Below are 261,682 nucleotides of genomic sequence, written 5' to 3' on the forward strand. Positions count from 1 at the left end.
CGCCCCACAACTGATATCAAGTCAAGTAGAACTATGCTGCCCCTGCAAGGTATTTGTATAAGCTATAATTAAAACTTTGCAGTAAAGGAGATTTCACAACCTCCATGCTTATCCTTTTTTGTTCCTTAAAATATTGATATAATTAACACATTTATAGCTAATCTAAATGAGTTTTTCTTAAAATTAAGGCCACTGCTCACTTCTTTTATAACCTTTTAATTCTTGGAAATTAATACATCTTCCTCTATCCTCTCTCTTCGAGGAAAAACAATTACAATATCTTAACTCCTACTTTTCAAGCACTTTAAGTTTGCACATATTCTGTACTACATGATTGGTATTAGGTATTGACTCTGAAATGAAGACACTGCCATCACGTGTTTTAAACTCGCAGAAGCAAAAATCCAAATAGAAATCCATCATTGCATCCAGCAATAATCTAATCAGATTCATATGTTGTCAAAACAGTTCATAATGACAGTCCTACAGCTTCAGTAGGACTAAATCCCATAGCATTTTCTGGAAGATATCTTCTCCTCCTTTCTAGAGCCTAAATGAAGATAGTATTTGAAGATAGTATTTCTTGAAAAACTTTGCAGGAATGCCCTCAGATCCAAATCACCAAAATTGAAAATGCTTGACTAAGACAAAAGCCTGCCTCCTACCACATCTCTTTCACAAATAATATATAACAGTACACATGTATCAGCCACACAAAGACAAATGCCAATGCTACTCCACACTTTTAGACTATTATGCCATGCCACGTCGTAAGTCTTACTTCTTTCTGAGTTCACATCCTTTTAACAAAGAGCAAAACAGAGCAAAACATTTCAGAACTGGCCTGGGTTTCACACACAGAAACATTTTAGAACTTCCTATTAAAAGTATTTACAAGCACTTGGAAGATTAAAAGGAAGTTAAAGCAGCCAGCATGTTCATCAAGAACTAGTATCAAATCAGTTCAGTTTCCTTTCAAGACAGATTGAAGAGGAAGAATAGGTGTCATTTACCTTCTTTTTAGCAAAGCATTTGACAGCTTTGCACAGCATTCTTACTGAGAAGATTTAAATATATAATGCAAATTGAATTACCATTACACAGATGCAATACTAACTAGACAAAACAATCAAGAGTGACTGTAGGCAGGATGGAGTTTGAAGTAATCTTGAACGATTTCATGATTTTAATAATAAGACAAAATAAGACAAAGAGTGACAAATACAAGTTACTGTGTGTAAGCAAGAAAGATGAGCTGCACAAGTGGAAGGACCCATCCAGATAGCCATGCTGTAAAGAAGGGTCTGATAGCTAGCTATACATTGATAAACTGATGGAGTCAACACCACCACACATGCTGATTTAAGACATACTGTGATAAAGCAAAGCTTGCAATACACACAGCCTGATATTCCTGAACTTAACCTGACATAATTAATAAATGGTTGTCTACACTATTCAAACAGGTTCTCCTATTCCTGAAGACTAAAAGAGATCATATCTAATGAGTCCCTTCTTTTTTACCTGGTAGTTCCAATGAGATGATTCACTCTTCAGAGGAAGTCTAACCAAGCCCTGCAGATGCTTGGAAATGTATCACTTGTGTGAGCAACTGAAAACCTCACAACATTTATTCATTTCCCCCAATTTTTTTAATCATTGCTCAATAGCATGGAGTAGAAAAAATTGATCAGAACACTAATAAAATAAAGTTACATGTATTATTTGTCTAAGGTAAACATGAAATATCACTGAGGAGATTAGGCCTCATATGGAGTAATTTAAGTCAAAAATGAAGCTCTGTTTGTCATTAAAATTAAGTGAGCAAGACAGGAAGGAAAGCTCACAGCCAGTATAATTTTATGGGGGTAAAAAAGGTTAAAATTCAAGTATTTCTTGGAAAGATTATGTATCTCTTTTGACCTATTGTGTAAAGTGAACTGATTTAAGTGAAAAAAAGCACTCAAAAATTCAGTTTTGGTCAGACTCTTAGCTCATTTTTTCTTCCCCTCATCTGCCGTATTTCAGTAATCTCCCTTTTAAATCTGATCTTTTCAAGCAGGTCAGATAGAGTATATACGTTGCACTGAAGTTCTTGTAGGCTGATTCAAATAGACCCTAAATCAAGAAGTCTGAGTCACTGCCTGTACTATTCTCTAAATCTATATTTCGCAGCCAGCACCACTGAAACTAACACAGAAAGCTAGAAACTCTAACTCCAAGCTCTAAAGGCTGCTACTATTCTCATTCTAAGAGGATTTCTTTGGGAAAGAAGAGGCATCCCTTCTTCTGTGTACTCAGAAGGGAAAGATAAGGTGGGGCAGATAAGGTTCTCCTATAGCCACCAAAGGCTGCTCACAAACTGCACTCCGTCCCTGCTTCTGAAGAGCTCTGACACAGTTTCCCTCATTACACTCTTCCTAGTACCTGATTTATTGCTGTGTAACTTGAACTTAACCCTCAGCTAAGGCAAAGATGGAGAACGGTTTCAAGGTAAGGCTAAAATATGCATTCTTCTTCTACAAAAGTGGAAGAGTGGGTTTCAACACAGCAGTGAAGGTGAAACAATGTTTAATTTCATATCTACTGAGCTGGAATGGCCAGTGTTTCACTACATGCCAACAAGGTTGTGGGCTGTTGGAATAAGATACCTGAAGCTTGCTACTGTCCAGCCATCCTAAGTCACCTTTACAGAGCTTACTAGGGTTTTTGAATACATTTCCAAGAGCAGTTAACTCCTTGTTGAATATTACCAACACACACAAAACCAAAAGAAAAATTGCAAAAAATTGTCCCCTCAGTGACATCCTGGTTTTCTCAGATACGCAGATGAAATTGGCTCATATTTGTGTAGTGCGACTCTAGCATCTTTTTCACATTAATATCTTATTCTTTAAGCAGATGCTATTAAATTCATGGTATCACTAAAATCAGCCCAAAAGACAGTAGTTGAATATGGTCCCCATTCACAGATACTCTGCTCCTTGGAATTCACACTGATTATGTAACTTGGTTGAATAATTAGGAGTTACTTGGTCTAAAATACATATGATAGTGAATCAGTTACTTTCACTGCTGAAAAATCTGACAGTCAGTGGCAGTTGTCTTACTCCATCTCATTTGACTCAAGTACCTGGACAGCAAAAAATAAATAACTGTTCTCCACTATTTCCACTGGAATCTGCTGGAGTCTCAATGTTTGCTGATGATATACATCTACTTGAGTAGAGTTGGTGATAGAAAAGATGCAATATTTTGTAAACTGTGTTGACATTTTGCAGTTGGTGAGGAGGATACCTTCAATAAAACAGGATTTGAGCACTGGAAATCAATAGAATAAAGAATGTGAGCAGAATGAAAATGCTACATTGCAGAGATGCAGCTCTGATTTCTATTGAAACACAAAGAGGTATCATTATTCTGAGCATGATATTGTTATACTGCAACTTCATCCACCCTACTCTCCTCACGGTGGCCTTTGACTTTCTCGGAGTTTCTGCCAGTAAAAGATTCCCCTGCAAGGACCAAATGAGTATCATAAAAGACCTCAACAATGCAGAGTAGAAACATTTCACAGATAAGAGCAGAATACTGAAAAGAAGCAAAAACCATCCAGTAGCAGTTCTAGTACAGAACAAAAAACACAGAATCCGTTTTTCAAAGCTAAAAGGAAATTTATGTGCTATAACAAATCATTCTGCTGTCTCAATTCGGCAGCTGGATGTTTCACAATACCAGGGCAAAGCCACCACCTCAACACTTCCAGAATCCCTGGCAAAAAGAAAAATCATGATGTTTGTGATATGGTCATATATATTTGGTGACGATGGAGAAAGCTTGGCAGTTATGCAGCTGCTAACGCACTTCCTGGTGCCCATTTTGTGAGCAGCACCAAGACCTGGAGGAGGACAGGGTGTCTCTGAGAGAACAGCCAGCACTGTGAAAGTACAGAACAGAAGAGTGTAATATAAAATGAAACAAAAGACATATTTGTCAAACTCAAATGAGTCAGAAAATACATCCTACTACTTCGTTGCCCTAGGATGTAAAGTAGGTAAATCTCCTTGCCGCAAAAGAACATACAGGCAAAAAAGCCAGCCTGTAATTATGAACCATCAACATAATAAGAGTTTCCTGTTAAAACTGCAGGAAAGAAGGATCTATGTAATCATTTCAGTTTTTCATAGGGAAGTTATGAAGTTAATAAAAGAATCAGAAAAGCCATCTTTTTTATTCTGTAAAATAAGCTACAGCAAGCATTGTTTTGCTACTCTTTCATATAATGTCCCCCTTCTTTAAAAAGTAAATTTTAAGCAAAACAGTAAGTGAAATAATAATTGTCATCTTTCTCTTTCTACACTGTGCAAGAAAGAACCATTTTCCTTGGTATTTTAATATTTATGATTATAGGTTCACACTACTTTCAAAGCTAGGCAATGTCTGAGGTGACAGTAGACTCAATGAGGTAAATAGATGCCTAATAAAACAGCACTTTCAACTATTCATAATAAATAAATCGAATTTCCTACTACACAAAGGCAGTGTTTGTAACTAACAATCAAGTAAAACTTGAACAAAAAGATTGGTGAGGTCTTCCCTTTTTTCAAGCATGCAAGAACTTGTATGTGAGCCATGATACTTCACTTACCTAAAAGAGAAGCCTTTCAGTAATATTCAATTGCCATTTGATCCACTGGAATGATCAAAAACCAAACAGCAGTATCATGCATTCGAATAGGAAAAAACAGGAGAAATTCATGCAATGAAACAGTGAATTAATCTTCTGTAAAGTACTGCATTTTTCCACAGAGCTTTCAAAGAACCTATTCATTTTTAAATGGCCTCTACCGGTGAAATACAACTTCTTAGCTTTATGTGCATACTGCCTGTGTTTGAAGGCAGAAACAAAGAGCAGCATGAAAAGTATTAATAACTTCAAACTCATTAATTCCAACAAAGCAAGTGTTTCAATGGACACTGTAGCGCAGCTCTAAACTGTACAAGTTAAGTATCTTTCAGTATGTTTAGCTAAAGCAGAACCTGCGTATGTAACAAACTTCACAAGCATGAACCTTTGATTCGACCCATAAAGGTACCTACCAATTCAATCTATATCTAATTGAACTGGATCAACACTAAACAGAGACTCCTTGTGTTATGCAGGAGCCAATTTCCACAGACTTTTCATTTCCAGATTGAGATTATAGGAATATCTTTGAGGAAGAAAAAAATAACCTATTTTAACATGAAACGCAATTAAAAAAAAAAAAGGGGGAGAGAAGACTAACAAATGTGGAAATTCAAACCACATTTTTAAAATAAATTTCAAGTAAGTTTTTAAATCTCCAGCAACAGCCTCCAGCTGAGTGTACTTCATACCTCTCAACAAAGTCCCTTGTTTATCCACAACCAGTTTCTCCCACATGCATTAACAACTGCAAAAGCAGAGCCAACCTAATATTCCACTAATCACCCACTGGGCCTGTTCAGAACTGTCTCACTTTCTCTGCAGACCCCTAATGACAAGTCTTATGTCCAAATAAGCCCTTTAGAGTATATTAAGTCAGGAGGAGGTGTTTCCTCTTCCCACAGTGCAAATATTCAGAACTGCCTGTAACCTAAGTTCTCTTTTTAATATGAAATTCACTGTGGCAATTGTATGTCAGTCAAATGTACAATGCGTGCACAAGACCAGTCCTGACAGAGATGTAACATCAGTGACTTGGTAATAATGGTCTTAAGCAAATCCATTTAGTAGTTAACCGTTGTTCACTGTAAATACAGTTGTTTATAATACTCAGTTATTAACAACAGGTTTTGAACATAAGAAGGGCTATATGCTTTTCATTTAATCCAAATTTATCTAGTACCAAAATAACAGCATTAAACCTTTCTTGTTGAAACTGCACTCTCTTTAAAGTTCTCACATAAGAGCCTCTGAAAGCAACACACTGAAGCACAGGCCAAGTTCCAGCACTGCACACTCTCCTCCGCTTCCATTACCTCACCAGCCTACATCAATGAGGGAACCACGATACCAGTCATTTATAAAATACACACCACTCAATAACACAAGACTGAGTCAGGTTCTACCAGTAATTTTTGTGCTAGTCCACAAAGACTGCACTGACTGAAATAGTTCTTCCGGATTTGCAGCATTCCAGCTGAAAGTTAAATATGACCAAATTGTCAGCAGGATTCTCACAAGAATTGGACCCTTTTCACAAGATGTAGGATCAAAAGTGAATGTTTTAGAATATAATCCTGTAGGTTGAAGAGCTCTCTATTTTTCCACTAAAATTAAGCAAATATTGTATTATCTGCTGTGTATCCACTATAAATAATGAATCCTTCTGGGTTTTAAAAAGATTGGATAGGTTCAAATCCACCAACAATGTGTCAGATAACATTCTTACCATATCCTTTTTCTCCACGGGTCTGTCAAGTGATGCTCAGAGAATATTTTCTGAAACCAAATTTACCTTGGGGATTATAGTTTTCTGTCAACACATTATATAATTTGTTTTCAGATCTGTCCTATTCAAGGGCAGAACCAGAGCATATGCTGTAGCATACCTCCCCCATGTACTGCTTCTATAGCTCCTTCCAGTTGGTGGCTTTCACAAAGATTAATTTAGCAAGCGTATAGTAAAAAGCTGGATAAAGTAAGATTTCACTGGATTTGGGCCAAATAACTAGATCTAACACTTATCCGACCATATCCAGTACCTAACATGACAATCAAGCAGTTTACTCTCATTTGGAATTTATGGAGGGCAAACTTTTAAAAGTTTTGGATTTGAAATTTCTGTTTAAAAGCCAGGAAACAAGGGAGGCGGCCTGCAATGGCCCCCACTGCACACAGGAATCCTGTGGCTGCCAAGCACCTTCCAGCTCCTTTCCCTCCCTTCACAGCTTGCTCTTTGCCTTGAGCTGTTCTTATGCACATCTCCCCGTAACATACCTTTGTGTAAAACTAAAGCCGTTACAATCAGACATCATGTAGTTAAGCTCTGAACAATAGTAATCACAGACAGCATTTTTGTGATCAAAAATATTATATTTATTACCTGCCTATACCACTGCTTACAAGCTTATTATGCAAGCTTCAGACATAACCCTTTTCTTACTCAAGTTTGTGCAACAAGCACGCTGACTTTCTACAGCTAGTTTCAGAGGCAACTTCTCTGCTACAATATGCACTGACAGAAGCAGTTTTTGATTAGAGAAGTCTTAATTCAGTATTTCTTCATAAATCAGATCTCCGTACCCTGCTCACTTTGACTTCGCACTCTGCAAACCTTGGGAGAGTAGATGTAAGTATTTCTCCTGTGTGGAAACTTTGGTAGCAGTTTAGGAGATTTTGTTTGCCTATTTGTTCTGAAGAAGGGGTAGTTTGCTTTAGAGGATTTTTTTTTTTTTTTTTTTTTTTTTTTTTAAGGGTAATACTCTTAGCTACTGCATTTAATTTTTAAATATTTCATTTGGATATATTAATAAGGTAACAAAAGCAGTCACAGCTGAGTGAATTCATATTAAACTTATCCTTTTTCATTCCTGTCAAAAAACAGTTGTTTGAAAGACTGCAGTGAGCACAGAGCCTGCTTTCCACCCGTCCTTTTCTTTAAGATTTAGTGAACTGAAATTTGTTTTGAGCATTCCTAAGTCCTGCTATAAGAGCTTGTTTATAAACCACTGAGCATCTGCAATTATTAGGATTTCATTCAGGCTTTTCTGTGTCCTTCCTTTGAGATAACAGAAGGCTCAAAAAGAATTTCATTCTCTGCAGCTCAATAGGTGCAGCAGAGGGATCCTCTCTCCCTGGTTTACTTTAGCTTTGCATTTTGAACCACACAGTGTGAAGCAGGCTTAATTACCAGCTTGACATGTCCTCTTCTTACACTTCTTTCACAAAAGAGAAAGGTTGGAAGATGGTTGTCCTGGCAGATCCATGAGGATAAAGAGAGTAATCTTTTGGTTAACTTTTTAAAAACTAAATTTTTGTTAAGAGTAACTTGATAATTCCCATTCTTCCTTCCCTTAATCCCAGAAATCTAAACTTTCGACATAATAAAACTTCCAAATATATCATACTTTATTTACTTAGTTAAAAAAAAGTCAATCTTACTTGACATTTTCAGGAGAAAATTACAGCTTTCTTTTTATTAACTAAGCAACTTCCACTAAGCTCTAATCTCTTTTCTTAATAAATCTAGAAGAGTCTTCAAAATCATGAATAAATCAGTTATATAGGCACTTGCTACTCTCCCATTCAGATCTTCAACACCCCATTGAAGCTCCTGTTGCATCACCTAGTTTGATTCTCTCATACATGCACCCATAGTACCACTCCTTACAAATCCTTTATTACCATATTCATTCAGGGTGAGTATCACAGTAAGATGCTGTTGATGAAACACAGATCAGAATGGGTACAAAGCAACTCTATTTCCTTCACTCAGTTCTCCTAAGGAGCAATCGTGATTCGGGTTAATTTATGAATAATGACTTGTATTTTCACAACATTCATGCAAGACATGGGAAAAACTGAATACAGTGAAAGTATGCCAAGGATTTTCGATTTTCACATCAAATTCTCATCTTCAAATACTCTAAACTGATTTATTGCTCTGCATTTTTAAATTCATTCATTGTGATTGCTGATTCTGGTTAGAATTCCAGTCACACACTGGCTTCCCCTTATCAAATTGTTACTACATTATGTTCTTCTACTTACATGGTAATTTTTAGTGCCTGATTAAGGAATTTTTATTTGTTTTTAATTAGCACTATTATTCCTGCCTTTTTTTTTTTTTTTTAATTTATACGTAACAGCAAAATCCTTCACAAAGCCTTCCCTTTTTAGCTTTCCATCCTCTTTGAGGTACTGTAACTCTGGGTATTATTTTATAACTGGGAGTGGAAATCAGCTACTTCAAACGTAATCATTAAATTCATTTACACTATATCATTTGAGACTTTAGTACATTCTCTCTGGTTTTGCCATTTGCCTCTCATTTCTTACTCTGCTCACGTTCACATGTTTAAATCTGTATAGTCATATATGGGCATATTCATCAATCTCAGAATTCCTAAGGCCCCTGACAATGCTTTTAGTTCCACACAAGTTTGTTTTCAGAGTCTGATTACTACCAATGCTGCTAAGAGATCCAAAGAGCCATAAACATGGTGTCCCAAAGACACCATGGCTATATAACTATATAAATGCTATATAAATATTCTGTGACTGACTTATCTATACATATTTCACAGCTTGAAGAGTTGATAATATTCAGTGTTCCCATCAGTCAGCGTGAATTTTTCAACAGCAGGGTTATGGAAATGCCTTTAAAAAGGGAAGAAAACATTGGACAACTTACACTTGAAAGAAACAAACAACTGATGTGACAAATGTGAAAAGCTGTAGTGTCAAAAAGAAAATCAAATAGGTGAAAACTGAGCAAAAGATTAGTGGTCCTGCGTCTTTGATGGAATACAATATACATTGCTACTTTGGGCTTTATACAAAAGCAAAGTATCAAAAAGAAGAGGTGACAGGCAGGGCATTTCTTGATGAGCAGAGATATAGTAGAGACCAATGTTAAAAAAATACAAAAAACTATGCGAACTAGAAAGTGCTTAAAAAGAGGTAAACAGAAAAAGAAATCAAACAATGTAAATTACTGGTTGGCAAGATCTTAAATATCAAATTTCTGAAAAGAATAATTAAGCATTATTCACAAGAAAACTACGCCAGCATGTTTCAAAGATGTAATCTTATGCTGTTATCAATATATGGTGTTTGTTTATAATCCTCTCTTGAGGGTTTTGTTTCCTTTTTCAAACCCAGTTCATTATTTTGAAATTTTAAGTTTATAGACAGGAACATGACGACTAGGCTCAGATAGGAAGGTTTCCGTGACATGAATATCACATGACATATCTACATACTTTGATCCATTTGAGTTGGATCAAATTAGACTATAATAGAAATAGACAAAGTATCCAGAGAAAGTTACCAAGGAAAACAGGTAATTTAGACCTCCTGCATGAAACCAGACAGAATTGAGAGAAACCTAGTGATAGCAGGGGAGGAAAGAGAAAATGTTTAATTTCTTGCACCCTTTTTTCTCCTCTAAAATATTTAGTTCAGTAGTTCCCATGGAAATATTCTCAAAATGAGTGTCCCATTTCTGATTATTTCTAGTTATTTAACTGCTGTATAATTCAACTGAAACAAACAACTTGGAGTCAATCTGTGAGAATCGGGCTGGGATTCCCAGAGTTGTGAATTTGAAGTGCTACATTTCTCCCCTTTAGTCAAATTTCAAGATGTATGACTTCAGCTTAAAAAAAATAAAAAAGCTCAGAAAGAGTTCTGATGCAAAATGAAAGCCCTCCTATTAATTAATAAACTTAAGGCTAGTCTTTTTTTTTTTTTTTTTTTTTTTTTTTTTAAAGTGTTTTTAACATGGTCTTTTCTATGTATCTTTACTGTGCTACAGCATATGAGAAATGGGTTCATTTGGAATGACTTAAAACACTCAATTTACACAATTTGAAGGAAGAAGTGGAGTGGGTGTCAGTTCCTATGTTTTGGTTGGGAAAAAATGTTTTATCAGGATACTTACATTTAAATATCCACATATGAAAAACCTTGATGAAGTAGAAAATTTAAGAGCATTCTGTGATTGCATAGGTACACTAAAGAATTGCTCAGTTACTCATCAACTTCCCAAGACGTGGTTTTTAGTAAAAGTAATCAGAAATAGTAGCAACTTTCTGGAAGCATTAACTTGAAATTATGTGGGGATTATGTAATAGTGCCAGAAATTCTAATAGGCTGGCAAAAAAAAGTAATTAGAAGAGGAACACTGCAGTAGTTCACATTACTATAGCTTCATTTGGCCAAAACCATCTTATAAAAAAAATAATTCAAAATGGATCTAGATAGGAGCTTCTCTATCATGTTAGATTTTATAAAGGAAGGTGTACAAATGTACCTTGTGATATACATTCTGAAGTGGCAATCATATAGAAAAACTATATTCTAATGCCATATTTTGAAAATAATTTTAAGTTTTTAAATATAAATAGTCCTTATTTTTCACTCCTTAAATATGCTGCAAGCATACTTGAACACTTTCAGAAGTTTCACTTTGAGAAAACCACTCTTATTATTAATAACACTGTCTACATCTAATGTTCACCAAGATGTTATATTCATTGCTTTAGAAAGAATTTTAAATACAGATTATGTGGTTCCTGCTTTGTAATGGTTTCTGCATAATGCCCTTGTACTGCAGGGAATTTCATTAGCAAGTGCCCTGATCTTGTCCTCCAAAGCCTCATTGCTTTAGACAAGCATGGATTTAATTGAGAGAAAACCAAGCTGTGATTGTGGCTCAGGTGTGAAGGCTGTTTCCCTCAGCAAATTAAATTCGATGTAATGACTGAGCTTTCTTTCTCTTACTCTCCACTTACAAGAGATTTAGTACTGCATATTAATTATTATGCTGGCCTCTCTTACCACGATGTTGTTTTTCCCATCGTTTTGTGAAAGATTGATGCACAGATAAAATTGACTGTTTAATGTACTGTGAGGATGATTAACATCCTGAGGATAGATCACAAAGTTATTCTATGTCACCAATTTCTACAGGGCTTCTACTTTAAACAGTGAAACTCAACAAAATTATAGCCCCTGCTGATTCCGTGTTTTCTCTGCCTGAGCTCTCATGTTGGACATTGCTGCACAAAGGCCTTACAATCGCTTGCTCTCCATTTCTGTGGGGGACAGTCAGTACTATGAACATAGACATACACATCAAACAGCTAATCCCTGTTTGTCAGGAGTACTGACCCAAATACTCTGTGGTAACAGCCTCAATCAAAACTCAATTTATAATACCTCCAATACCACAATGAACTATATACATATGAACTAGCAGTCTGCCTTTACAAAACCAAGAAAGAATGCAGCGGCAATATTGTCCCACCACACCAGACATGAAAAATCTGAAACATGGGGTCACTATCTGTATGGAAATTATTTCCATAGCATGAATCTGAACTGCCAAACCCAGTGTGCCGAGATATACATTATATTTACTAAATGTGAAAGCAAGAGCTAAACACGTCCAGTATCTCATAAGGTGAGTATATTCCATGCATGCACACACGTAGAGAAACACTGATCAAGAAACTAAAAGGAGAAGCACTTTAATTCTCACTTCCAATCTTCTGGAGTGAAGCAATATAATCTTTTTCTGAGAATGGAAGTGGTAGCAATACCTGCATGCAAATGTTGTTTATCACTATCACCATCAAGTTTATGGGATCATAAATTTCTTTCCATAATACTTTTTCATCAGAGATCAATAAGCATCCAGTAGCAAATCACCAAAAATAAATGAATATATATAATCGTCTGCTGTAGTACGTTCAGGAAATTGCTCTGAAGAATTTCCTATACAGCCTGCAAACACTGAGTTCTAAGGAACTTACTGAATGATAAAAGAATCTAAGGAGGATCAGCCATAGTAAATCTACTCAGCCTTTCATCTCTAAGGACTGAACCATTATTTATCTTGCATTTTAAAATCCTTAGACCTTGGACCATACCATTAAGCATGTTAGAGTCCCACAGATAGGGCCAGCTACATTTAAGAAATTGAAACGAATTTATAATCCTGTGGAATATAACCCAGTATAGACAATTGTACTTAAATAAGAAGAATGAAAATCATTAACAAGTCTATTACCTTGGAGTCATAGCATTTACACAACATGGCAATTTTGGAACTCTCCGGGTCAGAAATTCACAGCCTTAGGGACACAGTATTATTGTTGGCCAGAAATAGAGATTCCTACTCTGTCCCATGTGCCTGCTTAGCATTCAACCATTAAGAAATAGACAGATGTATTAATATCTCGCAGCCTGTTTCACACACTTTGTGAAGACTAGTCCTATAGAAATTCGTGCCATTAAGTGGTCTGAGGTAAGGAGAGAATGGGACTGAACATTTGCAAAAGCCCCAGACTGGGTTGCTGCAAAGCTAGGTCTTCTAATGCATTTGTGCCTTGTCTTCAGCTGCTCAGAGTTACCTGCACTGGGCAAAGACGTTCTGCTATAGATGGAAGCTTGAGTGTGGCCAGCCTATTTTAATGTAAGTCTTCCAATATCTTCATTTTGTAGGGCAAAAAAAGAAGAAATTTTAAATTTAAAGGGCTACATGTATCTGCTCCAGAAACCTGTATTAGAAGTCTGCCAATGGAAACAGGAAGTAGCTGAAAATGAAGAAAATTACAGCCAAATGAAATACTGCCTTGTGTTATGAGAGGTAAATATAAAATACATATTAACTACTTGAATTCGCATATCTGACCATAGCCAGAAAAAAAAGCACAAACTTAACTGCATTTCTTCATCAACTCTCTATCGCAAACTCTTACAGTGCACCTAAGCTTACTAATTCACTTTTCCTTTGTGTATCCCTATCCATGCTACCTTGTAATTCAGTCCCTCAAAAAAAAATATAGATTTTAAACAAACAAAAAAAAAAAAAAAAAAAAGAAAAGGAGATCAAGATTGATACAAAGATGAAGCTCTTCATTCTGAAGGTAGGGAGGCACTAGAACAGGCCTCCCAGAGATAAGCAGTGAATTCTCCATCTCCGGGGGCATTTAGGGCAAGGCTGTCTGGGTTCCTGGGCAGTCTGATCTGGTGGGTTACAGCACTGTCAATGGCAGAGAGTTGGAACTGGATGATCTGCAAGATCTTTTTGAAAACAAGTCTTTCTGTACTTCTATGATCATGTCGTTAAAAACACATGAAGTCAACATTTGATTTGCTTCATTTTCTCTATTATAAAAAAATAGAACTTTGTAAAATATGTATGGCAGATTCTTGAAAAAGCCTATCAGTTACTGAGGCTCTAGTCTCAATGAATAAATTCCTGAAATAGGTTTGTTCTCACAAAGAAAAAAGCACACTAGGAACTGATTAATTAATGGACAGCCTAATAGTTTCTGATGAGTTTGGAGAACACCTGAGTCTGCACTAGGCATGTTATAGCAGCAACCAAATTTAGTTATTCTTCATGAAAATAGACTTGGAATACTCAGCTAATATAAACTGGCACAAACTATTTCTTTTGAAAGCAGCAAGACTAATCTGTCTTGGCTGAAAATCTACCCATAAGCATAAGGCAAACTCACTATGCAGTCTTGGTAGGATAACAGTATTCTTGCAAACTACATTACGGGTGCTCCTCTTCCTCTTCCTAAACCATGCACAAGGCTGTAGTCCTAACAACAACTGCACAGAATTTGGTTGGAATGGCAATCATTCTTCTCCGTTGCCTGGAATTCTGTGGTTTCATTGAAATTCCATCTTGCCTATTTAGCAGACTCTAAATTTCATAAAATTATTGGTTTTATATACGAATAAAAATAATCTGTACAGTAAAAAATAGAACGTTATCTACATAAAATGTCTAAACAATACTCCTTAAAGCTCTTCACCCTTCAATTACTCTTGTGTTCTCAAACTTCTTTACACTTCAGCAAGGTATTATGGTTGGGAAAAACAGAAATTCCAAGCAAAAGATCAGATACTTCCTCACTGAGATTTCCTGAAAAGCCTCACATGACTGAATCGAATGGCAACAGAGAGGAAATTAAAGACAAGGAAAGTGAGAAAGCCTGCTGAATCAATAATAGACTATTTCACTCAGAAGTACTCTGAAGAGACTGCTTTTGGGTCATGAGCCTGGGTAGGTTTTTGAACACCCTCCTTTTTGGAGGATTTAGCCTCTTGGCTTTCTCTGTTCACTGTAAAAGTTACCTAGCTGCCAAGACTGTAAGATGATATCTCAATCATTATCTGCTTTAAATATTTCTGGTAGCCACTCTCCTTTGGTTGACAACAATCTAATTTTTTTTGTGTATGTGCTGATTTTAGCCAGAATTTTCATGCTATTGAGTGTTTCATAAGAAGAAGTATTTATGGAAGGTGACTATTTGATAGCAGACTAAATTTTTTTTTCTATAATAAAAAAAAGGAACAACAACAAAAAAAAAAAAAACAACAAAACATTTTCAGTATTGAGTAATGTGTTAACTCACAAGAACTTGCTTGTCCTTTCACTGGTGTCACAAAGAATAGCGTTTCAAAGTCAAATTTTATTTATATATAAAAAAATCTAGTAAACTGTTTTTGCAATAAATAAGAATAGCATCTTTTAAAGACGAAGAATTATTAGCCACCCAAGATAGATACCTGTCCTTGTACACTTGGAATTTATTAAGGGAAATTCAGGCTGGCAGAACACATGATTTAGACTGGTCTGAACCAGCTGAGAATCCAAACTCATCTCCTAGAGCAGAACATCATATTTTAGAAAAAGAAAACTGAGGTCTCTAATAACTCCAAACGCCATCAAGAAGCAGAAGTTTACTTTTCAACTGAAGCCTGTGTAATTCCTTCTGGATTAATGTCCAGATGAGTAGAGCCAGTGGCCTTGCATTAATACCTAGGAAAATATCCTGCATCAAAATTATATCGCTGGGTTCAGGGATTTTTTTTCTTATTTTTCATCTTATGAAATTTATGCTTTATTTTTACTTGTTATAGTTTTACTCATCTCCAGGTAGCTAAAGAGCTTTAGGCCATGATTTAATAAAGCATTTAAATGGATATGCAAGTTCTAAAACATCCAGTGAGAATGCTTAAACATGCTTGAAGCTAAGCATACGTTTTCCCACAGCAGAACATTTTCTTCCATTTATTGTTCAGTTTGAGTCTGTCTTGCCGTATTTTCATCAAGTAATTGTATAGCAGGCAAACCAGAATATCTTAATTAATCAGCATGTTCTATGATAATAGATAATTTTGGACGCAGATAAGTTTACATCCATATTTTTCTTTTGTCTATTCTCTTAATTCTGTCAGTATTATTTGTGTGCCATTTTCTCGGTGGAAGAATTGCTGATCTACAGGAAAACAGTGTCAACAAATAACCACAGAGAAACTGCGGATAAGAGGCTAAAACAGGGCCACTGTGGGCATTTGCATTTTGAATAAAGTCAGTAGAACTTAAAAAAAAAAAAAAAAAAAAAAAAAAAAAGTATTTGCAGCTCTGTGCACTGCCATCTTGCTCTGTCCAAAAAAAAAAAAAAAAAAAAAAAAAAAAAAAAAAAAAAAAAAAAAACCAAAAAAAAACAAGCTGTTCTGGGGAACCTGGGACCCACCATTTATTTTAGCCCACAGTCAGACACCTTTCCAAAAAGGCCCTTTCCAAAGAATTGTAGCAGCAGTTTAAAACTTGCATCATCAATCTGACCACAAGACATGTTAAGACCTCCAGGAAAGGCAAAACTACATTTGTGGGTCTAGGTAGTACCACTAAGTCCAAAACCACACGAGGTCTATGTTTTGCCATCGACACCAGGAACCAAACTGAACATGGGCTGCTTCGCTCTTCCAGAGACTGTAGGAACAACCTGGACTACTAGGCAAATTGAATATCTCCCATTTGTTATAGACATGACTTTATCACCCTTTTATTGTGTTTAACTGTTTCTCTTATTTTACTGCGCACTGCTCATATTCATAAGTTTATACATCCCCCAGGAATGCTGGTTAAAACCATGCTGGTCCACAGAAAGTTTAGACGATATGCCTATAGTTCCAGTATCATAAGTTCATTTCAGCTAGTGAAAGGAGTCACAGTTTCACATGCTAACAAAAAAAATAATTCAAAATTAAAGATTAGGCTACTTCAAATACAAAGCCTGCCTAGTCACCAATCCCTCTCAGCTGCAGAATCAGTTATCCTGCAGCCTCTCCATTGCAAAGGAGAGGCCAGCATCACCACAAAGAACAGCGCTGATACAGAAGCAGATGGCTCCCACTTGACCAAGTGAGATATGATTCAGCACCTGTCCCCAGGCAGAGGCATCCCATTTGGCATTGCTGCTGCACAGCCTTGAGCAGGTTTGTAAAGCCACCCGCCTGTCAGAGAGCAGCTCCTCTGCAATGCAGCTGCTTTCAAGGATACAAATTAGTGCCAAACTGCCTAAAGCCAGATTCATTGCTAAGATGGTTTGCATTTATTTTTTTCCTCATTATATTCTTGTTCCTTTTTTTTCCTCCAGACAACAGCCTACTGATTTTAAAACAAGATGCCTTGTTAAGTACTATTTCACACTATGATTGCAACCATAGGAGTTATTTCACATATTTTCAAGTTGAACTAAAAAGCTTTTAAATCTATCTTGACTATTTTAATAAATAACTCTGCTTACTATCTTACAGCTGGATTAGTTAGCCCAGGTTCCTGAAACCTTCAAATCAGAGAACAGTTTAGATTGGAGGAGCCCTCAGTGATCATCTAGTTACAATCCCACTGCCATGAGCAGGGTTGCTATGCATCAGATAAGGCTGCTCAGGGCCCCATCCAATCTGCCCTTGGACAACCTGAAGTACCTCTAAGGAAATTATTAATATGAATTTATGATTATCAGCTACATTAATTATTACATCAGTACAGTCATGTCTCCACTAGGGAAGTGTGTAAATGACAACAGTTCAAGAGCCTTCATAATGTTGGAGCACCAGCGACCAGCATAAGCAAGACAATTTCACAAGCCCCCCAGTACTCAGCTGCATGCTGAGCAGATCTGCACACAAGACATCACAAGGATTCAGATACAGAAAGAGCATGTTATGCAGTAAGATACTCATGTAGCTACACTCTATCTGCCAACATCTGTAATTCATCTTTACTTCACTGGAGTACTTGTCTACTGCACAAAGCAGTGTGTATGCCTACTAATCCTTAGTGTATAAGAAACACCCAGTTTGCAGCACTCCTCAGGCTTCTTCCCCAGAAAGAATATAACTTTAGATTGTGCGTATCTTTTCTTTTCCTTCTCTCTCCATTTTCTTCCCACTCCCAAAGCAGTGAAAACAAGTCAGGACAAACTAGTCTCAACGTTTGTCACTGTTCTCTGAAACTGCTAAGTTGAAACAATTTGTTTTAAGCCTGTTATATGCTAATAGTAATGATAACTGTAATAGACTAAAATGATGGTCGAAGTCAGACAAAGCCTGCTTTAAAATTCACGGAAGATGTTCTTCCAAACTAGTTGTGACCACTTCAAGAAAAAAAAATTGTGAATGCTGTGAATGTGAGAGTAAAACCAAGAATATGCCATGGTGGTATCCCTCAAAGAGATGCAGATTTACTGCATGAAGAATGATATCCTATTAGATAAACATTTTCACATGACACATTAAAATTATATGTAAAGGCAGTAGCAAAGAAAATTTATGTTTTACACTTGAAATCAATCACAATAACAAGCAAGGGAGGCCGTGGGGTTAGACCCTCTCATTTCCAAGGCTGATCATAAATGAAGTCACCAATTTGTTCCATGTCCATCAGAAACAGTTTTGCTTCTGTTTTCATTGTTTTTTAGGCTTCCTTCACTTGCTTTTTCTTTCCCCTGTTCGAAATGATACCACATGAATTTACTATTATGTGCGAGATCAATGAAAGCCTGAAGCTGCACTGCACTCCAGCAGCTACACCACCTTCTGTAAGTGCCCGTCGGTCATGTCAACTTTGAAACCCATCATAGCATCAGATTATTTTATCTTTGTGTAACTCTCTCAATCCAAACTATTGTTCTTTGGGTTTTTTTTTTCCACATTTTGCTGCCTGAAAACTAAGATGAAGTCTCTCCCCCTCCCTGCTTCAGAAATAAAGACTACAACAAAGAACATAGGAATTGAATTTTTATAAGTATTCCCAGTAAAATAGCCTAAGAAAACTTTCAGATAGTACTTAGATTAGTTCAAGACCCAGAAACGTAGAAGTTATAGGCATGAGCATATAACTCTATGAGATTTCCTCGAAGAGGTCATTTTTCAGTCACTTACAGCAAAATTTCAGTACCCAGACAACAGAAGTTAATTTAGAAAATGGTCATTATTAACCTCTCTCTACTATTAATGTGTTTAAAATAGTTATTGACACTGACCAACGCTTGCAGAGCACCTGAGAGAAATGTCCAAATGCAAAGCAGAACTAAGTTTGCTGGTAAGTAACCAAGTTACCCACCTTCTCTCCACTCCTTTAAATAGACATTACACCAGCTTTATTCAAACAAACTGTTCAACAGTGCAATGGAAAGTGAGAAGTAATGCAAGCCATATAAGCAATATGTGATGGTTTATGTTTAAGTTGTCTATCAGCATAATAAGAACTGACAGAATTAAATTAAATGTCTTGAGAGATTACAACTGAAGTCTTGAAAGTACATATTGTATGTTACTGTTTCCAACAAGTGAAAGCTCTGTTTTAGCAAAACTACAGACTATTTATAACAAGAAGGGTATTATTAATAATAACTACAGTTTCACGCACTCGTTTATTCTTTCAGCCAGACGATCATAGAGTGTTTTACCATCTCTATTTACGGAATGGAACCACTGTTTGCATAAGTGGAGCTTCACAGTGGAAAACAATGAAGTAATTGATAATAAGGCTCATCCTTATTCATGATGTCATTGATGACTTGTGCTTGAAAACAGCTAAACTATTTGCTTGCCTGCATTTTCCTGATACAAGCATTTGCATCTCAAACCTACACAATACCCCACATTTTTTTACAGGTAGAAAAGAATTAAGTTGTACTGAAGAAACATTTAGATATTACACTAAGGGGCACGGTTTAGCAGCAAAATATCAGTGGTAGGTGGGTGGTTGGACCATATGATCTTTGAGGTCTTTTCCAACCTTGGTGATCCTATGATTTTAAGTAACAAAGTTACATAAAATAAATTGGGTTAAGGCAGACCACAGTGAAGAGAACATTTGGTCCTTCGAGTGACCTCCCAGCCTGTTACAGCTGGAAGGGTGATCTGAGCAGACTTCTACTCAACTTCACCAGAAAATAAAGCCGAGGAGTAGATTTTCTTATTTTTATTTTTTAATGCTCTCAGGTGCATTCTACTTCTGAGTGATTATTTCTTCAACTTCTCTGAAGTAAACAAAGTGGAAAGGTATAGAACCTCTGCCCTAGTGAAAACTGCTCTGCTGACAGGGAAAAAATTTGTCTAAACAATTATTCCACTGAACTATTATTTGCATTGAGAAAGGTACACGCTTCAGTCAAAATGTGAATACTGTATAATGCAAGAATTTGTAACAGTGTGTTAGCAGATGAATAATAATTTTTTGTTCCCCACATGTATTTACACTTATAATAGACAGCAAAATAACAGAATGTGTTAACCAATTCTTAATGAATTCAACAAGGAATGCAAATCTGCACAGTAGAAGCTTACTCCCAGCTCCTCCAAAACCCAACAGATGCAAAACTAGGCTTTCATAAAAGCCCAGGGGTCTTTCTACAAGGGCTCAGCACTGTCAGCTGTAGGCAGTTGTTGCAAGGTGCCAAGGCTGCATATTATTGAATCATAAAACACCCTGAATTGGCAGGTACCCATAAGGATCACTGAGTCTAACTCGTAGTTCCACAGACAACCACCCCCCCAAGAAAAATCAGACCATATATTTGTTAGCTTATGCAAAAAAAATAGATAGTATTCATTGACACACAAACACCTAATAAAGTTAGAGGAGGTGCTGCGGACACACAATTTTGGGCAGTCATTTATGAGACCAAGTTAATCAGACTATAAATTGTTTAAAGGACCTATAGAAGCATTCTGGGTAACTTCAAGTGTAGCAGAAAGGTTAACAATAGGTACATACATTTCAACAACACCCAAATTTTGATATAGCACATATACAACATAGGGTATTTAGCTATCTTGCCATTAACTGGTTAGACACTGTCCTTTTTAATGTACAGGATGATGGTTTAAATAGACACTTTCAGAAGGGCTAAACTAGCCCAACTATCTGCCACCCATCTGCTTAGCAGCACTGAGCATTTTCTGCTAGCACTCTTCTGCTATCTAAACTGAAGATGAGTTGTCTGCAGGGCTTATTGTTTGTTTGTTTTTAAGGAAGCCCAGCCTTCATTGTAGATAGACTTTCTAAAAATTAGGTGCATGAAGCATCATTTGGATTACTGACAAAAACCTTCTTTCTCATCTAAATCCTACAGGGTGTGACAGACCTACAGGGTGACCTGCTGTGCATAGTTACATGAAAGCTGAAAGCTTATTGCTCCCAAACGTGCACTGGCCAAACATACTACCTGTAAATGAATTTAAGTTACAGATATTCCTTTTCCACTTATTAGTAAAATTTACAGGTTTCTCCTCATTCTATAAGAGGCTGCATGGTGCTACAGTTCACACCAGACAAGCCTTTACCAATGAGTTCTCTGATATTACTTTACAGCATTTCTAGCAAAACTGAAGACTATCTGATAACAGCTCCTACAGCATTGCAGAAATGTGGTTGAGAGGTTCACATAGGATTCACAGGGTCCACCACTAATGGCATATATTGACTCTAAAGGTTAGTGTTATTTTAAGATTGAAAAAACTAAAACAAAAGGACAACAGAAAAGTAAAACTAAGTTCTCTCTCAAATGTTGAGTTTGGAAAAGAAGGTATCCTACCATCCACATCTCTGTGAGCACAAGCAAGCAGGTTGATCAGCCTCCCATAGTAACTACTCGCTCTTCATTAGGACCTGTTTAAACTCCCAATATTTCATTGCTGCTTACAATGCTGCTTTCACTGAATAGAGCACACGTTAATCATGGCAGGTATTACACAACCTAATTTTTTAAATCTTCACACCTGTGTATCATAAGATCACTTTCTATAAGGCAAAAGCTACAGCCATGAAGACAGTAGATGAGAGGTGGCAGACAGTCTGTGATCACTTGCCATGCAAAAGTCAGCCCCCAGTAGTGAGGTTTGTACAGCACAAGAGCAAGAGGAGAAGCTGCAGAGCTGCAGGTGCAGGGCAGACTGTAGCAGTGTACAGGGAGATTGATAGGACAGGGCCTGAGTGACCTAAGACAGTGCACATATCAATGTTTGGTTACAGAGATTGTTATTTTAAAATGCAAGGCTCGTTTGAAAAGGCCTTTACGTACAACCAGAAACAAAAGTACAGCTCCTTGCCCAAGATTTTACCACCATTCCTTCAAGCACAAAGCTGGAAAGTGAATCAAAGCAATGTTATCCCAGCTGAGACAGGATGTTGTCTTGTGCCTTCCAGGTCCTTTCAGATCTGTGTCACTTATACTTGGCTGTACACAAGTACTTTCCACACTCTCACAATGTACTGTCTACACTCTAAAGTAAGCAGAAGCCTGGGGGCTGCAGTCAGTGCAGCACCGCATCAGTTCTAAAAAGACAGACAAGGCATCAGGTAGCACAAATGAATGGCTTCCACCTGACTCAATGCATGAACAGACCTCCTGCACCTTTGCTTGCACAAGTGCAGACTGGGCTGATCTCAGTTCAAAAAAACATCGACACATCTACTGTATCTAACTGTAGGAACAAAGTATGATAGGAAAAACAGGAAAAAAAAAAAAGTAAATGAGCATACTAATGTTTTCCACACCAAAACCTCCACCTTTCTGAAAAACTGTGCAAGTTCTGGATCTGTAACAAGTCACAAAAATCTCTGACTTTCAGAGAATTCTTTGCTCACTTATTTGCTGTAAACACACAGAAAGATCAGATAAGCCCATTGAATAACTCAATATGAGAAAAAGTCACTAACTTCCTTTAATACGTACACAGTGCAGGTATTTGGAGAAGACAGGGCAAGTCAGGTACCACCTGCAAAAAAAATTGAAGCAGGCATCTGATTCTCTTTTTAATGAGAACAGTGACTTGCAGGAAAGCCAGCTTATCAGAATGTAAAAGAAGGGGTCTGTAACCCCACTATGCAAAGACTGCTCACATCCAAAGTAGTTTACATGTTTTGCTATGTTTGTAATGCACTTGGCTACAACTGAGTGCAAGTTAATAAGTAACACTCCTGAGCAATAGCAGCATTTAAAAAAAAAAAAAAAAAAAAAAAAAAGGAAGAATACATTTATCTGTAATGTTACAGGATGTGTCATGATGTACTCTCCTCACTCCTCCACTCATCTCTCCTGAGAGAGCATTAAAACTCAGATTAAACAGTGTTCACTCCCACTCTCCTGTTATGGATGTTTTAAGATTTAACTTTTTGATTGGCTGATCCCATTCCTCCTTCCCTGCTGCTCTCTGTATCAGTGTGAAAGGCTCTTGTGGACACATGCTTCTCTCACATAAAAGCCTGCTCTCTCAAGGGAGTGTGGGCCACTGTGTGCCAGCCTTCTGCTGGGGTTTCTGCACTCAGTCTGCAGAACAGGATAGACAAAGTTAATCCTTCTCTCCAGTGATGCAAAGACATGGGTTCAAAGCTGAAGCCTGTAGCTGGATTAAACCCTCCAGGACAAGACATTTTGATCAGCTCAGACAGAGATGAACACAGAGAGACAGTTATTCCTTACCCCTCCTTACTCTAGTAAGTAATGTTGAAGACCAGAAACTCTTCTCTTCCTGGCGATGTTCCCAGAGCCCTTACCTAGATTTCTGGCCTCAGAATTTCTTTCTGCTCTCGCACCCATGTAACCACCTCTATCATACCCCTCCACACAATGAGGCTGAGGTACCTTCAGATGCTGCATGGCATCTGTGAACTGTTCCCGTGCCCCTAGGGGAATTTGCCTGGGCTAAAAGCACTTCTGAATTGAGTATTTCATATGATTCACTAATTTCTGTAGCCATGAGGCCTTTGTGTTTCCTGGGCTTTCCCAGCAAAGTTCCTTGAGGGCACAGCCCTACACACCACCTCAGCATTCCAAGCCACAGAGCTATCCAACAGGCACATTTCCCATTCAGCCAGCCCCAGCACTTATGCTTTACCTGCTAGGATCATTATAGCAGTTAATCCATGGGGGCAAAGAAGTGACATACATCATCAATTCAGCTTCAGCCAACCACATCTTCCTGCCCACACTGAAGCTGGAAGGAGAGGAGAGGCAAGTCAGGCTCCAGCAGGCAGGGGGAGCAGGCACAACATGGTAGGCAGAGCACCTCACTCAAAGGTGCACACTATAAGTATGCTTCCATGGCATCATCACAACAACAGATCCAAGGCTCTCAAAGGACAATGAAAAATGAAAAATAAAATTTGAACCCCACCACAGAATCCTTAATGATTTTGGAAAAATATCCTTGATGTCTTTGACTGAAGGCTCTTCAAGAAAGTAGCACATTATTGTGGGGAAATGGGATGCAAGAGAAAACTCAAGGCCTGGAAGGTACTTGTAAAACACCACAAGCAGTGTTAGGGAAGTAACAAACAAGTAAACACAAATAATCTATTTCAGACAGTCAAGTTCTTCCCCTTACAAAAAGGGCTTCAGATCACCAGACAAGGAGGGGGCTTAGTAAAGAATGCCCTGAAACATGAGATATACTGAGCTCTTACCTTCAGCCCCAGGTTTCTCAATCTCTACAGAGTTTGTCATGTTGCATTTAAAAAATAATGCTGGTGTAACAAGCCTGATGCACCATCAGTAATTAAAGCTCATGCTTCCTCTGCTGATAAATCAGCCATGAGCAGCATATATTTTTTTTCCATTTTGCTGTAATGTTTTCAGATTATCTTAACACAAAGATTGGCATAATTTTCTTAAATTACCGTAACTGTTACTATAAAACACCAAATTAAATTTTCTTTCCCCCTCTCCTCCTCCCCCCCCCCGCAAATAATACAGGAAGCCACAAGTCATAGTTTTATTGAGGGAGGGGTGGGGGGAAAAAAAAAAAAAAAAAGAGAAACAACTGCAAATTGACAAAAATTTGGGTACCTTAAAAGAAATTACTGGATCTTACTTTCATGTCTGTATTATTACATACTTTTCTGGTAATGTAAAAGCTTAACAAACATTTTCCATATATTGGGCCTACAATAATTTTTTTTTGTTGTTATACAGAGAAGCACATTTGGATCCTAATTTCCCCATAAAAATCTGTAGCAATGACAGACTACAGCGGTAGTGGTATTCAATATTACCCTAATGCAGCTGAGTCTAGACCCTGGTCCTTGAATTGTTCTTTGTAGTGTCTAGAATCAAATGCAGCTCTGATTACTCTTGAGAGTAGTCATACCTTAGTAAATTGAGCGCTTGAAATCAGGCAAAGTGCCACTTCAATAATGCTATTTATGAAGCTACATTGTGTTTGTTTCATAATGGACAGTTTCAACCCTGGTTTAGCACTAGGGAAGAGTTCTTAGAGAACATAACAAAGGCAATCCATAGGATTGAAAGAAATAGTATCACTTTGAAGAGAAGCATCCAGATGAACAAAAAAAGCCAGCAACATTACACAGCAACCAGCAGCTTTATGACAAAAACAAAGATCTCTATAGAGATCTATATAGAAGAAACAACGTTATCAGTGCTTTTCAGAAAATCTTTCAGAACATGCCCTTGGTTTTAGGACCAAATTGTTTCCCAGGGCCATTACATTTTCCAAGCTCATCATCCCCTTCATTTTTAATTAGCTTTTTTGATAGCTGTGCTACGTTCCATCTCCTCTGTAATAGCTGTCAGTACCGCTGTCCTCATACCAAAAAATGTTAGCAAGCAAACAGTACTCTGTTCTAAGGGACTTGTATCACAAAGACACAGAGAACCAGATTTGTGGGCCAAGTCTTTCCTGCTTTTGAGAAGTAAATTGGTCTGAGTAGGGGGCTTAATCAAAAGAAATCCAAGTCACATCTGGCTACAGCTAAATAGCTCCCTACAGATCAGAGCATATCTTATTCAAACAAATAATGAGGGAAAAATACTTCAACATATACTAGCTTAAGAACAAACACCTAAAACTGGAACACAAGTCACCACAGACACAAGATTTGGTCTTGTTCTTAGTTATACTGCTGTGACCTCATTCATTTTCTTAATGCTACTCTGCTTCTACGACTGCATCTTAGTCCTGAACCTAACCTATAAGTAGCTGCTATAGAAAATGATCAACTTTCCCACTGTTCTCCCTTGAACTATTTTCCAAAAGAGTTAAACTTGACAAAAGTTTGATCCTGGAGATTTTGCTTTCATTTCTACCAGTTCCCTGAAGTATTCTGTGACTCTGTAGTTTCACACTCCGCAGCCACAATTGTCTGCTCTCCTCTACATGCATCTTCAGTCAGTAGCTGGAAAAGTGGAGTAAGAGTATGCCAATATGGTAGAAGCAGACTTTAATCAATATGGAGCAGCCATTTTTGCTGTTCTCATTGTACTTGAGTGCAGATTTGGTACAAGTCAGATGTTTTGCTCTCCATTATCAAATTATTCCATTTCACTGTCACTTCCGGTAAGACGCATACTAGACAGAATGAAGAACTGTCATCTTTTTTTGCCACTGCAATAATACCCAGAAGCCAGATGGGTTTCATAAGCGTTTACAGGCATTTTTTCCCTCCAGGAGCTCCTGCTAGAATGTTGTTCTTCCATTCAGTTCCCTACCATAGTTGTTTGTCAACACCATGAAAAAAAACACTATCTAAGAAGCCCTCTGCAAAGTCTTGCAGAAAGAAAAATAACCTACAATATACAACTGAGTATCCTGAAAATCCAAACACATGCAGAAGCAAGAAGAGGAGAAAAGCACCCAACACCACAAAAAGAATCCATCAGACTCCCAAGCCTCTTGGTTTAAACTTAGATCATTAAGACATTTCCACACTTTGTAGTCCTTCCTAAATTCAAGAGATGCTGAGCTGTGCAGAAGTGATTCAGTTTCTCAAGCTTTCAGTATTTTTGAATATTAACCACAAGTTCAGTTTAGTTCTATTTTTATCTGAGCTTGCCCTCCCAAATCTAACACTTCCCTTCTAATTTTAGTAAAGAGATAGCAACTCATGCTTCTACTCATGCATAGATATTTTAAGGTCTCCAAACACTACAATTAAGGAAAGGTGTATTTGTGTTTCATGTCGCTTAATTAATGTACAATAATTTCGTAAACTGTGTGGTTGTGCAGTTATGCAGCTTAAGTTATGTAATGACACACGGCCAATCCAGCTGTTGCAGAATTAACAACATTAGCATGAGAGGGCTGTCTTTCTTACCATATTTATTCTTATCTATTGATCTTTTAGAATTCTTATGAAGAGCATGAAAACTTACCAACATGTATGACAACAAAGGCTCCTACATGAATGATATTACTAAGTCGTTAAGACAGTGTTTAATTCTAAAATTCTGCTAATTAACAAAGAAATTGAAAAACATAAGAAGATGAAGGAGATTCATTTGAGGAAGATGTGTGCTTAGTGTCAGAAGAGCCAGGCAAGGGAGAATGCAGTTTCTAAGGCTTTTCTATCCCAAAACTATCCCCCATGTTCCATTCAGACCAGGACTGTAGAATCTGCTAAAGAAAAAGGTTAATGATCCAATATTCTGTTGGCAAAGTGCAGCCACTGTCATTTATTTTTATCATAATAGCCCTTGGCAGGCTATCTTTCCCAGTAATACAACAAACATTTTAAATGCCTTTTCAGCTAAGCAGTTTGGAGAGCTGTGCAAAAATAAACCACAAGTAAGCAGTTTCAACCCAAGAGTTAAAGCAACAATAATTATTACTTAATTCCTACTCATCTGCAGTTCCTGGTGTGATGTGGCAAAGGAAGTAGCCGGAGTAGATGGAGATTCATTGCTTCAAAATATCTTCATTAAAGGTATGCATTTTCTTTGTGGTACAGAGCTAATAATGCCTTGGAATGAACACAGTAACTGACAAATGAATACTAATAGATTAATGAAAACATAGGATTTGCATGAAAACTGCAGACTGCTAGTAAATGAGTTGCAGATCACAAGCATTAGTGTGTATTTTACTTAAAAAGATTTCAGTCACAAGCTTTTTTAAACTTTCACTTTATTATTGAAACATCAATCTTATCCCACAAATACAATGCACATATAGTCACTTTTCAGTATCTTCAATTCACAATTTTTTTTTTTTCAACAACATGTTCAAATCACTTTGATTGAGGAAATATACCTTGCTGTTGTGTGTACAAAACAGGGTATTCACGGAGAGAGATCAAGGAGAGGAAACACTGAAATGCTTAGTCACAAGAACTAATAACTTGGAATGGAAGTGACTCTTTCGTCCCCCTAGAACCACACTCAGATATTAAACAAGTCACAGCTGAAACATTTCTGTCCTTCTGAGCCTGTCTCTAACATCTCGTAATGGGAATGGGACTTAGTTACATGCATGTGATCCCCATAAACAGCAAAGAAAATCAAGTGAAGTTAGACAATTAACCTGATAGATACTAAAAGAACGCCTAATTACTCAACACCACGTGTTCTCCAGATGCTGCAGAGGAGCTATGCTGACAATCAAAATAAAAACTTTGGACAAAGCATGACTAAATCCACTCATCAGACATTTAGTAGCACTGAGAAATTAAATGAGGATAAAACAAATGATGAAAGGAGTGGAATGACATGGAAACTCAGTACAGTCCAGGCCCCAAATTAAATGATCATCTCTCTTGGTCATTTCCAGTTTAAGCGCAAGTTTATCTCCCTTTTAGATAGGAAAGGGACATTCCACCCAACACATCCATGAAAAGCAGAGTTAAAACTGAGCCTGGCTTATTTGCTCTTTCTTGAAGAGGCCAAAAGAAGTGTTTGCCTCCTCTTTCACCTCCTCTCTGCTTTTACTTACAACAATATGGCTGGATTCCCTTCTTACTAGTTTTGCTGGAAGGTTCTTATTCCAGGAAACTTAGAAATAGGTTTCTATTCAGTCTTAGCATTCACAGTTTATCTATTTTTTCTTTCATAGCATTGAATTAAACACACAATGTTTCCTCACGTCCTCACGTATTTGTGATTCTCCACTGCATTCTTGTTCAGTGTACATTTAAAGAATACTCTACACAAAATATTTTACCCCTGACCAAAATGAAATAACATATTCCCTTTGTCAGTCATTTTTATCAATGTATAATACCATTTGGATCTATCAATGTCATAATGCCGATCTTATTTTATTTATTTCCCCCGTACTTTAATGTGCTGCTGTTTTATTCTCTCTGTATGTTACAGAGAACTGTAAGGCTGTGCAAGTTAAGTGCCTAAAATCTATACTTTCTCTAAAATTATTAAATTCATTTAGCTGACATTAAGTGCCTGTTCTGCTCTAAGGTCAAATAATCAGCCTGAATGACGTTCTGGATATCAAAGTTATTTTTTTTTTTTTCCCCCAAATATCACACAGAATCACAGAATCACAGAATCACCCGGGTTGGAAGGGACCTCAAGGATCATGTAGTTCCAACCCCCCTGCCTAGCAGGGCCACCAAACATACACATTTAGATCAGGTTGCCCAGGACCCCGTCCAACCTGGCCTTGAACACGTCCAAGGACGGGGCATCCACAACCTCCCTGGGCAGCCCGTTCCAGGGCCTAACCACTCTCCTCGTAAAGAACTTCCCCCTAACATTCAACCTAAATCTTCCCTCCTTCAACTTGGATCCATTTCCCCTAGTCCTGCTATTGTCAGCCCTTATGAAGAGTTTACTCCCCTCCTGGGTGTAGGTTCCCTTCAGGTATTGATAGGCTGCAATGAGGTCGCCCCGCAGCCTTCTCTTCTCCAGGCTGAACAAGCCCAACTCCCTCAGCCTGTCCTCATAGGGGAGGTGCTCTAGCCCCCTGATCATCTTAGTCGCCCTCCTCTGGACCCTTTCCAAAATCTCCATGTCTTTCTTGTACTGAGGGCTCCACACCTGGACACAGTACTCCAGATGGGGCCTCACAAGAGCCGAGTAGAGAGGGACAATCACTTCCCTGTCCCTGCTGACCACCCCTCTCCTGATGGAGCCCAGGATCCCATTTGCCTTTCGAGCTGCCAGAGCGCACTGCTGGCTCATGTTGAGTCTCTCGTCCATATATCACTTCTGAATATCTTCCCTGATCCTACCTCAAACAAACTGCTGAAAGAGTGATTGGCCTGCTTGAGAGTATGCCCCACAAGACTGATCTTGCAAGGTGATGAGTCATTAATTCTGACTGAATTTAATGAGAGCTCAAGTTCTCAGCAAGTTTCCAATTACAGCCGCAAGCTCAGAACCAAACACTGAGAAGCTCTCAGTGAACATCTACTGTGCAGAGCAGCCACAGAGAACAGGAAGATTGAGAGTTCACAGAAGAATAGGTAAAACGGGAAAACTGGAGAAAAATAATTTGAACATAAATCTTTAAGCACTTACAAAATCAGACTAGCAGCCAATGCATATGTTGAATAAATGAGCCATTTTTCTTACTCTAATAATCACAGCAGCATGCATTTGGTTGCTTGTTTGAAGAGATTAGAGCAGTGATAATATTAGAATCAGTAAACAACTAGCGTATATTAGTATTCTGAGTCTTATTTCTTAACTCTTTGGAATAGCAATTAGTCCTCAGTTTAATTGATCAAATAAAGCTAGTAGAAAATTTAAAAATGTCTTTCCTAAATGACAAAACTGAGGCACTTCATTGATCATAAAGATTTTTTTAACGCAAACTGAGGACTGCTGAGATAGCAGAACTGTCTACAATAGGTTACAATGTACTGCGATAAACTTCCTGTCTCCTATCAAGCCTTCAATGTGCTGTTCACTATGCAGTCTTTATCTTCATGTGCTGACACATGTAATCTAACATTCTCACTTTGCCACAGAAGGAGCAATTTCTTGACAATTTGATTATGGTTTCCCGTCAGCTCATACACAGAACATTCTTTGAGCTTTCAAGAATTGCAAAATATTTTGATTTTACAATGATGATAATCTTCTGGGGAAAACATCATTTAAAATATTGATTTCTGATTGCAAACCTGCTACTGCTCTGCATACAGAAACCGCTCTGAACACCTAGAAGCTGACAAAATACACCCTGAGAGGTAGAAATGACAGTAATGTGCAAATAAAGGGAGATGGCTGAGTGCGTTTTTCAGGATAACATGTTGTACAGCTCTTACGTGTGGGTTAGCGTCAAAGAACTATTGCCTAAATCAGAGGTTGGGATCAAAACTGAACTGATGCCATCCTTGCATTCCCTTTTTTCTGTGCTAGCTTGATGTTTGATTGCTCCCCTCCATCTGTTTTATTTTATATTAAGCATCAAAATCCCCAATGGGACGAGGTAATATCCAACTTCAAGCAGGAGCACCGCAGTCAAACTCTTTGGCTCTGGCTGTCTCCTAGAAGCTTATTGTCCACACAGATCTCTCTTGATACAAGCCAAAGCAGAAAAACAGCCAGAACAGATGCAACACACTTAGTGAACCACGCTTGTGCAGTTATGTTTGCTGTCTGCAAGTAGTATTTCCAAAAAACAACTCTATAACAAAAAACAATTCGATGAACACCAAAGGTACAGGGATCCACATCCAGAAGAATGACTTGTACAAACAGTCTAGAGAAACTGTCTTTCACCAGATAGTCTCAGCTACTAACTCCAATTGAATCAAGAGAAATACAGACATGTAAAAACTTATCAATATGGCTGTCAAGAAAAACATTCTCTTATCAGGCAAATGGCCTTGTCACAGAGTCAAAGCAACCCTTTCACTGGCTTAAAAGGTAAAGGGTTGTTTTTGTGAGGGTATTTATTTACTTTTTTCATCAAAACAAAGCATATTTTCTTTCATTCTTATTGTAATTTTCTCTTCAGTATGACAACTGCAGAGGAAAAAGGGAATAACTACAAAGTAAATGATGCAAGAGAGGACAGTGTTGGATGTCTAGAATCAAACTTCAAAGTGAAGGTATTAAAATGGAGAAGAAGACATTGAAAATAATCCTATTACTGAAACCGCATGACTAACAATGATTTATACACACCCAGGAACATATGTTTACCCCTAGAACACAATCAATCACTTCACCTGGAATTCAGCCACTCAGCACTATAATATTCATCCATACAAGCTGTTAGCTACCATTAATCAAAAAGCTTTTAACTAATTACTTACATTTTTAAGCAACCATTTTGTGAATTTATAACTTTACACCTTATTTTGTCTTAGCAATAGATATTCAGGTAACATCCTACATTCTGCCAGTGACAGACACAAGCTGGATGTGTCATGAGACAAGTGTGTCACATTCAACATGAAGTACCATGAAGATCTCGGCAAGAGATCTTAAGAATTGCTGACATGCTGTAAAATGGAGAAGCTCAGTAGAGATTAAGAGCCACATGGACTTCAGTATACAAGTAATTGGTTGCTTACATCTGCAGGTTTGATAAGAAAACTCCAAATTGAAAATGCCCAAGAGAATGCTATTATACACCACAATTCATTGAAGTCAGTTAATTGCTGAACAGGAGGAAGAGCTTCCTTTATATTACACTAGAGATTAACACTGAAGAAGTGTACAGTTTGTCTTTTACCAACGATGAAGAAGAAAAAGGCTTCTTTCAACCTTGTTACATGAGATTGTCTAACAGATAGCACTACAATTTAAAAGAGGAATTATTAAATGTAGCCAGTCTTGCCAAGCACGTTAAAATATCACCACTATTTCAAAGTAGATTTCAGATAAGGAGAAAATATAGAACAGTCTACATGAGAATGGAGAATCCACAAGTTACTGTATCAGAGTAGTTCAACAAAAGGAATTTCAAATTAGAATAACAACAATTACTGCATCTTTTTATTAAATGTACTCACGTGTGCATTTGTAAATAAGGCTAACTTCAACATAAAAATAGGAAGAAACACTCAGCAAGATGCAGGTCAGATTATTTGAATTCATAGGAAGCTTCTCATGTTTGAAGTGGCCCAAAATTTAAGTACTGACTTCACTATATAGTTTCTAAATGTTTTACAGAGCTTCCTTTCTGTGTCTAGCAACCCTTTTTGTGCAGCAGAGCATTTTTCAACAATTACAATATGGTTCTTTTCAGAAGTAACCCAATGTCTGAGACTGCACTGATCAGCTACGCAGATGAGAGGTTGTGATTATACAGTGCTGTTTTTCTTCCACAATTCTGTTTAAAATACTATAAAAGACATCCTTCTCAGAAACTGCAGAGGAGTGATAACTCAAGTTGGCATCAAAACTTCATCATAAGTTCATTGAGGTCAGATGTAACAAATGCTGAAAATATATGGAGGATTACCAAAGGGAACTACATCAAATCTCTTTGGTTGACACCTGAAGGACACAATTTCTTTTATAAATGAAGAAAATATATTTTTATAATCACAGCAAGTGTAGAATATAGATGGCTCCTTACTTATGCTAATAATTAAAAATAAGTTTCAAGTCCTCGATCACTTTAAAGATGCATGAAATATGAAAGACGGAATTACTAGAAGTCTGCGAAAAGAAAAGGATAACACCGCCAAATAAAGAGGGATTATCATGCTGGGGCAAACTGGAAAAGAGATGGCATCAGTACAAAATACAATACATTTTGTTAGTAACTTTCACTAGTTCTGTTAGTATATTGAGCCAAGTAACTGAAGAAGATTGACAAACTCAACTAAAGTATGCTTTGAGAAAAACCATTTCTTTCAGAATTTGGGGGATGCTTATTTCCTATCAATGGTAGAAGAAAAAAAACAAAACAACACAACAATAAGCACTTCCTGAGGGGTGCATGCTTTAATGTCTTCATAGGGTTTGCATTTTAAAAATGACTTCCAGAGTTCTGTTCAACATTTTTTTTGTCTAAAAAGTTCTGTTCCCCTATGATGAATATCATCTACCTCATTGATACCAACAGCACTGTTTATGCTGATACTGCTCTGCCTGCAAGACCTGTCCTCATTGATAGTGCTGTGACACCGAAAAACTCTCAATATCATTTCCAAGTGAGTAAGTCACATTTCATCCCTTTTCACTCTGTGTTCTGTGCAGAGAAGCCAATGCTCAGCTTCTAGATGTGGTTATACTGGAAGCTTCCCATGTGAAACTATAACTGACATTGTGGAGGAAAAAAAAAAATTGCACAGCTCTAATTGAATTTGTCTACCATCATTGAAATTCTTGAACTGATTTTAAATACGCAGTCTTAAAAAGGAAAAAGAATTGACCCTATTAACTACACTGTCCTTGGATTCTATCTATCCCCAACACAGCAGATTACATTTTCCTATCCAAAACAGGAGACTGTACAAACATATGTAATTACTGTGAATGAGTTTAGCCACATAGACTCTAATTGTGAATAACAGGTGCACTAACATTTTAGAAGCTTTATTGTACCCCCCCAAAAAAATATGATGAATGTAGATCATTAATGAACAACTTCCAGACACTATTTCATGGGGAGAGATCTATAAATATATGCTAGCTCCTCTACTTTTACCTTAAGGGACCACAAGGTACTCCAGAAGGAAAACTCCAAGGCTAAAACATTAATCGAATCATAATTATTTGTGGACTGTTCTCAGAAAACAAAAAAAAAAAAAAAACACCACCTCAGTGTTTTTCATTGATGGCAGTGTAGGACAGACAGACTTACATGTCCTCTCAAGCTCTAGACTGAAATTTATACTACAGTAGAAGTCAATACAGCAGGATTTATTTTGTCATATTTTCATCTTTGATTATATCACTCAAAATGCAGCAACTTGCAACTCTTTTAGCAATTGGCTTAAACCATGCATATGTACAAATTATAAGCCGTAACATTTCCATTCTTGCTTTTACATTATCTTTAGCATAGCTTTTATAAATGATTTCTACCTATTGACAAAAATTTATGTCCCAAAAAACAGCTCTCAAACCACAGAGCTGTTGAGTATTTTACCACTTGTATTAATTTTACTTTGTAAGAACATAAGTGGCAGCATGTTTATACAAGGCACAGCAATGAAGCTGTCATATCAGGAAAGCTGGTTAGTCTCATAAAAAAAAAAAAAAAAAGAAATACAGAGAATACAAGTCACAGAAGGCTTTTGCCGAGAAACCATCTGCTTTAACAATCAGACCATTTCCTGCTCACTATCTTATGCTATCACAGGGGTAAGGACTGCAAAAAATTTTTCCATGCCTGCCAAACAGTCTCCTCATACAAGAGCCTGAGCTGCAGACAGCTTAGTTATGACTCTCATAGCATTCATGTTCCACAGTCTATATTAAAGAATGAAAAGCATCAGAGAACAGGTCAGGAGAAATCTAGCCCTTGGCAAAGAAGAGCAGGTGTGAGTAGCTATACAGGGCAGAGCACAAGCTTCATCATCTGAAGACAGAGCCATCTCAGCATTCAAGAGCCCTGAATTTCTCCATTCAGGATCACAGATTCTCCAGTGCAATAATTCTCCAGCTTCAGTGCATTACTTACACGCAAACAATTAAGCTACTATTCATGTTGAAGGTAAGGAAATTATGGTAACATTTGCTGTCTAGTCATCACAGCCTTATCAAAGATAGCTCTTCCTATGCCCTCCTTCCCTATTAGCACTTCCTATCTCCTCCTTCCCTATGAGCATCCCCTTCCCAAAATAACTATTATCCTAAAAGAAATGCCCTTGTAACCTTGCACAGTCCCCCAGTAACCTCCTTCAGTGGCCAGAATGTAATTCGGCTTTGTTTCAATAGCTATGCTTATTTTCCTGTAAACACAAAACAGTGTTCATACCATTCTGTTCAGCTGATATTCATCCAGTAGCCTATGTGAAATGAATTCATGATCACTTTTCCGGTTCTTCAGCAATTAATTCACTATCCCAGCTGGCATCTGTGCTTGTCCCACCAGACTGAGCATTTCATCTACAGTTCAGCAACCACTTCAGGGGCTACTCTGAGACTGCTGTGGTAGTGAGGAAGATCTTGACTAAATGCAAACAACATCTGCATCTACAATACAGACTTGAGTTTGCCTGGTTATCAACAGTGGAGCAAGTAGGGATGTCTGATAATCTGGTCAGAATATATCTAGTCTGAAGAAACCCCTAGTGTAAAGCCAGTAAAACGAGTGATCTTGTACATTTGTCAGAATGGCTACTATTTGCTCAGTGGAGTTGTACTTAGTGGTAAGACCATCAGGCAAGAGCTATATTGAAAACAGTGTACTATGAGAACATCACTGTCTCCCTGCCGAAGTGTGTCTGATGCAGAAAGAGCTGAAAAATATGTCTCTCTCATCCTGCCATGCCGTCACTTGCAATAGAGACAGTCTCAGGTCTATTACCAGCAGATCCTGTTTCTTCTCACCAACCATGCAATAAGGGCTTTCACACTTTTGCAACATTTCCATTGGATGCAAAAGCTCAAGAGTAGGCCATACTGCCTGGATTTAATCTCAACCACCTTTGCCAATTGCAGAATCACAGGGTTGGAAGGGACCTCAAGGATCATGAATCTCCAACCCCCCTGCCACATGCAGGGCCACCAACCTCCCCATTTCATACTAGATCAGGCTGCCCAGGGTCCCATCCAATCTGGCCTTGAACACTTCCAGGAACGGGGCATCCACAACATCTCTGGGCAGCCTGTTCCAGCACCTCACCACTCTCTCTGTAAAGAATGTCCCCTGACATCCAAACTAAATCTCCCCTCCCTCAACTTAAGACCATTTCCCCTCGTCCTGCAGTTATCAACCCTTTCAAAGAGTTGATTCCCCTCCTCTTTGTAGGCTCCCTTTAGGTATTGAAAGGCTGCAATGAGGTCATCCCACAGCCTTCTTTTCTCCAGACTGAACAAGCCCAGCTCTCTCAGCCTGTCCCCATAGGGGAGGTGCTCCAGTCCCCTGATCATCTTTGTGGCCTTCCTCCGGACTTTCTCCAACAGCTCCCTGTCTTTGTATTGGGGGCTCCACACTTGGACTCGGTATTCTGGATGGGGCCTCACAAGAGCAGAGTACAAGGGGACAGTCACCTCCCTGTCCCTGCTGGCCATCCCTTTTCTGATGGAGCCCAGGATACCATTTGCCTTCCGAGCTGCAAGGGCACGCTGCTGGCTCACTTTAAGTTTTTCATCTATCAAGACCCCCAGGTCCTTCTCCACAGGGCTGCTCTCAAGGACTGCTCCTTCCAGTCTGTATGGATGCCTGGGATTCCTCTGGCCCAAGTGCAAAACTCTGCACTTTGCAGTGTTGAACCTTATCAGTTTCACCCAGGCCCACCTTTCTAGCCTCTTGAGGTCCCTCTGAATGGCATCCCTTCCCTTCCACCGCGTCAACCACACAACTCAGATTGGTGTCATCAGCAAACTTGCTGAGGGTACACTCGATTCCATCATTGACAAAGATGTCGAAGAGCACTGGTCCCAAGATAGACCCCTGGGGGACACTGCTCATTACCAGCCTCCACCTGGACATAGAACCTCTGATAACCTCCCTCTGTCTGCGGCCTTTCAGTGAGTTTCTTATCCATTGAGTGGTCCACCCTTCAAATCCAAACCCCTGCAATTCGGATATAAGGATGTGGTAGGGGACCATGTCAAAGGCCTTGCTCAAGTCCAGGTAAATGACATCAGTCGCCTTTCCCAATAACAAACAGAAGTTCAGTTCTCTCATAGTTAAAATCAAATGCATACAGTGAAATAAAATTAAAATTGTTGAGCCATTAGATAACTCAGTCATATGCATAGATGTTCAGATTTTTATTGTGAAAGGTGTGACTGTTACTAATTAATCTTAGATGTTGCCAGTAAAGATTAAGCTTAGTTATGAGAACACTGGTTGACCTCGTGCAACTCCAGATCATTGCAAATGAGATCCTTTCTTCACTGCAGTTAAGTACTCGTATACAACATCCTATTTCTGATGAATATAGCAGGCAGAATGGGTATCTCTTAGTGATTTCCCTACAGGTCTCAAAGGCATGGAGTGGGTAAGAAGAAAGTTAAACAACTAGATGCCGACAAGTTTGTTTGTGCTGCAATTACTATCCTAAACTATTGTTACCTGAACATGCTGCTTTGTACTACAGTTGTGAAACTGTTGCTTTTAATGTTGTTTGCACTGAACATTTGAACTTATCACATGCTCCAACTCCTAATCTAGTTTCTAACAGGACATTTGGAAAAATAATTCATGCCTGATCATCAAGTAACGTTTTTGGGATACTGACTTTAAGGCAGATTGCATAAACAAACCCTGAGGCCAAAATAAATATATCCTCCAGTACAAACCATTGCTAAAGTTCAAAATAGACACTGTGCTACTCTTCTGCTTGTTACTTGCTTCTATTTCCTGCAGGAGGCATGAGACCTATATAAGAGTGGTAAATTAAGTACAGCTACTGGCGAGTGGACAGCCAGGTGCTCCCTTCCTTATCCTATCAGTGATATGATCTGCTTTGGATCCCATTAAGCGTGCAAAGAGGACTCCCTTCTAGCAGCCACAATGGCAGACACTGACCCTTCACAGCCACCATGGCAGTGACTGAGGCAGAAATGGGCTTCTCCTCTCGCCTGGCTCCTGTTACAAGCACAGTAAAGGAGTACTGAAAACAGGGAGAGAAGCAGCACTGTAAATCAGGAGAACCCTGTTTTGGGAGCCACAGCAGGCTCTACCACCTGTGCTCAAGTATCTGGGAACCACTTCAAACCCATGCTATATATGCATCCAAGGAGCTGATCCCAGGCTGTGAGACAATACCTGGTCCCACACAGACACAGCAGAACCACTGAGGAAACTACAGGTTCTATTTGTCTGTCGCAGTATTATTTTGAGAACAACCATTTCCAGACCTACCTACTTCCTGTTTTTCCATGGCTCTGTTGTCAAGTTTTGTTCAGTTTAAGTTTGTACTGATACACAGTCTGTTTATAAAGATGTACATATGAAAAATAAGTAATTTGTGTTGCCCATTCAAACCTGACAGATATATTTGAAAAGGCTGGCTGCTCAAACCTTCATCCCTGGCTAGTCTATTTTCCTGTGGCACTCATATCCTGAAGCAGGGAAAATAGGGTTCATACCGTGAAAAAATTGGAATAACTTTATTAAAAAAAACATACAAGGCCATTCAACAATGAAACAGGAGAAAACTGTCTTAAACACTTGACTACATTAGTTAAATTATTAACTCAACAAAAGCCAAGTAAAAACATATATTTGGGAAATACTGATTTTTTTTTTTTTTTTTTTAATTAATTACTTGAACATAAAAGTCTCTTGGTAGCTTGCTTTAAGACCCAATACAGCTTAGGAATGGGGATTTCTAAATAAGATTTATTACTTTGTAATTAATGTAACTTGTAATTTATCATGTATGCAGACTAACAGGTACATTAATTTTGCAGTTTCTACAAATACTCTAAGTGCACACCCTTTGTACACTACACAAATGAATCATGCTGGGCTTTACACCATGTAAAATAGACCCTGTGGCTGATGAAGGCTTCTGACTGGAGGCTCAGAAAATTTAGAAATTCTTGGCTCAGAAGGAATACAGTAGCTCCTCCTCGTGTGATTGCTTTGATAGGCTGTTTCTGACCATCTTTCCTAACTACTTATCTCAGAAACGCAATATCAAAACAAAAGCTTTCTGTACTCTTGGATACCTCCACAAGGGCACAGCTTTTTCTAGCTGATGGGCACTCATTCAGCCTGCTATACTGTACAACAGTCAGCTACAGACCCCATTCTCCTGCACTAGGAATAAGACTTGGCTCCTTGGCTGCCATCTGCCCAGATAATTTACCTGGGAGGGGAGGCAAGGTCTTTCTGGGATAGCGAGGCAACACTCATCCACGTACACAGCTAGACCAAGAGTTTTTGTATTATTACGCAATTACCAGTAAAAAGAAGCATTAAAGCAAATGCAAAGCCTTACGTCTAGAGGCTCTTCAGCAGTTCCTTTAACTTCTACCACAGAGCAACACATAGAATCTAGGTGTATAAATCTGTCCTAATTCAATTTTAGGAGGAAGTTCACTATACCTTCTCAGATAGCTTCCTGCCCAATATGGCTGTTAGAAGTAGCAAAATAAACAAGCAAACACCTCTCCTACTCCTTCCTAATTAAACAGTTCTTGAACATAATTACTTCCCTGTTCAGATTAGTTAAAAACAATCTTATGTTTTATATACACTTTTTCCCTGAGCAATGCCTGTATAGTGTATGCAAGTATTAGTTGACCTAAAATACAAAATAAACCAAATATTAGTTCAAGAACATATTAGCTAAAGAAGAAGGGAAGTGCTGAATCTGACATTAGCTTCATAATACTGTTTTTAAGTATCAGTTCACAAGTGATAGCTTTCCTACAAATTTACTATTCATTCGTCTAATGCATAACTCACGTCTGTAAGAGTGTAGGCTTAGACGCCTCCAGGTTCAGACCTAGAAATTATTTGTTCAGACTTCATTTTTGACCTTTATAGAAATACTACATAAATGATAAAATAGAAGTTTTTTTCTAATTAGTGCCTGCTTTTAATTCTATCAATCACTGAGCTGTACGTGCAATTGTGCCCTGCCATACAACATACAGAAGTAGTCAAATTTTTACCATATAATACTACTTGACATTTTTAACCCATAGAATGAGAACTTTTTAATTACATATTTAATATGACTTCTGATCAAACCAAAACTGCTTTCACTGTCACATAATAAATCACACCACATCACTACTCACATTGCTCCAAAATGTGGTGAAATGATTTGTTTGCCACACTTGTGACTCAAGTCCACCTTCCATTAAGAATATAGTAAATTAAAAGGAAGTGCTTCTGGATACTCTAATAACTCCAGACTTCCCTGTGACTTGTTCTGTCCTTTACCCTCCAAGGAATGACTTCTGCATCTTCTTTAAGTGAAAGACAACAGCAGTTATGTGTGCAGCACTGCCTGCTAGTGAAGGTAGTTACGTTAGCTGCTTCAGAGCTCTGCTATACCTAGAAGGATGTGGTTAGATGTTAACTTTTATTGTCAAAGCATTACAACAAAAAACTAGAAATGATCCTGCTACAAAATACTGATTCTTCAGAGGATATACTCTGACTAGAAATAATGAAATATAAATAACTAGTAATTTATTTTGTTCACCTACCCAGACTTTATGGCTGTAAGACTAGCTTTAAAGACTTTTCTCACTGGCTCATGCACCTGTGTGCCCCTTACTTCTGATGAACCTTTCCAGAAACTACAGCCAACTCTTAGAAATACCTAGACTTGAAGAAAAATTGCTGAGCTGCAGAGTATTTTAAAGGAAAACACAGAATTCATGATCACAAGACCAAGAACTCATTTTATACTGATCTGAAAGATGTCTCATTTCATCTTTTTGTCATTTGTATTATGCAAACAGCTGTATTAAATGCAGTTACCATCGCTTTTATACTCATGGGCTTGTATCCTTGTGTTTCATTGCAATGCAAAATACATCCATTGACTGCCAAAGAATAGAATTTATAGATTCATGGAAAAGTCTGCTTTTCTTCAGCATACTATATATCCAATTCTTCTTTCTTTCTCCTGCAAATGAGTCACAGCTATGTCTCAGTGCTTCCTCTTATAACACTGCTCTGCTGCTGTACACTTCTTCGGTAGATACAATCTAGTGCTCTGACTAGGAAGAACTTTTATTTAATGACTTAAAGGATATTACAAAATGAGCAGTACAGACCAATATAGCATAGAAAGCTGCAATTGCTCAGCATTAATTTATGCTTTAGAAACCTCCTTCAAACAACATATTTGGGATTTAATTGTTCTTTCAGCTGCCAGTTAGTATGGAGAATAGGAAGGCTGGGAAACCGCTACTGTAATTCTCTGAATAGCACAGGAAGAGACAAACACAACAGAGAATACTGGGCACAAAATTACCAATAATCCAGCACAAAAGAGAGCAGTCACAACAAAACTTAACTTAGCATGTTGGTTTGTTGTCAAATAGTGGAGTGCGGCTTTCAGTGTTCATTAACATTTCACAAATGCTGCTCTTCATGTAATTGCTACAAGAGGAATAGCTGTCTTCCTATACTATAACTAATATCCTTCAGTCAGCTAATGCAGCTAAACTCCCTTCCACTCCCAAGGCTGGGGGGTGAATTTCTGTGGCAGAAAAAAGAAAAAAAGCACACTTCTAATTTTCCTCCTAAGCCAATGTCGGAGAAAATTCCCTGAATTATCCACTTCTTCAAAATCAGATTTATCACTGCTTTTCTGTGCCAAGAAGGTACAAAGTATTAAGTAAAAGCCAGATAGAGTACAATACCATGTGCCTGCCTTGCAGCTTCACAGTGCAGCTATGTCTAGGTCAAAACGCCAGAAATAATTCTCAGAATGGACTATTTTCCCTCACAACGTAAATTATTGCAGACTAAATATTTCAAATATACCAAAACAGCACACCCCAATGCTGTATATTTTCCAAGTTTTAAAAACTTGTTTGAAAAAGATTAAGCTTTAGAAAGTAGTAACGAAGAAAACTTTGTATTGGTGGAAAGCAGAATTTTTAAACTTTCCTGCTGCTTGAAATGTTAGTTTAATACCTTTTTAGAGGAATGTCTAAAAGGAATTTTGACTTTTCTCCTTTACTCCTACAACCTATTTTCAAGTTGAGTGGCACAAAACAATCAATGCCTCAATGAATAAACTGTCAAAGCAAATCCCTACCGCTGATTCCTGTGATCTTCCTTAGTCACGGGAAAATACTCCTGTTATTAACCCTATCAGCACTGCAGAGTCAGCAATCTGACAATCCATTTTCTACTTATTTACAGCAACACTGACAAAATCTGCTTCTCACAATACTAACTTTTCTGCTTTAATCCCTCTTTCTGTCACTTCAGACATCCTGCCAAAAACAGTTTTGAGATAATTCTTTTCCTACTGAGCCATTTCTGGCCTGATGAGCATTAATCATACTGATCTACTTTGCAATATAAATAATTGAATTAAGTAGCACACAACATTAATGGTGATTACTAGAGATCAAAATGAAGGGCAACCAGAAGTGACTTGTTCATGCTCAAGTCTAGAGACCCCTTTATTCCTTGCCAAGGAATGTGAAGGAACAGATTAATCAAACACAATGGCCATATGTTTATAGAATTTCTTTTTCAAAGCAATCAGACTTCCACAGTCAGAAGAGCACTGACAAGTTGATGTGTGATTTTTCTCAGCAACCGTGGCTCAGAAAATCTTGTGTTTGTAATCAGACTGCAGCAAACAGCTGTAGCTCTACCTGTCACAGCAGCTCAAGAGGAGCACAAGCAATGCAGCTATTATTCCTGGGACACACTCTTCTTGTGTTAGAAAATTTTGGAGTTAGGGTTGCAAGACAAAAAGGTAGATGGATAAGCAAGACTGAATTACTTAAATAATAACAGTATCTGGTCTATATTTTCATACGAAAAATCACTGTCTGTAGGACATTCTTCACATGAGACCTCCAACTGAAGTATTTTTACCACTTATATTAAGATTTATAACTTGAAAATGAACCTCATCCCACTTTACAATCTTCATTAATGGGGAGATGCAGCAGAATAAACATACTGATGAGAACAATGTTCTATTAATGGATTGACAGAGATAGTTTGGTAGATGATGATATAACTGAACTTATTCATTTTTAATCATAATGTATTAACTTGTGGTACAGAAGGCCAAAGTCAGCAGTGCATTTAAGGAAGCCTTTAAATCAAAGAAGACAAACAGCTAGTCTAGCTGCTATTACAACTAGATAATTAAGATGCTTAGAACTAAGCATAGGCTTAACATTTTCCTAGATTTTGGCCTTAATATTGGCAGAACAGAATAGCAGGAAACCCAGAATATTTAAGCCAAATTTTACATGGTATTTGTTAAAATAAATGTGTTCCTACATTCCTTTGGAGTATAAGTAGTGGGTTTAAGTTTAGGTATTTCACTTGTCAGTGACATTTGAGTAGGATGGTCAGACAACATGGTTTGCAAGAAAGCAACGTAGCCTCAATATCTTCTACTTGTTCCAAAAGACTATCCTATGCAAGGAGTTTGATCTGGGTCTGGCATGACTGTTTAAAGCTCAGCCTGAAGCTGACCAGCACTCCTTTTTTCATCTCTCTCTTTCCACTGCTTTTGGCTATTTATTTTCCCAAAACAGAAATATCTGTTCTAGGCATGCTGCTAGGTACCCTTTCTGATGGTATTAATGTATTCGCTGATGTCTGGTGCATTTTAAAGTCTGGAACAGCCAGACGATGAAAGGATTGCCTCTCGGCAAATGCCATTATAGCAATGAAATCAGTGTCCCTGCAGACTAGAACTGTCGCTTGGGCAGTGAAAGAGGGAGAGAGAACAATTTAACTGGGCCAGTTTTCCTAAGGGTCAACTACTTATGCTGCTAGAAATCTAGCACACTGTGCAAAGCATGCCCAGTAGAAATCAGCAGGTACACAAATAAGTGTCAATTCACAATCCTATTACTGCACTGTCAGAGGATTGCCTCAAAAGCCATATTACATAGGGACCCGAACAACAGGTGGTTTTGTGGAGCTTCAGGATCATCCACCTAATCTTCTTAAAGAATGAAATAAAACAGCCAGAGAAGGTTCTTACAGAGGAAGATCACAAAGTTCATCAGCTGAGATGTGATTATAAGAGAGCTAATCTGTTTTGCCATAAAGTAGATGATACTATTTGCTCTTTGGAAAGCTCCTCAGCTTCCTCTGAGAATCTCTTCTCTCCTCTTTCCTTGTCCTTGTCCCATTTACTCTCTTCTGTCCACAAACACAGCCTAACACACTGCCTTAAATATTTCATTTTAACCAAGGAGAATAAAGTATACAGTAGGAAATATTTCCTATGCACCAGTGGCATTTCAATGGGGCACAAAGAGAACCTTAAAAATATGGAAAGATTACTCAAAAATAACAATTTCCATTTATAATTATTACATCAACTTGCATCTGTGCTCACTATGTTGTTGTATTCTGTTCTCAATGGAAGTCAGCTTCAGGGTTTGCACAAAAGGTAGAGCTGCAGCAAGACAAAGGGTCTGTTAACACGTTCTCTGCTTGCTCAGGGTTCACCGGAAGCAATGATCTGCCAAGGTACAATTCCTCATGTGTCTAGATGCTCATTTAAGTAAGAGCTTTCAGACAGTGCAATAAAATGCTTCTCCACAGAATTTCAATACCTATGTCTTATTATAAGCAATCTTCTGCTACAAATAGAAGTAGCACATAGAGGTCAAACGGAATTGCAAGCTTTCTTGACAGTGTCATCACTGCCCCTTCCTTTCTTTATTACAACCTCCTCATAACTACACTTTCAGGGAACGTTCTCCTAAGATTGACAGAACGCAAGTACTGAGATCTCCAGGGTTAGTTATCTGCACATGCACTGGTGGGGTTTACATTAAAATCACAAGTCCTTTGTACTTACTAGTCAGTAAACAATTTTTTGTATGTCTTCCTGCTCAGGTATCAAGGCCACAACTTTATCCTATCAGAAACCAGATAAACCTAATATTATATTGAAGACTTCACTTCCTATAGCCTATTCTTAAGAGCCCTTATCTAGAAATGACCAACTTGAGGGCTCTCTGATACCATGTACATCATCGTCTGACCAGCAACTACAAAAAAATCACTGTCTGCAGACTGATAGGGATCAAGTGACTCAGTCATCAGATTTTGGATACCATTTTGTCATACCATATTCTTAAAAGTCCTTTACTACTTGCTAAAATAAATGTGCAAGTATTCACATACATAAAGCCTCCAATTTGGAGAATATCCTAATAGTTCATTTCCACTAACTTCTTATATTCTGTTCTTTTTACTCTTGCGCTCACTGAAAAAATATCAAAGATACGTAAGAAAGCCTTAAAACTTGTAAAATATATTGATAATGCCGAGTCAAAAAAAAAAAAAATTACAGAGCCTAAGAGAAATCCTAAATTGATGCAACTTGTATAATAAAATTTTTACTTCCATTTATTTTTGCTTGATTTTCAGCCATCTGTGAGTTTGCTTCAAGTTCAAAGTTGCCAAAGGCTTCTCTATTTACTACTTTACAGAAGTCACTTTGTATTACCTCTAAAATTGTTAACAATGTTTAACCACTGGGACCAATTTAAATGAATTTACACTCACTCAGCTGCTTTCCTAGGATCTAAGTGCTTCTTCCATAGCATCTGTCCCTGTTCCCTGTGCAAGGGTAGCTGCATAGGTTACCCACATGTGTAACAGAGTCAGGTGAGGGAAGAAGCAGCTTGTCATGGGGCTCCAGCATGGTGAAGGAGCACCACATTATGGCTGAAGTTCTCTGTGCTCTATGTACAACCAGATTTTCCCACGTGCATTTATGCAACAGACTAAGAAATTTACTGATAGCAGTCTTCAGTTACGCTTCTAGAGAGAAGGCCTGTAGAAGAACTATCTATTTAATAACAAGAGAAATTTGCTCAAGTCCAAACTTCATGGTCATTCTTATCACCAGAAAAGAACTCTGTAAGAGCACTGTATGTGAGCCATACAGATGCAAGTCAATTTCAATGAGTTCCACAGTTTCACTGTCTTATTCCTTAGTTGGTACTACTTATTACATAGATCTAGTAACATCTGGTCTCAGTCACTTGAAAATTCATCTGCTGGTTCTGTTGGTGTTCTTTAGGTTTACTACTTTTTCTGTTTCTAAGGAGATTTACTAGTATTACTACTTACAAACTCTGATCTTAGTTCAAGAAAGAGCTCACGCATTCTGAAGCCCACTTCCTTTCAATAAAGCACTAAATGTAAAGCATATTGTGTTCAAGTGCCCTCCTAAGGATATGTCCTTGAGTCAGGACTTGAACCAAGATAGCATGTGCTTTTCAGTTGTATATTTCTTATACACTTATTTCTTCGTGGTTTCTTTCCTGAGAAAAATCTGAGCACCAGCCCAACCCACTAATATTACTGAGAAACCAAGAGAAAATCTGAATATAAGAACATTATTTAGCTACGTAGAACACTCTACCTGCTGAATATTATTCCTAAGACTAAATTAAAACCATAAAAAACTTTGTCATGCATTCCTAATGGCTTTTCATACTCTGATGGTATTTCACTTGCGTTGGAAAATGCAAGTAAACTTGCCTAAATAGGCAGCCAGACTTACCCTAAAATAATTTTATTTTCAGTGAGCTGTAAAATAAAAAGGCATGTGAGAAACTCTATCTGTAATCTATATTGAAAAACAAAATCAGTATGCGTCTAAAAACGTTCAGTGTCACAGGAATTGTTACAAGGGAAGCAAAATCTGAATCCAAAACTACTTGTCTTTAATATACACTGTACTCTAGATTGCCTGTTAAGTCACTGAACACTGCCGATATGAATGCAGCCACTGCAGGTGCAGGCTTTCTAAATAAAAGCTGTCAGATTCATATTCAAGGGTCTGTTTTCCCTGTCTGTCTTCTGAAGTTAACCTCACTCAGCATTCCACTGTAAACTAAAATACTAAGTTCCCAGGAGCATAGCTGCTCAAGAGTAGAAGGAACACTACAGATGGATGACTCCCACTCTCAGACATGAGGTGAAGTAGGCCTCTGGATAGAACTGAAGGACCGTGCCCTTTGGCCCTGCCCCTGGGGCTGTGCAGTGATGCACTCCCCACTGTTCCCTTCCAGCACCCATTCACATCTGAGCGATTTCATACTGTTACTGATCTCAAACTGTGTTTTGGAGATGGTCTCTGCTATAAATTATCTATTGCAACTGAACTTGTGGTCTCTGTGAAACCAATTAGAAAAATCCCAATGAATTTTCAGGATTTTTGCCACTCCACTAGGAAAGGTCAATTTGCATTTGTGAGTTAAATTTTTTACTAATTCATTGAAAAAATCTCCTTCTGTAGAGACTTAAAAAAGAAGTTCTTGGTTAACTGAAGTAGCTAGGTACTAACAAAGTAGTAGTTTCACTTATAAAATATTTGCATTCCTACCATTCCCAGATTGTTTCCCATACTGGCTGAGACTGTCTCAACATTTCTCTGATCTCCTCTAACTCCAACGTCTCCTCTCTGATCTAATTTCAGAAATCACTGAGGAGAAGCTTTGCATTCTGTCTTGCACATACCAGACAGTCCAGGTCTGGACTGCATCTGGATCTCCAGTTGCAACTGAAATACAGCTGCAAACTAGAAAATAGAAAGCAAGATGGTCTATGGCAGAGAGATCCATGAACTTCATTCAAATGAGAAGACAAAGCTTTTAGTCTCACATGCTATGCTGTATGTATATATCATAAATATATACATACATATCATATGATCATACATACATGATCATATGACATATATATCATATGATATATATATACATATATATCATATGTCCACCACTCAGTGCCATCGATTTACAGCCCTGGGGGCAACAGTAGGATCTCCATTGAGGGCTTTTAACAAAAGAGAAATCCTGAACTGAACCCAACTCAGCGGGAATCCAGGCAGGCAGACCAGCACAAGGTGTGTGTTGGTCATAATCTGCATTAATAAGCCTGTAAATGGCTTGCAGCAGTTAGAGGGTTTTCAAAGTATTTATCTTAAGACCTTGATGTAATGAATTGCAATACTGAAAGCTAATAAGCTTAGGTACCTAGCTCATAATTTCTAGCCTTTTTAAAGAAAAGAGGATTCAATCTCCAATCTGATCAGTGGCAAAAAAAAAAAAAAAAAAAAAAAAAAAAAAAAAAAAAAAAAAAGCAGCACACTTGAAATATAACGGACAGCATCAAGATAAACAATTGAATCATTTCTATCACAGGAACACTGCGGAAACAAGGTCTAAATTTATACCTCGAGAAGCCAAACTCTTAAATTACAATATTACCATCTTAAATGAAATACATTGTTAAAGGAATAAAACAAGATGGAATCAATTTTTATTGCCTTATCATGCCTCTAAACTGATTGCAGCTGCAATAAAATTAGGGATTCCATTTCATTTAAGGTAAGGAAAGCAATTTTATTTACTTTTTTCAGTCAAACTCCCATACAAGTGCACACATACACAGAGCAATTGGCTGCTGCAGTTGTTAGCTTACTGATTAAATACTTTCTCACTCAACTCTGAACTAATTAAAGAGAATTGAAGTTGCCTGTGCATCAGCCAACACAACATCCACTTCAACTGAAGTCCCTGTACTTTGTTCATCATCCCTTGCCTACAGAACTGGGGGAGGGGCTTTCTTCTTTTCCAGCCATCAGTTTTACTAACAGATCCATTCTTAGCTGCTGAGATTTCTCTGGTCAATAACTTTTGATAGCTGTACTAAAGCAATAAAATATCCTTGTATCTGGACCCTTGTCAGCTCAGTGCGCCACAGGTGCTCAGCATGTGCCATGGCTGTGCTGCAGTGAGGTGACAAGCAATGGCACGGCAGGGCCAGCTACATGGCATGCACTAGTGAGAGTGGGAAGCACACAGACTCCTTTCTCCTAACTGCCTAAAACATCAAGATCAGCACTAACTGTTAAACCTTGTTTAAGGTCCCAGCTTTCCAGTGTCTAATAAATCAGTAAAAATCTGAGCTTTTTTTTTTTTTTTAAAAAAAAAGTTGTTTTTGTTGTTGTTCTATTTTGATTGAGACAAATCTTGAAGTTCAGGAAATAATTTTTTTTTTTTTTTTTTTTTTTTTTTTTTTTTTTTTTTTTAACCAAACCTTAACATTTGAAAAGTCATCATTTGCAAGTCAGCACCAGGATTGCTACAAGCTTGACTTGTCAATTTGTAATTTTGTCACTGAAATGCAATTATAGCCCAGGAAAAGCTGTATAGCCACCTAGTTCCCCAACTAGCTGCCCTATGCATATGCATTTGCCCTCTACCCTCTAAATGAAATACACTGCACTGATAAGTAAAGCATTGGTTAGCTGCACAGGTACGTATCTCTGTTTGTAGTTCACAGAGCTGCTAAGTTAATCTAGACTGACACTTAGAACACACATATTTCACAGTCACGTTTTCTGGAACATAATCAAACAGATGGTGCGTGAACATCACAATATATTCTCAGGTTCCCAGAAGGAGTTAACAATTTTTTTAGTATGGCAGTTCATGATATATCATAACTAATGTTGTGCCACCATTTTCCCTATAAACCATGATTTTCAAGGGTTTATAATGTAATTATAATAAGTCACTCAAGTTAGAAAAATTAGCCTGGAACTAAGAGATCACTTTCTGTTGATAAATGCCATGCCATCCTATCAGCCAGTGTTTTCATATTTCATATTTTTTCCCTGTATTCATATTAACTGGGAAAGGAAAGTTTTAAAAGTAATAATTCTTTAAATAAGTAATAATCTAAACTTTATGTCAAGTTTCATAGAAGTATACGCCAAACAGGTCTTGTTACAATTGTGCATGTTGTAAGTCAATAAAAACTGGGAAGCTCAAAATAAATACTTTTTGTAAGACAAAATTTAAAATACCCAAAAATAAGACAAAGTTTAGAATATCCAAATTGGAGAGACTTAAGAGTTCAGAAGCTTAGGTTTTAAAATAGCCAGACTGCACATCCCAAAGATTATTTATTCTACATCATCTGCCAGCTTCAAATGCTTTAGTCTCTATCCCTTGTATATATTAAAATGGCAGTAAAATAACCTAGGAATTCATCAATACCAACCTTAACCAACCAACTTCAGCAGGCTGAGGCAGCATCATCTTGCTCCCATTGCAAGACAAGTTGACTCACTATTGTTTAACCTCCATTTCACAGATGAAAACAGAAGCACAATTACATCTGGAGAAGGAATTTGAGTCTTCCCTAGAGCTATTAGATCTATGGCCACATGGAAACATTTTAAGATTTTATTTCAGCTAGGTTCAGGGTTCAGGTAAGCATGTGCGCTTATATGCACTTCTGCTACAGCATACCTTGCTTTGAACTTCTCGCACTTGTCCCTCTGAGCAGCCCTTGTTGCCCATTTCTATTTCATTATGTCCTGTCATGCCTGTGGCATACACTATTATCCCCGGATTTTCAGGGCCCTTGGCAAAGTACAATGCGCAGTGTCATATCTGCCTCAAAACTTTCTCTCCTTAACTCCACAAGCAGAGAAGGTGTTGTTTTGTTTTTGTTTTTAAACACTGCAGGTTAGAGAGCAGATGAGATGAGAGAAAAAACAAAAACACACATCATTTCAGAGCTGCCTTTCCTACCACTGTCTCTCCAGCTTCCATCTCCCTCAAATTTTTTGTCATTTTTTCCTTTTGTTGCTGTCTGAGTCTACCAAATGAGGCTTCTCTCTGAAATTCTTGAGGGAATGGGAGTAATTCCCCAAGTACGTTATATACAAGTCTGGAAGAAAGACACAAGTCTGGCAGCACACCAGTCCCAGGAAAGCACAAGGCATAAAGTCCAAAAGCTGCTCGTGGGCACTGCTGTGAGTGCCAGCCCAGGACAGCCCATAGAGCAGGACACAGAGAGCCAGGGCAGCCTAGGAAAACTATTGGAGCAGGCACTCATGACTGCAGAACAAAGTTACCTAGCAGTGTGAAGCCAGGGACATTTAACCAGCCCTGCTCAGTTGCAGCTAAGCACTACCATGCAGACTTCAGCTGACTCACTTGACTTTTCTTGGCTAAAACACAAGCTTGCCCCAAACAGCCTACCTGCACACAACTATTGGGAAAGCAAATGGCATAAAAGCAATCGTAGTACACATGCCAGAACTCACTGGCCCATAAACAGGCAAAATAAAGACTCAAGCCCTTTGTCCCTGCTGTCCTAAGATGCCAGCAGCCCACAGAGCTAACTTAGTGCACAGAACTGATCCCAGTGATGGGCTGGAAATTAGATAATGCATCACATACTCCATGGTAGCCCTGTGTTTGGTCACAGACCTCAGTTTGCCACTACCTGCTCAGACATCTGAATGTCAGAGCATCAGGACAACCCTTGTCGCTCCAGTTCTGGTCAAGTTGCACCAAAGCAGAGTCAAAAATGGGCTTTGAAGGACATGCATACAAGATAAGTTGTATGACTTCGAAACTAGACACATCTGTTGCAAAACAAAATTAAGTAGGTTTTACTTTAGATGATGAATCCTGGCCCATTCCCATGGGAACAGTTGGCAAACGTACTGTTCCCATCAGGATGGATTTAGGGCACTAAAGGTGCTTTTCATTGTCAATTTGGGTTTTTGTTTTTTGTTTTTATTTTTTAAAATCAAAATAAGTTCTTATTATTAGTCAATCAACAATTTTTCATTAGTTCGCTAAGACTTGTTACTCATGAGTTATAATGGGTTCCTCATGTCCCTTTGAATAGTTCTTACATTTAGCATTAAACAACGGCCATAACAGAATAAAACAGCCAAAATAGAGTCGATTATTAAAAAAATTGTCCACAGAACCCTAGTTTCATCAGATGGCTGATTTCTAGATGATCATGATTTGCTTTCCTCACTCAGCATATGTTCCATGCCTTGTAAACTGCATACCTGGAAGAAGTATCCTTTCTTGTTTAGATTAGAGAGATCTGTACATCGTGTGCTCTTTTTCTGAACAGATTTGCCTGGAACGCTTTCAAGCTGACATTAACAAAGCAATATGTAAATAAGGAGATGTTCTATACTATTCAGAATCATCTCTGAGATTAACTGCGTGCAAATCTGGATGCTTTTTTTCCTCTTTTAATATAGATTCATGCCTATCAATCCTGTTAGTGATGGTCAGTGATGCTTTTATACACAGGCTTAGAACAAATTTTCCCTCAGACTTTTCCATGGCAGAGCAAGAGAAAACTGTTGCCTTGGCATTCTGAGGAAGAAACTTGGTTCAACATTTCCTAAATTCTAATGCAATAAGGTTACAGCAGTTCTGATGAGTTTCCTGTACATACAGCTGCAGCATAGAATGAGATAATTTGGAATTAAATACTTACCAAAAAAATTGCTGAATTACACTTCACTTCAGTGCTTACCTACTGACATCAGGACAAACAATTTGCACCTCTTAATGTAGAATTTGCTCTTATATATAATAATCCAGAAAAAAAAAAACATCTGAGTAAGACTGGCTTTGATAACAAACTCAGATACCATCATCATGCAGTACCCAAAACACACCAATACCAAGTAATCACTCCAACCTTTACAAATCAGCAGAAAAAGTAGTAAGATCACAATATTCATACTTCTTAGACAAAGTTACCTGACCTGAACAAGGCAGGTACTCTTCAAACACAAGAATAAACTAAAATGCTTTGAAAACAGCAGCCATATCTTCTGGCAAAAGCCTTTACTTAATCTTTCTGCACACCACACCTTTTCTGTGACATTCTTCTGTGCCTCTCTTGACACCTCGCATATGGACTGCATGCTCCCTGGACCTCTGAGAAGATACAACTCTAAGGTACTTGCTTTCACTTGCTTAGCATGCACTTCATCTAATTTTTTTAAATCCTCACTTTGACAATCGTGATTTGTCACTGAGTAAAATATGGGAAATGTTACTTATATTAAAAAAAAAACATATTTAAACACAGAAACTTCATTCAAGTGTGGGTAAAGTTGTGACAAGCCATGAAAGGTGTAAAATTACAAATAATGTGAAATAGGCTTCCTAGTCAGAGAAATTAAATGTTTCAAAGCGCAGGATGCATTTGCTTCCCTCCCATGTAACATAGTTTAGAGCTGCCGGCAGGCTGAGCAGCTGGAAGTTTGCTATGCCACTGGTAAAATTTCCTTTTATTTTCTCCTCATATGGAAAACAATCTTCAATTTTATTATAATGCAATGCAAGTATCAAGAATATTCTTAGCAGCATGTTTCTTCGGTCATGTTGTGAAAGTAATTGTAACAAAGAGAATATAAAATGTATTTTCACTGCTAATAACAGCTTACTTCTACACAGACCATTTCATCCTTAACACTTCCTAGTCACTCCTGCAAACCACTGACAGCATCTTGTTCTCAGACCTGCAAGGCAGATCTCAGCCCAGTATTTGGTCTGACTGCATGTGCGGAGCCCAGACAGAAGGATCTCGGTGGCACAGCACAGTTGAAGATGACAGTCATGACATTTCTATGAATTTAAGATCTAAAGTTTGCTTTTACTTTAACCTCTACAAAATCCTCTGCTTATCATCATATCTGTCTCCCACAAGTTCCTGGAAACAATCTTCAGCAGAAATGCCAAGGAGTTAAATTTCAGGACTTATCATGGAGCTTGACTAAGCTGCATTCAGCCTCTGCACCCTTCATGTATGTGTGTGGCTGTTAGAACTGCAAAAAGGATACCAGAAAAGTACAAGTCAGACAACTGAATTGGAAAAGGCAAGCTTTCTAAACACAGTTTGTACTCAAAGGTCCTGGATTTTGTTCCTGACTTGAGTCTGAAATAAATTCGGTTCACTTGTTCTTTAATGGAAATTTAGGCACAGTATTATGGCAATAGGACTCCCTCAGGAACATTACTTTAGGCTTTATCATTTCAGATTTATGCAGTATTATCCAGCAAACTTATCTCCTTATCTCCGTGGATGGCTGTGATATCTCTGGACCCTAATAAAATGCCAAGTTACATAACAACTTAGCTTACATCTGCAAAGTATTACATCATATTAAATTCTTGCAGTTGCGAATGAATCTGTGTAATCATCTGCTTAGAAATTCTGACAGGAAAAGTATAAATTAGTAAATCATTAAGCAGCCATAGCTCTCCTTCACCTCCAAGTGATGGTACCTTCAGCAGGCTACAACACTAATTTAATAGCGAGGTCTTCTTAAATTTATTTTGATGCTTACTGAAAAAGAGTCTGATAATTGTTTTCCATAAGTAGGGCTTAAGGTTCTAGACTGCATCTAGTTGGGATGCGTACAGAAAGGCAGAGAACTATGATGTAAAATTGCCCATGGGTGAAGGACAGAAAGGGCCATCAGATCAAGCACCAACAAAAGTTTAGAACTGTCTTCCCCTGGAGCAGAATAGGAAGGACAGAGAAATACCATGCTTCTGAGGATCCAAAAAAAAAAAAAAAAAGAAAAGAAAAAAAAAAAAAAAAAAAGAAAAACCAGAAGTGTGAATAAATGAATTCTAAGATAACAAATCCAAGTGAAGAACAAGGCAAGTATCCACACAGGTGTGGACACTCACATGCATAGGGCTCAGCACCCAGCACAACCACTGGCATTTTGGGGAAGGAAGCCAAGCCTTTGCACTGACAAAAACATTCATCTTCTTCACTCTCAGCTTTTATTATTTACTTGATTTTCTGGCTTGAAATAAATGGCTTAGCCACAATATGTTGTCAAGAGAAGTAACATCTGTTATGGAAAAGCAAATTGGCAAGGACCACATTCAAGTTGGATCTGAATAATGCTTGTTCTCCTCAACAGTTAGATTTATTCCAATTTTTTTTTAGAAATACAGATATAATAAATTCATACACAATCAGGCCACACAGTTTTTATTCCTGGAACTTAAGCTATAAAGAGTTATAACTTAGTCCTCCAAATTCTCCTCCAACCTGGCGAGGACTTAGTGTTAGGACTTCACTTGCCTTTGGTCTGCAACTCTTCTCATCTGAATAAATTCTGAGAAGTCACATTTACCTTCACACCCTTATGAACAAAACTCTTGTACAAAAATTAGTCCCATACAGCAGCTTAGTACCTTGTTCTACAATTATTTGTTGCAGTGCCCTAATGTTCAGTCCTATCTCTATGCCTAATTTTCAGAAGTATATTAATCACAAATATGCTAGACATACATTCATTTTTATTTATCATATCATCAAAAAGTACTTCATGCACTGACAAAAACAGGTGTATGTATAGCAGGAGGCACTAAAATGCACAACTTGTTGTCAGTATACTTTGAAGAAACACTTCCTATTTCTGGCTGTGTGGACCTACTCGTATTTTAACATTACATCAGTTACGTAGACCCCTGATGCTAACCCCTTCACTAAAGCAGTGCAATGTAAACAAAATAGCTTCCATAAAAATGCTCATTGTTATGCATTCTGTTAATATAAAGAAATGTTAAGTTTACATCTGACTCCTTTAAAATAATTAACAGGACACAAGAAGGAACATGTGCTCATGCTTGCAGAAGTTTCTAATTTACAGCCAGGATTCTGGCAGAATTAGCAGCTCTGGCAAAGATGCACCAGATTCTGGTTTGAATTACCAAAACTCTAAGATGGAATTACAGTTACAGACAACCTATGGGTACATAGTATAAAAGCTACTCTTGTCCTTCCTCTAATTGTTCTCTTGGCCTCCATTTCTCCCCATTTTAGAAGTTTCTTAGAAGTTTCTAACAAACTATCACAATGAATCTTTTTTTTTTTTTTTTTTTTTTTTTTTTTTTTTTTTTTTGGTAAATTAAAGTTGGTTTGAAATTTGCTCATCGTGTGCCTACCCAGGGGAGCTATCATCTTCCAATCCCTTTATACTGCTCAAGTAAGATTTTCACCCAAGGGAGCACTACCATTTGCTAAAACATAGCTCAATTTTTCTTTTTTGTCTTAGGCAAGCTATTGCAATGTGCTAAAATACAGAAATGCCAGTTGATGCACTTCATGGCTTTGCAAGAGACTTCCCTCCCCCCCCATGATGTGCTGACAGATTAGTAAGAAATACATAAAACACATCATTCAAAACATTTTGTGAGTTCAAAATATCTCCAGATCACAGTGATAATATCCCATGGGACTCTCAAGTCCAGTAAGGGAATGTCCAACAGCAGTCTCATAAATGACAACAACTGCCCATGCCTCCCCACAGCCAGCCCATCCTCCACTCACTGCACGGAGCAGGTGTAGATAGGGCCAAAAAGCCCAGCAAGGAGGAACGGGAGGGCTGGAATTGTCTAAGCTAGAGTTGCCCCAGTACAGGCGTTACCACCACCTGGCCCAAGTCAGGGAACTGAACAAGCAGCATCCCCACCTGCTCCTGTGACAAGCAAACATCTGCCTCCACTACTTCACATTGCTGGGGTTTGCCATGGCTACGTTCCACACCACGTTCATGCCATGGCTACGTTCACGTTACCACATGAATCACAGGATCACCAAGATTGGAAAAGACCTTCAAGATCATCCAATCCAACCATCCACCTATCACCAGTAGTACTCACATGGGTAGGCTGAAGCTTCAGCTTTAGTACAAGAGCATTCTATTTTAGCATGGTCTAGTGGTGTTAATTCAATGCTTCTTCCAATTTCACATCAGGATTCTTCCTTGGGAAAATATAGCATTTTCAACACAATTATTCTCTCCAGAAATAATTCAGTTTTGCCTAAAGGTCTTGCGTTATCCAGGCAGAACAACAGAGGAACAATTGCTTCAAAAGGAACATATCAAAATAGTTATTAATTTAAACAAAATTTGAAACAGTGATTTAACTTTTGCTTGCTGATTTTGAAGAACTTGATTTTGAGACATGAAGTTTCTCCTGACTGACAGAGCAGTGTGTAGTTCTTGCTTTGACTTTTTTAATCCAAAAATTTTCTACAAGTTTTCCCTCCCACAGAACTGTTGAACAAATCAACTTTCACTTTAATTTGAGCCTGAGGTTGCACTGAATTATAGTTATTTTCCCATGAAAGTAAGATTTTATTTCAGACTGATGTTGGGAGTGGAGATAGGGAATCATAAATTGTTGTCACATGAAATCAGGATACCACTGGCCTTCTGATTTTTTTTCCATTTTCCTGCCATACGCATTCATCTGTGATTTTTACCTGAGCAGACTGCCTATTTTAGTGAGAATTATGCACACAGTTTATCCCGCAGTTCTAGACTAATGCAGCTCTTGTATTCAGCACTTCAAGGCACAGGTTTCCATGCTGTATCTAATTAGTTTAGGGAAATCAAGTGTAAGAATTAACAATGCTGCCCAAGGCTGGAGAGCAGCCACTTGCCCAGCCAGGCTGTGTCCCCTCTCATGGTCAGCATACACCTGGCAAAGCTGCTGTGTGCTCTATGGGAAGTCAGTGCTGCACACCATTCCTGCTGCACTCCAAGCTCCCTGAGGTTCGCTGACGCTCAAAGCAGAGGGGAGATCATGTAAACACCTCCTGAAAACTGTGCCACTGAGCCACCAGGAAATTCTTCTTGTTCCAGGAACAGGATCTGGAACCATAAGGTAACCTTGGAGCCTAGCCACAGCATTGCTATTTCATCACAAGCAGCAGGGAGGCCAGGGAAGGCCAGGCAGCTGGCACAAAAGATCACAGAAAAATCTCTCTTCAGGCTTCAGAAAGATACAGGAAGTGTGAAGACAGCACCAGTCTCATGGAACCTCTGAGATCATACTCACACGTAAACAGCCTGTACAGAGCACAGCTCTCATACAGGCTGGGGATTGAGAGTCAGCACAGGAAGGCAGCCACCCCAGCCTCACAGCCATGCCCTGCTGTCAAAGCATCCCACAGAACATTCAAGCTACTATAGCCCAGACCAGAGGCAGGTGAAATGATTTCTGCCCATGGAGGCATCATCCTTTGTTTTTTTTGTACTGACTTCCAGAGCAACCAAAATTGAAGTCTAGAAATCCAATTCATTTTGTATATAATTAAAGAAATCATATGCAAGACTGAAGAGTTGTGGCAATACACTCAGTATTTCCAACAACACTTATATTGGGGTGACCAGAAGCTCAGCATTGGGAAAAGTAAATCTGTTACATTCTAAAAGGAACTGCAGAAATCATTCTCCAGCTGTAAACTTGCATCTATTATTTAGGAGTGTTTGTTTTCATTATTGTTTCATTTATTGTAGATTTCTTGACATTCAGCTAACATCAAGCAGGTAACCTGAAGGGTAAGTTAAGTTTACATAAAAGACAGTAACCTTCTTCCTTAGTCTGCATGAAACTGTAAATATTATATTACTAAAACTTGTGTGTACTTAGTTTCTCTTTACAAAACAAAGCAGATAAAGCCTATAGAATTGGAAAATGCTTTCCAGCTTGTGTTTGTGATTTCCAAAATAGACTTTGTTTGCTTGTAATTTCTCTTTAAGATATATGGGCAACTACTAAACTGAATGAGGCATTTCAGATATATTTTATGCATTGAACCTAAGTCTGATAATCTAAAAATAAAAAATAAAAAAATGGTGCCTCACTTCAGGTACTCATACACATGGAATAATAATAAAAGGAACCTGAAGCTTAATTTAAATATTTGTAATGGTTTGTGGATTTCTCCTGTCAACACTTTTATGGAAGAAAAAGAAAAAAATATTGTATGCAGGAATACTAAATCACAAACCATCCTAATCTGTGATGGAAAGCAAAACTGGGACTGGCTGAATGGTGTTTCTTATTGGCTTCTGAATCATTGATTCCTTTCGGCACTTTCTATCTAAAACACAATTAAGTTGTTCAATCTTTATCATCATGTTACCTGCAAGCTTTACATCACCTGAATTGCACTGCTCTGTTTGGAAAGAATTAAAAATTATGTACTAGGAAGGGTGAAAGTGTTTGATGCTCAGGATTCAGAACAAGAGGCTGCTCTCATTCATTTATCAAAGTATCAAGAACACATCATTGTTCCTTCTGCTGCATGTAAGAATTCTCAAAAACAGTGGAAGTGTCAAAAAACAAGTGCAGATCATGATTTTTTGCCCTTAAAATCTGCATTTGCTTGAGAAATTTCATTGCCATGGCATTACCCATCTGGTTGTTCTCGTGATCACCAGATTGTTATTAAGACATAAGTTGTTATATGGGTGGTGGAGCAATCATAGCACCTTTACTTTTTAGGTATCTTGCAGGTACCAAAGTCAACAGGAGATTGTGGCAGTCAACAGGAGATTGTGGCCATGACTCTTCTAAATATTACTCAAAATCAAGTTACTCACATTCACAGCAGATGAAGTCATTGCTCACCAGCAGAGGTACACAGACAGTAACAAACAGACTCTAACAAAGAGCAGATCATCTAGATATAAAACACCAGCTGAGACTTATACCATTTACTACTGTCCTGATCCTATTGCATGAGTTGTGAGGAGTATTCTGCAAATCAATTTTAAGAAAAGAGCAGTATGCCTGAAAAATAACCAGAGAGAATAGTGGGCAGCAATAGGAAGTCTCTAGGCAACCTATACTGCAAGCATGCAGTTGGCTGGAGGGGCAGCTATCACAGATTTTCTCCCATCGATAATTACAGAGGTGTAATGTGAAACAATAAGAATGTGTTTTTAATTGTTCATGATTAAAGAAGGAATCCAAGCAGCAGTATAAACAATAAAAGAGCAAAAAAAAAAAAAGTGATAACATTGCATTGAAGAAGCGCTATTGCTAAAAGGCCAATAGAGAACAGTTAGACCAAAATTTGTGTTTTCCAACTATAACTGCACATCCAATAAAAGGCATTATCCTTTTGAAAACTTTGTCCATTCAAATCCTTAGATCGTTAGCACTACCTTCACAACACCATTATGTTCTTATGTATACACGTAACAACTCATTATAAAGATCTGTATCAATAAGCAGATTGTTTAAGACATTCCTTAAAGTTCTTAGCATAGTAATGATTGTCACACTGTAAAAGAGGTGCAGTCAGTCTCATTTACTATGAATAATGATTTGTCTTTGTGAATTACAACTTATGGCCACTTCAGAACAATGTGGAATTTTTGTTCCTTTTTGAGTCAGAGCTGTAGAAGCTACCTCTCACCCAGGATACACATAACTATTAAATACCTTTGTTTATTCATATCCGAAACAACAAGAACAGCACCTCAAGTGCAAGTTATTTGCTGTTCATATCCAGCCCAAGGAATGAAAGCAGCACCTTCTTAAACTGCAAACAGGTCCCACTTCTCAATTTATGAATACCTGCACAACCCCCAGAAGCCAAAGGCTTCTGGAAAAGAAGTGAGAGAATTCATAGCAGTGCTGCAGAGGCACATTTGAGAGCCTGACCAGCAGAACCTCTCTCTCTCCGTCTCAGCTTCCACAGCACAATAAGAACAACAGACACAGAGAGGATTTCTCTTCACTCCCAAATCTGTACAGAGAAGGGGGGAAATAGTAAGGGAACTGGAGACCAACTCCTCACCCCACAGCTGCAGCATTTTAAGGGACACTCACCTCTTTGACCTCATTAGCTAAAAAGAAATGTAAAGGTCTGTCTTTTTTCAGTCAGCATGTCCATGTCCTTTAAGATATAATTCTTTTAGACCTGCTGAATGCAGTTAACAAAAACAAAACAAATACCCCATTTTGAAGATTGCTTTCAGTAGTACCCACTCCAAAAAAAAACCACACCAAAAAAAAAAAAACAATGATAAAATTCAACACAAGGACTGAGTTATGTTTGCATGGCAAAACAAGAAATAGTACAGACTGTCATAAGATGCTATGTTCTCCAAAACTGAGTATTCCCCCCCCAATATTATTATTATTTTTTAAATGCTCCACTTTATCCTCCTTTCTGACCTTCTCCAGCAGTGCCTAGGACTTTGGAAAGACACAAGAGTTGCTCAGCCCATAATGAGGTACAGCCAGCTGGTATTTGATACCCCCAGCCACTGGGGGAGGGTGGTGCACTCCACTGTGACACTGTTGATGCTGTGTTCGTTAGTACCACGGGTGACTCCTGCCCAGGAGCCAGAGGTGATCGTGGACTGTCACCATCACTGTCACCATCACATTGTCACCATCACTGGAGGTGTTCAAGAAAAGAGTAGTTATGACATTGAGGGACATGGCTCTGTGAACGTGGTGGTGATGGGTCAACGGTTGGACTAGATGATCTTGGAGGTCTTTCCCAACATTAATGACTCTATGAAATCTATGGACTGCAGAGCAACTATCAAGAGGAAGGATGATGGCCGTTAATACACATGCAACTTAAAAAAAAAAATAAATAAAGTCAGCTTAGCAAGGTTGGAAAATGCTGTTGTCAGGAGAAATTCATAAAATAAATCTTGTAAAATATATCTTCCTAGGGTTCTCTTTTCACAGAAAGCTTTATTTTCTGAAAAATGATATTCAGCCTTACAAGATATTTACAACTCTTATGAGCACAACAATTCCTGCTTTCCTTACTGTTTTGATGTTAGAACTTCAACACCTCCAAGTGTATCTTTATTATCAACCCCTGCTACAGTAAAGACTCAAAGGAAAAGGATGTTGGCTCACCTATTTGCTCAAATCGTCCATTACAACATACAGAGATCTTGGCTATATGCAAATTCTAACCACAGTAAGTAGGAAGCTGAAGATATTTGTCATCACTAAAATAAAATAATCTCAAAATTAAAGACTCTCATTTTTATATGCAGGTTACTCTGGAAGTAACATCTATTTCATTTATTTCCATGGAAACCATAAGACATGTTAAGAACACAATAACACTATCTGATAGAGCAAATTGTCAGCTACAAAATGCTATCTTCAGCACAGTCACCACGAGTAGCTACAAATTTTCACTAGGAGTAAACAAGAGTCCACATACTGCACAAATGGATGTGACCCACTGTCGCCACAGCTAAAATGCACCACTCACTGCCTCATTATGCTCATAGCCATTGTTCATTCTTGTAACAATTAGAAAGATGAACACAATGAAATGGTGATACAAGATAGCTAATGATAAAGGAACTAATTGAATAGAAAGATACCAGAAGGAAAGGAAAAAAAGGACTACTCACCGATTTCCAAAGATCTAGGCTCACAGAAGAAAACTCCGCAAACAAGGGAACTCCACAAAGAAATCTTTCCATAGTGGCAGTCAGCCCTTAAACAAAGTCTAAGAGAAGTGCAGACAGGCTCCACCTCTTCCTGTCATACAGCTGAATTGCCTTCACCTGCGCTCCCAGAGCTGACTGGGTCTTTTCTCCACATGCTCAATCAGTGGTTCAGGCCATGACTCAAAAATTACCATACAGATTTCCATAAACATTCAGCAAGTACCAAGGATGTCAGTGGGTGCTGTTTTTTCCACATGGAGAAATTCAATGATACACCTTTGCTGCATATACACTTCCATGTCAGACACCATTTTGTCAGACTGTCCCACTGCTACCACCTGTCACAGAGCAACAAAGTGTAATAGAATACTGGTGAGAAGATTCAACCTCTGCTGCCATACCAACATCTGCCTCTGATGTCATGGGCCAACATAATAAAATTGGAGGTATTACTTTTGGAGCAGCCCTTGTAATTTGCTTATTTAGAAACAGCTGAGGTGATTCTATTCTACAGACACAGCAAGGCCAATTAACATGGTCACTAGTTGTTCATTACTTAAACCTATGTCCTCCAATTTACACTACCCATATGCTGAGCTAATTTTGTATGGAACAAGATGCCAGAGAAAGGTGCCAACTCACTAATACATAAAAATTACACATGCTGTAGTGGTTCAGCTGACAGACAGGCCCTGTTCCAGGATGGAGCTCTCGACCATTCTGTCAAAAAATCTGCCCTGCCCATGTAAATCCTTTAAATCTTTTTCCAGGCTAAAATTGGATTTCAGCAATGAGGGGGCAGAAGGAGAAGGATTTTCCATGATAACTGATTCTGGTGGTGACTGTGCAGAACTGAATGGGAGGTATTGCAGAAATTAAAAGAGATCACTCTCTAACAGTCTGACGGGATGTGTGTGTAAACATGCATTTGTCACGGCACTAAGCCTCGGAAGACTTATTTCCACACCAATCTTCTACTTTGTGCCTCTGACCCAGGACATATAAAACAAGATAGCCACGTGACTAAGCCTAGACAACAGTGTTGCAGCCGTGCTGCTGAGGTTAGGGCCTAAAGGGAAGTCTAAGTCTTTCCAGGAGCTCAGGAGGAAAACATGCTCATATTTTAAGACCCTCAGATGTTGTCTGTCAAGCACAGGGAAACCTGGCCAGCGTGAACTAGAACATGGAGGTTTTCATGGCTGATAAAGAAAGCAACAGTGAGATGTTTTTTGTCAGTAGAAAGGAATCTCTTTCCCCTGCCAAATACCTTGATGGCTTGTAGGCTTCCTTCTATCAAGGAAGGGGATGCAGCATTCACAGGGTGGCCAAGCCCAGCCCAGGTGAGTGTTTATTCTGCCCCAGCAGTACCCAGCCTGCTGTGGGACCAAATGGGGAGCAAGGAGTCTGCTGGTGTTCCGCTCTCACCCAGCATAGGGCATGAGGCTGCAACTGCTCCCAGCCTGCCTGCACTCCCAACAGGTTCCAGTCCCTCTTGCCTGCCCTCTATACAGCCCTCCCCACAGACATGCCAGCACAGCCCAAGGGAAAGTTTGTTTCTGCCTACTACAGCAAAGATAGCCAACAACATTTAAATTTTCAAAGAAAGTAGAATATAGAGAGAAGTTTAAGGAAATAAAAGCTGGATTTTTTTTTTTCCCTTTACCTACTGAGGAAGACAAAGTGGTGGTGCAGGGGCTACGTGAACTTCCCACCATGCAATACTGCTCATTACAGAATAAAATACAGCAGGGAACACCAATCAAGCAGAGTATTCGAGAGGCAGAAGCACCATCAGCACCCAAACAACAACTCACAGGGATGAGCCCAGGACTCTGCGAGGGCAGGAATTCAGGTGCACAGCCTCCTTCATCTTCATTATCATATAACACAACCACACTCGGTTGTAAAAGGAAGGTCCTCCTGCCGAGACAGATAGCAGATGCAAACATAACTGTCTACAGAAATTAGCAAGGCAAATAGATCAGCAGAATCTTATAGGCCTGTGACCGCTATTATATTTGGCTGTGGCAGCTTTCCTGGTGGATAGCAAATAAGTGAAGGGAAGAAAAAAATCTACTGCACCTTCCCTGTCAGTGAGCCATGTGCAACCCATACAGTAAATAGCTGAACTAATTCACAGCTGTCACATTTAAAAATGCCACTGAAGTGCAGAAAAAAATGCAGAAATTCAGAGCCGTGCATTGTCCCCGATCTGCAAGAATAATACTCCCAATCTTTGGTCCTCTTCTGGCAAAGGTCTCTGGGCTAACATGGCTGATACGTGTAACGCAGAAAGCCAACTGTCATAGCAGATGAAATGCATGTTTTCTTCCCAGCCTTGTAATGCAAATCAGTATGTTCTGTAGAAAAATGACAATTTCAAGTTTCCATTTTATATCCAAATGAAAAGGTGCTGGTTCTCGTGATTTGCAGAGTCATATTCTCTTTATGCACAGGACAGTGAGGGCAGCTAGCTACATCATGAGTCTTGCTCATTCACCTAGCACACTGCACACCAGACCTAGAGCATGTGGCAAGAGATTGTCCCTTTCCACATCAGACAAGGTGCCTACAGCAGCTCCAACATTCAGCTGTGTCTGCTACGAGCAAGCTGAAAGTAACAAACTTTTACACACATGTTGCTGAGCAAATTGGCAAAAAAAAAATTCAAAAAAATCTGCTTGTTGCTAATTGAAAAGTGATAGAACTCTACTACAAAAAAAAAAAAAAAAAAGTATTTTTGCATCTTATATCCTTGTTAAAATGCAAATATCACCTGCTTTTATGCACACATGAAAATGTTGCATTGTCTTGTATCCAATACGGGAATCTCACAGTTGCAGAACACCTATTTAAGAATACAGGAGTTTAAGAGCCTGCTGAAACCTTTTAAAAACATCACATACAACTCTTTGAAGCTTCAATCCCAGAGCCCTTCCTGAGAGTAATGGTGAAGTTAAATCAATTTTACTCTGGGATTACTCTGCCCCTCCAAGTCTTCCCTTGGTCAGAAGTAATTTATTGGAAGATTACCTCCATTAGAAACAATTCTCCATCCTCCTTGAATGTATTTCCTTCCAAAGAGTTTATGCTAGACTTTGAGAAGCTAGTTAATCAAAAGGACATTTGAATTAATTTCTCTAATGTTCTTCAGAAAGTGCTGCCATTGCAGTCAGTCTTCTAAGGTGTATGGAGAGTCACCCATTCCATTATTTCACTATTTATTACAGATACAAATTCATTCTTCACCAAAGTTTTGCACATCATATTGCTTTTAATAATGTCTGTGAAGTTTGAATGGTAGGTGAGCTGTCTCATAAACAGCAACTGCTTTGAGTTTGTGTATTAAACTGATTTACAGTGGAGTGGCTGGAGTTCTCTTCTGCATAGCTATATAGGATAGTAAATATTACAATACGGGAAAGTATTTGTAAAGTATGCTAGCAGACAGGGCCAATGATGTTTTTATTAGCTCAGAAAACAGATCAATCTGGCCTTGTCAGAGCAGAGTAAAATGTGATTCTTCCAGTAGTACTACATGAAATCTCTGTTAGCCTATGATATAGAGTAAACAGAAAGAGTTTAAATACCAAGCTTTCTGTGCCAAGAAAATTGTTTCACAGAATATATAATTTAATCATATAAAAGGGTGGAGACATCTTCTTTATCTATTTCAATTACATCTATTTCATACTCAAGAACAATAAAAAGTTAATAGAGTCCTTGGCCCGGGGGGAAGAAAAACAAGGAAATGTTTGCAGTCTTCCTTTATATATTATTAAGCACATACAGAGTGATTGTCTATTTCTAGGTACTCCATGCGCCCTACTGCTGTTCTGCAGTCTGCTCTCCGGGCTGTACTGCCTCTGCTAGCTGGAGAGTTCCAGCACACTGTGCAGAGGGGACCTGTTCTGCCCAACAGGAATGAGCTCCCAGCCACCTGCCAAACCAAGAGCTTCCAACAAATCCTGGCTCCAACAAAAACTCCCAGACAATTCAAACTCTGCATCATCCAAGAAAATAAAATGCTAACTAAAATACTGTGATAGTAAACAGACTGGATTTAGCTTCATTATTTAAAAAAGAAAAAAAGAAAGAAAGAAAAATAGAAAAAAAGCAAAAAAAAAAAAAAAAGCAAAAACAAACAAAAAAAAATAGCAGCAGATATAGAAAAGATGATACAGAATGTAACTTCATATTTCCCACACAGAGGTAGAGATGGGTTCAATCAACTATGCACTGAAATAAGAAGCAATAGAACTGAGGATTTCCTCCTTACTTACATTTATTTTACTATTCTATGGTATAAGAAGTATCAGCATAGCATCTCTGGCATTTCAGATGCATGTTCTACCTGCCCTCCTCTCTCCCCACCCTCCAAATATGCTGTCATTTCCAAAAGGAAAAATTTTGATTAATGAGTTCTTCCTGCCAAAAAATAGTCTAGCAAGCAGCAGAATGAAAACAAGTTACATTACATGGAACCCTTAACTACAATCCTTCTGCACAAAAATATCCAATTAGTAGCAAGAGTTGCTAGCTTCTGAGTCATTAATGAATACTTCTGTATGCTGAATATTCATATCTTTTTGTTTATGACATTGCCTCCAAGCTTGACCCCTTGTCAACACATCAGAAGGATGAAAGCTTTAAATGAGATATTAACAAATTCTTAAATAGCTTTTTTTAAACAGCTTGGAAAAACTATTGAACCATGACTGTTTGGTCAGAGACAAATATTGAAATTCCAACACATCATTTACTTGGTCCTTCAGTAGCTGAACATATGAATGCCACCTGTTTCACCACATATAATATTCCCTTACGAGAATGCGGAAATTATTGGTTATACAGGTCCTTGGCATGTAGTGAATTCTGTGGGCACAAGAAAGCTGCCCACATGGAGACCAGCAGGTACAGAGCATAAAAAAGCCAGATTCCTTCTGTAAGGCTGCAGCAAGAGGAATTTGCTTTTAATTCACTTCAACTTAAAAAAGGCAGTATGGTTCCATCAGGTATATAGGTTAAAGATAAAATTAATTAGTATCTATTTTATCTTTCTACTCTTTTTACTAACCCTATATCTTTTTCATACTTATATACAATTTACAATTATTATATACAATTTTATTTTACTGTGAGACAGTTATCAAAGTTGGGCAAATTGCAATTTTTTCTTTAACTTCTGGTGGCTAATAATATTTGACTCTTGGACAATCTAGCAACACCACTTAGTATCGTGCTGGTTTGAAACAAGGGGTCTGAGTGATTTTTGCAAGCGGGGAAGCAGTTTCTTCCTGCTTTTTAGCCTTCCCCTGCATAACCACGATAAACCTTCCCTTCCTCAGGAAGGCTGCAGCACCACATGAGTCCAGCTCCTTGCCTTTCTGTCCAGAGCACCCTGCTACAAGCCATCTAGCCATGAACTGCAGCAAGAACACATGGATTGACATGCAGCACTTCTGCTTCTCTCTATTTTACTGGGGCAAGAAGTTCTGGCCATGGAAGAGAGGGCTTTCTGGAGAAGGGGCACTGTCTGTCCCAGAACTGGTCACAGCAACCCAGGGACAACCCAAAAAAGATCCACAGTGAAAGGAGAGTTTGCTATGCATACATAATCTTAGCATCCAAAGTATTTTCTACTGCTCGGTTTTGGATGTGCTTAAAACCCCCAAATTACTATGGTATTGGTACACATCCAGTTTTAGCAGAGCTGGGCTGGTCATGGTATGATCCTAGCTTTGTCCTGGTGCTACACACAATTCCTACCCAGCCCAGAAAATTTCCAGGTTTCCAAATTTAAGTTCCACTTTGTGGCCATTCCTGCACACACATACTGCTGCTCCACTTCCCCTCTCTTTCAAGAGAAAGCGGAGCAGTAAGATTCAGATGCTTTCACCTGGCCTGGCTGCATAATTCATGAATGCTGTTGAAAGAAATCTATTTCTAGTTATTTTGAGGTTTCCATAGGGTCATTAACAACTGTTTACAAGAGTGGATAGTGATAGGACAAGAGGAAATGGTTTTAAACTAAGACAGGGGAGGTTTAGGTTAGATATTAAGAGGAAGTTTTTCATTCAGAGGGTGGTGACGCACTGGAACAGGATGCTCAGGGAGGTTATGGATGCCCCATACCCTGAAGGCATTCAAGGCCAGGCTGGATGTAGCTCTGGGCAGCCGGCTCTACTGGCTGGCGACCTTGCACATGGCAGGAGGGTTGAAACTAAATGATCTTTGAGATCCTTTTCAATCCAGGCCATTCTATGATTCTATGATTGTGTTACTACTGTTCCTTATGGAAGGTATGAGAAAAAGCAGTTTTTGTGGTACATTGCTCCTTTTAGATTTGAGAAGCCATGTAATGTAGAGGACGTTAAAAAAGAAGAATGTGCAGAAAACTATTTTAGGTTGGAGGAAATACTTTACAACGAGAGAACTAAAGAGCTCAATCTGTTTATCTTAACAAGAAGAAGATTGAGCAGTGAGTAGATTACCACAGATAAGCACCTTTTGGAGAGAAAATACCAGATACCAAAAGGATCTTTAATCTAGCAAGAAAAGGTATAATAAGAAGCAAGAGCTGAAAGCACATTAAATCAAGCTAAAAATTAAGAACATACTGCTAACTACAAATTTGGTGAGTTACTGTACCTGATAATAGGCTGAGAGAAATTGAATTGTCTAGGACAAACAGCAGATTTGCATGGCCAACACTTTTTGGCCCTTCACTTGAATTTCAGAAGGGGGTGGAATACTGGAAAGTATTCCAGTTTAGGAAAGTGCATACTTCCTATCAAAATAAAACAACTTCACTAGCCTATGCTTGATTACTTTCTTCCACTTCTCTGAGAAAAGACATACTGTTAATTTTGTCAATTAATTTTGTTAATAGCAAAATCACTGAGGTATTTTAATGTACAGTTTTCTGTTTACTGTAGATTTCAGTTATAGCAATTGCTCTGAAGACTCATAGGCTAGTTAGCATGCTCTCACTATATACTATATGTTTCTTTAAAATGCACACATAGAATCATAGAATTGCTCAGAAAGGAATTGGAAAAGATCTTCAAGATCATAAAGTCCAACCACAACCTAACCATACTACCCTAACTCTAATGCTACAATGCTATAATGAATAAATAGATCATCATAGAAACTGCTACTATTTCATTAGGAATTGCATTTAACTACACAAGGTACAATAAACTAAATTATCTTCAGTTTTTATAAAATAATCTAATAGACATAGTACTACTATGTTCACGTAAGTGAGGGTAAGACTTCACAAAGTAAAGCACAAGAAAGTCTAAATATTTACTGAAGAAACAAATTAAAGATCCACAATGCGATTATCCACCACTCTCCCATCAACCAAAATTTACTTCATATATTATCTACAGTTTTGCCCAGCAGACCTGCAAGAAAACAACTCTGTATTTGGACACTGATAACTCTCAATAAAGAAATGCATACATCAAAAATACAGTTTGAGTAGCTATATTAAGTGACAGCCAAGAAGCTTCAGGAAACACATCGAAAACATTTGAATAGCATTGGAACTTGTTCATAGTGAGAAGTCAAATTGTGAGACTTACTATGAGATTTAATATCTCAGAGAAAATAAACCGCGTAGATGCTGACAATTATATACGCAGCATGAACCACCCTAAAGTGTTCAGGATTTTAAGATCTATAGTAAATGCCCTTTATTAATCAGCTTAAATAGTAATTTAAAGTGCTTGTGGAACAAGAAATCCTTTGAGGTCACACAGGGCTGGAGACTTACACTGACAGACTACATTAACTGCAAGACAACAAGAAGAATGTGCACCCCACTAGCACACCAAAAGATTAATCTGCAAAACAAGATCTAAAGTAATCAAGAATTCAGAAATTTAGGCAGAACTTTTCGGATGAACACATTTGACTAAATAGAAGATCTGTGCACAAGTGAATCTATGGCAGAGTACTGGGTATTCCAATTAGCAGGAAAAGGCTAAAGCAGAGCAGTCCGCATTCATGGCTACTCTTAGATGAGTGAAGAGCTCGGCTACAGCATATACTGGAGACAGCTCAAATTGTTTGCAATATTATCTCACATTTCACACACAAAAGAACATGAGATGTTTAAGGAAAGCACAACGCAGAGTGCTGCTTCAGATATAGGCTCAGGCAGTGAAACGGGCAGGTCCTGCACAGCATCAGGCACAGGAGTGGGGGGTGGTTCTATTCCACTGGCTTGATCCCAGATGACAAGATAGGGGAAAAGGTTGCACCAATGATAATTTAACCACAGAAAAAAAAAAAGAAAAATCATTGCCAGCTTTCAGATATAAAAAACATAGGTAAAAGTCTGGAATAGATGAATTTGAGGATTACTCAGTTAAATTCCATCTGTAGCTCTGCCTGTCATCTGAATTCCATAGGTTAGAAAATATCAGAAAAAAAAAACAGAACCAAAAGAAAGAATTGTGGAGAAATTGCTTTTGGCTTATTAGATATGATGAGCAACTGCAGAAAGTGGATGGCCAAAGTCCAGACTGGAGAAGCTTCCAGGGACCAGAGAACAATTTAGACATGCTTCACAGGAGAACCGCTGACACAAAAGATGGGGAATAATCACGGCTGCAGAAAGTAGTATGACAAAAGGTTGTGAACCTGCAAGAGGAGGATTTTTGGCTGCACAATTTTTGCCTGAGACAGCAGTTGTTTAGGGAGTTCAGCTCCCAGGGACTGAAGTAAGTGTAGCCCTCACCAAGCAGGAGGTCAGCGTGGTGAGGATGGCCCTGGGACGCACAAGGTGGCAGTCCTGGATAGCCCTCTGCAGCCACCCCTTCCCTGATTTGTCATCTCTATTGGAGCATGGTGCTCCCAGGGAAAGCAAAATTTAAGCAGGCTATTGCTCATGTTGCTGTGGAGTTACTCTTTTACTATCACTGAGGCGACTTTCTAATCACCACCTGAACAGCTCTTTCTTATCAGACTACTGAACAGTTTTCTCCATCTCCTCTCAACTTTAATTTCATCTGGCAAAAAAAAAACAACAAACAAACAAAAAAAAAACCAACCCTCAACTATAGTTGAAAATATTTATATTCATTTCATGTACAGTTGCTCCTTGTCTATCTATACTTTTAATGTGTCACTGATGAGCAAGGCTGAGTCAGATTTACAATTAAGATATTTGGTCATGCAATTAATGATGAAATTATCTGAAGCATGTGTTAGTAGTGCAATTTTGCTCCTATGCAAGCTGAGAGAAGTTCTACTCCTGATTTCAGTGACAGCAGTCAGCCTAATGGTGAGCAATTCAGAGTTTTCTAACTTAGAGCCTTTTTAATGCCACGAATAGCATGCTGTATCCTTGGTAGCATATCTTTGAGGCTATCTGTTGGCATAGCTTAATTATCCAGTATCAGTTTTCAATTACAAGTATATGAATTCTGACATGGCTGTTAGAAGCCTAACAAGTCTTTACTGAAAATGTATGAGCATTCCCTGGTGTTCTTATGAACAATTTTTTCCTTCATCAGAGGAAAATGTGACCTCTTTATTGGCATTAGGAGTGACAGTGTAGTTCATAAACTACCCTTGGTTGGGGTTGAAAAGTACTGTAATTATGTGACATATTTCCCTGGGGTGAAAAAACAAAAAACAAAAAACAAAAAGCAAACAGATTCTGCTTGGTGAGACAGTTCAACACTCAAGAACTAGAAGGCTAAAGATATTTTAAGTCAAATAAAGCCTACAGTAATAAAGTGCAGTCTAGTATATACAGACAGAACTCATTATCTTAAGTACAAAAACAGAAGTAGAAAAAGGATTCTGACTTACACTACTATTTTCTCTAAGTTTGATTACTATACTTTCCCTGCAAGTATGGTGGCATCGAGACTGGTTTATAGTAAGTCTTGTCTCTGACCTCATGTCTGAAGTTCACAAACAGTCCTCCTGTTCCTAAAAATTTTCTGTTTAATTACCATTAGAAAAATGCTATTGGAAGCAATAGTATCTGGAGAAGACTGTGGAGAAAGCTGTTCTTCTAGAGAAAAGGATTCCTAAGTTTATTACTTTCAGCAAGATTCTATTTTAAAATCTCCAAATGGTAAACTCACAAAAATACACAGTGAAAACAGTCACACTGTTAACTACTCTCAAATGCAGTATGATTATAACAAAACTTGCAAATGCTCCCATAATCAGCAAAGCCATATGATTAAACGAGGAAGAAGAGAGTCTTTGAAATCTTCTGCTTCTATTCCTAAATATTTTAAAAATGCAGTTTTAATGTTGCAAATTACGTTTCTTTATGTTGCTATTTCCCTGCGTTGGATGCTGTGACAGCAGTCTGAATATCATACCATATGACTTCTAACCAGCAAAATCTATTCTCAACAGAAATTATGTTCCACTTATTCCAAATATTCTGAGGACATCAAACATATTTATATAAATATGCTGTATTGTAATTGAGAGAGTTGTTAGTACTCAGAATTCAGACAGCATTTTTACAGCTTCAAGGTGCTATACAAACACTCAACTGATTTATTAATTAAATTTTCTAACTAGGGACATAACCTAGATTTAGTTAGAAGAAAGCTATGCGTGTAAGAAGGCTGGGTAAACAGGTTTATCATGTGTACATAAAAGACCATACCAAGTTTTCATAGGAAGCCTTCTCCATTAAAAAAAAAAAAAAAAAAAAAAAAGCAAATTTTATTAAAGGATGTTCAACTACTACCGTCTTTTCTTTCATTTTTCCCAAATGCTGGGAAGTGGCTGGTTAGTCCCTATGAGAATCCACGCTCTTACCCAGTTCTCCTCCTTGGTGACCAAAATAAGACTCCCACTAGTTTCGACAGACATACAGCTCAGCCTTTGAGGCGTGGAAAGCTTCTAACCCCTGGTGGACAAACAAATGTGCAGCTGTACTGGTCAGTTTGGACCACCAGGCAGATTTTCAGAGATAGTTGGAACTTGGTTCTCCTAAAGAAGCAAAGGTTCTTTCCACTGAATTCAGTCAGACATGGGTAACTATTTTAGAAAATTTCTACCTGTCATTCCTGACCTTCCCTACTTCATAAACCTGTGAACCAGTAGCCTCAATATTACTGGTCTGTCTTCTGTATTTTATTACCATACTGGGGGATATTTTCAGACTCAGTAAGGAGTTACGACCTAGATTTACAAAAATATTTAGGTCTGTAATTCCTGTTCACTACTTAACATCAGTGACATAAAGAGCCTCATTGCCCACATCCAGCGGGGTTTTTGCTATAAACCATTTATCGTGCAGATGAATTTTGCCCAAGCTCCGGAACTGATTCAAGTCAAACACTTTAAAACTAAAATCATCTGTCTTCTATGGGTTTATGGACAATGCAGGAGAGTAAAAGTCTCTCATCTGATATAGATGAGATATAGATGATATAGATCTGATACAGATGATATATATCATCTACTTCTTATTCTTCTTTCTTTGGCACATAGTAAATTGAACCTTGGCAATAGAAATACTTTGGGGAAATAAAGATAATTAAGAAATATAAAACATGTCACTTTTCTTGAACCCAGTTGGAATCTTGGTTTTGTGTCTATCTTGTAGGATTATAAGTGTAGCTTTTAAGTCTGTATTCTCATAATTTTACATAACTGACCATTTGCAACCTTCTATAATCTAAAATATCTAATAACTATGCACAGAAACTGAGCCCTTTCCATAATATTTATAAATATTTCATATGAACTGGAGTTAATACAATTTATTTATAATGCATGGGAGTCTGCAGTAGGTTTATAAAAATAATGGGTGTTAACATGCAGTCATGATTTAATAATCAGAAACTAATTTCCAAAATACATACAGGGAGTGGCTGGTTCCAGTAATCAGTAATAGTACTGAGGTGCAGATATAGATGAATGACTAAGGGATGGTTAATAAAACTTAGAGAGTGGAGCAAAGATGGCATTAACAAGAACTTCATTCAACCTTCACCCAACCTGTCCCTTATTCCTTTCAGTTTCTGCTAGGACAAAATTAAAATAACTTTCCCAGAAATCCACAGGCTGGTGGATAAATACCCTTCTCCTGTTGACAACCGCCGTGGTGGAAGATGACATAAGTATATGATGTCACCATGGTGCAATAACACCATGCTAGGACTTCTGCCTTCTCAGGAAGCAGCCCAGGGGCCATCAAGTTGCAAGAGCCATTAAACATCTATTAACTAATTGATTCAAAATTGTTAAATGGAAAGAAACGCTCCTTATCTGTTCCACAGCAAATGCCTCTCTCTCTTATCTGATACACTGACATGGCTTAAGCAATTCCCATAACATTTTAGAGATCTACTTTGCAGATGGAAGAGAAGAAACCTATCTGCAGGAGAAACCAGAGGAAGTTTCCACGGTGACTTAAGAACATTAATGCAACTGAAATGGACCTTCTGGTTTTCATTTACTGTGAATAAAAGAGTGCAAAAATAAGCAAATGTATGCACCTGATGATGATACTAAGACTACAGCTGCAGTGAGACAGTCCCGTGCAGGCTATCCTGTACCAGCACCACAGGAAAGGAACAGACCTTCTACATTAATCTTGCTTTACACACCTTGATTCATTTCTCATACTCGTTATGAAAGTTAGTGTATGAAAGTGAAAAGCAAGGATTGTTCATATTAATAGATGCTAATTCCTGCATTTGGAAAGGAAGACACAACTTTAACAGCTACATTTATCCCTCAAAAGCATTATTTCAGTCATGCACATGCTTCTTCTTTGCAGTTCCAGCCACACATTTCTTATTATTCATTACAAAACTAACCACACTGTCTGTGCAGACCACTGACAAAATGACTTCAGATTTCTTCACAATTTTTGCACTGCTCAGCATCAATAAACTATGAAGTGTATTAGAAAACAATGCTTCGAATGGCTTCATTTTAAAATACATTTCAGGTTATCCATTTGAGAAATGGTTACCTTTTGAACTCTAAGATTGCTGGGCTGAGCAAAACAGGCTTAAAAAAAAAAAACAAAAAAAAAAAACAAAACTCAAATCCCCATTTTAATAAAAAATTAAGAATATGAATGAAGTAAGCATGTATTTCAGGACAGCTGGACCAAGTTTCTCAGGAGTAAATGGGTGCTCAGGCAATGACTTGCGACTTCACACAACTCTGAATAATGCAATTCTTCATTGTAAAAGACTTTGTATTTTCTGTTTGGTAAGATATCTTGCATATTTATTTACAACAGAGTATAATTACAAAGACAAAAGAAGCCTTAAGAACTAACAGGAGATTATTCCCCCAAGTATTTTTACCTACAAGTTTCAGCATCTGCAGTTATAAGCTGTACGGCCTCAACACTCTTAAGAGTGTTTAGCACATTCTTGCTTCTGGCTCCTGATCTCCTCTCAATCTTTTTGCCTCCTGTTGGTGTGTTGTTCCAGAAGGGTCACCTTAGTTTCCAACCAGAGCAGCATGTTTTTAGTTCCTGTAAAAATATCATTTTGATCTGTCCCACTACATATCTACAAATATAAAATAATTTATTTCTGATGCTATAAATAGCACATTAAAAAAAAATCATTGCAATATATATTAGTTAAGCCCAGAATGTTTCTCATTGTGGATGTAGATCAGGTAAAGACTATGAAAAAAGAGTACAACTACTTCAGTTCATGTTCTTACTTACATTGGCCAAGCTGTTTGTGCCCTACTGCTTCAATAACCAACAGTATGTTCCTCATTATAATTTTAACCACCATTTTTCTGTTTATTTAGAGGGGCATTGCAGTCCAGGCAGTCAGGAGAATACATATGGTCAAAGCTTAAAGTTATAGCTGATGTCAATTCTGGCCCAAGTTAAATGCTGGCCAAGACTAGAAACAGTGGCCATACTACCTGGCATGACAACATGTCAAAGCAGGTTTTTCCATGTTTCAGTCTTTGTTATCCTAGCCCCATATCTGAAAACAAAGCTGCAGAAATCAGAGTGGAACAATAGTGGAATAAGCTTCAAGTGGTCATTAAATTCCAGGCAATGTTCACAATGTTCACAAGTTCCAGATCTGGCCTATGCATACATTGAAATCAGTTACAGGTTTAGCATCATCTACAAATGGATGCTAGATGCATCTTCTTGGCATTTAACTTGTGGTTTCAGAAAATTTCCTTTGTAAATTTTTCTCTGTGCTTGTGTATAAGTTAAAAAAAATTGATTTTATTAAACTATTTGCCTTTTGAAGATCCTTCGCTCTCTTTCCCAAAAGACAGACAGCATTCATTGCCCATCCTGCTCTTAACAAACCCTGTACAGCTTGGTCCAGTTTTACTTTTTTACAGATATGTAATTACCTGTCTGTCTCAAGCAGTCCATGTCAAGCTCTATTTTATAAATGTAACCTCCAGGTTCTCATTTTTGCCCTCAATAAATAAGCACAAAGTCATTACACAGTATCTCAGATCCTGAAATCATTCCTTGAACCCCTGACAATGTTTGAACTCAGAGGAGTAGTGGGCTCACATGTGCCTCTTCCCATCAGTATCAAGGCTACAAGAATATGTGATGCCAAATATGAGTCAAAACATCTTTTGCGATAAAAGGTCAGGAAAGCAGGGAATAAATGGTTAGGAAAAAAAAACACTGTACCACAGAAACCTTACTCTTAAATTCCCTGGAGAATTAGAGATGTCTTAAAAACAAGCAAAATAATCTCAAGCTCAGCTGTCCCAGCTCACAAGTGCTATTTGGGTCCATATGTCAAATGGGTGAGTCCTCCTCATGCCTCCCATAACCTACAGGATCTAGTTCATGCCAACTCCTCCTTGCAAACATAAGCCACATGCAGTCTTTATTTCTTGGCTTTCTCTGTTCAGCTGCTCTCTCTCAGGAGAAAAACTCTGTCCCAAAGGCACAAGTACCCACTGAACACACCAAACTTCTTTTGCTCCCACTCCATCACTGCCTGTGTGAGACCAATATCCTCCCAACACAAGGGACAGTTTCCCAGCTCAACGTGACATGAATTACATGATGCAACTACTTGGATTTTTTTTCCCTTCATGCTCTTTTTTTTTTTCCCTTCCCTTAATGGAAACCATAACAAGTACATAGAAAGCAGAGCTCCTCAAGGTATCTAAGGAACTATAGCATTTCAGGGAATCAGTGATTAGGCTGAAATGCCAGTGACTCACCTGAATAGCTCAGATGACTTTTCATACAGGAGAATACCATAATAACAGCATATATGAGAATAAATTTGTAAATATTGCTGATGAAACTTCAGCTCAATTGATATTTTACTTATCAGAGTAAACACATAAACTCTAGTGTCAGCTTAAAACTTTAATCGTTTAATTCATCTGTTCATTCATTCATCTCTTCTATAATTTGATCTATTGGTCTGGCTCTCCAACATAAAAATATTAGGACAGCAAATGTCACAATTTTAATTTGTTACCAGTGTCCAATACACATGCCATAAAATATTATTTCAATCCCTTAAAAGGGGATCTTTTCATGATTTAATTGGACAGTCTTGTGCATTAAATATAGTAATAAATGTCTTGCAATGCAGGTGAAATTGAAAATATAAATAACTACTGTTGACTATGGAAAAGCGAAAATCCTGACATTTATGTCTAAGTAATAGACAAGTCTGCTAGAGAAGGAAAGCAATGAGGGTCATCTTGGCCTTGACAACCTCTCTCTTCTACCAAAAGGCTGTCCCTGCACATAAGTGCAAATGCAGAGAAAAGGAAATAACACCAGAACCTCTCTCAAAATGAGTAGAGCAGAGCTGCCTCAGAGACAGTGCCCAGGGGATTGATCACTTGGAGCTCAAAAGGCTCTAAGCTGTGTTCTACTTATGATTAATCTTCTCCAATTTAGACCTCTTCTACAAAATGAATCCTTTTGGTACCTACCTCTTTTGATCTAAGCAAATGCCCACTTATCTGTACTCAAAGTGCCAAGAATACCATATATATGATACATGCGTTCTGTTCTCCACCTTTTTTTTTTTTTTTTTTTTGTCATAAAGGCCAGCAGCATGCCATAAAAATCTTCTGTAAGGACATCTTCAAAAAAAAAAAAAAAAAAGAAAAAAAAGAAAAAAAAAGGAAAATAGAAACCAAAAAGCAAAAAGAAAGTGATCATGTAATGCAAAAACTATGCAATAAAAATGATTACAATTCACTTGCATTTTGCTTACAGCAGAACCATTCATAAAAGCTATTCATACGGACGTCTCACACCAGAACTTGTGAGGTTAAAATAGATGCTTTTGGATTAATAGGCAATGGCTTGACCTACAAGTGCACTTTGTGCTGCTAATCTTTGCCATGTGTATGCTAATCTGCAGCATACCACTCAAAGGGTCAGCAGGAATGCCTTGATGCAGAACTGGTTCTGGAGACCCAAGACACAGTTTGCCTTCTCTCTTCAGCCTTGAGGACTGGCCTGGGTCTGCAGGAGCCCTCTGCAGAAGGGCTGGGCAGCCAAGGCTACAGCGGACAGCAGGAATATAAAGGAGAAAGTAAGGCTGAATTCACACGCTTGCTATTTATGAGCTGAGTCAAGACATGTTCTCTTTAGCACTAAAATTTTCCTAGTATTAGAATAATGATTTTATCTGTAAAAAGAGACAATGCTGCACATTAATGTTGTTGGTTGCTATTTGAATATACCTGGAAAGGCTTTACTATAACATCACACTGAAAATCTTTATTTGCAGGCGACTCAGTTCAGTATCTATCTGGACTGATTCATCAGTTTATCACAATCATGACACATCCTTCAAATTCAGAATGATGTGTACCTTGCATTTTACAAGTAAATAGATGAACTGTTGTTTACATTAATTTATAGTGCAATGTTGCTTCCATTAAAATTCAAGATTTTAAGGAGAAAAAAAAGCTGCTGAAATGATTTTTAAATGTACACATGGAAATAGAACAATTGTAATGAGACTAAGTAGTATAGCAATTTTAATTTATTCCCTCCCAAACACCATAATAAATAAGAGCATAAATGCATTTTGAATTTTTTTGTACCAGTTTCTAGCTAAATTTCCAGATACAAGGGGAAAGAAAGCACTGAAAATTCATTCCAATATCCCGTTGCATTCAGTATCAATTTATTGAAGCACAAATCATTGTTTCCTATAAAGCCAAGCTGAGGCAAACTTCAGAAATAAATTCACTTATCTCATCTACCAAATTCTGCAAAAAGCCATACCTCCACTGTTTTAAAATACAAAGATGTGCAACTGAATTATGTTTCATATCAGAAAGATGTAAACAGTAAAGATGTGCATATTACTGTTTACATCTTTCTGATATGAAATATAATTCAGTTTGCTAAAGTCCGTTTTCATGATTAGATCCTATTCTATAATCTAATAAAGCATTAGAACCCAACCATACACCTTAGAAGAGAATCTGTTTTCCAAAAAGTTTATTGTCCTTTACCAGAATTTATTACAAGTTGTTAATTTGTAGCAGTAGAATTCTGATCTAACCATTGTAGAATGCTCTGGAAGCTGCTGCTAAGCAGCACTACAGCAGTACAGCCATTTCAATAGCAAACCCTGTCAAACAATTAATGTTTATATCATTTTAAACTTGAAAACATGATTAGACATCTCTTTCATTACCTAAAGCAGTTGGTTAGTGCTGCCCTTTACTGGTTCGTAATGGTATACCACAAATCAGAAATAATGGTTACCTGACAAAATGTGGTTCAGCCACAGGAAAACTAAATGAGTATGCTTTACTACTCCCTGCAGGAGTTCAGTGCTCCTCTCACATGAATGCCAATACATGCTTCTTCATAAACCAGTTTTTCAAGTAGCAATTTTTTTAATGTGTACTTCCTGTTTTCATTTGAAGAGCTAAAATAATTTCACATACTATTGCCTGTCGAATACTCTCATGTTTTTATCCCATGCAAGAATGCGATTGTAATTCAATCCTGAATGCTCTATATTCATGAAAAAAAAAAAAAAATCAACATCAATGAAAATAATTTCTGGAATGTTTAAATTCCATGTAGGAGTATTGCTCTGATTAAAATTTTTGCTAATAAAGTAATGTCCATATGTATGCATGATCATATATGTGATTGGGCAAATAACCACTAGTTTGCAAGACAAGTCTAGTGACCTGCAGAGGGAACAGAACATAGCTTTCCTTTAAAATGGCAAAAATGATCATTATTGACCTAAACATTAAGCTTAAATTGGAAGGTGGATTTGCAATTGGATGGTTATTTCAGCTGCTATCACAACCACAGCCTGTAAGTTACATGTCTTCAAAAAGCTATTTTTGGAAAGGAAAGCCATTTAGAACAGTATTAACAGCTAAAGGATTTCAGAAAACCGATGACAAATTATTAATAATTGCAGTATGTATTACATGTGCAAATCACAAACTTGGATGCATAACTCTGAACAGAGCAACAGCAGTTTCTGTTCACAAACACAAGAAGTCCCTGCCTCACAGACTTGACAAGTTTAACAGTCAAAAAAACAAGAATAGGAAATATTTTTGATGTACACAATTAAAAGACAGAACTTGCATTTCAAAATCAGATTCAATATTTTTGGACAACTAATCTGTTCATTTCAATTAAGTTTGAAAAATTCCTGAAGTTTGCATTGGTGCTGGTCACTTCTATTTTGTTCTTAAAAGCCTGTTTGAAAATTAAAAACAAACAAACAAACATAACCTATTTAACAGTGTACATTTTCGATCAATTGCATTGATGGCTGTATCCCATGGTTACCCATGCAGGTGAGCAAGCTCACCCAGGAATAGGCTCAGGTACAGCAGTGGGAGTCTTTGCAAATGAATTTCTGGCAAATAAAGAGTGCCTAAGAAAAAGGTGATCTGCGAAGAGAGAAATTCAGAATATTGGGGAAAACGAAATTTTTCCTGTAAAGCAATTTGTACAATCCTGTTCAGTGTACAAATGGTTGAGTCACTCATGCCTAGTTACTTTGAAAGCATCCCTGCTAGGGTAGCACACTTCCATCTGGTAAATTTTGGGCCCCTAGCAGCAACTTGACTTGTATGGACTTTTTCTCCTACAGAATGCATAATGATAGCATGAAAATGTTGCAGACACCTCTGATTCATCCCCTCTTTTATTTTACACTGGACTATTAAGGTTTAACTTTTCTGGAAGGTTTGAAGGATTTCCACCCACACTGCTAACCACAATCAACAAAATGAATAGTTAAACTTACAACAAATATGAGACAGCCAATTTTTTCATCAGTAGCTTGACAAAAAGAAGGGCAAATATAAAAACTATGAAGTCTTTAAAAAGCAGACTAATAAAAGTCTTTCTTTTTACATCTCCTCTGTGTTAGCATTTCTCTGGCTTTGCCACAGTCAGCTCAACCTACTCTTAAAAGATGCCTACTTCCAGTGAAACTTAGCTTCGCTGAACTGATAGACAAACTATATTCAGTCTCTTAACAGAAAGGGATGTTAAAATATGATCCAGTTTGTTAACCAGGGTTCACTGGCACAGCTACAGCTTCCAGAAGAACCAGTTGCTGCCCACTGTGCTAATGCAGTAACCAAAAGAAGCAATACTGTACCTAGGAGCTGTGACACCCACCCTCCAGGTGAACCAGCCATTACGAGCAGTACAACCCCCAGGCTTTGCCTCTAGGTATTTCAGCTGCTGCTGGTTCCTAGGAAATGATGAAACCTAAAAATGCTGGGCTCTGAAGGGAGTAATCAATAGGAGAGGGAAAGGTCTATCTAGGTCTGCTGCCCTCACTATTCCGACATCCTTGTTCCACATCACAGAAAGATGTTCCCTGTGCAGGAGGAGTGACTTTGACCCCAAGGAGGCTGGTTCCTTCATTCTACTGCAGAGATGAAGATAAATTTTCTTATATCTCATTTTCCCTTGCTTCTGTTGTGGGGATTTCCCGCATTCCTGTCTGTATTTTCTTGAGAAACAGCTGCAAAGATTTTCATATTAGCCACTTCCCTGTTTTATTAATTATTAGTTCTTCTCATTTTGAAAAATGTGTGAAGTATTTGTTATTTTCCAGTGAAAATATTTATATTAATGGCATTTCTGTTCGCAAAACAAATCACCAGTGATTAAAAAAAAAATGTGTGCTACCACTTTGTGAAAGTCATTTTAGGCACTGAAAGACCACTTTGGCAGACAGATTTATGTCTATACAAGATTAGATTTTGCATTTATTATGGGCATGTGGCATATTATTAATTATTAACACCAAAAATAAATGTTTATGTTTGGAGAAAAACAAGCTGCTAAATTCTGAGAAAATATTGTCAAAGATTTTACACTTTGTGTCATATGTGTTGTGTAAATGGAAACAGCAGAGTTTCAGTATTTATTATTAGAACAAAACCTCTTTCATTCTGTGAGTGGAAATCCAGGCAGTAATTTACCTGCATCTCGGAATCAACCAGTCCAATACTTACTTCTTTGTATAACAAACAATTGGCTCTAGTTTTTAATAGCATAACTCACGGAATTCCTTGGCCCTCATTCCCTGCTGAACTGCATGTGAATGACAAAAATGCTTCTCTCAGAAGACCTGATAAACTTTGTTTTCTAGACTCAAGAAAGGAGTAATAATCCCCCACATTCTGCCACTGGCAAACAATGAGATTCAAATGAAAAATCACATGTATTAGATAGACTTTCCCAGATTTCACACATAACCAATTTCAAGACTTCAAACCAAGATGTCCTATTCAGAGAAGCTCTGAGCCCTGAAACACAATTGGAAAATATCTCTTTACCCTCTACAGAGAAAAAGTCATTATTAAAGCATATGGAAATAAAGGAAGGAATAGGATGTCAGAATTGCATATCTCTTTACGTAGCATGCATCAGTGCAGCATCATACTCCCAGCTGGCCATGCAAATTGCCTTACTCTGGCTGAAGGACTTCTGAGAACACTGCATGCTTCAACCAGCCTTTTCCATTAATCCTTCCCAACGTTGCTGGCTGGGTTCAGCTCAAGGTAGTGCACTGGTTTGGAAGCTCCAGTTTAGACACAGAACATGTAGCTGCCATTGTTGTTCTGTCCTGCCATCCATCCTGCTCAAAACCTTTTGCAGACTACCCAGTGATGGAGGTTTCAGAGCAAGGGGTGTCTTGTCAGTAGCTTCTCTGTCCGCTGTTCTTAAGCTGTGTTGAAGTTAAAGCAGTGGCCTTAGAGAAGTCTGTGTTTATGTGTTTATGGCTGCTTCACCAGCCATACATCAGATTTGTCTCACTGCCTGCAAAAACGCAGAATCTCTTCATTTTGTCTTTTATCTCAATACAATTTTCCAATCATTCTGCTGGAAATGAAGCTGATGGAGGCACTAAAGGTGCAAGCCCAGATCAACATTCAAATCTGTGCCAACCAATTGACTTTACAGAAGGTTAAACTACTGTCGGCAAAGCAGCAATAAAAGTGGACAGAGCAGCTCAGCTTTTTGAAGAGCGTGCCACTGCTCAGCTATTTCTACCCCTGTCTTAGTGCAGCGGTTGTGGCGGGGGAGGAACAGGGGCAAGCCAGCATTCCTCCTTTCCTTGCCTCACCACCCTTTGCCTGCTGATTCACACAGCCTCCTCCAGCTGCCTGTAAAAAAGGTCAGAGACCTGCAAGCAACGCACACAAAGAGCAGACCAGTACACGGAGTGGGCAGCAGCCGTGTAGTGAGGGGACATGAAGTGGCACAGTGATTTTCCAAAGGAGTGGGACCTCCCTGCTGCTGCCCAGCCCTAAACAGCCCCACCTGCTGCCCTGCTCCCTGCAGCCTGCCAGAGCACCAGCCCCATCTGCAGCTCTGCTCCCAGGTCAGAACCACGTCCTCTCTGCAGATGTCACTCACGACCACAGATACACCAAAATGCTGCTTTCAGGCACTGCTCTGTGTGTTCCTAGGCACACTTACATGACCCCTGCTACTGCATTGCTGCTATCCGGTGCAGCATGCCTGCGTCGTGGGGAAACACGTTAATAAAATAGTTCTGCTGCATCATTAGAGGTCAACACAGACTACAGCAGGTAATAAAAGATTCATAATGGCACATGAGGGGATGCAATAAATGTCCAAAACACAGCTTGAGATGATGCAAAGCTTGATGAGCTTTAAGACTTGGTTTAAACTCTCAGTTCAGCTGTTGTTTCACAGGAAAGTTTGCAATCAGCGATAACACGTCTGTACTTGCAATTTATGCTGCTTCTAGTAGAAATTATGCCTTGTAGCAAGTAGTATCCTCACACGCACAGAAGCTTCCACGCTCAGGCCGGTAATCAAGAATTAATCCATTTCCCTGATTCCGTTAGGGGCCAATACCAGCTATTACTGGGAAGAAGGAAAAAATATTGCTGGAAGCACTTTGAAGATAACGTGTTCCTACTGCTGTAACTTTCCATCCTTCAGTATTTACGGACCAGCTAATCTTAATTTTAGCCATTTTCTAGCCTAGAAAAGCAAGGAGTGGGATTTGCAATGCCTTATACTTTTGTATATACTCAGACCTTATATAACATTTCTTCCTGTCTGAATATCAACTCTCCATTTTGAATCCTGCTAAAATCCAGTGTCAAGATGCTACGGCAGTGGGTCTCACAGTCCATTTAGAGATGAACAACTATCATTCGCTACCAAAGGGGCTGACAGAAATTCAGCACAGGGATTCATGCGAATATTTACAATTTGTTTATAAAGGCACCATCCTTCTACATCTGACTCAAGCTTACAGTCCTATCACGCACAAAGAAACACAGGAAAGTCTCCTCTAGCTATTGAATTCCATCTGCAACAGCCTTTAACAAAGAATTTAAATCAGACCTATTTTCTTGGTGAGCTTCAAATTTGGCTGTAAAATTTGGCCACAATCTCAGACTAGATTTAATTTCTGGCCATGATTTTTTTACCAGTACAGCACATCTAAACCCAGAATTGACTGCACTCAAACCAGCTGCTCCAGCTTTGATATAGAAGAAGCTAACACCATTAGCAGAAGAATTTAATGATGTTTGACATATCAAATGTCCTGGTCCAGCCTTTAATCTCTGTGGCCAGCCAGTCCCACAGCCAAGCAACAATCCCTGCAGGCTGGCCCAAGGCTCAGTGCAGTGGACAGAAAGCTTCCAGTGCAGCTAGTGATATTTGGAGCATGGAAAGCAGCAGAATGTACAGAGCAGCTGTATACAGCATCCTCCACTCTGCTCTCCAGCAGCACGGAGCACACTAATACCTCTGGCATTATTTTAAGGCAAAGAGCTGTCCACACACAAGAAGGCAGCTTTCTCTCCTGTCTCATGTACAAAAGTGGAAGCCCTCTCAGAATGCTTCCAAACCTTTCCTGCATCAGGACACTGGTTTGACATGTGCCATCTCCTCCGCTTTGCAGTACAGCCACCCATCTGTTCTGTTAGTTTCAATTAGAGAAATGATCTGTTTTTCTGACTGTGATCATACTCTGCCCCTCTCCTTTATAGAAGAGCCTATGGAGGCCCTGATGCCTGACATCCTTCAGATTCAAGTGGGAAGACAAAATTACTCATTTTCCTCTACTATTCATGTACACTGGCCCTCAGCAACAAATTCTGTGAGGCTGTAAATCAGAACGGTTCTGGAGGTTGAAGAATTCTGAAGATGGATTTTCCCACCCCTTCAACCATTCCTAGCTTTCCCATAAAAAATACTGTGCACACAGCACCTGTCCTAGCACAGCCACAGGAGTGCCAACAAAGTGATGGCAAGAGCACAGCAGTGGCACTGCCCACACAGAGAGGAGGCTGTGAGGAGCTGAAATGGGCCTTCTGGACTTTGCTGTATTAGGGGAAAGAGGCAAATCATCCCCCTCGGTGGCTCCTGCCATTATCTACACCACCTATTGAATTCCACAGCCGAATAAAGTAAGTCTCAACCTAACAGAAATCCTTTGCCCTGCTAAATTTGGTTACATCCTGGCATTGCAAAACTCTGAATTTTATCAGCTGGATACAATGGCACTGTAACGCAGATAAACACATTTAACGCTTCTTAATGCACCAAGTACACAAACAGAAAGCACAGCTCTGAGCTTCCACACCACAGCCAGTGTCAGTGTCCGGAGCTGGCCCCTGGAGCTGGTTAGGTTCAGCAAGCAAGTAGCTGCCTGAGAAGGCACAACTCCTGCAGAGGACTTAACTGATTGTAGGTTTAGATGCTGTTTTATAGCCTGGAGAGGTCTGAAGGGGAGAACTGCGGACAGCTCGTTTAAAGGAGGGAACTGGAGAAAATGTAGGAGCAAACCGAGTTGACAGATCACTGCATGGGGACCGAGGCAGAGCTTTCTCGTCCTCCTGGACGAGGTACTGGAACGACAGTCATAGCAAAACAGCAGCAGTAACAATGCTCTCTCGGTACCGGCGGCACATCGCGCCTGCGGCCAGCCGAAAGACCGGCGGCTTGGAGGCACCCGCTGTCTTGGGGCCGTCGCCCCGCAGGGCCGCTGCTCTGCCCCTGTCCCCGCAGCCCAGCGCCGCTGCGGCGGGACTCTGCTGTCAGCCCGCCCGTCTTCGCTTTCGGACGGCAAAATCACAGGCGGTCCTCTCCGTGCCTGCGTTCTGAGACCGAAGCCGAAAAGACAGAGAAATAAGGCTGCTCCTGCGGGAGTGCGGTAGCGCAGCCCCGCTGCCTGCGGCCGCGTGGCCGTGCGGAGCGGGGGCCACCCGCGGGGCAGGTGGTGCTGGCTCTACCGCCGCGGCGGGCGCTCCGCGGGGGCGGCGGGGCGGGGAGCGCGGCGGAGGGGGGCGGCGCGGCGGCGGCGCTAGGGCCGCGCGGCGGCGGCCCGGAGGAGGGGTAGGCTGGCGCCGCCGCCCCGCTCGCCGGCAGTCGCGGGGAGGTCGCTCCGAAGTGAGGAGACGCCGTCGCCGCCCGAAGTTTGGCCGCACCGGGGCGGCGCACGGCGGAGATCCGCGCCCCGGCTCCGGCCAGGCGCGCCCCGCCCGCGGCTCGCCCCGCGCTCCATGCCGCGGCCGCCGGCGCCCGGAGCGGGGACAACCCCGCCCTGAGCGGCGGTGGCGGGCGGGGAGCCCCGCTGGGCGGCACCTCGGCGGCTCCGGGGCGATGCTCTGCACGCTCCGCCCGCCGCCCCGCCGACAGCCGGAGCAGGGCTGCAGCCCGCCCGCCCCGCTGCCCGTCCGCCCCGCAAACGCGCGCCGCCCGCCGCCGCCGCGCACCGACAAACTTTAACGCCGACAAGTGCCGGGGACCGGTGCCGGCTCCCGCCCGCTTCGCTCCGAGCAGAGCCCGAGCATCTCCGGCAACTTTCTCGAGGGACGCCGCCCCCGCCCGTCCGCGGCCCCCCATGCCGCCGCCGAGGGAGCCCCAGCGCGTCCTGGCGCCGCGGCGGCTCCGCGTCGAGGCGAGGGCGACCCGCGCGGTGAGTACCGCCCGTCGCAGCACCGCGCGGCGCGAAGCGACGGGACGGGACGGACGGACGTTTCGGGACGGGGAAGCGGCACGGGGCCGTGAAGCGGGGTGTCCCCTCGCCCCGGCGGGGCCGTAGGGAGGATCGGTGCGGGCCGGGCGCCCCCTGCCGCCCGCGCGGCGCGGAACGCGGAGGAGGCCGGCGGGGCGGGGCCGGGCGGTACCTGCGCGGCGCTCCTCTGTGCCTCCTCCCGCCGCGGAGCTCCGTCCGCGCCGCGCCGCGCAGCGCCGGGTTTTGTAGGGCGCGGCTCGGGCTGAGCGCGCAGGGAGGGGAACTGCCAACTGCCTGCCGGCCCTCCGCCCCTCCGCGGGATCTTTCCTGCGCGGGGAGCGAGAAAGACTGAAAGTAAAATTTGACAAAAGGAAGGCGGCAGGGAGAGTTATCGCGCCGGCCGAGGAGCGGTACTCATCCTGGAAGTTGAGAGCGATTTTTCTAACCGTTCTCAAAAAATTATTTAAAGAAACCCCATATGACGGTGAGCAGCATAGATGAGCTAAATCTGATAAAGCAGATGCTTTTGTACTCTCAGAGTTGGTCTGTGCACATCTCTGACCTCTTACCAAATATACTTTTATCGCTCTGCAATCAACTTTTCGATATTGTGGATGTGAGGAGCCAGGAGCCAGCCTCACTTTTGCTGGCAGAGCCGGGGGGCAAAGATGCCGGTGTGGATGCTTTCATCGAGAGAATAAATCAGCACCTCACCTAAGGACAATGTGATTTGGAATGGGAAGAGGTGGCCTGGGCAACCCATCAAAAGGAGAAAAAGCCCGGCAGAACTTTCCCCAGTTCGGTTTTTGGTGGGTTTGATGTTTTTTGGATTTGGATAAAAATAAAGGTCGATTTCCGGCATCTTTTTGGAGCCTTGCAGGAGGTTCACCAGAGAGCTGCCAGCAATTAGCAGCAATGTTCTAGTAGACCCGTGGACTTTGCCACCCACTCCCAAGCCCTTGACACCGCTAAGAAGCGACACCAACTTTCTAGCTACGTATGTAAGATATAGTATAGCACAGAATAAAGTCAGGGACTGCCAGCCTCCTGGGTTTGTTCCTCCGTGGCATTAAGAGCTTAGGATTCCATCAGGCAGGAAAGTCATCAGCTCACACCGGAATGGGAGACTTGGCAGCTCTGTGCCCACATCCTGCTGCTTAAGAGCACCTGGTACCTGGCTGGATAAAAAGTAACAACCCAAAGCGCAGCCACCCCAAATGCTCGCTGTAGTTCTACAAGGAAAAATGTGCAGAACGAGCTGACTCTAAGTACAGAGATACTTAAGGCAATAAGCCTTAAAAGTTATAAGATGGAAAAAGTTATAAGAGGAAAACCTTAAAGCAGCTACACACAAAGGCTTTAAAATTTAAATCGGGAGTGCTTGTGCTCCTTATACTGAGTACTGCGAGCAACGGCAGCAGTGCAGCTAAGTGACACTCAGCAAAGAGTGATGTGGGACAACCAAGAGCAGTTTCAATACAGTGCCAAAACCCAGCTCTGGTAGCAGAACTCTGTATTTTGTTCTCCTCATTCAATAGTTATTGGTACTCTAAATTTCTCCTGAGACAAAGAAATCTTTTTCTGCCAGATAGTTGAATAAGCCAGATAAAAATAGGAGAGAAACTTTGAGCAATGTGCAAGTCCACAGACACTATAGGAATCATTTGGAGTATATTTCATTTTATCCAGGTGTGGTGATAAGGGTACAGTGAATTACTAAGCATAGGTTCCCTTTTGCCTTGCATAGATAAATAATTCTGCACTGAGAAAAGGGGCTGAGTTTATTATGTTTAATACTGGAGCTTTATAGGTACTAGGCACTCGCATTTCCTATGTGCGGCAAGGTAAAACTGCTCTGCTTCTATTAAACACTGTGACTTGTAGGTACAAGGATTAGTGCTGTTAGGTAGTACACACTATTTTCTAAATCCTGAACTAGCTTGAAGTAACTAACAATCAGAGTGGGCACAAAGAATCTTTTTGCTTGGGCTTCGTTAGATACGTTCCTCTGCTGAAGCCGCAGCAAACTTCCTGCAGGGATACAAGCTGGTAGAAATGCCAAGTTTTTCCTTTGGAAAAAAGAATCTTCAGACTCCTGCATTGTCAGCCAGCATCTCCTACATCCAGGAAGGATTTTAACCCGCTTACCTCACACTGGCATGCTTTGTAATAACTGAGTTTGGCTCTTGCTCTTGCATAGTGGCAGTGCACATTTTATTGAATACTTGGGCTTTTTGAGAAGCCATTCTGTTATTTTATTGCATTCTTCACGTACCACTGTACATGAGAATTGAAGAACCAGGAAGTACCCTGCAACATCTGCACAGCAACTTTTCAGCAGAGACGTACCGCAGGAGAGGGGCTGCTTCCAGCTGGTGTCTTTGTGCGGAGAGGATTATCTGGGGCCACTAATGGATTTTCTGCAATGGAAGGAGGCAGGGGAGGTGCGTTTGCTAGCAGCCCCTGGCAAGAGCTCAAGTTCTTCACCAGCACTACTCTTGTGAAGATGCAGTTCATCGGGGGTGTGGAGAAGGGGGCATCTGCTCAGGCTGCAAAACTGAAATGCTGTGGGAGGCTTGAGTGGCAGCCTCACCCACCTGGGAAGAGGGTGCACGGGCACCTTCACAGCTAATTTTAGACTGAGGTCAGCCGTTTGCCTTCCTTCAGCGTGGGATGCAGTGGATCTGCACATCGCTGCTGCTTAAATGTCCTCCTCTTTACCTACAGAGAGGTGCTCTGGGGGAAGGCGGACAGAGGAAATGGGGTTTGTACCCAGGTGCCTGGGGCAGCTGTTTTTGTTTGTTTTTTGTTTGTTTGTTTTTTGTTTTGGTTTGGTTTTTTTTTTTTTTTTGGATTGTAGAGACTATGGTGCAAAAACTCAAGGCCCTAAATTCTCAGCTGTTCACCCTCCCGATGCCCCACAGGGCTCCCTCTAGAAGCGCTGTGCCCCTGAGGTTGGAATGCGGTAGCTGTCCTGCGGCAAGCCGCTGCCTTGCCCTCTGCCAATACTCGTGTCAGCCCCATGGGCCCCTGCACTGTGCTGGCAGACAGGGAACTGCAGGTGCAGAAGGTCGAGCTGCCATATACTGGTTATTCCTGATTTGTTTGATTGCTTCTTGTGAGGTTGAATGTATACCTATTACTTGAGAGGGGTTGTAAAAACTCTTGCTTTGTTACCCAAGCTAGAGGCTTATTGCTACACGACTGGTGCACTTAAAAACTTAAGAACTGTTATTCTATTTGTTTTTTACAAAACAATTCAGTTGTTTTTAGAACTCGCTGACATGTGGAATGCATACATTCCTGCAGTGACTCTGCAGGAATAAATATAAGCAAGACAAACTGTATAGCTCTGTTAGAAAAATCTGTATAGCGCTGAGCATATGATCCTTAATGTGCTTTGGTCAATATCTTTCTCTGTATCAATGGAAGCTCATTAAAAGAAGATATTGCAGACTAACTGAGCCATTTTGTATTAGTTCTTGCCAAAGCTTGACATTTTTAATATATTAATAATATGTCTGTAATGTAATGGAAAACTATTAATCAGAACTGGTTATATGCCAGAATTTTAAGCTATAATTGGCTGCTTCTTGTCAGGGAGGTCTGTTATACAGTTCTACATCTGTCTAATACTCAGATGTCTTGCACTCCTCTGCACTTTTTTCTTGTCAGTGCACTAAATTCGATCGATGTTATAGTCTATAATTCTGTGTAACGACCATCATTATGACTCTGGCTTACTTTAATGAGAATTCGTTATATGGGAAGTATTTTAGAACAGCATGTTAAGGTAGCGGCTTTCTTCCCATTATTTCAGTCCTATCCAGTCCTCTTTATTTGTAAATCTGCATCTCAGCAGTTATAAAAGGTTATTGGTAAGTGAAGGGCTAGCAAGGAAAATATTAAAGAAAACAAATATATTTTTTCTTAATACACAAGCTTGTAGACTAAAGATAATTAAATCTTGTAATTTCTTGTTTCTACACAGAAACATGATATTCACCAACCGTTCATTCCAGCTATGATCAAGTTTTCTCCAATACAGAGTATGTTTTGATTTGTCAAAATAAAACTGAAATTACTTGTAGGTTTTGAGTTATGTCAAGGGACTCTCTCTCTTTGCTCTGCTTTTTTTTTTTTTTTTTTTTTTTTTTTTTTCCCCAGCAGAGCAGTTGTTTCATTTCTGTATAATGACTCTGCTAAACTATGGGACTTTTTAGAGTTTTTTTGCTCCTGAAAAATAAGCTAGAAAGGACTACAGAGGAAGAATACAAAGTTGTCTTGGGTGTCTTTAAAAGAACATGGGGAACATTTTTTGAATTAGTGAAATCCAAGATGATAAATAAATATTGCCACTGGAGAGAACAAACAAACAAAAAGCAACATAAGGTTGCTATTAAAGCTATGGTACTAAACCATGTGACTTTTAAAAAGATCTAATTTTAATTTAGTCTTAGATATTTCTTCTTTTGCATCAAAATCAGATCTGAGGCTCAAATATACTTGATCTAGTTGAGAATTGTCATGGTATGAAATTTCAGATATTTTCTTCATATTCTGACAAAATACACGGGAGTTGTATAGTAACATTTGATAAGATGAATATAATGGAAAATTGCATTTACGTCCATACGGCAATTATTGTAAATTACTTTGCTATGGAAACACAATTCAACCATCTGTTGGCATTTCATGCTGTCTGTAGTTTAGCTCAGTTTAAGATGAAGCATTATTTAAATGTAGGGAGGCCATTTGTGAATAGCTTTGAAGATAACTGATAACTTCTGAAAATGTGTGTTACCAAAACAACACACTCAAGAGTTCACCAAGTCACAGGCCACTTTATGTGGCTTTTGGGTAAATGAAGTTCATGGCACAGAGCATAATCTAAACTTTGGAATAAGCGAAGTGGGCAATAGAATATGATAACTTACGGTTGCTGATGTCTTGTGAAGGTTTTGCTTAGATTTTGTCATCCAGACAAAAAAGATGCAGAAGTGCTATAGTGACTGTATAAAACCCTCCTCTTGCAGCGTCTGCTTCTTCTGCCACTGAAGCCAGCTCTTGAGCTCCTGTCCTTGGCTGGCACGGGTTGGCAACAGGCACAGGCTGAAAGAGATGAGTTGGAGTTTGCAGTCTCATTTTTGCCTGTCTATGTTTAGAGAACTTAATCCATCTTTGCAGTTTCCCCTACATGTTGTTTGTATTTTTACCAAATACAAATGTTAAGTCATTGTAATAACACCATGGGTTTTTCTGTGTGTAATAATAAGACTGAAGTGAAATAAACAGAGGGAATTTCCAATTGCTCTTTGAAGAGGAGGAAAGGGATGTAGCTGCTGTGAAATAAACATATTTGCCATGAAATAACATTGAGTATACAGGTAACACCACCCCCAAAGCTAGGAAAATACAACATCCAGACTGGAAGGGGAAAGCATAGTAAATGACAACCTATTATCCCTATTAGTAATTTATAAGCATGATCAGCAAAATGCTGTTAAAGAAAAGAAAAAAGAAAGAGCAAAGTTCTAACAATGCCAAAGAGAAATTTCAAGGAAATGGAAGCGTGCTTCCAGTATCTTTGTTAGTCTTCCAAAAAAGAATGTAAGAAATGTGCTAGACTTTTGGAGCTCACTGAGGTCCTCTTGCCAAAAGACTGTTGGCACCTGGTAGCCCTGATACTCATCTCTTTAATAAGAGAGCCTTCCTGTTATTCTGCCGCAGTGTTTGGTTCCCTTCTCCCCCACCTGCCTGGTTAGAAAACACAAGCAATGTTTAAGTTCTGCAGTTTGCTCTGTGGGCAATGCTAGGCTGAAGATGCAGATTTGGAAGCAGAAACACGTAATTCACCTGCAACATTATAAATCTGTCTTTCTCAGAGCAAAGTTCAATCCTTCATGTCAAAAATACTTTTCACTTTGAATGATTTTGGTAGTTTGTCCGTTGTAGCACAGCACCCACAGTAAAGGTTATCCATATTATAACAATTTGCTTTATACTGCATCAAAACCTTCAAAATGTCAACACATAATATGTTTTGTAACTCATTGATTCTTGGACAATAACTCTAACTCTTATTGTTTCTAAAAGGGTGCTGGTGCCAGAAGAAAAGAATGATTGACGGGAAACAGACATCAGCCTGTAGACTCTCACCCTTTTGCTTCAGATACCGATTTATCAGTGCATCTGGGCATCCCCTGTGAGCCGTGAACACGGAGGATCACTCAGGGTTATCGACAGTGTAGCTGAAGACCCACAACTTCACAAATTATTATCTACTGTTGGACATCTTTTACAAGAAGCCCTGACAAATAAGTTATAAGACAAAGGACACGCTCTACATTGTTGTGAAAGGCCGTCACTGAGGTCTGTGTGGCTTCTACCAAAGTCTTCAACTTAGTAAAACAAACGCTGTATCCTAATGCCTCACGTTTGAATTGGAACCTATTTTATAAAATATATACGTGCATATGTACATATATCTATAATCTATAGACTGAACATACGTCAATACTGAGCATCTTTACAAAGGTGACCTAAAAGGATTTAGAGATGTATTTGTCAAGATTTCTGTCACTTCACGCCCTCTGGGTCACTGTATCTTCTGTGATGCAGCATTATCCTTCTGTGTGGGGACATTATGACGTGTGTAAGACCCAAATTTACACAGAAGAAGGAAAAGTATGGGATTACATGGCCTGCCAGCCAGAAGCCAGAGACATGATCAAATACGTAAGAGTGACTCTGGATCCCCCAGATATAACATGTGGAGATCCTCCTGAGACTTTCTGTGCAATGGTAAGGCAAGCTTTTCACTTTCATAACAAGCAGAAACATACTTGTGCTAGATGGCTGCAAAATTGACGTCCTATAGTACACATATAAATATCCAGGAAAATATGCTATGTGTTCTGAATGTGCTGGTAAACAAAATGCCCAGCAGTACATTAAGCTGGACAATGCAATATTCTGCCTATTGGGACCTAGCCTAACTTGACTTTTTCTGAATTTGGTGTCTCTTTAGGTCAACTTTTAATGAGTTAAAAGACAGCGATGTAGAACTTCTAGTGTGCTAACCCCTAACCAGGCACAGTTACCTGGATCATGAAAGACTTATGTGATTCTAATATGATCACCTGAAAGCATCACAGTCCTGTACAATTCAGCATAATTTCCAAAGACAATACACTTATTCACATAAGAGGTAAATAATCGTACAGGTATCAGAAACATACATGTATATAATATATATAGACACACACACAGAAACACTTATATGTACTAATAAAGCACTGGAAATTTATAGTACATTACCTAGATAATTTAGATTTGAAAAAACAATGAGTTCTGGTAGGTGAGCTTATCATAGCTGGGAATAGTCCACAAGCCATTTGTTTGCCTGTGTACAAATCATCATAGCTGTGTGACAGAATCCCTACAGGAAGGAAATTTGCTTTTAAACGCCTTATGGTATCATTTGCAACCACTACTGCTCTGTAAGGAGTTCAGGTCCAACCACACATACATTTAGGACATTATGTGCATGCATACAGCTGCTTCCCACGTACATTATGGTAAGAGCCATAAGTGATAAATTGCAGAGCTACGTGAATAAATTACATCCACTGTGAACCTTTGACTGCACCACTTGCTCTCTGCCTGCTAGTCCATCTCTGCTGACACAGCTTTGACACTCTAAACGTCAAGTAACTTTTAGCAACCACTGTTTAAAAGCAATGTACCCTGTATAGTATTTTCTTTTCGTTTTCTTTTTTTTTTTCCCAAGCTGTGATGTGTATTTTCTCCCTGAAAAACTGAAATGATGAAATTGAGTCCTCAGTCAGTGACATTTAGTAACTCTAGTATGTAGTAAATTAGAAAACTTGTTTTTCTGAGGCAGTCCACTGCTCACTTCATCCTTCTAGTATAGATAAACATTGCAGCAGTTCCCATACCGAGTGATTATTTTAGACTTCTGAATGCCTTGGCTATCACTTGACTCTTTAGTTGGAACAAAGATGATTAAAAATACTAAAACAATATTTTGATGAAGTATAAGTACTAAAGATAGTGCCAGAACTCCCCTGTAAACATTGGACCTAGGAAGCCCTTTGCTGCAAAAATGGGATGAAGGTTTGTTTGGGAATCACCTAAGATGACAGATGGAACACCATTGTTTTGTAAGATCCAGAAGGCTGACAAAATCCTAACAAAAGGAACAGAAAAAAGAGGAAGAACTGGAATGGGGGAAGGGGGCTAGGGGAAGAAAGAGAGAGTCCACAATGAAATAATGTATTTAGTTATGTGGGTTTAGAAGGACTGACTGCTACATGGGAAATGGTTACATGTGCTTTGAGTATGGATGTATACTGAACTCTGCATGCACGTATGCATAGGTAATGGCCTGACTTACTTGAAACATTATGAAAGTGACAGAAATAGTTAATGTTCTTGACGTATTATCCAGCAGCAAAGCACTCCCTTCCCTAAAAAAATGCTTCATGTCCATCTGTACTATGTCTATTTATACATCATTCAAAACAAGGTTTTACATATTTGTAGGGTTGAGCCTTGGCATTTCCTAATGAGCAGATCTTTTATTTTTGTGTTCATTTTTATTTTTAGGAAAATGAGTTAAGAAAATAGCACTGTCATACTATGAGGAAGTGGGCAGTGGAAAAAGTGTGCATTTCTGTTAGGCGTGCTCTTGTACTTAAAGCAAATCCTGAATTTGAAATGGCAGAGATTTAAACGTTTCTTTCCAGCACAGCAAAATGCTGAACAAACTTATAAAAATGTATGGTTTTACTGCTGTGAATATTGGATATTAGCGTACTAAATCTGTGTAGCCGTTTTTTGTTATTCAAATCAGGCTAATGCTCAACTGCCTTCTCTTTATTCCTTGGAGATAAGGGTCCTTTCAGATATTCTCAAAAAAGCAATGATACCAAAAAGCCAAGCCTACTTTCTGCTGGAGCAGAAAGAAGTTGAATCAATCTTCTGTTTTATTGCCATATCCATTCTCCATTCAGCCTAAATTTTCTGTTCACCACAAATTACACTGACTAAGAAACTATCTGTTGAGCCCATGTCAATTATGGCATGGTATAGATAAGATCACTAAACAACAGCCAGACTGAGAGATCTCATCTAACTCCTTTTGAAAGATCACAATAAAATGAAAGCAAGTGGGGAGAGTGTCACGGTGAGAGTCTGCAACAGTGTACAATGTAATCATACACTGCAATGCATGCAACCATGTAACAAAGAAGTATTTTTGTCTCCGCAATGGAAGGGGACATGAGAGGAATGGGCTCTGGATTCCAATCAGGATCTAAGTATCAGCAAAGCCTGATACTTAGTTAAAAGTCAGACTGGGCTACACTGGAATGGGATGCCCCAGCAGAGCCCACATCTCTGGTAGGGGCCTGGCAACATATTTTTAAGGACACATTTTTTAGAAGGCTGCCAGTGGGACTAAGGCATCAAACGTAGAAAACAAGATGGGTAGTTAATAGTAAAATTAGCCTCATATGTATTTCTGCATATTTCCCATGCAATTAAGTGGTCTTAGGAGTGCATTATGTTTGATTTTTTTTCATTCAGTGCTTAGCTGATAGACCAAATAACGAGTTTTGGCACATGCAGATTTGTTACAAAATGCAAGCACACTCGTCTAGTTGGTAGCTAATGCCAGCATGCGGCCGCTCGTTCTTCTTAAGTACCTTTGAGACATCCCTCCAGGACAGCCATCTGTAGGTATTCTAGGGAGCAGGCAGCAGGAAAACTATCCCACAATTGCTTTTATGCAATCTGTTCTGAGAATAACATTATAGTTTCTGGTGACATTCAGTATTGACAACTCATGAGATTATTCTGAAACCTCAAACCCCTGGAGTCCTATGATAATGAGAGATTCTCTGCTTTCATTTAAAATACCGTCTTCATTGTCATAGTCCTTCTGGTGACAAAGAGAAGTTTGAAAATGAAACTGGGAAGCTCAAAAAGCAACACAGCCCACAGAATTATTCGTTATTTAAAATTTCATCATTTTTAAAGTCAGAGAAGATTTTTAGGGCTTGGGAAAGGATTTTGCTTGAGAAGATAGGCATGAAAAAAAATGATGAAGAAATAAATGGCTTAGAGCAGTTAGCACTTGCCGTTTCTGGCCTCAAAGTTGTGTCTGTAAGGAGGAGGTGACAGCATCCTTCCCAGAGGGGTAATTCTCCTTCCCTGCAGAAAGGGCTGACTGGTAACTCCTGTCTACCCTGTACATTTTAAAGCAGTATCTAGCGTCCCTAAAGTGAGGCATGTATGGTGGTGGCAGCTGACACATTTGCTTTCAGTGGCATTTCTGCAAGGATGCTTGACTGTCATTTGTCAGCCACAGTGCTGGATGATCATGGCATTTGGGATAGTGTGGCCACTGTTTCTATAATTCATGAATTTTGAGCATTTAGCATCAGTAACGGTGTGTCTGGCACAAAACAGTGAGATTTAGTTGGCCTGGGAGAAAAGAGAGAGAAGAAGAGAGAAGAGAAAGGAATGACTTCCTGTTCTCAAAATTCACTTTGCAAAGCAAAATTTTAACTACCTGAAAGTGCTAGTTCTCATGGCACTGCAGCATTTCAATTTACAAAACTTACCTGCTTTGAATCTCCAGGAATAAATAACAGTTGGTGAAATCCTTTAGCTCCTTAATTGTAAACACTTATTAAAATTTCACAAAATTCAGTACTTACAAAAAGAAGCAAATGTTATCTTTTCCATGACCACAACCATCTTTTGTCCTACAAAAATACTGTATAGGTTGCATCTGAATTCTTTCTTTTTAAAAAATTGGTCAGCTCTAGCCCAGTGTGACTGCCAGGAGCCACCTAGAGTGAAGAGCATGATCAGGAGTGAGAGCCCCAAACTGAGCATCCTTTTCCACAGCAAGCTCCCACATTCCTGCTGCATGCTGTCAATGGCATTTGCGGGTGCTTTGACCCCAGGGTCAACAGGCACAGCAGGAGCTGTAGCGTGGCTCTGGGAGCTCAGCAGCTGCCTGCTGCCTCTTCAAGGGGCTATCTTCCTTTGCTGAAATCTAACTTTTGTCACCGACTTTGCTTTCTATTTGCCAGTCTTAGTCATGCAAATTCTTCACAAACCTAACCAGGAGACTCCTAGTGGCAATAGCTGCAATTTGCAAACTGCAAGTGGATCTTTTTTCATGAACTGTCATTTTCAGCTGAAATGGCAACACAAGAATACACTTTTCTGCTTATGTTTAGGTCGTAACTAGCAATCACAGCACAATCCAACATCCCAACAGCTCAAAAAATGATGACATTATCTGCAATTATCTATTGCCTATAGCCAACTTTCTTCATAGGTTAAACAAACTTGGAAAGAAGCCTACAGACAGAAGTCGTGTGCGTTTGTACAGTTTAAAGAGCAGAAGTGCTGATGATAGAAGAAATTTGAGCCCTTGAGTGCTACTCTTGTATTTCACAGCCAATCAAAACTAAATTAAGAAACAAAGATTATTGAAAGTCTCCTGTACATGTAATTCTGGTATGATATTATGAGCTGGACTTTACATTTTTCCCTTTGAGAATTTCAACATCATTAATATAGCATTTCTTTAATTACAAGTAGGCTCATATTCTTTGAAAAAGGGAAAATACTCTTGAATAGTTAATGATACCGTTATTATGTTTACAGAAATAATTAAGTGAGCAGATACTCTTTTGAGCAACATATAAATCAAAATGTTCAATAAAAATGTATTTTTGGAAACATTCTGGCATGCATGCATTCTTGGGTAGGATATTTTAAACTAGCACTAAGCAATACTGTTAAAGGATGCCAATAATAATAATAAAAAAAAAGTATTTTCTCTTATTGCCTGAAAGCAGAAGAAATACCTCATTTTAGTTTCATTTGTGTAACCTTATTAATTAGCTCGGAGGAGAATGGGGCCATTGAGTTACAGATGAGGCTATTATAACTGCCTTGTTTAATGTGAGTTTTCATGGTTGTATATTTTAAAGGTATGTACAGACCTGAAAGTTTTCACAGACATGTGTCCATTCTTTTTAGACTCTTTTGGGCATGTTTAATTAATAGAAATGTTCATTTATATTGTTGGGAATATTCTATTGTTGTTGGGAATAACCTCATCTTTCAGGGAGTAGGATTGTTGTTTTGGCATTTTCTCTCAAGTTAATAGATGCTTAATTTCATTTCTAGTACAACAAGATGTGTCTGGGGAGCTAAAAGCTGCCCTGCTCCTTGTCTTCCCCTGCTCTAGCCATTGCTATTCTCATCAAAGCACCACCTTGGTCCTTATATTATTGCCTTAGTCTAGAGTATCTGGCAGGAATGACAAGGAGGCAAGGAGAAAGCACCATGCCCTTTGCTCCTTCCTCCCTCCATCCCAGGATCGCTTTCACCAGCCAACACAGAGAAAAAAAAGCATACCTGCATCTTCTGAAACTGTGTCCTCCGAAACTTCTAAAATCTTTTGTTCCTCAAGCCTCTTAAGAAAGGAGTTCTTGCTTTTGTAAAGGAGAGAAATAAATAAATTAATAAATAAATAAATATGGCTAATGACAACAGGACAAAAATGCTAAAATGCATTTTCTTTCAACTGGAACCAATCTAAAAATTACTAATTTCCCATAAATCAAAACTACATATTGTCAGAAAAACAAATGTGCACACAACAAAATTCCCAGTAAATTATTAATAAAACTCTGTCCAGCTTCCTATGTTACACCTTATAAACTGCAACGTTTTCAAATCTTAAGCATAGCGAAAGCGTGCCCCGTTAAGAGCAGGGTACCTGAACAAGGCTGAGGGCTTCTGTTTCTTTTCTGCTGCAAAGAATTAAGGCACATATCACCAGAACGTATAAGTGCATCATTTTCACAAGAGGCATATTTTGAACACACACATCATAGAAGCTGCTTCATTATTGCTTTTAACACTGTCCCTATTCCATTTGGTTAATTATCTCATTTTTCTTTATTTTCCTGAAGTTAGCTGGAAATAGCAGACATTTTTAGCTAATGCAATGATCAATAAATGGTGATTATAATAATAGCTGATCTTAGAAAGCAAATGATTATAACGTGTCAAATAAAATTTCCTCAGTAATAAGCATTTCCTCAGTAATAAGTGATTATTGTGGGGCTTCTGTCACCTGGTGACAGCTGTGCAACACACATATTTGAAAGAAACTCGGTTGGGAGGACATAGATTCTATTGGCTGATTACTGAGGGCTGTGCCATGACCAAAGTAACTCAGTTATTATTTAATTTCAGATATTTTTTAACTATTTCGGAGACCTTTTTTCTTGAACAGCTGTCCTTACAAATCCTCAAACAAGCAATTCTCAGCAGCTGGTGGCAGGAGAGGGTGGCACCACTCACCAACAAAATGGCTGCTCTGCTGTCCTCAGGCTCCTGAAATAATCTTCTCCCCATACCTGAGCTAGCATTGCCCTGGCTCCAAGCACCGAAATCCCCTGCATCTTTAATGCCACCTTCTGCAGTAAAAGTAATGCTTTATGTGCAAAATCTTTACTTAGCGGCATTTGTTTTGTACCTCTCACAGTGAGGCAGAGGCATGCTTGAGCCACAGGAGCCTCAAGCCTGTCCTGTGCTGCCTCGGCTTGTGTCCGCACTGTGCTGGCGGGCCTATCAGGAGGAGCAGTGTGGAAGGTGCTGGGGGACACACACAGGCCCTGGGAGCTGTTGGAGTGCCAGGCTTCACAGGCCTGTCCCGCTCTGAAGGATCACACAGCCAGTGTGGCCTTGGATACCCTCCAGCTGTGAGGGGCAGAACTCAGGCTGCAAATTTTGAATTTACTCAGCAGAACTGAGCACAGCTAGTTTTATGCTATTCACATTTGTCCAAATCAAGCAGACAAACATTATTTTTCCTTCCTCATTTAGTACCTGTACTTCTCCAAACCCCAGAGCTTTGCTTTCCTTTTTCCTGCTGGTCTCATATTTCGTAACTGCTAAGAAACATTGGAAACCAAATACAAGTTTCTGAGACACTTCCATGTGTTCCAGCTTTTGTCTGTAAGCTTCATAGTTGAAACCACACGAAGTGAACTCAGCTGAGAGTTCTGCCAAGTTCTGTGTAAGGTCGGAACCACTGTTCTCCCTAGTGTGTGCTCCTGAAGTCCTTCAAGAAGACAGAAGGAAGTTGTTTTCCACATACTGATTTTAATGTTTAGTCATTTACATTATTTGTGAAGAAGCTAGTTGTCCAAATTGTCCCCATGCAAACGTGTAAGCACACAGTAATGCGTCAGAGCATTCAAGAAACAGTATGCCCAGACTCGGATGATAATCAGGCCATCTCATTCCTTCTGCTGTGTACCATGGAACAAACAGAGAAATCCAGCCAAGTATTAGCAGACCCTGTTGACAGAATATGGAACTTGTCCATCTCCTTATGCAAGGAAGAAAACCTGTAATTTGTTTTTATTCATTATGTTTAGAAAGTGCTGAAACTACAAATAAAGGTGTAGTTTGAAACATGAAAATACTTGGCATTGAGCTAGCTTGGCACGTGCATATGTGATTTCACATAGCTTTGACATTTGCTATTTGGTACTTTCCATAAAATGGCTTTAGATCTTATCTTTTAAGTCTTTACACAGATTGTTTATGTGGAATTTAAGATTAAAAAGGAGGAAAGAAAAGGGCCCAAATGAATTTTTATGTTATTTATTGCCAGGAAGAGATGCTACACCAGAGATGTTTTATGTCATGCTTTAGCCTAGAAAGAATTTTTTTTATAGCTAAGTAGCTGTAAAACCTTTATAAGAGGACACTACTATGATAAGCGGAGTATTTTCTCACATGTACATACTCTCTTTCCAGCATCCCTCTGCATTTTAGGTTGTTCTGGGTTGTTTTTTTTTTGTTTGTTTGTTTGTTTGTTGGGTTAGTTTCTTTCTTTGACTGTAAAGCTGTCAGGAGCAATCATTTGAACTCATCAGTTTGATTTTTACTATCTATACGTGCTCATAAGTCTCCTTTCTATAGTGAAAACTAGAAGCAGAACTTCATGTGGGTAACATTTACAAATTACTGGGTGAAAAAAAAAGTAGCAAGCGATTACACAAACATCATCCTCATCTTCAAGCAATTACACGAACATCCTCATTTTTTAAAAGCAACAGTGCAAATTGCTATAGAAAAGAGTGCAGAATGTAAGTTTTCTGACTACTAAAACAAATCTACATGTTCTATTTTTCCCCTCTATTTTTAGTCTTCCAGACTTTGACATGCCTCCTGGCTTCCTTGACCATATGGAACTGCCAAGCAGTTTGAATACTATAGGGATAGCCTGCAGAAATATCCTAGCAAGGTGTCTCACTTGCAAGAGATTGCTCAAACTTCCAGAAGCATTAAGTAATAGGTTTAAGGGGTTCATGCATAGTAGCTTTCCTTGCTAAAATTTTGGTGTAAATTTATGCCAGCACTTTTCACATACAAGGAAAAAAAAAAAGTAAAAGAAGGGTTAAGAATGTAAAAGTTTGCAGATTTTTAAAAAATATATCCTTCAATAACAAAAAAGCAGTTACAGGTGAATCACGATGTATATTTCATGCTTAAGAACAAGTATTTGGTTTTTCATGAACAGGATTTAAAATACAATCTTCCATTCAAGTTGATACACTCCAAAAGAATTTCTACTGACAGCAATGAATCGTGCCCAAATACTGCTTCCTTAATAGTGTGTTTAAGTCCTCTGTACTGGAAAATCTGAAACTCTAGTGTAAAGCACAGAATTAATGGTATGCCTGTATCTTTTTTAACTCTTCATCGTCAGAAGCAGTTTCACTAAATTTCATTCATTTCCCAATCTTTTCAGTTATATTTCACCCTTCTGAGTTTTACTGCCTCTAGTGACAGGACACGATTTGACTAATGGAATTATTTTTTCCCTCCTTAGATTCAGTTTTGGCAATTTTGGACCATGCAAGAATGCTGTGAAAGCGTATTTTAGGCTTTGCATATTAAATTATATTATTTTAGCTTCATTCATATCATATTTGTAAATAATTAAAAAGGGCAGAAGACTATCACTGAATAATCATCCCGCAGTTCTCCATATTTGCATTATTATCAGTATTAGCACTGCACAGTAGCAGTGTATCATCATTTATGTGGCTTGGGGCTTACATGTTTAAAGGCAAGCTTAAGAACAAAAGTTCAACAGTTTTCTTCTTTGGGGGAGGATGGAGTGGGAAAGAAAGTTTTTTAAAAAATAGAAGAGCATGACATTTTTTATCATTAACTGATGGACTAATTATTAACCTCTGAAAATCTCAGAAATCTTATTTTTGTAAGCCACATTCACATGTTTTCCTTCCCTGGGGGTCAGCACATCTCTCTGGCTTTGCTGAAATGGAGGCTCTCGAAAATGGTGGAGAAAAGGAATACTTAAGAGTGAGATGTGTAGTTACCACAAAGAACACTACAATCTTCCTTCCTTGTGCCAACCCTGTGAATCCTCTATAGGCTCTAGAGCTTGAAAAGAAGCCAGAGCTGATTCATTCATTTTTTTACTTCTAGCTCCTGCTATCCTTCTTTAGGCAACACAGTCTCTTAAAATGGTACTGATCCACGCAAACCTCAGTTGAGGACAGGTGAATGGTCTTTGCAATCCTCTTAGAGAACTTTAAAAAACCTTAAGGTTAATGAGGTCAGCAATTGAATAGGAGAAACATGAGCTGAAATGTGCATTGTTTTAAGAGGACTTCTGCTTACTACCGCTTGTCCTAAGGCACAGCCCTAGGCATACATGCATTGCAAGAGTCCAGAAAAAGCATTCACAGCTTTTTAATAAGCAGTGTGTAAAACTTCTGATCAATAATAATGTGCCTAAGAATTTGGAGTGAATATCATTCTGGTGATCTCATCATGTCAAATACCTAATGCTGTTAAGTCATGGATTTGGAATAAAATCTTGCATAAGATCCAAAACAAACAAACAAACAAAAGAAACAATTCAGCAACAGCAGGACCCCACTGAATTTAGCCTTTGCCTCAGTTGTGAATTGTTTGGGTTTTTTTGTTTTTGTTTTTGTTTTGTTTTGATCCACCACCCCATTTCCCATTACACCCATGCACTGTTGTCAGCATCTTCATCCTTCCGGACCAGTTTCTTTTGATACCCCAAAAGAGACTTAGAGGAAGATTAATGTTTTTCAGAAAACGACTAAGAGAAATTTTCCTTAAATGGCACCACTTTACATGAGCTTCTCTAAACTGCTGTTACCCAACCAGTCATAGCTGCTTTTTTTTCTGATGTCAGCCTAGCCAATATCCAAGGCCTTGGGAAGGCTCAACTTCAGGACTTTACGAGCAACGCTTAACATTTTAATAACAGATGTTTGCTGTCACTGCTTTACTCTGGATTAGTAATTGGTTAGCTTATAACTATGAGCGATTATGAAGCATTTCAGGAAATGCAATCTTTACTTTTACAGAAATAAGTCAAAAGTCAGAAGTGTTTGGTATTCACAAAAAATCCCCTCTTAATGAGTGATCAGATCCACAGCATTTTGCTGGAAATGGTGAACAAAATCCTGGTCTTTGGCAGGTAGAATACTCAGAGAAATGTGGAGGAATACACTCTGAAAGCATCCCAGGAAATATTATAGCTCCTGAGCACTTAGAGATACAGCGCTGCATGTCAGGGAAGGACAGAGGTCGCTCACATTTCTGTGCAGATCTTTGAGGATTCTTGGGCAGGTATTATCCTGCCAAAGAACTCAGCATTTCTTCATGTAAGAACTGCTTGTACGATTGCAACAGTATTGTCTAACATATATTTTTTTTAATTTTGGCACAAGCCAATTTTTTTTTTTCTTTACTTCTTAATTGTGTACGTAAAGGTACTGAACTAAAATTGTAAAAAAAATAAAAAATAAAAAAATCCAACGTTAACCTACAGTTGATCTATGAAATAGATAGACAATTCATTGAGTTTGTCAAAGTAACATACACCATTAGTAATCACTTGGAACTGATTTAACACCATATTCAACTAGAGTGTTAAGAAAAAGCCAAGGACTTCTAACAATCAGTCATTTGTAGTGACATTTTTATTACTCTCAGAAATGCTGCACTTTAATTGTCTCCCTGCTTCAAATCAACTGCTTAGTTTGCTCTAACACTAAGTTTTTTGTTTAGTTCTTGTTGGATTTTTTCCTCTCTCCTCTATGGTATTCATTGCCCTTGCTATTGGTATCCTATACTTTGTATGTTCCTAGCATGGTAAGTGCTAACAGACACAGGACCAGAGCCCCTATTCATGTCCCTCTAATTTAAGAGTGGAAATGCTATATTGATTCCAAGTCACCTTTTCATGGAGTTCACACTAAATTCTTCATAGACTTGTATCCCAGGCAATTCCCCCTTGATTCACTAGGATTGAACTGAGAGAAAATCCATCAGAAAAAAAAAAATCTTTTTTTCCCCACTATTATGAAGTTTGCAACAGGCTGTCCAACAGAGAAATGGCTTTGCTTTCAACAATAAAAAGGAACTGCAAGCTCTTAATTTAGTAGCAATGTTTCTAGTGCTCTAGCATCTTCAGCATGCCTCCAACTGATGAACTGAAGTACAACTATAAATAGCAATGATGTCTTTGTCAGCTTGTGATAAAAAGGTTTCTTTTTCATATTTCCTGAAAGGACATATAGTAAAACATCCCTTATCTCATTTGTTCTGCTTTCATAGATTTATCTGTTTGGTGGATTATTGAATTACAACACTGATTTGTTACCAGCTGGTTCACAAAAATAGCTCAGTGAACAGAAGAAATGTGGCCCTGAGTTTGTATCATATGATTGGCACCCTAAAGTGTAGTGATTGTGTTAAGTTCCCAGTTTTATGGCTCAGGACTTTGGGGTGATCTTCCCTTTCAAGTCAGAAAAAGTGTTTTATCAGTCATTGCAGTGTAGGGAACATTCAATAATTAGAATATATTCCGACATTTTCTGCCTGTGACATTGCACAGGCTTAGTTGCAGGGCACAGTGCATATGAGCAGGGCACAAAGCAGGGTATGGCATATGTTTTCCTGCTCTCAGACCATCACTTTCACAGCCAGACGGACTCAACATTCAGTCCAGTCCCTTGCAGCCAAACCACAGCCTGGAAATTCTCCTGCTCTGACCTGTAGTCCCTGTGCTTCTCCTGTGCATCTAAATGACGAGGCCAGCCTCTCCTTGCATTGCAAATCTTTAGGAATTCCCTTCCATGGTTGAGCCGCTCTTTTATCACTCTGTACCTGATAACTAAGAAGATGTCCACACAGCAAATGGCTATGTTAGATTGACTCTGCTTGCTCTGTATTTTAAGAAAATACCTATCAGAAAAGCATGATGTTTCACAAATCTCCATTTTTGAGATCTAATGCAATGACAAAGAGGAGGAACATGACAGCAGCTGAGACAGTACGGCTGGTCTGCACGCTATGGTGTTTTAATGGAACAGATGGAATCTGTTCTGAATTCTGAATTAGGAATGTATTCAGGCAGAATAGTTATTGTAGAAAAAGAGTTAATTTTCAGGGCTTGCATGCCTTCAGGTTTGTTTGCTTGAGAATATTTTTAGAAGGTAATATTAGATGCCAAGGGAAAGTTATAGTGAGGCTTGTGACTAATGTATAAGATGCAGCGTGCTCTGTGATGCTGTTAGAAAAATGCTGATGCAGTTAACTTATATCAGAGAGAGAATAATAGCACCACTGTTGTGTGTTTTTTTTTTTATAGAAGAAAAAATATATTTTATAAAGTTTTCTGAGATCCTGGTTTGCTATCATTTTGTAGGTTGTTTCTAACTAATAGCCACACAAATAATTGCAGATTACAATGTCATATAACTCCATTAACGAGGTGAAGGAAAAATAGCAACATTTTCATTTTAATGAGATGTCAACTCTCTCCTCCTCTGTACCATGCATCTTAATGTACCTTGCTGTCTGTACTGACTTGGGGCTCCAAGGCTTTGTCATTTCTTGGCAATTCCTTCCTCTAATTTCTTCTGACACATGGTGCTTAAATCCACAAGAAATGTGAGGTGAGGCAGAGAGGAATCCTGCAGACTGCTGCACCATAAGAAGAGCGCTCATTTGCATTATTCATTAGATAAAGGCACTGATTTGCATCTCATTTTAGTCGTCTCCATTTCCAGGCAGAGGATGTAGAGAATTCTCAGAGTTGCTAAATTTTTATGATATTAATAGCATTCGTTTGGGATTAAGTCTCCATTCTCTGATGCTTCGTATTGTCCCACACTTATCTTAAATACCTACAGAGCTGACATCCTTTTGTTCCTTTTGTAATGAACTGTAGCTATTCATTGCATAGTGAAAAAAAAAAAAAAAAAAGCACTAATTTGTTTCACATTACAATTTCATAAGTACTTTTAATCAAAGGCATAACTCTCCACTTGTTCACTATTTGTAACGTTCTTATTGCAATCTGTTTTCTGTTTTTCTAAGGTTATAGTTCAAAGAAAAGCTTTCAAAATCGCTGCAGTGCTGATGTGTAATCTGGTGGTAATTTTTGCCATTCAATATTGTTACGCACTAAGCTTTTAAGAATTCTTTTTAGGCTTCATTTTAAATAACATGCTAACACAAAGTTATGAAGGAGTAGCTCCAAATAACTTTCAGTGCTGTTTTCATCTCGTCTATGGTTTATGAACTAGTTTATATTATGAATAGCATTAATATTTGATTCAGAAAAGCTATACCATAAAAAGGAGGAGATAAAACTATTTGTCTGCAGTACATTGAGGCTTTTTTTTTTTTTTTATGAGGGAGTCTTTTGCTGCTATTGAACACTTTCGTTCTGTTATTAAACACATTAAACATAAAAATCTTTCTTGGGAAATTAGGAATTTTAGAAAATAAACAGGTATCACATCTATATGATTTTTAAGTAAATATGAACACTTTGCTACTGAAATAGTGATTCCCTTAGACATCATTCACCTGATGGGACAGCAAGCAGCTGAAAAAAAATAGATTATTCTGTTTGTCAGAACCCTCAGTTAAGCTTGGTGCTTCATTGCACCAGGTACTGTACAAAAATAAAGATGTTGTCTCCGTTTTAAATATCTTACAGTATAACTGAAATTGAAAATAAGCAATAAAAATATCAGAGATCAGAAGGCAGCCTTTAGCAAAATGAGGAGATGAGTTTGATTGTGCTGCCTTTTTTTTTTTTTTTTTTTTTTTTTTAATTATAGTGCTGTACAACTGGTGCTTCCTCTGGCTTTCGGTAGTTGTCTGGTGTCACAGTAGGCAAATTCATTTGGGGATGGGATTAGAAGGTGGAAAGGACCCTGAGAGACACTTCTTGTGAAAGCAGCTTTATGGCAGAAGACAAGATATAAATGCATATAAAGATGACTCTGGTTTATCCTACTAACTTATGTGCAACTTAATTGAAATAGGGTTTGCCACAAGTTAGTGACATATTTGCATCTAAACAAATCACCTAGGTAATGCCCTGATTATACTAACAACAGTTGTTGCCAGTGGCAGTAGTTGCCATATGGCTCTTTTTCTCTACCCAGGTCAAAATATTGTTGGGAAGAAGCTTAAATACATATAGACGCAAATGAGGAATTAACCAATCTGGCTTTCATCCAGCCCCAGTGTTCATATACACCCAATGGTCTGCCCACTCTCGGGCACTGTGGGATAGCTAAACAGATTTTTCCAGAATGTACAGAATCAAGTGTCACGGCACTGGAGGACAAACAGAGGCAGTTGGCGCTCAGCTGCGCTGCACAGACACCACTCAGCTCTGTGAAACACGCATGGATTATATCTGGGGAGATTGCAAAAGAAAAAGTAAGAAGATATCCTGAATGTATAATAGGCAAAGAGTGCGAGTGAAGGATGACAGTTCTGCACAGGGGGCAGTCAGGTTTAATGCCACATCAGGCTTTACGCATGAATGGGAGCAGGCTATCTCCTACTAATTGCAGTGAATTTGGGGATAGTCTACTAAAGTTCATTCAACTTGTGTTTTTTTTAAGCTATGCTATAAATCTTTTAGTCTTATAACCAACATGTTACCTCACGTTTTCTTCCAGTGTCAGGATCTTGTCCATTTACCACCAGTCTGAAGCCAATCACTAAGAACACTGCAGTAGCTAGTAAATGTTGTTTTTTTTTTTACTATTGGGCTCAGTAGTATCACTGCTCTTACAGGTCTTTTAGTATTTCTATTTCAAACTTTGTGCGATGCTTTTCTAGGTTGCATCGTACTGGAGCACAGCAGAAATATTGCAATGTTAAATAGCTACTAATTACAACAGAATCATCCAAAATACAGGGTTCTGCCAGTTTAAATTACATAATTTTGTCATGCTTTCTTCTTTCAAAAATATACATTCAAAAATTTTAAGCATACCAAGTAGGCTAGATGCTGCCCTTCAGAAAAAAAGATCGTCTAAACTGATCCTGTGATGATTTGGGTTGTAGAAGAGCAGTAACGTTCCTGCCAGACTTAAAATATCTTTCCTTGAGCACCGGTCCCTCTGTGCTGATCACGCTGTCAGCAAGGGTTTGAAGATCCTCAGTTATGAAACACCTTGTCACCACCCATCCAGTAGCTTCCTCCTGCTCTGCTGTTACATTTCTTGAGCTACTTTGATTAGATTTTGAAATATAAAATGGATTTCCTAATGACTTCCTTAGTAAAAAGGCTGTAGTTAGTCCTTTGATGCAACTCAGGGCAGCTACTCTGAAACATGTTACTGGAACAGTAGATAATCCAAAGGCTTTTGCACAATGGATTATTCTAAACAATATTTACCCTTAAAAATGTCCTTGACTAGTGCAAAGTGTGTAGAGCAGCTGTTCAACATTTATTTTTATCTTCACTCTTCAACGGATATTAGACCTCTGTCTCTTTTGGGGCTTGCTCCACTATCTCTGAAGATTTACTGCTCAGCCCTGCCTCATCCATTACGAGCCACCTATTTTGTCTGCCATGGGTTCCTCTGTGCCATCACCTACACCTATGCAAGTCTAGAGGTAAATCCACTCAAATCACCATGCCTAAGTCCCATTTTGAATGTTTGGCACTGCCTTGGCCATACAAAGTAGCTGAAAAGCAAGCTGGAAAAAGGAACAGGGGATTTTCCCTGGCATAGTAAAATTCCTCCCATGGCAAAGGATTATGCCATCTGTTCCTTGGTCCTCCCCGTTTCAGAAGCACATTCAGGAGACGTACCATGCCAGCAGCAGGAGAACGGAGTGGAGTGGAGCAAAGGAAAACCTTTCCAGACTGTCAGCATAGCCACTATGCTGTAACCTGTGTGACCAATGTGTTGGAGCAACCCTTGGGATGCTGTGAATTATGCCCAGACTCATTCCAAATTTTAATCAGGATGACATGCATTTTAGGACTGCTTTTCTCCCTCTTCATTAGTGATGAACATCAACTAGAAGCCAAAACATACAAATTCATTCTGCATTTTTTGTAACAGTTTTTACTATATATTCAAAATTAATAATGTGAATCTGCATTTCATCAGCTTTATGAATGCCACATGAAATAAAACTGTCAGTCTATTAAGTAATGCAAGAGCATATCTTAGGTGCTTCTTAACAATATTGAAAACTGCATTTTTTTTCCTGCAGAGCTGACCTTACAGGATGAAGCTCTCCTAATGTGCCTCACTCTAATTACAGAAAGCTGATCCTCATGTGTTCATCCCATATGTGTGAAATTCTGAAAGCTGAATCAAATTAAGCTCCAAACATATTTTCAGTTTATGTTAAGAGATGCAGCTATTTCAGCATCTCCAAGAGAAAACGAATATTGCTTTCCTTCGAACATTACGAACAACACTGCAGGGAGATTACATCTGTTACAAGAGGAAAATGCTATATTTATGTCTTTTTGTAAACCAGCCAATGGCTAATGGACAGGAAGTCTTTCAGAAAGTTTTGCAAATCCACATAATGTTCTCTGAGAACAAGAGTGTGCGTTCGAATCTCAGATTTATCTGAGAGAAAGGAATGGGAGGGGGTTGCAGACAGTTCAGTGTTTGGTGGGTATCCAAGAAGGATCAAAACCACAAGGCTTTCCAGCTAAGATTAGCATTATCTAAAACTTAAAAATACTCTCCTCTGATGTTCCCTTTCAGTTTGTAGCATGTAAATCAGTGTCGCTTCTTGTTCTTTGGAACAGACCAAAGCATTTGTAGATATTTTGCTGTGATAAATGCTGAGAACCATAATCAGATGGAATTGGTCTTTTTTCCAGAGCAGTGACTCATGTGCATCTGGAAAGGGTGAAAAAAATGCTACAGAAACATCAGAAATGAAGATGTACAGTTGATCATGCTACAACTTATCATGAACTGAATAAAGTACAAAGCAAAACTGGAAGACTTCTGATTAATGTATACGTGCAGCCTCTGATAACTTCCACTACGTTTAATATTTGTGTAGTGGATTAAATGCACAATAAGGGGACTCTTTAAAACTAGGCAACCTCTGACTAAAATAACATGATTTATGCTTTTATGTCTTTTTATGATTTATGTCTTTTTAGTTCATTAGAGATTCCCAAGAAAATTCCTGTAGTTTTTAGGAAAGTGCAATGAATGGGAGTGAACATCTGCACAGCTTCTCATGTCAGTTCCACAGATGCACTGTGACCTTCCTTGAGTACTGAGTTGCTCCTAAATGCTTTAATATGCAAGCTCCTAATGAACAGTGTGATTAAGGATTTTCCTGCAGGAAAATTAATATGAGAAAATGATGGGAAAAATGTCATTCATATTAGTTACTGCCTTACTGTTCACTTCAGGCACCTTAAAAACAATTGATTGAGCTTTTGATAGCTTTAGAATCTTTGCTTGATATCTCAGTGCATGGAGGTTCCTGCTTTTGTATAGAGTTGTTGAACATCACAGCGATAGCCTTTCTGAAACTGTACAAGTTTGCCATACCAGCTAAATTTAAAAGATTATCATCACAACTCTGGCATTCCAGTAAGTTAAACAAGTGGATGGTGCTGTTAAAACATCACATACTTCTGTCCCATACTGGGTGTCTTTGCATTTCTTATCACTTCTCATGTCTCCTCATCCAGCTAAGCAGCCTACCTTTTACAGATTCTCTTTGTTTAGAATTCTTTCAATTCTTTTTTTTTTTTTCCCCCACGAGGGATTCTGTGTTCTCAGAACATAAAAATAGTGTTAGAATAACTGACAGTAGCAGCATTTAAAATGTCGTAGGAGTCTGCAGGGGAAGTCAGGCTGAGGGTAGAATTACTATCTGCACTGGTCTTCAAATATACATATTTTCCATAAACTTCAGTGTTCAATACATTTATCTGGTTGACTCGTGAGCACGCAATTTCTATGTTGTCACTACAGTAGTTATTTATACAACCATGTTATTTAGGAGCTCTTGTATTTATGAACCCTTTTAGCGCCAGATTCCATTCAGTGATCCACATGGTCCATTCTCCCTTTGTACAAGCTTTAATTTTAAGGAGATGGCATATGGACAAATTGTCACGCACAAAGAAGTAAGGAGTCAACACTAGTCAGTATGACAGACAGTTGTAATATGGCACATGATTAATATTTAGCGTCACATTTCCACTAAAGATCACTGCAAAAGAGATGCTTCTAAGGTGATAAAATTAAGGAGATTAATGAGCTGGTTTCACTAATGTTTATGGAGAACTCCTCCCAAGGGTGAAAAACAGAATGGGGAGAAACCACAAGGGTGCTTCTGCAATAAACATATAGTATATAGAACAATTAAGGATCAAAAGCTCTTATCACCAAACAGTGATATGAGGCAGGAGCTGGCTTCCTGATAACAAATGGGAGGTGATTAAGATAGGAAGGGGCTGTGAAGGGTTTTAAAGGTGAGGACAAGCAGCCTTCAGAAGAGATAGAGAAGGGGAAGCTGGTGCTGCAGTACAGTGGGACTGCATGGTGGTCAAAGCAATAATCTCAATAAATAAATAAATAAAATTTAATTTTTTTTTATTTTTAAAGTTCTTTGCTGAAGTATTCTGATTATCAGCAGGGCAAGACTGCATTTGTCAAGGCCAGAGAAAAGTATATTGCTGTAATCAAGACATGGCATGGTGAAATCCTGAATGAGAGTTTAACTGGGAAGATGGATAGGAAAAACTGTATCAGAGATATGATAGTGATGTAGCATGGAAACCATAAATCATCCAGTAGAGCCAGAGCACTCTTAGCAAGGTCAATTAGACCATGATGAGCACTGTGCTGCCAAAGCCAGGCTGCTGCTAGTATCCAAGCTATCGAGTTTGTAACTATTGCAGGAGCATCAGAACAACAGATTTACAGCTAGTTCAGTTCTCTGCTCCGTGGAACTAAGCACAGTGTAAACATATTTAGCCTAAGTGTGACTTTCCAGATTAACCCACCTGACAGGCAGAAGATGCAGCAGATCTGCTTGCTTTAAGTCACTCTGCAGAATGTGTCCCATGATTTTGGGTTTCGTTCTCACTTGCAGAGTTTTCAATTACTGCTGTTTACAGTCTCTCTCATACTGATAATCAACTGCCCTACAACAATCCTTTTTCCTCTCTCTGAGTACCTTGTATTTTAAATTGAGGGTCAAGATCTACTTTATCTTCCACCTTATTAAGGAAGAGCAGTTTGTTTTGATAACAGATAGCAGGTGATGACATACAGTGGGAGGAGTGACATACTCAAGGAACAAGCATATCTTATGGATCTGTCTTGCTGCATTTCTGATGAGATGGGGATTTTGAAATTTATTTATAAACAAACCACAGTGGTCACCTGGCACAAGGGTTGCTGATTTCACAGCATCAGATATGCAAATTGTGGCAAAAATAATGGGGGATGGTGCATTACGCAGCCCTTGCTGCTCAGGTTCCAGTGGTGCTGCTAGCAGCAGCTGACTGCACCTCTAGCAGTGCCTATGTTGGAGCTGCTTGGCAGTCTAGATAGAAATGGAGAAAAACACAGATCTAAAATGCTCATCAATATTGTGACAAAAACATTGCAAATTTTTGCTGTGGTGCTTTGCTGCATCTGACTACTGTCATTGTATTGGATATATATTTTATTTTTTTGTGAATGACCAAGTTATAATATTCTCTTTGAAGTTATTTTATTTTATATACTTGTGATAGCATTTTCAGGGAGTTGTTAATTTTGTAACTTCCGATGTTAAGTCCTTGAAGCAAAAAATTAAAACAAGTGTAATGTGCTTGATTGCATAAAATAAGACCCATTTAAATGCCTATATAAACTTGCTAAACATCAGCAGTCACTGAGTTTATGAGGAACTGGAGCTACATTTACTACACGGTATTTGTCCACAGAATGAGAGATTTAATGAGTGTAAAGTAAAATTTAGTAACTAGCTTCAAATCGTTTCCCACCAGCTCTGAAAGTTACAGCTCAGGCTTATTAAAATATTTTGACTGGCACTAGCCGAGACAGTTGTGCATGGTATTCATCTGCAGCACTGTGGAGCAGCTCCAGGGCTAAAGTCATATAGGGAGAAACACAGGAGATCTGTGAGCACCCAAACTGTACTTGAATTTACTGCATCCCTTGCTCAGGGGTCTCTGATGGCTGTACAGACTGCATCAATGCATGCACCAAAACTGAGGGGGAAGGGGCAGTCCTCCTGCCACTATTTCCAGTGTCCCCCTTCAACACATGGAGATCAACAGTGACATTTCTGCCACATGCCCACAGTCCTACCTCCAAGACACTTATTGTGACAGGGTGAGATGCTGCGTGATGCTCTCACCTACCTTGGGGTCCCATCCCTGTGCTGGGGCTCAGGGCAGGTCACATGCTTCTTGTCATGGCAGAGCTACCTAGCAAGATGCAAAACAGCATGAAAAGACTGACTGGTTTCTGGCTGCTGGTCCTAAACCTGCACAAAACCCCATGCTAAGAAGTTTGAGGTTTGGTAGATATCTTGATATTACATTGCTGCGACTCTTCTGCAAGCATAGATTCAGGCTTCTGTTTCCCTTCATTTCCTGATTTCTCTGAAGTTCATCCATATGGATTTCAACACCCTGATGCACTTACTTTCTTTACAAGATGAACAACTTCACAGACTAAAATAAGAACGGAGTGAAAGAAAATATTTCTGCAGAAGAGTAACATGTAACAACTGACTATTGTGAACACAAGCAAGCCTGGCTTTCTTTGCCCTCCCAAAAACAGAGGTGAGAAAGAATTGTGCTCCCTTCAGTTTTCTGCAGAGCTGGCATTTCAGGATGCTGAAGAATTAGTGGCATGTTTATAAACATCATTATAAAAAGTGTGCTTTTCAGCAGAATTATTTCAAGGGTCTCACTCATCAATTTTAAATGAGCACTGCAGAACTGCGAGGTTAAAGGTGTGAGCTTGGGCTGTTGCTGCTTTGAAATTGCCCAGAGAGGGATTTTCACTACAACTCCACTTTGCCCCAGGGAGAAGCCTGCTCTGCTATCTTTCTAAATTAAAATGGACTCTGAAAATCATTACATTATGAATTAAGAAAAGGAAATTTACACTGTAACTTGATTTGGAATAACTATAATTGTAGGGAAGTATTCTTCCAAGTACAGTATTTCCCTAATTAAACCCATGAAAGTGCCTCATTTTTAGGTTATTGCCAAAGTGCTTCAAACTCCTGTAGAAATGCTTGATTGTAATTTCATTAGAATTCCATTTCTCCAGGCCATACAGGTGCAATGAAAGAAGAAGCAAAATTAATTAAAACTCTGGACATGTTTATACCCACCAGGTGTCATAAAAGGTAGTGGCTGAGACATTTTTCAAGTAATTAAGCAGACAGTTCTGCATTTTCTGATGAGTTATTGCCCTTCCCTCTTTAATCTGTGTAACAGATTTCATCACGGCTCTATTGTCAGGTGATGGGATTACTCTTCACAATCAGCATTCCCCTTGCACTACCACACGCTGATCGAAATCACATCATCACTGCAAAGAGGCAGTGACACGCAGTTGGCACATTTCCAAAGGCAGGCTTCGTGTGCCAAGATCTGCCCATAATGTAGGCTAAAAAGGGGATAACACAATTTTCGGTTTAACTGTAGTGGCTTAAATAGCTTGAGTTGTTTATTCGAGGCATGACACAGCTTCTGCATGTAAAGCTTGCTTCTCCTCAACGAGGGCAGCATTTCATCAGATTCAGACATGGTGGGGGTGTTTGTGTCATGGTGTTTTTTACATTTTGTTTCTGTTTTACCAGGAGTCTGTCTTCTAGCCAGGCTGCAATAATCACTGGTTTTCCAGAGGAAGCACAAATTGCCATGGTCACATCCTCAGGCTACAACATAAGGTTGTAATGATGGCATCCTCTGTATTTTCAGTGCATGTTAGAAGCCAGAATTTGGCACATTTTGTTTCTCTCCACTGGAAGTGGATATTTAAAACATAAAAGTCTCTCTGGTCTTCTCTACTGGCTTTCAATAACATAAATGTGGGCTCTATATATCTGCAGCTATATCTTATGTACATATACAGTCCTGTGGCTAGGAAAAGAGCAGAGAGTCACAACACTCATGGTGCTCGCAGTGCTCAGACATAGCAGCGCACATCTTTGATGCACTGAGGGCAGAGTTAGTTTGGTTATGTTGGCTCATAAGGAATATGGCAAGTCTGGTGTGCTCCCGGGACAAAACACTGATGCCATTCACCTCATGTAGGGATTGTGCAAGAGCCATGCTAACCCACTGCTCATCAGGGACACCACCACCCCCAGCCCTGTTCAGCATTATTAATAACTACAGCTGCGATGCACCTCTAATAATGTCTTTGTCACATGAAGGTTGTTTTCCATCCCACAGGCAAGAGAGTAGGATGGGTCCTACAGTGTTTTAATCTTACACAGGAAGTTGTACCTTTTCTGCATTTTAGTTCTACATGTCTCTTGCAATCTTACAGCAGCAGTGCCATAAAAACCTATAAATATTCTAGACTACTGAATAATCAAGCCTGTTATGAAAAGTAATTAGTCTTTTTTATTTTCTTTCCTATTTGGGATAGTTCTAATTTTGCAGTCTCTAATAATTAAATATTTCCTAATATTTATATATATATATATATATATATATATATATATATGTATATATGTATGTATATATATATATATATGGCATTGAAAGGAGTCAGTGTAAAATTGTTTGTCAAATAGAGGACAATCTGAGTAGAATACTATCTGTATTTGCAAATGTCCACAGCACTGAGCACACCTGGAGAAAAAGTAATTCAGAATGCTTGTGTCAGAAAGACATTCATTACCTATTGCCATTTAGAGCTAGTGCCCTCTCTGAGTATACGTTTTTCCTGGTTTTTACTTAATGTTCTGCTTTATTAGCTTTATATCATTTTAATTAGATTTCCTTTCATAATATTGTAATATTCTCCTGCTCTCAACATTATGCCATGCAAGGTCATCTCCGATACATGACTAATACATTTGACTAAAACGCACAAATAAAATACGATAGGCACATTAAAGCATTATGGGACTGTGCTGACAATAACAACTCAGCTCAATAGAAAAGTAAAGTAAAAAGCCTTGAAGATGAAAGGATAAAGTCACAGACCTCTAGAATCAAAGTCAGCCATACATGCTCTTTGTACCTGCTGTTCTGGGGGCTGAATTTGACCTTTTGAGTGTTGAAAATTGTTTTTGAAACAGTTGTTACTTTTTTTTTTTTCCTTTTTTAGTTTTAAAGACCTCTTTCACACTCTTTCTGTACAAAATTCTGCTTTCCACAACAAGCAACATAAATCTCAAATTTGTTTTGACCCAAATGAGGCTCTCTTCCATTCCATTTCCCAACTTTTTGCATTTTCACCATTTTCGCAACACTTAGGCTTTCAGTTTAACATCATAGGAATAAGTTCCACAAGCAATGCATTTTAAAATATTATTTTTCTCTTTCAGTGATTTGTGTTATTTCATTAAGAACAAATTTACTTCATTAACTATTTTTGTGCAAGTCAGATGATGATGCATCTCTCCCAAGCTCTCATTTATTTCCTCTAATCACCTCATTTTGAACCTTTTCCATTTCTGTTATGCCCTATTTCAAGTGAAGTAAACAAAAGTATATTTCAAGTGAGAGTACAGTAATTAACAGGATGCTATCTCAATACTCCCAGAGTTATTTTCTATCCTATCTTTTCACATATTACTACTGTAGGTTTTCTGTTCCCATCCCCTATGAAAGTTTCCACTCAATATATCTTATATTTTTTCTGCGGTTATTTTATTAACTTGAAGAGACCAGCGAAAATATTTTTTAATGGTTTAGTAGTCACAGAAACTGCTTAAAGCTAATGGAAATGTACTCAGAAGTTACTGAAATCAGAAATTAGAATGTCACTCAGGTTTCATGTCAAGTACAATAATATCAAATTTATCTAGGAAAAGGCTTTTCTAAGAGAAGTTGAACAGTTGATATTTCCTGTTGATTACGATAAGAGAAATATGCTTATAACATCTTAGAAAAGAGTTGGTATGGAATCAAGGCACTTCTGAAGCATCTGATGTGCAGTCTTCATCTACTCCTTTACAAACCAGGGTAACTTGAATTAAGTGATAAAGTATTCTGTATTAACAATTTACTAACAAAAGGCTTAAGTACTTTTAAAATGTGTATTGTTAGACATTGTCTTCCACTGTATATAGCACCTTTTTAATCAGAGGGAAAAATAGATTACCAGTACTTAAATAATGTTACCCCACCAGTCAAGCTTATTCCTTGACTCTGTGTCTGACAATGCACTATAGCCTTTCCTAGGGAACTAAAAAGAATCAACACAGCCTTGCAGAACTTCAGCTTTGATCTTTGAAATCAGTTGTACTGCATAGCTAAGACGAGGCATTTCCACTAAGAGCCTTCAAAACTGACCCATGGATTTGGTACCAGTTCAAGCAGCATCATAGTGTTAAACGAGTAGCATCTCTCCTAGCAGCTTTCTCCTCTCATATCACCACCTGCTGAGAGCTCTCAACAGCACATACTCTGGCACACACAACAGAAGCTAGTACATGCTGCTTTTCACAGATAATCACAAGGTTAGAAATAAACATATTGGCTAAAATAATAACAATAGAATTCTAGGAAAATAAAAAGCACCAGAGAATAATAATTAAATTTCTATTTCTATTCAAATCATGTATAACTTACCGTGCCTCAGAAGGGACCAGCCTAAAAAACCTTCAGCAGCCCAACAGAATGACCTTGGCATGCTCACCTAAGCTCTTAATTAATTAACATCACTGACCTTAAATGGATAAAGTTGTGATGAATCTCAGCTAGAACAGTCATCCCCGCCCAATTACTTCATTCCAGAAACATAGGTCATAGGAAAATCTCACATCCCTGTTCTTAGGAAAAAAGAAAAGGAAAAAAACCCCTAATAAATATGAGTTGGGAAAAAAAAAAATAAAATGATATGATACTTACAATTAAGTTATTGAGAAATTGAATATTCCATCAGTGTTATGCTTTTAGCTTAGGAGAAATATATTTGTACATAGTATTAGAAGTAAGAGTCTGGTGTTCAGATTACATATGACTTGAACAATACTTCCTTTTGGAAGGATAATACTTAAAAACATAAAACTAGAAGCATGGTAGCACCTGAGAAAGACGTAGGTAGAAAGAAATAAAGCAAGCAGAGCAAATCTATTATCATATTTGGATATCTGGAGTGGGATTTCTGTTACTTTCTTGGTAGAAGATACTTTAATTTTGGGAAAAAAAAAATCTTTATGTCAAAAGAATGCAAACCTATACATAAATAGGTACTTTAGAACAACACTCTGAAACTTAACATTCAGACAATTTAACCAAATCATGCTATTTGCACCTGTCCTCAGCCCACTCATTCTCAAACCTGCATACATTTGTTTTTCTAGGTATAGAATCTCTGAATTTCTGCATAGCATGTGGGCAGCTATGTATATAATTGCTACTGTGACGGAAACAAGTTAGTTCAGAATAACTAAGCTTTTCCACTATAATTTGCTAACTGAGAACAAAAGAAAATAGAAAATAATTGCAGCCTGCCTATGAATAAATCTGACAAAGCTGTGCTATACCAGCACCAACCAGAAAACAGCCAGTAGTATGCATTTCTGTAGGAGTTCTATCTGGTTTTCTTGGAACCACAGATCTTTTTTCACTGCTGATAAAGGTGAGATAAATTCTCTTACTCCAGTAAGAGCTGAGGCTTTTACAAACATTTCAATAAAGTGAAAGCTGATCTGATGAAGTAACTGGAGAAGAGGTGGTAATCAGCTCCTTATTTATTGTAATTGTTGGCTATCATTTCTGCAGGTTTTATAGTTCTCCAGAATTTGATAGTTGAAATGTCTTTCAAAACATCGGTATCTTCACCATGTGACTCAAGGTATTGCTTGAGTTGCTACTGTTCCCCATCCTCTATGCTTATTGCTTTTCTCCAGCATCAGAGTCTGCAGAGTGGACTTCACCCAGTCAGCCCAGTCTCCAGGTTTAGCTGATACCACAGCTGTAGTCAGCTAAGATGATGAATTTTGCACTCAGATGAGCAGCCGGTCCAGCCTGCCAACTCTGCTCTAGGTCACTAACCTCCTGGGAGAGGTGCTGACTTGTTCCCTCCAGCATTCCCTGGAGAGCAGATGTCAAAGTCCTTCATGAGCTCAAAGTGTCATCATGTCTGGCACCAGCAGCATTTCCTGTCTGTTGGTTTTGGATGGGTGCATTTATCTGAACACAGCTCCTTCTCTTTTTGTTTGCTTTTTGTTTGGGTTTTTATAGGAAGAAGGATCACATTCTTTCAGCATCAGTTCTACTCAGTATCAAATATTAGTTTCGAACAGATTAACTATGGAATATTAAACCTGTGTTTTCTTATGTCAAGCTGTGATGTGAGCCTTATGGGAACATGCCAAATGGCCCTTTCAGCTATGCTCACATGAAGTTGTGAGATCTCTTTTTTTTTCCCTTTCCTCTGGTTTCTTTAGCAGCTGTGTTGATTTAAACCCATACAGTCTTAAAATACTACAAACCATAGCCCTGTTTGTTCCAGCCGTAGCAGAATATAGTGACTCTCTAGCTGCAGAAACAACTCCCCATTATTCTTCTGGACATCTTGCTAACCACTGTCAAAATTGTTTTGTGGCCCAGCATCCTGCCAAGTCCCTGTCACATTCAGCCGATGACTTACTGGTTTGTTCTCCAGGAGGACCAAAGGCTAGCAAGGAGTCCTTGTTTTGTAGCAGCATCATAAGCTTCCAGAAGCAGCCTGGGAAGCTCATTTTGTGCACCTGCAACTTACTCCCTCCTTTGGACTTTTCACATCAGCAGTAATTCTCTTGCATCCAAGCTGCTAAACCCAGAGCAGCTAGTCCCCAAAGAGGCTATAGCAGTGCCCCATGGGCACCATCTGCCACATCTTGTGTTAGATGAGGCCTAAGATATGTCGTTTCTGCTGGAGTCCTGAAGAGATCTTTCTCAAGGTGCAGGAGCCTCAGCACCTGGATAACTTCCCACTGCATATCCATTATCGCAGCTTTGCATTGTGAATAAAGTACACCCTTGTATATTTAAGGAATACATTAAACAGACTTTATAATTTAAGACACAATTATTGTGTTTCTTTTCTGCCTAGTTGATCTTATTCTGCTTTTCCTCATAAAATGCAGCTTTTTAATGGAGGACCCAACATTCTGTGCTCTCAGGGAGTCCTTCTTTTAGTTTCATGATGAGGCTGATCCATTGTTGTGACATGGCCATCCTATGCTGACCTCAGTGTGCTGTTAGTTACTTGAAATGGGCAATAGAAGGAAATGTTTCCTTCCTCCCTTTTTCTATTTTTACCTAAAATTGATTTTTGCACTAAAGAATCCTTGACTTTTTTTTTACAGTGCAGTTCAACTCATACAGCTGTTTTAGGATTGCATTCCTAGAATCTTTAGACATTACAATTTAGTCCTCAAGCTTCTCTAATAGAAGCTTCTGTTTATTGTTTAACAGGGTAGAAATCTCACCTAAAGTGTATATATTCAACTTTATTAAAGCCATCCGTATTTGGGCAACTCAGGATTACCCGAGTGATTGGCAGTTCAAAAATACAATCATCTTTTGTGTCTAGCATGTGTAATGCTGGAGAATGTTTGAATCAATGATAGTGCTATCAGAACTCGAAATCAAATGCAAAATAATTCCCTAATCTTCCCATGTATAATGATATTTGTTCTTTTGATGAATTGCTAATGTATTTTTGGACAGTTTTGCTGGCAGACCAGCCAAGTTAATGGTATAAAAGGCAGATCTTGGAGAGCAGTATTGTATTTACCACTGCTTGCTGCTGATGAACAATGCGCCACTCAGCACATTATCTCTCTACTACAAAGCTTTCCATTTCTAAACAGGCAACATCTAAATAAACTTTAAAACTAGTCTTTTGAAAAAATTACTGTTTTCTTCAATGAAATGTTAGCTTGTTTTGTTCATTTTGAAGAGACGTTATCAAGTTGAAACATAATTACATTTTTAAAAAGGCAAAAATGGTTTCAGCTATGGTAGCTTCCTAATTCTCCCAGCAACTTCCATGATTCCAATTGTAATGCATATTTTCTGCATTCATTTCTTCTGTGTTCACATCTGACAGCCCCTGAGAGACAAGCAGGCTGAGCAACCAGCCTTCAGACCTGCTCTGGCAGCAGTGAAATGAACTGTATCCAAAGTACTGTCCTATGGACAGATTACGAATGGGGGAAAAAAAAAAACAGGAAAAAAATCCTCTAATCTTTCCATTTTATACAGGCAATAATTTTGTTTTTTTTATCTTTATCAGTAATCAGCTAAAACTCGCTAAAGTAATCTAGCACAGATAAAAATGTGGGGTGTTTTGCTTTACGTATTTGTTTAATGTCACCATAGGGACCAAAAAAATGTGTACCGCGTACATGTTTTATTGCTATGAATTACAAATTTGGTCAGCATTTAAAAACAAGCAGTACTTTTGTGATTTTTCTAAGCATGCTGCTTAGATTTCTTTTCATGGTGAATTCAAAAAGATTTTAAAAGCATGAAGTGTTTCTGATTCCCAAAGGAGTCTGGCTTTGTTGGAAGGTGACAGCTCTAACACTGTACAGAAAGCCTTACACTAAAGTAGGCTCTAGTATTTCTAGGCAGATAACTCCTTTGATCATGAGATAGTAAAATAATATTAATTCTTTACTTAATTTACTATGCTTGGCACCTTAATTAAAATAATCATATCCTCAACATTACATTTAATACATGTAGATATATAGTTATACTTAATGGGCATGGTGTAGAAAGATCTGAAATCTTACTAGCAGTTTTTTTCTGAAGTAGTTTCTACCTGCAGAAATGATATATAAAAATATATCCCTAAAGAATACCCTAAAGAATATCAAATACTTTTCCCCATATTTATGTCTTGTTTCTTCTTCTTGAGCACCACAATTAGACATCACTACATATCTACAAAATACTACAATAGTGTCACTCCACAATTGCTTAGAGAGATCAAGAGGAGAAATTAAATACACATTTCACAATCAGAAATGTGCTTTCTGGGTATGCATGTTTTCACGTGAACATGAATTTTCAAACTCATATGCTTTATTCATTATGAGTGATTGAATGACTGTGACAATTAACAGAAGCCTCACAAGGTAGAGGATAGTCCTAATGGGAAGTTAACAATTCACAGGACAATAGATTCAGGTAATACCTTGTTTTTCATTAGTTTAAGATTTCCGGAGTCATTTGATTTCAGTCTCAACTGAATTGCAACTTCACTGGGTAGCTGGAAATATCTTTTCTTTCCTTCTTAGTTCTTGCTAGATAGCAAACTGCTTTCAGAAAACCACAAAGTATTTTCCTGTCTCCCAGTTGTGAGTGCATCTGGTGGATTTCTCATCATAGCTATATGGCTGTCTCTGCAGCTAAATGGACCTATACAGTATCTGCCATAATAACGCTTCAGTCTTAAATTAGACTTCCAAGCAGAAAACCAGAAATTGTGAATAATAGTAACAGCGATTATCTGTATGGAAATTGCATCCATTTGAGAAGAAAGCTGTGATCTGGGCTACACGGAAATGAAAGGCAAAATTCCCAGGGGGAATTGGATTCTCTTTTCATGAAGGATAGAATATTAAGTAGAACACCCTCGACTGCATTCATCTGTAGATTAGGAGAATAAGTCACACCAGGTTTAGGACAAAGAGCTGCAACTGGGGTTTTTGATACACCTACATCTTAACGGAACTTATTTCCCAAATGAACTCAGCACCAAAAGGCTGACAGGGGTAGACCTGTTATGCTGGTGAAAAGCAGGCTCTGGTGCTTTTTCGGAGCACAGGTGAGAAAGGCAAAGTGATGATTTCGGAGCTGATGTTTACTGGAGATGCATGATTGCTATATTCCTGTCATCAAAGCTCAAATGGCTTAATTGGACAAACAGTACTTTCAGAGTGGTTGATTCTCTGTACCTATAATAATCACATATTTAGCAAACTTAACTCTTAAGGTTTTGACTCAATCATATGACTACAACATGTTTAGTATCTACAGTCTAAAGCATGCTGCATTAACAGCTCTGGTTACCTTTGAGGTTTCTGCTAACTCCCACTAAATTACATAAACCACGCGGAAAAATCTTTAAAGCATGTTATGTACAGTTTCTAAAGTATCTCATAAGTTTCTAAAGTCCCTCAAAGTCAGAGAGGAACAGCACGCACAGATTTTCTTTATGCCCATGAGCATAAGTGGACCCAGAACACGAGAAAAGCACTGCAGTGCCTTCAATTCTGCAGTACAGCCTGTCTGCGTGCAGCCAGCTGCAGCCCTCTTGTTTTTACCTCTTACGGCCTCTTTGCTCCTCCAGGCACTGATGTTTACCCCTGGTCACTGCTGCACAAATGCAGTCTGAACAAAACATCCAGAAAAGCACATTTCCATTGTCAATTTGCAGGGGCAAGAGCACTGTAATTAGTACACTTGCAGTGTATTAGTGGAAGACAATAAACCAGTGCTTGCACGTGCTTACTTATGATTCAAGTTTAAAATGTTTTCCACTTAGTCCTTTTTCCTCCTGGAGACTAAGGGAGCAGTGGAGATTAGATGATTTCTTTTGCTGTCCTGTGCGGTGTGTCCCCAGAGAAGACTACAGGACACACTACTGTCCCATTCTTACCTCAGAATGATGGCCAATTTATTCCCTACTGCCGCAACTGCAAATTCTTTCGTGGTGACAGATTATATAAGAGAATTTTTCACTTAAAAATTCTGTTTCAGTTTCACCCATTTAATCATTGTTTCAAAGGACCCATTATCTCTCCAATTTTCTATACTATTCCCCAGAAGGTCATGTTACTGTTTCTGGAACTTTTTGAGGAAAAATAAAACTGTGGTGCTTTTTTTGGATCTGAAAAAATATTTTCACAGCTGTTGCTGAAAAGGTTAAGAGTATGCCAGCAGCTCAGCTGACTAGCACAGGCTACTTCTGTTTGAGGAGAGCTAGTATGCCCTGAATGTTTTTCAAGTTTTCATTGTGGAGTCTGGCAGAACCAGAATTTATCTGTGAGAAAAGAAGCTTGGTGTCAAAGAAGTTTTGCTGATAAGATACTGTCTGTTTTCCTGCTGGTGCTGATAGAGCCTTAGGTGGGTTGTAAATAATAGATACACTTGTACTGCATGTGTTTACTGCTATTACACTCACAAGGAATGCAATCTCCCTGGTTTTTGGCTGTCTGTAATGAAGTGTTTATGGAAACAACATCACTAATAGAAAACCTTTACTGATCTTCATTTTAAGTGTCAAAATGTTAGGCCAACTATTCATTTAAAAAAATATCTGCATACTTGAAGATTTTCATTATTGACAGGTCTGTAAATTGTACATGCATTCATACGGTGAGACCGTTAAGCCACCCTTAGATAGAACTTTATCTAGATCAGCTGAAACAAGGCAATTTGCAAGGAAGCATTATTTTCTTTTGGGGGGTTGGACTCGATGATCTCTGGAGGTCCCTTCCAACCGCTAAAATTCTGTGATTCTGTGATTCTTAACATTAAGAAATGTGTTTCACAAAATTGTGGAGGAAATATCTTTCCATAAAAATAATAGAAAAGATTTAAAAAATAAATACAGTTGAACCTACCCTATCTTTAGAAGCAATCAGTTTATTTCATTATAATCCAATGTGCTTTCCACTGATGCATATTTCTTTTGGGGGTGATTGCATTAGAACTCAGTTTTCAGTACTTTTCAGATAAATACCGGACCTTTTATTTGCTATTTCAATCAAAAATCAAAATGTTAATGTCTGTGCATAAAAGAAAAACAATATTGAGGCACAAAACAACAGGGTGAAATTCTGAAGTTCAAAACTGGCCTTCATTGCAATCTCTTTCTAACCATTTAGATATTCCAACAGAAGCATTTTAGCACATGCCCTGCAGACTGCAGATCTAGGTCTACGAGGATGGCTTTGCAGAGGGGAATGTCTCTGATGCAGAAGCCCTCTGTCCCTGGGCTGCCAGCGCACACTGTTGGACAATGAGGATATGCTGCCGGTGGACGTGGGGCTGAAGAGAAGCAGGCTGTGTCCCTGTCAGCCCTGCTGGCACGTGCTGAGGAGAAACTGTGGCACTTCTCCTCCTGCCCTGCTGGTAGAACAAGGGGACACATGCACTGATCTGGGGCAGCCCCTGTAGCCCCAGCGAATTCACCAGTGAACACTCCACAGATTGTTAACGTGGCTCTGAGCAGTCACTTCAAATGGAAAAGAAATATTTCCTTTTCACTGCATTTCACATCAGGGCCTTTGCTGAATGTCTCTTCTCTGAACATCAGTGTCATTCTTCGTGGCAGGTTCTGCACTACATTTAGAGATAAAAACCAAACTGTGGTGTAAAATGGGCTCTCTCTGGAGAAGGAGATGAAGAAGCTGCCAACTGCTCAGTGCCAACTGCTGTGGACATCAAGCAGATTTCTGTGCCTTCCCCAGGAATACAGGCACGCACTTCAAGTACCCAGGCATTCTCACTGGAGGATGTATCAGTCGCATATTAGGTATTCATCTTTCATTCTTGTGTATTGCTAATTGATAGCTGAGGTCTTTACAATGCATCATATTTCATTTCACGTCATAGTTGTAACTGGGTTCAGCATACAAAGAGAGATTCCTTAGAGCTGAAGATCTGAATGAAGAGACAACAGATCATAGTCTTACACGATGCTGCCTTTTCTCTTCCATAATTGCTATTCTCTAGCTGCTCATGCCCACATCTTGCTGCTTTGCATGAGTTGAATCCAGATTAGCAACATTGGATTTAGCAGAAATAGTATAGGTTTGTTGTCATTTTTTCCATCAACCTCAGTATTTTCCAGAAAGCACTAATGGTCCTCATGCTCCAGAGCCATCACTCTAAGGGATAACTTTGCATTTGAACACAAATTCAGCTTCAGAAGTGCAGAGATGAGAACGCAAAGTACAGGAGTGACTGAGAAGAGGGTGACTTTTGTGCTTCTCGTCCATCCTCTGCACCCCATTCTCTGTACAGGAGCTCCCATTTGATAACAAGTCTAGAGAAAGCAATCAATTATTCACGTGAAGAATACTGGCCTTATTAGTGGGATTTTCTACTAATTTCCCTTAATTAATAAACCATTCCAAATTAGAAAAGCTAAAAAAAGAAAAAAAAAAAACTGGAATATTTGAATATCTTTCAGCAAAGCTGAGCTGCAGAGCAGATTGAGTGCCCAAAGGAATCTTGAAAGCTTCAAGTTACATTGCCTTCTTTCTTACCTTTCTCTCCAAATCCCCTGCAGAAAACTCACATGATGTGCTGATCCACCTGAACTTTAAGTTGACATCTGCATGAATCTCTTACCTAAAGTTTTGGGTCAGCTTCCTGGCTGTTGCATATACTTCAATATTTTTAATCTTTTATTTTTCTAGCCTTTTTACTATTGCTAGATTTCAGCAGTTTTGAAATAGAAAGCAAAGACATGAAAAAAAATTCACCAATTTTTTCTTTTATCAATCAAGGGAAAGCTGAGAGGGAAAGGAAGTGAGAAGCAAAAAAAAAGAGAACAAGAAATTTGAGCAAAAGAGCAAGCACTATTATTTTTAGAATAGGCAGCTGCTTCTGACAGTTCACCTAGGGTAGTTTTCTGTTTCTCTGCAGGACTTGAATTCATTCCTCTCAAGACTTTTCTATTGATCCTCTTTCTTTCCAGAGTTCCTGACCTTCCTCCCCTCCTGTCCCAGCCCAGATGGCAGGTTTTCATACAGCCTTGCCAAGTTGCCTGCATTTGCAGTTTACATTTCATCAGGGATACCTCAAAGATACTTAATCTGCTCATTTAAACCCTAGCAACTGAACTGGTTAGTGATATCCTATAGGGTATATACTTTTTTCTTTTTTTAAACAGAAGTTTTGTATTGAAATAAAAGTCAGGTTGATTTTGCCGGAACGGCAAAAACATTATAAAAGTTGTCTAATATCTTCTGTATGTCCTGCTGCATGTTTTCAGAAGGATTTCCAAAAAAGTTTTGAAAGTGTGTTGTGTCCATATTTTTGACAGTTCAAATGCAAGATATAGAAAATTGATTTCAAGTAAAATTTGCAACTTCTAAGTTTTGCATTTTGCTCAGAGATCAGACTTTGAAATTTCAGACTTCTTCGGCAGCTGCCATTTCTGTCCTCCTCAAAGCAGGACTGAAAACTGCCTGACCCTCCTTTCACAGTCTGTTCCTGCTTGCTGTCTACAAGGGACACTCCTGCACATCCTGTGCCTCGCTGTCCTCATCACCATCCGAGAGCCCATCTGCTGCCTTCTGCCTCTGAGTGAGGAGCAGAGGATCCCGAGGGCTGTCTGAGGACAGCGTGGCTGCGGGGGCTCCATGGCAGCGAGACCTGGATGGGAACCTGCCCTCGGGAGGCCAAAGGCACAAAGAGCCCTTGCTGGTGCTGACAGATATGGGCAGTAATAAGGAAATGCAATGAAAAAGACTAGGTGCTGCACAGAGAGAGGAGAGGAGGCAGCGGCTTGCTTTCTAGAAATTGCATTATCTGAGGAATGAAGGACAAAAAAATTGAACTGGGGAGTTAGCGTTTCTTTCTGTGGCAAAGGGAAAGAAAATTCAGGCCACTGTGGCAATGGTAACAGGTGCACTTTTAACAGTTGAGAAATTAGGAAAAGATCTTGTTGCTTTGGTGATGTATGAAGAAGAAAACCAAGTTCTTTGAAGCCTGGGAGAAGTGAAAAAAGGAGGTGTCTGAGGAGATACTATAGAGAAAAGCAGAAAATAATCAATGAAGAGGAAAAATCTTCAATAAAATGTGCTTTGTTACTTATGCTTGGGTGTTTCTTGAACATCATCAGCACATCCCTGTTCCTGTATTCCTCTGCTGCCTGCTCTATCTCTATTCACTCTCTTTTTTTTTTTTTTTTTCTCCTTCTTTTTCCATTTCTCCTCATCCTTTTTGTCAGTAAGGGAGGTTTTGTCATGATTGATTTTTCTCTTGACATGTAACTATTCAATGGTTACCTGTCAGGCTTCTCCATCCCGTGGCCAGGCCTACCTTGTCATGTACCTGCTATAACATGCATAATGTGTAGTTAAATTTAAGTGATGGATATAATGACTCACAAGAAACCAATTTCATTGTAATTTGAGAAGAATGTCAGGATGAGCGCTTCATGGCAGCCCCTGGAGAGTGCCTCTCCAATCTCAACTAGTTTGAATGATCACTAGGGAGTAAGGCAGGGAATTCCTTTTATTTTGCCTCCATTCTGAAACGACAACCAAGCTAAATAAGTAAGCAGTATGCAGTAATCCCATCCTCATATATATCTAATACCAAAAAAATCAGTAAGAATTGCCTTTTATTTTGGGCTGCTTTTTTTTTTTTTTTTTTTTTTTTTTTTTTTTTTAAGGATTTATTTTGGTGGTTAGGATTTGTAAAAAGAAAAGCTGAGCAACATAAAAGAGCGTTAGAAGGGTGCCTGTAGGGTACATGTGTTATTGTAATCCATAGGGAAAACACTTCTGTTCTTATTCAAAATCTCCTCTGCAGTGCCACCATGAGCACTGCTGTGCAGCATTGCCTCCAGCTGGCTGCTGGGGAGTGAAGCCTGCCTACTCCTCCCAGCATGAAGGGGGAGTCAATGAGACTTCCCAAATTCACTCGCATGGTAGCACTTCAAGTATTACTAAATCAGAAAGAGAAATGCATCATAATTTCTCAAAATAAATAAATAAATAAATGAGGATGCCTTTCTTCAGCTGGAATAAATCAGTAAAATGGCACTAAGCTGACTTATGCTCGCTGAGCATCAACCTATGGCTTTCACAAGGACCCGTCTCCTAATTCATAAAGGAGAGCTGCGCTTACAAACCCAAGCACATAACTTTCTCTGCCACTTAATGTTCACAGACCACAATTGCTAGTCTGAGGTTTTGTGGTTGAAAGACTGGGTTTGATGGGTATTTTCTGTTTCCCTTAATGGTTGTTTTTTGTTTTTTTTTTTTTAGTTTCCTAGAGTATATATCCTTTCTGTTCTACTTTGACATTGACAGTGTTTTGCTTTAGTCTGAGCACATAGGAACAAACAATCCGATCTGCATAAAACGTGTCACCTTTCACTCCTGAAATTAGTATTCTTCAAAACAAACCACCATGTTTATATTGCTTATAACATCCTAACTATGACAGCCAAAAAAAATAAGTACAGTAGCTCACCATTTAAAGCTGATTATATTAGTTGCTATTCAAGTCATAGCTGAGATTAATTATTGTGTTTGTGTAGGATGTTCGTTAAGAGGTTTCCTGATTGCTGTTCAGAAGATTGATTGCTTGTTACATTTACCATGTGGTTTCTGTGGGGAGAGTGTTTTTTAGGCTTCAGCATTTACAAGCACACAGAGGCCAGACAGGGCCATTGAGGAGCAAGGATACGTACACCTGCCGTATCAAGAAGCCACGACAAACGTCTGTATTAATATCAAGCTAGGAAATTGAAGACACATAAAGCAGATATGTTATTTAAAGTGCCCGAATCTAGAGATAACACAGCCTTAGGCAATGACATACCTCTAGTAAAGAGAAATTAAAAAGCATACAGGAAAAATGTCCACTTGCAGGCTTACGTGGACAAGGCAAATAATTTACAAAAGAACTTACCTGATTCACTGCTACACTCTTCACACAATGTGCAAAAATCCAGGTTTCTATTATGGTTTGACAACAGTGCAACTTAGGCTTTGCAGGCAAACAATGAGGTACGTGAAGTTTCTCCTAGACACTTGCTGTTTTGGGGCAAAGGAGGGAATGTTTGGTTTCCTGTGGAAGAAAAAAAGCACAGAGTTACATTTAGTAAGCTGAAGATTTGATAGGCATTTATACATACATTAGCTTTAAATGAATTCAAGAATAAATTGAAGTAAAACTCAGATTAGGGGGCATGCTGGGACCTGGACCTGGTAGAGACTAAAGACGAATGTATACTGTTAGTTTTTGGGTTTTTTTGTGTGTGTTTTTTGGTTTTTTGTTTGTTTTTATGTCTTGCAGGACTCTTGAAATATGTTAATTAACAGGATAGATTCTCAGTCCACGTTGCCTGACCTGTTCCTCCTTTTTGTCCAAATAACAAACATGATCATAAACTGCTGTTTACAAAAATATAAAACATACTGAAGAGAAGGTGAAAAAAGGAGAAGGCATAAATAGAAGTGTAGCATCCATAGCTGTTCTAATTACCTGTTTAAAAGATTTTCTTCTATTATAGTGCTAAAATAATAATTGGACTTCATATAATTTTGCAACAGCAATGACATATTCATAGCTTTTCACATGGCAGTCATCTTCTTTCGTTACCTAATTTTCTATCTTCACTTCTAGGAGAGTTAAAGCATAAAAAGAAGAAGCGTTTGCTTTAAATTTCAATAAAACAGAACCTGATAAAATATTTTGGCAAGCATTCAAGATGTTACCATCTCTAACAGGAACTTGGTTCCTTTGAGTCTTCTTGGTGGAGGCAGTAGAAGTTCTCATCAGAAAGTGTTCACATGTCCTGAGTATCTGAAGACTCTCATTTTTAGTCATTAGGCTGAGGTACCTTGTCAAATGTTATTGCTTTAAGTTAAAAGTGAAGAGTGTTGGGTACTGGATGTGGTGATGATACATAATGCAACAGCTCAAAAAAATATTTCATATCCCACTGCATCTTTAGAACCAGCAAACAAAATCCTGTGCAGCAGTGTGTCTTAATGCAATGATTAGTGCATGTCCACAGACACTGGTCCACTCAATAAGTAAACTGATATTAAAATTCTCATTTGAAAAAAGTACTTTTTAGAGACACCAGCTAGACTTATTTGCCAAACTCCATTTCAAACCCGCTTGCTAGAGTTGCCAGCTGCTAAGCAGATAATGCATCACTGAATAACGTTTCCAGACCGCCAGTGGAAATGTATAAATCTACCTTACATCAAATGCACCACCTTATATTTCTCCATATCCCTATGCTTTTATTTTTAAAGATGGCACATTAAGTAAAATTATTTAGCATTGCAAGACAGAAAAATTAAATTACAGTCAAGTTCCATTAAAAGCCTGCTATGGCTCACAGGCATGCACTCTTTCAAAGAGCATCTTTAGACTTTTTTTTGGGGGGGGAAGAGTTAGAAGAATGGGAGAAAAAAGAGAACTGCATAAAGTTTCACTTCTAAATGTTCTGCATGTGAAGTTCTTGTTCTCATCTTTACTGCTTATTTAGTTACTTAGCATAATGGCTAGTAAGATGGAGGAATGAGAGAAAATTTTATGGTAGGTAAAATGACTTAATGGTAATTCATTTTTTGTAATCTAACATTTTTCCATCCTATTTGCTTTACCCATCATAAGATGGTGACCTTTTATTTTCTTATGCTTTCCTTTTTGTGCGCAGAATTCTTCATTGTAGGTAGCCTGCCGTCTTCAGACCAGGCACTCAATTCTTCACCTTACACACAGCAAAATGAAGCAGTCATTTTATGTGCATGAGTAGCTCTGCTATTTGGATTGTGTTAGCACATGTTAAAAAAAAAAAAAAAAAAAAAGCTAGCAGTAAAGAGCCAAGACCTCTGGGAACTCCAAGTAATGCATGATCCTATTACCCTACACTTTCAGTGCTAACATTACCATCTCAGGACAAGTCCCACAGGCACATACAGGCATTTTTGTGAAGTAGCTTTTCCCTGATTTTCCCTTGTGAACATATCCATCGTGCTATGACTAGGGATACATGAAATGCTGTGCAGGTTGCTGATTATAGTGGTTACCTTCTTCTTAGGATATTAGCTCCTAGAATAAAGAAATTGGGACCACGACTAAAATAGGAACTAAAGGCACGACTGATTAGAAGAGTTACGAGAGCAGTTTTGACACAAATACTTCTTGCTAGAACATCATGTTTTAGGAAAAGGGAAGGAACTGTAGCTGAATACCTATCAAAAATACTGTCAAATTCAGGAAGAGTGCTGGAAAGAAGAAAAAGTGCTTTTTAACCTTGTCTGGAGAGGCCCAATAAAAGCCTACCTCCAGATATATCGTATATTCATAACTCCTGGGAAGTGGGACCTTCTGCGTGTTAATACTGAATAATTAGGACTGTATTAACAGAGAATCTTCTCCATCACCAATTTTTCAAAGAGAACAGCAGAACTCCCATATACTGTTTTATCACTTAGGAAAAAAAAAAAAAAGACCTGGCTATGATTTCCCGAGGAATAATCTAAAAGAAATGAGGATTAATGAGGAAAAAAAAAAAGTGGGTTTTTTGAGCTTCAATTATTTTTTCCTCTTTTCTGATGATCTCAATTCTTCACACTCCTCCTTTCCTGTTTCGTACCATTATCACCTCTCTATTTTAGTTCTAGACAGTGTCACTGACAGTAATAAGTTATTTTAGAATCTGGTTCTGCTCTTTTTTTCCCTAGTAACTTTCAGGCTGTTTTCTTGACCAAGAAGACAGTCCACAGTCTACCTGTAAAAATGCACAAGTAAGGACAGCTTTGTCTTAGCACTGAATTACTGTAAGCAAGCACTCCCAACAACACTCCAGTCACTGATCCCATTTTACAGTATTGCATGTTATCCACACAATTAGCTCTCAGAAATAGTTGCAGTACCTTCAGGAAGGCTACTCTGGGGACTAAATGCTCTCAGCTGTGAATAAGGAATTCACATTTTTTTCTTTAGCTGGAAGGTTTGGAACAGCATCTGTCAGTAAATGCTACCTGTGAAAAGTATTGCACAAGCATTACTTCTCTGTCTGTAAAACTTTACATTTCTGAGGCTTAAGTACTTTTACAAGTGAAAATACCAATAACAGCAGCAGTATCAGTTGTGAGTGGTTGGGAAAACAAAACTTAATTGTGGCTGTTCTGCTGCATGATTAGAAATCTTCTCCAAGGTACAGGAGCAAGCGAACACCTGAGATTCAAAGAACAGTGCATGACAGCACATCATCGTGACAGCAATGAAAGAGCAACTGGCTCTTGGCAAAATAAAACTGACAATCAGATCTATTAAAATGCTGTCAAGACTGGGAATGCCTCGTGGCAGCACCTTTCAGCAAGCTGTTAGTCTAAGACCATTCTGTGACTCGCTACCGCAGAAGCAAAGTGCAAACAAATATTAATACATAGAATAACTCAGCAGAAAGACTTTTTTTTTTTTCCTCTGTCTAGCTTAAACCTACTAGATTAATCCTACTATGGTAACTGAACCATAAACATTGTATAGAGACTTATGATGTTCAGTGTAATTGAACCTCTGGAATCAAAAGGCTGAGTATGGGTTGGCAGTCTCCTCAAGTATGAGCAGGAACATATAGCAGTATTGGCAGTACTGAGATTAAAATCCATCTTTAACATATAATTCAATTGTTAATGACAAATTCTGGCTACGTAGTCTCTTTCAGTTCTTTTATCATTTGTATTTACATCAGCCTAAGCCTCACTTCACCCTACTGCTGCAGACTGCTAATAAAGCTCCCACTTGTAGGTGGTACTGAAAAAAATAATAACCCATTCATGGTGGTGACTGACAAATATCAAGCACCTTAAATGAAGGTGCCCTGAAGGACTTGTGGCCTGCAGTGTAATTTAATTAAGATATCCTAGTGATAGCAATTATATCATCTATGACAGCTATTCTGCTATAAAGCATTTCTTTAATTAACAAAAGGTGGTATCTGAGAAAGCAGCTCTACTACAAGGCACAGCTTACACTCAGACAAAAACACTTGTTATTCGTGTTTCCTCATGTCATACATTTGTTTTTCTGCCTTTTTATCTTCATTTCTCTGCCTATCCGACATTGAGAGCATTTGCAGGATAACCCATATAACCCACACACACCAGTCTCTGCCTGCTCCTTCAAACTGCTCCTTTTTCTATGGTTCTCTTTATATCCATATCAAACTAAAGCCTAACCTTTTAGCATAACAGGAATTTATTGGAAACTAGGGATCACATTCAGCTCTTACGTTGACTTATGGTTTAACCCAGCAGGTGGCTCACTCCCCTCCTTCCCAGTGGAATGAGGCAGAAAATCAGGAAAAACAAAGTAGAAATCCTGGGCTGAGGTAAAATATTTACTAAGGTAGAGAGAAGAAGAAGGATAATAGTTATTACTATATATACATGAATGTACATACGAAGTGATGCAAAAGCAATTGCTTGCCACTCTCTGACCAATGCCCAGCTCACCCCCTGAGTAGCAGAAGGAAGAAATGAACTCCCACCCCCTTCAACACTCCTTCCACATGATGTCATATGATATGGAATATCCCTTTGGCTTAATTCAGCTGTTTTTATTCTCTTCCCTCTCAGCTCCTTGTGCCCCTTCTTTGATGGCCTTGGCTCTGTACGACACTGCTTAACAGCACCTATAAACACTGGTGTGCTATCAACATTGTTTTTGTCCTCGAACCAAAAGCATAGTATTATACCAGACACTCTGAAGTAAACAATTGAATCTGAGCTGAAACTAAGGCATAACTCAAGGAAAAATATTGAATAACTTGGGAGCAAGCGGGCAATTAGGTTAGCCCAAGCTGAAGGCATAGTGCTATGCTTGTAGCTTGAGGAATCTCATGCACACTGAGGTCAAGTCACTTGCTTGAGTTGGCATCAGAGGGAGATCAGCTGATGGCAAATCAGGGCAGCTTCAGAGGAGTGTGATGCATGTGGAGCTAAAAGCGGCTGGAAAGTGACAGGATGATCTGGGACCTCATAAATACTCAGATACCTCCTGAAGCTTTCATTCTATTGCCTCTCAGGTTTTATTCAGTAAGAACATCTGTTGATTTCAATGAATTCTTGACTATGAATTAATTTAATTGAATCTAAGGATAGGACTCACTGAAAGAAGCTTCAGAGAATTGGAATAAAATCATAAAGTCCTAATAAAACATTTTCTGTAGCATAAAGTTATATTATCACATAATAAATACTTAAACAGTTTCAAATAATTTTCTTCTAACATGTTCACAGATGCAAAATATCTGAAATTTCTGGTTTTGAGCATCATAGCCAAACTTCTGGCATTAGGCAGGCTTCCACTCATCCACTTATATGTATATATATATATATATACACACACAGGCAGTTTCTCCAGTCTAGATCAAGACAGGACACTGCAAGAGAATGTTGTCAGAGTTGAAGCTTCTTGCAAGCTTAAATATTTATTTTTGTGCTTCCATTTCTTAATTCTGCAAAATAACGATTCTAAAATTAAGTCTAGCAAAGCAGTCTAAGAAATATTGGCACTTCAGAAAGCTTTACTAGGCATAATGTCAGAAGGAGGAATTGATTTTATAATCTAAAGCTAGTTGGGAATGCGTTCCAAAATACATACAGGTAAGTACAGAGATATAGATGGTGATAGTCACAAACATTTGCAAGGAGGCAGATTTTTTTTTTAAATAGCTTCTATGACAAAGACCAGTGGCTTTCAGGTTGCCTGTAAAATAAATTACAGTAATAAACCATTCAAAATAGCTCATCATGACATAGCAAGGGTATAAAATCAAAGATAGTTTAACAGACTTGCCTTCTTATTTATCTTTTAATTTTTGGCCAACTTTTGAATTTGCAAACGTCAACATAAAATATTGTTCATTGAACTAATATATTTAAATTCTATGCAACTAAATTCACAGAAAATCTCAAATCCATTTAAAATTTAGGACCCTGCACTGACTCCAAGCATCAGCTAGAATTTACAGCTATTTTTCATTGATTTCACTGCATCACACTCAGCATACGCCCAATCAAAAATTAGAAGATAAGAAGAAATCTAAAGGCATAAATCTTTTGAAGTTACTTTTTCTTTTTTCATTAACACATCACAGATGGCCACGCTGAACGGAGTGTTTTTGTATGCTGACTTAAAGGTCATCGTTACAAGCAGAGCTATGCCACTCCCCACCCTTAAAAACCTTTATTTTGGGCTTGAACATACTCACGTGGTACATGCAAGGTGTTTATATATAAAGTGTAACTGAGAAAACTGAAACGCTGCATAGCTTTAGAGAGGCACATTGCTTTTGTTCATGGCATAGCACAGCCCTGAATTCTGCATCTGAGGAAAAAAAATACCTCACTTTCTTGAGGGCTTTTACTTTTGCACCCTTATAAAGAGTGGCCCATTTTATAGACAAATATTTTCCATTCTAATGCACATACTTCGCATAGCTCCTCTAGAACAAACTAGGAGCTGTAAGTCCCCTTTAAAGATAAATGCTGGAAGGCACTATATTGCTTTAATTGCAGGGTAGCTGCAGAAATACACCAAGGAAAATCTAGTGCCGTGGTCAGGTAACTACACCTTCCTGGCTCTGGCTGCTGCATGGCCCCACCACAGGTTCCTCTCACCTCAAAGGCACACATGAGCCTTACAGGGCTGATGTGGCCATTGTGCCCTTATCAAGGGCTGCAGGACGCATTCCCACCCAGATATTCCTGTCCCAGGGCTGCACAGCCATGGGTTGGCCGCTACTGCTGCAAGCTTTTGACCTTTCTTGTAGGACATCAGTCTGCACTACAGAAAGGAGTTCTACAGGCAGCCAGCAAGTCATTAAACAGCATTTCTACTCAAAAACAGTAAAACAGACAGATGGGCTGGGAATGAGGAAATATAATTTTTCAGATTTCAAATGGCAGCAGTTAATTGCATTACTTTATCGGAGGTGTTTATCACGTCTTCAGCAAGACAAGCCTGTGATGGGTCGAACTGATAGGGAACATAATATACTCTAATTTATTGCTTCCTAGGGTGGCGCAGGGAGAAGAGCATACTCAGAGCTTCTGTTATCATCTTACTCTGTAATGAATTGTAATGTAGCAGCCAATTGGAGAAAGTTTGTTTCTTCTGGTATAGAAAAATTACATGTAATCTCCTCTTGTTTAGAGATCCACCACTTACCAAACAGGATATATTTTTTAAGGGTGCAGTCACACCATGCGCCATTCAGCCACTTGCAGCCAGGCATAGCACTGATAGAGGCTAACAACACAGGCACAGAAGCAGCAGCACCATGCGTATGCAGGGCAAAAGCCTGGCAGTGCTGAGGCTCTCAAGTAAACCTGAGCTGGAGAACTGATGCCAACATCACATATGTAGTCAAAGCTCCTCCTTGCTACAGCAAAGGTTGGAAACACAACATCATGCTGTGCAGTCCTAACCACAGCTCTACAGTGAAAGAAGGTTTCCAAATCCCAATTTATTCCTAGTAAAGTCAATAAGGAAATGTGGCTCAATTGAATGAAGTTGTGTGCTACACATACAATTATATGCCAAATAAAAGTATTGCATACTTTTATTATCCCAGCCATTTCTTCCCTTTAGAGGTGCTCTTTAATTCAGATAAAAGGTTTCTTTCGAGCTTGGGAAGTCAGTGCCATTTAGTAACTGAAACCATGAAAAAACCATGAAGAAACCATGAAAAAAATAAAACGTAATCAGGAGTATATCTTCACTTCTCATCACTCTGAGCCCCCTACTTGAGGCAGGAGCAGGGATAACACTGCTTTCACAGCCCCACCTCCGCATGGAGCAGCTGCTTGCATTGCTCCAGCCCTGCAATCTGCCAGCTGGGATTAGCATGATGAAGTACATTTTGCAAGTGGCAGGCTGTTAGGAGTCAGTGCAACCATCTAACATCTGCAAAATTTACACTTGTGGTAACAGTTTGAGTACAGATCATTTTAGGAAATTATTGTGTATTTCTCAGCCATGTACCCTTATGATTGTGGATATATATAATAAAGAAAATTACATGACAGTCTCCAGCACATAACTGAATAGATTGCCAGCTTATCATAACATTTGCTACCTTTCCTCAAAAGATACTGTATTTATTGATTGAATTACTTATACTGATGTGTTACACTAATATGGACTTAATGAGCATATTCATTCTCTTTCAGAGTACTATGTGCTGTAATATGAATGTATAGAGATGGTGCACAATTCATTGGGCATATGTGTATAACATTCCTTCATTGAATAATGACATTCAACATTTAAATTTGTTTCTCTAGGAAGTCCATGTTATGTAGGTATACACTGTGATTCATTAGAAACACTTATTTTTTCATCTTGACAAATAAACGACAGCAAAACAATGTAGCCCACCTTTTAAAAGAAATGAAATGAAACTGAATTTCACTTACAATTGTCATTTCTGTTTATGTCACTTTTCCCTCTTCCTTTCCGTGGTTCATGTACACAGGTCCTCTGAGCCCAGAAAATTCTGTGAAAAAACAAATACAACAAAAATTAATGCCGATTCTGAGGCAATAGAAAAAGGTTATGTTTTTTTTTTAATATATTAAAACAATGTTTCTGTGTAACATTGGCAATTCTAATTGTGGTGTTTGACATTCAGTGTTAATCTACTGGCTCTAAAGCTTATTAAAAATGGCAGTAGATGCAGTAATAATACAGAAGCAGGTCAGAAATTCTGAAAGAAACAATACTGACATTGAGAACCAGAAATAAAATTACAGTTAATATAGAAATACAATTTTGCATGAAATCCTCAGGCATAAAATCAATAATGCTCAGGACTGGAATGAATTGTGCCTACGGATGCAGACAGTCCCAGAAGTGCAATTGAGACATTCCCAACCAGAATTTTTCCTTTTTAGTTCCTTTTATTTGTTGTCTGGCTCTGCACTTTCTCTTCTCTATGGGAAAAAAAAAAAAAAAAAAAAAAAAAAAAAAAAAAAAAAAAAAAAATTACAACAAAGAAAAAAGCTTTTAGGGAAAAGCCTATGGGTAAATGAAAGGGGTCTGTTCTTGGCTTAATCACTGCTCATCACTTCATTTCTGTGACGCTCTTCCCCAGCTATAACTTTGCAGGCAGCTGAAGACTGCAAATCATCTGGAGATCTACAGCTGGAAATTATGCAAAACTATATATCATACTACAACATGAACTCAGCAACTTTTTCTGGAACTAAGTAACAATTTTGCTACCCTTATTCATAGGAAAACATGCTACATTACTTAGTATTGCATGAACAGCCCATTTAAATTGGTATGAGTATGCAGAATATGGACAATAATTTATGGGGAAAGACAACCTACCTTGGTTTAGCAAAACTTCCTATTTCCAACGCTATCATAGTAAGAGATGAATGTTTGGAGAATTAACTGTTCAATTGCACTCAACACTTGCCTCAATGTGAAGAGTAATAAAATATCAACTTATTTAGGATGACTTTTTGAAAAATAGCACATTTGAGACACATCCCTCCATGTTTTGTATCATATTTGATAAACAAGTTAACTACTCCAGCTCTTCAAGAATGCTCTACAGCAGCCTTAGGTCTCCTACAGAGGAGGCAGGAATTGTACCTTGAAAATTAAATTAAAGCCAACTGCAGTTTGTGACAGGCAATCATTAATGACTGCCACGGAGGATTTAGTACCCTTCTGCTCATTGTCTTGGCATATTTTGTACTTAATATCCCATATACTACAAATAGACATGAATATTTGTTGTAGTTACACATTTAGGCAAGAGGACAGCATCTTTTAAGTTGAAGTTTAAAAAAAAAAAAAGAGAAAAATTTTAAGATCTGTTCCCTAAGGGTAGATGCTTAACTGGCTTTAAGACATTTCTTGTCTGTGGTTTGGGTTTTATTTTATTGCCCCTTTTTATTTTCTAACAGAAATTTCTGTTTCAGAGCATGAAAATAGTTTTGTATACACTTCAGTCAATCAGTATAGCTTGATGGAACATTTTGTTTTACCAGCCTTCATCATGACAGTTTGCCAGTATTCAGAGTAAAATGTGAGGCCTACAATCACAATGAGATAATGTCATGTGCCTTACACCATTATCAGCTCCTCTTTCAAGGTGTAGCATATTTCACATTTCCAGAAATCTTTCACTTCTGTGACAAAAATAGACAAAGCAGAAAAAAAAGCTGAAGCATGTTTACATACCTGTATGTATGCACATAGAGGAAAAAGCACTGACTCTAGAAAGTAAATTCTTTATACCTGAATTTAAATCACAGAATACGCAAAAGAAATGTCCTCAGTACAGACTTCAGTGACATTTGCATGCACTATGTTTCCACATAAAGTAAAGAACCCAAATTTGCTGTCCTAAATCCCGCTGTTCTTAAGAAGAATAAAATCCTAATGATTCCTTGAGGTAACATATTTACTGAAAGCAATTTTGCTGGGATAGAACTAGTCACACTGAAGTCCGGTGCACATTTATACCCTCAGAAGAGTCCTTTACAGCATAAATAGCTACTTGAGTGTGCAAGTTATATTTGTGTATACAAATTATCTTTTTACAGATAAGCACAAATGTGACAAAACAGGCAATTCAACTCTTTGATCACAATTTATGATGCACTTTCATGTTGCTCTTAAGCCAACCAATCTATATTGCTTCACTTCTGTCCCCAGCTGTTGCATCCCTTCTGACACTAATGTATCCAAGCCGTATGTCAGATCAGAGACTTGATTCAATGGAACACAAACTGGGAAAAGAAACACTTGCATTCCAGACATTTGAGTCCTCCCATCCTGCTCACCACATAGCTGAATAACTGCTAGGCACAAAGGTGACAGGCACAACTGATGATAAAAAGGTGGAGGTCTCCAAGTCCGTAGGAAATTTGTCCTTGGAGACCTTCAGCCCACCAGTACAAGGAAGAGACTGAGCAATCAGCAACTGCTAGGCTGCCTGAGGCAGCAGCAAGCCTACAGCAGAGGTACTGCTCTAAAGAAAGAAAGGATTTTCCAAGTGGATCCACTGAAAGGTGCCAGACTGGAAAGAAAAATTGCACAATGTTTTTGTTTTTATTTTTTTTTCCTTCAAGAATTCCCTTACCTTTCAACCATGTAACTTAAAAGAGCTAAGCTCTTGCTGCTTTAAATAACTTCATTCTCATTTAGCATTAAATTAGTGGTAGTGTCTGGAAGGTCTTACTCTGACTTTTGCTGCAAGAAAAAGGTAGGGCCACAGGCAAGCACATGGCTGCAAGGCAGCTGCAGCTCAGGGTCATTCCTGTGCACACCACTCTTGCAAATGCAGCCATCAGAACATCATTTTAAACTATACAATAAGGCTCAGTAACTGCAATTTGAGATTCACTGAATCTGAAAATTGGCAAATTATTAAGCACTAATTGTAAAGCATATTGCCTATCATGTTGTTCAGTCAGCCAAACTACACGTGCAGCTTGAGCTATTGTGTGAAGCACAGGTAAAAGTTTTAGTTATACACTCTCCTAGCATGATATCAGCATTTCAAAATTTCATTACCTAGTCAAAACCTGCATGGAAGTCAAAAGTATAAAGCTTCAGTGGGTGTCATTCTAAATTTATTTCCTTCATCATTATAGCAACTGCCTGTACTGAGCTTTCCCTTGTTACTTTATATTTAGGTATAATAGGAATAAACAAAAAGTCTTGTTGGGAATTACTTCCTATTTTGCATTACACAATTTGATTCTGCTTATGTAAAATACTTTTGAACTCTCAGTTGAATGTAGCAGTCTTCAGTTCCACTCTAAGCAGATGGATACTGTGGAACAGTTGTGTACTATTAAAAAGCCGTGACAGCTTTGGTGGACTGTCAGCTAATTCGCCAAGCTACAAAGCTACATTAATGGGCTACATTGTGTTTTAGAAACCTTATGGATTGAAAAATAACATAGTAAAGAGAAAAGTACTGGTTTTTTTACTTATTTCTCATGAAGAAATATGAGCAACATTACACTATGCATGACAATCTTACGTTGAAAAGATTCAGTCCAGCCATATCATAAAGATTTATAAACTGCACAAAAAATCCTGATTATACACAAAGGTGTTACTCAAGTGCCATTCTCCAGAAGGAAAAAAAAGCCTTACCTCAGGAGATGGAGCTTCCTCAGGAACCAGTGAGAAAGCTCAGAGCAACCTTTTAGAGAAGCCAAAGCCATCACATCTCTGCTGCCTCCATGAGTTGCCAGACATATTTCTTCAGTTTGTCTGTATGAAATAAAAACAGAATAGTTATTTGTGCCATCTACCAGGAAAATACCTCACAGTATTCACACACGTGTGACACAGAGAGGAGGAACCAGCTAAGCACGGCTTACTTACAATCATCCATCCTGCCCAGGAAGATTTTCTAGTCCACCTATATCAGTGTGGTGCATCAGCCCACACAGACTGCAATATTCTTGCCATAAAGTTTCCTGAAATTTTCCCTAACACAAAATTTCTACGCTCCAAAGATTTTAATCTCATACTGAACTAGTGTAAAACTGCTCCAGCACTGCCTGGGGCAAGCTCTGGATTCCATCTCCACACTCATGACACATTCCCCACACAGCTGCTAGGGAGCAGCATCTGAAAAGAGAGGAGCATCTTCAGCAGCTATCCTCTCATGGATGGGCGCCATTCCACACAACCAGGAATCCCAGAGATTCAATTAATAACCCCCTGAATGGCAAGGACTGGACAGTAGGGTAACCCCAAAAGTCCCATAAGGATCAACAGAAAAAATGACTGCAACACAAGCCCACAATACACTCAGGAGAAAGAATCAGAGGGGGAGGGAGGGAAAAAAAAAAAAAAAAAAAAAAAAAAAAAAAAAGCCTCTCACCTGCATTTAAATAGGGCCAGGCCTGGGAGTCAGGTGGTACTGATTAGGGTTGTTAAGAGCAGATGGGGAACACCTTGTCCTCACAGAATATTTCTCAGTCTTTTGTGATCAATTGATGTCCCTTAAGGACTGAAACTCTGAATCAATGATTTCTAACAGAAAAAGAAAAAAGTCCTTACCGTTTCTAGCATCTTAATTCCCTCTGTCATCACCAAGATGATCTTGTTGCTTTGTTTTAACAATGCTCTATTCTCTCTGTGATCCACTGTGACATCTGAGACCATCCCTCAGTAGGATCACACCAGTTGCCTTAGCATTGCTTTTTCTAACACAGGAATGGCACTGCAGAATTTTAGAGAGTTCCTTTCTTTACTCCTTTCCAAGGTGGCTTCCTTTCTGAATTCTAAATTGAGCAAAATGAAGTCTGTATCAGACCACTGAATGTAAAGTGAAGGGCACCCTTTCCCGACAGGATCACTGCAGGGTGGCAGAACATCTGCATAAGCCAGTCTGACAGAAATGCACAGGGGGAGCTGAGCAGGCCCATGGCGATCCACGTTCTGTGCTTCTCTATCTGAGAAGAGTTCTGACAGACGGACTGGTTTTGCCAGGACAGGTGCCAGTATCCCGACAGGAATGGATTCTGCCCCCTGCAATTTCAGTTTCTCAAACCCAAATGTGCATCTGGCATATAAAGAAACTTAGATTTTCTTGGAACTGTTGTCATATTGTTTAGCCAGAGCTAAGTGTGATGAGATCCCAGTAGTGTGCACCTCAAGACATTACAAAAGCTATAAATAAGAAAGTGATTATATTGCCAGATACCCACTGATACAAGAGGAAAACAATTTCTCAAACAACAAAAATATACTCAGGTCAGTGCCAGCACATCTGACAAAAAATACCATTAATTCCAGAATCACCAAGTGGTCAAAATAATATCAGCAACATTGCCAACTCAAAGACAGCCTCAAAGCAGGATTTGTCCCACAATTGGTTATTTCAGAGGAAACAAAAACCTGCTTGCCTAGTAATTTGAAAAGCATTTCAAAAAACAGCATCTTGAGGAATTAAAAAGAAATAATGTTCTGATAGGAATTAAATGCCTTTGCAAATGTGATCATATAATATCAGTGGTGATATGGTAGTAGTTTCGCTAATTCTCTCAATGACTCTAGTGTGAACCAGAAAACTCCAGAAGCCTGTAGAAATTTAGAACATATAATTTGTTCCCTCTATTCATCAGATAAGTTCTGCCCTGCAAATTCCTGTTAAACATCAAAGAACGGCTATGGAAAGAGGAAAACAGTTTTCTGTAGATGACAATGCAATTTTAAAAATGTTTTTTCTACAAAACATTTTCAGTTCCTAGTATTGGAGAAAGGCATGATATAATAATAATAATAATAATTAATGAACTACTCTGGGTACTAGGAATTGCCTGAGGTGATACACCGTGAGGCTTTGGAAGAAATTACAATATAAACAGGTTTTAGAGAATTCATCATGCAAAGTCTTTCTATTTCTGAGCTATATGTAAATTTGGGATAGGGTCCCTATCTCATGGAGCTATTGTCATGAAGATTAATTAGTTAGGCCTGTGTTTCATGAGACAAAGTGCCAAATCTTTAGAGACTAATAGATCTTTTTAAAAAATCTGGCGTTTTCTTACACTGAATTTCTTTCAGGATCAGGACCATAATCTGCAACATATTTTCCAGCTTAAAAGTGCACAAAATTATTAAGTATTATTATTTGTTTTGACCAGTCACATCCTCTTTGGTTTAATATTTTTAAGTCTCCCCAGAAGTTATTGATTTAAACAGTTTTTTATTTTCTTTTTGCTGGTTTTGGCAAATTCACAGTGTACAGCCTGCAGCTCACAGTTCAAAGTGCTTCTCTGACTACCCAAATGCCTCTCACCTGGGAACTCTATGAGCACATCAAATCTTCCACTGAGATTTTAGCGTTTTTTCTTTTTAGGCTTAAATCACTTCAAGTTAAAATGCTGTCACTGTAGTGATGAAGGGTTATTGATGGTAAAATGTTCTTGTCTATAGCCAACCCTGTCTTCCTCACAACAATAATTCTACAAACATTGACAAAGAAACTCTCGAACCAGTTAATGGATGTAGTGAGTTTGACAACATAAACTATTATGTGGCAGATTCTGTGCCTTGCCAATCCACTGTACTGCCCTGAAAGGGAAAATTCCTAATGAGTAGTATCTCCCTATTAATGGTTTAATAATATGGCTGTGTCACAGTAAACACCTAACTCCCATTTAGAAATCACATGGAAAATGTGAGCATTAGAGCAATGTTCACTGTCAGTTATTACTGTCTAATTAGTCATCTGCAACATACCACAAGGTACTGAGTGGAATACTTGTAGTACTCCTTTGAAAAAGAAAAAAACTATTATTTCCAGAAGTGTGATTTGAATGCAGTGATCAAACACTCCAAGTTTGATTCAGACTGTATTTATTTCTTATCTAGTGCGTCTGAGCTAACTACCTCGAGGCAGCAATATAAAAATCAGTTGCTGTGACTTGCTTCTTGAAAATTCGTTTTGCTCCTTCTTAAAATCTTGGCCTGCTTGACCTCAGCAGCCTTCACCAGTTTGAAAATGCAAGCTATAATCCTCTGTAGGGATTTAGCCAGGTGTCTATTACAGCATGTAATCTGTGATACAGCTCCCAATATTCATGCCGAAGAAAGGTTAAGCCCCCCTGTCTTTGTTCCCGAGTAAAAAAGTCCATGAGGTGTTAGCGCGGACAGGAAGCAGACTGAAAGAAGCAACATCTTCAATCAAGCTCTAAGCCTGTGTGTATGGCACAGAAGGATCTTTGAGATGCAGGCTTTGGCTCAGAGTCATCAGATTTTAACCCTTGAACAGGAGCTGCTGACTGCCCTGTTGATATTTAAAGGTTACACTACCACTGTCTCTATCCTAAATCCTTACCCAAGGGTCCTTGTTCCATTTGTCACCAAGCTGTGCCCACAGATAGGCCTGGTAAGACACCTCAGTGGTCCAGCTGATGGCCAGCCAGCAGTACCCCTTGCACCATCCTGAACACCTCCATCAGAATTCAAGCTTGCTGACAGAGAGCTTGTGTGCAAACACAAACTATATGCTTGAGGGGAAGGTCTCCTGGGACCAGTCAGCAGCTTCTCAGATAACTCTGCTTTTTTCAGCCATGGCTGAGCAGGATCAAATCATGTGATACAGCCACGGCCCTGTGGCTGCAGGTTAGAGCCTGCAAACAGGCACTTCCCAAAGCCCAGCCATCTGAACTGTGGTGGTACTGGTTTTGGCAATATTTTGAATTCCATACGTGAATAAAATAAAATAATAGCAACTTAATTTGACTGCCTGCAAGAAGCTATTTAATACCAATATCCAATTACTGTACAGCAAAACAGTTTTTTTTCTAGCTAGTAATGGTATAGAGAAACCTCAGAAACCTCTTATGTTAATTGGCAGTGAAGCATTTAGAATTATTTATTAGCGTTTAATTATTTAGAAATCTCTTAATGATGTAAATATCATTTTAAAAAGTTATAAGTATTTTTCACCTTGTCCAGCTGAAAAGCTGTTACTTGGAGAGCTTAAATTAAGATCTATTTCCAGCTGCCTGCTGGTCACAAAATTACTTATCGCTGCTAATGTTTTGGTTGTTTAGATGTTCCCACCACAGAATGTGCTTAGTTTTGACAAAATGGGGAAAGTTTTCCATGTTGTATTCATTGTACTGAAATAGAGGTCTTAAAGAGGATTATCTTAGAGATGTAGACATTAAAATACATAACTAATCTCAGTTAATTGAATTGTTTCATACTAACATGTATTAAAGAACTTCCATGTAGGCAGCTTTACACAGTTTTGGTAGTATAAATATGATTTAACGTATAAATTACCTTTTAAGATTAATTAGAAACAGTTTAAAGCCAAGTTACGTGTAGAAAAATTGAGGATCTGATTCTAAGCCTCTGAAGCAATATTCAAACATTACAAAATTACATCACTGAATGCCATGACAGCAGGCAGATGGGAACTTACCTATCATTATAATTTATCTCCCCATCCCTGTGCTAGAATTCAGGACATTTATTTTATCAGCTTATATTGGCTTATTTTTTTTTCAAATTTCCTCTCCAGAATATTGAACTCCACATGGGTTATTATGGTGTAATCAAATCATTTGTGCCTTTAATGAGAATTGAGTGCTACAGAATTAAAAGAATAATTTCATTTTTGGTGGAAGAAATGCCCAAAGCCTTGTACTTGGAGTCTCGTTTGCAGTGCTTTCCTTACAGTATGGTTTGGTAAGATCAGATTCAGATGTGGGGCAGTGCTGTCATCATGGCCTGTGTCTCACTGTGCTCTGCCATTAAGTGGAGTAGCATCAACTTTCTCAAAAAGCTTTGTGCACACAGAGATACAGAGCACCATTCAGAAGCAAGCAAATGCCAATGTTTAGCATTCACTGTGCACAATCTACAATCTGGATTACCCACTCAGAATCACATAACATGCCTTCTACTCTACCCAGGGACTCAGAACAGCGTTTAGGTTTGGTTTATAACATGAATTACAATGGCCTTACTGTCTGCTGTAGGAAACCAAAGACATCCCTAAGCAATGCTTAACAAGTGTTTTGCTATCCAGAACCATTTATTTACTGTTTCAATACCTGTGACCTTCCAGTGATACAGCTTTTGCCACAGAGATGACAGAAGATACGCATTATAGGTATGCAGACAGCTTCACGATGACAGCCACAGAAATGTCTGGATTTTTCTAGTTAACTTCAGAAAGGTGTGCCTCATGTAACTGAATATTTTCTCCAAAATTTGGATTTATATCTATTCAAAGTGTATGGAACCTTGTAGATCTCATAGTGTGCACATTTTTCCTAAGGAAAGTGCCTAAGTAAGGTGGCATTTCCTTGTATTCATATCTGCTATATGAAATTGAGCTAAGTAACAAAAAAGTCAGTCTTTTATCTATTCTGCCTGAAACTTATTTTGATTTTCACTGTTTTATTCAAAAGGAAGGAATAGGAATAGTAACCGTGAGCTTGAAATCAAGAAAACTGTGACAGGAACTTTTTATAGACATTTTGCAGAATATTCTCAGTTACAGTTCCGTGTTTTGAATCCTTCCGCTTAATGAGTACCATTCTGCTTTTCAAATAACTCTTTCTTATTTTTTTCTTAACTTTGAGTCCTGAAGAATTGTTGTAAATTTTAGGATTCAGCTGTATTAATGGGAAAGTGACATGAGAAAAATGTTTCCCTGTGAAGGGAAGAGGATTTGCTTGTGGGGAGGTGAAAGTAAGTGCCGAAGTCATTTTTCTTTGTGTTTCATGGGAGTATGCCAAGGGGCAGAGCTGTGACCAAGGTGGAAACGTGTATGAAGCTCATTTCATATGCTGGATGGCATTGAACAGCCTAATTGCCCCGAGGACTCAAGGTAGAGAGAAGCAATAATTGTAATTGTAAGAAAAGAAAAGGTTGATCATCATACCAAGGCTTGTTCTATTATCAGGACAGGTGAGGAGAACTCTGATTAATGACAACCGCAGCTGCACTTATGTCCATATTCAGCACTAGTAGAAACAGACGTGTGCAACTTTTTCCCCAACAGTGCAGACCATCAGTGACAAAAAACATAACTTCTTCCACAATCCATACTGTACACAGAGAAAGATAGAGGGCAGCTATCGTTCTCCAAAGCAAATGCAGAATGAACAAGCAGCAAAATATTAATGTGCTGTTGAAAGTTTAAATTGGATGGACGTGATTCAGTGCAGCCTGCAGGGTCTGATATCTTGGCAACTGCTGCAAGATACCCCAATCTGCAGACAAAATAGCCTTTGTGAAGGAGAGGAAGATTGTAGCTTGCAAGCTAATGCATCAAAAGGCCAGAGAGAGAATAATTCACTTTCACCTTGCTACAGAGGACAAGTAGCAGTAAAAGCTGTGCATTATTGGCAAGCTCTTTTTGTTGCTGTTTTTAACTCAATCCACAGTTCAGACCTCCAGCCACCTCGGCAGCATTCCAGCTGCAGCTGCTGACATCTCCCACCTAATCAAGTGGTGGATTATCTTGTCCTGATAAATTGGAGGCTGTGTTTCATGAAAAGTCTTTCCTGAAGTACTTTTCTACCCTGTAATAAGGTGGCAGAAGTCTGAATCAAACTTGTGGTGCACTAATTTTTCTAGTAGCTTCTGATGGAGAGTGTCAGTGTTTTAAGAAAGGACTGTGCTAGGCTGAAAAAACAGTTAAGCATGTTTCATTTCACACCTGGGTGAAAGGGAACATGAAGTTGTACTGTCTATTGTTTCATATGGAGTGCGTAGGGGCTATACTGCTGACTTCAATAATTTTCACCTAAAAATTTCTTCCTTTACGAATGGAGCTCTTGAGGAGCATAATTGTTTTAAAAAGGAATTCTCTTGGCTGTTGAATCTTTCTAAGAGTCAGACTTACTAACCTGTTAGATACTTCTTTACTGTTCCTGGTCTTTTATGACTAGTCACTCCATTCCCACTCCTGCTAACAAAATCTTGCCACATAAGCCCAATACAAGGGTAAATAAACTAGTTTCTTTCTCCAAAATATACTGAGGAAAATATTTACAACACGTAAGTAAATGTACTATATATTTTTGTGTACGTTTACCTTAATGTAAGATTAGGTGTAAGGTAAAATGTACAAGATAAATCTAGTCAAGATAAAGGTATTCCTTGCAAGCACCCATTTCTTCTTTCCCACTTTCACTCCTGAATTAAAAGCAGCAGTTTTCATATGCCAAATACAAAACATCTTTATGTGTCACAGTCACTACACTGTTCCCCTTGTAAACTTGTTCTGCTCTTTTCTAGGGGAACCCCTACATGTGCAATAATGAATGTGATGCAAGTACCCAAGAACTGGCTCATCCTCCAGAATTGATGTTTGATCTTGAAGGAAGACATCCATCCACATTTTGGCAGTCCACAACTTGGAAGGATTATCCAAAGCCTCTTCACGTTAATATTACACTCTCCTGGAACAAAACCATTGAGCTGACAGATAACATAGTTATCACTTTTGAATCTGGCCGTCCAGACCAAATGATCCTGGAGAAATCCCTCGACTATGGACGAACATGGCAGCCCTACCAGTATTATGCCACAGACTGTTTAGATGCTTTCCACATGGATCCAAAATCAGTGAGGGATTTATCACAGCATACAGTCCTAGAAATCATTTGCACGGAAGAATACTCTACTGGATATATGACAAACAGTAAAATAATCCACTTTGAAATCAAAGATAGATTTGCTTTTTTTGCTGGACCTCGGCTTCATAATATGGCTTCTCTTTATGGCCAGCTTGACACAACCAAGAAATTAAGAGATTTCTTTACCATCACAGATCTGAGGATAAGATTGCTTAGACCAGCAACTGGAGAAATATATGTAGATGAGCAACACCTGGCACGGTACTTTTATGCCATCTCAGACATAAGGGTATATGGAAGGTAAGAGATTATAAACCTTTAGGAACAAGCATATGAGTTTGTTTATAGAGGTTATATAAAAACAGTTTGTTTCCCCAAACATAACGAATAGCAACCAAAGTGCGTTCATTGGAAATTTGACTCAATTGGTGCATTTTTGATAGTATTACAAGTTTCTGACTCAATGGCACTAAATCATGGGCATTTGCTGTCACTAGCCTGCAAAGCCCTGAATGATTAAAGTATTTTCTTACATTGGCTCAGGATTTCAACCTGGCATTATGACACTTTTCAGGGACTCTCTTTCTGCTTTTATACAGTTGAAGCTTCATCTGTGGGCAGTTAACTGAGAAGAGGGATTCAATTTCATTATTTTTTCTAGACCTTTAATGCAAGAATCAATTGATACAGCAGCCTTTGCATAGACTTTTTCCAGTAGGGCAAATTATATATAAACAATGAGGCAACAGAGATGAGAGTCCATTCCTTTTACTTTAATTAGCTCTGAAATGCCATGAAACTGAAGCAGAATGGAAAAACCAGCAGTGTTTTGGAGGGCATGAGACTGATCTGAATACAGCAAAGATTATTACTCATCCAGGTTCAAGACAGATTGGCCCTCTGTGGCAAGCAAGAGCTGGTATCAGGTGTCCTAGACTCAAAAATAATAAAAGCGCGGTGACATTCATATAGGAAAATCTCCTTACCATCTCTAACTAGCAATTGACTGATGACCTCAAGCAGAAGGGTGATATTCTTAACATGTGTCTTGGATGCATATTTGTTCAGAAGAAACAAATGGTATCTTCTCTATTAGCTATTCACTCAACTCCCTAATGAACCCTTTTGTCTTTTTGTTTTGCTCTGTACCTTCAGAGAGTTCAAATCCTCCTTTTTATATATTTATATATTTTTTAAGAGAAGCTAGGTATCAAAACAAACAGGAAAGCTAATTTATCTTAGTAGGCTGAGGTATTTTTCCAGGCACAGGAACAAGTGAAAAATAATAGAGATATTAAATATCTAATACACTGGTTGTTGTATCTTATCATTCCTTTCATGAGTTTACCATTTTCTCCCTCTTTTATACAAGCCTTTGAAGTTGTTAAGTACTTCCACGATATAAAAATGGATTGATAAAGTCAAAATAAAATCAAATTAATGTTATGCAATCTATTGAAAAATAGATGATCTGAATTTATATGAAAGAAGAATTGCTGCCACATACAGACTTGAATGCATAAGGATTTCTGCAGGATCATAGATTTAGCACGTAGTTACCATGTTCTGCATCCAACCCATATTCAGGCTAAGTGGATCGTGGGCAACTTAAAATAGTTTGAAATAGTTTAGTAATACTAACTCCAGCATATCAAAATTGGCAAATATGTTCTACTTCATGTGTATCCTTTCTCCACGAGGCTCCAATAAGTCATGTATACAGAGAGATTAGACCAGAGATCAGGATTTTAAGTTCCTTACACTTAAAGAAAATGTTGCTTCCCATTTGAAAACCCAGGAATGCTTCAATTAGACTATCAGTGTCTTGTCAAAAAAAGCATTTGAGGAGGGGAAAAAAAAAAAAAAAGTGCACTGCATGCAAATTAGAAACTGAAACCTTCCAAACATAGCTGGGGGACAGCAATCTTTTGACAAATTATCTATAAAAATGAAGTCTACCTGTACAGAGAACTTATCTGATGCTGAAGCTTGTTGTCTAAATGCAATAGTAATTCAACTTATGTGTTAACAGAATTATCTGATATGTAATACCGTCTCACTAAATTAGATCTGTGTGAATTCTTGTTACTCTTCTGCTAATAAGGACAACTCTTTAGGGATTTGGGGTCCTTGCCTTCAACACATAGAGAGCCTTTCTCATTAAATAATTTGTGGGCTTGCTTATTGCTAAGGATGCATGCCCTGATTATTTGGTCCCACTGAAGAGTCTCTTGCAATAGGCCCCTGTCTGACGTATTTGTGGTCTCCTACCAGAAACTCCACAGGCTCCCTCTGCCAGATCTCCAAACAAGCATTTTGGCCCCCATGCCCTGGTATGGTGGCAGCAGGTGTGGTAATACAGACTCACAGAATTGTATGGATTGGAAGATGGGAAGAGGCAACAGTTGCAGGTTGTTTTGTGACCATTTCTGATATTTCTGATTCAGCTGAACTTTCCAGCCCTTGCACCTTAATCTAGGATATTAACATATTAACTGAAAATTAATTTATATTTATTTATTTATTTATTTATTTATTTATTTCCACAATTTTTCACATTTTTCACACACTTTGAGACTTAGGTAAAGATAGGATTGTCGATGAGCGGCTTGCTAGCCAAGGGGGCCATGGGCCCCTTGAACAGCTGTACGAGCAGGACAAGGTGGGAGGCTGTAAAGACATACAGATGGGAAAATACTAGTGTGTTCTCTGCAAGGACACCGTGTCCTTGAGGCCTGGAGTAAACAACCAAGGAGAAACTTGGGTCGGAGATAAAGAAGTGTCTGTGGGGGGCGCCACAGAGATAGTTACTAAGACATGAAAGCACGTGTAACCTATCATCTTTGGGGGTTAGGAGTTGTTACGGGCTGGTTAACCAATCAGTTTGTGCCAAGTTTGCTAAAGTGGTTATAAATATAGGCTTGCTTTAACAGTAGATTTGGAGTTTTCTGATGCACTCATATTGAGTTTCTGTCATCACTCCCCGCGTGTCTGGACTAGCGAACTGACTAAATCCCGGGACCAGCTCTGCCGTTCTGCAGCATAGGATATGCAGGATTCCATGAGGATGGGATGGATACAAAGGGATGATACCTAAAAGCTTGTTGCTAGCAGACACATTTGGAAGCTAGTCCCTTTGTTAAAAATATAACCTGTAGTTTAAATAAAGTTAAAATCACCAAAGCTTAAAATAGCATGTTCCTAAAGGCAGCCTAAAATTTGTTTCATGCTCTATTTTAAGAATCAATACCAATGGAAAATATCTATCTTAAAGATGCCAAATTTAATATACAAAATGCTGAAATGTCTAATACTTCACAATGAATTAAAGACAGTAGATTTTCGCACTTAATATATGGTTTGTTTCATCACTGCTTTGCAGTTTGGTGTAAAATAAGCCTGATGTATCAGAGATGAAAGCCGGTGTGTTCTTAATGGGTGCTTTACCTCCTCTATTACTACCTGTTTGTTCATCTTCAGTTTACCTCTTTCATTGTGTGTTTACTAAGATGATGAGAAAAAAAGGAAACCTGGCTGCCTGGCTGTTAGCAATTTCAGCAACCCCATTGTGCTCATATTATTCAAGAAACCTAATAATCCACATGAACTAATTCTGACTTACTGATGGCCTGCTTCACTAAATCAGAGTGATTTTTTCTAGTGAATAATGGACGATGTAGTGTGCCAGTACCTTAATTAAAGATAGCCTCTCTTAGTCTTGATCTCATTTTAATTTACAGGGTAATACTACAATAATATCACTAATGGAAGGTACATTAAAGGGCATCAAGTAGCATTAACTGTATTAAATTATGGCACTTGTGTTAATTAACTGCTGAAGCAAGATGGTCCTAACGGCTAGAAAGGTCGATTAATGCATAAATAAAGTCTTCTGGGATGGGAAATTAGGAAAGAGTAGACAAGTCTCTGTCCTGTAGCAGAGAATCAAAGGTACCCCATGTGATAACCTCAGGAAGGTTTCTCTCCTTTCACTGCTTGAGGAGGTGGATGTGCAGTGGGCTCTGCAGATCCAACATACCATGAGCCCTGACAGTAAGCACACAGTGCTTTTCTTTTTTTCTTTTCTTTTTTTTCTTTTTTTTCTTTTTTTTTTTTTCTTTTTCTTTTTATTTATTTATTTATTTATTTATTTTGGTAGAATTTCATTGAAGTGCTGATAATAGTTCCTTTAAAGTCAAGCAAAAGGTTCCTAGCAGATTTTAGATCTGACTGCTAAAGGTTTAGCCGGATTCATTCCAAAATATTTTTTGTTCAACTTTTGTGTTGTCAATAATATGCACATTTTTACACTGCAACACTAACTATAATTTTAGACAATAGTAAATACATACATATATATAACCCCAGTGGTTAGAGAATGACTATCTAGCTAAATCAAAGAAAAATCTTATCCCACATTGTTCTTTTGTGATTAGTTTTTGATCTAAGAGCAAAGAATTTCTTTCTGACACTAGAGTACTCAGCCTTTATACAATGTTATTAAGCCCTTTCGAATTTATTTTTATATTCTTCTTGCCTTGAAGCTTCTTTATTTAAGCTCCAGAATTTTCTGACCCTGCCTCAGCTACACTTGCAGTTCCAGCAGTAACAGAAACCTCTAAGTTGCAGTAGGCATGTGAAAAATATCCTCCATTTTAACAGTTACTTGCTCTCACATTATCTCTTCCAAATTTAATCCATCTCAGAATCTGACCAAATTGCACTTGGGGAAGGCATACTTGCTACTCTGTGGCTTGGGGTTTTTTGCCTATTTTGTTATCCCGCCCTGCAGACCCCGTAGCACCGGGTTGCTGGTGCTACAACGCTCATGCTGCAGAGTGCCCCCCAGCTTGGGTGCCAGACCCTGGGTTCTTCCTCACATGGATGGATCAATGGGATTATATATGGGGTGTTATTCTGGCATGCACATGACAGCACTAAAATAATATTCCTCTGTGATGTACCCCAAAGCAGAACTTTGCTCAGTGGAAATAGGAGTACAAAATTGCGCTTTACTTTATTTATAGGGAAATGTTTTCATTAACATTCAGCTCAAAACCTGACAATCAAAGTAAAGATAAGTTGGCATTAAACTTTAAAGGGGACAGATAAATACCATTCATATTACAACTATATATTTACTGTAGTTGAATACTCTTTTGATTTACAAGAACACTTCACAAGAAGGTTATTTTCACTAGTACTTGGAGTAATTCTAGCAATTTCCCCAATTTAATTATAAACTCATTAGAGAATAAGAGAGAAAAAAACTTGTGTGTTTAAGAGCATGTCAATTTATCCTTAAATCCCAAGTGCAATTAGCTTTTTAAATTTATCTACTGTAATATGTCAGCAAGGAAGATTGCCCTTCTTTTTCTGTAAACAAATCTAAAATCATTAGCAATTGAAATAATTAAATAGTTACTGTGTTTATTTTCACATTAGCAGTCTCCAGTGGTTCAGTGGTTTACCAGTGTTTTAGGCAGGTTTTAGTCCTGCCCATGTTCCAGTGATACTAAATAGTATTTTGTTTGTTTCCACCTGCCATCCTGATTACATAAGTCCTGGCAATCAGCTCAGAGTGGTTTCAGTCTTGTAGTGACTTGAAGGGGAGCAGAGTATTAGAATCTGGAAGGCTGATAAAGCCTTTAATTCTGCTACTGCCTTTTGAAACCAGTGGAATTAAACCACCGGTTTTCACACACCACCTTTCCTCATTAGCATTTGATCATCTTTTTTTTTTGGCCCATTTTGCAAAACGTCAAGTATTTCAGTACTGATCTCCCTCGGCTGCCTTTCAAGAAAGCCCCATATCATGTAGAATCAGTGTTTGAGGAGAGGAACCAAGCTCTTTTGTAGTATAATTCATTTTGCCATTGAACATTAAAGAAATAGAGATGAAACTACTGATGAAAGAAATGAGAATTTTTTCTTTCTGTGTTACTTTATATGCTGAAAAGCTATCCAAAGAGCATTTCTGAATAAATTTGGTGATTCCGATATCTTGCAGAAACTTTCTTTCCTTTAAGCTTTTCATTTCAAAAGATTTCAATTTAATGCCTAAAGATTCTCTGGATCACATGTACAAATGATCTCTGGCACTAGGATGTCCTTCAGGTTGTGTCAGTGATAATACGTACATGATCCAAGCTGGAGCAGTACAACATGCTATCATGTTAAAAGTTTAAAATCTCTCTCAACTATTTCACAAGTAACAGAAACTACCAATTTGCAGAGGCTTTGTTTTGTTTTGTTTTTCTGTGATTCTGATTCCTTCCACAAGTATCCACATGGTGAGCTTTTCTGCAGTCAATTTTGCCTATTTCTGTATTTAACTACATGTGTTTAGAAGATGAGTTTTCAAGTACACTCATCAAATTAATAAGTTCCTCATCAAATTAATAAGGAAGTAGATGGACTTAGAATATACATATGCTTTTTCTTGACATAGGTAATATTTCTCTCTCTCTACTAATCTTTTTTGTTATAATAAATAAGACATCATCTGTGATTTAAAAAAATGTTCAAAACTAAGACAGTTTCTGCCTTTTCACTTCTTTTCTTCTAGTATAGCGCTTTAGTAAATGTACTGCACAGTATGTGAAGCTACATATTGGAGTAAGAGACCAAATCTGATACTAGTTTCAGGTGCCATCTTTTAAATTAGGACTAATTTCTGTGATTTCAGTTACCTGTACTTAACTGACGGGTTTCAAATACAGGAGAAGTGAGAGAAAACAAGTGAAGAACAGTAAGGGAGGAAGAAGGAAGGAAAGAACATCGGAGGACAGAAGTGACAAGGTTGTCACATCTTCTGTTTGAAAGAAATGAAGAAAAAAGATAAATAAATAATGAACGAAAACATACCTCTCCATCTTTTCATCTTCTGCCATCCTCAGCTAATAAGGCAAGACAGTTCTGCTAATTTCAGGAGAAGTCCAGTGACACAGTAACACAGAGATACTATTAAGAAGACCTGAAAGTTAATAATAAAGGTCGAGTTCTAGTAGCCTTGTTCCCGTGAATTGTTACAGAGGGGCTGTGAGATCTCTTCCTATCATTTGCTCTAGTACCTCACTGGGATTAGTGTGCCTCAGCAGTACCAGTGATCCATGCATGAAGGGAGTCATCATGATTCTTACATGATCACAGAGGACTGTAGTGCAAATGAGTCAGCACCACAGACCCCCAGTAAAACAGATAAAACATCTTTTTAACTGGGCTGAACAACGAAGTGTTCAACACTACTGTAATTCTGATTTCACTGAATATAAAATTGTTTGTGGAAAAGCAAGAAAAGAGCTACAGAAAGAGAAGGCAATGCTGTGAATTTACCACGCAGCAATATGGTCAAGAAAAAGGAGATGAAAGGTTACACTGCAGGTAGAGTTCCCAAGAGAATGTCTGGCTGCTGACGCATGAGGAAAGTATAATGTTAACTGCAGCTCTTTGCAGAAGAACAGGCTGCGTTCTGGTTAGCTTTGTGGAATATGGTAAAAATGAAAGAATGCTGAGTGGCAGGAGACATCATAATGACATTAGGAGGAAGCAGGAACTTGACATACTACCGCTCATGTATGAATCCATCTGAAAGTAGACGTCTAATTTCTACAGTTCACAGAGTTCTTAGAGATTCTGTCTATTAAGTAGAGAATCTGTCTATTAAGTATCTGCTTCTTCATACAGCACATCATCCAAGCCTGCAGCAAGTAGCAACAGCAGCTAATTCAAAGGAAATATCTCATTGGCATGATTTTTATGCCTGAAAGACAGCCATACTCAGAAGAAACTTTTGGACTTCACTGATGATTATTTTGACCACTCTGGGGTGATGACCTCTATTTTAACATAAGACTGAAAACAAACAAAAACAATTCAAGAAAAAGCTAATTATCAATTGCCTCTGTGGACTAGAGCTGAGCAGACCTTGGGACACACTACGGATAGTGCAATATATATGGTATATACACACACATATATCCCAGTGCCAGAGGGCATTTTTCTAAAGTTAAAGTCTTTCTTTGAACCATTTAGTCCTTCCTCTAAATTTGACGGTTGTGAAGATATCAGTAGTTGTCTACTTCTTCCTTGCAACCCTCCTGGAATTTCTTGTGATAAGTCCTCAGTTGCTTTCATTTTCACCCTTGAATTCATTTCTGTTTTTTTTAGGAGCTATTCAGTGTCTTTGTTCACTACCATTCAGTACTCCCACTTTCACCCTATCTAGATATGCGTTAAACTGTAATATGATACAATATCTGATATAGTAAGATTTATAAAATACTTTGAAATACACTTAAGAAAGATTAAGAAAGATTGGTAGAGAAGCACAGTGGATTGTTATAATCTGTCCTCCCTGCACCATCACTCATAAACAAGCTAACAGGAGTACCAGTATAAATGTTAATGATAGCAGCACTGTCTTGATGATGGAGGGACAACATGGGTCATGTTTAACTGCCATCAGTATTTCTGTGACGTTGCATGTGAAACCTATTAGCAACCAAAAAAATAAAATCCGATTACAATAATGATATATACTCATACATTGAGATATGCATCTTTACACTCAACTAATTAGTTGGCACTGACTGTTTTCACTTTGCTCGGTGACATGTGGTATATAAATCATTACAATATGTTAAATGCAAATTGTTGGTAATAGGGTAACCATCTGCTCACTGTTGGAAAGTTTGCAGAGGAATATAGTAAGCTGTACTTCGAATAACGATGCTACCCTCACATCCCTGAAATACCAAATATCTAAAAACAGCTGCCTCCACTAATGCCAATGTTACTAATATGTCTCTTACCCTTTTCATTTTCAGAAGTAAACTACATATTGTAAGAGGTAATTTCGTTCTTCAGTATGAACTTGACTTCAAGGCTAGAGCCTGCAACAGTAATGTGAACCACCATTTCTCAGAGCCTGATCTTTTTCTTAGATTGTGTTGAGTGCTTTTGAGAAGCCAATAAATAACCAGGCTACCTACTCTTTTTGGGACATCTTTTCTTCCACAAATATAATTAAACCTTCATCCTCCTCTAAACCCCTCCCGCTAGGCCCTTTCCCAGAGATGACATGATTTTGTACGTGATAGATTGTTGGCACATTGCTGTCTGCTAATGTATTACTCTAGAGACCATCAAAGAGTGCCTTCCATCTAATAATCTACCATGCCCTATGAGGGCTAGAGATCACCACTGCAAAGAGGGATCAATTATTTTACCACAGACATGTATTATCAGGGGCTGTCACATACTTTCTTAATGAGCATTTCTGGATACCCAAGTGACAAAGTAATGCATTGGAAAATTAGGAGTGGGACAAGAGTGAAGGACTGCCTGCCAAAGTGGAGGCTGTGCCTTCAAGCCAGAGCAGCTCCTTCTTTCCTTACCCATTCAGTCATTTGCTGGTCAGGGTCACTGTCACAGTGCTCATATGCTGGCTCCTCTGTAGTAATATATTGCATTATCACCTATCAGAGAGATTAATATGTTCACATGCTGAATTCCCAAGACACAGCTCTCAGCATTAAAAAAGCCGATGAATTAATTCAGCTCCCACTGACTGAATGGAAAAGTTTGTGCTTTCATCATAGTCAGATGGCAATGCTGCTATTGCTTTCTTTGGGCAGGAGGGACTGCTATCTGTTCAGGGGTTACGCCTGGCATGGCGGTGTCTGAATTAGGATTGTGCTCCTGGAGAAGCACCTGCAGAGGAAGAGGCTGCAGGAGAGCTCATTAGCCCTGCAGTTCTCAGCCCCTGAATGAATTACACAATGAGATGCTTGCTCTACAGGGTCTCAGAAACCTGCAGCTTTGTGTAGGTATGCTGTCTTGCAAAGCTGAGTTCAAAAAACGTTGAAGGGAGACAGCTTTATGCTAACACATTTTCCTTTGTTGCCTTGCAGAAAAGAGGAGCTGTCTGAACACAAATTTTGTGACTCCATTTTGATTCACAATGAATGCTTGTCTGTTTCAAAATGGGGTGTCTGAACCTTAAAGATATCTATAGACAGAGCTGGTCGGATGAGTAGTACTTTATAATACCTGAAAGGCATGGTGTCAGCAATGGGAATTTGATAAGCTGAGGTCCTGAATTGGATTCCAGCAATGGTCCCAAGTTTGAGGAAGCTCTCATTTCAAATTGCAAGCAGAGGAAAAACAGGATTCTTTCTCTTTAATTGCATTACTTTTATTGAACTGAAGCATTGCTTCAGTTCCCAGAACACTTTATATATTATTTTAATTCAAGTTAGCAGAGACAGAACAGTAGGACTGTTTATTGTTTCTGACATGTTACTCATTTTCCCATTCAACTCTCTTGTGCAGTAAGAATTTTTAGGTTTGGGGATACTGTTCACCAAAGTCATTATAAATAAATTAATTTCCACATATTTGACTTGATGACACTTCTATGGAGCTTTTGTCTATAGTCCTGTTCAGAACAGCCATGCCAGTCAGGCAAACATGAACTAGACTCCACAAACTTTCTGGTAGCCCTTTGCACAGAGAGGAATGTTACATTCAAGCCCTCAGTAGACAAACCTTTTAGTTTTATTTCATGTATGCAGCTAGCATTCACTGTGACACAAATCCTGGCAATCAGATGCTTTCCATCTGTTGTTTTCAGAGGAAAGGGAGGGTCATCTGAGAGATCTGAGGTTTTTTAGCCTTGCATACCCCGGGCTGTATTTTTATAGCCTCATCACATTTTAATTGGCTCTAGATCTTCTCATTATATTTATTGAACTGTGAGCCAATTTTCCCTTACTTAGAGCCAGGGTTGTAGATTTTGCCATATAAGCACAATCAGGAATTGACTTGAAAAACCATTTCAAAACATTATCATCTTTCCCCCAGGCAGAGCACAGCACAGCACAGCAGTTCCTTGACCTTCCACAAGCAGGAACAGGGTGCAGAGACAGCAGGTGGGACAGGGGACAGAGCTGCAATATGAGAAGGCGTCTGTTTTGTCAATGACCCACTTTAGGAAATGCTCCTTCCACACCACTCCAGCTGCTCATTTCTCACCATTTTCACTTCTCTTTTTGGTGATGATCACTCCTTCAATCATATTGCACAAGGAGTCACTGCCTATGTGGCTCAAAGAAGGCATGGAAACCTTCATCAGGAAAAGAAAAATTGAGATGTGAGAGGCAGAGGAGAGGGAAAAACATGAACGTCTCAATTTTCAGTGAAAAATAAACCTATTGTTCTTTGTCAGTGCAGAAAATTGCTTATCATTTAGAGGCTTCATTAAAGACACTGTGCTTATGGAAGTATGCCTTGTTTCCTTTGAAATCTCCTGAAATAATTCTTCCAGCAGGACAGCAAAACAGCAAGGAGCCAGTTACATTTTTAATCACTTGCATCCCATAGGAATTGCAGTCTGCCAACAAGGGCAGCTCCTTCCCCTTTGCAACACAGGAAAAGAATTGAGAAATGGGAAGCTGTGGCTCCAGGATGGTTTCTTATAGTTATTAATGAGGTAAAGATCAAAAAACCCGAGTGTAATTAACAGCTAATATTCTGCTACTGAAAATGTTTAACCCAATCCACAAACTGTCTATGAAAAATATGATTTTCATTTCACTTTTCCACTTGATTTTTTCTTTCTTCCAAATCATGAATGTGGACTAGAGAAACAGTTGGATGAAGACAAAAGTAAAATAATTGTATATTTCTCTTCCACTGAGCATATTTCAAAAGAAAAAGAGTATTGGTACTGCACACTCAGACCAGATGGCATTATGTTACCTTCTCATCGGTTAGTCACTCACTGCGGAGGTGACCACAATGTGGTGATTCTTTCCTGGATTAGTCCATTCATGTGAATGGCAGCAATTGCTTTATTTATGATTTATACAAATACCACATTCAAGATATGGTATCTTAAAAGATATCCCTGGACTTTTTTTTTTATAGAGTTGCTGTGTTAAGAGATGAAATTCTGCAATCTCTCTTTGTTCAAATAGTTTCCAATAGTTACCTTTGGAGAACAGGACAGGCTGTGGATCTTGTGGTCTGTACGTTTGCTTGTCCGTTAATGCTTCATAAAATATACATGATTGAAATAGGAGAGATGCAGCAGAATTATACCACCAGAATGACAAAGAGTTGTAAGTCAATTCCAAACATAGTCAAAATCTATTAACATAGTTCATCGGTTTCCTTACTGCACGGTCTCACCCAGATTTTCAACTAGCATATGCACAGTGAATGTATAGCTGACATTCAGCCTGTCTGCAAATTATGGAGAAATTTATGCCCTTCCTACTCCCAGGGAAAACGTTCTGCAATTAAAAGTGTGCTGAACGTATGATGTAACATGAGAAAAGCTTTTGCAAATATTGCTGCAATGCAAACATAATTAATAGAACATAAAGTCCAGTTCTCTCCCTATCCAGGAGCCTCCCAGTCATTTATAACTCTTCAAATGTGTACTTTTTTATATCCTCTTTTGCTTATCACATTAAAACAAAACAAAACAAAACAAAACAAAAAAAAAAAAAAAAAAAAACACAAAACACCACCACAGATTTGAAATTTCATCTTCCGTGGGGAGGTGAGGCTTCATCTTGAGAGTCTTGTGGCAGCAGTCAAGTGCACTTGTTCCAGCCTAGCAGCCACAAGAGCAGGTGCTAATAAGACCAAGTGGTGTACCACTGTTTTGTCAAGGTGTTACAGAGTTCTCAATCTATACATTTAGCTCAAGACAAGCCTGTTAGAAATGAATTTATCTTACTAAAAAACAAAATAAAACAAAAAAAAACCCCAACCTTCTGTATCTTCAGGCTCAATATCTGGTAGTCCAGAGATTATTATGGAAAGGTAACACTGAAACAAAATACAGGAGTGTTTTCCATCGAAGGAAAAAAAAGGAATTAAAATCTTGCATTCTTAAAATGTTATATTTTGAAAAAGATATTCAACTTCTGTTACAGTAAGTTTGGACAGGTGCCAGAATCTTGTTCCCTTTGTGATATTATTTTACGGCCACTAAGTGATTTGGTTCAGTCGATTTGCTGTATATCACAACAGAAACATATATAGCATTAAATCCACGAAGTACTGCACTTTTCCTCTCTTGAGGTTTTCTGTGCAACGTGAAAACAGAGAACAGCTTTAACAAGATCTGGGTGCCTTCAGGAATCTGGTGTAATCCTCCCCTCCTAGATGCATAGGTCACTAGGATAAGATGAAACAATAGATGTGGAAAGGCGATGAGCAGTAATGGTAGTGATAAGAGATCATGGCTGCTAAGGGCACCATTCCAAATCCCAGTGGAATTGTCTCCTTGCCCCTCCTTTGCAAATATCAGAGAACACACATTTGTGAGAGAGAACACCAGCACTGAAATATGTCAGATACTAACACTCACTCCTTCATCCCCAGAAGTATTGTTTATGAACATATGTCCTAACAATGTGGCTATTATCCTTTTCTTCTTTTTTTTTTTTTTTCCCTTTAATGTGTTTGTGTAATTCGAAAGGTTTTATTAATTATGTTGAAGTTAATTGAGAAGATAAAGCTCTGTGCAATACAGGAGTTTTTGTTAGGGTCCTCGCTGGGCACCTTGTCCTTTCCTGCCAGTCAGGTCTTCAGGACAAATTCCTCTTCTTTTTCCTGTATGGCATTTTTCTGCCAGTACGCAAACAAAACTGAGCAGTGGTCTCCTGCCCATGGTCTGGGGTATGCTTTAAGACCAGAAACTCTCACTCACCACCTGAATGCGCCCCAAAGATGATCCTGCCCACAAGGCATCTTATTACATCTGTTCTTCGCAATATGCTTGACAAATGGGTCCTCATGGACAGCCCTGTGTTAATGACTAAATCAAACTTGTAAAACTAAAAACAATGTAAAAACTTTGTTTTTCAAATCTAGTTTCTACATCTGCTAGGTTTTTTGTTTGTTTGTTTGTTTTTTACTATGCATATATATACACACATGCATTTTACTTCCAGATTAGCTCAAATATTCTATGAGAACAGAAACAGCCCATAACTTTTCATTCAAATTTGAGGCTGAGGAAGCCTGTATGACATTTCAGGGAAAAGGATAAAATTTGTTTAGGATTTTAAAAGCTGTGTTAGGCAAGATAGAAATGCAAAGGTTTATTCTTCAGTATAAATATATACTGATTGTTTTTGTCAGCAGTATTTCTCAATTGCTTTCCCCTGTGACAGGTTTACATTATTCATAACTTACAATCTATCCCTTAAATTTTCAGTTCTATCAGTTTCTTGGTGAAGGTCACAGAATATGACGTATTGATTTGAAATATTTGAAATATAAATGAAGTTGTTCTGTTCTTCTATTACATGGAATGTCATAGTCACAGAATCACAGAACCATAGGGATTAGAAGTGACCTCTGGAAATCACCTGTTCCAACCCCATGCTAACACAGGTTCCCTAGGGTAGCTTGCACTAGGAAAGCATCCAGGATGGTCTTGAATATCTTCAGAGAAGGAGACTTCACAGCCTCTCTGGGCAATCTGTTTCAGTTCTCTGTCACTCTCAAAGTAAAAAAATTTTTCCTCATGTTTGTATGGAACTTCCTATGTTCCAATGAGTGCCCACTGCTGCTTGTTCTGTCATTGGGCACTGTTGAAAAGTGCCTGGCGCCATCCGCTTGACTTTCCCCCCCTTAGGTACTTACAAGCATAAGACCTTCCCACTGTCTGCTCTTCTCTAGGCTGAACAGTCCCAGATCTGCCTACGTCTCACTGAACAGCAGCACAGTCTTCTGGTGTGTCAGCCACTCCTCCCATCATCAGCAAACTTGCAGAGGATGCATTCTATCCCTTCACCCAGGTCACTGATGAAGATATTGAGCAAGACAAAACCAAGCATGACCACTAATTACAGGCCTCCAACTAGACTGGGCCAATGGTCACAGTCTTCTGAGCTGTGCCAGTCAGTTGGTTCACAGTCCATCTCACTGTCTACTCACCTATCCCATACTTCTAAGCTTACCTGTGATCATGTTGTGGGAGATAGTGTCAAAAGTCTGAAGTCAAGAAACACAACATCCACTGCTCTCCCCTCATCTATCCTGCTGGTCATAGAAGGTTACCAGTTTGGTCAAGCATAATTTCCCCTTGATGAATCTACTGGGTCGTATTCAATCTCCCAGTTTGCCTGGTTTTCTAGACAACAAAAACATGCTCCTGAGCCCTCCATTGACAGTACAGCTTAGCTCCAGCCCTTCTTAACTTTTTTTGTTTTACACACTATTTGTTAAAACAAACATGATTAATAAAGATTTCAGTGCATTTGAAGGCTACAAACAATCACTTGTTTACTCTAGACTGATATTATGCTAGAGTCTTACGACTTTGGTTTAAAATTACAGGTTGTTTGTCACTTAAACTTAGGGAATCATATTGAACAGCATCATTAAACCCGTTTCACAGAGGAAGACTTGCATAATATCTTGTCCCATGGCACATGAATTTGGGGCTAGCGTGAGTACTGAGCTCAGTGGCAGAACTATTTTGGCATTGGAAGAGGAGCAGATAGCACTGCTGGTGGGTGCTGTGAGTGGTAGATGTACACGTGTCCATGCATCTCATACTTCTTTCCAACTGCAACCGATAAGTGAGTGCCTAGCTCTGGACCTCTGAGAGGACCATGTTGTCCATTGGGAGCCATATCCATAGGGTGCCTATTGTGCTCCTGACTTCACATCTATCTTTGGTAAAAAGCCATTAAATTTGGTCCATTATACTGTCTATCTCAGTCTTACTAATAGAAAAGAACACATATAGTCTTCACAACTTTGAATATTCCACTGACTTTAGTAACACACAGTGTTTGAGGAATCTAGCCAATTTAATGGCTTCGAGACAACATGAAGTATTATCTGTAATTAAACAATATTCGTAGGGTATTTCTGAAAAAGAAAACAAGCTTGCAGTGACATGAAGTTAGCAACTGAAATGAAGTAGGTGAAAGAATACTTTTCCAGAAAAGATACAGTCAGAATCTTATTTTCTGAATAGTTTAAAATCAGGCCCAGCAAATAATTTGACTATGCTGTATTATTAGACTAACAGGGCTAGAGATAGGATGACCCAATACCTTTTTGGTATCTGAGGTGCCTATGGGAAGCTAAACTGCTTCTTCATACTTCTAGATACTTCTGCATACTTCAAGCAGAATGCACACACACAAACCACTCATTTCTCATCTAGTTCTTTTCAGCAGCAGAAAGAACAGGTATTTTTGAAGTATAAATTATTCACAAGAGCAATGTCTGTTAGGACGGATAGAAATATTTTCAGAATTCATGCTACATTAGTAAAAACTTTTTTACTAACTTTATTTAAACCTCACAAAAAGGCAGAATTTTAGCTTTGGAAATATTAAAAAAAAATAAATATTAAAAAAAAATTTAAAAAATTAAATATATAAAAAAATTAAAAATATCAAAAATTTCATTTAAAACCTGAAAATAAAACCACACATTTCATTTCATTTGGCACAAGTGATTTCCCCCCCCCCCTTTTTTTTTTACTTCAGCAAGTGAACTGAAAAATCAATTATTCTCACAGCTCTACTGGCAAATAATTCTTATCACAATAATTCTAGAAGGAATTATACTCTGACAAGGAGTTTATATTGTATGGAATTTGAAAGTTAGAAAATGGAAGTTAGCATGATAAACAAGGAGAAATGTTCTGTTCAGTTTTGTCACTTTTTCCAAGTTATGACTTCCAATCAAGATGGAAATAAGAAGAGGAAAAGAAAAGAGAGAGAATGGAAATAGTTTTCAATGTTTTAAAGTGGATTTGGAGTTTCTATTTTGATAATAATAAGAAACATTCACTTCCCAGTTATTATAGATGGAGCTGAGAGTCCTAAGCATTTTAAAAAATCAACACTAATATAACTCAAGAAAATATGAGAACAAAGCCACTGTTGAAACATGTAGTCAGATTCCCTTGCTCTGAACAGTTAGTTTTACAGCTCGTTGTTTTGATGGTTTACTCACGAATATCTCAGAACACACTCCAGAAAAGAACATAGATGCTTTGAAAAAGAAGAGGTGTCTTTGAAAAGAATGCGGGTGCTCTATCATTAGCCCTAAAGTAAAAGTTCAGCAAAATGATTTTTCAGAAAGAGATTAATTAACCTGCTCACGTAGTAAGTCTTTTCTTCCCTTTACCCTTTATGAGAAGCATCAAAATGAGTTTCCATCTGACTACATCAAGAACAAAGCTGGGATGATGCAGCTCTTGCATGGAGTATGCCAGGTGCTTTTCTCTTTCTGGCAACATACAGCAATGGCAGCACTGCAGAGGGAGAGATACAGTTCAGAGTTCTTAAGCTCAACCAAAACTTAGCCGTAAGATCAAGGACAAGAAGCAGAACAGCAAAACCCTGGGGTGGTAGGACCAATTTCACCTGTGTAAAATGGGCTCTTCAGAGTGGTTGCAGTAATGATTCTTGGGCAGTGGTTTCTCTACAGGCAAGGAATCAGGTATAAACCTGAAAAGAGGAATGTTAAGCTAGTTCTCAAAATCAAGTGTTAGTTTTAAGGTAGGCTGTATATTTAGAATACAAAACTAGAGTCCGTATTTATCATTTAGAAATATCTACCACGTCAAATGCCAAAAGAGTCATGTCAAGATGGTCAGGCATCAGGAACAGCAGAAAGGCCTTTCCTGTTACTAACCTTGATTGCTCTTCAGAGAGGTCTCCATTCTTCCAGAGAAACCTGGCACTCTGTAGGACATGAGTGTGGTGGATCCTAAACACCACCTGCCTCTCCTGTGTCCCTGCACGTAAGGCTCCTGCCCTGGTTGATGCTGTGGGGGCAGCAGAGCCCCAGCAGCCTTCATTCCATACAAGGGACACCCAGCCAGGATGGTAGCATTTGGCATCAGCATGATGCTGTACTCCCCTCATGAGGATCTGTCCTCCTGGGACCATACCCACTGCCCCTCCCAGGCACACTGCTTGCAAGACGTCAGGCCTGTTTGTCTCCCTCAGAGGCAACCCGTTGCAGCCCATCCATCACTCTTCTACAGATATCATTCTGCAGCACTAGCTACCAGGGGCACATTCAAACCTTTAAATGAGTTCATAGGAGATCTCTTAAACAGAAATGCTTTAAAATCTTTTGAAAAGAGCAACAGATGTACTGCTTCACAGAACTGGTTTCCCTGGTGTGGAATTCTGTGCATACCACGGATATTTTTATGCTGCTTTTCTCTATTATAGTCCTCAAAAAGTTACAGCAATCAGTATGAAATTAACCTTGCTTGTTTCTCATGTAGCAGAAATGCTGCTCCCTGACAATGGTTCATGAAAACACTTTATTCCCTACTGTGACACAATAGGTGCTGCATCATCAGTCTTTTCTTATGCTGAAGAAAGTAAAGGTATTTCTGCATCTCACATGTCTGTCCAGCATTAATTGTTGCCAGAACAATTTGTAACAGCTTACTTAGCATAATTCTGCCTAAGGGAAGAAAGGGTTTTTCCCCTACTGCAGAGAGTTAGGAAACATTTTTGAATGATACTGTAAGCATGTCCTCCTGGACAGTAATTTAATGTCCACAATTTTAGACCTCCCACACAACAAATTGTTCCTTTTCAGCAATGCAATGGGAAAAAAAAACCCTTCAGGGTACCAGCTGGCAGCTGATCCTGTGAAATCCTACTTCCAAATAAAGACAGGAAGCTTGGTGCAATTGCTAGCAACCTAAAGCAGCTTTCTTGGAATTGCTGCTAAGCAAATGTAAGACCAATGTTAATTAGATTAAAACAAAAAAAAAGTCTATCAATGAAGTATAAAGCAGTGATATGCAATGCAGTTTAGTACCTTCAAATTTAATGTACAGATTTGTATCAAAATGAAAGGGAAAATAGGAGAAACAGTGACTCCTAAAGACACTCTAACTTTTGCTGAGTTTCTCTACAAAACTTTGTAGTGCTACATTGCTATACCTTTCGTCTGAGGTTTTTCCATCATATTTATGACTGTCTAGAAGGTTATGGTACAGGCCTGTTTGTATAACACAATATAGAATAACAGAATGAGTTCTTACAGCATAGCTCTCAAATTCTGCTGGGAGGTTGTGTTCCTTGACATTTTTGCACCATTGGGCCAACAGCAACACAGTACTGGCAAGCAAGATATTACCAAAACAATCACTAGAATTGTTGGTGCTGCCAGTGGAGCAATGGTTGCTCGGTTGACAGCACTAGAAGAAATTGTCGTTATTAATGTTCATCTTAGTGAGAGATTTTGCTCCTCTCCCAGAAAGGCATGATTGTCCTCAGCTTTGGCTTCCTCAGGTAGATAATAAAATCTTCCTCTTTCCGTGATTAAATGTTACAGCAAAATAGATGCAAAAAAAAAAAATCCATAAAATACCAAAATCCTGCCTTTTCAACAGTCATGGCCCTAAAAGGAGATCACTCCTGGACTTCTTGTCTTCTATTGACTCCCACTTTTTATTCCACATTCTCAATTGCCATTATTGTGTACTCAATTCTAAAAACACAGTGAGTCTAGAATAATGTAAGTGAAAAGTGGAAACAAATTAGGGCACATTTCAGACAACATGCACATAATTTCATTACATCGGCTTAAGATCTGTGTTCATGGGTAAAATTACTTGTGGAACATGCTGCTGGCAAACTCTTGCAGATCTTCTAGCTGCTCTATTGACACATTTCCATGAAAACTAATATCCCTGAAGAAAAGGAAAAAAACCTGAGCATTTGGAAAGGTGAAGGAAGTTAGTTCTCTATAGCAGCTAACAACAGCTCTCTTTTTCATGCAGATTTGTTTCAGCTTTAACATTCAGATGCTTCAGTGACTGGCTTTATACAGACTCAGAAAGAGACATAGGGATATCACTGCTGGTATCCTACTGATGGCAAATATTCTTACTGTGTTCACATCAAGAAGATCCTCAAACACATTTATGGGTTCTCAGCTTTAGTAAGGTATTAGGTAGGAATATATTAAATAATATCTCCCTTCCTTTCCTGAACTGAACTGCTTTCTGAAACTTAAAATCTTTTTTATGCAGCTGATTACAAGGGAATGTGAAATGTGAATTAGAAAAAATATTCAGCCATTCCACTTGGCTAGGTGTATCTAGGTATCTGATGTCAGATATAGATATTTCTAGATGATAGACTGAAATAACTTGGAATTAACTGCTCTTTTCTTTTGGGTGCAAGCATCGTTGGATTATTTTTATACCATGAACTTATAAAACTGAAGCAATGGAACATTTTTGATCTGTTCATCTTTATGATTTTCATCTAGAATCAGAAATTTCACGTGCTTAACTGCTTAAGTGTTTTTAAGACATTTAATAGATTATTGTCACCTTTATGTTTGAGTTCTGAGTGTTGTTGACGTAGCCTGTAAATATTTTTAGTTAGTTTTCAATTGCCTCTTTTCATTTTGAAGGATGACATCTAGCAAGCTAATGCATTTCAGAAACATTTACAATTTATTTGGTGACGTGAGGTTAAATACAATAAGAATTCCTTCTCTAGTCTACAGCTTCTCTCTACGAGGAGAATATAGTGATGAGCATGGAGAGGACTGTTTTGGCTACTTTTTTTTATCAGTATAAAGAGTTTTTTGATGTGGATGAAAACTAACTGTGAAATCCTTAAAAAAATCTTTTCAGTGAGTGTTTTACCATCATAGAAGAAGAAGGTTCCAGCCTTTGAATCTTTGTAATTTGCTGTTTATTTTTTATGTTAGCTTATTAATTGAACTGGTTGGCTGCTGAAGCAGCACTTTTTTTTTTTCCCATGATAACATCAAATAAAGCAAAATCTATTGGATTGTGGTTTCATGAAAGAAGAAAAAAGGACTCTGAGGCCAGTACTTTGTATGCTGAATGTAATGCCAGACATAAACCTCTGACAGCAGAGAAATAAAAGAAAATGGCAGTATATTGCCAAATAACTATCTTATTTATAAAATAAAAATACTCTAGGGAAAAAGCAAATGACAAAGGCAAGATTTTCATTGCAAACTTCACTGCTATGTAATATCAGTTCAACATAATAGTGTATTAAAATGTAATATGAGCTCTTTACGCCATCAGAAAATCACATTTTTGATGCTTAGAAGTTACTATTCAGTATGACACTAGAGGCTTTTATTGTGTGCACTTCAGGTCTATGCATAAGATACACCTTTTCAAATCTATAAATTAAAAATGCACTTGATAGTATAATCTGCTATTCATAGTCCTATAGAAATACCAATTCTGATTTTGTTTCACAGCAATTTTGTTTTTCTGCAAGATCACTTTGATTTACAATGATAGCGCACTCCAAAAACTGATGGCACCAAAGAATGCTGTGTGAAATTATATGACTCTGTCAAACATAAATCTCAAATATTTTTTGAAAGCCAATACGCTCCCTTAGCCAATCATACCAGACTAAGTAAATGGTCTATGAAAAAAATGAAAATATTTTTTAGTAAATGCAACTAACATTTCTGTAGATTCCATCTTGTGTACTCATCATGACCCTAAATAAAATCCCCGTGTTGTACGTTATCTGAGATAGGAAGATTGTACCAAAGCCAGTCAGTTGACTCACGTTTTGGCAGCAGGCCTTTTTTTCTAGCAGTGAAAATCCCAGGATTTTGAGGTTAGAGGACTAGCTCCTTGGCAACTATTTTTGTAATGATAGCAGAAAATATGCCGTCTTTGATTTTAAGATTATCGAAAGCAGCTGGGGAATTCACACACAAAGAAGGAGACCCCTGGGCTGACTCTGCAGTACCCCTTCAGAAAGGTAGGAGCCAGGGTCCGGGGCTGCAGGGCAGAGCCAGCAGCTGTCCCACTGCAGCTTCCTCAGGTGAGCAGCATGCAGCTCCCAGACAGCATCCTCTGTTACATGCTGAGGTGGGGATCAATCCATAGTGAGCGTGTAGTTCTGGTTCCTATTGACTGGCATTGAGTATGGTTGTTCCCATTTACATAATCAGAACTTACACAAACGCTCGCTAGTGTATGAACACAATAAATGCATTAATAGTTAAATGTAGCATTTGTATGCTCTTACTGGCTAAGTGGAAACAGTGGGCAACTGCAGGTCCTGCGTGTTTTATTTTTTGTATGAGCCTTAGAAAATCCTCTCTCCTATGCTTTTCTTTTGGACTTTGTTGTTTTTTTAAAAAAAATTTCAAGCTCTCCAAGTGCTTGGAAGTAGGCCACTGAGAAAGCAAGGCAAACATGCTTTCTGAGTCTGGGTTTTGCTGTTCCCCACTAGATATATTAAACTCATCTGAGGAAGAATAAGAAGCTATTTTCCTCAATTTTCCATACTGCCTGTGGGAATCTAATTCAATTTCCTCCCAAATTTAGCAATGAAAATAGCAAAGAATAAAGTTGAAGAGGCTTCTATATATCTCTAGATTCTAAAGTACTAAGGTGCTGTAAGATTATTGAGCACAGGTTAAACTTCTTTTCCAGTCACAAAGCTACTTACAGACTTAAGCAGCTTAAAAACCTGATCCAACATTAGTCCTTGCTTTGCAAATGAAAGAATAGTATATATACCTATACAAAGTTATTTTTGTTATCACTGAATTTTTTTATTCATTAATATTGCTGTTGCCCCATTCCACAAAGGAATCTTATTTGCAACGGAAGATTATGAAGTATTAGAAAAAAATCAGGGAAAGGGACATGGAAAAAGTCTTTTGACTAAAAGCACCTCCTAAAATAAACAAATGAAAGAAAGGATATGCATTTCATTACTCTCACTACAACAGATGCATTTTAGCAGCAGACTACAGGGATTTTATTCATAACTTCCAGAAAAAAAAAAAAATAGTTCTTTTTTGGGGCTTCTATTCTTTTCAGCAATGTGGACTTGATGTATTCATATAGCTCAAAAAAAATACAGAATAAAAATCAGAATTGACTTTTCTGCTTTTCATGAGCCAGAACATTTGTTCAGCAGACATATTTGCAGCCAACCACCCAGGCCATTTTCTGATTGCCAACTGTCCTTACTTGTTTCAACCCTTTTAGCTCAGAACTTCCTCAGACGGCTGGTCCCTGCAGGGAGAACTGGTAGCCTAGATTGCAGTAATTATCTGTTACCTCTTTTATGTGTGTTCTCTCTGTCTGTTTCTCCATCCTCACAGAAATAAATTGGCCAGCAATCATTGTATTTCTTCACAATAGTCCCCTTTATCCTTGTTTTCATCACCGCAAAATCTGCTTCAGTAGTAAAGCTGTGAAGACTTCTGTTAAGCTTTGGAAGTTAGGATAAGGGCTGGCATGCTTTATTTTTTATTCTTTGACACAGCATGGAAAAATTCTATGATGTAATTAATAAAAACATTCAATAGATACATTACTTTTCTGAGGCTGAGCCTCTAGGAAAACATGTTCTACTTATTACAAGACATTTAAAGGGACTTGTCTTTTTTTCCTGTTGCTTACGTTGTACATTCAACAGTACAAGAATTTTGGCACTTATCTGTACGGTTTTACATGTTTTGACAAGTTTGTCTCATGAAATGACAAGGAAAATATGAAGTAAAAACAGCCTAAATGTAAATCACACACACACAAAATAGTTCAGATAAAATGCTGTTTTTATCTCTAGTATTTCATGATACGTTTTAAAGATGTTTCAATTTTAACTTCCACTTTCTACTTTCTTGATCTTCTTCTCTTTCATGGCTGAGGTATCATTTAAAGTGTATTTACAACAGGGACATTCCATCTTCATATACATTATATTAGAAAACTGAATCTCTTGGTGAAGCCACCTCAAGGTCATTAGTAACCTTGAGAGGGATGACATAGACAGCAATGTTAACAGCTCTGGTATCACATCTACTTCAGCCAGGTCCTTTTGGACCGCTGTGACAAGGTGCTGGGAGCAGTTGCCAGCACTGGGGAGATGACGAAGTTACTTCATTGCTAATAGTGTTTCCAAATGCCCAGTGCAAGCAATGTCTCCCAGCACTGAAACTGTGTAAGGATAGCACTTCACGTTGTGCGTACACTACGTTGCGTGGGCAGCACTATGACAAGCAAATCTTGGGCAAGCTCTCCTGTGGGTGCACAGCTACAGCATGTGGAAATGATGGGTCCACGCAGAGGGCTTGCAAGTTTGTTTTAAGATCATTTTATAAACTTCAGCTATGACCTAGAATGATCCAAAAATGTATCTAAGTGAGGAACATATGGCTAGCTGTAAAAAATGTATCAAAGAGCATCTCTTGTCTTTCTTTCTCATGAATGATCCCTTCAACAATACCCTCAGGTGACCCCAGTCTGTTGGTTGGCACTCACATGCAAGTGAATCAGCATGCTATTAGCAATTACTTTAGTGATATTTACAGCATTTTAATGTCACTTGTCTATATGTAAATAGAATCTGTGAGGAACGCAGCACCCAGGGCTCCTTCTCCCACTAAAACAGAACTGTTCCTTGAACATGCCAGAATGCTTCCTACACCTTATATAACGGCCAAAAATATCACCTAAATTGCTCTATGACAAAATAATGAGTCTGTCAAAGATGGGTGGTCAGAAAAACAAATTTGTTCTCCTACACAATTAGGGTTTATAGCATTGGACAGCCATATAAATCTCCAGCAATTCAGAATTGGATTTGCACATTGGAGGGAAATATGTTGTGTGTGCTGTAAGTAGGCTGCCAAGCAGGAAATGTCCCTGCAGGTTGAACTGAAAGATGCGAAACCCCTGACCACAGAAACATTGGGAGAGAAATTTCCAAATGGAGGCAAATGTAGTGCAGACTTGGTGTTCAAATTCACAAGCTCATCAATAAGCAATATCATGCATTCAAAGCCAGGCTGGATGTGTCTCTGGGCAGCCTGGTCTAGTGGTTGGTGATCCTGCACATAGCAGGGGTTGGAACCAGATGATCACTGTGGTCCTTTTCAACCCAGGCCATTCTATGACTCTATGATTATTTGTAATGAGCATGTATTGTATCTCACAGTAACACTTTGCCTTTTTGTATTTTTTTCCCCCTATACAGTTTGCCAGTGTGGTGCAAAGGCTGCTACATTCATCCTCTTACATTTGCCACACCTTAACCTGTATTCTCAAAGCTACTCTACTCAAAATAGCTCCCTCAATCATCCTTTACCAGAACACATTCAAGCATCTGCTACCCACCCACTAATACCCAGTCATTACACTTCTGGGTATGTGTACATCATACCTTTTGAAGCACTTAACTTTTTTTCTGGATTTCAAGAAACTACGTAGGCATAAAATGCTGTCATCTGGCACTTGTTTAGTACACATAGTATGGATGCAGAGTTTAGGTTTTCATAACTTATCCATTCCTATACACGTAGGCAACTCTTCCAACAGAAGCAACTGCAAGGGTTATATGAAATTTTGGGTTTAATATGCTTTGTATTCAAAACTAATTAAGTCTTTTGTTACTACTTAAATTCAAAGCAGTAACAAGTAAGAACTGCCTTTCAAAGAAAGCGTTTAAAAAAATAGCAAGTGACACCTAGAATTTTCAGTAGTAATTTATTATCATAGTTGTTACCTTGCCATATAAGGTAATAAAATATTTCCTTGCCTCTGAAGTGAAAAAAGAAAAGTAAGCTGCTTCTTTGGAAGAAAAAAGAAAAAAAAAAAAAAGAAAAAGAAAAAGAAAAAGAAAAAGAAAAAGAAAAAGAAAAAGAAAAAGAAAAAGAAAAAGAAAAAGAAAAAGAAAAAGAAAAAGAAAAAGAAAAAGAAAAAGAAAAAGAAAAAGAGAAAGAAAAAAAAAGAGAAAGAAAAAGAAAAAGAGAAAGAAAAAGAAAAAGAGAAAGAAAAAGAAAAAGAAAAAGAAAAAGAAAAAGAAAAAGAAAAAGAAAAAGAAAAAGAAAAAGAAAAAGAAAAAGAAAAAGAAAAAGAAAAAGAAAAAGAAAAAGAAAAAGAAAAAGAAAAAGAAAAAGAAAAAGAAAAAAAGAGGAGGATATAGATGAGGGTCTCTGAACTTGGGTAATGTGTCTTCCACAGCCAATGATGTCCTCATCCCTTCCTACGATCTGGTGGGAGCCCAGTTTTCCTGCCAGATCAGTGGTACTGCTCTGATTCAGTTACCTGAAATAGCTGAACTCCAGGCTCTGCTTTGTTGTGGACTTACAACCCAATATGTCTCATCATAAGGGTCTTCTTCCTCACAGTCTATCTGGATGTTACTTTTACATAAATGATCTCTTCTCAATAACTTAAAACTTTCTATTTCCCTTACTGCCTATCCCTCAAATAAAAGCAGGCTTTTTTTATTATACTCTAGTCATCTCCCTGCCCCTCTATGTATATTTACCACTTTCATCCAGTCTGGAAGTCTGTCCCTCAGGCACAAAGGGCATTTCTCTCCTTCTGCACAGCAGCTCCCTGTGATTTGTCCATACACACCTCTGATGAGGTCCCTGGGACAGATAGCCCATTTCCTAGTACAGCCTTCCCAAAAATAAATAAGTAGATAGACATATATAACATCTCTCCATATACAGCACAGAATTTGATATTAGCATGTTATTCCCATAATACCTTCCAAAAGTACACCCTGTTTGCTTTCCACAGTTGTTATTGGTCTTTTTCAGTTTTAGCACTGCCTGCACTTGACCCTCATTCAGAATTCAGCTGAATGTGCTATAGAAGTTCATGATTAATCTCTGAGGTGTGTGAAGTGACATCAGCAAAAATTAGTGCAAGTGAGTTGAGAATCAGAGCCTGTGGGTCAGTCCTCAGAATCGCTTTGTTTGTGCTTATGCTCCTTTACTTGTTATGTGTAGTTAGTGATACAATATCTTCAATATTCAATTTCTTCATATTTCTTTAATCTGCAGGGCATTTTGCACTTGTATAACACTAATGATCACAAACCCAAACTAACTTTTATACTACCAGTATTCTGAAGTGCTAAGGATAAAGGATAAGGATAAAATTTTGCCACACATGGTCTCACTTCCGCGGTTTGGGGTTTTTTGAAATATTTATTTTTCTACACAATGAACTGGCTCTCATTAACGTCACTTTTGACACTTTTAAGAAAATGTATTTTTACAATTTTTATTTAAGTAGTCCTTTAGAAAATCACAGTGACTACATTTTGCTCCTTACTCTCTTTGAAATTGTACGCAGCTAAGTTTGAATTATTCTGAGGATGGTTTTTTAGGATTCTGTAACACTGTCAGCACTTCTAGTGCTCATCTCTTGATGTTAGATTTTGACTATCTGTTCTCTGCTTACAACAGTTTCCTATCAGTCCTTTATTTTTTCAATAATTAATTTACTTTGTTTTATTTCATTCACTTTAAATCATGCTCTTGTAAAGTATACCTTCATTGTCACTGTTGTTTATGTTTTGTTTTGTTTTGTTTTTGTGGTGGTGATGGATTTTTTTTTTTTGGTATTTTTTTGTTTTTGGTGGGAGAAAGGAGTAGACAGTTTGCATTCCTTTCTCTTATAATTCCATTCATTGGAATTTTCTTTGAAGGCAGAATACAGCTTCCTGGGTGATCCAGCTAGGAAAGCTTTCACACATATAAACACATACAAATAAATAAATTTGCAGAGAGGCATTAATTGAATGAATTGTTCTACAAATTTAAGACAGGAAGAGCCATTTAGCAAGTTTAGCAAGGTAAGTGGCTAAGATGACAATACTGTTTGGCTTTTTTATACGTATTCTGAATGCCTATTACAAGGGCTGATTTTTTAATTTTTTTTTTTTAAATTCTCACTTAAGCTGGTTTTTAAAGTTCAGAGTTCCCACCTGTTTCCACGAGCTTGTCTGAGAAATAAGGAATACGAAGGCAGAAGGCAGCTTACAAAGACATTAGGGAATGTGGAACATGAAAGGAAGTCAGCAGGCATGAGAATTTGTAGGAACTGCTTGCATATGAATATATACACCCATATCTACATACCAACAAAACATATGCATAAAGAGAGTTGGAACAGGACTGGATAGAAGCAGAGAGAGATGGAGGAGACCAGAGTCTACTCAAGACTTACAGTTATGCAAGCAAAATTGAAGATGGGCCAGACCAGCTCCTTAGGAACAAAGTAGAATTACAGCATCTGTTATATACAGACTTTTTCTTACAAGATTTTCTGACGCAACTACTGTTTGCTTTCTGGTGCTTGTAGAAGAGCCATGTACATTGGCACCAATCTACACTTGTTTTCTCCTTATCAGCACTCAGCAGTCTTCAGATCCATAAGAATTACCACTTCTCTCAGTATCAGCTGACTTTTTCTTCTGCCTAGATCAGTTTGCTGTTTCTAACACTGATGAATTCCTACAATAAAGCAGAAATCTCCTCCTGAAGAAAAGCCAATCAGTTCCTGTCTTTAGTGCTACACAGTCTCTCCTACTTTTTTCTCCCTTGACCCCTTCCTGTGCATGCTGTCATTGTGTATCTCCCATTTTCATAGTCCAGTGGGCAGTAAAACAACTCATCACTTTTCTTAATAGCAGTTCTATTTACCAAAACTTGAGCTCTGCATGACTGGCCATATCTCATCCACTGACATCCAGACAGGTATCTTTCACTCTGCAGTGTCCAGTCTTTGAAAATTTACCTTACAATTGGTATAGTCTTTAAGCATCAATATTCCAGAAATTATATAAAAATGAAGTTCACCTTCTTTTGTCTGGCATGTTCGATATATTTTGCTAATTTCTATTTAAACAGTACCAGTCCTGCTTTTCTTTAGAGTAAGTGTTGCTTAAATAGCAACAATTTCATCTGCCTCATTTCTATCACCGAAAAGGATGCTAAACCATCTTCTGCATTATAAATTCTTGTGGATTCTCTCCAGCAGCCACTTATGACAACTGCAAGTTTGTTTTACCCTGGGGATATATATGTATGTGGCCAGTTGCTTCAGGTCATATTCCTTCCAAATGGAAGTCAGCTTGACAGCTGTTAATTTGCGGTTGGTCATTCCATGTGCTGTTTTGCTCTAATTATTGGCCAGTGTATGGAACAGGTGACAAATACTCACAGGACAACCCTTTAAATCTCTAGACATACAATCATTGTGAAAACAAATAACTAGAGTCATTAAATACTAGTTTTCTCTCCAGCTCCAAACAGAAACAGATTTTAGCCATTTCCAACATTTTGGGGAAAGAGATGGAAAAAAAGTAAAAATATTTTACTGTTTATGAAATTACTTTTCCCATTCTGTAAGAATCCTAGTTTCAGGCAGAGAGAGGAATTAAGGGAAATACAATTGTTCAGGTAGCAGATGCTGAATCTGATTTATGTAATGATTTTTGTTCTCAAAGTTTGTTTAGGTGCTATTTCCTAAATTAAACTCGGGAAACAATATTTCCTGTGACCTTCAGCTACTATAATTATATTAAATTAAAGAAGGGGAAAAAAATTGCTTACTGAGCAAGATAGCACTTGCTGGACAAGAATGGCAAAACATCACTGAACTGAACTTACATTTTTCAAGGTTCCTTTCTCCCAAAGTAGGCTGTTGTAGAGGATATTTAAGTGAAATCTGCTTTCTCAGATGTCCATGGCCTATTCAGATCTTAATTTGAGACAGACTCTCTAAGGATACAAACAACTTATTTTGTCTCTTTGTGTAGCAAGCAACTCTTGAATTTTTTGCAAGATTGTAGACCTAGCTGTATGAAAATTACAATTAATTTAGTTGATTAGTGGAGTTATGTTAGTGGAAATGAGAAAAGATTCAGCACCTTGGACCTTGGTGAAGTTAGCACTGTTTATCTTATTAGATCTGTGTGAGTTGATGATGATATAACATGCTCTTTGAGCAATATCTTGTGATACTTGCTAAAACACAGTCACAACACACTGAGAAAGAAAATTTCCATAGGGTATTCTTTACAAAAAAAATATAAGCCAAACTTAAACACAGTTTAAATAATATCCTACTTCTTTTATTTTTGCTTTTTAAAAATAGGTGTAAGTGCAACCTTCACGCTACTGGCTGTAAAGAAGAAAACAAAAGACTACTTTGTGAATGTGAGCATAACACAACTGGCCCAGACTGTGGAAAATGCAAGAAGAATTACCAGGGCCGACCATGGAGCCCTGGTTCTTATCTGCCTATACCTAAGGGCACTGCTAATATCTGTAAGTAATTCTGCAAAATAAGATTATTTCATTATTATAATTCTGCCCATATCACAACTATGAAGGAGGATTAATTCTGGGAAAAGTTTGTCCTTTTTTATGATTGAGTGCACGTAATTTAACATGGCTTAAAGCACATTAATTGTAGGTATGCATCATGTCATTATCCGTATTCTACATGCTTGTAAATATTTTGCATGAGAACTGCATAGAATCATAGAATGGCCTGGGCTGAGAAGGACCTCAAGGATCATCCTGTTTCAACCCCCCTGCCACAGGCAGGGTCACCAACCACTAAACCAGTCTGCCCACAGCCACATGCAGCCTGGCCTTGAATGCATTCAGAGATAGGGCATCCACAACCTCCTTGGGCAACCTGTTCCAGTGCATCACCACTCTCTGAGTGAAAAACTTCCTCTTAATATCTAAATTAAACCTTCCCTGTCTTAGTTTAAAACCATTTCCCTTTGTCCTATCACTGTCAACCCATGTAAACAGTTGCTACGCTTGTACCCATGGACATATTCTTTGCTATTGCACAGAAAAGATTAAGGAACCAAAAAAGAATAGCACCCTTCACATGAAAAAGCACATTAAGGGGAGGGAAACCAGTGGGAATGTCTGCAGCAGTGCTTCAGCTAAGGCTCTCTCAGCTTTCCACTCATACATTTTTATTGCCTCTGGACTCAAAACAACCGCAGCACAACTTGTCAGATGAGATCATTACTGATTTTTCATCCATTCAAGAAAATTTTAAAAAGTCTTTCTATTAACTTTATCTGAAGGCTGATAAATGAATTTTGTATCTGATGTGGACCTGTAATCCAGACTCACATTCAATCTTGCTGATCTCTGAGAGGAAAAGTGAGAGCAAAAACTGCATTTTTATCTCTGCCCGTTTCAAACTAATACACGTTCAACAACTTGCATACTCACTATTTCACATATACCATTCCAAAACGTATGAATATCATCCAAAGGAAGTTACTTGCAGCTACTCTTCCTGGTCCTGGTCAGGATTAGGTCAAACAGAACATGGTGCTGAAAGAGAGGTTGCACAGCATCATTTCTTTTTTTCATGCACGTATGAAATACACAATGATTCAAATTCCTTCTGAGTAACAGACTTACATTCCTTTGAAGAAAGGATTAAAGAAGATGAGAATAAATCACCAAACCTTTTGACAGAACTTATAGCTTCTTTGAAGAAAAATGTCCAGAGTTTTACTCTGATTAAAAGCAAAACATTTATTTCTAGAATATTAGAATATAACAATTTACTGAAAAGTTATGTAAGAGAAACAAAGCTATGTAATTCGTTGAATAGAAGTTTAAAATCAGGAGAAACGTGCAGTGCTCAGAATGTTATCTAAGACTTCAAAGCAGCAGCTGTGAGGAATCAAGACTCAAAAATGAGTATCACAGGAAGCAGGACCTTATCAAGTTAAATGTGAGAGTAATAGCCCAAGTAACAAACCGTGAAGTATGGGGGTATGAAATTATGATAAAATTCCTACTGAGCAGAAAAAAGGAACCTTCAAAAAGCAAGTGAAAAACATTCTGTAAGAGAATTCACTTTTTCCAAGTTATAAAAAGGAAGCATTGCTCTCAGAATTAGAACTTTAAAGTTTTGTTTGGAGAAAAACGGTGAGATTTACCAGCTTGATGTTATTTATGTATGTATTTGTATACGTGCATAGGCACATATACATACCATATGCATATATGGAAACATACATATATATATATATATATATACACATGCATATATCATTACCCCAGTAATCATCTGCACTAGGGCAAAATACATCTGAAATTAAAAATGAAGATCTTACCACATGCAGTTTGTTATGTTACTGACATCATTTAAAATGAATTGAACATATGCCAACAGAAACAGTGGAACTAGCACACAGTGAAAGGTTGCTGATGCTTGATGAGACAACTTTAAACACTGAGTTGCATCAGATATACTATTCCATCAAAATCAAAAACTGTTGCAAATAAAAGAAATAATTTTCTATTTATTATTAGTAGTAGTAGCAGTACTAAAGCACTGTGAAAATGTAACCTTATTTGGGATGACCAGTGTTTCATCAAACCTCAAATCCTGACTTCAGCAGTGCTCACCAGAAGCAGTTTATAGAAAACTGAATGACGTAGGTGAACGTAGAAGGATTTTGTGTTGGCCTTTCCAGTCTTGAGCAATAAAGAGGCTTTCTGCACTGGAGTCTCCTACAGTGGTTCTAGATTCAGAGGAGAGAGACACAGCTGCCGTAAATTCCTTCTCAGTGGCTTCTTACAGCAACACACTTTGCATTTTAAAGACATAATGAATGAAAATAATTTCCTTTTGTTTGCTTTTTGTGTTTTCATTTGTTTAAGTCTTTACCCCCTTGGGAAAAAATGGAATAACGCAGCCATATTTATTTGTTATCCCATTTATTATTTCATAGACTTGGCGCGTCCACTTTTCCAATCTGTTTCCCAAATAAAGAATCCTAATCTATTTAATCTTGTCGTATATAAAAGCAATGCCAAATCATTTACATGTGCCATTCCTGCTCTCTTCTGGCTCTGTGGTGACATTTTTTTGATTTTGTGAGGCTTAAACTTCACATCATATTCTAGACATGAGCATAACATGGATCTTTTACAGTGGCATAAAAACGTGTCTGCTTTGTATTTTATTATTACATGGATCAGCCCTTAAGTCCTTTTTAAGAAGAACTGGTGTCACACTGACAACATTTCTTCTGGCATCAAGGCTGACATAAGTGACAGGTTATATGTTACAGTTATTTGTTCAGAAATGTCATATTTGAGTTCCTTTAAAACACTTTTCCAGTGAATACAACCATAAGGCAATTCTTATTGCTTGATATTACTTTTATCTTCTAAAACAACTTCTGGTCATGGCAGACTTTTATAAATTCCTCAGTTTGTGAGAATCTCTATAACCTTTGTTGTGAGTATCAGTGCAAACAATTAATTTAGTATTTAATATTTAGCATTCTCTATCTACCCAATCATCTCTTTGTGAAGCCTTCTGCTTATGGTGCGTTTATTTAAAAAGGAAAATAAATATGCATTAAATTTAAGTCTGTAGCAAGTTGATTCTCCAAGTACTGTCATTTATATTTAGCTTGACAGATTTTTACGCTTTTTTCCAATCTTTCTCTATTAATCTAACTTACACTTGTGAAGAGAATCTTTCTAAAGACTTCTTTATTTTGCCATTTGGGTAGGTTTGTTATGTTTTTAGTGAAGTTCACTTTTAGAATTTACTTTCTTTTAATTGGTTGTATGCAATTATTCTTAGTCTCTCAGATTTTTACATGTCTCTCTGTTATCTGCATTATATTTGTTCAGTTGGTTTTTTTTTGGTTTCTTTTTTACTAGATTCCTCATTTTTTTCTGCTGTCTCTGAAAGTTTCTGCAGTGGACTTTCTCCTTATTCCTCTCAACAAGTATGTTGGCTTTCATTCCAGAAGTGGTTCTCTGATAACTGCTTCTTGAATCAGGTCCTATGCACTACTAAGATCTAAATAAGCTTCTTTTCTTGTGCGTTTTCTGATTACTTGCTACAAGCAGCAATTATTCATGGTATGTAAAAGCTTCATTTCATTGTCACTTCCTGATTTAATCCAGCATGAGTTTTAGCATATGAATTTTTGCATTATTCTGTAGTCTTTCTGCAGGACCAAAGTAATTTCATTTGCACTGTTGAGTTTGTTTCACCATCTCCATCAGGTGATCAGTAAATGTAGCTCTAGGGCCATAGTCTTCTTAGTTAACCATACATTCTGTGAACATTTTGGGGAACATACTGGTAGAATTAACTTACTTATCTAGCTTGGCTTTACACCTTCCTTGATATGGTAATTATATTCCCCAGGGGTACAATAATTAGTCCTTCATTACAGCAGTGTCCTTTGATTCTTCTCCTCCTTCCAATTTTCAGATTCTACCTTCTTCATCTAAGACAAAATATTTTTCATTTAGAATGGATTTGAAGCACTTTTGTTTTGTATGAGTGCTTAAATAAGATGCAGTAATGTAATTAATGTAATTCTATAAATGATTTTTTTTTTTTTTTCCCCCACAAAATAAAGATTTCTCCAGACATTCTCTGATACCGGGGAATTTGCTTAGATTCAACAAGAAGCCTGAGGACTGTTTCAAAATCTTTCCAAACAGGAATTGATGTAGTTTTCACTGTCCTGATTCTGCCATTTTGGTAGCCAGTGAGGCTTGTTCATACCTATTCAAGTTACAGCTCATGAAATACAAGAGCATTCTAGGTTATATCCCACTCATAATCTAAATCTTGATATAAAGCTGATATCTGTATCCTTCTCATTTTTATTGAAAGTAATTTTTTTTTTTTTTTAGGAGAATGCAAAGCATTTTTGCCTGCTTTTGTGAAAAACATCAAATTCTTCACTGTATACTGGTACTACTGCATAGCATTTATTTTATATTTTCACTCTATCTTATTGACTATTTTGTGATTACATTTATTCCCTTGTGCTGCCACATTCTACAAATAGTTTGTACTGCAATATGTTTTGGCACTCAAAGTGAACTTATTGAATTTCTCAGTACTTGGTATTACAAGATAGCTTTTCTCTCAGCAGTCATACGTGTCTGACAGCACAAGCCCTTTTCTTCCTTCTGTTGTTTAGATCATCTCTGGCACTTATGTTCTTTGCTCTATCAAACAGAGCTGTCCGAGTCTGTGCTGGGCTCCCATCCATCAAAGCCTGCTTGCTTTTTTGTCAGTCCTCCACAGCCAATAACCTGTACCAGAAATGCTTGACACTCAGCTAAAAAATGCCTCCCAGCTTCTACCCGACTTTGCTAATTCATAGTTTGACATGAAACAAAGCATTGATCAGGACACAAAGAACACTGGTGGATTTTTCAGTGGTGGATTTTTTCAGTGAGAAGTTAGGCAGATAGTCTCAACCAGTTAACAGAATTTCTTCTGCAGCAAGTTCCCGTCTGACAGAATAGCCTCTGTCTCAGCAGCACAGCGCTAATCCTCCCTGAGCAGGAAAAGACTTACGAGGCATCACTGCAGCACAGCTGCCACAGAAACAGTCCTGGCAAAAAGTAATGGTACTTAAAGTATTGTGCTGATTACTCTCATCTGTGTTCATATTTTTCTCCATGAATATTTGATGGCACAAAGCCATCTTGAAGGACCAGCATAAGTGAAATTGACGAGGAGGTTGTATGATGGCAGGCTTGTTATTGAGGAATCTATGTAGCAGGATTCCCTATGCCTGAAAAGATCATGCAGTCAACAGTCTTTTCAAGGCAGGCTCACACTGTAGATACAGTCTCATTTTCTAAGGGTCCTGTTCTCTGAAGGAACAGGCAGGAGCTTTCCAGTGCCTACTTTCATGAATTAAGTAAAGGATGTTGTCCTACATGATCTCAGTGCAGAGGAATGGGGCATGCTTAAGAAGTAAAACATTGCTTCTTGACAATTCTGATAATCTTTTCAATCTTTACGGAGTGAGCAATTGCAAACTTAACAGTAGCAGAAGTTCTAAGGCTCTCACAACAAAACACATGCAAAACTTCCTAAGAATTATGTCTTTCACAGTGTGTGGTCCTTTGCCTAAACACAATTTGACAGAACACAAAAAGTTTACTTCTGTGATCATAATAATCACTCCTTTTGATGAAGGGATTACAAGATGCTAGGTTTCTCCAGCTTCTCAGAACTTTAAGTTACTATAGAATTCAGAACATCTAAAATTGATACTGATGATCTGATATTGTGATCATGCCTCACTGGAGAATTTAGAAAGGGAAAAAATATCTGTGAGGAGTGCTGTCATGCTGCATCACATATATCCCAGGAAAGCAGATCAGACACTGCAGGCCTGCTCTGACTCTTTGCTATGGAATTCAACTCTATATTTTGCACCTCTTTAAGAATCAGTGTTGTGTAGAGTGCAATTATAAGGAAATATCTTTTGTCAAAAAAGCTCTCGCACAACTTCCATCAGCAATTAAGGAGTCCAAAATTGCATTGCATTATCTATTCTTGTATCTTCTCATACCTTCATAACAGGCAGTCTAAATTCTCAGTCCCTAGGCTGCATTCACCTCACCTGGATAATTCTGGGTGACTCTGTCTCCCTGAATACGTGAGCTGCAAGCAAGATGCAGTGCTCTGAAAGCAGCAGGAGCCCATCCCTGACTCCTCATCATATGGCAGGTGCACATCCAGCCTTGTGATGGCAAAGGCAGAGAAGCCCATGAGAAAGACAGTAGCCAAGATTGAGTTGCCAGAATAATTCCTCCATCCCAAATGCTCCTCGAGACCAGGAGGACACGCAGCCTGACTGTATTACCTGCTCTGCTGGCAGGAAGCATGCAAACACACTGATGGTCATGGCGGCTACAGCATATGGCCTGCTCTGAGACTGCAAACTGCAGCATTGCCCTTCTCACTGAAAGCTTGATGTCATTCCTTTCTGTTATGCATTCCATACTGACACAATCTGCACAAGAAATCGAAAACCTGCCTCTTTGCAAGCATCCAATTTCTGGAGTTTTTTTCTCCATTCACAGTAGTTAGCTACACAGTATCTAGTTGCTAAAACAACCCATTTCCTGATAATGGAAAACAAGAAGATTACAAGGCAGATGCAGAACACCATATGCAAGGAAAGCACTAGATTTTTTCTCTCATGTAACGTGTGCATATTTAGAAGCACTTCAGTAAACATGCAGTATATCAAATCACCACCCTCAAGTCAAGTCAAAAATAGTAAATAGGATCAGAGACTTCTGCAGTGTTCACCATTTTGGGGGCAGGAGCTACCCTGGCTCTTTCCTCAGTACAAGACTCCCCATTACAATGCACAAGCATCCCAGTGATTCCAAGTGAAAGAACATTGCTTTGGTTTAACAACTCATTATTTGTAAATACAGTCACTTGATTTCTTTAATTTAGCAAAAGAGAGTTGTACTTGGTTGATCTATCTTGCCACAAGGCTGATGGGCACCCACCATGCCAGGGGACGACAGCATCCCACCCAGCTCCCAGCAGCTTCCTCTCCACCATGCCACAGCCCCCACGTGGCATGCATGCACACCTCAGGGCTGCTGATGGGAGCACCTCCTGCACCTCATGCAGCTCTGCTGTGCCAGAACTGGCCTCGATATGCAAGTCCTGATCTTCCCAGAGCACCACTACTGAGAACATATTTCCCATTATATATGCACTTTAGTTTTTAAGGAGTGTTAATAGATCCTGTCTCACGGCCTTATGCAATCACCTCTTTTCTAGACAAACCCAGAAGTGCCATTCTCACTTACTTTAGCAGAAAGGGCATAAAGTAGAACACAATCAACACAGTCACCACACGTAGGGTAACTGGTATTACAAAAATCACACAAATATAGAAACTATGGAAAGAGTGAAAGAGCTTTTCAAATAGAATCTGAAGACAACTTTGCAAGTTTAATTTAGAGCCCTTAAAGGCAAGCAGGTTTTTTATTCTCATTATTCTCTGCCCAGGAAGCATTTATCACTATGAATTTGTGAAATAGAATAAAAAGAGGAGATCAGACTTGCAGGAAAGCCTCTCCCTATCCTACAATCTGTTAAGGACAGAAAGGAAAGGATATTTGTGTGTGTGTGTAGGAGAGAAAAGAGGTTTGAGGTGGGGGAGTATACTGAAGGAAATACAAATACAGTTTCACAGTGGAAGTGTGAGTGTGAGAACACAGGATCTGTACTTTATCTAATACTCTTGCAGTTTCCATCAGTGTATAAAGGAAAATGAATTCTGCTAATTTAAAACATCTATAATGACTTGCAAGAAAAGGAAACAAACTTCTATTGAAACTTTGGGGAAAAATGGAAAATGGATCATTGGCTTTTTTTTTGGATAGAAGTTGTCTTACACTAACCTATTCTAATTTAAAAGTACATAGGGAACTAAGTTCTTTTTATAACTTTTAGAACAAAAAATATGTTTTATTATGACCATATTCTTATTTAGCTTTTAATACCTAACTGTGTGATTTAAGTATATACATACACATACATGTTTATCTCAGCAAAAATGAAGTTTGGAAATGATGCCTGAGAGTTTCATTCAGCAGGGGCTCCCCAAGTGCAGGGCCTGGCCTTCTGCAGGTCCCAGTTCCCACATCCGATGTGAAAGTAGGGCAGACTTTCTGGCACGTGCCCCAACATTGCCATATTTCGTTCAGGTTATCATTCTGTACACCAAATTACTTCAGTTTTCTCCTTGCCAGGGTAGAATTTAGGAACAATTCCTAATTGACTCTACCACCATACTTACATTGAAAGTCATTTATCATGCAAACATTCCTTCACTCCAACTTGCTTCATTAGAGAATAGTCCATACTATCTCTGAGTAAGACAGAACTCTTCAAGACGGATTTTGAAAGTAGTACAGCAGATGTTTAATGGAGAAAAAGACTTTTGCAGTAAAGCACATTCTACTGAAGTCAATAAAACTTACAGAAAGAAAACCGTATTTAACTGAGAGGATGCAAATATTCAGAATTTAATTACTGATCTGCAGTTTAACACTGGAAACCAGCGATAGTACTATAATCGATACCATTTAATATAAAGAAAATGGCATTTCAGAAAAGATATTGTGTCCACAGTTTTGGACATGAAAAAAAAAGCACCATTAAGGGCAGATATAACCACAAGCTACATTTCAGAACTACATCAGGCAACTGGAGATCCCACATTGCTAATGTAGCAGCTTTACTCCTCAGCAGCCCCACCTTTTCTGGTAAATCTCACCTGCCTCTGGAATGGTTTCCCTGCATTAGTTCAGCTCAGAAACTGAAATGAAAGCAGGAAAAGAAATCAATGAGAGGCTTAGTCAATATGGCAAGCCTAATGCATTAGATTGTTTTGCTCAATTAAATTTCTTTTCCTTAACTTAATTTGGGTAACCATCAGGTAAAGGATGAAAAAAATAGCTATGTATAGTTAATGCAACAGAAGACATCAACTGATTTAAGCAGCTGGCCAAAGTAGTTAGCAATGCATCTATCCTTTGGTTCATTTTTTCCCTAGATCTACATAATACATGCATAAGTTATATTTTTATATAGAGCACTAAACCTAATGGCTGGCTAATTCAAATACAAAACTGCTCTGAACAAATTCATGAAGTTCTGAGATCTGGTATGGGTCCCAGAAATACCCATCTGTCAATACATTTTAGTGGTCCCAACAGTCTCATACTGAAAAATCTAAAGACTCTGCATTTAGAAAGGGCGGGATAAATGCTAGCAATTGCTTGGAACTATTTATTGATACAATATTCTGAAAATGAGGAGATATATATATATATTTTCAGAATCTTAGATATAATAGTGCTGTCAACTACAGTAAACAGCTAACATCTTTTTATTGTTTTCTTTCTCTACAGGTATACCCAGTATTTCCAGTATTGGTAGTAAGTAAAAAGACAGTATTGTTTTGCATTTTCATTCAGCTTCTTGGATCTCGTTTCCCTACATCCCTCTCTGTTGTAGATGATGTTTATCCGAAATGTGCTCTACAGTGAAGGGGTTGTGTACTGGCTTACAGTAACATGTAACCGTATTATATAGCCAGAGAGAATGTCAACATATCTGGCTTCAAGCACAGATTTTCTGATGCATTCTTATCGGCAGATGAAAGATGAATGCTGTAAAAATGAGCGTTATGCAGAGAATTAAAATTTCCACAGAAAATATTTCTTCTAAATATTTTGTGAAAATATTTACTAGTAACAGGGAAGTATAGGATAATTAATTTTCATGTGTTTGTGTATAAATTCAAAGAGAGAACAGAAGATTTTTAAAAATACTTTTCATTTTTTGTGCAGTAGCTTAGTAAATATAGTGTATCTGTTCAAATCTTTGGATTACCACCAGTAGCCTTTGAACTGGGCTTTTCTGCACAGAGCAAATAGAACTGTATTCCTTGTAAAAATAATCCTGCTTTTCTGTATGCATATAAAGCTTCAAAATATTATACCAAAACTATGATAAAAACATAGTGTTGTAATATTAAGAACTAGCATATCAAGGAAGTAGCAGATAAATCATGTCAGAACACTTAAACAAAGGAAGAACATAGTAGCTGAGCTCTGTGTCTCAGCTGAGTTCCACAGCAGACAAGTGCACACAGTCAGGGCATGTCAGCTGCTTACAAATAGAGTGCAGGACTAGAAATCTATCATGCTGTGACTGACTGAAAGAATATTCCCCACAGCCTCAGCTTTGCTGAAACCTTAGACGCAACTTCTATGAGATGCAGGACTATCAAAATGAGAAAATATCATCGTAGTAAAATACAATTCACCATACCTGATATCCAGCTGAAAAGCTTCTAATAATTTGGATAAAACTGCCTCACTTCTTTTGATGCATAGTCAGGTCTGCCAATTTATAAATCAGCTCAGTTTACGGAAGCTCATGAATAGCACTGATTTGTTAAACTCTAGGCAGCAAGCTAAATATCGTCAAAACTAGCCTCCTCGTAAATAAGAACAGTGCTAACAGCTGAATACCATGGCATCTGTTTGGTAGCTTTAAATATTGAAGCAGCATCAATGGCAATAACCTGAAACTGAGAGCCTTCAATTTGAATAATGTAATTTTCCTGCTGCAATATCTCCTTTGGCATTTTCATGACTGAAAATGGATAGTGATACGCTATTTTAAAACCATGTTTTTATACATATATATTATAACAACAACAAAAAAAAGAACTACATGGAAGAGAAGAGTAAGTTTATATTGGTGTTATCAGAAATATCCTGCCATTAATAACAGACATGGGATGAATGGGAAAATAGGTCTTTGGAGTATGGTTGTGCTGTATTTTCTTAGTGCTGTGTCGCATGGACTATATACTTGTGTTTTCACTTCACGCTCCATACAGCCTTTGTCACCACATCTACCATTTCTGAGCATCAGCAGATGTTGGCCTTTGAAAACTTAACAGGGAAACTCAAATACCTTTTAAGTAATGGTGACCTGAAAGGATGCAATGTTGACCTCTTTGTGTTTTAAACTGGGTTGATTAGTACTGTTTATCTATTAAAAATGGAGAAAAATCTGTTTAACATTCCATAGAAAATTGAAAAATTAGTGCAAGTTTATGCTTTATCTTAAATGTGCTATAAACATCTTGGAGTAATATGTGGTAGAATTCAATAATTTTTTTTTTACTTACCTGGAAAGGCTGAAGCACGAGCATCTCTTCATGAGCATAAGTAAATACTGATATTCTGCTTGCTTTTTTTCATGCTTTTCTTCTTAAATAGCTCAGGGGAAAATAGCTCTAATAGCTCTACTCACACAATCTTCTGAACATCTTTACTACAGGATAGAAACAGCAGAATTATCAGTTAAACAAGGATAGAACCCATAAATATATTCTTGTCTCTAAGAAAATTTAACAGAATTACAATTAATGCATAAAGCCAAAGAAGATTCAATAGTTGTGGCTGCTTTAATGGATACCGCACTACTACTTCTTTTGTCTATGCTATGCTTGTGTTCAAATCAGCAGAGTTTCTCCCTAACTAGGGACAGGAGTTTATTCTCAGGAGATACCATTTGGGTTTTATTTTGCCTGACAGCAAACATTACTACGGCGATATTGCATTTTGTGTTCTTCAGGCTTTTTCAAATACATAAGAAGGGGACAGGAGGGAGGGAACGAATGTAGACCAAACTGCCAGCAAACAAATCAGGTGCCGCTGCAATCAGCGTTCATTAAACATTCCGAAGACCCCAATGAAAGCATCCCCAAAGAAAACTACGATGTATTTTACTGTGTGCACATACACACATCATTCTCTATTCCTTTTATAATTCAATCATCTTAAAGCAGTTTATTGTTAGTTTGAGTACAAAAAATGAATGGTCATTAAGTAAACATCCTTTCTGATCATCTAGAAAATAAGTAAATAAACCCGAGCTTTCCTATTAAGGTCATTTGTACTTGCTGCTGTCTATCAGTTGAATAATAGGTGTCCAGTCACTTCCAGCATTCTAGATTCCAACACTGTCCCTTTCAGCATTTTTCAGCCATATCTGCAAAGATATTTGGTGAGAGCATTAGCAATTAATGAGTCCCAAAACCATTTCATAGTGGTAAAATTTATGATCAGCAATGCTTACATATAATACTTGAACATTCTGAGAACTGCATTACTTTACTTGCTAAAATAATCATTGTATAATTTTACATAGACCAATGCATCAAAATATTTGTTATTGTGACCACATACAAAAATTACTAGTTTGTACATGTATGCCTTCAGAAACCTGAGTCTTCTAACCTATAGCTTCTATCTTTATTCCTGTGAAGCATAACACCACTAATTATGCTAAACAGTTTGTTATAAAGGTATAATTAGAAACAGGATAAGATAGACATGATGTGCAAATAGCTCTGTGTGGGTGATTATCACCTTAAAGCCTGCTGGTGGCAGATGAGTCAGAGTTTAGAGACAGACCGTGCACCCAAGTGCAAGGTGGAATCAAGATATTCAAATGGCATTCTCTGCTTTGTTCTCTATATTTTTATTCTTCTTTAAAGCCAATTTCAAATTAAGAGAGTTTGTTTTTGGAATGATAATGAATATAAAACAAAATAAAATAAACCTTGAACGGGCATTCTTGTTTTATTGGTTTCTTAACCTTGAAAGATCTGGTGGATATCTTTCTGCATTTAAAATAGTGTTAGGATGAGTGTAACTTTATTTGTTTTAAATATTTATTGTGATATTTTGAAGTGAGAAATATAAATATTGTAAAACTGAGAGAGCAAATACTAGAAATCTTATTTTTTAAAAATCACACTGGAAGTATTTAGAACCTGATTTCATCCCCTTGCACCAATCAAGAACTTCTCTCACTAAATTTGCACTGGGATCAAAGTTATTACAGTGCCAAGCTCCGGACTAGATTATGTACGTAACATCTACATATGTGCAGGATTTAAATATGCATATGTAGGTTGCAATTGTTTGTAATTAATTGAGAACAAGTTTTACAGAGAGAACTGAATAGCTGAGGGACCACAAACCTACAAAATCTTTTAGATAGTTTTCAGATTGTAACATTTTGGATATATTAGCAAAATATTCCCATTTCAATTCAGTTTTAATGAAATCTGACTTTTTACTAAATAACACTGTAAATCAGACCCCTAGTCTAAGGCAATCACCTTATCTGAATAAGCAGGTACAGGCAGACAGTATTTGTTTTCTCACTGTTACTCTAATAACTCTATGAGCCCAGAATTTTTCTTCAAGTCTAACAATTAGGCTTTCTATGATATTAAAACTTTACAGAGCTGAAAAAAAAAGATACCAGTATCCTTTGTGCTATAATGCTTTCATTTGAATACCAGCTATGAAAGTAAATTAAACACTCTAAGTCAAAGAAATTGTGAGTTTATTTACCTGGTAGGATTCATGAGAACACCACTGTTCTCCTATGTAACTTGGATTTCAGTTTTGAAGTTCACTAAGTGAGGTCCCTTCGCTGACTCCAGCGCTGAACAGAATCCCATTCTTTGTGGAGTGATTTCTAGTGTACTACTCAAGAAAGCACTGATAAACTGCTGGGCTGGAATTTGGGAGAGTTTTTGTTTTAGTTTGCTTGATTTGCCAGATCCACCAATTTTTACAGATAAGAAGAGCCATTCTCTCCAACTTAGTAGATGTGGCCAGTGGCAGTTCTGTGTTGTTTCTCATTCTTCATCCCAAAGTATCTTCATCATCTAGGATTAATTACAATCAGTAGTACATCAGTCTTTTCAGAACTTTCTCTTTTTAATTTGCTGTAATATAGAGAAGACTATTCAGTTCTCCATTAATTTTTATATAGCCGTTAACGAAGCATCGTGTGATAGGATGCTTCAGAGACACCATATAAAGCAACATTTTGATACGAGTTATGGTACCTATGGAAATAATATTGCATTCACAACATGCAAATTTAGATGCAGCTACTCAGAAAAGTTTCTGGACAGAAAATCTAGGAAGATATTTAAGAATACAACATCTTTAAAGCTTGAGGAGAAAAAGCACTTCTTTTTATTTATTTATTTATTTATTTTGTCCCCAGACATGAATTTCATTTACTTCTTGGAGTATAAAGAAGAATGAGTCTTGACATCAGCATTTTGATTTTTTAAAATAGGTCTTGATCTACTGTTCTTCATCAGCTGTGAACAGTACAGTACACAGTCCAGTACAGTAGTCTCAGTCCAACTGTGAATTCCAGCACCACTGTAAGATAAAAGCAAAACAAATCAAAATAAAAAAATACTTCTGCAAATATTTTGCAAGTATTTTTGCAAATACTATAAATACTTACAATTGAAGAATAGTCCTTCCAACCTCACTAGTGGGAGAATAACAATCTTTTACCTTAGTTAAAAGCAGCGGATTTTTTTCTGAGATCACCTCCAAAATTTTCCAGAACTGGATCACTGGATTTTTAAAACCTCTGAAAAGATCACTTGCTTTTACTCTGAAACAACAACTGGACGCATAAAGAACTAATTGCATTTAAATTCTTCCAACAGTTGTAAAAGATGTTGTAGCTGAGGAGCTGCAAAAACAACCACATCTTCACATTAATGCAGAATTCTCCTTTCTTCAAAGAAACAGGTATGAAACTTCCTACGTTGCTCCAAAAAGATTGCCTAAAATTGGCCCAGAAATTTTTTTAAGACTTAATAAATCAGTGCATGATTAAAAAAAAAAAAAAAAAAAAAACAATAAAAACAAACCTTTCTTTTGACATTCCTTCCCATTTCAGGAGATCGATTTTCAGTATAATTAAACTGCCATAAGACAAATTTTTCATGAGGTGTGTTATCACTGCTTCAAACAGACCTAAAAACAGTGTAATAATCATCACATGTTTGCAAGAAGAGACCATATATCATCTGATACAAACATCAATTATTTCAGCAGTTACAAAATCTCCATTGCCACTGATCTGATCCGAACATTATTTCTAATTATTCTCAATCCTTTTTTGTTTAATATTAAACCTAAAACCACTGTCATACATCTATCACCGTACCCAGCAGATGCCTATTTTTTGGATGAAACGCCATCTTAACTCTCAGCTACTCACTGTTTAAAATAGGCAGTGGCAAGGCCAGTTTTCAACACCTTCTACTGGAATCACTGAACTTGATTTTTTTTAAATACTTTTATGTGTTTTAAGCCCAAGTTTTAAGAGACTAAGCTTAAACATAACTAGTCTCCCTCACTAAGATTCTTTATAATGTGAATAAATAAATGACAGTAGGAAACACAAATTATCTTTGTCTAACATTAGAGTAAGCATTACTTAGGGCTTATTGATTTACCATGAGTGATTTTTAGCAAATACTCTGTTTGTGGACAAGTCAGTTTAAACATTTTAGGAGATGAAAGTATACAGAGTGCAGATGCCCAGGCAGCAATGTAGTCTTCATATGCTCCATCACCTGCCCTTGGTCAGCATTCCCAGTGAAGGATAGTCCCTCTCAGTGGAAGTACATGCCAATTTTACTGCCAGCTCAGTACTTGGTTGAAGTGAGAAACAAACAAAGAGCTGATTAATTTCTGCCAACAAAATGACAAGTTTTTTCTTGAGCAGCTGCCTGGCTGAAATTAAGCTGAAATGACCTGTTTCATTTCTGTTATTTCCCTAATTCAAAGCCAGAATGTGGCATGAGGTGCTGATTACACTTCTAGGGAATACTTGAAATGTATTTTCTTTATTTAATATCTTTATATTCAGAACATTGAGGGGAAGCTGGAAGGGAATGGCCAGAGGAAATAATCTTATATCTAGTAAATCTGCAATCATCAGCTTTTCCTTTCTCCACAAAAGATTTTTTTTTTCAAGAGTTGGCTTTGAAATAACAGAAACTAAAAATGCAGAAATTTCCAATGCAAATTTAAAACATCATGTCTTAATTTTCTGCTCGTTCATATATCTCACATACCTTTACTATTTAAGGTGCCTAAAGTACCTTTACTTTTAAACAATGAATTAAAAATCTACTTTTAGAAGCCCTTTTTCACATTTCTGTAGCTTTGTTTACCTAGAACACCTACCATGGAACATTTAACAACAGAGTAGTATCCTAGATTTATCTAGTGTTTTTTCTAGAATACCTAGACCAACATTAATTATTCTGGAAAACAAGGACTACAGAATTGAGCATGCAAACAAAATGTTCTGGAATAGTAAAGTTTATTCGGTAAACTTGTCTATGTAAAAAAAAAAGCTTTGTGGTGATCACTTAGGACTAGAAATGTTTTCACAAGTTGCAATAAAAGAATAAGTAGCTTCTAAATGAATGTTATTGTTTTCTGTTGTTTTCTGTTATTGTTTTCTGATGACTCATCTGCTCCAACATACTTGTGGGAATGACAGTCAATATTCTCTGACTTGGAAGTCTCACATATGCTTTTAGATAAAGCATTTAACGTCACATTCAAGGAGGGAAGGAGGGAGCTAGAAAGATAAGTAAAAAGACCTTTATAAGGAAACATGTAATCTTGGTGATAATACATTCCATGAGTATGGACATAAGAAAAAAACCCTTCTCTTTAGCAAATATATATGTATGTATATATATATATATATATATATATAAAAATGTGAAAAAAAAGAAGCATTAAGTCTCCTGGAGTGCTAACATTACCAAGCAGCCCAGAGCTACTAAAGACAGCAAATGATTTGAACTTGATACAACCCTGAACAACAACTTTTGAAGTTGACCTTGCTATGAGCACAGTTTAGAACAAATGACCTTGAGAAAGCCTTTCTAAGGTGGTTACAAATAGCACTAATAACTAGTAACAATAACCAATAATAACTCTTAATTGTTAATCCTTAGTCACAGTACATATGCTCATCTGTTTTTTGTATGCCCATTAAGAAACATAGCTCAGTATAGTCTAATTTAAAAGGTCAGGGAAGTTTTCATTATTTTAGCAAGTCACAGTCTCCATTTCAAGTCAGTTTGTGAAAAGAATTATGAATCTATAGAATTTATAGGATTACTTAGAAACACTTAACACTGATTTTCTGACACAGAAGTAATGATTTTATTTGGACAAGACAAGAGATTCCTTGGGGAAATCATTATCAGAATAAGAGTTGATATGATTTTATGTATAGGACCTACAGTTTATTAAGTAGCAGATATTTCAGAAGGTTAGTCCTTAAGGCATTACAAAGCTTTGATATTGCTACTTTTATTTCTGATACTATTTAAGCCATTTTAGAGAATGTAGTCAATAAAGATTGTTTTTCCTTTCTAGCTCCTGATTTTCATACATATTATCTGATGTCCAGTCCATTCAAAAATTTAAGCCAAGACTAAGCATTCCTGAAACTTAACCAAAACTTAACCAGTGAATTAAATGTCCAAATCATTTATTTGTATGTATTTCAAACTTCTTTACCATAACAAGTCCATGAATGTTTCAGGAGGTGGAATGTGGTCGTAGATGCATAGAATTATAGTCTAAAAGTGTGATAGGGTTACCATGCCACCTCAGTATGGCTTTGAGATAGCTTTTGTAATGCACTGACTACAGTGTTTGCACTTCCTATGTGTGTGAATTGGTGGATCTGATTAGCAGAGGCAGGTTGTTTTCAATCAAGACTTAAGACTACCAAATCAGCTCAGTTTTCCTTATGTGCATTATCTTGACTAATAGGGAAAAAAAAAAACATAAAAAAGCAAGAATATGATGCAATGATATATTTGGATCAAATATTAACTGATTCAGTTTCAAAAGACTACCTAATAGTAAAGAGCACAGCGGAAGCCTTTCCTTAAATTGTTCTCTTCAAAGGAAAGCTTTTGGGACGTGCATTCACACCCAGACATTTTCCATTCACCTTTGACAAATTGATCAGAAAATGCAGTAGAATAAAAATGACATCCTCCTACTAGATCAGGTGGTTGAAGCCCCAGCCTTTTTCTCTTCACCTCTATGTCTTCCACTATGATTGATCTATCAGTGAAACATACTATCTTCCAAAAGACCTGTTAGCCTAGATTCTTGATATCAAAGAGATGTGACAACTGCAATCTACATACCACACAACTGAACTTCTTGTATGCAGAAATAAATTTCCCTCTCCCTGTTTATATCACTGCTGTGTAGGCTGATGTGATCATTAGGGAAAATTCTATTCAGGCTCAGAGAAGAAACAACTGCAGAACATACAGAGGATAAAAATGCTGTCCAAATCTGATGTCCAAAGCTAGGCAGATGGGAGCTATCAATGACCAAAGAAAACAGAAACAAAACTGAACTAAACAAGAAACAGTATAAAAGACCATGTCTCACATCAGGGTCCAAAGAAGTTTTCTCCCCCTCCCCCTCCACCACCAGCTCACCTCTTTACTTGCTCTCAGCTCCAGCAGCCAGCACCATTAAGTGTACTCATTCCACCCTACCTCAACACCAAAACACATTGACTAAAGGAAACGAAGCTCTAAAGAGACATATCTTATGCCTTTGATGAGAGACAAAATGCCTCCATATGTAGGTGACGTGGCTTTAGGGCCTTTAAAATACTTAGACATTTTGTATTTTCACAAAAACATAGTCTAGCTGTGATATGAAATAAATGCAACACACAAAAAAATGTGAGAGTGAAGAAAAGGTCCACACTACTGGAAAATATATGTCTTCTGTTAACAGAAATGTGTTTCACTCAAAAGGCCCTAAAACAGGATGCAATGGTAAGATATGTGTCTTTGGTAAGAAATCTATATTTGTCTGATATTGTGATTTTATCTCTACAGAGCAGATTAAAAGAACATGCTTTTATTTTGTTCCATGTGTTAGAACCACATACGTTGGACTTGAATATCTTCTCACAATGAACAACGATATTTTGAATCATTGAAGTTAAATTGTTATGCACAGTATTTTATGTCCATTTGGTGTTTTGGGAGTCATCAATTGCTTGTTTTCTTGTTCAGTGTGAAATCATGTACTCTTCAATTGCAACCTAGAATAGTTCAGTAATGGATGTTTGTAATCTATGTCTTTGTCCACATGCTTGCCTGTTTAGAACAATATCACAGATGCAAATAACAAAACCTGATTTTTCCTGACGCATGCAGATCCTCCAAAGTTTGATAGGATATGGCCGAATATTTCTTCTCTTGAGGTTTCTAAACCAAATCAAGGTAGGATGCTGTAAAATTCCTAGTGATGTAAAATTTCCCAAATTTCTTTCAAATAGTCCCAACATGGCAGCAAAAATAGTAAGAGTGGTAATGCAACTCAATTTTTTTTTTTTTTTTTTTTTTTTTTTTTTTTGTGCTAAGTAATGATATTCTGTGAGAAAATATCTACAGAGTTCATCCATAAAAAAAATCTTACTTGAATTGGGCATCTTTCAACAGTAAGATCAAGCACATCACTACGTAAAGTCTGGAAATGTAGACACACAGGTTATAAGTACTGACACATGTTAAGTCGTACGGAAGTCCTTAGATAATATGAAATGACTTGTATAAACAGCACAGTCAGTATTATGAATAAGTTTTCAGATTTTTTTGACTGAGAAAGATTGCTTCTTTAAACACACTTACTAATATTTTGTTTCCACTTTCTCTTGCCAAGTGAGCTGGGAACTCTCAGCTTGTATGCCATTCAGCCTGCAAGCACGATCTCTGCAGAATAGACTGTTCTCAGCAATTCAAGTTCCACACAAAAAATTTGGCATGATGATTATCACTGAAAGTGACAGAATGACTTTTTGAGATGAATAATAAAGTAAAAGCAATATTCTTTGTTATTTGAAGTTCTATTCAGCTGTGCTACACATTTCGTAAAGATCATTCAGTGTAAAAATATAACGGTCCTTCTTTTTTCTCCTTATTTACTGCCCCGATAACCATCCACTCCCAAGGAAACCCTGCAGAAATTTGGTCAGCAGCTTGCTCTGATAATTCAGAGGATGTCTTTTCTGGCCGTTAGCATATATAGATGGAGAGAGTACAAAATTAAAAGGTGAGATAGAAAATAGCTACTAAACTAGAGAAACAAACAAAAAAAAAAGGATTCTGTTGGGAAACTATCTTAGAATGGCTGCAGCTCTATCCATTGATCACAGTGACCAGATGGGGATACGCACATACGCGTATAAAACTTAATGTGCTACATGTGCAAGCTTCTACATTCTCTACACAAAAGATAGAAAATCACAGTTGGTCTGTGCTCTCTATAAGGATTAAGAATGTACTTTAGTTTGTATTATTCACATATATTTTGAGCTAAATATCCCTGACGATATGGCAGTATTCTAATAATTTAATTTAGTCCACGTTCTATTTTCTAAGATTTTGAATGTGTTCTTCAAATAAACAAAAAAATATAGGTTGATGTCTACTCCTCTGCTGTGTCCAAGGATTAGCCTACCTTATTCACAATGTATTTCATAGCTTAATCATTCATACTACTTGTAATCTAAGACCTAACTTCACTGCACAATACATCTCGAGCAGCACAAGATTACTCATTATTTCTTTCCCAGTAAATGAGAGCCAGCTGTAGTAGCATTATTTTTGATATTTTGTTATGGAACACAAAACACAAAAACTTAAAAGCATTTCTATTTAGATTATATGCTTGTGTTATTTATTTACTGTAAATTAAATACTTGTTAATTATAGTGTATAATGAGAATGATTACAAAAATCTTATTATATCCAATATTATTTTATCGCATTTTCTTTCCTTATGCAAATAGGCCAGAGTATGTTTGCAAGTAAATTTCATAAAACCCTTTGTAGAGCACTCTGATTGCCTTATAGCCATTGGTCATGTACTAGTAGAAGTTACCCTATAACATCTAACACAAAATTGCCGGTGTGCATACGTGAATTAATTTCCCTTTATTTTGGATATTATAGCTGAAATGACTCAATAGTTGGTAGCCTGTAATACACTTTCAGTAAGTTTCGTGGTTTCCTTACAAAACAGCAGCCATTGTTAAAGTTAATTTAACATGGTAAAGAAACAAAATAGTTTATCTTAATCTTTTGATTTATTTCTTTTAATCTTTTGATTTATTTCTATATGATATTGTTTCTAATTTATTGTTCATTTTATCACCTATCCAGTTGCTCCCAAATTATCTATGACAACTGTTTCTTCTGTTCAAGTTGCAAACCACAAGAGAGGTAGGAATTCTTGGATTCATACAGTGATTTCATAGTGCTATGTGTTGTGAGAACATTGCACTGTATGAATCTGGAATATCTGTGAAGTGAACCCATCAGCTTTACTGGTGAGGCATCTTCATTGACAGCAGAAACATTAAATCCCGTAAACGTAAGGCATATACAGAAAAACTAATTATGCTTTTTACACAGTCACTGCTGACATATAAGTGATGTGGCGCTTGTTTTTGAACTAATTAAATATTAGAAAATGACCATTCAGATTGTTACCTAGAAATGAAATGTTTGTTTGAGATTTCCTCACCCATCTGCGTAAATTGTAAAAAAAGAAAGAAAAAGATTAGTTGAGGGGAAACAAAACATAAAAAAGTCAATTGTCCATATCATCAAGAAGTATCTGTACCCATGGAGTTGAATATGTAGTTATGTCTTCTAATGCATTGTAAGTGTGTCTTACATCTTCATTTTATTGTAACAATGTGCAAATTGAAAGTATAGGCATTACGTTTTGTACTGATGTTTCAGTGTTTTATCAAAATAATGGCATTATGTGGGCACAATGAAGGATGCCAGTATTATCTCAGTGGCATACAAGCAACCTATTTGATTTGTATATTTATCAATCTGCCTGAGCTCAGATATTTTCATTGGGTTTCCTCTTCAATTTATCTATAAAAAGTACATATAAAAATGTTTTGTCTTTCTGTAGCTATTTGTGAATCACAGAATCACAGAATCACAGGGTTGGAAGGGACCTCAAGGATCGTGAATCTCCAACCCTCCTGCCACAGGCAGGGCCACTAACCTCCACATTTAATACTAGACCAGGCTGCCCAGGGAATATCTCCTTATTCATGAAACACACATCTCTAAGGACTAGAGATACCAACAAACATTAGAACTTAGTTTGACCCATTTGATAAGATCATGATAACTATTTGTTTTGAAGCAGGTCATTTCAAGGTCACAAGAAAATCTCCTTTGTCTTTTGTTAGAGTACAGAGAAGGAAACCAGATTTACCGGACAATGAAAAAGAAAAAAAAAAAAAAAAAAAAAAAAAAAAAATTTAATGATTTCTGAATGTACTTTTCTTGAAATACTTTCTGTGGTTTTAATTAGAAAATGACACTGATTGCTGTCTCATGCATTATCAGTTTCAGTTTTAAAACTGTGCTTCCCTTCCACGTGTGTCTACCACTGTTTCATGTGATGGCGTTTCATGTTTTACTGGTCCCAGCTGAAGCTTGAGCTGAACCCAATCCTGACTGATAGCAGAACAGTACATCATCTCGAAGATGTAAATGTGTAGCATTACAACAGAGGGGAGGCAACAGAGTATTCAATTTATAGAAAGACATATTCAACCTTTACATGAGTATCTTCAATATTTAATTTTATGCTTTATGCAATAGGATGAGGGTTGTCACAACAGAAAATCATCTTTAAAGGCTCATGCAGTCAGATCTTCTGTGAGTTGGAAAGGAATTTGACAATTCCTGAATCATCCAAAGATAATAATCAAATCTAACATGGCTTTCTATTTTCCCTTTTTCCTTCACACTAAACATACCTAACTAGCGTTACCTGTCCTTTGAGGTTTCACTTTCCAATTCATTTACTCCTTACTGTTACTCAGCTTTAAACTGCCTCTAGTTTATCCGTGCCTTTTCTGACATAGTGTTAGGAATTGAAAGCAGCATTTTGCATTCAGGGCATTTCAATCTTGTTAAACCATTTTCAGCCTGATTTTAGTACTTTTCATCCACCTCTTTCAGCAATTGCATGGCTTTGCAAACACATGAAAATTATTGGGCTGCTAACCAGTGAGGTATGCTTAAAAACCTTAAGATGTACTTTCTGGTCTGTGCACTGGTAGGGGTGAATTACATAAAATTAAGCTGATAAGCTATAAGGGCCACACAGCATTAACAGGTATTAGGTAAGCAGATGCCATGATGCTGAATGCAATTCTACTTGTTATGACAGAGTAATTTTTTATAACATGCAAACCTGTTGCACAGTTTCTTGGGTTTTTTTGTGTGTTTTTTTTTTGTTTGTTTGTTTGTTTCTTTGTTTGTTTGTTTTGAACATATATATAAACCTGTAAAAATGTATAAATGGTTCATTCACTGACCAGGCCAATAGCACCAGGCAAAATAACTTCATTTGAATGTATTAGCAAAATGGAACAAGAGCAAAAAATTGGTTATCATCTGGCATTTGAGAGTGTTAAGACCAACAGTACTTACAAGAATTATAGAATCACCTGTGTTGAAAAGGACCCACAAGAATCAGAGTTCTCCTGACTATACACAGGGCAACCTAAGACTTAAACCATTTATCTAAGAAAGCTGTCAAAATATTTCCTGAATACCAATAAGCTTGGGGCCCACTTCTCAGGGAATACTTATTCCACAGCCTAACCCTTTCTGAAAAGTGAAAAACTTTTTCTTAATATCCAATCTGAACTTCCCCTGGTGATTTTTGAACCATTCCACTCTATCACAGGTCATCAGAGAGAAGAAATCAGCACCTCTCTCTCCACTCTCCCACAAGGAAGTTGTAGACAGCAATAAAATCAAGAGTTGGTCTAATTACTCACCCTAAAAATTGACAAACTGCATCAGAACCTGAGTTGGCCTTCAGAGCCTGTTTAAGAGTACATTTGTACATCAAACTGAGCCTTTCAAAATCATTAGTTTCTTCTGTAGTCAAGATCATAAATTGGAGAAAGCTTTGCTGTAGCAGTGAATTATTTTATGTGCAGCAATTTTTTGTGTGTGTTTTTGTAATAGCCAGTTATCTGCTATAATAGTATTACTGAAGGTCATATCAATTTCAGAGTGGAAATAGTGCAGTTATTCATTCACAAAACATTCTCTCTACTATTTTAAAAACAAAAGATGAGGTAGCATAGTCTGATTTACTGTCACTTACTTATAGTCTGCATATTTTTGTAACATAACAATGCAACATTATTTTGCTGCCTGTTACTGTTTCCTCTGAATTCACCTGCAGAGTGATTTATGTTTAGCCATAAGACTGACAAACAGATCAGCACAGTATCTTGTCACCAAAACAAGTTGTGCAATGGGGGCAGAAGACAGGTGCTATGTCAAAGCAGAAATTACAGAATTGCTTCTTCATCTGAGATTCAAAATGATCAGATTGCTTATCTCGAAACAATCTTTCTTATTTTAGAAATTCAGCACACTAAGACTTAGCATTGTAACAATTTTTTTTTTTGTTTGATAGCACTAGTTTCCACTTTTAGATCTGCTGCCTTTACCCCTCAAGGGCAGTTTTCACTCAGGTAAGACAGTTAAACTAGAGGAGAAATGCAGCTGGACAGCTGCCTGAGATGCTGAATCTCACTGACTAGTTACAAAAGAGAAACATTAACACTTTTCCTCCCCACTCCATTATCAAAGAACCATAGAATCATGGAATATGACAGACTATGTCTACTGGTAGTGCATTGAATCTAGTACACCAAAGCTTTTACTGTACAGCAGTTACAGGGATTCAAAATTATCAGGCTAACATGAACTGTGAGCATTACTTCACCAGCATTACATCAAAGAAAACAGGAATGTGCATATATTAACTGAATATATATATGTAAATTAAAATAATGTTTCCTGGCAGCAGAAAGGCAGTTCTAAAGATGGATATATATGTTACACTAAATGCTGTAGGTAAAAGAAAATATACAATCCATTTACAGGCTGCTAGATCAGATGAACAGCAGAAGAAGTATATACATATTGCGTGCATAACATATTCATAAACATGGACTGGTACAGCAATTACTTAACAAACATATAAACAGGTGCACACATTGTTTCAGGCACACTACACCAACTTGTGGGCTCATTATGTGCCCAGCACAATCAGCAGTGCACCTTAAAAAAGTCACAGAGACCTGGCCCCTGCCACATATATCAGAAATTAACATTTTACATCCTCTGCTATAAGTGTCTAATTATAGGTTAACTTCAAGCCCTCAAAGTACTTCCACATCACTGCATCTAGTGCTCCATTATTGCAAAGAAACATACCATAATCTCTTTTACTAATTCAATAAACTTTGGAGTTGTAACTCCAAAGCATCAGTGGTGTTGCTACAATTTGGGAGGGTGTTTGAGAACCTCAGTTTCCTAACAGCTAGATACTATCTTCTGGATTACGTCTGAAGTGTCCCAATGGCCAGTTAATATGCCTTTGGTCTTGCGGCAGCGTTGTCCGTTAGCAAAGATACTCACTTATGATGATAGAAGAACATCTTCTTGTTGCATTTATAGCCTGGCAATATCCTGGCTTCAATTTCCTAGAGTAAACAAGCCAAATTATCATACTCTTCACTTTTTAAATAGGCTCTCTACTTCTCTATTCATCCTAATAACCTTTCCTGCATTTATTCTGAGTTCAGACTCAGAGCTAAGCAATCAGACATACAAAAGCTTTCCACATCACAGCTGTGCCTTGTATGGTGATATCGATACTTTCCTAATTTCTATTTTTCTGAATATGAAAAACATATATTAGTTGTGATTAAATACTGAGGCAGTAGCATTCTGTACGTAGCATAGGTTTGCTGATTGTTCTTTTTTTTTTTAAAAGAGGCTGTCATGCCAGCTGCAATTCAGATGGCTGCAATAAGCATGCCTTCTATTCAGTACACATTTGAGAGTTTTCAAGCTCTTTCCTGGACTAGTTGTTCCTCATGTCTGAACTAAAACTGGGTTAATACTTACCTTAGAAATGTGCCAGAAATTGCTCTTAAGTAATACTTCCTTTTTTTTTTTTTTTTTTTTTTCTCCTGCTTCACTTGTTTGAGGAGGTTCTTACCAAAATTGTCAAACTCGAGATTTGCTTGTTCTTGAAGTAAAACAGTTCCTTCCCAAGGTGCCGACCAGTTACACTGAGCTGAATTCAGTACTAGTTTTGAATGCTTACCATTTATGTCAGAATATTTTTTTTTTAATCTACCATTATAGATTAAAACATGCTGAAGTTTGGCAATTCTGTGCTCTGTATGCAATATTTTTAACATGAGAAAGATTCTCCTGTGTCTTGATTTATATTCATCTCAAATACGCAAAAAGGACATGCATTTCTATCAGCAGAAACTGAGCCTCCAGTACTCCTGAAAGGTTTACAACTGCAAATGCTTCAGTTCCATCAGGTCTGCCAATAGCAACCAGCCTTTGACGTCATGCTATGGTCAGTCACGCTAACCTGCCTGAAACAAACCTCACTTTCATTGCAGATAAACATCTGCTGTTGTCCATGTTACATTGATTAACATGTATGTGCCATTCATTCATACTTCTTCTCATAGTTCATTTTTACTGAGCATGTAATGTGCTATTACTCTGCTGCTGTATACATTCTGTATACATTTCTGTTCTTCCTTGAAAGACTGTGAATGCTTCGGGCACTCCAACCGGTGCAGTTACATCGAGCTGCTCAATACGGTCATTTGCGTGAGCTGTAAGCACAACACTAGAGGTCAGCACTGTGAGTTATGCAGGCTGGGCTACTTCAGAAATGCTTCTGCAGAGCTGGACGATGAAAATGTGTGCATAGGTCAGTCCCGGGGTAACTGTGGCTTTTCTTCTGTGCCTTTTCAGCTACTGGCAGCTGCTAGGGACTGCTGCTGCTTAATTGCTAGTTGAGCCAGAATGAGCTTTTTCAATGGATAAGAACATCTGTGAAGACTTTCCATCTGTTGCTTTAGTTGTGACTGTAGCCCCAAGGAAGTATTTTGGATCTGTACATGATGATGAAATCCCTTGATTAATGGCCCTGGGAAGACTCTCCCAGGAAGCCCCAAGAAGCTGACTGTGTTGGCCTGCAGCAGGGAGCTGTACATGTGTGAAAATGGAAGCTTTTGGGTCATAAATCCCTGTTCCTAGTCTAACTTTCGAAATTATTAGTACATTCATGAACAATTGCAGAAGACCTACAGAAGTTGCCAGGTACATGAATAGAAGATGGGGGTTGGTGCTTGTTAACCCCTTTTCATAGAATATCACAGAATGGCCTGGGTTGAAAAAGAACTCAAAGATCATCTAGTTTCAACCACCCTATCATGGGCAGTGTCGCCAACCACCAGACCAGGCTGCCCACAGCCACATCCAGCTTGGCTTTGAATGCCTCCAAGGATGGGGCATCCTAAACATCTCCGGGCAACCTGTTCCAGTGCGTCATCACCTCCTGAAAGAAAAACTTCCTCCTAATATCTAACCTAAATCTTCCCAGTCTTGGTTTAAAATCATTCCCCCTTCTCCTATCACTATCCATCCATATAAACAGTTGCTCCCTCTCCTATTTATACACTCTCCTCAAGTATTCAAAGGCCACAGTGAGGTCTCCCCAGAGCCATCTCTTCTTTATCTTTTATTAACTTAAATTTTAAAAGAACACGTAGCTCCAGATTCTATTCACAGGAACAGGGCTGCTAACTCCTCTCTCTTTTGAGAAGAAACTGAAATTATGCCTGTGTGATTAGAATTTGTCAGGCCAGTTTGACATAATGTCAATTCAAATATAGGAAACCAAGATGAAAGCAGGGCTTTAAACCTAATATCTCATGTAACTATCCAAAATGCAGAATTAAAGCAAATTTCCGAACAAAATAAGAAATTGTATAGTACAAAAAATATCACACAAGAAGGATACGCGTTGTTCTCTTATCACCTCAAGTTAGTGCATAGAAAGTGATAGGACAGCAGTTGAAGACCAAGAACAGTCAATAAAAGTTTCGCTATTGGCTTCATACACCATCTAGTAGTGAACACATCTCCACAAAAGGCATTATTCAAACAACCGATTTACAATTTCGTTATATAGTGTTGCTTATAGACACGAGCATCAGAATAACATTTCCTGAATTTCCATTGTAATTAGTTTTTCTTTCTATTTTCCAAGAAGGAAAACAAAAAGAAAGAGAGGAAAAAAAAAAAAAAGAAAAAAAAAGATGTTAATACCAACTTGGCTACAGGTGAATAAGTTATGTTTTAATATTCTTTATAATCCATTCCTGAGATTCAATCCAGACATTTTTTAGGTTGCTATTATTTGTTTCAGTCTACAGCTTGTCAGATTTACATTTTATTTTGTGATGAACACCTGGATTCATCCACACACTGCATTTCACATTCCCTTCTTTTAACTTTGCTTGGCAACACATTCAGAAAATGCATGATCTCTTCTGACATTAATTAGTCTGAGCTAATATAAACTTTAGTAGGCAAGTCATGATTTCTTATATGACTGTGCTGAGGATGTTAACCCAATCAAATGTTATCAGTAAAAAGCACTGTCCTTCATATTTGTTTGATGTAAATGAGGGACAGCATCGATATGACATCAGGGCTATATAATTTCAGCTATCTAAATAGGCCTAATAAGCGTGATACTCCGGGATTTTTCATCAGATCATGCAGTAAATTGTTTTCCCATATACACTCGAAGTGCTAAGTTAGCAACTGTAGCTATATCCCTAGGACCAGGAAGTTAATAATCCCAGGGTAAAAAATAAGTAGGTTTGTAATTAATTAATTTGCAAGTAATATATTTAGAATGTCTTAGTACTGTGCATTTCAGAGTGGTCCAGACACTAAGGAAAAGCAGAATTAGGTCCATTTAGGTCCTACCTTAAAGCAAGCAAAATTCTCATGGGCTCCCATGTCAGATGACTACAGGATCAACACAGTTTTGCTACATATTATGTAATTTGTTTAAATAACAATATTCTTATTGGTCTAGGGCGGCTTTGAGAATCATATGATCATAATGCATAAAAATCCTTGTTTCTCAGCTTATTCACCAGTGCAGCACTTTCATACTATTGCTGGCATGAAACCAATGGAATGCAAAGGATACCAAAGAACATTTAGAGGAAGAAATTAAAAAAAAAAAAAAAAAAAAAAAAGAGAAAACAGAAGTTCTTTCCTGATGCGGGGCTGCTAAGATTTAATCCTGCAAAATGTGGGGCGTATTTTCATTGCAGAGAGAGAATGGATTCACCATCCTGCTGCATCATACACATGGAGTCTTGCTCTATTGGAAACGCTCATTTCTCCTCTGAGAGCAGTGTTTTGAATTTTAAGTATGATTAGAACATTACATTAACAGTAACATTTTAATAATCACAATTTCAGAGACTACAAATCTTATTCCTATAAAAAGTCTAATTTTTCCAGTTTAACTCTTTCCTCTTCAACTACATATATAGAAAATTCAAACATATTTAGATAGGTTATTGGCAGCTAGCAGGGGTTTGGCTCTGATTTATCAAAACTACTTATATAGTTTTGATATATATATGGTAAGTACATGGATAATGTGAATCTTAGTCAATGCTATCTAAACGATGAAAGTGTTTCAATTTTAAAACTGGAAGCATTAAAAAGCATTTAAATACTGAGAGGGATTTTTGTTGTTGTCGTTTGATGGATTTTTTTATTTTTTTTTAGTATAAAGCAAATGCAACATAGCATACAGTGGGCTTAAATCTTATTTCATTATGCTCTAAATTTTTTAGAAGTAAAACAAATTTTATTTCCTAAAATGAAGTGTCAAATGTTTATCAGCTGAATTCCAAATTACCTTCAGTGGACAACCCAATTTCTAAATAAGTCATGCTATTTTAATATCAAAAATAATTCACTGGGCATGCTTGTAGTGCAATTAAGCAGAATTGGCCTAATAATTCTGTTTCAGTGAACACACACACTGGTAAGCATGAAAAGTATTGAAACCTCCAAGTGGACCCAGAGTAATACATAAATTCCTTTGCTTTTATAACATAAATACTGAAATAGTGATTATTGTCTCACCTATAAGATCCAACCATGTGGTCACCTAGTCTTAGGTCCCAGTTAATATCTGTGAAAACTTAATATAGTCCAGTGATCAATGCTTTAAAGGTTGCTCTGTAGCCACTGTCAATCCAGAATGATAGCAGCAAGCCTGTAAGCTTCAGCTCATTTTGCCTATGTTTTTTTTTAAACTTATTGGCAGAATTATATTAATATAGTGCATCTCAGTGAAAAGATGACTACTACTGTTATCTTCCCATCCTTTATAGTCACCAAATTGAGGTCAGGAAGAAAATACCTACCCAGCTGGATTAGCAGAAGATAGGTTTTTTTCCTATCCTGGAGCCTGGCATATGCTCTTGCTAAGAGGATCTGGAAATGTTACTTAACGACCTATTGCTGCAAGGTCATAATGATCCCCACTGTCTTTCTTTGGCATACTGGAATTTGATTTTTTTAATGCCTTAGGTACTTGGCAGGTGATGGGAAACATTCTTCTAACATTTTCATATGATAATTCAGTAGAAAAGCTTTCACTGACTCAGTGTCAGGTTCTTGTTCTGCAGCCAATTGAAAACTATGTATCTATAGCATTGGCCACACATTTCTTTCAAAAATACTTCTTTTTAATTGCTGTAGATCTGATTTGTTCAACTAAGTTATTTTTAATGTGTAAGAACTGGGTCCTCTGTTTCTAATGTAATTCCAAGCCTTTTGTCCTTCAAGGTTTTCTATTAACACCTTAAACTAACGTGACTTACTGCATTCAATATGTAACTCCATTCTATGTCTATTTACATAAATATTTTGTACATCTGATTAACATCAGGATTGCCAGCTTTTCAAGTGGCACCCATCACAGTATAATTATGCTGTCTTGCACAATATTTTTGGCATTACAGCATTCAGCTTCATTAATGAACGTTGCTAGCTAATTGACTGTATTATTATTGTGGCTATCCAACTGCCAAAGGTAACTTCTCTTCCTCAGCATGCCAAATGTTAAAAGCGTCATCTGGAATTTATGGCTATTAGACACTGACACAACAGATGACAAATGTCTTTCTGCTAATGTTGTTGGGTGGTTTTGTTGTGTTTTTTTTTTTCCTGACACAGATTTTCCATTGTATTTTTTAATATTTTCCTTCCCAGTTCAACTACATTTTGTCATTTTCAATTTCACTCAATTTTAACCTAATACTGGGGAAAAATTGCCAAAAGTAGTCAAAGCAGCAGTGATTCACAGGCACACAAAGCCAGATTCCTGCAGGTCGCTCAGATTCAAGAATCAATTTGTATTTCTTTTGCTTTCAACAGCAGCAGAGATCTGCCAAAATTCAAGTGTGTCTGCAGTCTTGGGTAAGGGAGGAGTTACTCTGGGTCTACATGGGTCTACATAAAAATTAAGATAAGACCACTTGAAGAAAAAAAACTGAAGAATGAGATTGCCAAAAAATGAGCACTGCTAGCTAACATCTTCTTCGCATAGCTAACTGAAAGCTGAATTCTCATATTCTAATCACAATAAAGAAAAGGGCTGTGGTTGAAGAAGATATATCCCCCTACAGTAACTGTTGTGGGAGGAAATAGGTTGCCCTAGTCTTACTTTAATTAGGTCAGTACACGTGTGGAAAATATACAGCAGAGAAAGAGCCTCATTGCATCTTCCATCTGCCCACTGGGAGATGAGAGAAATGAAAACAGCAACATAAAGCAAGTTCTGATAAGTTTTGCATTACATTCCTTCTCACCTCTGCTTATCATTGTGGAAAATGTAAAAGGTTTATTAATGTCACTGATAAATACAGTCTCATCAATTTAATGACAGATATCCACAAAAATTATTATACTACTCCAAACAATAAAGGAAGACTATCTTGGAAATAACTAAAGTGCATTTATATAGCCTTCTAAAGCCATTCAGCATTTCTAAAACCATTGAGTAATATATAGACAAGCCCATTTTAATGATGTGAAACATTTTGCCCTAATGGCGCATTGATATGTAAAGCTTTCCTAACATTTGTTAAATTGTCAAAAACATTCCTACCAGTCTGCTACAATCACCCTCAAAGAACAGACAGCTTTTGCCTTCACATCTTCCTGCTTACCTTTTTCTCTTCATATCATAAAATGCCTCTTCCTGAAATGACATTTGCAAACAAATATATGGACTACAGTAATTATAGTCATTACTCCTGATATTATTCATAGACAGTCTTCCTTTACCTGTAACATTGGAAATGCAGCCTCTATGGTATTAAATGAATTATCACTTCATGTAGACCTGAATCCAGTGTGTGTGTGTTGTCTTGTTTCTGCAGACTGTTATTGTAACCCTTTTGGTTCAGTCCATGATCGCTGTAATGACAGAGGATTTTGTGAGTGTAAGGAGGGAGCATCAGGGCCTAAATGTGATAAATGTCTGCCGGGATATATCTGGCACAGCTTGGGCTGTCAACGTAAGTAACTCAGAGTTGCCCCTCTTCTGCAACTTTGCTGCCTCTGCGTCTGTGTGCTATCGTGTGCAGCTACTTAAGAGCAGAAAATGAGCAAAACCTCTGCAGGCTGCCAGAATGTCATACTGCCTGAGCCTTTCTGGAGACTCCCAGATGAGGACAATAGATTGGCTGTGCCATCCGTTAATTTTAGTACACTTTCAGCGTCCTTGCTCTTGCTAATTCTTGCAAGAGTTCCCACTGAAATATATAAATGTGTTTGTCTTGATATCTGTGAAAAACGTTTTGTGTACTAACATATCAGCATATTAAATCCAACTTTTAAATTCTGCCTAAAAGACAAAAGGTAATTTCTCTGCATGTTCATTTTTTTTCCTACTAAATTTAAATCTCTTGGATTAACTTAATCATACTTTCAAACCTTAGAACTAAGCCTTAGAACTAAAGCAATACAACTGCAAAGTGCTGGCTTACTATATGTTATAATTAGTGAAAACTACACAAAATTTAACGATAATATTAAAATAGAATTGAAAAAAATGTCCTTAAAAATAATAGCTGAAATTTGGTGTAAACATTGTTAGCAGCAGGTGCTGTTTCAGCAGTTCCTTGGATATTTAGATACTTTTCTCATTAACAGGTCTTGTAAACGTATGAGTGGAAATATCCAATCAGTACACACTGGATTAGGCTTTCATTGTCAGTTTCTTTTGTTATAACTGTTTTGAACACTTACTTCCAGAAACTCTAGAGACCTCTCATGATTTTTTTTCACCTTTTCACAAGAAAATCAATATGATTCTTTGCAGTATAATTTGAATAAAGCATAGCAAACACTTGTGTTCACTCTGTGGGTTTAAATAAGATATTACGTAGCTAAGATAATGAATAGAGCTGAAGGTCTGTGTACTGTGTTGTACAGTCACATAATTAATATGGCAATAGATAAAATAGGCTGTCAAACCAATTGCTTATTAATCACACTGTTTCCTGTCGTTATGTTTTGGACATTATGACCCCAATAATGTTCTTCTAATGAGTATTTTTTGAGCCCAACATATAATTAGCCTGATTTTACCTGAGTCAGACTATTTGTAAAAGTTTTAGACAGTTTCTGGAAATGCAAGCTAGTGCTTTTCTGTTTGCTGACAGAACCAATTAAGCGTCCCTCTCTGCATTGTAATTTTCTGAACAAATCTCCATCTGATTGTGTTACTGTCAGATAACCCCCAAGTTTCATCAACTTATCTGAACAAGTTCAGAAGAAAAACCAGATGCAGTGGTTAATTTTATGGAACAGACATAAAATTTAAAGTCTTTTCATGGAGGAACAGAATTCCAATTCATTTAATTTTGCAGTGTGGCAATTTTAGCTTGGTTTTCTTCCCATTGAAATCTGAACAACTTGCTTGCAAACAAGTGGGTCCCAATATACAGAAAAAATAATAGCTCATTCTTCTGCCTTAACAGAGCACAAAAGAACTATTTGTCTGGACTTGTAGCACATGGTCATACGGGTTTACCTTGAGCTTGCACTGCACAGAAATATAAATATGCTAAGATGGATACACACACAGCGCACCAATATGAGTTTGTTTACTTTTTGTCATATGTAGCCTATTAGTACTATTACAAAAATCTATTTGTATGGAGCTTTGTTGCTAAACTTCAGTGACCTAGGACAGTCAGAAGCTTTACCCACCAAATAGAGTTAAATCTATATCACAGCTAGTTTAATTATTCTAATGATGGTGGTAGTAAATGAAATGGCTTAGTATCAAGCATTAGTGAACCTATTTGGGAAAAAGAGTGCTGAAAATCCTGTTGTGTTCTAAGGCTCACAATACATCATTTGATAAATTACTGTTCAGAGTCTCCCTTGTACAACACATGGATGAAAGACACAGAAGCTATTATCCTCAGAAGTATTCGTTTAGGTACTGCACTCTTACTGATTTCATCTAAAACCTTTGAGGATCTAGGTAGAGCTCTCATCACTTGCTTCTCTGTGCATACAGAGGTCAGATGCAATTTAAGACATTGCCTCCCAGATAAAAAGCACTGTGATAACAACTGTTATCTTACTGAGTTCAGGGTTTATGCTGCACAGACACAGCAGTCAGCCAGGGTCTGGTTAGAACAGGATGGTTTGTGCCCTCAGTAAAAAAAAAAAGGCAGAGGTGCAGCTGTGCCTCCGTGTCTACCTCTGGACCCATCCACACTGCAGGCAAAGTGTAGGGGAAGCAGCCAGGGCTCAGCCCTCCGCCACTCTTCCACATACCTCCAATGGTTTTCTCACCTGCGCACATACAGAGATCTAAGTGAGGAGAATGAATTCAGAAGAGAATTTTAGAATCTCAGAAACATTGGAAACAGGATAGTCATATTCAATTTTTCTGTCTTATAGCAATTAAGTCATTTCCTTTAGAAAGCAATGTAGAAACAACAAAATAAAGCTCTAAAGCTAGAAAGAAATGTAACCAGCAGTGACAGTTGTTTTGGGCCAAAGTGAGCGGTTCCTAGTGATAAGAGGAATCCATAACAAAAAGTAGAATAATTTGCACAGAACTGACCAAGTCTAAAAAACAGATGAAGGGAAAATACCACGCAGGACCATTTTGATTTTCTAAGCATGCAGGTTCATAATATTGCATATGTCATATTTCTCCTCCATGTCATGTCAGGCATCTAAATTCTGTTGTGTTCATTTAAGAGTGTTTGAAAATAAACCTTTTGATTTCAATCTCACTACAACTGATTCCAAAGCCAGCTGTGTATTTATCCAATCCAACAAAGAAAAAGTTTCTCTTTTGGCAATCCCAACTTGGCAACAGAACTCTAATTTGCCTAAGACATGACCTTCCCATGGAGAAAAAGATGATATTATTCACTATCTTCCTTCATCTGATTAATGAGCAAAGAGGGATTTTGGAGTTATCAAGCATAGCTTGCACCCAGAAATTAAATTCAGTGTATTTATTGACAATAATTGTTTTAAAATGTCGTGCTTCAGTTTTCAGCCAGATGCCTTACATTGAACTCTGAACAGTTGCTTTTATTTTACCCTTTTATTTTTTTTCCTATTTCAAATATTTTTTATTAAGGCAAGGAGAAGATTACAATTACATTCTTATCTTAAAAGCTCAAAGTGTGCTCAGTGCTTGTATCTGTACTGACCTTTTATCACTCTGCAGCCCGCTAGATAATTCATATTCTGTTACAGTATGCATTTGATTTCCCTTATAAGTTAAATATATATTTTTTGTCTACATTTTATCACATGATACAAATGTGAGAACCCCAGGCAGTTGATCAAAATCATCATGCAAATTGAATTTCAAAAGAAAGTCAAACCAGAAGTTGTGATCCTGTGAATTATATTAACATTGGCTTTTGGAAGTTTGTGTTTCAGTATTTGACAATAAAAGATGCGTTACCATTATTTTCTTAAAATACATCACATTCTTCTTTCCAGACTGATTAAATATATAAATGTAATGGTCTCTCCTCTTGAAAGTTAGCACATTTTTATACTTATCTGTACGCAGATATATCTGCTAGCCCTTCTATATCTATACACTGACTTTCTGCATGGGGAACTATGACAAATTCAGAACTAGAAAGCCCTGTTTTCCATTTCACCTTTGTCTGTGTGCCTGTAAGACAATCCAATCTATCTTATTACATCCTTCTACCAGTGGCAGTTGTAATGCTTTTATCTTGCCAGGATATAGCAGGATTTCCCCTCAGCACAGGTGCTGCACAGACTTCTAGTTCTAGTTTTAGTGCCAGGACTGATGCTAGCAAGTGCATTGCCTCTTCAGAGCCAAAGGGAAATAAAACACAGACAGAATTGACTGAAAGGTACCAAGTTCTGAACAATGCCATCTCCAAGGAACATTTTTTCCTTGTTTTTTTAATACACAAAATACTGCTTTCACAATATCTATTTTACATGACTGTTATGCAGAATGAAGCAATAGTGTGTATAGGGATTTGGATGTCAAAGAAACAGTCTGCTTCAAACTACTCTAAATTTAAATGCAGAATAATTCTCCTTAAACCAATCCAGAATCCCACAGCTTCAACTCAAGGCAAAGTATGACTTACAGGTGTAATAACAAGTAAGGCAAAATTACAAACAAAATTACATTGTTATCAGACCTGATCCTCAGATGATTCAAAAATGCTGATTCCATTAACCGCAGTGGAAGCATGCTGGCTTACTACACGTGCTGAAATCCTGGGTCTTTTAGAGCTGAGAAAAGACAATGTGAATATGTTTATTAACACAGTAATTCCAAGATATACGGCCCACAAAACAGCCATGCAGATATAGCAATACATAGACAATTTCTTACTAACCAAGTATGATTATTATGGAAAGTTATTACTTTTTAATGAGATGTTGGATTTAAAGGAGAAACAGAAGGCTCATCTCTCTGCAGAGAGGGTATTTTGACACCAAAAAAAAACCAAAACCAGAACACAAACATTGCATTTTACAAAAAGGATGAAATGAACCATCTTTCCTCTATGAGGAGCAGAGAGAAAATGAAAACATAAGATGCTTTCTATATATAGTATTACACAGATTCACATAGTTACCATAATATGGCCAGTTGGAATCAAGTCTCAGACTGCTCTTAGTACTGCCTCATTAAAATCTGTCAAACATCATGAAAATGGAGTAACCTGCAAAAAGAAATAGGTTAGAGAGACATTTGTATGTGCTCGAAGACATTATCAAAAGCACCTGTGTGCTGGAAGGAAAGCCTCTGTGAATAGAATAAGGATTGTGAGTTAGGTAACACCTGTGTGGGGGGCAGCTCGAGAAAATAATGAGTCATAAAACAAATAGAAGGAGGAATAGCACGGGGCTAGTTCACATAAGTTAGAATCTTGCAAAGAGGCATGAGGCTCTTAATACACTGCAGCTCTTCGGCTCAAGATCTCTGATAACAAAGTGATCAGATTTGCTTTCACTGAAGTGAACAGAAATTGAGCATCAACATTTGTGTGTTTGACTTTTATTAGAAACCTTTTTCCCCTGCAAAGTAAAGGATTGGATTGGTGCAAAAAAATTCTTCTCTTGATCTTGCCTAGGTATCAACTGTTCCAGAGCTGTCCAAACTCTTCTAATGACAGGTGCTGCAATCCCACTGCTCCCAATTTTAATCCCACATCCCTAGAAATATCTCAGTCACTTGTTGGACTGTCAATGAACCATTTTAGAGCTAAACCAGCAGGATACTAAGCAAACAAGTATTTTCTGCTGCACTGGAGAAGCAGGAGCAGCCAGGGAGAGCAGCATCCTGTGCTGGGAGGGAAGAACCCTGGAGGCTGGGCTGCAATGGGCTGCCCCACAGCAGCATTCTCCTCTCTATCATGAGATCAGTCACATGACAGTTATTGGTATTTGTACCAGATAAAGCCACACAGTTTCAGATGAACAAGCAAGTGGATAACGGGGAGACATCCTAAAAAAATATATATATATATATACTGTTCTATTTTCTCTCCACCCTGCACTCCAAAAATAGAAAAAGAAAAAAAGAAAGCCACCACCTAGCGTACAGAACAATACTCTTGTGTTGAAATGACATAGGAACTTTTTACAGACAGAAAAAATTACATTATTCTACATGCAGGAACAAAATGAACAATAGCAATGGGTTGGAGTAGAACTCATTTCAAAACAGGCCAATTTGAAAAGAGAGTATAAAGTTTCCAGGTACTGCAGTATTTTTGGCACTATGTCAAAAGGAGCATTCTGAATAACAAAATACTAGGAAATTCATAAAAAGTTAAACAAGTAGCATTATTTGGTTTTTTTTAGTCAGATGATTTTAAAATGGTTAATATTTGATAGCACAATGATAAATATTTTAATACAGTGTATTGCAGTCAGTAAGGAATAGATCAAAAATATACAAAGTAAGATCCGTAAGATAAACTTTTATTAGGCACATGAAATAGAACATAAAGCTTGATAGCAATTACTGTTTAATCTATTCACATTTGGAAACATGTTGAAGGGAAAACTTATAAAACAGTTAATTTTTATGAATTATTAAGTGTTCTTTTGAACAGTGATGAGCAGGCCTTTTCCTCTGAAAATGTGTCCTGTTTTCCTTGTAAGCCTGCTCAGTGGCCATAACTATAATTTGCCTGCTCAGTATGTTTTTATGTGGACAGAAATAAAAAGATCTATTCCACCACAGACACACTCAGATGGGACATTTTTATAAAGAGTCCTTAAAAGGATCATTTTAGGAGTAAGTTAAATAATTTCCATCCTACTTACCTGGAGTTAAAAACTACTGACCCAAAGCAATTAAAGACAGTCGACACTTCCTGCCATGCCATCAATACAACTGACGGCAGTGCTGACACCAGAACATGCTGATAATTAAAGCTTCAGTATTTAGGGCTTTAACTTCATTTACATGTTGGCAAATATATCTCTCCCCAGAGATCTTTCTGTTCATGCTGATGGCAATGTGAAAATCAAAGTTTAGTTGATAGGTGTGAACTTGTAAGGTGCTGACTGTCTTCCCTAACAGAAGCTAGCCTCCCCCAGTGCAAGTAAAATTAAAAATTAAAATAAAGGCTGTTAATATTATGCATTAATAAATGGGTACCACTGAAGCACGTATACCAATATTCAGTCTATCTGTATATAGCTGATGACTCAAAGCTTTTTAAAGATGTACCGCTACTATCTGAGGTACTTCCAAAAATTTTGGATTTCCTTATTCGTTGACAGTATCTGTTATGAATAATCTATAGAGGTGTGAAACATCTCAGACAACATTTTAAAGGAATTCAGTTGAGCCAAAGGATTTTTTTTACTAGTATCAATATGTTGTACTTCAGCAATGAATTTCTGGAAATAATCAAGGCCTTTCAAGATCTGAGCTCCTAATTAGAATGCTTAACAGAACTATTTTTTTTCACTGTATTTCTTAATTTCCACTTCTGAGCATCTTACCTAGCCTGTAGTAAAGCTGGACTTCAAAACCTACATGGCTTGCGATTGTCTTCACATTTCCAGGCCTGTCGACCCTTAGGTAGAAGCCTAAGAAAGTCTGCAATCAGGGATCAATTTACCCTGCTACTGTGTACCTGACGGTAGTGTTGAGTGGTATTTCATTTAGCTTGGGCATCCAAACTCTAGGAAGATACAATATAGGGACTTTCTTAGCCAAAGAATTCATGAATACCTTCATACTTGGTCTTGATGAGCCTTTGGTCCACTGATTTGTCTAGTCACTTATTAAGAACAATAACAAATACAACAATTTTTCAACTGGCTGACAATTCCATTTGGTTTTTCTTAGTTCTTGGACAGAAGAGATGTAATAATAAATGAATAATCATTTCCAGTTCATCTTTTCCATAATATTCAAGATTTTATAGATGTCTACTGTATTTTCCTTCAATATATCTTTGCTTTCATAAACTAAGTAATCCTTATCCATTTAATCCTCCCTTTACCAGTAACTAACTGTCTACATCTACAATCAGATGACTCTACTTTTTCTATTAATACCATATACCTTGTCAGTATTTCATGTAGTATTAGAGATTGGTGCACCATATGGTGACAGTATAGTGTTTTCTGTTCCATCTTTTTTTCCCAAACTAAAAAAGAAAAGCAAGATTTAATTTGCCTCTGATGCAGAGCATTAAGTCAAAATTGTCAGTAAACTACCCAGAACTACTTTAAAGGTCTTTCCTAAATGGTAAAAGCCAAGTAGCTATATGGGTGGAGGTTTTTGCTAGGCATTACTTGTCATAACTGAAATTCACCTGTGGTGTTACTCTATAATCACCCAGTGGCTTAGAGATGCTTTTGAAAATCTTTACAGCACACTTTTATAATATGAGCAAACTTTATTACATTACTCTTCATTCACTTTTCTAGCACAGTTCTGCATGTTTAATTTCTGACACAATTCTTGCAGGTCTGAGTGGTAGACTTTTTTCGATTGTAATAACTGACTTTCATTCCTATCCTATTTCCCATTATTTATTCCATCATTAATGACGCTTGTAAAAATTGACACTTATTTCATGATATCCTTATGTTTATCTGAAAAACACTGCTGAAGGATCTCATGAAATGCTTTTGGAGATTGATGTTATCAACTTGATCATGTGTCCACATGCTGTTTACCGATTCCTTCAGAAAATCTTCAACTAAGTTTCCATGCCATTATTTCCTTTTATTCCCCTCTACACACACACACACACACACACACACACAAATTAGAAAGTTCATCCTTGCTTATCATACTTGTTCATTTATTTGCTAATTCTGTTCTTCCTTACAGTTCCTATCAAATCACTTCTTGCTGAAGTCTGTAGTTCTTCTCAATCTCTTTGGAGCTCTTTAGAAAAATCTCATCTGCTAAAGCTGCTTCTAATAGCAAATAAAGTCTGCCCCGACAATTAAATTTGTAAAATCACAGGTAACAGAAAATTGCTTCTGCTTTTTTTCAAAATCCTTGGATCAATGTTATTTGCTTCCTGTGACCTGACACAACAGTGTTCTCAAATTTTTAAGAATGGTTTGTGCAGACCTTGAAATGCCTTCAGAGTATGCCCCCATCAGGAGAAGCAGTGACATGGTAACCTCCTGAAGCTCTTCCAAGTACTAAATACTTGATAGGTTTTTTTCCACATCCATACCTGATACATCATCCGTTTGTCCTACAGACTTACAGGAAAGCTTGTGCTTCTGATCTATTTCCAAAAACAAATTTATTACTGATTTTATGACTTTAATACATTGCCCTAATTCATTTATGGCCTGCCTTGGTGCCTTAACATGTTCTTGAAGTTAATATCCTTGAGTTGGTGCTCTTTTCTTTTTTCCTTCATTTTATTATAATTTCAGAGTTCTTCTTTACTGTTTGTAAAGAAATCTATTGATAGTTTTTTTTGTTTTGATATTCACTGTGCACCTATAACATGACTGGCTCACCAAATCATCTGCAGGCATGGTGCTCCTTTGGCTTCTTTCTTGCTGATAAGTGCTCTACCTACATAATCCTCACCATTGTTCATGTACTAACCCTTACAATGACTTCAGATTCACCCCATATTTAAGCTTATAAGTAAATATTTCATCAACAAACATGAGAATGATAAAATGAGAAACAAAATCATAAGTGCCAGTCCATGTTTTTAGCCAGAACTTTGACTGCTCCTCATATAAGAACAATGAAAGTAAATAAAGTTTTGCAGGACTCAGCCAAAATGTATTTAGAGGGGAATGAAAGCCCAAACACAAGTATTGTGATATTCAGTACAATATTAATGGTATTGTTCCTGTAATTTTAATTCATCACTGTGCAATTTTGAGATAATCTCGCTGATTATGAATGGCTCTTCCCTCGTGTTGGACTATATCCAGTGGCAAAATCACTAACATAAACTTTTAATGGGAGCCAAGTCAAGCCTGTTGTAATTATCTTGGCTATTCTAAGGAGAATAATTAAGTCTTTAATAAAAGTTTTACTGTGATGATCAGGTAAGAAGAAAGAGATGTGACAGTAGTGGAAGTTTTCTATGGAGAAGAGAGAAGAGTTTGATCGTAACTCAGATGTTGATAATTAATGTCTGTAGGACCTCTGTCAGCTTGGTGAATTATAAAGGGAACACATTCATTAACATCTCTTATTACAGTACACTGCTGGAGCACATGATGATTAAAGCATTATGCCCAAAACTACTTTGCGGCTTTTTATAACTACAGCTTGGACAAGTACTTCTTTATATGCTATTTTCTTCTACTCTTCTAATAACTGCCTTTTGTTCAGATAGAACTGCAAAGCTACATATTGACAATTATGTGGATGCCATTGGCCGAACCTAGAGACAACATTTTGATTTGTACTCCTTTTTGTAGATCAATTTACACACAATATTTCCTCACTAAACTTAAGGCAGTAAGTTTGAAAATCTTTTGTACTCTGTAGACATACGTGGATCCTGTTTATTTTCCATATGTACAAAGAATAAACTATAAAAAAAACATCTGCTGATAAAGAGAAATACTGTTCCAGCTTAGGAGGTCAGCGGTGGAACTGTATAGTGAGCATCTCTGAATTGCTGAACAGTCAAATTTGAAGGCTTTTCCAATGGGCTCAAAAAATCTATTCTTGCACTTCAAAACTGCTAGGTTATAAGAAGCTTAGTCATAACGTCTTTGCAGAATTAACTTTCCCCTGAAAAGTTATTTACATTCATATTAACTAGCACCCGAGCAACTATAGGTCAGGAATGCACAAGAATTAGAATCAAAAGAGCTCCCAGCTTTTACCCATATACACTAGCCATTTTCAGCTCCCATACACACTGACTGATGCAGGAACAACAAACACCTCCAGTATTCTGAGCACAAAATATATGTCCATAGCAGACAATTCTCAACAGAGCACAACTGTGTCCTGTTAATGAGAATGCTTCATCACTGAGCTCTGAATATTATATGTACTCTAAATGGAAAATGAATTTCCCTTTTAAGTCAAAATATTTTGAAATAGGACTCCTACTTTGAAGAGTTTAGAATATCATTTCTAAGAAAAGAAGAAGAAAGAAAAGAAAAGAGAGTTTTACCACACTCTCTAAGAACTGAAGCTGCATTTTGACAGAGAGGCAATAAGCACTGAGTAGAGCCCAGGGAGAACATGCTACTCTCACAAGGTTCAAAAAAGCAGCTTACTTCCTACTGATTTCAAGAACAGGAGAATCCCAACATGAGATCTAAACTGGGACTGTTATTGCAAGGAAATTTATATTGAGGGCAAAAATAAACACCCTTAAATCAGCCCCATTGTGCTGGCATTATACAGCAAATTGCAGCTCTCTGCAAGACTTCAGTTATAAGGAAAAAAAAAAATCTCATTCCACACATATTTACAGACAAATTACAAAATTGTATTACAATGCAAATGTCTCAAAAAAAGAAGAGCCAGGTGTTTTGAAATGACTCAAATTGCATGCGCACACGTGCCATTTGGAACACTGGGAAGGCACATGAAACAAAGGCTGTGTGTGCACAGCATAACTTCTGCACTGATTTGGAAATTTGGATCCAGATTTATACCACCTATCAAAATATAACCATATACTGCTATAATTTTTACGCAATGACCTGAGAGCTGTGCTTGTTCATGCAAAACCCTCACTGATTTAACACACAAATGCTGCTTAGAGAAGTGTGCTTTGGTTATATCTTTCATTCAGTGGCACAATGACAACTTAACGACGCTACAGCCCATGCCTGCTCTGCAGCATTAGAAGACCTGAAATGTACTGCAGGTAGAAAACACAAAGCCAGCTAAGATGTGTTGGGTACCTCCTGCACCTTCTCCCACCCATCCTGGCTTTGGCCCAAATCCCTCTGTTCAGTTCCTCTCCTCTTCAGCCTTCATCTTTCTTTGAGCTTAGCAAATGTTCATTCTGTAGCTTTCTTGCAGACTTCAGAAAGGCATCATCCCACTCAGATCTGCCATCTTACCAATTGGGAAAAGTTCTCTCAAAGAGCATTTCTTACTCCCTCCATGCTCTTATTTCACTGTCCTTGTGTTTGGAACCTCAGGAGCTAAGGAACCCTGTGGGAGTCTATCCTGCCCAAGACCATCTGTCTGTGCAGAGGTTGGCCTGTGACATGATGGCTACCTGGGCTTGCCATGTGGATCTATGGAGCAGGAGGAAGCTCAGTGTTTGATCTCTCATGAAGCGAGCATGAATAGCACTACAAAAAAGTCATCTTACCTGGAAGTACAGCCTTCTCTTGTCTTCCAACACCATGCACATGTATCTATGTATCTACCACCCAGCACTTTACACAGGCATGCTGCAAACACAGGTTCCTCATGCAGGAGGGAGTGCAAAGGAGTATATGCAGTCCTGGGGAAGATCAGTGATCAGAGGAAGGCAGATTTCCACTGCAGTCTCTGCCAAAGCTGCCGAAAGAGAAGGATAAACATGATAGGAGTTATGCATGTCCAGCTTCTGTAAGGTTGGGTTCTGCATGGGGGGATGTCTGGGGACAGGAAAGAGTAGATTGGAAAAGATAACCTTGTCAGGAAATGCAGCTTTTTATCTGAAAGTTATTTAGCAGAACTCTATTTTCATTTTCTCTAAGAATCCTTCAAAGAAAAATACTGTTACTTTAAAAATAAAAATGATAAACCTTTTAGAAATACATTTTCATAAAAATTGAACATTCTGTGTGTGACACTTCCATATCTAAACTGAAGGAGAGTGTATGAGTTGGTAACATTACTACCTGCAGGGCTCTAAAAGAGTGTGAGGAAAAAAGTCAGTTTTGGCTGTTAAGACTCATATGTAAGTGGAAAACTTTTTGAGTAGTGCTATCATTTTTCATATCATGAAGGTTGAAGGTATTGATATGACATACCTATAGAAACATAACACACTGATTATAGAGGAACATACTGAACCTCTGTCCAGATCAATGTGGATGTCTTATTTTTTTAACACTAATATGACTTGGCAATCTTCTGAAAATTGGAGAAAATAGCTGTAAATAAAATAAAGCAAGTAATTCTAAGTGAAATAATATTTTGCAGTTATCTATTCCTTGAGGGTCTCAGGTTACTTCAGTCTTCACTAATAATTAAATTTTAGCACCTTTGCGCATCAAAAGTCATGCAAGAACTTTCCCTCTGTGGAGTACAGAAGGAAACAGTTTTGCTCTTTTAAGAGCCCCGTAACTGGATTTTTTTTTTTGTATCTGATTTCTCTTAATATTTTGTCAAAGTATGATCAATACTCATATTCAGAGATGCTATCTTTAGTTCATATCACATTACGAACAACTTTTCTGACACTAACTGTATAGCTGATAAAATGTTATTACAACCCTGTTACCTTCTAATTAACTTAATTGTAACAACTGCATAATATTATTGTGTAAAATATGTAGGTCAGTGTGTTTGTCCATCTTCAAATCAGCCAATCTTCCATAACATATCATGAATTTTAATTGCAGACTTACCAAAACATCTCTTTTGGAAAGACGAATCAATAGTTATGGCCTTAGAAATTTTGTTAGGAGGCAGTATAGTTAAACCAGGACAGCAATTTTGTAGTGTGTTTTGGTACAAGTGTCTTTTGGACATTTATGCTGAATTATGTGATAATAACTAAATTAGCTAAAACACTGGCTAAGTTGATGCAGTTGGTTACATCCCTGCAGCTTATTGCAGCAAAACTAGTGCACCTGAAAAGGATCATTCGGAAAGACCAGTATCTATTTTCCATCTGCGATCCATCTATTACCCAACTAATGGCTGCCCTGTCGCGAAGATAAATGCACACTGATGCCTAGAGCTAGCTTGTGTGTAGCAATAAATACTGTTGGTGAAAACTCTCATGAAGTACTTAATAGCTTTAATTATTTGACGCGTTAACTTATTAGTTCTCATTTTTGCTGAGTGGTAAAAGCTAGCTTATTGAATCACCTCATAGATATTCCAGTGAAAAGAGTAGGAAAATAAAGCACTACACCAATTAAAATCACATTTCCAAGACAGCATATTATCATCCAGTGTGTTTTAGAAAGGAATTATGACATGAGATCATAAGATCATTCCTTGATTTCATTTTAATGAGATAACAATATAAATAAAATCAAAGCCAAGATAAAGCAAAAGAGACAGTAAAGTTTTGCAAATGATTCTCTCTGATATATGAACATGAAGTAGCCAAAGATTTAACTGGTCAGATTAGAAGAAAGCACACACATGACATCATTATTTCTAGTTGTCAGAATATTTAAACATTTTATGCAATTGCACATGCCACTTATAACTAGATAAGATTGCATATTCCTTTTTTAACTTTGTAGTTGGTAAATGTTTTTAAATCTGAGACTCTCCAAATTCCCTTGGAAACAGTGATCAAATGTGCTGTTGCATACATCTAAAAAGACAGTACAGTGCAGTAAACAGCACAGGAATGCACAGGACCTGCATTTGTACCCTTTTGTTAGGGCAGGCAAACCATTTGACTTCCCTTGGCATCAACCTCTCTATTGTTCACTGGCAGCAGTAACTCTTTAGTCTCTCTGAAGAGCTTTGTGAGACCTACAGGGGCAATGTTTTTATCCCCACTCCAGAGTCAGCTTAACAAAAGCACTCTGAAGACTTTCATCCACATTCAACACAATTTGTCAGTGTAAATTCCCAGCATTATTGCTTTAACAAGAAAATGTTATACCTCAGATTTCAGGTACTTTGCAGGAGCTATATAAATACCTTTACATTGTAGCTAATCTTCACAAACTTTGAAAGTTCACCTGCTGAAAGATCCTAGGCCATTTACTTTGCACATTCATGTTTCAGTGTTCCATAGCAGAGTATTATCCTAGCACCTTATGCAGAATTTCAGTTCTGAAAAGTACATGCTAGAGAAATGCAAATTCATTGTAAGAGCTTGGTTTTAGCCTTACTTATGGTTACCCTAACATAGCTGAAAGTCCCAATTAAATAATACAGAAATATCTTGTATCTATCAATTGCTTCAGAGTTTCTTTTCCCTTTGATTGTTACATGTGCATCCTATTTTAATATCTTTGCTACTTATGACAGTGTAAATTAAGATTACTGATGTTTCCATTGGGTGGAAGTCACAGTGAAGCTTCTGACAGATATTGCTCACAGCAACTCAGTTTTTATAGGAGTCGCTTCCAATGCTTGTTGCACAGTAGCACTGTATTACAGCAGATGTCAAATGCAGACAAGGAAGTGGTGCATGGCAGGGAACCTGCAGGCAGGAGGGCTGCAGGCTAACCAGGGAAGTTACAATCTGCAGGGGCCCTAAGGTATTTGGGGAACCAAATCCAACCACCAACTGTGCACAGGGCCTTCTGATAACCACTGTGTCCTCTGTATCCAAGGGGTCATTATGCTTAACCAGTTTATTGATAGTCGCTATATCAAAATCCAGACTTAAACAAGTAGCCATAAGGGAAGAAGACAGATGGTTTACGAGTGTTCATTTGTCTCCAGGAACATAGAAATAATGGCACTACAGCTACAATTTTTTTAGGGGAATATGAGTGATAGGGGTATGTAGTGTCCCCTTTGAGCAAATAAAGCTATGATGTAGCTTATTGCTTTCCTGAGATTATCCTAAAACATGGTGAGAGTCATAGTGAGACAGTGGTCCTCCATAAGCAAAGCAATAAAAAATATGGGGCATTTTTTCTTCTCTTTGGAAATGATTCTCTTTTGGACAAGTAAAAATCAAAACCATCCAAATCGTACAACTAAAGGTTAATTAACCGCTTCCAAAAACCCTCCAATCTTTTCTGGTTTCATCTCAACCGTAATTCTTAGATGACTAAATCTGCATTTGTTTCCAGCCATTTTAACAAGCAATCTGGTGTTTTTTCTGTTAAGATTGTTATGACTCCACAATCAGGCAAGTATATGTATTCCCAAATTCTCCCCATCTCTCAGACGGATTTGATGTGTTTCTTCCCATTATCTTTTATTAATTAAATCTAAGGATTTTAGATAAAATGAGACATGAAAAATGATAAAGTAGTCACAAGTTGTGAAATAATTTCCTACATCCGTCTGTCACCATGCTTAAAAAAAAAATAAAATTGTTCTATGGAATTTACACTTTCAGTACACTTTCAGTAGCAAAATCATGAAAGATGATTACCCACACGGATGCCAGGATAAACTGGAACCTATTTGCAAGAGAGGGGAATCACCATCCGTTCCATGGCTGTGCACAGGGAAGAGCTCTGAACAGTAGCTGCATCTTCCAGTAGGAATTCTGAAGACTTTTCCTGCTATTTGAGTATAAGCAGTATAGCTATGGAGTGAAAATGGTGCAGAAAAAGACTGAAAATAGACATAGACAAACAATCCAAGAATTCTACCAGAAACTTAAAAAAAAAAAAAAAAAAAAAAAAAGCCTTTGTGCCCCAAACTTGCATTTCTCAGAGAAGATGGAGATGTCTGCCCTTAGAAACTATTCTCACTTGGTCAATGTTTATTCCCTTGTATTGTTCACAATTTTATTAATCGTAAATAATTTCAAAGTTGCACCAGAGATATTTGTATTATTTGTCATTTTATGGCAGTAAGTTTGACACAGTAAGGTATGCCTTAGCCTTCTACTTGTCTGCACTGATTTACTTTGTCTCAACTTCAGAATGTGCCTTGGTGTGTAAGTAAAAACCAGTTTTCTTCTTATACTACATAAGCAGTATCTCATCTTGATTTGGCAGCATCTTAAGATAGTTTAAACCCAGTGCAGCAAATGGTCAATTGCTGTCACTTCAAAAAATAAACCATTGTGGATATATTTAAAGGAGCAATAACTGTTTTTTTATATCAGATCTGATTGATTTAAAACCTCTGAGTAGGTCTGATAAACACTCTGACATATATTCATGGCATTAATATATATATGTATATATGCACATACACACACACGTATATATATACACATATATGTATATACATATATTGCAGTAAATTTAACTGATAAATTAATAAATAAATTTTAACAATAAATTTTAACAGTAGTCTAATAGTAGACCTAATTGGTAGAAAGCTAGGGGAAGAAGTCTTAGTGATGAAACCTCCAAGTGAGTTACTGACCACTCTTTATTCAATCAGTAAGACACAGTTGCTAAAAACATTTGAGGTTGTCATGCAGTGTGCAACAACAATTGTTGTCAACATCTCAGAAGCCTGACTATTGAAAACCTTTCTCCGTGCTCTTACATACTTATTCCTAATATTTACTTTATATGGCTGAAATCTCATGAGAGTCAGTGGAGCTCCACATAAAAATCTTTAAAGCATAATAAGAACAGAATTAAGGTTCTTTCATGCTGTGTAAAAATAATGTCATCTGAAAGAGACTGCTTTGCATGACCCATCTCCAGTAATGTCAGTTTGACAAACTGTAGGAAAAATATTAGTTCATGACTGCAGAGGTTTTCTTGTGCATGTTTGCAATGCATACATGTAGGTGGCAATATTCCTAGCTATAAACAAGCTTCCTTTTTTGTTGCAGTTGTTCGGTTTTGTTGTTCGTTATTTGGTTTTTTTTTAATATATACATATATTTTTTGTTCTGGAGGGAGAAGGAAGAAGGGGCTGTTGTTTTGCTTTGTTTTAAAACTGTTTAAATGATTATATTTTTAAAGAATAATGCCCATTTTTTCTTCAGCCACTAGGCCTGCATGCTTTCAGTTATTAAGGATGGCTGAAATCCAATCCAAAAATTCTCGTGATTTTGGTAGCACCATTCATACAAATTACAGAGGAACAGTAAGGAAAATTCACTGCAGCAGAAATAGAGCAAAAACCTGTGACAGTTCTCTAGAATAGACCAAACTGTGTAATATACTAAGAGGTGAACCCATCAACATGTCCAAATCCTATAAGATGCAGGCTCCATAAGATGAAAAGTACAAGTGTAGAGAGAGTTGAAAGAAGGGAGCTGTAAGAAATGATATAATAAAAAAAAAAGTGCAATGAAGAAAAACAGTGGTGGGAGAGATCTAAAAAAAAAAACACTGCTTGTAATGAAGGGGTTAAGAATTCTCGATAAAATAAAAAAAGGACTTCTAATAAAAAGATATATTTCTTTAATTTCACTGTTAATGATCTTTATGCTGTTGCTACAAACAACAAACATTTCAAAATCAGTCCTGACTGTGACGAGAAAAGGAATGCCGTGTATCTCAGATCAAAAAAATAGTTTTGGTTTGGGGTTTTTGTCTGCTTGTTTTTTAAGTGGGTGTTCCATCCCTCCTCATGTTTGTTTGGCTGACCCACCTGTATATGATGCTACTGCAGGCAAGCTGAACCAAAACAAAGGTAGTATGAAGCAAGGTACAAAATATACTTTCTCCTCTCTTTAATGGCCTCCCTAAAGGATAAGAGGCTAAAAGAAATTAGTCTTAAACCCATTATGGTATTTTTTTTCTTATCTGAGCAGCAGTCAGACCAAAGCCCTTGCATGTGCTCTGAAAAACCCAAGACAGTAGACAGAAAGAACGTCAGCCACCAGTGCAATGCTATGTCCGAGGTGACACTCCAGATCAAAAAGAACATGGCTTGCATTTGTATTACTGTGTCTACACTTTAGCTTCATAGCTAAAATCAGTCCTAATATAATCTCCCTTTTTTTTCCAAGAAGCTGTTATGATAATAGAGTTTTGGACAGACTCAGAAATTATCATGCAATATTTGTGTCTGAACTTTTAAGAGGAAAGTAGACATTTGTCAAACATCTACACTACTCAATATATTTCATTAGATACCTAAAAAATTCTCAGAAACACATATGAATTACTTCTTGAACAGCTTAAACTAGTGGAAAGACTAGGTTTTCTTCCTATTATTTCCCTTTTTTATTCCATTTGCAAATTTAATGACATTAGACTTACAAATCAAATAGTTTCCTGCAAATATTTTTGTAAATTGAGCTAAGTCATCATGCAGTATTTATAAAGGCCTTATCCTACAAAAGGAGCTTCAATAACTTATTAATGAATATTTTGGAAAAGACATGTAAGTTTAGCTTAAAAAGTAATTACCATCTCCTACTAGTTGAAGACACTTGTTTGTTGTCAGTGGTTTTCCCCCATATTCACACATGGCTTTTTTCTCTCTCCTTTGTGTAATGTTTTTAAGGATTCCATAATCAGACTATAGCTTAGACCATAAACCAATGAACCATAAACCAATAATGAAGGTAAGGCAAAGATGGTTCAGCACTTCTCAGCAGTGGAGACAAAGTTTTGCTATGAGGGGGCAGGGACATTGCCCAAATGTAACAGAATGCAGGAGGGATGCAGAGTGCAGAAAAGCCCCGTGTTTTCAGGCTCAATGCTCAGGGAAAAGAAAAGACTAAGGATTACTTGTGTGCTGGACTTCATCAGCCCTACCTGCCCGCACAAGTACTTCTTGGGCTTCCACATAGAGCAGGCAGCCCAAGGTCCTGGCTCCCCCTGCTCTACTCAGCAGCTGCCACATCACCACCTCCTCAGAATGAGCCAGAGAGCTGCTTCTGAAATACACGTTACAGTGCATATCCTAGCAAAATACCAAATTAACATTAGAAACATTATTAATTTTCCAAACAACAGTTAATATTCTTGCCTAAAATACTTGGCAGCATGTTGACTTGTTTTATTTGATGAATAAATTTCATTCTAGACTTCAGTGAAAACACTCCAATGAAAGTACTTCCTACTGCTGATGTGTTGCACTCATTAGCGATCGAGAATCCAAATCCTAAGCTAAATAAACATAAAAATGGTTAGATAAGAAGTAGTTAATATTTAGGTCTTAAATATAATCCTCACCAGGCTGTCCAGAAGGTGAGGGGGGGGAAGACGGAGGGAGATTCCATTTCAGATTTGTTTCCCTTGCAAATGGCTGCATTTGTTACCTACATGATACATACACATGGGTGCAAGTGAAAAACTAAAGAAATCTTTGACAATACAAGACTAACAGCTGAAAAATTTCCAGCTGCAAGTACTAAGAACATTAAACTCTACTGTATTTACCTTAATGCATTTCTGCAGGCAAACTTCTACGCATAAAATACTGAAGTTTTTTGGTTCATTCCTTAAGTACTTGAAAGAAAGCTTTTTAATAATATATTAACAGTCTGAATTAAAAACTTCACATCTGTAACTCTGTATCCAGTATTTTGTAGGCAACAATAATTACACAGGGATTTTATATCACCCTGCATCAGTGCGTAAGGCAGAGCAGCCCTCATGGAGCACAGAGCCACATCAGTCACCCACAACCAGCACTCTGTAACACGACAACCAGCATCTGGGTGGATGGCCTCCTAGACAAAAAGCTATGATTGGCAAGATAACTGTAAGGTTATTGGAAAACAAATTTGTTTTTGGCAAATACTCAGAAAAAGACAGATAATATATTCAGGGACAAACATGAAGTGAAATATCTACCATTTAAAAAGCAGTATTTAATTGACTATCGATTTTCTTTCAATTAATCAAGGCAAACAATGGTCAGTACTGGTGGAACAGACATTTCACCATTTTTGCTGCCTAATTTGCAATGAGTAGTCCAGAGCAAATAGGCACAGTAAACGTACTGTCATTTTTTTTTTTTATTATTACATATATTTACCTATATGAAAATTGAATATGAAGCCTGAATAACAAGATCAGCATTAACTACATAACTGTTGTGATTGAGGCTATATACCTCAAATATTGGCTTTCAAAAAACTTTTTTTTTGCCTATTATCGTGATATTTTTCTAGTTTGTTTAGCTCACCAAACTTATTTGGTGATGATTTATTATTTCTTGTACATAATAAACACTGTTACAGTGAATATAAGAGAACATTCAAATTCAGACATACATCTGTCACCTTCCTGGTACCTTAGTATCCAGATCCTGACATGGCAGTTCAGAAACAGGACAAAAAATTTTAATCCAGAGCTCTCAGAAAGGGGCTTTGATTATTGACGGTATCACTGAGACAGATAGTTTAGCTGCTCTCTCTCAATTAGATCTGTGTAAGTTTCTAACATTGTGTTATTATTTGGCTCACATGGATGCAGAAGATTAGAAAACCCTTTCTCAGCATCCTTCCAAAGTCCAGAGAATTTTTCTTTTTTGGAATGAAGGCCTGGACATAAAACATTGCCAGTAATATTCTGAGAACACAAAATTGTACAGATTTATGTAGAACAGCATCACTTAAGGGCTTGGGCTGTTTGGATTTTAGTTCTGATAAAACTGCATTTTTTTTAAAAAAAAGAAATTAACATCTATAAGACTGCTGCACACAATTTTGTAGAGCTAAATAGAATGTTTTAAGTGAAATTAAGAATAATTTTCCCTTAGACTGAATTATTAAGGTTATTTCCAGGCTAATGTATGTATAAACAGCATATAATGCTGAGACTGTCTCAACCAAACCGTTCTCTAGTTCCCTGAGGGAAAGTTTCTTCTGTCACATCCTGCTTAAATAGGAGGTGCAAATCTTTACTAAAATTAACACTCCTGTGGAAGACAGAACTGTATACATAGGACATATTTTACCATTGTTGTTCTCCAAAATAAAACAGATTGGCACATTCAAGTACTATGTTCCTCTTATCTCTACATATTTAACAAATGAAATATTTTGATAGTTTAAAAAAACAAAGCTGCCAGATTTTCAAATAGAAAATACTATGTAGCTACTGCCTGTGTTATTTTCTCTCAAATCTTTTGTCAAATCTGGCTTCTGAAGTCAATCTATTGGGCTACAATGTCTAACAAAGATAGTTTTGAGTTGCCAGTTACCCCTTGTACCAAAGTAGCAAATCTAATTAAGAAGAAATATTTGATCTGTAATGGAAATAACTATCTTTTATTTCCGTATGCACATAGCATAAAATCCCCATTGGATAGCATGCTGATTTTCCTGCCTGCGCTTGCCTTATCTTTTTTGCATATTTTTATTCAGATAATTGATACGCACAGTTCTTGGTTATAAAATCTTGCCTTCTCATACAGATCTTTTCACTTTAGTAAAACCACGTTGCATTTTTACACTGTTTGCATTGCCCAAATGCTTTGGATACCTTGTCCCTTTCAAGTAACAGCATCCCTACAGTTCCACTTTAGTAGAAACTATAAAAACGCAGACACTGGCACAAAGCGGATATTAATATACATAATTCATTATTAATTCATTATTAATATTAATTCATTAATATTCAATGGTCTGAAGTGAACGATAAGTTTCCCCAAGACTACTGATTAGAAAAGATGGAAAACTAGCAAATAAAATACCAAAATTCCAATGTGAAGTGTTTAAAAACCAGATTGTTTCCCCTGTTCCCATGTCTCAGGAAGAGGAGGGAGGTGTGAGATGAGCCACGGCATTTTAATTTTGCTTTCCATGCAGACTTTTCCTGTAGATGAACTGGTATTTATTCTGCTTTTCTCTTGCTCCCTCCCCTGCTGTCTTGCAGCAAATGTGTGCGACAATGAGCTCCTGCACTGCCAGAATGGAGGGACATGCATCAACAACGTGCGGTGCCAGTGCCCTCCAGCCTACACTGGCATCTTATGTGAGAAGCTTAAGTGTGAACGGGATCCAGGAGGCTGCAGCCAAAGCTCCACCCAGGGGGCAATATCCCACAGTCCCTTATTACTGCTGATGGCCCTACTAGGAGCAGCCAGACTTCACATGTGCTAGGCTTCGTTTGGTCAATGGCATTGTATTTGGACTGCTTCAAAAGAACATGCCACATGAAAACAAAACAAAATCCAAGTGTTTGCTACTGAAATCTCAAAAAGGAAAAAGAAAGAAAAAAATAAAATAACACATACAAACTTGGAAGGCCTAACTGAACTAAGCCATATTAATCAGTTATGGACGGCACTCTGAGTCAAGACTGCTCACCACAACCGGAGATGGGCTGGCAGCTCCTGCTCTGCCCAATCAGTGCTGGCTGCCAGGCTCACAGAGGACAAACAGCTTGGACAGCCCCAAAACGGGAAGGGAAACGAAAAACATTTGCTACTCCTCTCTGGTGCGCTGCTGTACCTCCGCCCAGTGTGTGGACCAACCAAATAAAGGCATTCTTTGCTGTCAGTGCATTGTGGGTATAAGGAAATCTGTAAAAGCTGCCATATTGGCCTGCTTCAGTCCCCGAATCCTCTCCAACCTGTGCTTTAGTGAACGTTGCTCTGTAACCCTTGTTGGTTGAAAGATTTCTTTGTCTGATGTTAGTGATGCACATGTGTAACAGCCCCCTCAATAAAACTCAAGCCAGTCATATCCTTGTATACCTTAGCAGCACCGCATCAGTACGATGCCGTGTTCACCTACTGTACAAGAGTGGCTATAGGACAAAAAGTGTATTTATCCTTTTGTATTCAAATGAAGTTATTTTTCTTGAAATAATGTACAATGTAGATTTTTTGTATTATTGCCTATTTGTGTTACCAGACAATTTGTTAATGTATTTAATTCTAATCAGATAAGAGAAAAATTACTTTTTATTTAGTCCTTTTCTTTTACCTTTCATTTAATTGTGCAGAGATTTCTCTGTATGGGCAACGTGCTGGCATCAAAGAATATCAGTTTACATATATAACGAGTGTAATAAGATTCCACCAAAGGACATTCTATATGTTTTCTTGTTGCTTTAACACTGAAAGATTTCCGAGAATAAAAATTCCTGCATAAACAATTCCAGGATCATGTAGTAATATTTCTTCAGACCTTTTCTGGGGGTGATAGATGATTGTACCGTCTGATACATGGTAGAAAAACAGATTCAACAGTGAAAATTACTGCATGAAAATCTAACCTGGTTTTAATTTTTACTGTATTTCTGCAAACCGTTTTAAACAAACTTGCCTAAGGAAAATTTCATCAAATCCTAAGCGTGGGAGGGGTATGAAAAGTTGAATAGTTCTCATCTTTGTTCTCTCAAGACATCACAGGAATTATTTCAAACTATTTCACAAAGCATTACAGAAACTAGTCTTTATATCACAGAGTTTTCATGGATTTTGGCAGTAACAAAGTAGATACAGCCACAGCTTAACTTGTTTCTCCAAAAGCTTCATTAAAATGATACATTTATATATGTACTAGTCTGCCTTAGAAACTGCAAAAACAGCAGCAATCAAAAACATAAGATTCAACATTTAATAGAGTCAAATTTAATATTTAGAAGGACTGTCAAAACGTACAGCAGCTTGTAGATTAGAAGCGCTGCTCCAGCAAATAAAGTTGATGTTAAGTATTGCCCAGGGTGTAATAAATTCTTGCCTTTGCCTTTATTAGGTCAATTACTGAGTGTGACAGAAATTAATAGCGAGAAAAGATAGGTAAGCCAAAACCTCAGCAGTGTTTCAAAGCCCTGGTAAAAAAAATAAATAAATAAATCAAGAGGCACCAAGACTGTGTGAATTCATTTCCTGGCAATTTTTATCATAATGGCTTTAAATAGTTTACCAACACAATCACCTCATCTAGAAAATAGTTAATTAGCAAAAAAAAAAAAAATTCCTGAGAGAAATAAATTTTACCTGGTTGCCGGTGAGCAGAGCAGAATTTAGGGCACTGCCTTCTTGGATAAGCTCTTTTGCTGAGGAATGTTTTTCAGGCCAGTACCTACTCTCAAGAAATAGGCAGACACAGCAGGCCTTCATTTCTTAAAGATTCCGATGACTGCAGCAATTCAGATTCACTGCAAATTCACTGCAACACAGAGGTTGTCACCTTGACCTTCCATGTAGAATGTTTACTGCTCACACCAGAATTCTCTTTTGGTGGGTGGGCTACGATAAGAATGATAAGACAAATTTAGAGCTTGGGTGTCTCCTAGCCATGGTCTACGTTAGATTACAGGTATATATTAAAAGAATGTTCACAATAATAAATGGAAAATTATAATGCAGACTCAATGAAAAACATAGGTGCTAATACAGGTAAAGGCATTAGCTATAATTAAATAGACTTCTAATATTAAAATGTGTATTTTAATTTTTCTTAAGTTTTATTAGCACAGACCAAATTTGTGTTGTGTAATAATTGGAAAAGATGCACTTAAACTGTCATTACGAACTCAAGACTTTGTGAAAGTGCTAAGAAAGCATGTTATGCACGTTTAGTTAGATGGATGAGATTCTGCCAGCAGTGCTGAAGTGTAGCAAATATCAGATTGTAATCAATTCAGTTTCATTCCAATTTCACGTAGTTATGATCTTCTAAACTAGTACAGAGTATATGGCTTCCCAGAAATTTAGCTACTATTTTGTGCATTTTATCCTCTCTCACCTATTAATAAAACTATGATTTTTGGAGTTCATTCAGTGGAAAGTTATTGACCATCATTTCCTTCAGCTTCATTCTTTTTCCATCTGAATTCCAAAGGTCTTAACTAATTGAAAATTTTGAAGGCCAGTTTCTGCTATTTTGTTTCATTATTGTTGTAAAAATCCATGCAGATTTTAAGAGAGAGGAGGATATTAACATTTACCCGCTTATTCAGTGGAATTCAGTGGAAAATAAAGACAGAAGCTGTTCCTCAATTCAGAAGCTATAAACAAAAAAAAAAAAAAAATTCCTTTTGCTGGGGATATAGTAGGATCTTCCCATGATAACATGGAGTTGCTTTATTTTACATCTGAATGCATACATCCTTTCCAACAAACTCCAGATTTCTTGGAAGAACTGTCTTGTCCCTGTGAATGCCAGTAAAATAGCAAACGTATACCTAATACTCTCACAGTAAATAAATAAATAAATAAATAAATAAATAAATCTGCTAACCTGGGATTTTGGTTCTGCATCAAGACACAGCAAAAAGAGCCCAGTGTGGAATTATCCTTTTCTATTTGATATTTCTATTGTGGAAGGTTTACCATCCAAGAACTCCACATTTGTACAGAAAACTTAGGCAGTTACATTGCTTTCAGTTGTTTCGATAAATGCATAACTCCTAGCCAACACACAATTGTTGTGTTTCTAACTATAGAATGGGTTCTGATCTGTGATCCACATGTGACTTATTAAGATGGCACAATTTAAGACAAGGCACTGCTCTCTGATGAGGAAGCAGCAGAAATTTCCACTTGCATAAATAACCATTTTTCTCAGAGGGATGTTAAGACAGACACATTTATCTTAATGCTAGAAACTGTTTCAAAAACAAATTATTCAAAGAAGAAAAAAGTGGCTGGATGCATGTTGATGCCAGATATTGCCCTCGCACAATAAACGATCTACTACTTAATCATGGTAACCACAGACAAGAAGTTATTTCACATTGCAAATAGAACAAAAAAATATAATGCGCAAAAAACCTCTTCATATTTAGAAAGAACTCTTCTGCTTGCATATAATTTTATACATCTTTCTCATAACTCCAAGACACTAGGGGAATTTGTTATAGCCTCATTGGGATTCTAGGTTTATTAAACTATGGAATTAACTAGATTCATCCACGCATGCAGTTTATTCACCTGTGAGAAATTTGAGTAATACTTTTTTGCACAATATGCAAGACCAGATTTTCAGCCGGCCTCCAGCCCTCACGTTTTTCCTTACGAATGCAAAGTTACAAATGTAAATATTACAAAACAATTAATTTCACTTCAAAGAAAAATGGAAGTGTAATTATTTGGTGGTGAGAATGGTTCTCTCCAGTTGGTGGTGTTACCGAAGTCTAACCAGACCTCACTTAGCATTAAAACCTCATCGGCAAAGAAAAAATGACAGGTCATTATCATTGGTGACTCACTGCTGAAGGGACCAGAAGGGCCAATATGTAGGCCAGATCCTCTACACAGAGAGGTCTGCTGCTTCCTGGGACATACAGGCTCTGCTCTAGTGAGCCCAATTACATCCCCACCCCCATGACATGAGGAAGAAACTTCCTTCCCTAGTTCAGCCCTCAGATTGCTATCCCCCATTGTTGTTTCAGGTAGACAGTGATAATATAGAAAGAACTTCCCTAAAGACTGAAAAAGGACTTCAGAGCCTTGGGGCAATAGGCAAAGGGTTTGGGAGCACAAGTTCTGTTCTCCTGTATCCCTCCAGTTGCAGGGAATGATGAGGAACTAAATATGATTAATACCTGGACAACTCACCCTTTTGTAGGAAGAACTTGAGAGTTGGTGGCTGTGGAAACATCTGAGTATGGTCATGAGGCTATTAGGGCTACTGCCACTCAAAAGGAGACCCAGCTCAGGTGCCTTTACACTAATCCATGCAGCATGGGTAATAAACAGGAGGAGCTGGAGGCCATTGTGCAGTTGGAAAGTAGTATATAGTAGAATATAGTAGCCATCATGGAAACATGGTGAAATGAGTCACACAGCTGGAGTCCTGTGATGGATGGCTACTGACTTTTCAAAAGAGATAGGCAAGGCAGGATAGGCAGTGATGCAGTCCTCTATGTTAAGAAATAATGTGAATGTATGGAAATTAATGATGGCGATGATAGGGTTGAGAGTTTGTGGGTCAGAATAAAAGCGAAGGCCAATAAGACTGATATTATCTTGAGAGTTTGCTACAGGCCACCCAGCCAGGATGAAGAGGCAGACAGACAGTTTATAGACAGTTGGGTGAAGTCTCAAGGTCTCTCCCCGTTGTTCTGGGATACTTCATCTTCCCAGACATCAGCTGGATTTATAATACAGCAGACAGTGAACAGTCCTGGAGGTTCCTAGAGTGTGTGGGAGATAACTTCCTGACACAGCTGGTGACAAGGGGAAGCAAAATCCTGGACCTGCTATTTGTTAACAGATAAGGTCTTGTGGGGGATATAAAGGTTGGAGGCCATCTGGGGCATAGTGATCATGAGATGCTAGATTTCTTGATCCTTGTTTAACCATGGAGGGGAGTCAGCAGTCCAGTACTGAGTTAACCAACTCAGTACTTTTCTCACCATTATTTAGTATCAGAACAAACAAAACATAAAAGGAGTATGAAAAAAGCAAAGAACAGCAGTATTTTGCAGCATATGGTGCATTTCACTTAATGAAATGAAGGTTTATCACCAGTACAGCATGTTCACGGAGATGCATGCACCATTTTTGCCACAGTGTGCAATAAATGACATTCTAGTACAAAGCTTGTTTTCCTTCACTGCTTTTCTGACTACTGTTACATATACAGAACAAAACGTGTATGTGATGAAACACAGCTCGAGAAATTCTACATTCTTAGAGAAGACAGCAAAGACTAATATTATGCAATCTGCAGATCTAAACAGACTGTAAGGCCTTTGGGATTGAATTCCTTCATGCATTGCTAGCATTTCTGAGAAGGACCAGGATAAAGATCACATCATAGAAATGCACTGAATCAGAGTTCTGCAGCAGTCAGCAGAACGGAGTGACAGTCCAGTTGCCGAAAGCACAACACGATAGTATAAAAACTACATCTATCACCAAGGGCAACCACATCTCACCCTAGGACATACCAGACATTATTTCCCTATTAAAACCCTTTTTATATGCACAAATGTGCATGCATGTGCCTAGTTAATTTACTGAGATATCTGCTGCTTACATTGTGCTGCTAAGTGGATCTGCTGTACACACAAACACATTCAAGCTTACTGTCGTCACAGAAAATAGAATTTTTATAATAGAGGTGAGCCATTGTTGAGAAATTGAAGTAGTAACAGTTATTTTGGGGAAAGAGAATGAAGAGTGTGACGGAGGTACGTTTGTTCACTTATTTTGAGAAAATGAGACCAAATTCAGATGAGCGTTGTTTTTCACATTGCATCATTTTCACTTGAATTCCCTGTGCAGGTCTTTGTGACACCTAAGAAACCAGCTACAAAGAAGTTAATTCTAAAATGCATACATCTTAGCAAAACCTTTCAAGAATGATGATATCAGTGCAAGTCTGTACACTGGCATTCTTTACAGCTCAAGACTGCAGGAAAAGCTTAAGAAAAGTACTCTTCTTCAGAGAGAAGAAATAACAGAGGCACTGATAGAGGTGGAAATGTTTTGTGAATTCCCTTAAGTATTTCAAGTTATAATTGATATAAGCACACAAACCTATCCCAAAACCAAACACAAAATCCCTAGTTTGGATACCTTTGCATTATGTTCTTTATTTCATCCCTTCCATTTTCAGCAGCATCCAAACATACTTCCCTCCTTTATTCTATGGAAGTTTTAGTATTTTCCAGTTCTTCAGTACAGTGACTGAAAGAAAAGCTTCTCATCTATGCTACAGAACTTTATATTGGCAAATAACAGCATTAAAAACAAAACAAAAAATTTCACATTAATCTCTTCAAAACGTAGTCTTTAAAAAAAAAAAAAGTATAAAATCCTTTCAAATAACTTCCCCATGTACCACTGTACTTCTCACTCCTGTCATGCACATTACATAATTTCAACATAATTATCATTAAACCCACTGAATCCAAAATGTCTTAGTAAATATTTTCTTCTTAACAAGTCAAAGAGGAGACATTTATCCGCTTGTGATATCACAGAGTACCTTACATACAATTACTTTACAACCTGTGGAATTCAGATGCATAACATCACTAGAGGAATGATACGTCATTCATAAAGCGTTTCTCAGCCACTATTCTAGACCCAATTAATGCACTGCAGCAGGAAACATTTGCAGGATAGTTGTGCCTGTCATGAAAAGAAAGTTCAAATTTATCAAAAAACATTTGGAACCTTTTCTGATTGGGATATCAACTGCCTTGAGATCAGTGCATTCTTAACATTCAGGAGTCAAATACTGCGTCTTCTCAAAACTTGCAAAAATATATATATATTCATCACATGGACACTCATTCAGGCCCTTACTCTGAAGTTTATGCAAGCCGTAGTTCAAGTTTCCCTTATTTAAAAGGGCCTTGATCTGGTTGACGCTTTCACACATCTCAAAGTCTGTTTTTAGTGTTACCTAGACCCGTAAATGAAAAGATTTCTATCCATGTGTATGTAGGCAGAATAAAGTTCACTTTGCATTTGAAAAACAAGTGGCTGCAATTGTTTTTTATTATTGACAGTATTGAGAGCTGTCATTGAAAAGGTTGGGCTGTCTTGGAGTAGATTCCATAAACACTCTGAATAGAAAGGTGTATTTATTTACTTCAGCTAAATAAAACACAAGGTAAAATTCATACAAGCTTCCTATGATACTCATCAACACAGTGTCAAAGCACTTGTATTTATCACATGCAATGCTTCAAAAGCACTCAGGGAAGAGCACACAGACAAAACTGTTGATCTCTGCACCTTATGAATGCTCTGATACTTTAAATAGAAACTATGTATTGTTTATCCTTTAATAGCAATGAGGAAACTGTGTCCCTGAAAGGTGAACAGAGTTTCCTACTAACAACCCAAAAGACAAGCAGCAAAATTAGAAAAATTGTTCCACAAGCCTACTGCCTATGCTGTACACCACACTGGATATCAATCAAATGCTATACACAAAAGTACAGAAAATTTCTTAGTAGCTTTGGTTGTATTTATCATTATCCTTAGTACACAGATAACATAATAGTTGCATAACATACTTAAACAAAATTTCGCACCTCCTTCTTCAGAACAGAGATGAAATCAGTGAGTGTTTTCATAAGTGACCTGTGGGACACAAATGCGTGCATCCTAAATGGTGTGAAGTTATCCCTCCTCTGATATTTTATTAGGGATCATAAACACTAAGGTCAAATAATTTATTATTTACATACTTTTTTGAATGAGACTTAGTAGTCCATTGTGGTTGATGAACTAAAGACAATAATCTGGTTATTAATAATCATGATCTCTAATGGATTTCTCAAAGGTAAAAGCTATTTTAATGACAGGAAAAAGTAAAAGTGCTCTTACTTAACAAAAACAAACTAATAAATTTGGACTTCAGGCACTAAAATAATTTAGTTTGTTATTTCCTTTCTGCTAAACAGATCCATTATATTTATGCCCAGCACAAATCAAAACCAATATGTCAATAAACAAATAAATAAAGACAAAACAAAATACCATCACATTCATAAGATGAGATTTCTTCACCTACTAAATTTTTAAGTCATATCAGGAAACAGTCTTCAGCTACTCAATTTTTGAAACTTTCTTCAATTTAACAGTAGAGAAACATACAAGGTTTAATATAGGAATTAAAACTGGAGCCTATACTGCACAGGAGCAGAGGCTACTGAAAAAAAAGAAAAAAAAAAGAGTAAACCAACAGGATCAAATCTAAGAGGAACAATTCAGCTCTCAGTACCACTCACACACAAATTTTATCTCAAGTCCCAGAGGAAGTGCGTATGAAAGAAACACTGGAGTTCAAAAGGAGGAATGCAGCAAGAAAAAGGCAAAAATAATCCACTGCTCTCAAGAGCTAAAATATATGGGGGAAACCCAAAACTTGCAGAGCGAAGGAGAAACCTTCCTGCAGAAAGAAGGAGAGTAAGTTGTCCTCAGACTAGAATTGTATAATTATGCTAGGACCTCACGGAAAAGACAAGTTTTAATACTGTAATCTCAGTTTCACAGCCACAGTGTTTATCGCTGTAATCACTGGTTTGGATATTGCAGAACTTGAGCCTCGCACAGACAAGACACTCTGCTTGAGGATTTCAACTCCTGTCTGATGAAACGGCTAACTTACCTGCTGGCAGATCCTAGGACCTTCAACACCACCTCTGCTTTATCATGGACTCTGTGCTGGCTTCAGCTGTGAATTTAGCAGCTCCAACAAACCAAGTGGCAAACATCACTCAGGCCAAAGCAGAGGTTACTTCTGCTTTTCATCATGCACCTCCAAAATCAAATGTAATTCTTAGAACGCTTTAGAAAAATGGAATGGAAATATTCAAAAGGGAACATTTTTTCCTTCAGGCCTTCTTTCGGCATCTGCTGTCTCAGTGCTCAGCAGTGGACTGAACTTGGCTCTGAACAGCTTCACCAAACCATTCAATACACTTCTTATTAACATATCTTACCCTCCAACTGCTGCTGCTTGGTAGGATGAGACAACTGGCAGGTGAGACATTTGGATAATTACATTCATTATACTGCCTTCCTTTGCCATACTACAGCTTGCTCTCCTCCCTTATTTCAGAGATCTTTCTATGCTCTCATAAAATATATTTATTACTTTCCCCTAGAGATCTCCCACAGGCAAAACGTAGGTGTATCAGTAGTTATGAATTAGTCTTGGCAGCACTCTTTTGCCTCCCTAGATGTGGTAGAGGGCCACAACTACTTTTACAACTCTCTTATCACGTAGGATTTAAGGAACAATGACTAAACGAAGAAGGTTTACTGGTGAACAATTTTTTGACAGGTTTCTTGTTTCCTGACAACATCAATCATCCAGGCTTTATTAAGGTTAGACTCATAAACTACTCTAAGGCAGGGAGGCATGCTCTGACCATTTCATTCTTAAGGATTGGAGCCTGAAGATGTTGAGAGACTTACAAATTCAATTAAAGCAAGAGAGATTGATTCTGACACCTTGCCCATTGCATTAAGTACTGAGACCAACAGTTTCCTACTCCATGCAAATTATTCATGTCTGAAATTAAATAGTCTTCCATCTGCATGTATTTGCCACCCACTTACTTCAAATTATCTAAGACTGTTTTACATCACACCTCCCAAAACATTTTCTTTGCCTTCCATGCTTGGAATTTCAATGTTGTGATACGTACCTCATGCATTTGATTGTGCTGTTTTAGGTTTTCTCTTTAGCATCAGTTTTAGGTTAGAATGAGCAGCTACATTTTTGAAGGGATATTGTATATGAGTCAAAATACTGGGAGACATCTTAACACTCTGAGAAATTACCAGGGCTGTTCTGAAAGTAATGCCTCCTATTTTAATATGTCAGTCCACAACAACAGTCAGTGTTATAGCAATAGAGGTTGAACCTTCACACAATACTGCATTATGTTTTGTTCTGTGTGACAGATGGCAGTAGAGGGGCAGTCTGACAAAATGGCATCTGACATGTAAGTGCTTATGAAGTAAAGATGTGTCACTGAATTCCTCCATGTGGAAAAAATGGCACCCATTGACATTCATTGACACTTGCTGAATATTTACAGTGACCAAACAGTGGATGTAAGTGAGTCAGTGGACGGTACGTTTCAGCAGTGATGATCGTAGGTCATTGACGCCAGTGTTATAACCATGGCATGCAGGCTCTTATTCATCACTGATGAAAATGCATAGCTGATGGTGTTGACTGTGTTGAAAAAAATAGTTTTTTTGTAGCTGAGAATTTACTCTATCCAACAGTGATATTGTGCTCTATTTGTTGTCATTTCCATGGCAATAAATAGGAGGCATTGCTTTTGGAGCAACCTATGTAAAAAACAGTAAAACACTAAAATCTTCTAAAAGGAAGACTCTGGCTATCTACTTTACCCTCCTCCTTGTCCAAATTTTACTTTATTGGATGTATTAAGGCACATATAATGATTATGACTTAATAAATTAATATACAATATTATTTATAGCTGGAAATGCCTATAGCTTCAGCATTTAATTTCTTCTATAAATGTCTAGATACTGACACAATTAGGTTATGATGCATGGGTATTTCTGCTTACTGGAAATCTGAGAGCAAAACGGCTCTACATTTTGAATGGGCTCATAAATATAGATTGAATTTAATTTTTTAACACACAGAATCCATTTTCCCTTTGTTTGGTTGCTTTGGTGGCTGCTTGAGAGAAATATTTTCTATAAATATTTTTGTTTTGTTCAACTAATTAGTCCATATATCAGTACATGGTAATATGGCAGAGATTACCTTCAAATCAATAGAGAGCAACTGATTGAATATACTTACCTTCTCCACAGTTTACCTATCTCTAATGTCTCTGCATTTTCTCCTGCTGCTTTCAAACACTACCTTGCCTTTCTCCCAGTCGCATTTCCCATTCTTCAAATATAAACAGCAACTTTCCCAATATGAATACTTTTTACTAAAGACCAGATTTCTCCTGTTTTCTACCATGTTCACTGAGCTGACAAAGTACATAAATGAACAATAACAAGATAATCATAGATTGTTTTGAATTCTGTAGTAGAATTTTTACATGCTTTCCATCTTCACATTATTTATTAATGTCACATATTGGTATTAAAATGTGCCAGTTTTCAAGCATAAACATGTATCTAAGTGTGGAGAGGAAAACTACAAATGTAAAATTCCTGTAACAGATGTCAAAGACTAGATTAGATTAGATTCAGTTTAGGATGGCAAATGTTAAAAAAAAAAAAAAATTAACATAACTAAGCACTTGCTCAACTTGAAGTATCCATTTTAATAACGCTGAAGATAATTTCAATGCATTTTTTCTTCCTAGTCTATAATGCATATTATTACAAATGTTTTGTGATGGCTGAGAAGAGGTAGGATCTTTCTGAGGATGTACCACTTGTGTGCTCCATTGCTATTTGCTGGATGCTATTACCATCCAGCCCTCTGCTTCTTTGAAACCCAAAACCAGAGAAGACAAAACTGGCTTTGTCATTACTTTTACCAACAAGCACATGAGTGGTAACACTTGTGATGCAATTAGTACAATATTAATGGAGATGCGCAACTAAAGCTGTTTTGTTTTTTTTCCTTACCTGTCAATCTTAACAAAGGAAGACAAGTGGAAGTGGAAAGAGGACAAGGTAACCTTCCATCCCTTAACCATACCTTGAAGAAGAAAACAGACTGAAAAACCATATTATTAAAGATAGGACTCTGATGGACATAAAGCATATATTCTCTTGGCAGTTTGGATTCATTCTCCATGGACTGACCAGACTGCATTTACTCACAAGGTCCACTGAGTGCAAAGGAAAGCCTTAACTTGATTTCAGCAAAACAGAGTCAGGTTTTAAATTCTCCTGAAATATAATTTCAGGATAGGAAAAAGTAATCCCTTAGGCATTATCTCTCTGATCCTACTTTAATCTGCAACATTTGTACAGTTCTTTGCACCATTTATTGTGCATTATTCTACTGCAGCACTTCAATTATTCTCATTTCAATGTTTCCACAGACCCAGCAGTTCTGGTGACAAATGTCTTAATTTTAAAAGTTGGTCGGCACGGAGGCACTATTTCTGTCCAACAGGGAAAGGAACTCCCTAGCTGAAGCTGTTCTCACCAACAATTTGTTTGCCAGAAGCATGTTTTCCTGTTTAATCCATGTTAACATTTTGTACAGAGTTATCCTAACTGGCATGTATTCTGATAAACATCTCCTCTTTTCCCTCACGGAAACACTGTTTATTTATGACATTATTGTTACAGACAACTAAACAGCCAAGAGGGAAACACATTTGCTTTTCTACAAATACCTGCACATGCTGTTAAACCTGCATCATTTTTCTACAGAAACATACAAAACTTGGTAAAAGATTTCTAGCATACTCCGCATCCACTGAGAACAAGGAAGAGATGCAGACACGTGCAGAAGTACAGAATCAGCAGGAGTTCAGAACTAGAAGATAAAAATAATGACATTGCAGGTTGCTAGGTTGATATGTGATGCTTTCTCCTTTCCAGTCCAGATTTCATGACTCTATGACAAACATTTGAAATTACTCAAACCAAGAGCTGCTTTCATTCATGTTCTCTGCATCTTTATCAATGTAAGAGCTACTTCTGCATTATTAGAAAACTCATGCCCAATAAATGTGAGTCAACACCAAATAGTTTGTGTTTGAGGCCATGATGCCCTGCAGGCAGCTTCATGAATGAGGTTGAATTAAAGAGAAGACAGTATAAAGCAAAATTTTCAAAGTGCCCAAGAAGGAAACATCCTTAAATAAATTCACTCTCACTTCATCAATTATTACCATACTCTGGATCTTTGGTGACGGAAAGACCCATTCACAGAAGAACAGAAAGATCTCTTGTTCAAAATGCCATTGAAAGCTGTGGTTGGTCACCATTATGAATCATTACTCTACACCCAACTGGGAGCAGCAGTCTCCCACTTCCTTGAAGATCCCAGTTCATCCAGGGTCTGTACCTTTGTCAAAGTACAAAGATTTTTCTGTACCTACTTGTAGGTTTCCCATTCTTGATTCTACCGTATGATCCCTGTCTCAAAGTACAAGCTTCTTTAGCACACTCACATCTTCAAACTATGTGAAACAGCTGAAGATGTAACACTTATCTCCAGTCATTATTAATTGGCATATTCTTGATTCTTCTCACTCTGGGCTCAGACACAAAAATAATGGTTTCTGCAGAAAGGCTCAAGTCAAAGGAGCAAACAGGAAGAAAAAAACTTCACTGACTGTACACTGCAAGGGTAAGGTAATCCTTAACGATAGATTCATTTTCTTGTAATATTTACGTAAGTAATATATATGAGGGTTGCTCCAAAAGTACTGCCTCCTACTTTATTACGCTGGTTCTGAAGAGCAGAAGTGGAAGTCAGTTGTGTGGCAGTAGAGACTGAGCTTTTCCATCAGTACTCCATTAAATTTTGTTGCCATGTGACAGATGGCAGCAGAGGAGCAAGTCTGACAAAATGATATCTAACATAGAAGCATATACCAAGCAAAGGTGTATCACTGAATTCCTCCATGTGGAAAAAAAATGGCACTCATTGATATTCATTGACAGTATTTGAATACTTAAGGAGATGAAACAGTTGTTGTGAGTACAGTGAGTGGTGCATTTCAACAATGGTGGCAGTATCTGTGGGCCACCTCTGCTGGTACATATTATTACCAGCAAGGCAACCAGGTTCTTGTTCATCACTGGAGAAAATGCACAGCTATGGAGCAGCTAGGTGCTGACTACGTATAAAAATAGTCTTTCATAACTGAGAATTTTCTCTATCCAATAGTGTTACTTTGCTCTTTGTTTCTGCTGTAGTTTACACAGAAATAAATAGGAGGCATTACTTTCAGAGCAATTCACAAAAGCATTGAAAATAAGTGATATTTTGGTAGTATTTATTACCTGAAGATTTTATAGGACTTACCAAATATTTCAATTTTGTTACATAGGAAAGAGTTTGCATAGTATACGCACATACATAAGTAATAACTGTGTTTGAGCATCGACTGACCTGCTTATTTGCAAATTACTTTCTAAATTAAATCATCTTTATCTTCTGTAGTTGTATCTCAGCTAAAGGAAGTTATTTAGGCCATTACCAGCTTCATAGCATAGAAGATTTTGTGACCTTCTGGAGCCTTGTGAACAGATTCAGTTTCCATCAATATAAACCTTTGCAACAAAAGCAACACATCTTGGTAATAATAAATACAAAATCCATGAGATATTCCTCATTACTCAGAATGATAGCCACAGCTTACAGAATGCATGATGGTAGAAAGCTTAACACAAAACTCTCTGCAGGCCCTAAACCTGTACACATATCCACTGTCTATGTCAAGTTTATTACCTAATGTGCCTGTCACTGTGAGCCAGTGCCTTGACTACAGTTACACGTTTATTAAACAGAGAAAGAAAAGTCTGCGTATCCAAATATGCATCCTTCAGGGGGTAAGCTGGTAAAAGTGCAAAGCAGCCACTACATCACCTTTTATCCAGGGATCACAGGAGGGATCACCACCACCAATGGAGCAGGAGACAGAGCATTGCCAGTCATCACACAGTCAGAGAGCATGTGAGAGGGTCAGTAATGCAGACAGAAGAAATAATTGTTGGCAAGTAAAGGGGAGGAACAAGGACACTTTTCAAAAACTTCATGGGAACAATGACTGATGTAGAAAAATTTTAGTTTAGCCATTTTCTTTTCTCTCTCTCTCTCTTTTTTTTTTTTTTTTTTTTTTTTTTTTTCCATTTTCACTATTTCTGGGAGGTCACATTACTGATTAAGATGCCTCACCTGCCTAATATTTCTCAGCTAAGTTGGATGAAGTGTGAAGAAAGTCTTACAAAAAGTATATCTGCTTCCCCCACAACACAACCTTGAAAAGCACATCTTATTTCTAACATACCTCTCAACTTTCTGAGCTTCTAACAATGCTGAGCAAGTAAGGTTGAGGTGGTTTTAAAGCCTTCTTAAAGCCGTGTGCTGGCTGCATTTTCAAAGCCATTAGTTCCATAACTCCAGCCTTGCTGCAGTCACTGGGGGCAATGACTGCAAAGATGACAGGCCAAACTCAAATACCTTGCATTCAGTGCAGAAAACGTGTCTGCATGCAAACTTTCTACTTAAATGTGTCTTAGCACAAAATATGGGCTGAGACTTTCAACACATTCCAACAAAAACTTGTGTCAAAATCTTTGGGCTTCAGAAGGAGCCGATTGCTGGATTTCTTTAGATGCCTTTGAAAATCTGTGATTTAATAATTACACTCTTTATCATTTTTCTCTATATATATACATACGTGTGTATAAATACATACACACAGCATGCTCTTAACTGCAGTGCTGTTCCACACTCAGGTTAGCCTGCCATCCTGCGGCTACAAGGAAAACAACGCTCTGTTTAACCTAACATCTGTACACCGTCTGGATGCACACAAGCATGCTAATGTCTGCATTATAATTTAGACAAAAAACAAAGCAGCTCTTGAGCAGTGCAGACAATTATTTCACTTAATTAGATGTGGTGGGGTCTCGTATGCTGATTAGACAAGCTGGTATAGAATTGTAAAGGCAAACCAGCGTTACAAATTAAGCAAAATTATTGTTAACTAAACTGCAGCAGGTAATACTTTGCTCAAAACTACATCAGTATCTAATCTGAAATAAGAATTGCCAGGATAGCTCTAGTAGGCATTCTCATATTTTCATGTTAACTGGATTTCTCCCATAAGGAACAACATTCTCCTGCTGCAAGAGTAGAACTTCCATGCAGTGGACAAGAGAAAAAAGTCCCACTAGACGGGAAGATGAATGACTAAAGGAATTGTTTTTGCTCAAACACACAGGAATAGCAAGTGTGGGTGGGTGGCAGCAAGAGGGGTGCGGATGTCACCCTCCTGGCCTATTGATTCATTTTAAAGAAAAGTGGCTTTCCTATCAGAAGAAAAATCCTCCTTCTTTTAGGAGGATTTGCTGTGCTGTCTGAAAAGGCTCAACACTCAACTCCCGTTCTCCTTTTTGGCATAGAGAAGCAAGAACACAAAGAAAATAATTTGTGCAGTTTGATTAGTTTCCACACCAGATGTTCCCACATATGTACACATCTCCCCAGCTCTCTTTCTCCATCCAAGAGTGTGCACAGCTGACACTTGTACAGTCAACACCAAGGCTATTTCACAGACATGTTAGCAGAGACAGATCCCACCACTTCCCCAGGGGCCTGCTCCCTTTTCCATTGAAATTAGGGCATCATTGTGCTCATTGTCTTAAGAGAGCACCAGAGGAGTTGCCAGGAAAACATCTGCTGCTCTGTAACACACCTACGCTTGCACCCCTTGCAGCCTATGATTTCCATTTTACATATTCCCTCAGCTTTCTTGCTGGCACTGTAAGTCACTAATGCTGTTCTGCTGACCAGTCCTGGACTTCCATTCTTCATAAAGTGGCAAATATAATGTTGCATTTCATGATTGTACCTGTGACTCAATAAACCTTGAATCTGCACAAGTGTTCCCAAATGAAAACAGCAATCATAGTTTCTACAAAACTCCTCCAGGGCAATCCCCAGCTCATAGAAATGGCAACATTATGAGAAATTCTAAAATCCTAAATCATCTGCCTATTTTAAAAAAAACTTTCTTACTTAATACTGACAGAAATTATTTTATAGCCTTGGAGCTGTGTATGTGGTACTAATTGCTCTGGATTCAAGTGAGAAATTCACTGTAAGATGAAGAAGGAAATTGAGACAATATACCTCTCCCCTTCCTAGATCAGTTTGCCTTCATGACTCTGTGTCTTGTTACAGAAGACAAACACATGGGATTCTCTTTGAAGGAGAACTTATGCTTTCTTGATGGAAATTAAAAGTGATCTAAGGTGGAAACAAGCTGGTGGAGCAGAAGTAACAGCTGAGATGAAATCATCCTATATACCAACAGCGTTGTCCGTGAGCACTTTTTTGTTTGTTTGTTTGTTTTTTACCGCTAGGTTCTCAGGGTGTGCATCTGACAAGTAATTTCCACATGGATGATCACTTGCAAGATAATGTTAAAAATGACTAAAGGGGTCCGGTTATCAGCTGAAAACAGCTACTGTCCCAGAGGGGCATTTTAAATGCTTAGGGGTCAGGTTAGTCAGACGACCTTAGCTCTCTAAAATCATAAACATAATTTTAGGAGGCAAAGGACTGTAGTAACTGATCTGTAAATTGTGATTCAGGAAGGAAAAATGACCAGTATCTACTTCCCAAGTCCCCACGAAGAGGCAGCGTGGTACCGTATTATGTTAGTATGGTAAGATTGGGTAAATGCTGACAACAGATTGGCAAAGGACAGGATGGTACAGGCAGGAAGTGAGGGAGTACATAAGAAAGGACAAAAGCTTAAAATAGTCAGTCTTGCTTGGCAGGCTAATAAGCAAGCATCTTTTCAGATCAAGGAGGGCAGTGGGCAACATATTAGTCTCCTAATGCTTGAAGGGAAGTTGTACTGATAATTAGACGTAGATGATGATACAGCTTATTGTTTTGGGCTTGAAATGTCACAGTGTGTAAACATTTTTATGGTGGCTGCTAATCCAGCATATAACTCTTGTGTAAACCCAGGGAGAAAGAGAAAAGGGCACACAATATAAAGTAAAAGAGTTCATAGCTATCCTTCTTGTCGAATTAGGTGAGGACAAAAGCAGCACAGGGAAATTGAAGGCAAATTGCATGGCTAGCATGATTCTAAATCACTGAAAGTAAAATTAAAAAACACATCTGTATTTAGTACATGAAGCTCCATTTCTTGAACTTTGCTGGAGTTGTGCCAGGGACTTCAATGTAGCCACAATTTCATCCTGAAAACATCTCAAGTCAAGCTGTGAAAAAATGGAGGCCTGCCAATGTATCAAGATGGGAGGAACACTGCCTACATGCCTTAAGAAGAAAAAAAAACCCAACACATACCCCTTTGTTATAAGAATGTTTCTATTCATAAGGAAATAATAACAAATTTACATCATTACTGGATGTTAACAATCCCTCCCACATACACAGCTGGTGCGAACTCCCACTGTACTTATAACAGAGAAAACACCCAAGCATATTTCAGCTGTATTAATGAAACTTGATTTTTAAAGCTCTAAGGATGCAGATAATGACATGTGATTTCCAAACACATCAGAACCTTGTAAGATCTGGCCCCCAGGTCCACTGAAAATAAAACAAGGCACAGGATGTTTTACCACATTCCAGCACATCCTGGAGAGGTGACAAGTGAAAGCAGATTTAACAGAGAAAAATAGCATTGTCTAGTAAATCAGAAGCTATCTTGCACAAGCTGAAATAGTGCACAAACATCCCATTTGGTCCCTTCTTTCCTGTGATCTGAAAGCTTCATCATCACAAGTGCTTACACAGATTAAATGGTAACCAAATGCTTCTCTCGCCCCCTTCAACAAACTAATTTCTATTGCAGTTATAAACACAAACAAAAAAGATTCTTCAATGAGCTCAGGAGACAGCAGATGTTAATTATAGGAAAATGGTATCAAAGCCAAGTTGAAATGTGTTTGGTTTGATTTTGCATGATTAGTTCAGCAGCAGTACCAAAAAATATAAACTGCATGGTGAGCGAAGCCTGATCAGTTGACAAAGATGTATGTAGACTTGCCCAATCCTATATAACAACATGTCACCGACATAGTTAATAGCAATTGCCCTTAAGCTAATACATTATATGTCTTTTTGACAAGAGGAATGACTGGGTTCTGACAAAGAGTAATTGTAATTTCAAATGAAAACTTTAAAATATAACTTAAATCAAAGATAAATCATTAGTGAAAAATGTAGGGGAGCAGACAGAAGCGTATAGCTTTACTGGAGTTATCAGCAGATTGACTGACCTTAATTTAGCCCTATTAAGCATTCATACAATCATAGAATGGCCCAGGTTGGAAGGGACCTCAAGGATCAAAGCTCCAACACCATGCCACATGCAGTACCACCAACCTCCATATCTAATACTAGACCAGATTCAATGCAGTTAAAGCCACAGTAGTAAATTAAAATGATGTTTACAACACTTTGAGATTATGGTGCCCTCAGTGTTCAAGGAGCTTCAGCCCTAATCAGAGGAGTGTTCCCTGGAAGTTCCAATTTCCATTGAACTTGAAGCTTAATGATCCAATTCTTTAGCTTTATACTAATTCAAAACTGTCAAGTTATTGAAAACGCTGAAGCTACACAGCGTACCAAAATGAGGAATAAACTCACATCCTCCAGTTTCAGCTTCAGTGCTGCTCCAACACACCCTTCCTAGGAAGTAATGACGAGGGCTGAACAGTAAGTACTGCAAATCTCTCTTTCTAGACCTTAGACTTCTCCTGTATGCCATTGTCTCTCTTTCAGCACTATAAATTAAGCTCACTAAATATTCCAATCAATTACTTTTTGATATACTGCCTTCCATGGCATTTTCCTCTTACATTTATTAGTGCACTTGTATTTCCTCAGGGAGCGTTGTGTGCTAGAATTATATAGCAAAGAACATGCTATTCTTTTAAAATGTCTTCTTTCCTTTCAGTGCAAGTTTAGGCTGTACCCTGTAGGGTGTCCCCAAACTAATCACTTCTCCCTCCAGTCCTAGCAGAGACCTCTACCTCTTTGGATGTCAGCTTTTCTCATCACAGCAAAGATGAGAATACTGATCAAAAGCTCTCCCTGAATATGACTGCACTAACAAGCTAACAGATGTAAACGTCTTCTGGTATACACTTATAACAGAGTTCTGCTTGATATCTTGCATTCAAATGCACTGGTTATAGTTTTCCTCTGAGGAATAATGGATACAATCTGAAGTGAAAAATGCCAGTCCAGATTACCTGCCAGTGCTGCCAGGTAACGCAGATTTTAGGATTACTCTTCTTATGCTGGCCAATACTCAGCACCAAACATGGGTAACCCAGTCAGAAGATCTTTGCACCAGCCATAGGGCACATGGATGATGGAAATGTAACACCAGCTTTTCACAGCCTGCTGACTAAACACACTTACTGATCAACTGGATCTTGTTTTGCAGTAGGTGGAAACATATTCCATGAAAATGAAATATTATTTTGTGTTCTACCAATTCTCCTAAATACTCTGTCATTCGGATCCACCAATTTACCATTGTTATTTACATATATCACTTTTGTCGCACACACACACACAACCTTCACCCCAACCCTCAGAACCATTATTCTTTGCTTCAGCAGCACAGTTTGCCATTTCTTTAAATCAATCCATACCTAATATTGTTACAAAGAGGGAGACCTTAAAGGGAGAGGAGGAAAAATAGCCTCTGAGGCAGTAATATCTTTGCTAAAAGTACATAGTTTTCCCAGTATCAAAATTGTAGTCCTTAAGTCTGATGTTACGTATTCTTAAAGTACCAAAACCTAATAAGGAAACCTTGTCTACACAGTATTAATAATTCACAAAGCCACAGAAAAAGTGGGTGGGGGTTCTTTGAAATGTTAATTAACCCAGGGAAAATCAATAAAACCATTTGTTTCTTTCTAGCACCTGTTTTTAGACAATAATATACTCATGCTACTGCTTGTTTAGTTATATTAGAAATTACAGGATCTGCTCAGCAGCAAAAAGATTATTGATTTGTATGTAAACCCAAGCACAAAATGCTGGCTGTTTATAGGAAATTCAGATTTGCCATGAACAGTGTCTGTAAAGTTTCCCAACTCCGGTGCAACACGAATGCATACCTCTGAGGGAGCAAGCTAAACAAATCAACAGTTCACATCTCATACAGCAGCCCCTGAGCCACCTTCTGCCAGGTAAGAAACTTTCCAATTCTGATATAAGTAACACCAAAGAACTCTAGCTTTTCAACAGTTTTTAAGGGGAAGATTAGGGAAGGAGAAAACGAACTGTGACAAATGTCACTATTTACCATTCAGGCAGCTTTTCACAATACCACCCCCTTTCTCTATACTTGCTTAATATATATACAGAAAGTTAAAAATATGAAAGCTTATCTAGCTAGTACTGACTTTACTACTACCAGTGAGCACTTGCTGGTCAAAAATACACCAATGAGTAGCACATTCTGGTCAAAAAGAGTTTGTTTTTCAAGAGTAATTGTAAGCCCATAAACATTCCTGCCCACAGGAGACAAAGGAAACAGTCATGGGTAGATGCTTTGTCTCAGTTATTACACAGAATACTTTTTACTATTATCTTCTTAATCTATGGAAGTTAAACAGAATCCCTGTTGATCATTTCTGCAATACTCATAAATTACAAGTCCCCCACAATATTTTTAATCACTTGAAAAATGAACATTGAGACTCAGACACTACAGTAGCTGCAGTAACATAATAAAATCCTATTTCCATTCAGGTGAGCAAATTGACTGTGCCCCTGTAGATTTCAATTGTCAAGTTCCCTAATTTTGTTCTCCTGGCTACTGCATAGCATTTCTATGAACAGTGAGAACACACAGCTCTTTAGCATTTACTTTTCACTGCTTGCTTTTTCATCTATGCATAGATTGAGGATTCAACTTAACTTGAGCCTCCTGATTTTGTCACATGTAAGACCATTCTTGACAATCTTTTGTTATCTCAAATAATAATAAAATCTCACAATTTCTAAAGCAGACAGATAAACTGTGGCCTTAAAACAAACAAACAAACAAAAAAAAAAAACAGAAACAGTAAGCATGACATTAGTTTCTCAGCCTCAAGAACTCTTGTACAGTGAGACAGTCCATCTTCATCCAACAGATATTTGCTGCCCTGTGGCTAATTCATAACTCAAGTCAACAAATGTGAAAATGAGTTTTTCTTGCATTTGCCACTGTAATCAAAAACCCCAAGCAAGACTAACTAAGCAGGGAGAACATAAAGACAATTTATGTTTTTCAACTCTTTTCCACAGATCTTTCTAGTTTTGCCAAAAATATCAGGCATCAAAGCATTTCCTTTAATGGAACAAACAGCTGGATAGAAGCTATAGATCTTGATTCTTTTTCTACTTCATTTTTGATAATCCAGGATTATTGTAGAAGTTAGGTCAAAGTGTAGGAATGCTCAGGTCTCACAGACATAATTTGAGACTTCTGTGCCACTTTTAGGTTACATCTTTAACATCAGCTTCCACATATGCGATGCTAACGTGTTCCTCCCTACACAATGAATATCTGTCTGCTTGAGTTGCAACTGGAATATAATTTTTTGGACAGTTATTTTACATGATCACCAGAGAACTATGACTTATTCTAAGACGTCCTCAGGCATTATCACCAATAAAACTCATGCAGCTGAATAATTCTCAAGAATACTCATCTTGAGTGATGCATATGGCTTTAGTTTGCACTTGTCCATATCTTTTTGACAATGAAAAGTCCATGGTAAAACAAAACTTTTCAGTTCTGGTCAAGCTTGAACTGTTTCTGAGGATGTTGGCTATATTCTACATTCCCTATGGTCTGTGCTTAAGAAATTTCTCATCACAGAAGCCTGAAGCAAATATAATACAGTACAGAACAGTAAGTTCTGATCTTGAAAGTAGAAGTAACTCAGTTTGGGATTTTCGCCCTCCTTCTAACAAGCTACTGTGATTTGAGGCACAACAGAACCTAAGCAGAACAAAGTATTTTGAAATTTAAAATCTCTGGAAAGTTCCATTACTCAACAGAATGTTACAATGGGTGTTCAGTTCTCCTTAAGCAAAATTCCTCCAAACTTCTCAAGAAACCAAATCCAGATTGCCCAATAGATTCTTTCATAAGAAAATACAACTATTGAGTAAGTGATATGATGATCCTATTAATGTTTCTATATTGAACATACGGAACACTATTATCAAAGAAATTAAACGAGAAAAATCATCCACAAAAAATGTTACCTTTCACAAAAGCAATAAATTTTGACTGTACTTAAGTTTGTGTTTTGCCACTGAATTTGACATAACTTGTATTCCCTAAGGTTTCTTATGGAATATACACCCCACACTGTGCTACTATGCTGGAAAGGGTTCCTAGCTGCTTTAATATGCATACTTCAACAAGTTGACGTTAATGCTCTACTAAGCATTTTTCACAGTGTCTATATGAAAAAGGCAGTTAAATGCTTCTTGCACTGGTGAGTATAAATACGAAACTTACTGCCCAGGGCAAGCTACTCTTGATAATTTAATACAAGCTGGCAAAAAAAACATCTCTGTGGGTATTGCTAACTGACACGGATTGTACTGGAGAGCATTTTTGTTCATGTAGTTAGAAAAAAGGAAGAGATAGAAAGGAAGCAGAGAAAAAAGCCAGAAATGAATATTTTTTGAGCTAAGTATCCATGAGAAACCTTAATTCTAGAAATGAAAATGGTTCTTGGGTCTGAAAAATTGAAAATTCTGTACCCTCTGCTAGTTTACTGGGCTGCATCAACAAAATAACATGATTTTTCCCCTAATCCTCTCTTAAAAGGAAGCAAGGTTCCCAAATGATGGCTAATTGCATGGAAAACAATGAAACAGGTATTCTGTATGCCTATCTGAATGCATACTATGGTCAGACGATCTTATCTTACAGATACACTTGTAATCAGTATCAAGATATTTTTAATATAGTTCTTAGAATTTATTTAACTAATCAGTGGACCAATCTTGACATTTTGCAGGATAGTGCTACACAAAGACTCATCAACACCTGCTCCAATATAAGCAACCATCAATACAAGAGATTCAACCACTACATG

The 261,682-nt window shown here is 37.9% G+C and overlaps 1 protein-coding gene across 1 annotated transcript; it reads left to right on the plus strand.

The window, feature by feature from the left end:
- Positions 1-94,660: 94,660 nt before the first annotated feature.
- NTNG1 (netrin G1) lies at positions 94,661-237,590 on the plus strand (the record flags this gene model as incomplete). Its single annotated transcript, XM_079536560.1, has 9 exons — positions 94,661-94,906; positions 152,283-152,923; positions 182,592-182,764; positions 192,221-192,247; positions 201,964-202,029; positions 203,971-204,030; positions 209,456-209,623; positions 215,187-215,324; positions 237,364-237,590. The coding sequence occupies 9 exons, from the start codon at positions 94,661-94,663 to the stop codon at positions 237,588-237,590; spliced, it is 1,746 nt and encodes a 581-aa protein (XP_079392686.1).
- Between the last annotated feature and the right edge of the window lie 24,092 nt (positions 237,591-261,682).

The sequence above is a fragment of the Tetrao urogallus genome (genome assembly GCF_951394365.1).
Source record: "Tetrao urogallus genome assembly, chromosome: 5".
Lineage (NCBI taxonomy): Eukaryota > Metazoa > Chordata > Aves > Galliformes > Phasianidae > Tetrao > Tetrao urogallus.